The sequence below is a fragment of the Ochotona princeps genome, chromosome 24, assembly GCF_030435755.1.
Source record: "Ochotona princeps isolate mOchPri1 chromosome 24, mOchPri1.hap1, whole genome shotgun sequence".
Classification (NCBI taxonomy): domain Eukaryota; kingdom Metazoa; phylum Chordata; class Mammalia; order Lagomorpha; family Ochotonidae; genus Ochotona; species Ochotona princeps.
In genome coordinates, this window is record NC_080855.1 from 9,837,539 (window position 1) to 10,122,671 (window position 285,133).

Consider the following 285,133-nt stretch of genomic DNA (forward strand, 5'->3'; position numbering starts at 1 on the left):
CGTGCGCTGCCTTAGGCTCTCAGGGTCATGTGCAAATGTGCAGCTACGGTCTTCCGGTGCGAAGTCAGGGGCGCAGGGGTCATGCGTGGGCACAGCCTGTGGGCCTCTTCCAGCTTGTGGAGGGGTCCTAATGGATGCTTTAACATGTGTCTGCGTGTGCTTGCTGACTGTGTGTGTGTCTGTGTGCCTACGTATGTGTCAACTTTCTGATCTGAGCTGGGGTGGAAAAGGACAGAGCGGCTGGGATGGAAGCAGCTATTTACACGGCTCCGCTCGGGGGTGGAGGAGGATATTGCTTTCTGCCTTGTGTCCCTAAGAGGCACCGCCACCCTGAACAGTGTGCCTGGGCCTGCAGGTTGGCATGTGAGCCCACGGCTGAGAAACTCGGCTGTCTCCAACAACTTCTGGATGCCGTGAGGCTCTGTGGCTTTGTGTTGAGGTATGCTCAGAGCAGGGAGCTGCAAGGGGCCCAAGGGGCTGCCTAGCCCCAGGGGAACATATGTCCTGGTTACTGAGGAAGGCTTGAGGTCTTGCTTTTGAAAGACCATGTGATGTACTGGGTGAGGCGCCCTGTGCCAGGGCTCCTCCTTGCTCAGATCAACGGACCACTGGAGGCTGGTTCTTGGAGCGAGGAATCGCGGACGCCTTTGTGGGAGAGAGGGAAAGAACCCCACGGGGAAGAAGTGTGTGCGGAGGTGAACCTGGGAGGGCACACCTTGGGCAAGACCATGGAGACGCTGGCATCCACCAGCCGTTCAAAGCCACACGGCCTGGAGGTGGAAAGTGGAAGAGGATGACACTCAGATACACACCTTAATACTGATGGAAAGAAAACGCTAATGTGCCCACAGTCCCTGCATACAAGGAAAGCATCAGGTAGTGTTCTCTTAAGGAAAAAAAAAAAGTCTGCAGTATTGTATAAGAATACATTCTTCAGAAGCGAGAGGTATTGTCACAGCCATCTTCTTCAGGATTGGAAGACCAAAAAATCGGACAGTAAGACCTGAAGGAAAAATCTCACAACCACTGAGAAGGTTCCATGTCCTATGGGTGGCGGTGTCCTGGTGGCCGACAAGTGCCCGAGGTGGCAGGTTCTGTCCCTCTTTAGGGAGGAGTGACAGAACAGGCTGATGTGACAGTTCCATGGTGAGGTTCATCAGGGAGAGGAAAGTTCAAGGGGCAGAATGTGGAGTCGGCATCACTCGTATGTGAGCCGCATGCCTACATCGCCAGAGAAAACTACCTTGGTCTTGGCCGGGACGAGAAGCTTCAAATTTGATGTGGCTTCAGCAGAGCTGCCGTGCAGCCAAGCGCAGCTGTGACTTTCCTGTGACTTTCTGAAGGCTTCGCGCAGAAAGATCTAGTTGCTTCATTTGCACATGGATGGCTCTGTCCCGAAGCTGGGTGTAAAAACTCCCTCCTCTCCAGGGACTGACTGCCTGCGAGCAGCTCCAGGGATAAAACCCTGCCCCCATCAGGCCCTACATCCTGCCAGCACTTACTGCCCTGCCCAGATCAGCCTCAGGCCCAGCTGGGTCCCCTGCTGAGAGGAGGACCCCCCACAGTTTTCCTCTTTCCCCAGGTTCCCCCCAGCCCCAAAACCCCCACCCATGCTTGGCTCCAGGAGGCTGAAGTGCTGGGGGACACAGCTGGCGGCAACCTCTGTGGACTGCCTTCCCTAGGCTTGTCTCTCTCCACAAAACGACCCGGTACCCTCTCCCCAAGACACAGCATCTCCTGATAAATAAATAAATAAATAAGTGCAACCCTCAGGCGTCAGCTTCTGAGAGAACACCTCCGCTCCCAACTGGAAGACCCTGGGTGGAGGGTTGGGATGAGAGACGGCTTTGAGGTACCTGAGGCCTGGACTCACGAGCTCGGTGCCTGGTGAGTGTTGGAGATCTTGGCCTGCTTATGGGTGCCAGGGCCACCCACAGCCCACGATGCGGCCCCTGGCGTTTGGGAAAGTGCGGGGGAGGAGGGACCGGCTGGGCTTTCTTCAGCCCACACCTCACCCACCCCTGCCTCCAGGGCCCCTCTAGGTGAATTACTGGCACTTTTTGTCAGATCCGTAAATGCAAGTGTGTGTGCGTGTGTGTGCTTACAGAGGAAGGCCAGGTTACTGAGGAACACTGTTGCACATACAAGAAGAAAAGAAACTCAATATACGTCATTGTATGAGCTGGACAACAAAAAGTGTCTCATGAGAAAAAATTAAAACAATGACATCTGAACCATAGCCTTTGTTTCAAACGTCAGATGAGACCTGAAGCCAATTTTCCACCAGCGGCAGCCTCAGTCCCAGGCCCGAGGCCAGAGCCAACCTGAAGGCACTTGTTCTCCGCACGGCTGAATGGACGACCCCAAGGAGGGCAGAGTTCCAGGGAGAGGGTACAAAGAAGAGGAGACATGGATGGAAACGAACCCTGAAGAACTGTGACCCACACAGGAGGGAGGGTGGAAATGACCACATGATACCACATCTGGGGACAGAAACCGTGGCGCTGGGGCAGCACCGCAGCCAGGTATGAATATTATTGTGTTTTGACAAATGGAGCACCGTGGGCGGCTTTGGCGCCACCTCACACACTCTTAGAGACGTTAAGCTTGGTGAGCTCGTCGGCCTCCTCCATTGCCACATCTTCATAGTCCTCTTTCTCCATGGCTTGGCTGAGATGACATCTTTCTTCGGTTTTACTGGGCTCCTTCCAGGGCCTCTTGGAAGACAGGTGCGTGTCCTTGGCCTGCACAGGGTCAGGAACCAGGGATGTCTTGTCCAAATACTGAACAGAAGGCACCAGGTTGGCGATCTCGTCTGTGGGAGACCGTCCAATGCTGCCATCGACCTGGACACGGATGTCCGGGGAGATAGACAGCTGGTGTTGTGGCACAACCCCGTTGTCCGTGCACTTGGGGTAAAGGTAGGTCTTCATCTGGCCCTTCCCCTTGACGTTAACGGTCCCTCTGTAGTCGAAGTCATAGCCCATCTTACTCAGGACACGGTAGCTTTCCTCGCTCACCTGGATGCGGCACTCGACCCCGGTGGTGTCCATCCTGCTGGCAATGTTGACCGTGTCCCCCCAGATGTCATACAGCAGTTTGGTGGTGCCAATGACTCCCGCCGTGAGTGGCCCATGGTTGAAGCCGACTCTGAGCTTGAAGTTGAACCACAGCATGTTGTTGTTGAAGTCATCCACCACACGCATCATCTCCTTGGCAAACTCGAACAGGATCTGCAGGTGCTCCTGGGGATGGCTGCCATCCTGGCACTGTGCGGCGTTTAGCCCTGACGCTGCCATGTATGTGGCCCCGATGGTCTTGATCTTCTCAATGCTGCTGTAGTCCGGCTTGCCCAGGAGCTCGTCAAAGTCCCCAATCAGCTCGTTGAGGACCCGGTAGCACTCCTTGCCGCCCTCGTAGTTCTCTTCGTAGAACTCACTGAAGTTGACGATGCTGGCGAAGATGACCCCCCCGCTGTCATGGTTCTTGGAGTAGGTCTGGGACACCTTCAGCTGCTCTGCCACATGGTAGGGGATGATGTTCCGCAGCAGCCAGTCGGCCTGATCCCGCATGCTCTGGATCTTGGTGCGGTGCAGGTCTGCTTCCACATCCCCATGGTAGTGAAGGCGGTAGCTGACTTCAAACTCTCGATTCAGGAACCAGACCAACAGGAGCAGGAGAAAAAAGACGAGAATCAGCTCCTCACCCACGGGGCCTCCTGGCCGCCTGCTGTCCTGCAGCAACGAGCTATTGCATGGATTCCTCCCGGAACTGGAGAGCAAAAAGATGAGAAAGGACAGAGCTGCTGAGTGCCTCTCCTACTGAGGGAAAGTTGGGGTACGGCCCAGCTAACTGGCATCCCATGCAAAATGTTGCCAAGCTGAAAGCTGCAGCCACCTGGTTCTGTTCGTTCAGCAGGATGAAGACATGCAGAGAGAAAGACTGGTTTGGGTACCTGGTTTCTTTAACAAATGCTGCAACCTGGTTTTTTTCTTTAGCTTTAAAAAAATCTGTTATTTTCCTTCATCTTTCATTTTTCAAAAAAAGCTCAACCTTGTATCAAATCAAAAGACTCATAAAGTAAATATGCAGACATGCTTTTCCCAGATTCAACAATATTTTGCCTCTTTGTCTTTTTTTCTTTAAACACATACACACACACATAATTGTGTTTAGCATTTTGAAGGTAACTGCTGACATATGACATTTCAGTCTTTAATATTTTGGTAAACGTTTCCTAAGAATAAAGATACTTCCCTACATAACCACAATACCATTAACAGTTCCCCCACTCCGCCACAAATTTTAACACTATTTGCTTTTTATACTTCTAATCTGACAGACTTGTAATGTTACAAAGAATTAGGGTTAGTTCCCTGAGCTCCACCTGCCTATATAAGATTTTTGGTGGACTGAGTACATTTCCCTCTTCTCTGGGTTAGTTCAGTTTTGCCAAAGTCATCTATGGCAACTTGAGCAGCTGCAGAGCAATGCACACATGCACTGTGAGATGCTCAGATGGTCCGGATGGCAGGCAGTGAGCGTCCTTCTCTCACAAGCACCAGGGCTGCCACTTTCTTGCGCCTGCACGGAGGCCTTGGCAAAGAGCTGCTGACCACAAGCCACGCTGCAGTGAGGACTGGATCCTTGTGCACGTGGACCACAAGCCGCCCTGAGTGTCTGCTGTTCCCAGACCGCCCTCCTGTAAGGCAGATGCCGCCTCTGGCCCTCTGCTGCACAGCTGCTCCTACACCCCTCTGGAACTCTTCTCCAACTGCACCAGCCACAGCAAGACAGTTGCTCCCTGGGAACTGAAGAGCAGTGCCCAGGAGCACAGTCTCTTTCTGGTTAAAAACACTTCCTACTCAATTTTAGAAAATTTAGGGAAAACTATAAATCTAAACATGATTCACCCATATCCTAAACTTGAGGTACCACTGCATTTTCTTCCAGTCTGTCCCCCTATTTTTACCTTGATTCTTAGACATCATCTGCATACTGCAGACCCCAAATGGTTACAATGGCCAGGGCCAGGTAAGGCTGAGGACAGGAGCGGGAAGCATCCTCTGGGTCTCCCACAGGATAAAGGAGCCCAGTACTTGGTCTTTCTTTGGCTGCTTTCCTAGATGCATTAACAGGGACCTGATCAGAAGTGGAGCAGCTGGGTCTTGAGGCAGCACACATATGGGATGCTTAAGCCATTATGCCACAGCGCTGGTCTCTTCAATTTATTTTCCACAAAATATTTGAAGTACCTCACATAATCTAATTTTTATTTTTGACTCTTTAGCCTATTTGGAATTTATTTACAGTAAAGTAAGGATTCCACATTGATTATTTGAAACTTCTATTCAGTTATTTCAACATGTCATATAGAATAAAATAACTTTATATTTCTGAGATTTCCTTCCTAACATGATATATCTTATATAAAATGAACCCAATGCCAGTATATCTTAATAATCATTTTAGTTTACTAACAAGATATTTTTAACTATCTTCTGACATTTCAACAATTAGACATTTTCCACCTTCTCTTTTAAGAACACAAATATCATTTATTTCTTTCAAGTTGCAACTGTTTCCAGGAAGCCGAAGACAAGCAATAACAGCACAGGGGATCTCATTTACTCAGATATTGGTAGAATATTAAAAGCTTACCTGGAATTCTGTACTGCATCAAGGGGTGAAATGCCTATGGAACTGAAATTAAAGTGCAGAAAAAATATGATTATAAACAGCAAATACAACATTCTGGAAAGCAAGCTGACAGGTGTATAAACAAACTTCCCTTCTCTCTGACACTGTCATCCTCTGTGCACGTCCCCCAAGACTGAAGGCCATCTTCCATCTTGGAAGTCCCACCTTTATACAAGCGACTTAGTTTCTGGGTACTGCCCCATGCACGGCCTGGCAAAGATGATGGCATGGATGGCTCCAGGGGAGCTTCAGCTTTCATCCCTCCATTGGGATCTGCTTCTTGGGTTCACAGAAGGGTGATGGAATGGCCCTCTATTAGTTTATCTCTGGATCCTAGTGGGAAGGTACCACAAATGTGGCTGACAACATTGGATGGCACTGTGACATCTGGGATAGATGTGAAAGGTTAACAAGCTAATTTCTAGGAGCCAGCTCTGTGGCGTAGCAAGCTAATCCTTCACCGATAATCCTGGCATCCCACATGGGTGTTAGTTCAAGTCCTGGCTGCTCTACTTTTTAAGATTTACTTCTTTCTATTGGAAAGCCAGATAGGCACAGAAGGACAGACAGAAAGATTTTCTATCTGCTGGTTCATTCCTCAAGTGACTGCAACAGTGGAGGCAAACTGAAGCCAGGACCTAGGAATTTCTTCTGGGCTTCCCGCGTGGCCCATTCTCTGCTGCTTTCCCAGACCACAGCAGGGGACTGGATAGGAAGTGGAGCATCTGGGACATTAACTAGTGCCCAAATGTGATACTGGTGGATGTAAGGTGAGGATTTAGTCATTGGGATATTGCACTGAGCCCACTGCTCCACTTTCAGCTGAGCTTCCTGCTAATGTGCCTGGGAAAGCAGAAGACGGTACAAGTGCTTGCACTCCTGCACCTATGAGGAAGACCTGGGGGAGGCGTCTTGGCTCCTGGATCAAGCTGGCTGTTGCGGCATTCTGGGGAGTGAACAGTAGAAGGGAGGATTTCTCTTTATTTCTGTCTCTAGATCTGCCTTTCAAATAAACAAATCTTAAAAACAAAACAAAGCAAAACAAAAACCCACATCAATTTCTGGATTTCATGCTCTGGTAAAGAGTTCTATCATGGCTCCACCTTCAGACAAGTAAATAGATGCTGCTTTGTGCTTAAAGTAATTAAACTACTCATTAAAGTTCGTTTTCAAATACAGAATGGCAGTTTTACTTCAAATTTTCTTTTTGATCTTGATTTGCAGACTCTCTTTCACATTGTTATTATTCTACCGAGTAAACTGAGGGTCCATTACTGGCCACTACTTCATCAATATCCAAAGCTTCTACCGAGTAAACTGAGGGTCCATTACTGGCCACTACTTCATCAATATCCAAAGCTTCTACTGAGTAAACTGAGGGTCCATTACTGGCCACTACTTCATCAATATCCAAAGCTTCTACTGAGTAAACTGAGGGTCCAGTACTGGCCACTACTTCATCAATATCCAAAGCTTCACAAGGACCATTGCATTTGATACCGTTGATGACGTGTGAGTTGAAACATTCTGTGCTTCTGAATTTACCAGAGCAGGACTCCTCAGCCACAGCTGTGCCCCACCTAGGGGGCACTTCAGAAATGGTGGGGGAAGGAGGTCCTTGTGCTGTTGGGATAATCTGGAGTCAGCACATTAGAAGTCCTACAATGTACAACGCAGAAATGTCTTGTGTGATTTAAAAAATACCCTGCTAGCCTAACCCTTCTGTGATTACATTAATGCTTCAAATTTTTTAATAAACATCTACATAAAAGACCCAATATTCAGGAATGTGTTACATTAAAAATCTTAATGCAATAAGACACTGTGAACTTTTTGAATATGTAGCTTACTGCATGCTTTTTGCTTTCCAAGGGATTACTGCATTTCTAGTTACATATTCAGTGAAAAGCTTCAACACCATAAAACCCGTTGCAAATGAGACTCGTTTGGAGAACCCCAGAGCTAAGAACCATTCTCAATCAGCAAGACACGTACGCTGGGGAGCTCACTTCTATTCACCAACACAGGAACTTTTCAAGATCACACCTATGACTCACATCCTACGTTACTAAATTATTTTTGTAGCCAAATGATGGGAACTGGTCCTGCACATGCTCCTTGTATTTTGCCATACCAGCCTCTCCATTCCATTGTGTCTGTCACTGGTTTGGTTCTAAAGCCTGTTCTGAGCATCAGAGACCGAATGTGCTCCCTGGGGGTGTGGAGGGATTTCAAGATCCAAGACGTACGTCTCAGGTCATCACGTTGGGGACTACTGACAGTATTTCTAAGGGCCCCTGGTCACTTGCATGATCCTGTCTACTGTCACTTCCTTTGGTGCATGAAACTGACTTCTAGTGAGGTAAGGACCAACTTTTCTTTGTTACATCTTCTTATAATTTTGCTTTTTCATGTTCTTGACTGTCCTGTGTGAAATGGTTTCAGGTCTCACTTTCTCATTCTTTAGCAGTTAAGTCCTAGCATGTTATGTCTTCTGGGCTGTCTGTTTTCATGTAGGTACAGGCTGAGCAGCACTTACCTGAAATGTTCGGGTGGAGAAGTGATTCAGATTTCAGATCAATTCTGGATTTTGGGACATCTGCATGTGCATTAATGAGCTCTCCTGTGGACGGGTCAGCTCCAATCTGACCACAGAATCTCTTCCTGTTTTGTATTTACCTTATACACACAGCCTGATGCTGATTTTATACAGCTTTAGTAATTTAGCACACGACACAAAGCTGGCATACACCAAATCAACAGACTCGCAAAGTTCTGGATTTGGGAGCACCTGGAATTTCCACATTAAGGCTGCTCAAACTGCAGGGTGCTGTTAGAGCTGTGACTTTCACATATTTCTCTGGGGGCATTTGACTTTGGGGATGCTATGTGTGTTGGAAGCTCTCTGGGGTCATGGTGACAATCCTGTCTTCTAGGAGATGACAGTGCAAATGCACAAGTGGCTGATCCCTAAGTGACACAGGGATCAAGGTCAAGGGTGCCAGGCCCACAGTGCCAGTCACATACCTGTCCGGGCACAGAGAGACATAGAGCAGGAGCAGCGGCCCAGCCCCGACGACGGTGGCCAGGGAGGACCTCATCCAGGAGCTGAGCTGGCAGAAGTTACAGTAGTGCACCACAGCGACCAGCACAGCCGAGCCTGTGACCACTGGGAACTGCAAGGAGAGCAGGTGTTATGGTGGGCTCTTCTCTCCATCTCCATGTCCTGCCTGAGATGCCTTGGGCATTGCAGTACTATTTTTACCAAAATATGGCTGATGCCACCAAATCACCTATCTCTGCATAACTTTGACCTGCCAAAAGGCACAGAGTGAGTCTTTAAACTCATGACCCAGGACTTTAGCAGCTAGGTCACCAAGACTTTCCTCCAGGTGTGTGCTGCTGTGCGAAGGCAGGGTGAGGCCACCCCAGGAGCTACTGCCAGTGATCACTTCCTTTCACACAGCTGCTCCACGGGCCCGCTGAAGCTTGCTGTGGTATGAAAGTAGCCCGTCTCCATAGCTTGTACCAGAAACATGACCTACAACAGCACTAGCTTGCCTACTCTCCATGGTGTTTAAGTCAGAAGCCCCTTCCCTGACTGTTTGCAGTAGACCCAGCCTGGGTCCTTCACTGGTGTCAGTCCTGAAGACTGACCCATGGTCTTCTATCATCTGGAAAGGTGGGACAGATTCTCCTTAGAAAAACACAGATGTTCCTTGGCTGATGGTGAAAGTATACCAAGAGCCAGTGCACAGCACCACCTTAGCCTCACCTAGCTCAAATGTGTCCTGAACTCTCACGTCACCTTATACAAGCTTGTTTGTAGCAAGGGGCTGAATATCTCATGCCACCTCCTGCATAATGTACTGAAAGCGGCAAGCAGAATAGCTCTATACACTTCCACAGAGGGGAACCAACACCGGTCAGCTCTGTCCATGACAGAGGTGGGAAGGGGTGAAGCCAGGGAGGAGCTGCACCTGCTGGGGGTTTTACTGGCACAACCAGTTATAGCACTTGGGCACCTGTACAGGCTGCACCAAGTCGTCCTTAAAAAGCAGGGTCAAGGCAGTAACAGGCTATCTGTCTCTTAGAGGGCACAGCCTGCATTTAAATTGCTATCACAAATAATCAGGCTTATTAAGGAGAGGAAACACGCACACACGCACACACATACACACTTCCCGGAGAATAAGGCTACCAAGCCATTACTTACATGTATGTTTGTCTCAAATTCAGAGGTGACATGGGAGTAGACAGCGAGGGCAGGCAGGGATACCAGCACGGCTCCCACGCAGTGGCGAGGCAGCCAGCCTGCAATGCGTTCCAGCAGGCACTTCGTGCAGGCCATAACGTCCTCCAAGAAAAACACCATCCTGGAACGGGGTGGGTGGGGTGGGGGTGTGTCAGCAGCACGTGGGCCTGGCTGGGACTGCTCCCAGGATAGCCAGTGCAGGCTCTAAGTCAGGGATGGCCTCAAGTGCTATAGCCACAGCCATAGGGATGTGGGCAGCAGGTAGAGCAAACTGGCCTTGCTCGGCTTGTCACACCTCAAGTTCTGGTAAAAGCTACTTGTCAAAAACTACTCTGGCTTCACTGGCTCTGACCAATGGAGCACGCCAGAAGACTCACACCAATAGGTCCCAACTGTCACCTGTTCTCACCTGCCTCTGGGGCAAGAAGACTTGACTAAAGTGGTTCTGGAGGCTTTCTGTAGGTTTGGAAGAGGAGAGAGATGGTGGTTTCTCACAACAGAGGGGGTGTTACTGCCATCCAATGGGCAACAGTTTGGGGCTGTTAACATACACTCAACTTGCAGGAATATACCTAAGCCCTGTGCAAAGATCAGCTCTGCCTTGGGACATTGTCTAGAGTCTTTTAGCATCTTGGAAAGTCATGGCACATACTGAACCCAATTCATGGTACTTGTGCCACCAAACTCACACACCCATGCGGTCCATTTCCATCTATCACGTCCACAGTGATGATATGCATGAGGCAAAACGCTTTGTCATAATCTTCCCAGGGCACTATACAAGAGGAAGCACTTGTGTTTTATTTAAATGACTTTTTGTCTTTCCTCCTTCTTGTTGCTGTCTTCTTTTGCAGTTAAGAGTCTGGGTAGGCCACATCTTTGGGGAGAATACTGACAGACTCTATGAAGAGGGGGACCCGAGCAGGAGGGCCCGAAACTCCTGGTAAGGAGGAGGTCTGGACTGAGTGAAGGGCCCTCTGGGCTAGAGCTGGGCCAGAAGTGGGAGGCAAAAAAGGGTGCTGGGGGTGTCCTGGAAGGGAGACCCCCACGTCTGCTAGGGAGATCTGTCTCTCTCTCAAGCCTGATGCTGGAGGGCCAGATCCAGCATCCTGCTGTCACCTCTGCAGACAGGAGCTGCTACTGTGATTCTGCAGACTTAAAGCTCATCCTCCCACACACAGCCAGGCCTCTAAGCCTTGGGCTCACCGTGGCACCTGTAGCTTACCAAACTCCCTGGTTGAGCTTAGCTGTGACCTGGAACTAGTGACTTTCTAGTCACTTCCCATGCACTCTGGCACAGACTGACCCTCTTAAGGTCCTGCACAGCTATGGCATGCTGATATTGAAAAGGTTATAGAGGTCTTTGAATGTTCCAGAGAATAATCATCTCCTCAGAGGGCAAACAGAGGGGACCAAATCCTCAGCCAACAGAAGGGGAGACTGACTCCTAACACTGCAGAGTTCCAAGGACAAGACCAGCCAAATTCACACTTGCCCAGGACAGGAGTAAAGGAGTGAGATTCTGAGCCAGCGTGTATGAAGACCTCTAGAAAAGACAGGTTAGGCCCAAGCAGTGACTGTGGACACTGTACAGCAGCTACCCTAGGACTCTGTCGCTTTCTGCAGCACAGCAGCCCCAACTATGGCCTTTAGAGGGGGCCAGGAAAAAATCCACCAAGGTCCCAACCATTCTTAGGCTCCCTGGATTCTCGGAAAATGGAACTCAATCATTCCAAATGCTCCTTCTGGAGGACCCTGGCCACCTTATTCATAAGACACTGCTGGGGAGGCAGTATCCACACCTTGGCTTCAGAACAGGGTCCAAGGGAACAGAGAGTAGTGTTAGAGGCTACAACAAAAGCCATGGAGCCATGGCAGCCTTGGAGTCAGAGGCTAGAGGCCCCTGTATTAGACAGAAATCCAGCCCGGGGCAGGGGGATTGCCAGGGCAATGACTACAGTTGAGTATGGGGTTTCATTTGGGGTGATGGAAATGTCCTAAAATTACATCTTGGTTATATTTGTGAATCTTCGTGAATTCTCTAAAAACCACTTAATAGTTCAGTTAAACAGGCATGCTCACTGTTCATAAACCTAGACTAACAAACAAGAGTTAGATGGCTGAATGTGTAAATGTTCTCTGTGTATGTGTGGGTCCCCACTGGTCAGGTCAGGGAGTGGGGGCTGAGGTGGGGAGAGGTGGACATCAGGAAGGGCTGAGCTGTGTATGGGTGGTGGGCTTGGTCCCCACATGGAAAACGCATCTCAGGGCTTCTTTATTGAGGGAGGTGAGCGCAGCCTTTGAGGGGCCTCAGCAAAGCTTTATGGGACCATGGGATGGCCATCACAGAGGGGGCAGAGGCAGTCTATCCATTCCGAAGGGCAAGAGAGTAGCATCTAGAGGCCCCAGAGCAGATCTGAAGCCTGGGATGTAGGGTGCGAGCAACTTAAACTCAAGGTGAGGGTCCTTCTCTTCATTTCAGCTCCTGCTGGCTCCTGCAGGCAATTACTGGCAGGCTTTGCTAGTCTGGGAGCATATCCTGCTAGTGTGACAGGCCTGGATGTGGTGGGCACGGTATCAGGCTTCAGGTAAAGCAGGATGGTTAGGAAAGGTGAGAAGCTATGAGCTTCCCCAGGAGGCAGCTTCCCTGACAGCTACTCGGGGTCTAGCTGGAACCTCCATCTTTTTAAAAATGAACTGTTAATATATTTTTAAATTAAGCTATACAAGTTCCTTATTCTAGGTTAGGGGTAAGGAATATCTGGCCTACAGCCTGTATAAGACTAGTGAAATCATTTGGTCTGGCTCTGCCAAGGCAACTGCAGGTGGGGTTTGAAACTGAATATATCAATAGATGCCTAGTTTTTCGGTTGATAATTTTGTGTGGCTCACCAAGGATGTTATAAATATCCAAATGACTCTTGGCAGACAAAAGGTTCCCCATTCCTATTCTCGATCTCGGGTTCTTTTCCTAGATATCACCTGCAAATACTCCTATTTCGTGAGTCTTCTTTCTTTTTTTCTTTCTTTTCTTCCTTCCTTCCTTGTTCAATTTCACTAAACATTATCTTACAAATACTATGTTAACACATGTAACAGTGACTACTTCTGTAAAATCTGTCATGGGTTACAAGTGCTATTTTTATTTTTTCCCAATCTATATATGAAAACACAATCTGAAAAAAAAAATTATTTACTTGACACAGTGCGAGTAAGCACTTCCTTCTACTTCTTTATTTCCCAAATGACATTCCCAGCTGTGACCTAGCAAGTCAATTTAGTCTTTCACGTGGATGCTAACTTAGGTCTCGCCACTGACACCCAGGTTGCACATTAGCAGCAAGCTGGAGTCGAGCATGGTGCTGGAACTTAAGCTCAGACATTCTGCTCAGGGGCATGGGCACCCAAATGTGCATGTTAACAGCCAAGCCAAACACCCAACCTCTTAACTTTTTTGAGCGTATTGCTTGCAGCATAAAGTTTTAAATCTTGATGAAATTCCACCTAGAGTTGCTCTTTTGCTCCTGGTGCTATTGCCTTGAACCATGCTTGTGAAGACTCAGGCTGACATCTCCCTCCACAGGACGCAGCGTGGCACTTGCTGGCCCTCAAGCTTATCCTCTTTCCCCTCCTGACTCCCTTTCCTATTTCCCGTCTTTCCACCTTCCTCTTTCAGATCTTTGATGCAGGAGCTCCAAGAAACACTGGCAATGTCAGGGTTGCAGTGGGCACTGGCCTTCTCTATACATGTGTTTACACTTGTGGCAAGAGCCAGTGGGGATAAACAGCACAGTGAGGCCAAGGAGGAGGGGGGACAGTCAGCTGACTCTGGAAGACCGGCCTGTGCGCTGCAATCAGAATGTACCACCCTTAGCCGTCCGGCCAGAAGGGGGAGCTAGAGGCTAAATCCTGAAGCCGAACCCAGCAGCAGGCACCTTACCTGACAGACACCACGAGGGACAGCACCTCCAGCATCAGGGCTGCCCCAAAGACGGCCAGGGCAGCTGGCGGAGGAGGCATGGCTGCTGCCCCATACTTTAAGAAGCACGTGGCGGAGAGGACCAGGAACACTATTGTAGACAGAAACACATCCAGGAGGGAGCTGAAGGTGGGGCTGGCAAACGTCTTCACAGGGGAATTCTTCATCACCTGTTGAGAGCAGGAGATGCAGCATGAAGACTAATGGATGGCCACAGAGTATGACTCCCTGAGTGCGTGGTCTGTTCCAGACCAGGGCTCAGGTGGCCGTGTTCCATTTCACGGTGAGGAAACTAAAGCACAGAGAAGTTAAGAAATGTGTCCAGAGACACACAGCAGTCAAATGTAAACCATTCTGTGTCTCAGTAGAATGAGGAGTTACTGACGGGCAGGTTAACGACTGCATCTATAAAGGCTGTGGCCGAGAGTGGCGCTGACTGCTGGGCTCCAGGCTGAGGCAGCATGATGGCTGTCTTCACAGCGGACGATGGCTAAGGCTAACACACACATCCCATGCGAGCATACGTGTGTGTTCCCTCACCCTGCTTTGGTCTGGTTCTGTGCTGGGTGCTGGGACAGACAGAAACTGTGTCTTCAGGAAGCTGACAGCCTGCTGTGGGAAGGGACAGGAATACAAATGACAAAGAGGCAAGTATGTAGTGTGAGGTGACCGAAAGACTGTGAGTCCTACAGAGAGAGGCAGAGCCCTCTCTCCCCTCCGAGCTCCTGTGTCCTTTTCAACGGGCAGAAGGCAGGCCAACAGCAGGTGGACAGTCTCAGTTAAAAAGCCACTGCAGATGTGGCTGGGCCTTCGGGGCTGGGGGCCACCAGCTGCAGAAGAAGGGGTCTAGGACTGTACCACGACCTGTTGTTTCCCTGCCATGTGAAGGTAAATCAGCATTCGCTCTCATGCTCTTCTCATTTGCTGGTGACCTGGAACATGAGCGCAACATGTTTTCTTGGTACAGCTATGAGGGAACACGTACCTCCTCCTGATAGCTGCTTCTGTAGGATCGTTCCAGCTCCTGATCCAGGAAGTTCAGGCTGAACTGATTGATGGGCGGTTTAAAAAAATAATCCTTCATCAGGCTAAAAGACACAAAAATGCAGTCCATCAATAGTCAGCCAATCATTGTGCTCCTTTCTACCAGAAGATGACAATTAGCTACCAAAGCACTGCTCATTCAACACATCACATGTACTTCATCTGAGGGTCACTATGTAACAGTTACTATGCAACGGCCCCCTTTTAAAAACAAACCTTAGGGCTTCAACCCTACCCAAGAATGACCATTCATCTTTTTTTTTTTTTTTAAGATTTATTTATTTTTCATTACAAAGTCAGATATACAGAGAGGGGGAGAGACAGAGAGGAAGATCTTCTATCTGATGATTCACTCCCCAAGTGAGATGCAACGGTCGGTGCTGCGCCGATCCGAAGCCAGGAACCTGGAACCTCTTCCGGGTCTCCCACGCGGCCCAAAGCTTTGGGCCATCCTCGACTGCTTTCCCAGGCCACAAGCAGGGAGCTGGATGGGAAGTGGAGCTGCTGGGATTAGAACCGGCGCCCATATGGGATCCCAGCGCATTCAAGGTGAGGACTTTAGCCGCTAGACCATGCTGCCGGGCCCAAGATTTATTTATTTTTATTACAAAGTCAGATATACAGAGAGGAGGAGAGACAGAGAGGAAGATCTTCCGTCTGATGATTCACTCCCTAAGTGAGCGCAACAGCCGGTGCTGTGCCAATCCGAAGCCGGGAACCTGAAACCTCTTCTGGGTCTCCCACACGGGTGCAGGGTCTCAAGGCTTTGGGCCATCCTCGACTGCTTTCCCAGGCCACAAGCAGGGAGCTGGATGGGAAGTGGGGCTGCCGGGATTAGAATTGGTGACCATATGGAATCCCGGCATGTTCAAGATGAGGACTTTAGTCACTAGGCCACCACGCCGGGCCCAAACCATTCATCTTGATTAAACATACATTGCTAAAATCCTGACACCCATAATTAGAAGAGGAGGAAGGCAGTTTTTATTTTATCTTATTTTGTTCTGAGAAATGATCTTTTCTGCAAAAGCTGTGGATCCCTGCACTGAGAGAGCTTATACTGACTTCAGATGAAAACACGAATCAGAACTGCTGTCCTGTCATTCAGAGGAGTGACAGTAATTACTACCGCAAAAGCAAACAGGTTGTTATCACAGAATTGTGTTTACAATTGGGGTAATTTTGGTGCTATTGTCACATATGCAGATTATGTGTGAGACCTGAAAAATGAAGAGGCTCGAGTGCTTTAATAGCACAGCAACCAAGGCAGCTTTATGTGACTCTCTCATTCTTTGATAAGTTGCCAGAAAATAGTAATATCCTTTTTTGTACTGTAGAAAATTACCGTAAATTCAAGGGGAAAGTGTTGATGTGATTTCGGGTGGCAAATACAGCCATGAGGCACTGTCTATCTTACAGCAGCTATCACAGTGCAACCAGGTAAGCTGTGCAAAGTGCCTAGCTTCCACATGGTACACAGCAGGGCTCACCTGCAAGCATGCCTTCCTTTCCCAGCTGCACAGCAGATACTCTCTTCAGGGGCAATGTACTTACATAGAGTAACTTGCTTCATCCCAGACTATCTCCTTATGTCAGCCATCTCACTTCCTGGATAGAGGAAAGAACAACCAAGAGGCTGCGAGGAGGATGTGCAGTGGCTACATGCCAGCATTCAAGCATAGAGCCAATCCTCACAGAACTGTGAGCTGTTCTGCCCCTTCTAACAGTGTTGGGAGGTTGCCTCTGGGACTAGAAGAGAGTTCCTTTTAGACCAACTCTCTGAGAGATAACTGTGAACTCTGGACAAGGTATGCAGATGGATACATAAACCCTGGATAGCAACCCAAGCAGGCAGAACACAAAGAGTCCCACATGGAAGAAGCTGAATTCCCCATTTTCACCTTTGTTTGTGGCATGTGCCTCAGGATTGAGTCAAGAGAATGTGGAGGGTGGCTAAAGCAGATTAACAAGCCACAGTTTTACTTACTTAAAAAGATAGAAAATGGGATTTGAGGTGATAACAGGTAGAAAATGAGATTATATAGCCCAAAGGGTAAAGAATCTTGTTCTTCAGATAAACCCTGTTCAAGTCTCTGGCTGCGCCCATGTGTGTATGCACCGGGTGGCCACCAAGCACCAGTGAGGGTCAGAATGGCCTCTGCCGTCTCCAGGAAGAAAACCTCCAGAGTTGAGATTCAGAGAGTTAACTGCCAAGCCAGACAAGCAAAACTGATACTCCTCAGGGGGAATAAAACAAGATCCAGAGGTTTCAAGCATTGTACACAACGTCTATAACACAATCCAAAAATGACTAGGCACACCAACATGCTGGACACACGACCACACTCAGCAGAGGGGCAGTCCACAGAGACTAACCCAACATCTCTAAAGGGAAGAGTCTGTAGCAGATGAAGATGTAACATGTGACTACTACAGCAAAAGTAATCAGAACGAGGTGATACACCAGTGTGGTTTCAGTATTTCTTCATTTGGAAGGAAGCGATATAACAGTAACTCTCAGAGGACTTCCACAATTCCTGGATGTGTATTCCCAGAACAATCACTACAAGAAAAATGATGCCAAAAAGCCAAACTATCAAAGCACATTAAAACACAGCTAAAAGGTAAATGCTGTTAGAATGGATAAAAAAGCAACAGAAACACATGGACAGGCAGAAAGAAAGAAGAAAACAGGATGCTGTATGCAAACAGTAAGCTAACATGGCTCAGAATCAGAACAGGCAGGTTTTGAGGCAAAGAGAATGACCCAGGATAAAGAGGGACACTGTGAGATGAAAAAAGAATTCATCAACATGTAATACTTATGAATGTGTGTTCATGTTTTAAAAAGTGTGAAAATGCTTGATACAAAAATTGTCGGGACTAAAAAGAGACATATATTTTTCCACAGTCAGACATACCTGGAGATTCTAATACTTACATCTCAACAACTGATAGAAAAATAGACAAAAAAAATAACAAAGAGACAGATAATCTGAACAGTAATACTCCCAACGAGCTGGACTTTATTGATCCTTGTGAATCACAACATTCTACAAATGCAGAATGAATATTCCACTATTTTGCCTGTTCACCAAAACCAACCACACAGAGGCCACAAAACAAGTCCCACTTAATGGAACAGGACTGAAACCCCACAGAATATGTTCTTGGATGACACCAACCTTTTATGCAACATTAGTAGCTAGAGTACCTAAACAATAGGATTTCTGGAGCCAGAGCAGGGAATGTAAAAACAGCCTGGAACTGTCCTGACACAACGGGGCCGTGTGGGAAAATTGCAGGAGCCAGCCTGAAGGAGGCTCCCTTTAGCCAGACTGGAGACCAGGACAGTAACCAAATATGGTATTGACAGCAATGCCTGATAGCCCATGAGACAACATAGGAGTTCAGGTTGGACAAAGACGGGCAGGTAAAGCAGGGATGGGGAGGGCCCTTCCTTAAGGTGGGAGGCCAAGAACCAAGCGATGACTGTGCAAGAGATGCAGCTGGAATATCACAATTCTGAAACATCATAGTAAAGACTTTTGGGCCATAATCATCAAAATGGGAATAAACTCTAGGGAAACCTGATGAAGAATGGGACTCTCACAAGGTTGCTCATTAGTCCCAGGGAGAAAGCAGTTAACTACAGTTCCTCATGGAAGGAACTGGAAAGACCCTGCTGATGTATCAAGGTGAGCATCACCAGCAAAGAATCACCAAGGTGCCTCTGACCCAAGATCCTCTGAAGGCCCAGGACCACTCAGGTGGCATCTGGCCAGGGGTGCAGGACCTCTGTGACTCAGGCGCAAACAGTACACTAATCCAGCATCAGGAATATTCTACCCAAGGACTGGGACATCAGCATCATGGAGACCAAGCACATCTGAGGAAGAACAATCAAACAATGGAACACATGATCCTAAGCTAGGGAAAACACTTTCCAGGACATGTTAGATCAGCTGACAAAACTGGAATAGAAACTGCAAATTAGATAAGCTATCAGATCAGTGTGAAATTTCCTGAATTTGAGAGCCTTAAAAAGTTCATAAAAATTCATATTATGAAAAATCTCATATACTGGATTTCAAATGTTTTTACACGGACATTAATTTGTATTTTAGGTCCATTCTTTCATGAACTTTTTGAAGTACATTTGTATAACTACATCACATGATATTCCTGTCTTAGGAAATACAAGGTTAAATACCATGACTTTGCACCTTTTTGTCACATGGTTCAGAAAAACTCAGAAATAGATGTCATAGAGAGAGAGGAAGAGAGGGAGAAGATGGTAGGGAGAGGGGAGGAGAGTGGTAAAACAGACTTATTCACGTGCGTAAAACTGGTCATCTGGGCACAGGGTGTCAAGAAAATTCTCCCTACAATTTGGGCAACTATTCTAAGGTTCAAATGAATGCAAAATAGAATAAAGTAATATGTTAACGATGGGAGAGTGTTTCACCTGCACACCTCTGCCATCATTACAGATGACCCCGGTCTTACCTGTCTTCTTTGATAACGTCCACAAAGTGGGCATCGGTCTTCTCCCGGATGTTCTTGAATCTTAGTGGAAGCAGAGCTGATTGATCCAAGCTTACCCCTGCCCACTTTCCCTTTTCCTGCAGGATCTCACACAAGGAGGTCTGACTGTTGGTCAGCTTCTCCTGCTGGGGAGGGCTCAGAAGTCCATTCTGAGTTTTGGGGTTAGGTCCTCCAGAAGCCTGCCTCGAGACGAAGAGGAAGCAAACATAGGGAGTAAGATGGAGGCACAGGATGTGAGCTTTGCCCACCTTGACCTCTGGCCCTGCTGGAGCCCCCTGAGCTGCTGCTGGACACTCTGACTTACGTGAGGGGCCCACACCTGCAAGGTCCCTTTCATCTGAATGCTCCATCAGGCAGTCAGGAAGGTGGGGGTATGGGAGGAGCCAGTAAGCGAGACAGAGTGGAGAACTGAAGCTCTGGGAGTTTGCTTATCCCAGAACCAGGGTTCCAGGGGTTGTGCAAGGATGAGTCCAGGGAAAAGAAGTCCAGAGCTGTTGGTGTGTGGCTTAGGCAATGGTGGAAGAAGACAGCAGCTGATATTCTGCATGTTGAGAGGGGCGTGAGAGACATGGGTTGACCTGCTCACACAGGTCCTATGGCAGATGACAGGGCGGAGCATGACAGAAATGTAGGCCTCCCTGGGAAAGGCAGCCTTCGTGAGACAGGCTCCCAGATGTGGGTTTCATCCCATCTTCCCCTCTGCCCAGACTGGTCCCAAAACCTAGTGCCCCTCTGCCCAGACTGGTCCCAGCCTCCTAGCTGCTCACCCTCTGGCTGGCCTCTGCTGTTGTTTCTCATTTGGAAAAGGCCCTTCACCCCCATGGCATGTTCATTTTCAACCACATGCTGAATTCAGCTTCTAACACAAAAATCAATCCTTAACCACTCTCATGCACAGGTTTTATAACTCTCACCACCCACGTAGGGAGTCCCACCCAATCAGCAGGTCCTCTTTCTACTCTGTGCGGGTAGGTTCCAAGGCCCCACCCTGTTCTTTATCAGGCTGTTCTTGGCCCAGAGGACTGGAAGGTATGGCACAGTGTTACCTAACAGGAGTTACTCTCAGAACTAAGAAGTTGACAAGAGAGGAATGTCACCTTAGGTGGATGCGCCAGGAGAGGAAGTGACAGGAACAACAGCCATGAGCCTGTTACCTTGGTGCTGTTCTTATGCTCATCTTGACAGCCATTCTGGACAGCGCCACCTTCTGCGCCAGCTTCCAATTTGGGAGCAAAGGTGATTCCACATGAAGGACAGGTCTACGAAAAAAAACAAAGGTTGTAGGAACACACTCAGAAGCCAGGACCGCCCCTGTGGTCATTGCAGGTTTTCTGTCCCATAGGAGGCCCACCACACTACTAAGGAAGGAGTTTCAAACAAACAAGTTGAAATCCACAAAAGCCTGTACAAGGAGGCACACAGCACTGCTACACACAATGGCTAAAATATGGAATCTTAAGTGTTAGTTGATGAATGGAGAAACTAACTGATCTTGCAACACAACGAACTAGTACTAAGCAATGAGAAAGAACGAAGCATGACCCACGCCACGGTATGGATGAATCCTGACATTGCTGCACTAAGGGGAAAAGGCCATGCCATGTGTGATCCCATCCAGGAGACACATCCAGAAAAGGTGAATCCAAGGAGGTGGCAGCGGGCTAATGGTTGTCAGGTAAGAAGGAGATATGGGCTTTGGTCTGAAAGGTTGTGTCCTTCCATCTTCCCTGCTCCCTCCGAACTCCATGTTGAAACCCTAATCCTTAGGTTGGTGGGTGATGACTTGCAGAGGCAAGGCCTGTGAGAGGTGCTCAGGCTGTGAGGACAGTCCTCACCCAGGGGCCTGATGGCCTCGTGACAGACACCCTGGGGACCTCCCTTGTCCCCTGCTCCTGGGAGAAAGCACCAGACATGAACCAGGAGACAGTTCCTTACTTGATCTTGGGCTTTCCAGTCTCCTAAACCATCAAAAGCAAGTTTCTGTTGTTTACAAGCCCTGATATCTTGACTAAGATAAGGCTTTGTTTGGGGGTGATGAGGATTCTTTAAAAATTGACTGTAGTGAGGGTTGCACAACCTTGCAAATATACCAGGAACCTTAAAGGTCTGATTTTATAGTATGTGAATCAGACCTCAATAGGGCTTACTGAATAAACAAACTAGCCCCTAACCTAAGAACACTGAGTTCTCTACTGTGGGGAGGTGTTCCCATAAGGAGTCCAAATACGCATGTACAGACCCAGGGATTCTTGAAAGTTTATAGGAATTAGCCGTCCTCGAAAAGGGAAGGCGACATTTAGCTGTGACAGGTGGAAAGGGCAGGCCTTTGCTTCTCATCAGCCAGGTTCAACTCTGGGCCCAATTATCTACTGGTGTGGAGATCCCATTCAAATCTGCATCCCTTGATTTCCTCCTCTGTAAATTGAGAGTGAAAATACTTCCTCTTGAAGGAACACTTTTGGGGCTTGTGTTGTAGTATATCAGGCTAAACCTGTAGCTGCGATGCTGGCATCCCATATGAGCTCCAGTTTGAGTCAGGTGTTAACACTTGCACTCTGGCTCCCTGCTAATACGCCTGGAAAATCGGTGGAGGATGGTCTGAACTTCGGAATCCTGGTTTCCTGGCCCAGCCCTGGCTATTGTGGTCATTGTGGGAATGAACCAATGGAGGGAAGATTATCTCTCCTTTCTCTCTCTCTAACTCTGCCTTACAATTTTTTCTTTCTTTTTTTTTCTTAAAAAAGACATACTCAAATTATGTCTTACCGAAATAAATAGTAAATAGCTCATGCAGCTTCTGGAACACACTATATCCTTAATAACTCTGCTGTTATTAATGTGATTTAGTAACCTAGGAATTGCTGTGAAGAAGGGAATAAGAGTTTCCAGTGAAGAAGACCAAATGCAGCAGGAGAGAATTTTTTTTTTAGGACTCAAAAACAATTTTCAGGCTGTAAGAATAATTAAATACCTGGATAGGGCCCAGCGCAGTAGCCTAGTGGCTAAGGTTCTTGCCTTGCATGCGCCGAGATCCTATATGGGTGCTGGTTTGTGTCCTGGTGGCCCCGATTCCCATCCAGCTCCCTGCCTGTGGTCTGGGAAAGCAGTCAAGCATGGCCTGAAGCCTTGGAACCCTGCACACAAGTGAGAGACCTGGAAGACGCTCCTGGCTCCTGACTTCAGATCAGTGCAACTATGGCCGTTGCACCCACTTGGGGAGTGAATCAGTGGATGGAAGATCTTGTTCTCTGTCTCTCCTCCTCTCTGTATATCTGACTTTCCATATAGATATTTAAAAAAAAAACACCTAAAATTTTCAAAATTAAAAAAAAAAAACCACCTGGATAAATTGTAGGAGGATAGGCATTATTTCAGAAATTGACACTAAGGGCAGGCATGTGACCCAGACAATATCCCAAGTTTGACAGTGCGACTAGGTTATATTAAGTCAGATAACAAAGATTCTAAAGGATCATGTAGACTGCAAATCTAATACAAAGCACCTGCCAAGTTTAAACATTCATATCCATTGGAAAAATGAAGCAACTAGATCTAATGTGCTTCGTTCTCTTTAAGAGCTGACATGAGTAACAGGGGCAAGATGTTCTACTTGTCAACAATACACAAAGGAATGATCTATAAACCCCTGTCAGCACTGACTGTGTTAAATGGTAGAAGATTTCACCATCTTCTCACATGAACACACACACAGAAGGACCTGGAAGCCCCCAGTGGAGAAGTGAAGTAAATGCGCCCAGGGACACCTGAGCAAGACCCCACAGGAGCCTGCCTGCAGCTGTGGGCAGTGGCTGGCACTGGCCCCTGCAGGGAGCCAACTGGGAGACAGGGCAGAGAGGTGGGAGGCTTGACATCATGGCTTGTGACTCTAAACCATTAGGACTATTAAAAAAAAGAAGCCAGAGATGTCTGGAACTGGCTTGGCGCTAAGGGCTCTGGAATTAAACTGTCATGGACTGAATAGTGGCTCTATGACACAACAGGTTCTCTCTGAGCCTGTTTCTGGCTTTGTAAAGTGGGGCTGTGTCTCCCCCACAGAATCATTCTAAGGGCAAAATGAGGACATACAGGGCGACCATGTCAGAGGGATTTGAGCCAGCTTCATTCTACGCAGCAACCACTAGGCTCGTGGAGGACTGACTTCCTTCCACACAGGAGGAGAATTGACTGACTAGTTTTATCAGTAATTTAATGTCCTTCATTACAAGCAGGCCCACTTGGTCTATAGGAAACTTTAGGCATCAATTTGTTTCAGGAACTTTTTTCTTCCCAGGTAATTTCAGAGGAGGTCGCCTGCCCTTTAGGTGCTCATAGTGGCTCAAGCGGCTGTGCAGCATTGGTCCATGCATTGAAGAGCCACAGTTATGGGTACCAGAGAACAAACAGAAGACAGTAGGGGACTCTATTCTCCCCACGAGGGCTTCCCTCCCATACACTGTGGCCCCATGAGCTTATGTTGCACACTAAGCAGCCCACCTCAGGGAGCAGCCTTGGCAGGCTCCACAGATAAAATCACTGCCATGATGATGGTAGCTACACCGGTTCTGAACCAACCATGTGCCCAAGACAAATCAGCAACAGCAGTAGGTCCTCAGCCATGTAGTGTTTGTGGCCCAGTCAACCCTCACAGCAACATCTGAGGCAGAAATGGTAACCCTGAGGTGGCACAGACTTGGTGGTGGTGAGGACTGGGCTCAGTACTCCTGGCCCTAATCACCACAGAGCTAAGGCCTCCTTTCTTGGCTCAAGGAAGACTGTGGTACTTCGATCTCCTAGGTCTCTTCCTCCCAAGTGGCCCAACTAGCTGTTCACTTGGTTCTTTTAAGCGGCACCTCTGGCACCACAGGAAGTTGATACATGATACACAGCTATCAAACACTCTCTTCAAGGATGTTTCTTAACCCAAGATAAATCAGCTCTAAGCCAACAGCTGTTCCTTTTCAGGACTGTCAAAAGGGAGAGCAGGGAGGCCTCTTTCCCAAGGAACAAGAAGGCAATAATAACCTTGGTGAGCAGGACACTTCGTTACTGGGAGAACTATCCTTTGTTCCCAGAGTTGCATCAACCATGGGTGACAGACATGATCATGACTTGGTTATAATATCACTGCAAGCTCTTAGTGTGCATCCATTTATTCAGTTCTCATACGCACCCTTGAAGCAGGAAGCTCCTTTTACATACGTGGAAACTGAGGCAGAGTCACGCAGATATAACTCAGCAGAGGGGAACACAGTCACAGCATCTCATGCTTGATGAGTGGACTAACTTTGTGCTGTGGTAACAGGGCCCTGCTGCTTGAGCACACGGATGAGACACAGACACAGGGACTTTAAAAAGACAGTTTCTGCTAATATGGTCTTAGAGGAAAAGAGAAGCAGCAATTTCCATAGAAAGGCATCCCAGAAGCTGTGAGAACAGAAAACCACAGGCTGCAATACCAGAGGCACAACAACACACAAATAAAACCCTGCAAAACTCAGACACAAGATCTCAAAGCCAAAGGACCCGGAACCTATCATTCAACTCCTGAGGCTGGTCATGATCAGCAGAGTCAGAGCAGATGAAACTGCGCTGTTCAGCAGACTGCATAGTAACGAGACTCTTGCTATGTTGTGGAAACATTCCATCCGAAAACTAAAATTAGGAAAAACTTAGTTTTCTGTAGTGTGGAAGGTTTGTCCGTGTGCAACACTTCATTTACCTGGTGACACCAACTAAATGAGGCTGGGTATAGCTTCTCATTCAACTCATGCATAGATGTAGACAGACAGACACTTCACACCTTTAAACTTCTGCATACTTTTAGGATGATGGGAGTGGGAAAGACAGTTGACTTTGCATACCTTCACACACAGCTACAGCTACAGCTCAGTTATCCACACTAAGCCGTGAACACTGGCACAGCACTATTAAGCCAAAGGCAGAGAACATGAAGATGCCTCAAGCTTCCATTTGACGACGCTCCTCTGCTCCCAGTTCCCATCCAGGAACCCACAGTGCACTTGGCTTCCATGCCTGCTTGGTTTCCTCTAGCCTGGGGCCATTCCTCATTCTCATCTTTCACGATCCTCATGCTTCTGAGCTATTTCTACAATGTCCTTGGGTTTCAAACAAACAAATAATTCTAAAAAAGCTACTCTACATTTATGTTGCAGGGACGACAGTCATACTATTTACTTATTTTTTTAATTATTTTTAAAAATTTATTCATTTTTCTTACAAAGTCAGACGTACAGAGAGGAGAGACAGAGAGGAAGATCTTCCATCCGATGATGCAATCCCCAAGTGAGTGCAACGGCCGGTGCTGCGCCGATCCGATGCCGGGAACCAGGAACCTCTTCCGGGTCTCCCACACAGGTGCAGGGTCCCAAAGCTTTGGGCCGTCCTTGACTGCTTTCCCAGTCCACAAGCAGGGAGCTGGATGGGAAGTGGAGCTGCCGGGATTAGAACCAGCGTCCATATGGGATCCCAGGGCATTCAAGGTGAGGACTTTAGCTGCTAGGCTACGCCGCTGGGCCCTATTTACTTATTTTTATTGGAAAGGCAGATTCACAGAGAGAAGGAGAGACAGAGAAACATCTTCTGTCCACTGGTTTACTCCCCAAATGGCCACAATGGCCAGAACTGAGCCAATACGAAGCCAGGAGCCAGGATCTTCTTCCAGGTCTCCCATGTGGGTGCAGGGTCCCAAGGCTTTGGGCCATCCTTGTCTGCTTTCTCACACCACAAGCAGGGAGCTGGATGGGAAGTGTAGCAGCTGGACATGAATGCGTGCCCATATAGGATCTCAGTGCATGCAAGGTGAGGACTTTAGCCATTAGGCTACTCTGCCGGGACCTATACTATTCATTTTTCTAACAGCTTTCTCGAGATGTAATTTTCAAACCACATCATTCACTAACAAGTAAAAAAACCTAGTAGTTTTTATATATTCACAGGGTCCTGCAGCTATCACAGCTATTACTTAAGATGATCCTCTACAATAAATGCTTACAGTTTCTAAAATGCATACAGTATATGTGAATGCATATGCACAAATGTTTATGTGAATTTCTTTTCAGTTTCCACAATGAACTATAAGGCCATCTACTCCCTTGAACTTGGCTGACTGGCCTACTCACAATGATTTTATATACGGATAACAAGGAGGTAAAAGGAGTGATGATTTATTTTCTGTCATTAAAATAAGTCATGATGACTGTCACAAAAGAATGGTTCCTGGGGTACTAGCCTCACAGGGGAGATAAAAACCTGTGAAAAAAGGACAGATCAGTTCTGAATTGTCCCCAGATGGGCAAATGCAGATCGTTAGCTTAATTACTGACTGTAAAAGTGTAAAAACAGCCAGCACACATGCAGTTCCAAGGTTCTCAGTAACAGATTAAAGAGATCTCACAAAGACTAGCCAACAGGTGTACTGGCCATGAAGTTCTTCAGAGACAACTAAGATATTTTCACAGCTTTGATGGTCCAGCAGTGAAAACTATCGGGATTAAAGGCCATTCATTCTCTGGTTCTTATTTACTTCATTCTCCATGAAGCTGTTGAAAAGTTATTTTTATTGGCATATGCAGTATCCATTTATCCACCACGAGTTCTCATAACAAAATAGGAAGCAGGGACGTGGCACGGTAGCTGAGTGGCTAAAATCCTGGCCTTGCATGCAATGGGATCCCATACAGATGTCGGTTTGTTTCTCGGCTGCTCCACTTCCCTTCCAGTTTCCTGGCCGTGGCCTGGGCAAGCAGTTGAAGACGGCCCAAAGCCTTAGGAACCAGAAGATGGAAGATCTTTCTCTCTTTCTCTCTGTAAATCTGAATTTCCAATGAAAATAAATCAATCTTTAAAACAAAGAAAAACAAAATGGGAAGCAGATAGCCTACTGTAGAGCTTTGGACATCACATTAACCAGGCCAAGAAGCCCACTTGTCTGCACCATATTTGTGATGTGGCTATAGCAGACAGCATCCAACTGCAATAACTGTAAGAATTTCCTCTAATCCCAATGAAGGGTGAGAACTTTCCAAGACAGTCCATTACTTCTTGCCAGCAATACAAGATGACAGGTGTCTCCTGCCCTCCCCACTCCTGCCCTGGATGGTGAGAGAAAAAGACAGAGAAGGACAGGGAGAGAAAGGAAAGAGAGTGAGAGAGCTCTTGCATTCTTTGGTTCATTTCCCAAATGCCCACAACAGCCAAGGATAGGCTAATGCAACGCGAGGGCCTGAACTCCATGTGGATGGGCAAGAACCCAAGTACTCACCACTTGCTGCCTCCCAGGCACATTAGCAGGAAGCCGCACTGGGACCACAGAGAAGCCAGAACTTGAACCAACAATCTGATATGGGATGCAAGTATCTCAAGTGGCCGCTCAACATGCTGTGCTAAATGTCTGTCCCAGGAGTTTCAATATTAACATGCAGTTTTTTTCCATTCATGTCACCTCCCTTGATGTTGACATGGGGCAGCCTTGTCCCTAACTGCCTGTGCCAGGTTCCCTTCTAGATCCCTCCTTGTCCATCCCCAATCCCCAATCCAATACAAGGGCCTGCTGACCACACTCACTGTTGGTCTTTGGAAACAAGACTGAAGTGTGGGCAGGTTCCCTTTGACTGAGGACCTCAGGTTGAAATGCAGGGCTATTGACAGCACTGTTACTTCCTGGGAGGCTGCTACAGTTCCCCAGCTAGGCTGTGCGGGATTACATGGGGATTTCCTGGCTCTGAACTGGGTGGCAACTTAAAGGCAGAGAGAACACATGGTTGGGGCAGACAGTCCTTCTTGGACATTGTCTTGGTTCTCAAGAGTCCTTGCCCAGGCTTCTGAGTTCCATTCCTCCTCGTGTGCTTCTGGAGAGTGGCACCTGCCTGTATGTCATCAAAGGATTAAACACTGAAGCCAAAACAAAGTTGTAATGATCTCCCACGTGCCAGGCATGGCACTGGGCACTTGGGAAATAGACGTTATTTAATACACAGCCTCTGCATTCAAAGAACTCACAGGAGGGCACCTGGGAACTGAGACCTCATGTTGTGTAGGTTACAGGCCAGGAGTATAGACTGCAGGAGATGGGAAGACAGTGCCTGTAGTTAGAGCAGGAATGGAAATCAGTAGGGAAGCTGAAGAGCATAATGCAGAGAGGAATTTAGGGGGAAATAGAAGCATTGGGCAGCACAGACAAGAGAATCAACACCAACAGGACAGGAAATGTCTTCATTTCAGAACTTTCCTCTTCGTGCCTGGTCCTTGGCACAAGTTTTTTCATTATCCGAGCACTGCCCCAAAAGGTGTTAACCGCAGCCCTTGCCCTCCCAGGTATACCTTGAAAGCAAGAATCTGCGCTCAAGGAGGCCTGGCCAGGCTCACACTCAGCAGCCCAGAGAGGCCTTGCAGTGTCTACCTGCATACTCCAGGTATTGATCAGTCCCAGAATGTCTAATCCAGAATGTTCCGTCCACTTGACTACAGAGGACTCTCTGCACTTGACAACCATTTCCACCCTGAAAAACTTTGGTTCAGGGGAATGTACTTCAGGGTATACTGCCAGATTCAAGGACTTGTCGGCAAGGCATGGGAGGTGGGAATGACAGAAACCAGTCACCTTCACCCAACAAGGTGGCAGCAGTGACAAGGGAAAGGAGCCCGTAGGCAGAAAGAGCCAACAAGCCCTGGTGAGGGTTTAATGGGAACCAGTTAGAATACTAGAAACAGGAAAAGCTGGCCTAGGGCAGAAAACACCACTGAGCAACAACATACACACCAGGCACTGACAACTGTAGAATAAACCAGCCAAACAAGGAATAAGCAAGTGACTGGCAGAACAAACATGTCACTGTTTGAAAACTCTGACTTGGGAGAAGGACTCATGGGTCAGATGATAAACTATTCGATTTTTAAAGCAGAACTCAGTTTTCTCCTATGAAAATCTGAGATCAGAGTTCCTACGAGTCTCTTCCGATCACCCAGTATTTGTATTTCAGACTCGCCTGTCATCCTCTGGTCTCAGAGAAGTCAGGATAATGAGAAGGGGACCCCAAGGTACAATGCCTGCAGGGGGAACCATGTCTTTCATCTTCATGTTCTTTCTGCCCAATTGTGGAATCCAAATCATTCTAATGTTTGAAGATTGCCTTTATCTCAAATATTCTATTATTCTGCCCAAGCCATGAAAATATATCAGAAATTATACTTTGTGATCCAACTCATCATTTTCTCCTGGGGGAGGGTTTGTATGGGTTGGGATTTTTTTTTTTTACTTAAAGTCCTTTTGGTAAACATAGTCCATTATCACTATTAGATTTTCTGAAAATATTCAATGATTATTTAGAAAATCTATATGCATAGCAACAGAATACAGTAAATGTGAAGGACTCTTCAAAAAGATCATAAAATGAAATTAAAAGGTAATGTTATTTTGATGAAAAAACGCCTGAAATCTGTACTTTTTTCATAATACCCATTTCCATGAACTTTCTGAAGACACCTGGTAGCTTTTGTCCATCAGATCAAAACAAACACATGTGATCGGAACAAGGAATGTTCTTTCAGAGTGAGAGAAAACCTTATTTTTTTTAAAGATTTTTAAATTTTTATTGGAAAGTCAGATATACAGAGAGGAGGAGAGACAGAGAAGATGATTTTCCATCCACTGATTCACTTCCCAAGTGGCTGCAACGGCCAGAGCTGAGCCGATCCAAAGACAGGAGTCAGGAGCCTCTTCTGGGTATCCCAGGCAGGTGCAGGGTCCCAAGGCTTTGGGCCGTCCTCTAATGCTTTTCCAGGCCACAAGCAGGGAGCTGGGAGGGAAGAGGGGATGCTAGGACAAAAACTGGGACCCATGTGCAATCCTGGTGGGTGCAAAGTAAGGACTTTAGCCAGTAGGCTACTGTGCCAGGGCCAAGAGAAAACCTTCTCTTCAGACAACTTGGCACAGAACTGCTGTCGCTGGCAGTGTGATTATGTGACAGGGCAAACCTAATAAATGTATTCCCTAATGACTGGGAATGCAGGGATGCACAATATGTACAACAAACCACTTATTTTGGGCTTTGAGCTCCATTTCTTTACTAAAGTGCAGCTCCATTAGAAGCCTGAAGGAAACAATTTTTCCCCAAGAAATGAACCATATTTGGGAAGTCGTGTTTTTTCCTCACCCACGCCAATCTCTTCCTGCCCATGCTCAGTAACAGCCTGCGAGCTGTGAGCTCCTGTTTTTGATTGCTGCAAACCATCAGCCCTAGTGAGGAGGCCACCTCTGTAGTTTGCAGACATTGGAGAAAGCTCAGATACAGTGACCAGGATGCATGTGCTGGAAAGAGAGGGTCTCATGCAATTGTGCCAGTGACCCTCACCTAGGGTGGTTCTGTCTCCCCTAAGGGGAACACTTGGCTGGCACCACCTGGGCAGGGGTGTTGTGATATTGGGGATGCTCCTCAGTATCTAACAATGCCCAAGATGCCACCCATACCCCAGGCTATCTGGACCAAAATATCAGCAGAGCCAACTCTGAGAAACCCTGTGTTAGAGCAGCCAAGCACACCATGAAGATGTCTGAGCGCTGCCAGTGAGCCTGATCACAAGTACCAGGAGGAACTGGATGATAGACACCCTGTTCTTCAACACGGCCAGAGAAGTTGAATCCTGATGGACTGCCACATCATGAAGACAACGGAGCTTAAGCACCAACAGCCAGCTTTCCAAAAGGTTAATGAGTGTGGATAGGTGAACATACTGAATAGAAGCCACAAAAATGGATTTCATCCCCTAATGTATCATTTGTTTATCTGGGAACAGTATATGTGCTGCCGAAGCGAGCACTGTCTGAGAACGCAGAACAAGCAAGTTATTGTTGTAACTGCCAGTCTCTTTTTAAAAATGGCAACAGTGGGCCCTGCACAACGGCCTAGTGGCTAAATCCCTGCTTTGCATCTGCTGGGATCCCATATAGGCATCCTTTTGGGTCCCAGCTGCTCCATTTCCCAGCCAGCTCCCTGCTTGTGGCTTGGAAGAGCAGTGGAGGATGGCCCAAAGCCTTGGGACCCTGCACTCACATGGGAGACCCAGAGGAGGCTCTTGGCTTCGGATTGGCTCAGCTGTGGCCATTGCGGCCACTTGGGGAGTGGATCTGCAGTCAGAAGATCTTCCTCTCTCTCTCTACCTCTTTGTAAATCTGCCTTTCCAATAAATTTTGTTTTTAATCTTAAAAATAATAATAATAAAAAAAAAAGAACCAGCAAACTATAAAATAAGCACAGGGTATCTTGGGCGGGATGGGGTGGGGGGTGGGGGTAAGTCAAATATGAAAACCAAGGAATAACTTATAAACTAGGATGAATTCTTATGCCCAGAGCCAAGCATATTAATTCCTCAGTAGTTTGTGTTTTGACAAAGAAACAGTATAGAAATGGGTACTTCTAGCTCAAAACCAGAGATCTCAGCACCCATAATGAAAAGCCAGCATGTTCCCAGCAACCTGCAATGGTTCAGTGAGTTACATTGCAAAATTCAGCCACACCAACAAAATTTTGAATTATCATATGATACAGATTTCAAGCACAGGATTAAGCATTCAAAAACATGTAGTTTCTGGGCTCAGCAGTGTGGCCTAGTGGCTAAGGTCCTTGCCTTGATCCCATATGGCTGCTGGTTCTAATCCCGGCAGCTCCACTTCCTCTCTGTCTCTCCTCCTCTCAGTATATCTGACTTTGTAATAAAAAATAAATAAATAAAATTTAAAAAAAATTAAAAAAAAAAACGTAGTTTCTGAAATAAAATATAAGCCATCTCTTGAATAAGGTTCATGGAGAATCCTCTTCACTGTTGTCTAGAAACCCCAAAATACAGAAAAGGACAAAACTAGTAACTTAGGTGACAATGAAGACAGGAAATGGGGACATTAATATGTGAAAAAGCAAGGTTATTGCAATACAAACCGCTAACTTTACACTAAATTTAAAAACTGCAAAAATCAAATTGAAGAACATTTAAGTGGTTTGCTAGAGACCTGAAGGTTATTATTGCACATGTTCTACTGTAGAATTAATAGAAAGTTTGAGAAGTAGAAAAAAAAACTAACCTTAAGGTTATCAAAGGTTTTGACAGTCTGCGCCAAGTCATTGACACTCCCTGCCGATGCTGTCCCCTGTCCCCTAGGGCCTGAGGACACCCGTGAGCCGTCAAGGACCTCAAAGCCAGAAAGCAAAGCCTCTGCACAGCTGCAGTGGGACTCCTCGGCTCTCTGACCCGATATCAGGTATGTCTTCAAACCTACGATGGATAAAAATTACAATCAGCACAGATTGAAACCACCACTGGTTGCAACACAGCTCCAGCCTGTTCTCTATGGAGGACGCGTGCCTGAAAAAATGAAGAGTAAGTGAGAACATGAGTATGCCATAGCTTATGACCAACTTCCAGGATCCCCTCTGAGACAGGTGGCCTCAGGGAGCTTGTTTGCCTTCAAGTCACACCAGTCACTTACGTTACAGTTCTGAGGGCTAAGGCCAGTGTGAAAGATTTTCTCTGTGAAAGGGCCCCATGACCTCCTGGGAAGGCTGTCCCTCAACACTGTGTTTACCACCATCCATAAACATCCATCCCTGACTCTGAAAGCAGTCAGTCCAGGTGTGAGGGCCTGTCCTTGAGGTGGGTCCAGAACTGCAAGAGAAAGGGGGAAGATGGCTTTTCCCCAAGACAACAACCAAGGCAGGCACAGCCCAGTGTGAGGACCTGAGACAGGCGAGCCCAGAGCGTGAGGCGTGCAGCTGACGCTGAGTGCTGGGAGCCCTCAGCCCAAAGCAGGACTGCAGTGGCCACCTCTGCAGCTCCTCTGCAGCCAACGCACGGTGGCCTGGGTATGTGCTGCTTCTCGGTAATTAGGGATAGCAGATCTCTGTTCATTCTTCCTTTATTAAACGCTTTCTGTTTCCACAGACTGTGATGGGGAAGACTAGAGTGAACACAGTATCCGTGGTTCCCAGCTGCATCCAACAGCTGAACAAGGAGTCCTGACGGCCAGCAGGTGTGCCCCAGAAACCACAGGAGAGGGCTACCCCACCAAGCCCTAGGCAGAAAGTGCTGTGTATGTGGCCCTTCCAAAATTCAGGTGTGGCTAATGGGGCAGTGCTCAAATGTGGGGCCTCTGAGAGGGGGGTGAGGCCGTGAGGGCCTCTCTGGAGATGCAGTGCCCTTGCTAGGCTTGAGGAAGAGACCCACTCCTCTCGACTACCTCTGCACCACAGAAGGACACAGCATTTCTCTCCTTTGGCTAAGCCGGCCCTCAGTAGACAACCGAGCATGCCCAGCACCCTTAGTTTGAACTGCACAGCCTCCAGAACTGTGAGAAAATAATGTCTGTGTTAGAATCAGGCAGTCTGTGAATTCTGGTGTGGCAGCACAGAAGGAACTGAATGAATTGCCCTCCAAGTTAGGCTGGAAGCAAATAGGTCCAAATGCTGAGGAGGCACTGCCTAGGGGAGCCAATGTAAGGCCCTGCAAAAAGGCACAGTTGAGAGCTGCGGGGCACAATGGCTCAATGACTAAATCCTTACCTTGCAAGCACCGGGATCCCAGTCCCAGCTGCTCTGCTTCCCATCCAGCTCCCTGCTTGTGGCCTGGGAAAGCAGTCGAGGACAGCCCAAAACCTTGGGACCCTGCACCCGTGTGGGAGACCTGGAAGAAGCTCCTGGATCCTGGCTTGGGAGAGGCTCAGCTCCAGCTGTTGCATTCGCTTGGGGAGTAAATCAGAGGATGAAAGATCTTTCTCCTTATCTCTCCCTTTCTTCATATATGTGATCTGTCTTTCCAATTAAAATAAATGTATTTTAAAAAGGGAGGAGCCTACCACAATAGCCTAGTGGCTAAAGTCCTCGCCTTGCATGTGCTGGGATCCCATATGCATGCTGGTTCTAATTTCAATAGCCCCATTTCCCATCCAGCTCCCTGCTTGTGGCCTTGGAAAGCAGTAGAGGATGGCCCAAGGCCTTGGGACTCTGCACTCATGTGGGAGACCCAGAGGAGGCTCTTGGCTCCTGGCTTCAGATCAGCTCAGATCCGGCCACTGCAGCCACTTGGGAAGTGAATCAGTGAACAGAAGATCTTCTCTCTTCCCTCTTCTCTGTATATCTGACTTTCCAATAAAAATAGACAATTTTTTTTAAAAGGCACAGTTGAAGGTTGTTGCTGAGCTTAGCATGGCTGCAACAGGCTGCGACAGGTTGTTTGAGAAAACAGCCCAAAGCGAACTGCAGTCCTGCCCATGCAGTGCTGTGAGTCACTGCCAGACTTCATTCTGAGCTGGGGACAGGGGTAAAAGGAGTAGGGAGCGGGCCCCCGCTGAGGCCAACCAGAGAGTAGGAGAGGGGGCATGCCAGCCTCATCAGATGGCATAAGGGAATTGTGTGACCCACTCGCCATAAATCTGACGACAGCAGCTGAGTGTGTTGGTTGGGGTTCTGGCTTCAGAGTTGGGCTTGGGCTCCACATCTTCTTCCTAACTCTGTGACCTTGGTGAATGATTTCATCTCTCTCTCCACGTCTTCTATCAGGTGAGGGTAAGAGCAGGGCTGATGTGACTCATGGGATGAACACACATGCCCCCAGGGCACCCGACACATAGCACGCAGCAGCATTAGCTGTTATCACCAGCAAGAGTTTTCAAAAATTTTAAAACTTATGTTAACCACTTAAGAGGCAGAAGACAGAGATGGACAGAGAGTACTCATCTGCTGGTTTAGTCCCCAGATGTGTGTAAACAGCCAGGGCCAAGTCAGGCTAAAGCTGGATGCTGAAAACTCAACCTACGTCTCAACTATAGCTATCACCTGCTGAGCATTAGCAGGAAGCTGGAATCAAAAATGGGGTTTCCCAGGTAACCCAAAACAGGAGTTCTAAGCAGCATCGCAGCTGCTTGGCCAAGCACCCTCCTCGTCTGGGGATCTGACCAGCTTCTCACCAGGAGTATTTTTCATGCTCCCTCTAATGCACAGAAACATTTGCACAACTGTTAAATCACTAATTGCTCCAAATTGGTTTCTAACTTGAATTTTTTAGACAGCTATGAAGGACTGTCATACAGTAGTAACACATCAGGTCAAACATACCTAGGTGTTCCTAGAGGGCAAAATCAGTGAGCAAATTAAATATCATTTTATTTATGCTTCAACATGAAAAGCTGAAGCTATTGTGAAGCCCAATGCCCCAAATGGAGGGCTAGCAGCATGACCAATCAGCATGATAAAGTTAAGGCAGAGATTAAGCTGCCCAATTGGAAATAAGCGAAGAAGTGAATCTGGACTGGGTTATTGAGTTCAAGCTTAGTAAAAGCCTGGATTCAAGAGAGTTAATAGCAGATAAGGATTTAATGAATAACCACACACATGGACCCTAGAGTCCAAGTTCATTAGAATGGTTCTGTTGAGCAGAAGGTCAAAATAAGGTGGCTAAATGATTTATTTTATTAAGTACAATGAAACAGGAAAATAATAAGATTTCTCATATTCTTTCCTGGAAACTGATTTTAAACCTCATGAACAATGATGCATTTTATAATTTAATCTTTTTAATATTTATTTATTTTTATTACAAAGTCAGATATACAGAGAGGAGGAGAGGCAGAGAGAAAGATCTTCCGCCCAGTGATTCACCCCCCAAGCGACCACAATAATTTAATAATAATTTGATTTTATAAAGACTGCAGAATTGGGAGGCATTTCCTAAGTTGTCTCTCTCTGTCTACAGCTGTGTGTTAAGAAGATTAATGTGGCTAACACTTGGTAAGTATTCTTAAGCATATTAACAATTCTTTGAAGACAAAAACTGTCTTATACACACTATGGCCAATTTTGATGCACAGAGTATAATCTGAATGGCGGTCTGTTTTGGGGAAAGACACAATTCTGACCTCTTTTGTTGGGGTATTTTTCCGGGGGTGGTGCATGATTCTTGGTTTGGAGTGAGAGATCTCCAAACATCAAGAATCAAAGACTCATGTGTCATTTCAACAGAAAAAGAATAACACAAAGTGAATGACTGTTGTAAGAGATGACTTTTAGAGTTTATAAAACGCCTAATTTGGACCTGACACAACAGCTTAGTGGCTAAGGTCCCTGCCTTTTATGCACCAGGATCCCATATGGGCACTGGTTCATGTCCCAGGGCCTTGCTTCCCATTCAGCTCCCTGGTTGTGGCCTGGTTGTGGCCCAAAGCCATGGAACACTGCATGGAACACTGCGTAGGAGACCTGGAAGAAGCTCCTAGCTCCTGGCTTTGGATCAGCTTAACTCCAGCTGTTGCAGCTGCTTGGGGAGTGAGTCAGCGGATGGGATTTCTCTCTGTCTCTCCTCCTGTCTATATATTTGCCTTTCTAATAAAAAGAAATAAATCTTAAAAAGGAAAAAAAAAACCAAAATTCCTGATCTACCCTCACTAGTGACTTAAAACAGCAAACTGATTCATAAACATTCTAAAAAATATCCTTTTAGCATGCACCTGGTTTTCCTTATAGCTAGGTCTGAAATGGCCAAATTGGCATTCGCAGCATGGTATAGGTTAAGCCACTGCCTGTGACACCAGCACCTCATATAAGCAATGTGCTGATTCCCAGCTATTCTATTCAAATCCAGCTGCCTTTTAATGCACCTGGAAAATACAACAGAGTCATGGATGAGTTTCCAGGCTCTTGGCTTCTGCCTGGCCAAGGCAGCTATTAGGGGAGTGAGCCAACAGCTGAAAGACACCTCTTTTAGCCTGTCCATCTCAATCTCTGCAACAAAGCTTTTTCAAATAAATAAAAAGTTTGGAGAATTATTTAAATTCAGGTAAAAACCAGTCAATGAGGAAAACAAAAATTGCAAGCATTGTTAACCTACCATATAACCAGAGACACGGAAAGATATGAATATGACATATCACAATTATCTGCTGCTTTTGCATGAAAAGGGGAAAATTTTAGTGGAAAAAATAATTTCCATCTACTAACATCAAAATACTCTGGATGAGTGCAAGTCCTTCTCATTCCTACAAAAAAAAATAATAATCATGAGACTTGATTTATTCTGGTTGTCCCAGTATCTGGTGATAAGTTCCTGTAGCAAATGGTTGTTGGTGAAACTTTTTGAAAAGTGAAGTCCTGGGGCTGGGGTGCGCAATGCCATCATCTCCTACGGGTATCGCTTTATGTCCTGGCTGCTCCACTTCTGATCCAGCTCCCTGCTAATGGCTTGGGAAGGCAGCAGAGGATGCCCCAAGTGCTGATCCCCTGCACCTACATGGAAGACCCAAAAGAAACCATGGCTTCCGGCTTTGGACCAGCTCAGCTCTGGTCATTTGACCATTTGGGTCAAACTGAAGATGGAAGATTCTCTTTCTCTCTCTCTCTCTAGCTCTAGTTCTAGTTCTTTCAAGTAAATTAAATAAATCTTACAAAAAAAAAGTATACTTTCTTCTTTTTTTTTAAAGATTTATTTATTATTATTGGAAAGCCGGATATACAGAGAGAAGGAGAGACAGAGAGGAAGATCTTCCATCCGATGATTCACTCCCCAAGTGAGCCGCAATGGCCGGTGCTGTGCCAATCCGAAGCAGGGAACCTGGAACCTCTTCCGGGTCTCCCACGCCGGTGCAGGGTCCCGATGCATTGGGCCATCCTCAACTGCTTTCCCAGGCCACAAGCAGGGAGCTGGATGGGAAGTGGAGCTGCCGGGATCAGAACCGGCACCCATATGGGATCCCGGGGCTTTCAAGGCGAGGACTTTAGCTGCTAGGCCACGCCGCTGGGCCCAAAAGTATACTTTCAAATGCTACACTGTAAGACAGATTTATCCAAGCAGGTAGAAGAAAAATAAAGGATACACAACATGCATACATAACTTGATCTAACAAAATAAATGTTTAGAAGGATATGCAAGTATCCACCTTACCACCATGGCCACATGCCAGTGCCTGGGTATCCTCTGCTCCCATGTCCCCCTGTACTATCTTTTTTGTAGCCTCTATGCATGGCACTAATTAATGCTGCACAGAGGAACACTCTACTGCTGAAAGCTAAGCCCAAGATTACAGTGGTAATGAACTTCAGAGACCTACACCTCCTACCACTAAAACACTCGTCAATTATGGTTTTGTACCAAAACCCCTTACAGAAGCCACAGAAATGAGTTCTCTGACAGATAATGTGTGACAGACCCAGAAGGAGCCTGCCAGGAATTACCCCATTCATTCATTTGCTCTTTACACACTTACTTACCTAACAAGGTTAAGTATTTATCAAGCACTGATGGAGGGTTAGGACCTGGAGCAGGGATTGAAAGACATGGGTGGTGGAGGAGGGGGCGCTCTTGTTACAGAAACTGGGAACCGGTAAAAACTTCCCGATGTTCAGCCTTAATTTTCTATCAAATGGAAACACAACAGCACAGTAAAAATATCAGTTCTCAGGGTTGCTGGGAGGATTAAGTGAGCTAACACGTAAGCAGGGAAATGCAAACAGGAAAGACAGCGCTTTTTCTAAGGTCTTCAGGACAGAGAGCTGAGCAAGAGAATGAGACAAGGCTAACAACAACACAAAAAGTAACCAGGCAAGTGTGAAGTCGGAAGTGAAGTGAGGTCAGCACGGCAGTGATGACACAACCCCAGAAGAGAGAATTCAAGTCGACGTGCTGACAGGACGTACAGAAGTGACTGCTAGCATTTTTTACAAGGACTTGCAGGCGACAAGAGGGAAATGAAGGCTATGATAACTACTCTGAAATGCCAGAAGATATCAGAGCTGAAGGGATCTAAAGAGGCTTGAAGGACATAGTTGGGCCCTGAGACAGTCTCCAGCTAAGTGTAATTCTTCACTAGCCGATAACTCTGGGTGCCACCAGCGGTAGGAAGCATGCCCGGGGAACTGAGGAGGAACAGCCAATCCAGAGGGTTTTAAGAGGTGTGTACTTCAGTAAAGAACACAGACAATGGGAAATAAGTGCTGGAAAGCAGATAAATGAAACACTAGATTTAAGATCTGAGAATACATGGTGACTAAATGGTAGGAAAGAAGGAATACACTGAAAATGTGCTGTTATGATGCCCCAGTGAAAGAAGTTGGTCACAATGGCCACATGCTAGGACCCATTCACAACAGGAAAGCACAGTACGAGCCACTGAGGGCGGAGGGAGGGATGTGGAGCAACTGCGATGCAGTTACCACATATCACCAACTTAGGGATGATGTTTGCATAGACTCTACAAATATGCTAAGAATCACTGAATTATACACTTCAGTGGTGGTGGGCAGAGGGGTGAACTGCACAGTATGTGAATTATTCCTCAACAGAGCCACAAGAACTTTAGCAAAATGCAGCCATTCTGAGATTTTAAGATGATAGTAAAGCCAGGAAAAAACAAGTTCTCCCTTAGAAATCAAACTAAAGCAGTGGGCACAGGCAGGATAAAGCAAAATATTACAAATAAAGGTTTCAAAACAGAGAATGTAGTAGAACTAGGAAGGAAAAACATAAATAAGAAGTAAGGCTACATAACCTTGAAGAACCAAAAATCTACCATGGCAAGAATTCAGAAGTCTGAGAGAGATTAAGCAAAACAAACCATGACAACATTTGACCTTCATGAGATAACTCCAAGAACCATTGAATTTGCAGCTCTCACTCCTGCAGTCAGGCCCAAAGAGCTGGGCTGACACCCAAGCAGCTTCAGCACAACTCCTCTGTGGCTGTGTGCACTGTGCAGCTTGCAGCCCCGGCCCACGGGGAAGCAGGACGGGCAGGAGGGGCAGCCTGTGCTTACTGCCTCAGCACTGACAGCCCCATCTCATCCTGGAGTGTGTCAACAAAGGGAGTGCCTACCCCTACTCACCGTGAGCTTCTTCCTTCTGGGGAAGGGAAAGGCTACCCAGACCACAGCACCACCTCTCCCACAGACTTCACATTATACAGAGGAGACAGGATTTTGAATGCTGGACCTACTTTTTATGAGTGTTACCACACTGGGTCCTCCCTACCTGTTAGTTACTTCATAGAAACATCCACCCAGGCTTTTGGGTTTCTCCCAACTTAACGATTCCACAGAGGCACAGCCTATTGAGAATTCTCGCTTTCCAGATCACACAGTTTTAAACTTGCACTCCCTTTGGATGAGTGTTTTCCCATTCTGGCTTAAGCAAAGACAAAGACAGATTCCCAGGCTGCAGTGGTTTGGGAGCATGTGGCAGGCTTGCTCGATCCATTTACTGAGAATCCCTAAACTTCTATTTTCTCCTTACATATCTCTCTGTCTCAAGTTTTACTTCAGCACTAGTAGTGACCTCTTTTCCAGTCTTTTGCAGAAGAATTGAAGCTGTGTGTGTGTGTGCTAAGTTTTTAATAACTTTCAGATTGTTGCTGAGAACAGGGCCATTGTGCCTTCCTACGTGGGGTGGCATGGGCCTGGGCTCTTCGATTTCGGAAAATCACAACTGTGCCACAGATACACAGAATCAAAGCTAAAAGTGAACGCAGGGCGGTGGAGGTGCACGGTGAGCCTTTGGGCGTGAGGGGGACAGCACCTCACGCAGGTCCTAGCAAGTCAGCCGGCAGCAGCTGCATCCACACAGAGCACTGCAGGTGTCTTCAGATGCTACAGGCCCTGAAAGAACTGCTGCCGGCAGAGAAGACATGGAAGTGAGGAGAAGGGCCAGGATGGAAGGCCCCAGATCAGAAGAGGTACTGGATCCTGACAAGACAGGTGACAACTGTCCAGGGAAAGAAACAGAGGTTAATATTCTGAACAACACCAGCTATGTTGAAAAGAACATGAAAATGCATCGACATATGATGGGATAATAAGATTATAGAAAACACTGTATGATTAGATATGTTTTCTCACTTGCATTATGTTTAAAATGAGCAGAGTTTTGGAACTATTACAAAATATGTTAGACACAGAACAAGTCAGGTTTTTTCCAAAGACTCAAAGTCCCACTAATGTGAGGAAGAGAAGGCCTCACCGGGGCGAGCTCCCCCTGCAGACCGCCCCTACAAACACGTGTAGCCATTAATACAAACACCATTGTACAAATGCTCTTCTCAAACTTGCTTTTTTTGGTTTAGCATTATACTTGGTATTTACACACACTGACAGGTGTGATTCATCTTCTTCAATTTTCAATATTAAGAAGTTTCTCTGCGCTAAATGAAATAAGCCAGACCCAGAAAGATAAATACCACACTTTTTCTTATTTGTGGAAGCTATATATACAGTTTAAAAATGGTGAAGGGGGGGTGGGGGAAAATGGTGTGGATGTCAGATTATTTGGTATGTAGCTAGAAATATTACTTTACTGAATTATGCCAGGCATATGACAACATATCCTTCTCTCCCAACTATATGATCATTGTCATTAGTCCCACATTTTGTGATATTAATATCCGTGTTTTCAATAAAAGTACCTATAGGCGTATGCACATAATATATACCTATCAAATAAATATGGTAAAATGTTTTTTTAAAAGTCATTAGATCTTAACATTAAAAGTTTAATATTAAATAAATGCATCAAATTTTTTAAAACAAAAGCTAAAGATATTACATTAATCCTAACTATAAACTGTGTTTTGTTAAGAATTAGCAGTGGAATAAATAAATAGGGCAAAGGCACACTTAACACAAAAATACCATGGAATCAAAGAATATATCATAAATACAAATTTAAGAAAGAAATGCAACATAAGATTAGTTGCTTTTTTAAACATCTATTTTATTTTTATTGAAAAGGCAGATTTTACAGAGAGAAAGATCTTCCATTCATTGGTTCACTCCCTAAGTGGTTACAAAAGTCAGAGCTGAACTGATTTGAAGCCAGGAGTCAGGAGCCTCTAGGTCTCTCAATGTGGGTGCAGGGTCTTGAGGCTTTGGACCATCCTCTACTGCTTTTCCAGGGTATAAGCAGGGAGCTGAATGGGAAGTGGAGCAGCAGGACATGAACTGGTGTCCATCTGGGATTCCAGTGCATGCAAGGTGAGGGTTTAGCCACTGAGCCATTGTGCAGGGCCTGGAATATTTATTTTTTAAAAAAGCAGGAAATAAGATTAAAGAAAAGTTATTGGGGAAAAGTTACATCAAACTTGGAGAAGGCAGCAAATCCAAACAAGGTCCCAGAAAATCATGGTATAAAGGCAAAAACAAAAACAAAAACAAAAAAACAAACAAACCCAGAAATAAAAGAAATATAGAGCTTCTCAGAGAGTAGGTGAGCCAGGCTAAGAGGTACCAACCCCACTATGACCATTACAGATCCCCTGGGTCCTCAATTCAGGCTTACATACCTGACACTCACAGGAATTAACAAATGGTGAGGGATGTCCCAGGCAATAAACCAGGACCAGCCTGGCCTGTGGCTACTGGCTAAGAGTAGAGATCTGCCCATTTGGATGAGGAGTCCAGCATGGCTGATAAAGAGCCCCAAGCATCAGCCATACAGAAATGACAAGCGCAATCAGAGGAAGAACTTCCAGAGGGATTCAGAAAGCCAGCCACTGAAGTGATGAAGCGACATGGAGGCAGTGGGACAATGGCCTGGATGAGGAGCCTACGACCTGTACTTTCTGGTGCACTCTTTATTAGCATCTTCTGATGACGGAAATGTCTTACAGCTGTTCAGCTTGGGAGCCTCCAGCCATGTGCAGCTGTTGAGCACTCATAAGGTGGCTGGCACAAATGAGGAACTGAGTCGATTACACTTTCAAGTTTTAATTCAGATTTTAAGTAGATGCATTGTGACTGGCAGCTACCCTGCTGAATATCGGCACCCTTCCTTTATGGCCAAAGGAATGAACTGGGAACAGAGAGCTCCTTTTAACTTTAGAGAGATGATATGCAAAACACCATTAAAGGAACAATAGATGGGATCTAAAAACTAAAGGTGAAATGACAAAGGATTAACTTTTACTTATTATAGATGGCACTATCAATAGCAAATGCCAGGAGACAATTAGCCCTTGTACACCAATAGTAGGGAAAGATTATTAGAAAAAAGAATAAAAATAGGTATTCTATAAAACAGAATGACAGATAATTTCTAAGTATGTAGAAATAAGAGAGAAATAAGTAGAAAGATTGTATACTTGAAGATTTTTCAAAAATCTTAAAATGGAATGAAAAATTGTTGAGGAAAAACACAATTTAGAAAAGTCTATAGCTCAAACTTACTTGACATGCATTATTCATAAAAACGTTTTTATGTGAATATTGATCAATGAATGTCATGTTTCCCCACTTTCTAATAACGTTTAAATTTTACTGGCTCCTAAAGGGTTTGTAAAGCAAACACCTAAACTTTCTGATCTTTTACATCCATTAAAAGCAACACATGTATTAAAACACACCAGCAAACAAACAGCCGTGTCGTGGAGTTATGACCCTCAGGGCTTGAATGTCCAATCTGGCACACAGTCACAATGCTAATAGGATTTGGCAAAAACTGCCTGAGCCATGCTGGGTGCAGGTGATTCAAGACAGTCACTTCTCTGCTGCCCCTGTGCTGAGGCCTGTGCCCCAGGCACATTCATGAACCAGGTGAAATTAACTCAGGTCACCTCGGCCAACCTCTACTTTCCACCTGCCCGTGCCAGGACCCCGCTGTCCCCTGGTGCTTCTGGCTGCCCCAACCTCTTGTCTGAACATGCAGCCACAGCCTGCCAGACTGTGGGAGTACTGGCACCCTTAAGACTGGATTCTGAGAACCACCGGAACCCCCAAAGACCCGACTCCTTCTCCCTTGTGCTCTCCCTGCAGCTCACTGTTGTGTTTGTCGTGCCTTCTGACATGAACATGGGTGGTGGCACCTGGTCCCTCAGTCATAAACCAGAAATCTTCTTATCGTAGACAGCATTTCCACAAGGCAGTGCATGGGAACACCTCCCAGGGTGCAGCCCTGGCTCATCTGGGGTTCATCGTAACACTCCTGTGAGTTCTCCAGAATCCCGTAGATTTCCTCAAGGACCCATAATAACGCCTCTGGATACCAGAGAGCAAGATTCTCTTCCCCAACCACACTGTATTCAACGACTCCTTGGTATCACAATGACTACACCTTTGTACACTCTGTCTGTAACGTCGTCATTCCTGTCCTGAAATAAAATTAAAGTCATAGACAACATGACCCTTGGTCACTGAGACCATCAAAAACACTTTCAACGCATTTTCCAAATGCCCAGCTGAAAAAGCCTTTTGTCAGCTGCCCTGGATATGGTAGCTGGCATGCAGAACAGGCAGGCTGGTACTAGGTGTTTTCTTCTTAAGAATTAATTTGCCTTTTTAACCTGACACATAATACTCACATATGATAATGGGATACAATGTGGTTAGAGGACACAGGGCCGTATCTGTCTGTCCCCATACTTCTGCCTGTCAACAGGGACCAGCCTGAGGACAGAAATTAAATATCTCACAATTCTCTCTGTGCAATAACTATTATACTATATATATGCATTTGTATAAATATCCATGTGTGTATATATATACATATACACACATACACACATATATGACATATATGAGGGAGTCCATATGTGTATACATGTATAACAGCAATTTTAAAAGGATAAAATTTCTTAATAACTTTTTTCTTATTTATTCTTTCAACAAATAACAAGATCCTGGAATGTGTCAAGAATGGGGTTAGGCCTCTTACAAATCCTAATAATACCTTCCATTGACTAGGTCGTGCTAATCTTAGCACCTAGCTTAAGGTCATGCAGATGGACGTGCAGACTGAGTCACACTTCTACGGCAGCAGTTCACTGTTGAACAGCAAGAAAGCCAAGCTAGTGCAGCACACAGCACTGGAAGTACTTGTTTCTCTGGAGGCTGAATTATACAGACTTACTTCCTCTCCCACAGTAAAAACAAGTTATTTCTTTCTTGGTTTGGACTCCTTGTATGTGTCAGGATGGACACTAATAATAAAAGCTGTAAACCCAACAGACATGGTCCTTGACTCTGGAGACCGGTAGTGGAATAAAAAAAACCAAGTCCAGGGCCCAGCATGATGGGCTAGTGGCTAAATCCTCACCTTGCATTCACCAGTTTGTGTCCCGGCTGCTCAACTTTCCATCCAGCTCCCTGCTTGTGGCCTGGGAGAGTAATAAAGGATAGACCAAACAAACCCTTGGGATCCTGCACCCATGTGGGAGACTGCAGAAAAAGATCTTGGCTCCTGGCTCCTGGCTCCTGGCTCCTGGCTTTGGATTATCTCAGCTCCAGCTGTTGAGGCAACTTGGGGAGTGTGCTAGCAGACGGAAGAGCTTTCTGTGGCTCCTTCTCTCTGTAGGTCTGACCTTCCAACAAAGTAAAATGAAATAAATCTCTAAAAAGTAAAAAAAAAAAAAAGTCCAGCAATAATTAGCTCATTTGAGGAGCCATAGGGGAAACGACGTTCCAGCACTAAAGCCAGAGGTGAGCAGGGGATGTCTGGACAGGGGTCAGGGCAGCCTCCTTGAAGTAGCACTATGAGGCGGCAACTCCTGGCAAGCAGCCCTGGGGAGCAAGGTCTGGGGAAGACACTCTGAACAGAGGGGAAGAGGTAGAAGGCCTGTTGCATATTTGCCTGCTAAAATGTCACTGTCGCAGACAGTGGGGAGGAGTGAGGAGGTATCAAAAAGAGACTGGTCCAGGTGGGCAGTGGGCTGGGAGCCGCTAAGGGATCTGAAATAACCAGGCCTGTGGCAGTCCTTTGCAGGATTTTAAGTGAGAGAGCAATTCTTCTTTTGATTTTTAATTTTTTAAAGATTAATTTTTTATTGGAAAGGCAGATATATACAGAGAAAGACAAAGATCTTCTGTCTGTGGGTTCACTCCCCAAGTAGCAACAATGGTCTAAGCTGAGCCAATCCAAAGCCAGGAGCCAGGAGCTTCTTCCGGGTCTCCCACAGGGATGCAGAGTCCCACAGCTTTGGGCTATCATCTACTGGTGGGCTAATGTGCAGGTGTAAGCAGAGAGAAATAGCAACTTCTTCAGCAACAGGGCCATGAAGTATGCCAGATGAATGGGTGTTAACACAGCAGTTTGTAGCTCTGTGCAGAATGAAGCATTAGAGCGTATGGCATAATGTGGGATGTACAGCAGTGAGGACAGAGCAAAGCAAAGGCAATGGACATTCCCAATAGGAGGCAAAATTCCACCTTTGTAAAGCAAAAAGGAAGAAAAAGTAGACATCATACCTATGAGCAGCAGTGGTTGTGGTGGGTGGTGTCTGGCATTTGGTTTGATGGGATGGGGACGGGGAGCAGCCCCCCTGAAAGGTGACTATGGCTTAGAAGGTTGCACCAGGAGACGTGCTTCAGACTGGTAGAAACACTCCAGAGAAAGCATCTAGACTCTCCCAGAGAATTCTAACATCACTGGACAAATGACAGCAAAGAAAAGCTCTTGGCTGAGAGACAGCAAAGGGTCAGTAAGGCACTTAAATATAGGCCAGATAAATACATCGGTTGGAGTAAATACAGGAGTGAATAAATGAGTGGACCAGTTATGCACCAAGAAATCAATTCACACATTAAAGTCCATTATGAAGGTAAGGCAGACAGAAGATTGGAGTGGAGTAATAGGGTGCTGCAGACGTAAGAACTTCTTAGGATGCAGTGGTAAAAAGACAAAGATGACAAGCATTCAGCAAGGCCTGTTTAGACACTGCCCCAAAGAGGAGACACAAATGGCCAATCAGCACAGAAGATGCTCAACAATGCTCCTAGAACCACAGCGATATACCATTCACACCACTGCACTGAAGACAAGTGATAACAAGTGTTGGAGAGAATGAGAGACTGAAGGCTTCACACACTGCTGGTGGGGATATAAAGCAGTACAACCACTGGGAAAACAATCAGGCAGTTGCCAAAATGCTAAGCAGTATTACCCTATATGCCAGCTCTCCCATTTCTTGGGTGTATGCCCAAGACAAATGAAAACATCCATCTATACAAACCCTGTAAACTCATTCAAGGCAGCATCATTAACAAAAGCCAGTAAGGAGGGACAAGCTCAGATGTCTATCACTTGTGTTCTGCTCATCGCATTGGACATTATACAACCAGAAAGGGTAATGACGCCTTGCCATGCACTCTGACATGGGCCAACCTGCAGATCATGAGCCTGTGATCCCATTTCTAAGTGTCCTCAAGAAAGACAACAGGAAGGTTTGTTTTACAGGATTCCAGCACCTCTAACAAAGCAGTCTTGGATAAGACAGTGGAATCCCCACACACAGATGTCAGATGAAGGGAGAAAGAGGCCAAAATAGACTCACGTGTATAGATGCCTGCCTTAGGAGAAAAGCACCACAGAGCCTGGGTAAGAGGTAGCCTTTTTAAATAGAGTTCAGCTCAGGGTGGATTCCAGCTGTTCCTTTTGCTGCTGCCTACAAGGTCCTGAGCTGACAAATGTCCACTATAAAAAATGTTCCACATAGATAGCACTTAGGAAATGCAAATTAAAACCACAATGAGATAACACTATGCCTCATGAGTATATGTAAAAGAAATAAAAAATATGACATGAGAGATTGATAAAGATGAGGAGTAACCAGAACACTTGTCATCCAATGCTGCTTGCAACAAAAAACATTGCTACAATATTGTGGAAAAATCTTTCTTTTTTTAAAAAGATTTATTCATTTTATTACAGCCAGATACACACAGAGGAGGAGAGACAGAGAGGAAGATCTTCCGTCCGATGATTCACTCCCCAAGTGAGCCGCAACGGGCCGATGCACGCCGATCCGATGCCGGGAACCAGGAACCTCTTCCGGGTCTCCCACACGGGTGCAGGGTCCCAATGCATTGGGCCGTCCTCAACTGCTTTCCCAGGCCACAAGCAGGGAGCTGGATGGGAAGTGGAGCTGCTGGGATTAGAACCGGTGCCCATATGGGAATCCCGGGGCTTTCAAGGCGAGGACTTTAGCCGCTAGGCCACGCTGCCGGGCCCAGGAAAAATCTTTAACTACCAATAAAGCTAAGCATGCACTGAGCTTACACACAGCAATAGCATGGAGACTAAAGGAAAAAGGGAAAAAAAATCCTAACACACAAGAGTTCCATCTGAATGGACAGAAACTGGTTAAGGTGAGCCTACGAAGGGTTAACACACTGGGCAGCAATCTGGTCTAGCAGTAAAGACAGTGCCTAGGATGCCCATGTCCTATACTGGGATGCTGGGGTTTGAGTCCTGACTCTGCTGATTCCAGCCTCCTGCTAATGCAGACTTGGGGAGCAGATGACAGCTCAAGTGGTTTGATTCCTGCCAACCCACTGGCTCCTGCTTTGACAGTAGCCTCAGGCCCACTATTGTAGGCAACTGATACTGAATTAGCAGATGGAAGCTCTATGTCCCTTGAGTGAATGAATAAATGAATGAATCTTAAATGATGAACACAAGGAAGCGTGGGGGAGGTGGGACGACGAAGAAAAAGGTAAATTTACAAAATAATCAGCAAAATTATATGAGTTATCATATGACCCTGCAATTTCAACCCAAGTCTCTCCTCACAAGCAATTAAAACAGCTGTGCAGAGCAGGACTTGTACGCTATGTTCAGGGCAGCTTCATGAATTAGTGTCAGGATGTGCAAATAATCAAATGTACAGTAGTAGGGGAAGGAATAAACAAACGGCAGCGTATCCATACCATGGAGATCTGGTTTGATAGATGCAAACTACTTGATCTAGACCAACCTCAAAAATAATACGCTAAATGAGATACATCTAAACGAGATACATCGGACACAAAAGGCCATGTATTGAGCCCAGCGCGATGGCTCAGTGGCTAAATCCTCACCTTGTGTTGAGATCCCATTGGGTGTCTGTTCACTTCCTGTGGACTCTGACACAAAGAATATACTAAAGTAGCAAACAACGAACACACTACAACCATTTGCAATGGGATTGAATCCCACAAATGCAATAGTGAGTGACAGGACTGGCACAGGATGAACACATGCTGCAGATTGCAAATTCAGAAACGAGCTAAAGCAGTTCATGGTGCCAGATGTCAGGGTAACGGTCCTCTTGGGGCAGGAAGTGAGTGGTACTGGGCAGGCCTTAGGGGATGTCTGTTCCACTTGAGTTTCAGTTGGCCAATGTGGATATGTTGATTTTCAAAAATTCTTCAAAGTTTCACTCACATGCACGTCTATGCATACACACCATACTTCATGGCAAACATCTATTTTATTATACAAAATGTCACCATTATTAACCTTTTTTTATAAAGATTTATTTTCATTAGAAAGTCAGATACAGAGAGGAGGAGAGACAAAGAGGAAGATCTTCTATCCAGTGATTCACTCCCCAAGTGGGCACAACGGCCGGAGCTGCGCCAATCCAAAACCAGGAGCCAGGAGCCTCTTCTGGGTCTCCCACATGGATTGGGGTCCCAAGACTTTGGGCTGTCCTTGACTGCTTTCCCAGGCCACAAGTGGAAGCTGGATAAGAAGCAGGGCCACTGAGATTAGAGCCAACACCCATATAGGATCCCAGGGCTTGCAAGGCGAGGACTTAAGCTGCTAGGCTACTGTGCTGGGCCCCATTATTAACATTTTTTAAGAGCAGGGTACTGTTTAAGATCAAAAAAGACTAAGAGATGTGGTAACTAAATGGAATAAATGAACTTTGGATCCTGGATAAAAATAATAAGTGTGCTGAATGATACTACTGGACAGCCAGGGATATTTATATATGAACTATATATTTGGTAAGAGCATTTTTATCAATGTTAAACTTCTTCCAGGCAATCATTTGTTTTGTCTATATAGGAGAATGTCCTTGTTCTTGGAATTTAGGGATACAGAGCCATGATGCCTGCGATTTACTCTATAATGGTTCAGCAGCTTAGCTAAGAAAAAAAGAAGCTAGAACTAGATGAATGCACATACTGGCACAAACATATATAGAGAGGAAACATACAAATGCAGGATAATAAAGGACATAATACACAAGTATATGTTTGTGCAATATATAATACAATATAAATTCATAACCACAATATACAGCATACACTGGGACAGACCGCTAACTTGGCAGGAGGTCAACAACTGGTACATCTCGGGGAAGTGCATGTTAGTACTCATTTCCCTGTAGTACTTCCATTTAGCATTGCTTTTCTATTAGCATTCACATTATCCTTTTAACTCTTCTCTAGGTCTGAAATTTGCCAAAGTACACTGAGGCGGAGAGGGCAAAACTAAAAGCAACAGCAAACAAAAAGCAGCAAAAGCACCCTGCCCCAGGGCACAGGTGTTTAAGGATGCCTGCTGGCGAGAGAGGGCTAGAAAGAACAAGGACCTGGCCGCTGTATCAGACGGATCAGTCTCACTTCTGGCAGGGAGGGGACAACAGGCAGTTCCTCTGTAACAACCAGACTGTACAATTATGCAGCCCATCTCGCAGTTTTTTTTTTTTAAGATTTTAGAAAAAAGCAAGACTGTGAGCAGAGCTGCAGGTTGTGTGTAACTCTGGAGGAGTTGCAGGGATGGCAGCCGAACCCTGCTCCTCACTGTCACAGCTTTCCTCCACAGTTACGCAAGTGTACTGCTGCTGCCCTCACTTAGCTGCCCCATGTCCTCACTATTTGGTTGCTATGAAAACACACCTAACTCATACATCAGGCTGATTTATGAAAAGTGTTGCAAGATGGCCTTTCTTCATGAAATAAAAGTTGTTTTGCAGGAAGCTGTTTTTCCATAAATCACACATAAACACCAAAACACATTTACAACTCCCATAGGTTTTAGTCCCCAATTCTCTACTCCTGCTCAAAGATAACAGACAAAAAACAAACAAACAAACAAACAAAAAACCACACTTATTGTTTATTGCTGCTTGGAATATAATTCCAACTGAGTTGGTCACTAGATTCACTGCTAAGGACTCACTAGGCCAGGTTTCCAGTGGAGCACAAATTCTCCCCATGGTCAGGATGGAGGAACCCTTGACTGCCTATCCTCTACAGTCACCCCGACAAGCCAAAAATGCTGTTGCACTTCAGAATGTGGGTGTTACAGCCAGATCTGTCCTAAACAGTCCACACAGCCTTAAGCAACTGCTGAACCTCATCCTGCCTCTGCTTCTTAGTCTGACAGGACTTGGTAATACCACCGACCTCCTGGCTGCTGGGGACTAAATGAGTAAATATTCACATGGGGACTTAGGTGGTGCTGGGCACATATAAGCACTAATTCTAGCCAATTTGAAGAATTCAGCATTAGGGTGAATGCTGTTGCATGGTAAGCTACACTTTTGCCTATAACACCAGTATCCCATATGGGCACCAATCTGACTCCCAGCTGCTCCACTTCCAATCCAGGTGCTCTTGTGCCTGGGAAAACAGTGGAGGAGGGCCAAAGTACTTGGACCCCTACACCCATATGGGAGACCGAAAAGAAGCCGCTCATTTCTGGCTTTGAACAGGCCCAGCTCCGGCTATTGGGGCCATTTGGGGAGTGAATCAGCCGATGGAAGATCTGTCTCTCTGTAAACAGCTCGCTTGCCAGAGCAGGTATTTAGCCCAGTGGTTAAGACTCTCACGTCCCCTACCAGAGAGCCTGGCTTCAGCTTCCTGCTAATACACACCCTGGGGAACAGCAATGATGGCTCAAGTAATCAGGTTCCTGTCACCCATATAAAAAACCAGGATTGAGTTCTCAGCTCTTTGCTTTAGCCCCAACCCAGTTCAGCACTTGAAAAATTAATCAGTGAAATCCACTTGTCAAAGATGCAGAAGGAACAAGTAACCAGAGATTCTTGGGTGTCAGAGAAGCCACAGACCTGACAGCTGTCCCGTGCCAGTAAAGTGAGCCAGCAGATGAAGGTCAACAGCTCCTGCGCTGACTCTGAGGGTAAAAATAAGGTGGCTGCTGCCTCAGTCGGCCTTCTAGATCCTGCACAAATTCTCTTGTGAAACGAACTACACAGAGTCCTAATGTAGCCACACTGACATAGCTTAACTTCACTACAGTCCATCCCTTGCTGACTTTGCATTCGTATTTTCTCCCTTTTCAACCACAAGATGCACTTCCAAATAAAGTCACCTATACCCAGGCTTCCACCCAACAGAAGAGGCAGCATTACACCTCTTATAACCCAACCATGCCAACTCCTTCTCCAGCAGAGGATCCAAAATTCCTTTCTGTTCATCGTCCTTCTTCCTGAGTCCTCACCCTTTGTCAGCCTGTGGGATGAGAAATGAGTGTGACAGACATGCTGGGTGATGCTCACCCAGATGTTACCTTGCTCCTGAGTCCTCACCCTTTGCCAGCCTGTGGGATGAGAAATGAGTGTGATTCAACATACCGTATGATCCGGCAATAGCACTCCTAGGAATATATCCAGAACACTTGTTTTATGAAAAACCAACATGCACTCCTATGTTCATAGCAGCACAATCAGTAATTGCAAAAACATGGAAGCAGCCAAAATGCCCATCAGCAGAGGATTGGATAAGAAAGCTATAGTTCATCTACTCCATGGAATACTACTCAGCTATTAAAAAAACCAAAATGCAGTTCTTTGTGGCCAAATGGGCCAAACTGGAAACCATAATGCTAAGGGAAATGAGCCAATCCCAAAAGGTTAAATACCACATGTTTGCCTTAATTTAAGATGATATGATGTTATGTATAACATGTTATGTTATGTATGTTATATGTTGTGTATAAACTAAAATTGAAATGTCAATGAGGTGGTCACAGCAGGTGGTTAAGAACTCGCATTTACTTTTAACATATTGGTTACTCATTACCATGTCAATTAATTCCATAATGATATAAATTTTCGCTGATGGAATGTTGGAGCTTTTAATTGATTGGGATGATACTCTACTGGCTCTGTCTTCAGACCAGAGAGGGTATACCTAAGAAGCCGTTGAACTTGACTGGACAATAAGATGCTGGACTCTATGTTTGGTATATTCTTGCAATGGGGGAATCTCAACTGAACTTGAACTGTGGTTATGCAACAAGGTGGAGGAATCCACCATGGTGGGAGGGTTTGGGGAGGGGTGGGAAGAATCCAAGTACCTATGAAACTGTGTCACATAATACAATATAATTAATGAATTAAAAATAATAAAGAAAGAAAGAAAGAAAGAAATGAGTGTGACAGACATGCTGGGTGATGCTCACCCAGATGTTACCGAATCCTCACCCTTTGCCAGCCTGTGGGATGAGAAATGAGTGTGACAGACATGCTGGGTGATGCTCACCCAGATGTTAGATATTCTGGATCATCACACACAGAGGCAAGAGCACAGTGCACGCATGCTCAGCATGCAAAGCCTGCGTCCAGCAAGGCAATCGTACATGAGTGGAAAGGAAGGGGCATGCAGCAATGTCACTCTCAGGGGATTCTCATTTCTTCCTCCCTTCTCCTGGTTCTCCTCTGACTTCATGATTGCAACATTCGATCTCCAGTTTCCCAGATTCAGTTTCTTCTCTTCCAAATTTATCCTCCATGCAGTCACTCCATATATCCTGCTCTAAAGCCTTTGATGGCTGCTCTCTTACACACACATACACACACACACACACACACACACACACACACACAGAGCAACAAAACTACTACAGGCAACACTCAGAGAACATTTATTGTGCATCAAACACTGGGCAAAGCACTTCACTAACACTGTTACTGCATTTAAGACATACTGAACCTATGAACAGGTGGGTATAACAGAAACTGCTAACTTGATAAAGCATAAACTTTCAGGCAACAATGTGCATCGTTTACTACCTGGTCCTGAGCTGCTTTCCCAAGCCCATCTCCACACGTTTGTTATCAGGGTCTCTCCCAGGTTTCTCCTTGTTGGCAGCAGGGCCTCAAGCACTTGGGCCATCTTCTGCTGCTTTCCCATGCACACTGGGAGGGAGATGGATCCGAAGTGGAGCAACACTCCATGGGGTGCCGGAGTTGCAGGTGGAAATTTAATCTATTATGCCACAATGTTGCCCCCTTAGGTTGTACTTTCCACTTTTGGCTCATCACCTGTTTTTTTTTCAGTGAGATAAGGGAGAGCATTCTTCTTCCAGGAGAGATGGGTGAGTCAAGTGGTAGAGGCAGCACTTGCTGTGCAGTGTATATTTGGAGGTAAACGCTCATCCAAAAACCTCAGCATATAAAAGATGACCACAGGTAGAGCAGAAAACAGCTCAGAGAGAAAAGCCATACACAGAACATTAAGGAACAGTGCTGGGGCCAACATAGTGGCATAGCACACTGATCCTCTGCCTGAGGTGCTGGCATCCCACATGGGCACCGGTTCATGTCCTGGCTGCTCTACTTCCAGCCTGGCTCCCTGCTCATGTCTTGGGAAAGTTGCAATCACAGGGGAGATAGAGAAGAACTTCCTGACTCCTAGCTTCCAATCAGCTCATTTCTCGCTATTTTAGTCATTTGGGGAGTGAACCAGCAGATGGAATTTCTCTCTCTCTCCTCTTTGTAAGTCTGCCTTTCAAGTAAAGTTAAAAAAACAAAAAAGAGACCAATGGTATCCTATGATTTCCCAAAGACAGCAAACTCTAGAAAAACAGTTAAGTAGAGTAGGAGCTCATTCCAGGGTCAAAATGTTGCTCCTAGCTTGTAACTCTGATTCAACCGTTATTTTCTCTTCTAAGAAGCAGATTCTTTTCTAGATTCTCTGGCCGCCAAACTGAAGGAACATTGCAAGCACAGCATGTAAATAAGCACTCAAGCAAACATCTCTATAAGCCATTATTTTACTGCCAGTGCCAACACACACACACACAAAGTTCATGATTCAAGTTAAAATTTTCTCTTTTTAATCTGAATTTGATGTTTATCTGAATTTGATTTTTAAAAATGCAATTTGCTTATTCATGATTATTTGATTAAATTATTTGATAAGCAACATTGCTGGAGTACTCTGCCTTTTTATTTCTTCCTGAGAAATCCATTTTCTACCATGACCTTAATCTGGCTGATTCTTTGAAAACAGGATTTAATTTTAGATAAATTACAGATGATTGGCCTCAATGATTGGTTGAACTGGATTTCTTTTTTATTTTTTTAAAGAAATCTTTTTTTTTTAAAGATTTATTCATTTTATTACAGCCAGATATACACAGAGGAGGAGAGACAGAGAGGAAGATCTTCCGCCCGATGATCCACTCCCCAAGTGAGCCGCAACGGGCCAATGCGCGCCGATCTGAAGCCGGGAACCTGGAACCTCTTCCGGGTCTCCCACGCGGGTGCAGTGTCCCAATGCATTGGGCCGTCCTCAACTGCTTCCCCAGGCCACAAGCAGGGAGCTGGATGGGAAGTGGAGCTGCCGGGATTAGAACCGGCGCCCATATGGGATCCCGGGGCTTTCAAGGCGAGGACTTTAGCCGCTAGGCCACGCCGCCGGGCCCTGAACTGGATTTCTTAGTTACCAGGATCTTCAGACATTCATTATTTGAAAGAATGGAAGTGAAGCTATGCTGCTTCTTTTAGAGTATAACACAATGCCCAACAAACTTTGTTACCCTGAAGCCGACCAAGTCTGAAATGGAGGTCTGACAGCCTCATGGGACACCCTGTGCCCCAGTGGCATTTCTGACAATGTGGGATATGGCTTTCCCTATAACACATGCTTTTCCTTGACAACTGAATTTGAACGATTTTAGTTCTGGTCCGCTAACTTCCCAACTGCATGATTTTGGCAAGTTATTTAACTTCTCTGATTAAAACATTAAAACTTTACCCCCCATGGGCTTGCTTTGAGAGTGTCATCATTTGTAATACAGAACACAAAGGCATGATTGTGCCACTAGAACACAACTTTTTTAAAGTTCCCTCATTTTCTAATAGACTCTTTCTAAAGTCTTACTCTTTGACATGAATATTCTGTGCATTGCAATGTCAAACGCTCACAATAATGGTGTTGCTAAATATCTTCATGGACATTAGCAAGTACTGAAGGTCCCTGGGCCTCTGTTTCTTCCTCCTTTATTTCTTTTAAAAGATTTATTTTTATTATAAAGTCAGATATACAGAGAGGAGGAGAGACAGAGAGGAAGACCTTTCGTCTGATGATTCGCTCCCCAAGTGACCACAACGGCCGAGGCTATGCCGATCTGGAGCCAGGAGCCAGGAACTTCCTCCAGGTCTCCCACGTGGTTACAGGGTCCCAAGGCTTTGAGCCATCCTCGACTGCTTTCCCAGGCTACAAGCAGGGAGCTGGATGGGAAGTGGAGCTGCTGGGATTAGAACCGGTGCCCATGTGGGATCCTGGCGCATTCAAGGTGAGGACTTCAGCTGTTAGGCCACTGCACAGGGCCCCCTCCTTAATTTTTTCAGAGATGAATTTATTTGTTTGGAAGGCAGAACGAGGGGGAGAGACTTGGAGAGGTAGATCACAAGATCTTCCATCTGCTGGTTTCACTCTCCCTGTTTCCAAAATCAGGGCTGGGTCAAATTAAAACCAAGACCAGGAAGTCCCTTGGGAACTCCTATGTGAGTGGCAGGAATTCAAATACTTGAACCATTACCTGTTGCCTCCCAGGCCCTTTAACAGAAAGCTGGATTGGAAGCACAGAGTAGATGGGACTCGAACCAGACATTCTGAAACGGAATGCAAGCATCCCAAGCAGCAGCTAAACTTGCTACACCACGATATGCACCCTGCCACCATGCGGTTGTTATTTCTTTCTTTAAAAGACAGAGAGAACCAAAGACTTAATCACCGGTTAACTACTCAAATGCCCGGAAGAGCTGGGGTGGGGTCAGATCAAAGTCAGGAGCCCAGAATTCAATCTAGGGATCCCTGCAGGTGGCAAAGACCAAACTCCTCTAAAGGTGCAGATTAGCTGAAGGTGGAATCAAGAGTGAAGTTTGAACCGGGGTGCCCTAACATGGCATGTGAGCATACCGTGTGGCATCAAATACCCACTCCTTTTTTTTTTCTTTAAAAAATTAAACTCGTTATTTTTATTTTTAGTCCTAAGATGTTAGTAATTATAAAAAATAAAATTCCATAACTTGGAATTCCATTATCATCAAAGATGCTAACCAACACACGGCAAAGGCAATCCCAAATAGGGTTTCCAAACAGCAACACAAAGACTTCTCAGTTATAAATCTATGGAATACAATCATTGACAAGCAAATTACCAAGGAACCACAATTTAATATCAACAAATGTACTGCACTTGATCTTGAAAAGAGCGGTATGCTGCCACTTATATATAAATCAAGTTATTTCTGGACATTTACAAATCGCACTAAAAAGGCTGACCTGTTTAAGGAGGAATGCGCATAAAGACTATTACCTTTTTGAACTATTACGTATTTGAAGAATGTCCATGGGCAGACATAATCCTACAGCTGAATCCTACCCATGTCCTGGGACGCAGCTCTAGAGCCACACCAAGGCTGATGCCAGGCGGAAGGATTCCCCCACCACTTCTGCTGCCCCCATAACAATCAATCTTCTCCCAGACAAACATTCCACTTTGCAGTGTCGAGGTGATTGGGAGCTGGCTCCCTTCACTGACTATAAATTCTCTGAGAGATGAGGCTGTGCTGGCTCTGTGTTGCTCACGAGGTAAGCATGCAATAAATATGTATCAACATCAGCTCATGTACATTAATATCTTCTTGGTTAACTGGTGCTTGTCCAAGTTACCCAAGCTTCCTAACTGACTCTTGGGATGCAGGCCTCATAGAGAAGAGCCTGGAGCCAATCACAGACCCTTGAAACCATCTGAAGGGAAGCAAAGGAAAAAAAACCAGAAAGACCAAAATAAAGTGGCTACCAGGAATACATTAAAGCCTAGGTAAGCACACGCAGCTTGATTTCTGTTTTAATTAAGGAGGACAGTTGGCATGGTGGTGGTGTAGGGGGTTAAGCTGCTGCTTGGGAGCCTGCAGCCCCCATCAGAGTGTCTAGTTTGAGTGTGGGCTGCTCAGGCATCTTGGGCAGGATAGCTCAAGTGCTTGCGTCTCTGCCACCCAAGAGTGGAACTCAGATGTCAACTTTCTGGCTCCTGCTTTGGCCTGGCCAGGTCCTTACTGATGTAGACATTTGGAGAACGAACCGGTGGATGGAAGATAATCTCTGTCTGTAGGTCTGTCTCTCTGCCACACTGCTGTGTAAGTAAATAAACTTAGAAAAAAAAAAAAAAAAGAGGAGCCAAACAGATCTTGCCTCCCGGTTTTCTTCACCCAATCAAAAGGGGAAGATGATCTCAGACAATAACTAGTTTTAAAAATTCTTATGAGTTTGCAGTTGACGTTAATGACCAAGAAGCTGAGACTAGGCTTTCAGCAACTGACCCAGGTCACAGAAGTGATAAGTGATACGCATGAAGGAGGCTTGGCTCTAATCCACAAAACACACGGATTCTCCCAAAGTCTCAAGTTTCTATTAATGGATATATTTTGAGCAGATTCATGAGTGAGCACAGCTACAATTCTCACATTAGCTTTGGAAATAAGGAAACTGCATCAGTCAATAGACTGGGTTGCCAGTGAGCTAATCATGCATCTCTATGTGAAGATACTAACAATCTTTCCCCTTATCCAGGAGGAATGGTGAATTCTAATCCAACAGTCTATCCCAAAGTTATGTCAGTGTGTGCACATCACCAAAAGATAGAGCTTTTTTGATGGTCCTTTAATTTAAATCTATTGACTCCATTAGAGTTCCTAATAAAAGAAGTTGGCTCCTTAAAAATTCTATGCTCCTAGATAATAAAAATCATTCAAAATTGAGATTTTTCTTTTTCATACACATAACTTCTCAAGATAATATTTCTCTCCAGCTAACAACTAAGAGACTTGTACATGTATTACAAAGCTGTTATTTTTTTTTTTATTCATCAGTTCTCCTTTGAGGGGCAGCTTGGATGACCAAGAGGATTCCTCTGTAGCCAGCTGGCTCACATGTGGCCCCATGGACATTCATTGAGCTTGGAAAGCCAATAGCTTGAGTCCCTACGACAACACTTTTGTGGCCTTGGCCTCATGAAACCAAAAGGGCTCCTTGTGGTTGAAGGTTTTGCTGCAATAGCAGCTGGGTGATTACAGTGCTGTCCCTGCCCCCACCTACCACATACTGTGCTTAATATGGGGAACTGTGGACACCATTCCTTCTCTGTCACCCACATCACACACACACAGATCTGAGTCCAGGTGGTGCGCACCGCCTTTCTCAGCAGGAAGGATGAGCATTTCCTGATGACCGGGCTTCAGCCTGGGTCAGACAAGAGGAGATGGGCAGAGGCACACAATCAGAACCGAGGGGAGATGGTGTGGCGGAGGTCAGGGAACTGGGGAACGGCAGGTGCGCCCTGCATAGGCCACGGGCGAGAGGTCCCTTCAAAGGCAATCTGTTGCTTAGAGACCTTCCACACAGTGTATGGAAACAGCAGCGTCAATACCAAAACTGTAATACAAGAAGAACAATCAAAGATCTCTGTTTGTAGATGAACTCTATGCTTCCAAAAGTGTGCTGCTGTTGCTGTTTTGACTGCAGACACGTCCGGGTCCTCACTTCCCTGGCAGTGGTGAGGCCTCTGGCTAACGACGGCTCTCAGGGCCCTGCTCTGACCCACTTGGGATACACCATGCTCCCCCTGAGTCCCACAGGAGGACCCAGATCTTGGCTGTGCTCACGCTGGACAAAACAGGTCAGTGTCTGGGAAGAATGCCAAAGAATGAGCTCTTCCCTGATATCTGTTTCCTATCATTTTGGGGAGATGGGAGGGTTGAAGAGAAATGGAAGCATTTTATAATTCAAAAATTGCCAGACAGACATAAAGGAAATTTAATTAATCATAATACTATCTTAAAGTCCTATGTGTAGTGCCATGGCCAAATTGGGAAACACTGCCAACATCAGGATCAAGTCTGTGAAAAGAAGCTGACCACACATTGTTACAATTTCAATCCATTCTTTGTTTTACAGTGAAAAATCAACCCAAGTTAGTTCCACAGAGTGACAATGAACAACAATTTATTTCTCTGCCACCTTCTGCAGTTTACAAAATTTCTCTTCGTTCAAAAATGTTAGTACAGAGTCAAGATGGTGTTTATTGTGGAAACTGATCCATTCAAATCCAAATAAAAACAACAGAACACTGCAGCCCTGCACTAACTCAGGGGCCATATACAAGGCAAGAAAAAGAGCCAGCATACCTGCAAGGTCCGCTCAGATTGGTGCCTCACACCACCTGCAGAGTGAGGCTGGCGAGGAGAGCGCCTCAGAACAGACAGTCCAGCTGCCTAGTGACACACACACACACACAGAGCCCTGGCCAGCTTCAGCCCTCCCCAGGAAACGACTGCTCACACCTCCCTCTCAGCACTTGGTTTGCTGCCTCACACACAGCAGCTGTCCAGAAGGGGCTGGTCTGGATGGTGTGACAGCTGTCCTCCTGCAGAGGGCATCAAGTGGGGCCACTCTCATTCCCCAACCACTCCTAATCCTGAGGTCTCAAGGAACCACTTGGACAGGCCTCTGGTCACTCACTGGATAAGTTCCAGTAGAAACTCCAGGTTCCACATCTCAACTAAAAACCCAATCAAATGAATCAGAGTTTTGGGGCCATGAGGACTCTGGAATGATCACAGCTCAGTCATGATTTCAATCAGGAGCACTCATCCTCAGTCAGAAAGTTTTAAACACAGGAAGTAAATACATCTTCTTAAAGATGTATTTATTTATCTTGGAAAGGAAGGTTTACACAGAGAAGGAAAAATAGAGACACAAAGATCTTCCACCTATTGGTTCACTCTCCAAATGACCACAAAGGCTCCTACTTCCCAAATAGGAGACAAAATGGGCATCAATGCAAATAATTATTACAATATTATAACTCAATGAATAAAATAGAAGTATATGAAGTCCATTAATAAAAAAACTGCCGTTTACAGTGGGACACCAACAAATAAGTGTAAAAGAAATGTTGCATTCAATAAACCAACCTATGGCTAGTGTCATACTAACGGATTCAGGTAAGCATCATCAAAGGATGCTAAAACTGGCAGGTGAAGGTACAATGAGAGACAGGATATTTACATAGTATCAGGAGGTCTCCTTAACAAAATTCTTATTTTAAAAAAAACACATTTATTATTTGAAAGAGACAGGGAGTCAGTCAGACATTTTCTATCTGCTGGTCTATTCCCCAAATAGCCACAATGGCCTAGGCTGAGCCATGTCAAAGTGAGGATTTGTCCACATGTGGGTGCAGGGACCCAAGCACTTGGGCCATCTCCCACTACTTTTCGCAGGCCATTATCAGGGAGCTAGATCAGAAGTGGAGTACCTAAGGCATGAACCAGTGCCCATATCAGATGCCTGTTATCACAGATGATAGCTTTATCCACCATGGCACGAGGCCAGCCCCACTTACTAGTTTCTGATTGATCATTACAAAATTCCTGTCCCTTTTCTGTCTTTTAAATAAATCAATCTTTAAAAATAAAATAAGGCCCTGGCATGGAAACATAGTGGCTAAAGTCCTCACCTTGCACACGCTGGGATCACATATGGGCACTGGTTATAGTCTTGGTTGCTCCACTTACCATCTGGCCCTGTACTTGTGGAAAGCAGCAGAGGATGGCCCAAAGCCTTGGCACCCTGTACCTGCATGGGAGACCCAAAAGAAGCTTTTGGGGAATGAATCATCAGATGAAGATCTTCTTCTCTGTCTTTCCTCCTTTCTCTTTTTCTGACTTTCCAATAAAAATAAATATATATTTAAAAAATAATAAAAGTTTTAAAATAAAATAAAAACAAAATGCTGAACTAGCTGATTGTACACTGAAGAAGCCTCTTAGATGTCCTCTTAATAAGATGCTAAAAGATAATACCTATAAAAAAGGCAAAAGTCAAACTGTGTACCTTCCTGTCAAGACGTGCCCAGGATGGTGTTCAGATTGAGCCGGTTTAGAATGGGCCTCAGGTAAATGAGAATGACCTTGAAGAAGACAAAAAAGGGTACATGGAGGCACAAAAGAGGCCATAGGAAGATGGGGGCAGATACTAGAGAGGTATGTCCAGGATGTCAAAACTAAAATGCCATAGGGCCCTGGAAGCCAGACTGGGTCTGTGATCCCCGGATGGCAGACTCTGTCCCTGAGAACAAATTGCTGTTGTTTTACAACAGCCAGGTGGAAGGCTGCATTTGTTACAGCAACACTAGGAAACCAACACTCTTCTCCAATTATTGCACACAGCCTCTTTTGCAGAACTGAAATAGCACTGAGCCTGTTAGCCTGGCAAATAAATGACTTTAACTCACTTCTGTTTTAGCTAAGACCCTGACTCTGCACCTTAAGTCCCATGCTGTATATTCTTGGCTTCTTTCTGTGTGGTGTGGGAATAGTGGGGCTCAGGGGAAACTCTGTAGGTTTTTTTTCCCCTTAAGGGACAAAGTAACTTAAATTATTGATAATCCATTATACAAATGGCACGGTTAAGACATCTCAACATGTCACATATAAATACCAATAAAAATGTTTTGGAATAGGAGCTAAAATACGGAATAAATATAATATTTAAAAGGCATGTACTTCCCACCACTGAACAAAAACACATAAGCAGTTATCCATGAGTCTATCAGCTGAAAGTGGTGAGGTGAGCCATCCGGCAGTCATTCCAAAATACACGTGGATTAGGGTATTGGCAATGGTTAAGTTGTCCTGTGCTGTCACAGTTGTGTGCATGTTATTTTAATTCAGTCAGGGAAACAAAATAATATTGATCTTTGAGAAGGGCTCTCGATGGGAACAGCAGCTGGCATTCATCCCCAAAGCACTTGCCCTTCTTGCGGGGTGTTTCACGTGCGAGCCTCTGTCTATTTATAACGGGTGGATACATGTCACTACAATGGCTGATTGTACTGTGCAGCTGTGTGTATCAAGAACAGCAGCAATGGACAGCCCACACTCTAATGTTTCCCTTTTCTGGAGATTTAAAATAACATTTAAAAAACTGCCAACCAGCAAGGTCACACAAAATATTTTTGGATGGCACAGGGAATGATTGCAAAGCTGTGGTTCACATCAGAGGCAGAGGGCTGGGGCACAGCCAAGCAAGCCAAGTTGCACAATATCCTGCCAATGCCAACTTCAAAAGCTCCTTGCTATGGAGAGCTCACAAATGACTCTTTTTTGGGAACAAAATAGTATTTCATAAATTTTCAAGGGTCTTCCCCAAAAGGAGCCAGAATTTCCCTGGCCACATGGTTCCAGCTGTAACCCCACACCCAAGGTCTCTGGTTGCCCACATTCCATCCCATGAGCCCCCTGCCTGTCCCTGCTAAGCCCTCAAAACACTACCACGGCCATGCTATGTGACATTGCAGCATGTATGTTGATATGGAGCTGAATTGGAAAGGGAGCAGCTGGGAATTCAACCAGTTCTCATGCAAGATGCTTAAGTCATAAGTGGCAGCTTAACCCACTGCACTATGACACCAGACCCAAGATATTTAGTTTAAAACATGAAATATGAAAAATGCACAGAAATACAAAGTACTATGAGATACCTTCAGGGAAAAGAGCTATCGATGGAAACTTTGAAGGTGGCCAGATATTGAGCCTGACAAAAATTCTTAAAAAAACTATTATGTATACATTTGGAGAATTAAAGCAAAGTAGTATGATGATAACGCATCATCAAATACAGAATGCCAAGAATGAGAAAAATTATAAAAGTGATTTATGGCTTCACACATGATCTTAGCTAAAAGGCTGAAAGGCAATGATTTGTGGCTTCAAAAACATAAATAACTGCAAAGAAAATTCATTACAGGGGATCAACAAAAGATCTTAAGTGTCAGAAGAATCAATGAATTTAAGATCATCCAATAAGGGGACCTGTGCTGTGGCACAGCTGATAGAGCCACTGCCTAAAGTACCAGCATTCCATGTGGGTGCCCTTTTGAGTCTTGGTTGCTCTATTTCTGATCCAGTTCCCTGTACTTCTCCTGGGAGGACAGCAGAGGATGGCCCAGGTACCTGGGTCCCTGTATCCACATGGGGGACCTGGAGAGAGGCTTCTGACTCCCGGCTTTGAACCGGCCCACTTCAGTCACTGCAGATATTTGGGGAGTTAACCAGCAGATGCGGGATCTCTCTTTTTGTATCTCCCCCTAATTTAAAAGCTGTCTTAATATTCCACACTTTCCATGCCCAGGCTGCATCACTCACCTACAGGCTGATCCTAACTCCCAGTCCACTCCTGACACACACAGTAAATACACACAATGACTCTCTGCAGCATGGTCTGTCAAATGTGAGGCAGCCTGCGGCAACTTCACACCTGCAGGTGTCAACCTCTAACCCCCCAGACTGGAGGCCACAAGAGAACTGTTAGGAAATACCCTCCTATCGCTTTGTCATTTAAACAGTAACTCACTTAGGTCTGAACTAAGTACAAATTAGTGGTGCTCAAAGATCGAAGCACCCAGGTCTTTAAGGTCATCACTTTCACTGCCCTCCCTTTATCCTATCCTGAACACCTGTACATTGCTTTCACTTCCAATTCCCAAGTGAACACTCCACAGCCTGGATCAAAAGGGAAACAAACTTTTGTTTTCATTTCCTCCCAAATGTCTGGTGTTTTCCACTCTTTCTCCTTTCCTTCCTAATGGAACAATATTCCATATTTATAAAATATCATCTCTTTCTCTTTTTAAGATTTTATTGATTTTTATTTAAAAGGCAGATATAGTCAGAGAAGGAGATATGGAGAAAAAGATCTTCCGTCTGCTGGTTCACACCCCAAGTGGCCGCAACCGAGAGCCGAGTGGACCCAAGATCCCCACAGCAATACCATGCTGGAGATGGGATAGATACTAAATCTGTAATAATAGAGGTTCAATGTCACATGCCAGCCTCCAGGCTGACACCTAGGCCCATGACAAGTAGGATGGGCTCCCCACTTCATTTTGCTTCTTAAATCACGGAGAAGCAAGACAGAAGGAGACTATTCTAAGAAGGGTCAATGATAGTCACTTGGGAAGCTCCATCTATGTATGTATCATTATAAACTCTCCTCCAAAAAAGAGTGTAAGTTCTAACAAATGTTTTTTTAAAAGCTCATATATAATTCACAATACATCTTTTGTCAAATCTTCCTTGGCAAGGGGGACACATTTGGCACAGTAGTTAAGTCACCACTTAGGGTGGGCACGTCCCACCTTGGAGTGTTTAGATTCCAGTCTTAGCTCCACTGTCCATTCTAGCTTTCTGCTAATGCCCCGTGGCAGACAACAGAGGATGGGCAAAGTATTCAAATCCCTGCTACTCATACGACAGACCTGAATGAGTTCCCTGCTCTAGCTTCAGCCTGGCCCAATCTTCTCCCTCTTTCTCATTTTGCCTTCCACATAAATAAAATTATTAAGTTTTCTTACAAATCCACTTAGTTTTCTCATTTTGATATACCACTTCAAATCTCATCCCACTCCTTGACTGTATTTTCTTTTCTTAGTCTGGACCTTCAATTTTACTCTTTTTAAAGTCTTTTTGCTTATTTATGAAAGAGAGAGAGAGAGAACGGGTGAGAAAGCTCTTCTGTCTTCTGGTTTACTTCCCAAATGTCCACAACAGTCAGAGCTGGGTCAGACTGAGGCCTGGAGCTAGGAACTCCAGCCAAGTCTCCCATACACATGGCAGGAGCCCTAATACTTGCACCATAATTTGCTCCAGGATGTACCTTAACAGGTGGCAGGATCAAAAGCTGATGTGAGGCTCAATTCCCCACACCTGCACTCTCATATAAGATGTGGCTCTCAAGCACAGCTTAATCCTCCCTACAGCATTGCTCCAGCAACTGTGCTTCTTAATGAGATATCATCCAGTGAGATGATCCAAGATACATTAAAAACATGACTATAGTTTATAAGCAGAATAAATAACTCAGGTCAAAAATTTCCCTTTAAAGGATTCCCACTTGTAGCTGTTAGTAGAATTTCAAAGTGCCAGTTAAACATAACCTTGTCCACCCTACTGTTCTCATTTACATATAATTCAAAGAGAGGATTTACTTTTCTGTAAATTTCAAATGTTCTTTAGATGAAGGAGACCTTAGTACATAAAAGCAGATTCAACTTTGCTATTCAATATCCTTATCTTTTTTTTTTATAAAGATTCATTTTATTTTTATTACAAAGTCAGATATACTGAGAGGAGGAGAGATAGAGAGGAAGTGGAGCTGCCGGGATTAGAACCAGCGGCCATATGGGATCAAGGCAAGGACCTTAGCCACTAGGCCACGCTGCCAAGCCCAATATCCTTATCTTTTATACAACTAGACTTCAAGTCATCATCTGAAATAGATTTAGGGAAAACTGCTGATGCCCAGCTCTTATGAAAAAGAGTTTTAAAAACCAAAAAAAAAAAAAAAAAAAAACCAAAACCTGTGAAAATAAAATTAACACAACACAAGGGCAGGAGGAAGGGAGATAAGAAAAAAAAATCACCCCAAATTAGAAATACAAACTCCAACCTGAAGTGCAGGTGTTTTAAGTATCTGTGAAACAATATCCATAACCAATGTTACTTCAAAAGCATAGCATAATAATAATAATAATTCGTAAAACCCTTGTTCTTGCACTATGACTATTTTAGTGTGGGCCGTGCAAGTCATTTCCTTTCCCCAGGCTTCTAACAATGAACACAGTTTGACAACATTAGACACACCACAGCTCCACCACAGACCAAGAGAGTGCTGGGTAAAACCCAAGACTTCTGCTTCAAATTAGGACAGCTATCCTATGAAGACAGCTCAGGCACAACTGAGTCATCCTACACAGGCGGCGAGTGCCTCGAGGGCCTGGGGTAACCCCACACATTCCAGGTTCCAAACCCAACAAAGTGCCCAGGCACCCTCCAGGGCAGGTTAACTTGGGCCTCAGCTGACCCACACCTGAGCTCCATGCCTCTTCACACACTTCCCCACTTGAAGTTGAAGCATGCAAATATTTTACTCAAAAATCTTAACTAAGTTGGCAGAATCTATCTTTGAGCCATTTCTCTAGTAATTGAACTGATTCCACAGTTGCATTTTTGGTGAAAACCTGATTCCTTCTTTAATTAAACAGAGTAAGAAAAAATTATAACAGAAGCACCTTTTTTTCCCCTCCTTTTTAACTTTTGGGATTTGAAACACTTTAAATAAGATGAGTTCTTCTATGTTTAGTAATATAATTAATGATAGATAATTAATAATACATAACTAATAATAATAACATTATGATTTATAATTTAAATGCCTTCAGAGATAAAGAATTCATGAAACTTTTTAAAAAAGATTTATTTGTTTTTATTGGAAAGTCAGCTCTACAGAGAGAAGGAGAGACACAGAGAAATTTGAGAAATTTCCTCCATCTGCTGTTTCACTCCCCAAAGCCAGGAGCCAGGAGCTTCTTCCAGACCTCCCACATGGGTGCAGGGTCCCAAGGCTTTGGGCCGTCCTTAACAACTTTCCCAGGCCACAAGCAGGGAGCTAGATGGGAGGTGGATCCGCCAGGATATGAACTGGCACCAATATGGGATCTTGGCACACGCAAGGCAAGGACTTTAGCCACTAGGTTATTGCACCAGGCCCTCAAGGGACCTTTCTACACCCCCACTCAATCTGCATCCAGTGCACAACCAGGGTACACAGGGTTTCATGAATTCTTTATCTCTGAAGGCATTTAAATTATAAATCATAATATCATTATTATTAGTTATGTATTATTAGTTATCTATCATTAATTATATTACTAAACACAGGGTACATCAGCTTCCCTCACTTAACTGTCTTAAACATGCATTTCCACCAGTTACGATCACTCATACAATGGCTTGTTAAAATCGCAATTGGTTTTCTAATAAAGGCAATGCACATCTGTTGTAGAATGAAAACTGAATGATAAGGTAAAAACTACACAGTGGGAGACCCATTCTTCAGGCCAATCACCATGTGCAGATTTGCATACATGTTTCAGCACATACGTTTTCCTGTACACAAAGCCTGCGAATGTGTCTTCTTGTGGAAAATAAGGCAATGGTTTACAAAGGCAGTCACCTGTTCTTTTCAACAGAGATCTGCATCATTCTTACAAATGTCCACAAATGTTCCACTACATGAACAGATCATAATTGATGATCAGTAGATATTTAAGCAGTCTTCTATTTTCTGCTGATGAAGATTGTAAACAAAATCCTCATAAAAACATATCTGCATGATTACACTAGTACCCTATATGAGTGCCAGCTGAGTTCCTGGCTGTTCCACTTCCTAATGTAACTGGGAAGGCAGCAGAGAAATGCCTGGGCCCTGCTGCCCATATGGGACCCAGATGGAACTCCTGGCTGCTGGTTTCTTTGGCATAATCTATAGCACTGGCTATTGCAGCCATCTGAGGAGTGAACCAGTAGATGGAAGACCTTCTCTCTCTCTTTCACTCCCTCTGTCTCTATTACTCTTTAACTCTGTCACTTTGGCTTTTTATATAAACAAATGTTAAAAAGAAAGAGAAGAGAGCAGGAAGGAAAAAAGGGAGAGAGGGAGAGAAGGAGGAAAAAAGTAATCTGCTATGGCACTTTAACTCCTTTGTGCTTCTGAGGCTGCTGGTAAAGCTATACAGCTTCCATATCACTCACTATCTGTGTTTAGAAAACAATAAGCTCGGGCCCAGCGGCGTGGCCTAGCGGCTAAAGTCCTCGCCTTGAACACGCCGGGATCCCATATGGGCGCCGGTTCTCATCCCGGTAGCTCCACTTCCCATCCAGCTCCCTGCTTGTGGCCTGGGAAAAGCAGTCGAGGACGGCCCAAAGCTTTGGGACCCTGCACCTGTATGGGAGACCTGTAAGAGGTTCCTGGTTCCTGGCATCGGATCGGCGTGCACCGGCCCGTTGCGGCTCACTTGGGGAGTGAATCATCGGACAGAAGATCCTCCTCTCTGTCTCTCCTCCTCTCTGTATCTCTGACTTTGTAATAAACTGAATAAATCTTAAAAAAAAAACAACAATAAGCTCTATCATCACATCATCATGCTTCTACAAACTATGACTCTCCAAAAATCTGCAGTTGGTAACTGAAAAATGTTTCTATCAGAAAAAAATAGGACACAAATAAAGGTTTAAAACAATATTATCTTATAAATTTCATATTTTTTCTTATTTTTATTTATTTAAAAGACAGGAGACACAAAGAGAGAGAAGGTGGAAGAGCTTCTATCTACTGGTTCATTCACAAAACAGCTGCCACAGCCAGAGCAGAGGCAGGCCAGAGGCAGGAACTAGAAACTCTATGTAGGTCTCTCATGCAGGTCCAGGGGCCCACGTGCTTGGGGCGGCTTTCACTGCTCTCCCAGTCTCATTAGCAGAGAGGGAGACCAGAAGCAGACCAGCCGGGTCTCAGATGTGCTCTCATACAGGATGCCAACATCGCAGACAGCAACCTAACCTACTACATCAAAACACTGGCCCCAAACTCCATACAATTTCTGAATCAATCAATTTTTTTTTTTTTTTGAAAAAGAGTAAAGGAGAAGAAAGTTTTAGAAAGCTAAAGTGTCACATGGCCCTGATAAAAATCAATATAAGTCACAGAATCGCAAATGTTACTGGCCCAACAGAGATAAGGTCACAAGGTACCAAGTAGCCTGGTATTTTCTGTCCCTTCCAGGGAAGGAGAGAAGGAATTCGTGGTGCCAGGCAAGACAAGTCCAAGAGAAAGGCATGACTATAGCACAAACAAGATCTAATGGAATAAGCTGACAACATGCACAGACTGAAAATTACTGTGAAGAGATGAATCAAATGGAAATTATTTTTAAAAAGTTAGTAGTATCAGAAATGAAATGACCAGCAGACTTACTATATAACTGAGATGAAAATAAGTTGAAAATGGATCAACAGAATCCCAGAATAAGAAACAGAACGAAACATTTGAAGAGATAATAACCAAGAATTTTCAAACATAATGAAAGATATCAAACCACAGATGTGTGAAGTGTACAGAACCCAAACAAGAGAACTACCACAACCAGAACACATCCAAATTGTTGGACACTAAAAACACAAAGAAAAACGTAAAAGCTGGCAGGGTGGGAATGGGAATGGGGATAAAACATCCCATTCAGAGGGACACAGGAATTACAGGTTTCTCACCAAAAACTAAGGCAACCCAGAAGACAGAGTGCTGATACATTTAAAAATCCTGAAAGCTTCAACACTAAATTCTATACCATGAAATAAAATAGCTTTGAAAAGCAACTTACACATACTGACTTTGTCAGACAAAAGCCGGGATAATTCATCCTCCAAAGGCCTGCACCATAAGAAATGACAAAAACAGTTCTTCAGTCACAAGATGAAGCAAGGAGTAGGCATTCGGATTAGCAAGTAAGGGAAGTTTGACTGTACCATACTGTGACAACCATGTCACATGGGATTTAACACGAGTAAGCTAGAGCAGGTGACAAAAGCACAAAAAACCCTTAAAGGTTTTTATTTTTTTTAAGTGTTATTTTATGTATTTGAAAGAGAGAGAGAGACCTTTTATCCATTGGTTTCTCCCCCAAACGGCCACAAGGTTGAAGCCAGGAACCACATCTCCACTCAGGTGGCAGAAACTCAAGCGTCTGAGCCATTAGCCACGGGTTTTTCCCAGTGCAATTGCAGGAAGTTGCATCAGAAGAGTATCCAGGACTTGAACCAACACTCTGAGATGGGATGCAGGTGTCCCATAGAGTGGTCTAATCCACTGTACTAAAACACCTGCCCTAACAAGGCTCTTTTCATTTTTGAAAATATTTATTTTGGGGGCCTGGTGTGGTGGTCTAGTGGCTAAAGTTCTCGTCTTGAGCGTGACAGAATCCCATATGTGTGCCAGTTCTAAAATGCATGCAGCTCCACTTCCCATCCAGTTTCCTGCCTGTGGCCTGGGAAAGCAGTCAAACACGGCCCGAAGCCTTGGGACCCTGAACCTGCGTGGGAGACCTGGAGGAAGTTCCTGGCTCCTGGCTTCAGACTGGCACAGCACCAGCCATTGTGATCATCTGGGGAGTGAATCATCGGATGGAAGAAATTTCTCTCTGTCTCTCCTCCTCTCTGTATATCTGACTTTGCAATAAATTTTTTTTAAATCTTAAAAAAAATGTATATATATGTATGTATATATATACATACATATATATATTTTTTTTTTTAAGAGGTTGGGGGATGGGGAGAGACAGAGGAAGAAAGAGATCTTCCATCTGCTGGTTCATTCCTCAAATGGTCACAGCAGCTGGGGCTGGGACTAGGCCAGGCCAAAGCCAGAAGCCTGGAACTCCATCTGATCTGGGTCTCCCATGTGGGTGGCAGGGACTCGAGCACCTGAGCCATCTACCACAGCTTTGGATCATCAGCAGGGAGCTGGATTGGAAGTGGAGCAGCCAGGAACAAAACTGGCACTCAGGATGACAGTGTCATAGCAGCTTAGCCTGCTGTGTTGAAAATGGCAGACAAAAGGTTCTTATATAACAGATAAAGGGTATAATATTTGAAGGCATATTGTGATGAGCTAAAGATGCATATTATAAATGTTTGGTAATGACTAAAATAAATGTTTAGAGATGTATTAGGCTAACAGAAGAAATAAAAATGGAATGATTTTAAAATCCAAAGGGAATGAGGAAAAAAAGAGGGAAAAGGAACAATGAACACAGGGCCAGGAAATATCTGTTCCTAACAACCAGACCTCACATCTCAAAGAGCTGAGTCTGAGTATTCTTAGATAATGTGCCACTAACCCGGCTCTTCATTAATGAAAGGGGAACAGATAATGTATCTTTACTCTAGTAAATAAATTAATTAGAGTACCCAGAGGGATTCTAGTTAATGCTCATTTTACTATACATACATTGCCAAAGTGCCAGGCTGCCTGAGGGACTGCAGAATCCCCACAGTATGCAAACACAGGTGTGTCTTGATGCTGATTACACAGCTTATAAGCAGCAAAGCCAGAACTCAAGTCCAGATTTGTCTAGCCCCAAAGCCTGTCCTTTTAATCACTACACTAAATCCAGCAGGATTCTGAATGTGAAGAGTTTAGGAATAGAGTAGTAAATGCACTTTAAGAGATGGCTCATGGAGCTGGCACCATGGCACAGGGGATTAAGCTGCAGCTTGCAATGTCACGAGTGCCGGTTGGAGTCCCAGCTCTGTCTCCAATTTGGTTTTGACGGAATATCTCTTCCACTATTTCTTCTTCTGTTGCTTTTGCCTTTCGTGAGGACAGGAGGAATAATCAGCTTTATGATAAAACAGAGCAAAGGTCTTATGTGATTTTTTGCCCCTTTTTTGGCAATGGAAATATCAGTGTGATAAGCCCACTGTCAACTGCACTTGCGGTGGATGGGCCCTCTGAACAGCATACCCAGCTTCCGGTGTAACTGACAAGGTGTGCAACCGGGAATATGTCAGTCAGTACATGTCAGGCACATGTGGGTGGTCACAGTCAGACCTCTTCTGGTTGCATCCCAGACACAGAGGAGTGGACGCTGACCCTAGCCTTCACCTGTCTAAGCACAGAATAAAATGTAGATTAGAAGACGAGACAGGAGAAAAAAATAAATTCAACAGCTCTTCATATGGAAAACCGAACTAAGACTGGGTTGTAGCTGTTCCCACTTGTGCAGGCTACCTAGGCAGAATGCTGGCGCAGCAAGGCGATGTTGAGAACTGTGCGGCACACGGACTCATCTGTATCATTACTTATAAGGTTAAAGAAAACCGAAACTAAATTTTTTTGCTACTATCAATGTTTAACTTTAATCTAATATTTTTTCAAGATTTATTTATTTTTATTGGAAAGGCAAATACACAGAGAGAAGGAGAGACAGAGAGGAAGATCAACTGCTGCTTCTCTCCCCAGATGGTCAAAACAGCCAGAACTGAGCCTTCTGAAGCCAGGAGTCGGGAGCCTCTTCCAAGTCTCCCATGCAGGTGCAGGCCTTGGGCCATCCTCCACTGCTTTCCCAGGCTACAAACAAGGAGCTGCTTAGGAAGTGGAGCAGCTAGGACATAAACTACTGCTCATATGGGATCCCAGAGCATGCAAGGCAAGGATTTAGCCACTAGGCTATAGCACTACGCCCTAATCTAGTACTTTTAATCCCAAAATTAATTTTAAATACCAGAGAAATATTCAAATATAGTAAAAATGATAAGGGAAAATCAGATGTTTCCAAGAAATTAGCTCTGATACATGTATGTGGTCCATAATCACATATGAGTTCTATGTGTTTGACACACATACGCAATCCATGATTACATGTGAGCTCTGGATGTCTGTCACATGTGTGTAATCCATATACATGTGTGAGTTCTGGGTATTTGCTATATGTATTGTGAGTTCTGGGTGTCTGTCACAAGTGTGTAATCTATAAATATGTGTGAGTTCTGAGTGTCTGGTACGTGTGTAATCTCTGATCATGTGTTAGTTCTGGGTGTCAGACACATGTGGGTAATCTGTGATCATGCTAGTTCTAGGTGTTTGACACATATGTACAATCTGTGGCAACATGTTAGTTCTGGATGTCTGACATGTGTGTGTAATCTGTGGTGACATGTGAATTCTGAGTGTCTGATACATGTGTGTAATCTCTGATCATGTGTTAATTCATTTCATCTGGTCCAGCTCTGGCTGCTGTGGTCATCTGGGAAGTGAACCGGCAGACAAACGAGCTCCCTCTCTCTCTCCTTTATCCTCCCCCCCTCTGTAACTCCACCTTTCAAATAATAAATAAATAAATAATCTTTTTAAGAAAAATAGAAAATACCAAAAGCTGATAACATTAGAGGTAGAAACCTGGAACTTTTGAATTTAGACAGATGGGAAACCTGTTTTGCTGACTTTTTTTATTTTTTTAAGATTTATATATTGAGACTGGTGCAGTGTCGTAGTGCTACTGGTGTGCCTTCCCCAGTGGCACCAACATCCCATATGGATACCAATTTGTGTCTTGGCTGGTCCACTTCCAATCCAGTTCCCTGCTCTTGGCCTGGGAAGGAAGCAAAGGACGGCCCAAAGCCTTGGACCCAGCAACCATATGGGAAACCAAGAAGAAGCTCCTAGGTTTGGATCAGCCCATTTTCAGCTGTTGCAACTACCTAAGGAGAAAACCAGTAGATGGAAGTTCTTTGTCTCTCTCTATCTCTCTCTAACTCTGACTTCTGAGCAATAACTTAACAAATCTTTTTTAAAAATGTCTAGTCATTGGGCCAACACCATGACATCGTAGGCGAAGCCTCTGCCTGGGGCATCAGCACTCCATATAGGTGCTAGTTTATATCATGGTCACTCAAATACAGCTCCCTGCTTTATGGCCTGGGAAAGCAGTAGAAAATGATTCCAGTTCTCGGGCCGCTGCACACACATGGGAAATCCAAAACTCAAGAGTCATAGGAAAAAAGGGAGAGGGAAAAAAGACAGAAATTTCTATTTTTCCACTGACTTACTCCTCAAATGCCCACAACAGGTAGGGCCATGTCAGTCAAAACCAGGAGTCAGGAATTCCATGTGGATTGCAGGAACCCCAGCACTACGGCCATTTTCCACTGTCTGCCCAGGCACATTAGCAGTAAGCTGGATTGGAAGCACAGAGTAGCTGAACTCAAACCAGACTCTGCCATTGACATGGGATGCAGGCATCCCAAGCTATGGTTTAACCCACCATATGGTTTAATACCACAATGCTGACTCCCCACCTATCCCATCTTTAAAAATCAAACTCAGTTCAAGTAAGCCACCATTTCAGATGTCTGACTTCTTGCAAAGTGTAACACACTCATCACACAACCCATTTCAACGAATTCCACCCAAAGAACTAAACTTACATGTGTGTAAGGAGACTTGTGAATGTTCACAGCAGCTTTGTTCATAAACAACTCAAGCATCCACCAGCCTATCTCTGGCTGTTTTAAATTGTGACATGCCCATTCACCAGGATATTACTGAGTGCAGAGATGGAATAGACTAGTGATAAATACAACAACATGGAAGGATCTCAAAGCACGACTGACTCTAAGTAAATGAGAATAGCTGCCCAAAATTACAAGCCATGTGACTCAACTTCTATGACATTACGGTAAAGACACAACTATAGTGAAAAAAAGCAGAAAAAAAAGGGGTTGCCAAGAGCTGTGCTATGAGAGGAGCTGGCCATAACAGGGTGTCAGGGCACTTGGGGGGCAGGCAAAAGAAGTATGCTTCATCTCAAGCATGTTGGGAGCTACACAACTGCAGACATTGACCAAAACTCATCAGGCTTATGGTTGAATTTTATTGCAAACAAAGGATAAAAACTGGCAAGTCTCAAAAACACCAGAAATAGCTAAAGATAAATCAGGGGGAAAGATCCTATTCATAGTAGCAATAAAAAACAATAAAACAGCAAATTTAAGAAATCTGTGAAAGCTCAAGAAAAATACTATAAACCTCTACTGAGCAGTGTAAGAGAGACTTGTATGAATGGAGAGATATGCCAGCTGGCTGGGTGAAAACACTCAAAATTGTCAAGTACACTAATCCACATTCTGAGAAAACTTGAGTGGAGTAGCCAGGACATGAACTGGCACCCTCATGGGATCCTGGTACATGCAACACGAGGGCTTTAGCCACTAGTCTACTGTGGCGGAGCCTGTATTTTATTTTTTATACTTATATCTTTAATCCATCTAGTATTAATTTTAAAATGGGGTGTGAGGTGGTCCACATGACCATGCAGTTATTTATACCAATTGTTGATACGTACAATTTATGAATATATAGAATTCTAACTTAAATGTCTTTTCTTGCAGGCAGTTTTTCTTTGTTTTTATATATTTGTTATTCCAAATAAAAGTTAGACTTATTATGTCCTCACAAACAACCATAGACATTTTGAAGATCTTCCTCTCTGTCTCTCTTCCTCTCTATGTATTTGACTGTCAAATAAAAAATAAATCTTTTTTAAAAATAAAAATAAAAAATAAATTAATTAAATACAAAGCAATGGAAGAAAACATTGGTTAGCATCATTCATAATGTCAAAGTATAGGCTTTTCTCACCATGTTATCAAAGGCAAAAATCATAAAACAATGATAAACTTAATATAAATACCCTAAATTTGTGCATCAAAATTATTATTGAAAGATAAGTAATAAACTGAGGGGAGATTTTATAAATTATACAGAAGGCAGGGCCCAGTGCCGTGGCCTAGCGGCTAAAGTCCTTGCCTTGAATGTAACAGGATCCCATATGGGCGCTGGTTCTAATCCCAGCAGCTCCACTTCCCATCCAGCTCCCTGCTTGTGGCCTGGGAAAGCAGTCGAGGACGGCCCAAAGCCTTGGGACCCTGTACCCATGTGGGAGACCCAGAAGAGGTTTCAGATTCCCGGCTTCGGACTGGCGCAGCACCGGCCGTTGCGGCTCACTTGGGGAGTGAATCATCGGATGGAAGATCCTCCTCTCTGTCTCTCCTCCTCTCTGTATATCTGACTTTGTAACAAAAATAAATAATGAAAGAAATAAATTATACAGAAGACAAAGATGCAGGATATGTAACTAAACAGCTTTTACAAATCAATTAGGAAAATACAAACACCCCAAATCACAGATGACTCATAAAAAAGGAAATTCAGGGGGCAGGTGACATGGTGCACCAGATTAGGATCACTAGCCCTTAGAACTGTATGAGTGCCTGGGATCCGATGATGCCTCTGCTTCTGATCCAGCTCACATGCCTCGAAGGTAGCAAGTAATGGCCTGATCACTTGGGTTCCTGCCACCCACATGGGCGACCCCAGATGGAGTTTCTGGATCTAAGCTTTGACCTGGCCCAGCCCTGACTCCTGACGGCATTTGGAAAGTGAACTACCAGATGGATGGCTGATTCTCTCTCCCTCTCTCTCTCTCTCTCTGTTAACTCCTCTATCACCCAGTCTTTGAAACAAATCAGTAGGTCAAACTTTAAAAAGAAGAAAAAGAAATTTGAGAGGATGAAACACATGGAAAAAGGGCTTGGCCTCACTAGTCATTAATGTGGACAGACAGCTACTGAAAAGGATGTCCATGACCTCATCACAACTTACAATACTTCACTTCATCAAATCTAAGAGGCCAGTGATTAAGACGCATCACTACTTTTTGTTCTATTGTGAAATACAAGAAAGTACTTCTAATTAATCTGTGACACACCACCGAACTGTAACATACATCCTGAGTTGAGGAATGTCTAGAAAATGCTTGCTTTACTATTGTAATAAACAGTAACACAATACTGGAAACAATCTAAATTCCCAACAAAAGCTATTTCCTAGATGTGTTATAGTACGTCCCTATAATAAAATAGTGCAGTCATGTAAAGTGATAGGACAGATGTATATAAATATTAATAGTAGGAAAATACTCATGGTCTTTTCAATTGAAAAGGTTAGAAGCTGTTTTTAATGTAGTATCACTTTGTCCAAAGGTAATTATTGATGATATATCTGCACTGAAAAATCTAAAAGCCTTACAACACACATCATGACTATCGGCATAACAAGCTGCTTTAAAATTCTTTTTGCTTTCTTCTTCTAAATGCTAGACCATATACCTATTTCACTCTATGATAAAAAGTAAGTCCCAGTGCTCCTCTTCAGTTCCAGCTCCCTGCTAATGGCCTGAAAAAGCAGTAGAGTATGGCCCAGATCCTTGGGCCCCTGCACTCACATTCAAGACCCAGAGGAGGTTTCTGGCTGCTGGCTTCACAGCGGCTCAGCTCTGGCCACTGCAGCCATTTGGAAAGTGAAACAGAAGACAGAGGATATCTCTCTCTCTCTCTCTCTCTTTCTCTCTCTCTTTCTCCGTAACCTTGCCTTTGAAATAAAAAAACAAAAAAATTAAATAAAATTTTAAAAATAGTAACACTAATAATATAACGTTCATTCTTTATCATCTGCCTATCCCTGGAGCTTCAAATAGCATATCTTCTTTAAAACTACAATATTATAAGAGCACAAAAATTTGAAACAATCCAAAACGTCAAAAAGAAAACAAACCACAGCCCATTAATGAAAATGAACATTACATTCTCCTTACAAATAAAAGTATGTACACTATGCAGATGCATTGAAAAATCTAAGCAAAATAACAATGAAAAGCTAAGACACAAATCAACTGATGTCGCTTTTCATCAAGAAAAAATTGCTCTCTGACCTAAGAATACAAAGAAGAGGTTACTAAATTTTGTAGACAGAGGTCACTGATTGCCACAAGTTTCGTAGAATTACGTGTCTTGGCTTCTTATGTATAAAATTAATTTAATAGAGGTAATAAAAATATAATGTCAGAACTACTTCTGTGTTCCTTAGGCCTCTAACATAAACTTTTTGGCAGTATCCATGGCAATTTTACACTCTAAAAGCATTCTGTAGGCAACAAGCCGACCACCTGGAGTGCTTTTTCAGACCCTGGGTCTCCTCCTTTCACCTCATGTCTCAATTTACCATCTTGATTGTTAGTGGCAAAACACAAAATCTCATGTGGACACACCTACCAGACAGGGAAATGCAGCAAGAAGTTCCCTTGGTTTCTTTGTGCTTTTTTCTGTTTTCTGGTTTAAGCAAAACATTTCTAAGTTCATAAAAACAAGGAACTAAAATTAGATAGACAAGAACTGAACCTTGACTCACGGTAGGGAAAACTTTATTTTTAAACTCGAAGTATTTATAGGTCTGTGCTTTATGGAGAAGCAAGAGAGATGTGTAACTAATGTATGTGCATGGCATGGCCCAAGAGTGAGGGGTCAGGACAAAACACCTTCTCTCACCTCATGTTCGTCTTCTGTTAGGGAACACTAATTAGAACACATAATTACTGAGCACTTAAGAAACCTCTTCACTTGATGCTAAAGATTGTACACCGCTCATACCAGACCATGAAACCAGCCCACCAACACCTCCTCCTACCATCCCTAGAGCAGGGAGTGGCTCCTAGCTCCAGAAGAGCCAGCCATGCATGGAGCACTCTATCATTCCTGCAAACAACTAAGGCTTTGCAAACATGTTCTTTATCAGGTTTTATTAAACACACACACACACACAGGTGAAATCTAAGACACTCAGCAGGTGACTGCAAAAGGAATAAATCTTTTCTGCACATGAAAACCACACTCATCTTGATATTCATAGCCCTGCTCAAACAGCTGCCAGAGAACTTAACCTCCCACCACATCAAGTCTAAACGCTTTCCTTTTCCTCATTCACACCCACGTGTTCAACATCACAGCATGTGCAGTGAGTCCAGGGTCAAGTCGGGGAGGAAGATGGCTGGGCAGGGCTAGAGGAGAGGTCAGGAAGCAGGGAGGGAGGTCAGTCTTCCATTCTGGAGGATCCAGAGGGAGAGGGGAAGCAGGAAGACAGTGACACAACAGAAAGGGGCTGGTGCGGTGGTAGGCTGATCCTCTACCTGTCACACTAGGATACCATACAGGTACCAGTTTGTGTTGTGGCTGCTCTACTTGTGATCCAACTCCCTACTTCAAAAAACATCCAAGGATGGCCCAAGTGCTTGGGTCCCTGCACCTACATGGCAGAAACAGAAGACGCTCCTGGCTCCTGGCTTTGGATTCACTCAGCTCTGCCCATTGAGACCATTTGAAAAATGAACCAGCAGATGAAAGACTCTCTCTCTCTCTCTCTCTCTCTCTCTCTCTCTCTCTCTCTCTCTCTCTCTTCTCTCTCTGTAAAATAAACCTTTCAAGTAAAAATAAATCTTCAAAAACAATAATAAGAGGAGGGATTGCTTCTCTAGTGCTTTGCAGGCAGTGTCCGCTGAAACCTGATGCTGGACCCTGTGTGCTAGAGGCCAAAGTGAGAACCCTACCTCTGAGATCAGAAAGCTGGTAACAAGACATATACAAAGCCAGATGAAGACCCCAAGGTCAGCAGTCCACACAGATTGCCAAGGAGACAGACTTCCCATCTGCTGATTCACTACCCAAATGTCCAAAGGCCAGGCTAGCGCTGGGCCAAAGCTGGGAGCTGGAAATGCAGGAAGCGGATGATTTGAGCTGTTACCGCTCCCTCCAGAATCTGAACTGGTGGGACGCGGGAGTTGGGAATGAGAGCCAGGAACTGAACCCAGGCAAATGGAGGTGGGACGAGGGTGTCTTAGCTGCTGGATTGAATGCCCACTCCTGCCTGAGATTTTAATGAAGGGAAACAGCACATTTATCATAGATGACATATGCAAATGACACACACCCAGAAGGGATCATGAACTGAACACATGCATCCATTAGCTAGGAGGGGGAGTTTGAAAGAATAATGGAACTTAATTTTCCTAAGGAAAGGTTTCATTTTTAGCACCTGTATAAAATACAGATTTTTATCTACTGATTTTTCATTACTACATCTACGAAAAAATAAAATTTTTAAACACACCAGCCCTCTAACCATTATACTGGAAGTAAGTAATAATTCTGCAATATCATCAGTCTTAAAAAAAAAAAGATTTTTTATTGGAAAGTTAAATTTACAAAGAGAAAGAAAGAGAGAAGATCTTCTGTCCACTGGTTCGCTCCCCAAGTGACCGCAATGGCCACAGCTGAGCTGATCAAAGCCAGGAGCCTTGAGCTTCTTCAGGATCCCCCAGGCGGGTGCAGGGTCCCAAGGCTTTGTGCTGTCCTTCACTGCTCTCTCAGGCCACAAGCAGGGAGCTGGATGGGAAGTGGAGGAGCTGGAATATGAACCAGTGACCACATGGGATCCTGGTGCACGCAAGGCGAGGGCTTGAGCCATTAGGCTGCCGCACTGGGCACTCAACAGTCTTTATCTGCTAGATTCTAGTCATCAGCCACATTCAGAAATATGACAGACAGCAGTCTGAGAGCTGAAATCTAGCATAGTAGGATGAAAGTGCTCCAAGTCACAGCACTGAAGATACCAGTTCATAAACCAATGGAGTATCAGAACAAACATGCCTTGGTCTCCATTGCCCTGCTTCCCACACAACACACCCTAGTCTACAACACCCTTTCCTTGAAAGACAGAGTTATAGAGACAGGGGGGAGAGACACAGAGAGATCTTGCATCTACTAGTTCATACCCCAAATGGCTGCAACAGCCCATGATGAGCTGTTGGATGACCCTGGACCAAAGTCAGGGTCCAGAAACTCCATCTTAGTCTCCCACGTGGGTGGCAGAGGTCCAGGAGCTTGGGCCATCTACTGGAGTTTGCCCAGGAACATTGGCATCAAGCTGGGTCAGAAGTGGAGCAGCTGAGGCTCTAGCCAGCACTCACATCGGATGCTGGCATGACAAATGGTAGCTTAACCCTCTGCAACACAACACTGGACCCCGTCTTCTCTTCTTTAAGGGAAGAGTTTGGTGGTGTTGGCTCTGCACAGTTCAGGGGGCACACGCAATCCAGAGGGTTCAGTCACTGGGGAGATGTGCTGACCCTCTGCTTGGAGACTGCACTCCTTAAGCAATCTTGTTACTATTAATTGGCCTTCACAGACACCTTGATATCACTAGACACCAGATACTTTATTGATATCTGGGCAGTAGATATGAATATTTGAGCCACTGGAAAAGTACACCCTATTCCCCAAAGAAACCTAATATGCTGGCACCCGATTTAAAGATCAGTCTCACGGTTAGCATAAAACAGCTCATCTCAACTTGCATGAATCTGAACATTGATGCAAATGAACGATGCCGCATCTCCAAAATAGTAAACCTGACCCCCCAGAGCTCTGTAATTCCCCCGAGGAACAATGTCCCTCCCAAAAGTGCAAGAACACTCCGTCCCAATTCTAGTCTACAAAAACCTCTGCTTCCCATCTACAGCTGCCGTATCCTACGATATAGTCTAATTAATTGTAAATATCAGTTGGGCTTTTATTTTTATAAAAGCTTTATTTTTATTATTCATAAGGGCTTTTTATTTTATTTTTATTTTTCATAAAAGCTTTATTGAGGGCTCAGCCTGATAGCTTAGTAGCTAAAGTCTTCTCCTTGCATGCGCCAGGATATATATAGGCTCCGGTTTGTATCCCTGCTGCTGTATTTCCCATCCAGCTCCCTGCTTGTGGCCTGGGAGAGCAGTGAAGGACAGCCCAAAGCTTTGGGCTCCGCACCAGTGTAGGAAACCATGAAAAAGCTCCTGGTTCCTGGCTTCGGATTGGCTCAGCTCCAGTTATTGCAGTTAGTTGGGAGTAAACCACAGATGGAAAATCTTTGTCTCTCCACTCTACAAATCTGACTTTCCAACAAAAATGAGTAAATAGGGTCTGGTGTGATGGCATAGTGGTTAAAGTCCTCGTCTTGCATGCACCAGGATCCCACATGGGTGCTGGTTCTGATCCCAGCAGCTCCACTTCCCATCCACCTTCCGCTTGTGGCCTGGGAAAGCAGTGGACGGCCCAAAGCCTTGGGACCCTCCATCTGTGTGGGAGACCCGGAAGAGCTCCTGGCTCCTGGCTTCGGATCAGCGCAGCACTGGCCATTGTGGCCACTTGTGAAGTGAACCATCAGATGGAAGATCTTCCTCTCTGTCTCTCCTCTTCTCTGTATATCCGTCTTTCCAATAAAAAAAAAATCTTTTTTTTAAAATGAGTAAATAAATAACCTTTTTTGAGATATAATTCATATGCCATGAGCTTCAAAGTATCCCATTCAAAGATATTTAGGTATATTCACAGAATTAGGCAATCATCATTCTAACCAATTTCAGAACATTTGATACCTGCCAAAAGAAAACATGTTCCCATCAGCATTCAACTCCCATTACCCCTCAATTCCCCCAAATCCTAGAAAGCACTCATCTACTTTGTGTCTCTATAAACTTACCTATTCTGGACATGTAGAAGTGGAATCATACAGTAAACGGCCTTTTATGCTTGACTTCTTTCATGTAACATAATGTCTTCAAAGTTAGCTCCTGCTGTGGCATGTACCAGTACTTGACTCTTTATGCCCAGACAGTATTCCTTCACACTGTTTATCAGTACTGAATGGTACCCTGCAGTACTGTCTGCCAGGTCCTCAGTGGAGCAGACATCAGGACTGTCTGCCTGTTATGGGGTAGGGCCGCTATACACACTTATGGATAGGTCTCCATTTGTGAGTATCCAGGATTGCCCATTTTATGGTACCCACTTTGGAGACCAACTGCTGGATCACTTGATAGCCCCTTTAACCTTTGCAGGAGCCGTCAAACCACTTCCTATAGAAGCCACATCACTGCATGTCTCCACCCAAATGATTGAGTTACTAGGAAGGTTTGGAGACAAGGAGGGAGGTTTCTTCCTGTTCCTTATGAACTCAGTCTCCAGAGGAGCTCAGGACCTCCGCTCAACCCATGCATAAGTGCAAAGGAGATTTTACAACAGAAAGCACAACGAAGCCTGACCCCAAGGTGGTTTTCCAGAACAGCATTTCCCCTGATTGGATCCTTGTGTGCCTTTGCCTCCTGAAGACACCATCATCCCCTAACCCAGGCATTTGTACACGCCCCCCCCCACATACATCCACATCAACAAACAAACTCATTTGCTGGGGTTCTAAGGCCTCACGGCTGTCTCATAACCATGGCTGCCATCCACCAGTGAGAACAGAAACCAGCAGCCCATGAGGGTCCCTTTCTAAGTGATCCAGTACACACAGACAGACAGCACTGTTTGAGTTGGCCAAGGGTAGCCCAAAGGCACATAGCTTCCTCCCAGGGATGTCCCCGCCCGCCCTGACTTCTCAGCAAACCCAGGCTACAGGCCTTGTCCACCTCCACCTGCACCCGTCTGCCCAGATGACAGCCCCTGCCTCTTCCCTCAAGGAGGAACAGATTATTTTTCTTCCAATTAGAAACTCCATTTTCTCCTCTTCTATCCTAAACAATACTGACACTGGGGAACACGAACAAGTTTACACATGACTTCTTGTTTTAACTACATGAAAACAAAATAAAAATGAACTATGAACTGATGACCATGTTTGGGAGTAGAGCTCTCTCGGCAGCCAATGTTTCTTTTAAAAACGTTCTATATTAAGGAAGCATTGTGGGAACGCTGCTGGCTGTGGCAAGTATCCCACGTCCCTGTGCTCTGAGGACAGCCAGCAAGCCCAGGGCGTCCCTGTAGGCGCAAGCAGCTCAGGGACTCCTTGACCCCACAGAAGCCAGCAGGAAAGACTAATTTTACCACACTGTATTTAGACAGTTTGGACTCATTCAGAGTTTCTAGAGTTGTTTGGGAATTTTTTTTTTGGTCAATATTTAAATAGTATCTTAAAAAAAAAAAAGTTTGCCCTAGATACCAACTGTTTATCTAATACACAATTCCAAAGTAGTAAAATCCAGTGCCAGCCAGAGAGGGACAAACAAAACTCATGATTTTTTTTAAGTTGCTAAATTGTTCTCTCTGTATTATAAGCTCACCCTAGTCAAAGCACTATTCAAATTTATGGTGAGCAGAGTGTTTCAGTCAAAATCACAGTTCATAGCTGTACCAGTTTTACTCTAAACTTTAGAATGCTTTCCTGCATATCTGATTCCTCACAGTTCCTCATTCTACTTTGTTTCAAAGTTTGTTTACTTATTTATTTTTATGTATTGGAAAGGCAGAGTGGGATACTAAGACTGAGATAGTAAGAGAGCGAGAGAGAGCTTTCACCTGATTCAGTCCTCAAATGTCCACAACAGGCAGGGCCATGCCAGGCCAAAGATATGAGGAGAAATCCATCTGGGTCTCTCATATGGGTGGCAGGGACTGTTCCCCTTAGAACATCACCTGTCGCCTCCCAGAACTGCATTGGCACGTTAGATAGGAAGCAGAGTAATCAGACTTCAAACCAGTTATTCCAACATGCCATAAGCCCCAGCTCCTCATCTTCAAAGTGGCAGCAACACATTAGTCATTCAGTAGCACGTTATTTAACTTCATGGCGTTGAAAGTTTCTATTTTTTCTTCCTGTTGTTGGTTTTGTTTTATGGTTTTTGTGTGTGTGTGTGTGTGTGTGTAAATATATTTATTTCAACACATCCAAGCACAAAAACTGGGGCTTCCACTGAGCACAGTGCATTGTTCCCAGCGCTCCCTCCCACCAATTCAGAAGCTGGGTGATCCCCTGCAGGATTCCCCTTTACCGCTTAGGATTCGGTACCTCTTGCACGCCCGCATCCCGTCCGAAGCACTGAGCTCAAGTTCCCATCCAGCCGAACGCGGCCACTCCCCGGATGTGAAAAAGAGTTTTGTGGATTTTCATTTAAGGGGATGTACAGTAGCTGTGTAATAGAGACTGTCACATTTGTAACATGTTATTTAACTTCATGGCATTATAAACTTCTATTTTTCTTCCTATTGTTGATTTTATATTGCGGCTTTTCATTCAAGGGGATGTACAGTAACTGTGAAGTAGAGACTAAAATATCCAGATGTGAGGATACAATACAGTATGCTTCTCTACTTCCAGAACAAAGATAGGCTCCCAATGAAACTGTTTACTATATGACAATAGGATTATGGACTCTGCTTTTGTCCATGCTTACAATGATGGACACATTACTGTGTATGATAAACTATACTATAGTAATGATATAGGGGAACTCCATGAGGGAGGAGGGAATTAGGAAGGGGATAAGGGAAATCCCAGGGCCTATGGAACTGTATCATTAAATGATAATAATAAATAATAATAATAAAAAAAAAACTGGGCCCGGCGGCATGGCCTAGCAGCTAAAGTCCTCGCCTTGAACGCCCCGGGATCCCATATGGGCGCTGGTTCTAATTCCAGCAGCTCCACTTCCTATCCAGCTCCCTGCTTGGGGCCTGGGAAAGCAGTCAAGGACGGCCCAAGGCTTTGGGACCCTGTACCCGCGTGGGAGACCCGGAAGAGGTTCCTGGTTCCCAGCTTCGGATTGGAGCACCAGCCCGTTGCGGCTCACTTGGGGAGTGAATCATCAGATGGAAGATCTTCCTCTCTGTATATCTGACTTTGTAATAAAATAAATAAAATCTTTGAAAAAAAAAAAAACTTCCTAGGGTCAACATTCCATATGGGCACCAATATTCCATAAGGACACTAGTTCAAGTCCTGGCTACTCCACTTCCAATCTAGCTTCCTGCTAATAAGCCTGGAAAGCAGCCGAGGGCACCCTGCCACTGCCACCTACTTACCAGACCTGAAGAAGCTCCCAGCTCCTGGCTTCAACCTGACCCAGCTCTGGCCACTGTGAGTGGAATCCTTCTCTCTCTGTAACTCTGTAACTCTGCCTTTCAGATAAATAAAATTAATTTTTTTAAAGCAAGATTTCCCTAATTTAATTCATATTTTAGCTTTGTAATACAACCAGGTATAGAATTATTATTCTAATTCATTAGCAATTATATAATCTAATCTATAATTCCATTTTCTACCTCTACACACACACACAAAAAAATCTACTTTTGGTCCTGCAGAAAGCATTATTTACTAAGACACAGCTTTGATTCAAATTTTTCTTTCTCTTCCTCCTCTTTAAAAATACACTAAAAATAACTGTAATGACATCTGATTCATCATAAACTCAGGCACCCAGCAACCACACTTAACTCAAAATATAGCTGGCAACCAAAGAAACTGGACAAAAACCAAATTCTTTGTCCTTTTAATCAAACCATACCTACAGAGTTAGTATGTTTTACTATGTGTTTTGGTTCTTGGTGGAAACCAGAAGCAACTTTATTACAGAAAGGTGTAATAACAGCTACATATGTGGACAACAAAAGGGCAAGCAGAAAAAAATTATTTTTAAAAACATAAGAAATAGAAAAACAGAACAGTCTGGCATATTTAAAGGGAAGTAAAAAGCCCTGTTTTTATAGGGAAATCGCTGTATTAGTAAAAACCAAATAACAAATAGCAAAAATAACTGAGTCATCAAGAAAATTACATTTTATTTGGCATATTTCATTTTCACGAAGGATAAAGTATCTTATGCAATTTAGACATGTGAAACCGAATGCTGAAGCTGGATGAAACAGGAAAATGACTGACTAAAGGGGAAAATTCTCAGCTCTTCAGAGACTCAACCATGCAGAAAGACTTCCTATTATTGATACTTGTATCTAACAACATATCAAATGAGACTGGTTTCATATTCAACCATACACCACCCCTAAAGAAACTAGCTGAGAAAAAGGGAAAGGACCAGAGAACTTAATATTTAATCAACTTGGAAACAAGGCTTACTGTTTAAAAAAGGAAGAAAAAATTCTAAATCAATCATATGAAATATTTACATCACATTGTAATTCAGCTCATTTAATCATGGCTTTCAGGAAAATTTCTAAACACTAGTGAAAATGAAATGGCTAGATTTTAAACAGGGTGCATTACTAAATAATAAAAGATGTACTTCATCATTTCAACTGACTGTTGATTTCAAAAAGGGGTACTTCTCCCATAAACTGATGAAAGGAAATATATATTCTAGCCCTACCATCTATCACCCCGCCAAGCAAAGGAATGCAGTACTGACAAACACTACAACATGGATGAACCGTGGGCTCAGTGCAAAAACCAGGCACTGAAGAACACTTGGGGGTTTCATTTACATGACACATCGACAACAGGCAAAGGTGGGTGGGAAAACCAGCAGCGAATGCTGGTAAGGACAGAATTTCTTTTTAGGGTGACGATAATAATGTTCTGAAACTGACTGGGGTCTGGAAGGGCTGAGGGGTTTGGCCCCCATTAGAGCACCTGGGCTCAATCCCCAGCTCTGACTTCTGATTCCAACTGCTTGCTAAGGCAGACCCTGCGAGGCCGTGGTGATGGCTCAAGTAACGGGAGAGCTGGACAGAGATCCGTGCTGCTGACCTTAACCTCCAGGCCACTGAAAGCACTCACGGTGTGAACCAGCAGAAGCAGCACTAGTTTGCACTCCCTTTGTTCTTCTCTCTCCCCCACCCTTCCCTCTCTCTCACTGCCTCTTAAATAAATGAACAAATAAAACTATGACAATGACTGCCCTGCTCTGTTAATACATTAAAATCCATTCAATTGTATACTTTGAGTCAACAACATGGAATGTGAATTCTATGTGTGTGTGTGTGTGTGTGTGTGTGTTTAAAGAATGGCTTAAAATTACCACCCACTCTAGGAACTTAGTTAACATTCCTTGTTCAGGAAAGTTCCACACACCATAAGCAAGGGTAATGAAAGAAACAGAAACCTTAGTACCAGCTGGCCCACCTCCAGGAGAGTCTATGGAATGGGAAATTTAATAGCTACTAAATAAAGTAACATCATGACTAGTGCTGTGAAAGCAAACATTTCCACATGAACTCCAAATGGCACAGGGACAAGGCTGACATCTTAGAGCCATCAGCTCTCCAAGTGCTCATGATCACAATATCTTTCAAGAGCCAGAAAGAACACAGAGTCTATTAAACTCTGAGAAAAATCACTCTGAAGGGTGCGTTAGCAGCAAGAAGACTCCTTTGAAATTTCTTGTTGGCATGGCAGTCTCGAGAGTTTTTAACCTTCTGCAATTACTTGTACACGACTAGTCACTTTGGTTCTCAGAAAACATGACTCCAGCAGGCTCCAAATAACAGTTCCTCTCAAATAAGCTACAGCTTCACAACTCGAGTTTTTATTAAGGTGAAATTCCCTCCCCCTAAGCTGTAGGCAAATGTCTAGGTTGCCTGAGACCTAGACAAGTGTTACACTATTGGGGAAAAAAACAGCTAATAGCTGGTGGCATTCTGGGTCTGGTTAATGGCAACTCTGTGTTAACTATACCAGTGTAACAGCTTAGTTGCTTATACTACTTTTTTAAAGATATATGAGGGGGAAGATATATGGGGAAAGTGGGGAATGCCAGGCTGGGACCACCCATACCAACCACCAGGCTACAGGGTGCTGCAGATCACCCAGGGAAGGGAGTCTGGGAACATGTTAGCATGGGAGTAGCTGATGGTATGTTTGACAGGGAAGGAATGACTTCTGGAGGTGTCCAGAGACAGGACCACTGCACTTACAGATAGGCAAGGGAGATGAGATAGAGTGGTTTACAGGGGGGGGAACTGGAGGGTATGTCCGGGTCAGGCCAAGGCACTCACCCACATGGGAGACCTGGACTGGACCAAGTAGCATCACCCACCGCCTGCAGGTGCTTGCAAAAGCTGGGACTGGCAGGCATGCCTGGCTGGGCTAGGCCACAGTATCCAACTGCAAGTGTTAGAACAGAGGGTAGGCCAAGTCAGGTTGGGTCACAGCAGCCACTAAAAGGTGACAAAACAGAATCTGGAGGGCAGATTCTGCAGGGGACCTGCAGGTTTGCCTCAGCGGGACTGTAACACCTGCCAGTTTGTGCAGAGAACTGGAAGTGGTGATGGGCCGAGCCAGCCTGCACCGCAGAACTCACCTGATACTCATGGGAGCCAGGGCTGGGAGGAGGATGGGCTGGGCAAGGCTGTAGTACCTGCTGGCACTTGCAAAGGCCAGAACTAAAGGCAGATCATGCCCAGCAGGGCTGCAACATCCATTGGCACATATGAGATCTGGCCTGGGAGCATTTTGGTGGGTACTCCTCTGCTAGGCTGCAGCTCCTACAGATAAGCATGAGATCCAGGGCCAGAACCAGGCCATGATGATAAATGTGGTAGCACCGGTTGGCACACACATGGGTTGCATCTGGGGATGGGGTGGACTAAGCTAAGCTGTAACATCCATGGGTGTGCATGAGAGCCAGATGGGATGCAGAACAGATCAGGCTAAACCACGGCATATGTCAGCACATGCAAAAACCAACAGTGGCGATGTGGCTGGTGGGAGTTTTGGGGGGTTGCCTTGATGAGGCCTCAGCACTCTGTGCTATGTGTGATGACCTGGCCTGTGGCAGGCTGGGCTGGGATAGGCCACAACACCCATCAGTTCGTGTGAGAGATGGGGCTTGGGCAGAACTTTACCAGGCAGCTGTATCCACTGGTATGTGAGTTGGCGGGTACAGCTAATAAACTGAATCTGACCCTGCACTAACTGGTACACACAAGAGTCAAGTCTGAGGTCACCACAGGTGAGGTGGACGCCCCAACTAGATGGATGGACTCAAATCCCAGCCAAATTACAATTTGCACAGTCCAACCTTGGAGTGCATGTTTCAGGACTGGGCCTCCTCAGTTTCTGATGCCTGTGCAGTGAATAGCAGGCCCAATGCACACAGCCCGTTCATAGGCCCACAGAAGATATCAAGTACCTCATCAAAGGATGGAGAGCAGAACAGATTGGATAACTCTCCTGGCCAAGCTTTGCAGCAAGTGTCTGGGTCTGTGGCTGCACACTGAGATGCACTTGGCTAGCCAACAGACCATGGAAAGATTTTTGCAACCCTGATGCGACAAAGCTGATAACATCTCAGAACTACCAAAACCACTTAAGCAACACCCTTGGAACACTGTCACCCCACATTGGGATCTCTAAGACATCATCAAACGACTGTCCTTCATCCCCAGATGCTGATGCAGCTTGTCAGCAAGAAGTGGCCCCCTCTTTCCCTCCCCACCAACCCTGTCCCCAGCAAGAACAAGAAAACAAAAAGAACTGGAAAAAAAAAAACAAAAAGGAAACTTTCTCCCAGGTCATATGACATAGGTACCAGTGACAACACCTTTTTTTAGTTCATTTCACAAGCCATGCAAATCACAGCAAATGTTGCATTACTTTCCATGAATGCCTGTGCTATTAGTCAAGAAGCACACTGGGTGAAAAAAGCACCACATTCAAACTGCTTGTAAAGAAAGGGTGAAATGTGGAGAAACCCACAGATACAATGCAGAAGACATTTAAAATAAAGCAAATGCATGGACAGAAATCCAAGCCTGTGATAGAGAATAAAACTCCCCAAGTCAGCGATCTTGATAGAGGCAATTCACATCTACGGGAGCAAAGGAAAAGCATGAAGAGCCTTTTGTAAATCCTGTATGATATCCAAGAGTTCCCTTTGGACATTGGCAACCTCTCATTTCTAATCACGGAGTCTAAGTTTGATGCGTTCCTTTCCAGGTGAAAGCATTTTGGGACCATGAAGGACTGCCATGCCCCTGGCACACCAAATATAAGCTTAGCGGACCCAGGGATGCATCACCAGGAGCAAGCAGGTCCTCCATTAACAGAATAATCTGTAAGAACATTATTAGTTCAGTGTTTGCTCAGTTCTACCAGTGAAAAACTTGCCAATACAATGAAATTCACTTTATGAGCAAATAACCTTCCAATCTCTTTCCAAAATAATGCTTGCATGGCAATTGAAGCACATTTTAAAAAGGGACATGCTTAAGGTTTATTCATTTATTTGAAGGGCAGAGTGACATAGAAAGGGACAGAGACCTTCCATCTGGCAAAAGCCAGGGCTGGGTGGGACAGACCAAAACCCGGAGCCAGAAATTCCACCCAGGTCTCCTATGTGAGTAGCAGTAAATCAAGTACTTCAGCTACCTTGCACTGCTTCCCAAACGCATTAGCAGGAAGCTGGGTGGAGGCAGAGGTGCTAGTACTCCAACACAGGATGCAGATGTCCCAAGCAGTGACTTCATCCGCTGCACACAACTTGCCTGTTCTCACTTCACATCTCATCCAAGCTATCTGAAAAGTATTCCTCAAGCTTTCAAAATCAAATAGGATTCTTATAATTGCACCCTGCTATATCCAACAAACATTATCAGGAAAATCCATGTGGTGCCGGCTCCCTGGAGTACCAGGCTAAGCCTCCTGCAGTGCCAGCATCCCACATGGGGCGCCAACTGCAGTCCCAGCAGCTTCACTTCTGATCGAGCTCCCTCCTTATGACTTGAGAGAGCAGCAGAGAATGAATGGCCCAAGTCCTTGGGGCCCTATACCAATGCTGGAATCCCAGAAGAAGCTGCCAGCTCCTGACTTCAGAACAGCCCAGCTCCAATTACTGCAAACATCTGGAGAATGAAACAGCAGATGAAAGCTCTCTCTCTGTATGTGTCTCTCCTATCTCTATAACTCTGTCTTTCCAATCAAAATAAAATAAATCTATTTAAAATATTTTAAAAATATTTTATATTTATAACTTATTTAAATAAGCTATACCACTGGATTCAATTTTATTTATTTACATTTAAAGGAAGTTGAAAATTCTCCCTGAAGAATCTCACAAAAACCCTGCAATTTAGTGGCTCTGTAAATCTGAGTTTCCCTATGCTAAATTTGTCTGAGTGAGGGTTCAGAGTTAAAACAAAATGGACAAAGGAAAAACCACTTGTTTGCATTAAGAACAAGCAACGTTTCCAAGCAATTCTCCTAATCACAGCTATTCTGAGAAAACCGTGGGGAGCTTAAAGCATTTCTTCCATGCTTTGTGTTCCCTGGATGTAAGAAAACTAAGAATCAGAGAATCCTGCCCCAAAAGTGCTTAACTTAATGGAAACCTTTATGTGGAAAGTTAATCCACTAAGACAAATTCATTTTTACAAATGAGATAATTCTATAAGAGCATTTTCTTTTCAGAAACTCTCTTCCCCACTCCTTCCCCCCCTCAATTTTAAAAGCTCATTCATAAAACAAAAAATAACATTAATCACCATGGAAGTATCATTTTCTCATGGGGAAAAGAATTCATTTATGAAGTTACAAAAAGCAATGTAATCCACATTTTAAACAGTAACAAAAAACTTTAAAGAAGAAAACTGAATCAATACCAAAAAAAAAAAAAAAAACCAAAAACCTTTGAGTTAAAAAGGCAAGCCTTAGTGCTCTACTGTATTTTAATATCCACAGATAAGAAACTAAATCACATGCCTGTGGATTTTCTTCCTCTCTCCACATTATTTTTAAATGAAGTTAATATTTCCCAAACAACTCAAACATAAAAATAAATGATGCAAAAGCTGCTTCCAGTAGTACATTTTTATTTGGAAGCAAAAAAAAAAAAAAACCACAGAATTAAGTAGCATTATAAAAAAAATCTTGAAGATTATGCACCGAATACCCCGGAGCTTTGCACCCCCCAAAAAAGAGCCATGCTGGTTTTTCATGTGCATAAATGATCATCAAGTCAGAATTATCTGGAGCTATAGTGTTATTAAATATACTTCTTGAAATATATTTCAAAAAGCTTAAAAATGAATGCCTCAACTACAGCCATGCATTCCCATTTTCGACGCCCTAAATAAGCACTCAGGTGTCCAATACACAGAGTTCCTGCCCTCTCTCCCCACGCTCACTGCAGCACCTGGAAGGTCCCCACCCTGAAGCTGTTCCGTTTCTGGTGTCCACGGGGACCCTGTTTTACTCCCATAGGCTCTCTCCACCACTGACTCTCTGTGTCCTTCTGGGATCCTATCTACAGTCCCTGGTCCAACACCCCTTTGCTCTCCGTGCCAGTCTGTCCTGTGGCAGGTATCTGGAGTGTGGGCTTGCCCATGACAATGCACCCACATGTGTGAGTAGTTATAGTATTCACGCATTCATTCATTCCAAATACAGTCATTCCTTGCTATCCCAGGATGACTGGGTCCAGGGTCCCCAAGAACACCAAAACCCACAGCAGCCCAAAGTATCTCTATATGACATATGCACATCCTCCCACGTCTTATAATGTCTAGATTATGTGTGAAATCGAATGATAATGTAAATGCTATGTAAATAGCTACTGCACTGTATTTAGAGAATAACAGCAAGCAAGAGTGTTCAGACAGATGTAATTTTTTTTTCTGAGCATTTTCAGAAGCCACAGGGGCAGCCATAGACACAGAACTCACAGACCCCAGAGGGCCGATTGTGTTATGTAAGGTGCCAGGCTAGATTCTTGGTGCTGGGAAAACAGCCAGCAAACAAAACCTGAAGATTCACGCTCTCCAGACCAACTGCAATGAGGTAGAGAAAGACCATAAAATCATTCCAATACACATCACGCCAGATGGAAAAGAGGAGTGGCTGGATGGCTGCTGCAAAAAGCTGCTGCTGGGAGCAGTGTCCCTCAGAGGGGAAATCTCTGGACTTGAGTCTTCTAGAATCTTCCACAGCCATCCTGACGATGGGGGTTGGCTGTACCACTCAGTCTATAAACTGATAATCAACACTGGCATTTAGAATTTCTTCTTTCTGTTGGCTTTTTTTTTTTAACCACTATTTACCTACACTCATGGGTACCTGTTCCTTAGCAGGTATTAGTGGGAAGATACCGCAGAAAGAGACACTGCACTGCTCCGTAACTGTCAATTCTAAGAATGCAAATTAGAGCTTCCAAGGAGTGAGGATGTGCACGGCATTCCTTCTATGACATTGTGTCTTCTTATAAACACACATATGCTATTAATTTTCTTTTCAAGACAGAAGAGGGTAAACTTTAGCTCAATCTCTCTGAAGAAACACCCCAAACAAACAGAATTAATGAGATTTTAATACCCATAATTTTTCCATTCCTTGAAAGTGTTACTAAATGGGTATAAAAGTTATCAGAGACTGTTGGGGCTGGGGAACAGCACTGGGGCCAATGTAAAGGGGCTCCTGAGGGCCCAAGATGGGACAAGTTCTGCATCAACGGTATCAGTCTGTGACAAGTAAGACCCAAGAGTTTATACTGATTCCTGAGTAAAGCCACTGCTCAGCTTTGGGGGCTGTGAAGAAATCAACTCGGTCTGAGAAGTGATATGTGCAGGGAAAGAAGCCAATAACACATCCATCTCTGAAGTCAAAGCTCCTGTGACCCCGAGATACATGGTGACCTAGAGCACTTGGTGCACTGGAAACAGCCCAAGAACAGTGTGCCACTGAGGGGAGAGTCCCCAGGGTCAGTAACAGCAGCTAAGGAATCTGATCCCAGCATTTACTCACTCAAGCCTTACAATGAGTCTGTAAGACAGGCTGCTAGTGTTTTCCAACATAATCCTTTGGGTTTCAACCCTGTTCCATCACTTAGGAGCTCTCTCTGGCTGTGTGATGACTGGTATTTTCTTAACCTCTCTGTGCCTCATTCCCCTCACCCATAAAACAGATGGTAAGAAGAGCCCCTAGCTCCCAGCCCCGTTTCTACACATTTGGTACATCTACTGCCTATTCGTTTAGAAGTTTGTTTGATTTGTGTCTCCTTCCCCTTCTCTAGGCTGCATACTCCACAGGCCAAAGCCAAAGCCTTGACTCTTATCTCCAGAACCCAGTCCAAACCTCACAAATCATTATGAACTCACTCAATACTGAATAAATGAATTTACAGTACAATACAGTAGAGCTGAGTAACCGCTCTAGTTCAACCCTCTACCAATACCTCCAGAGACACAAAGTGAAAGATATGTCCATAATTCCTCAATGATCAAAGGCTACATCATCTTAAGTACCTTAAAGCCTGAATGGCCCGAGAACAATGCTGCCTGGGCTCCCCAGGGTTTTCTGTACAGAAACTGCCAAACTTGCCAGCTACAGTTTAACCAGGGCAAGATGTCAGTGTTTTGTGTTTCAGACACTTGCCCTTTTTAACTGGATAAACTGACACAATCACAGTCCCCAGCGTATTCTGTATTTCAGCAAGAAATTATACAAGGTGTGTACCAAACAAGAGTGTAGAAAAAAAAATCTTTTACTGCAGTACATGACTCACTCACATGGAAGAGCTGGTTCTTACTTGGGGCCATTGAATCACTAGTGTTTCTTTGGATTTTCTTATTAGATTCTCCCAACATCACTATGCCAGAGGTTCTGCCATTCCTATGAACTGCAGAGTCTTCAGGTAGCTTGCCCAAGGCCCCACAGCTCAGAAACTACAGAACCACAGAACTGAATCCTAACGTATCAGAAATCAGAATCCACGGGGCCTACATTATGCTGCGGTAGGTTAAAACATCCATTCAAGTCCCAGTTCCACTTCCAATCCAGCTTCCTGCTAACGTGCCTGGGAAAGCAGCATATGATGGCCCAAGAACTTGGGCCCCTGGCACCCACCCACATAGAAGACCTAGATGCAGTTCCAGGCTTCTGGTTTCAGCCTGGCCCAGTGCTCCTCCCCCACTTCCCTGTCCCTCCCTCTCTCTGTAACTCTGTTTTTTAAATAAATACACAAGTCCTAAAAAAAAAAATCTATGTACCTAACCACTAAATCATATTGCTAAAGAGTAAAACCCTTCAAGAAAAATATACAAAGTTGATAGTCTTCATTGTGACCTCTGTATACCAGCAACAGATATTCGGCAGCATCACAAAGGATTTTCAAGAATTGGATTTAAAAAAGAAGAAGCAACTGTACCAATTAAAGTCACTTTCTGCTTCTACAGTAAGTATGAAATGCCTGTCATTAGTTTAGTCTGAGCTGTTTCATGTGAACACACTAGTGTTCACTGGGTGATACACACAAGTCTTCCCATTTCACGGCCCAGGGGAGCAGTTCTCAAAGCGAGTAATGTCCAGGCCCGTGCAGGGTGTCTGTGAGGGTAGTCTTCCCTGCTACGATGGTTAAGCAGTTGCTGGGAACATGCACACGGGCTGCAGTTGCGACTCTGCAACTTGGCATGTACTCGGTTGCTCTGCATGTCTCTCTGCCTTTTAAATAAATAAATAATGCTTGAGCGCTACTTTCATACTAAGACTAGAACGTTATTTGCCTTTTTTCCATGTTGACACATGTGGTGATGATGCAGAAGTAACAGTGGGTAACACTGCCAGTGCCGTAAGCCAGGGTGCACCAGCGGACAACGTGCTCCCAGCCACCGCACGTTCGCCAAAGGAAAAATCAGGCAGTGCCTCCTGAGAACATCTTCGGTGTAGTTTCACTTGCGTGACTTTCATAGTGGGGAGAAAGGGAAAGCATATTTTTGGGACTTCAGATTGGCCTCATGGTGGCCTCTATCTCCTTGAGATGTGCAGCAGGCCCTGGGTGTCGATGCCATCGTGGACAACGGGCCATTTCAGGTGGTCTCTTCACAGCCATCTGTCGCCATCGGGAACTTCATAATGGTCATGTCAGCCTGGCTGCTGAGTGCTCCAAGGACATAGCTACTGGTATCCAAGAGGGTCACTAAACTGACCAAGCTCTCCATTGCATCCATGAGCAAAGGGTACTGAGGGGAAAGATAGGCAAGCTCCACACTGTGCCTTGCAAGGGGACAGGTTGCTGTGACTCTGCCCCTGACCCTCATCCCAACCCCCACAAGCACGGGCATCCTCTCAACCCCTGTGCCCAAGAATCTGCTGTCGATGGATGGCACTGGCAGCTGCACTGCCGCCCTAGCGACTTTCCCCATGCCTATTCAGAGGCTCTCTTGGAGGCTTTTCAGATCTCTGATCCCCCAACCTGAGGACAGTCTCCCTATCCGGAATTCCCTGACCACCAGGTAAAGACGCCCACACCACAGCACCTGGGCAGAGGACCCAAGCTCCAGGTATACCTGCAACACCGGCTGTTTGCGCAAGAAAAATAGGGTGAATCAACCATGTTTCTAAAGAAAGAATGAGCTTGAGGAAGCTATAGAATTAATAACAGTATTAAGTCTCAACCCTGGGTATGTGTCCTGTATTACAAAAGTCTGTAAAAGAAAGGGGAACACATTCCCAGCACGCTAAAGTATAATAATGGTTTTCAGGAGAGTCAGCTGTGTAACTGTTTGGACTGCAAGTTGAACCAGCCGTTTTATTCATGGAGGTAGACCATGGCCATTTAGACTTGAGCACTGGCGGACTGTCCTGGAAAAATTACATCAAGGAAAACAACTGACAGTATTTGTTGTTGATGATAAATTAAAATTTTAACAAAAAAGTTTGGAAACTTCATATCAACCACTGTGAAATGTGAAATCACCATCCATCCAAAATTTAAAGATTTTCCTGATGTCAGCCTGTGGAACATCTGCATAACTTACGAAATCAATATTTTCCACATGACCAAGGCACAATGCTATAAAATCATACCTGGGTAAGACAGTCACTTAAAAATGCATTGGAGCTTAACATCACGGAGTACAAAACACTGATAATAGGATTTTTAGTTTCCATGTTGTAACTGACCATTAAGAAACTATCCCTTTTTTAGTGATGGGGCAGTACCAGAAAAATATATCCACAATTATCTAAGAAGGCTGTTAGAATGCTCCTCTATTTTCCAATTATGTATCTCTAGAGAGCCATATTTTCCTACACATTTTTCAAGGTACTGTAACAGACTGAACACCAGTTAATCTGATATACTCAAAATCATTAAAATGATAAATTTTGATAACTTTGAACTCAGAACTTATTAATTCAAATATTAAAGGAATTTGCAAAAATGTAAAATGATGCATCTCTACTCAACAAATTTCTTTCATATCCTCAAAAAGGTATTTTTATAAAAAGTTATGTATGTTAATATTTTGAAATGAATTAAGGAATTTTTTTATTTACATTTTTGAAAAGCAGAAAGAGAAAAACTGAGACAGACTGTCTGAGAGGTTGTCCACCCACTGATTCACTCCCCAAACGTCTGCCATGGTAAGAACCAGGCCAGACTGAAGCAATGAGCTTGGAGCTCAATCTGGGTTCTCCACATGGGTGGTAGGGATCCCAATACTTGGGCCATCACTACGGCAAGAAACTAGAATCAGAAGTGGAGTTCAGACTAGAACTACACACTCCATATGGGATGTAGGGATCCCAAGCAGCATCTTCACCATAGCCAAATACTATGCTCAATTAAGGAAACTTTTTAACCTCTCAGTTTGTTGCAATTACTAATATTATATGTTATAAATTAGTAGGTTTCTCAAGCAAAAACTATTTAGCTGCTCCATTAATGTTTAGGAGCATAAATGGCTCTAAAACCAAAAGATCTAAGAACCACAGCTTACAAAAAGTCTCTTGTGCTAGCTATAGCCTTCCCCAACTACTCCAGTCCCAAGACTTCATGCCATTCTCGAACCCCTTTGTGCTCACCAGCCCTCTGCCCTGTGGGCCAAGGCCACTGCCAATGGCACAGTGCCTCTGCTGCCACCATCAACTTTTAGGGACTTCAGGCTCCTATCTAAAGGACTGAGCATCTTCCCTTAATTCCCTGGAGTGGGTGCCAGACATCTGTCACAAGAATGAGGCTAAAAATGGTTGGAGATAAACCACAAGTCGATGCTCAAAAGCTGTGAGTTTCTGCAGTGTAGTCTCTTTTGCCAAAGCTGACTCGGGCTTGGCTACAGATTGGCATGGCAGGCAGAGCTCTTACCCAGTGCATTAATGAAACTGGCAAGAATGTTCCTCCGGCTGTTCTAGGGAAAGCTAGCCCTCCCCGGACCCTTCCTCGGCCAACAGTGGCCCTGGCCATCCACCAAGGCCAACCCTCTCTCTGACATGGTTCAAGTCCTCCACTTCTGCTCTACAGCAGCTCCTGGACCTGGCCAGTTGAGTTCACACATCAGCTGCCTTCCTGCTTCAAATACTGCCACCTCTTCATAAAAATTCCTTTCAATGACACTAGTTCCTGTTGGAAAAGATCTTTAGGTGTCTCATATGCAAAGTACAAAGGCATGTCTAGAGACAAATGGACAACATGTCATTCATGCCAGCTCTTCCAGCGCTCCCTCTTGCCCCAGGGAGACTGGGCCTCACAAGTCTAGGGATGATCATACCTTACAATTCCGAAATCCTGAGAGAAATACCATCCACCAATGGAAAGAATTTAAGCATAAATATGCTCACATGTGCACACAAACTCATGTGTGCACACATGGAAAATTCAGTATTTTCTCTTCTGGATATTACTGCAAAGCGAAGTACAAAGGTGACACTGGCCAGAAGAGATAGAAACACAAATGCAAGCTAACCAGGCTATCTAGTAGGTTAGAAACCTGAGACTTCTTCCCTTAGTCTATTTTTCTCTTTTAGTATTTCCATTTCTTAGCAATGCCTGAAATGATTACCCTCTTTCCTTCCTATTCGACCAGTAATTCAACAAACTTTCTCCCTGTCTTTGCCAAAGGTTAATTCCTCACCACAGCTTGTCTTCAGAATTAGCAGCGATGAGTGCATTACTGAAAGCCATGTAATTTGGTCCCCAAACTGTCACAGTGGCTGTTTCAGCACCTACTCTGTCAATTCCACAGCTGTCTGCTGCCTCCTATCCCAACTGTTGGGCCATGGTCTCTACTTCACCCCATCTCTGCCACTCACTCGCTACCCAAGAGGCTGAGTTTCAGTGCGTACAAGAGACCAGGCTCAGGAACTCAGGTCAGCACAGAACTCCCAAGAAGGCACACTGAGCTGTCAGCTAACAGCCCCACAGTGGCAACAGTGACATGCTGAAGTGGGGACTACTATCCAAGCCAGAATGGCAAGTAGGGGAAGCACCTGAGTGTGCAGCTGCACCAAAACCGCCACCTGACCAGGGTCCTTGGGCCCACACCGAAGGACACAGGGAGCCCAGACTTCCAGCTTGGGACAGGTGTCATCAAAGGCTAAAGTACAAAGTGCCTCCACCCTCTGCCAGACTGAGGAGTAGTCCCAAAACTCAGCAGGAATGCTTCTAAGTGCCACCTATTAGGAAAGGCCAAGTGTCAGCCTCAGAGGTGGCCACAGGGTCCAAACACACTATCAGTGAGCCCCCGCCCCCAGTACTAGAAAATCTTTGTTTTAAAACCCTGCTGGCACTGCGGTCAGCAGGTGGAGCTGTCACTTGGGAAGCTGGCTTCCCATGTTGGAGTGCCGGCTTGAGTCCCAGTTGCGGAGATCTGGGAAGTGAACCAGCAGATGGAAGACCTGTGTCTCTCTCTGCCTGTCAAACAAAAGGGAGGAAGGAAGTCAGCTGTAACTGAATCCAAGTACTCTGATATGGAATGTAGTTGGTTTCATCCTCACCAAACGCCCCCTAAAGCTGATTTTACTGCTACATACACCTGTCCCATACTCTCCACCACCATTGCTGTTACCATAATTCAGATCACCCTACCTGGGATTTATTCAAACAGCTCATCAATTTCCAATCTCACATCCGTGCAACCACATTCCATAGGACTAAAAGAGCAAGCTTCTAAAACCGCACATCAGGTCACCTAAGGCTCATGTATTTTTAATCCCATGCACGGCTCCCTAATTCCCACATGCCCACAGCCTTTCCTGTCCTGATGAACTATGAACAACTGCCAACCCCAGTGAGAAACCAGCCTCTGCCACACTAGGCATGCCCCATCCCATGTCCTTCCTTTGTCTGACTAGACAGCCACAGCTTGATCTCAGGATCTAAGCTCAAATACCCACAGCTCGGGAAAGCATCCCAACTCTCCCACATATTCTGTGACATTTGCAATTGAGAGCTTGCTGAGGTCAGGATGGTCACCGATACATCTGTACATCCACAGTGCCAGGCAGGAATAGTAGGCGGACCATAATGATCTTGGGAAGCGTGTGTAAATTTGCAGAAGTAATTAAACCTCACCCGCCCTTCCTCTAGACCAGTTCAGATAAATCAGACAGGAACTGCCAGGCTAATTCTAGAATCCCTGCTCAGACAACTGATGCAGAGTCCTCCTCTACTAGGCAGTTTTTCACTCTATTTTCAGAAAAGGGGAAACAAGGTAAAGACAGAGGCGAGAACAAACCTTTCACATGTAAGCTGGACCATGTGCATGAAAGGACCCCCGCAGCTGTGCCCGCAGCTCATCCAGCAGCCTGCACAAAATCCCAACAGCATCAAAGAAGGTCCCGAAGTTGCAGATATTTTCTATCTCTGGGATCCTGCCCACAAGGTCCTCAGAATTAGCTGAGGAAAACAAAAGCCCCCCTGTCAGGGAGACAGGAAACACCACATTCAAAAAATCAATGGCTCAAGTAAGCTTCCCACCTTTAGAGATACACAGTGTTACAGATTTAAGGAAAAGTTTAATTTAAACCAAACTGACACTAAATAAGCAAGAAAAAACAAGTTCACTTGGGCGTTTTTTTCAATCAACATCTTTGAGACCCTCAATCTGTGTTTTGTTTTGTTTTGATTTGTTTTTTAATGACCAATCATTCAACAACAGTAACTACACTTGCTGTTATTTTTGGAATTCAAACAATACACATGACCAAGTGTCAACTTAAAAAAACACTCTATCAGTGCCCTTCTGCCCAACAGGTTTAATTTAATGTAGCACATGCATCCCAGTTCTGCTCTCTGCCATTGCTCTGCAATCCCTGAGAACAGGGCTCAAACCACTGGGACCTGAAGATGCCAAAAGGACAAACAGGAGTTGCATCCGCTTATACTCCACCTTCAGGCTCAAGAGCAGGTGGCCACCCTCTTAAATAGAAAGACACCTGTTACAACAGAATTTTCCAGTGAACTGCAAGATGTGGCTTCCAACGTCGTTGACACAGCATTTAAAGCTCCTGAGGTCAAAGGAACTTCTACTGTACCAAGAAAATTAATACCATAAAGAAAAACAGGAAAAGAACAAAACATCCTTGTCAGACAATAATAAAAACAAAGAAATACAAAATGATGGGGAGAACTCAGATCACAAATCAGAGAAACAAGATGCCCATTAAGCATGTGGGATTACTTCAAAGCCAAAAAACCTACGCAAGCTCCGGCTGTCACTTGCTGTCTCTGGTTTAAACCATTAGCTCTCCTCAGAATTCCTGCTGGAGGAGCGGTTGAACTGCAGTGTGTGAGCACTGCAGAAAGACAACACAGCTTTACAAAACAGGCTTCATAAAGTAAACGCTATTTACCTCTATGTACTTTCAAAGCAGATACTCCCCCTCAATGTGTAAGATGCTAGTAAGACAAAAGGACTGTTTAATAGAGGGTAGGAGAAGACAAGAAATGTAGTAAGATTACTCTGAATCCTCCTTTTTGGCCCCATTTATTCTTACATCGCTTCCCAGACCCGAAAGATTTTTGCTACCTATAAATTTTTTAAAAAAAAGAAAAAGAAAAGTAGCTAAGTAAAAACATCAAGAATATCAGTAACACCCTCGTTTGGGTACATTTCTCACTTTCGAATCGCTTGGTGGCTTGAAAAGTTGAATGTTCTGAAACACTGGAGTCTGTGTGGCAAGACAAACACTATCATAACAAGGCATCATTACATAGATGAAAGTTGAAAGCTGCAGCCACAAATATTTTGTAAGAGGGACAGGGGGCAGCAAGAAGCAGCAAAACGCAGCGTGCACTTCCGTCCCTTCCTGAGAGCCCAGCAGGGCAGAGTCCTTGTCCTATCCCTGACAGAGGATACGCAAAGCACGGCCTAGAGAAAGGAAAGGTTCACTTGTCACTTTTTTTCCTTCTAACGAAGACACAAAGAAATACTTGGATGGGACTGAGAGGTGACCAAGCGAACTGCCAAGGTGATTTCTTTCAAGTGCTAAAAACTTCTAATTGCTGCTGAAGAGCCTGATGCCCCCCAACTCCCCCAGATTTCAGGGATCAGCAGCGGCAGCAGCAGCAGGCACTGGAGCCCTCCTTCCAAGGGCCTCGTCTGGGTCAGCACTAACTCGGCGTCCCTGTCTGCAGTGTGCAGTGTGAACAGACCTGGGATATCTGACTCACTGGGGAACAGTCACGCTGTTTCCAAGACCTGCCCCCTGGGAAGGGTATCCTGAGACAACCGAGCCACCTCTGGACACCAAGGCTGAAAAGACAGAATTTTTTTTTTAACGTGTTACAAACAGGATCGGGGAATAACATGACAAAGCAAAGAAACGCACATACCTTTCAGCTGGTCAGCCACCACACTCTGGCCTAGGCGTTCAGTGACTTTGCCATCTTCCATTTCGTACCGGTCATCTAAGTACTTTGCGGTTGCTTCAGAAATGTGGACTTTGCCTGCCACTCCCAGTTGCTCCATGAGGTTGGCCAGATTTACATCATTGGACCACACATCAAATTTGAACCTCCTCATGCCAAGTATGCCACACAGGACAGTCCCCGTGTGGACCCCGACGCGCATGTTCACCATTTCCTTCTTCTCCTGGCAGAACTGCTCAATGGCTTTGATCATGCCCAGCCCCATCTCTATACAGCAGTAGGCGTGGTCGGCCCGGGGCTCGGGGCACCCCGCCACGCAATAGTAACAGTCTCCCAGAGTGCTGATTTTCTCGCACTTGGTCTCCTCGCACAGCCGGTCGAAGCGGCCAAAGAGATCGTTCAGGAGGCCCACCAGGGCGTGAGCAGATTTGTTGGCACTCATCTTGGTGAATCCCACGATGTCCGCAAACAAAATGCTGACCTCTTCGATCTGCTGCATCTTGAAAGGGCGGAATGCTATGGGAGCCTTCTGGATGGAAGACTTCTTCTTCCTGTTCTTGGGGCTCGAGGTGGCATGCCTCTTGACTGAGTTCTCGCTCTCTTCGTCACCCTGCTTCATCAGGTCGTCGGCTATGATCCTCGGCATCACGGAGTGAATCATCCGCTCTTTGAGGGCTTTTTCCACCTCCAGGTCTTTCCCATGCATGATGGACTGCCCCACCTTCAGGAAGGTGCTCCTGGACCTCACCTGGGACATGATGAACAGGTGGATCCCGATGGCATGGATGCACAGGTGCAGCAGGGCCCTGCTCAGCAGCTCCCAGTGCAGGGCTGGCACGGCAGGCCAGGGGAAGCAGCTTTCGTCCCGGAAGTGGTACCCCAAGGTCTCAAAAAGCACGGAATAGGCCACCCCCAGAAACAAGCTCAAGTACAAAGGTAAGTGCATGACGGTGTAGAGCAGGAAGAGCACTTCAATGCACATGGAGAAGCTGCCCACTTGGGATAAGCACGCGTCTGCGGGCCTGGCAGCGGGAGTGTGGTTGGAGCCCTCAGTGTGTCCTGAGAGGGGCGTCCAAACCTGAAACTGGGCGGCCAGGGTCAGGGCGAACACCAGCAGGGTAAGAACCAGCGAGGTCCACGCATAGTGCCGGGCGTACAGCTTGGTGAAGGTAAACAGAAAGAAGCCCACGCACGCCACAAGAAAGCACAGGGCGGGCGCCACCAGCACAACCAGCCTGGATCTCATGTGCACGGCGAAGTAGATGCTCCAGAGCAGGCAGGCGAAGCCTATGTAGAAGAGCGCGTACCGGAAACGGCGCTGGGTCTGCGGGAAGCAGCGCTCCAGGCAGGCCTCCTCCAGATTCACAGAATCAAACTTGGGGTCCCACCAGCGGCTCGAGGCCCTCTCGAACAGCTGCGGCAGCTTCTTGTGCCGTCTCAGGCGGCCCCCGCCACTGCCGCCGCCGCCCACTCTCCGGGGAGCGCCACCGGAGTCCCCGGAACTGCTGCAGCTGGAGGAGATGCTGTACTTGCAGTGCTTGGGGTGGCTGTTGGAGGACAGCTGTCTGGGGTTAATCTTGACCCTCACGCTGTTGCTGTCGCCGCTGGAGTCGCAGCTCACCTCGGTGCTGTGGTGATGCAGCAGCTGCTGGTGGGGCGGGGAAGCCATGTTGCGGCTCTCGGAGCCTCCTCGGCCGGTCTCTCGTACCTGTCGGTGGAGCGACCGAGAGTTAGGGTCGGCGTCGGGACACACACACATACACACACGCGTCCCCGGGGGCACATCCGCAGCGGTGGCGGCAGCGCCGGCGAGCGCCCCGGAGAGGCACCGTATGATGACAACAACTGCCCGGCGAAGCGAACCAAAAAAGCCCCGCCAGCTGCCCTCCCCGGACGAGCGAGACCCGTTTCAGGACCGACCTGGAAACCGGGATCCCGCGGCCGCCCCTCAGTCCGGCTCCCTGAGGTGCTCTGGCCACTCGGGGCGACCGGGTGAGGGGGCCTCAGCGTGGCTCCAGCGGCTGCTCCGCAGGGAAGTTCAGCCCTGAAGCGCTCTCGGGGTTCGCGAAAACAAGTCGGCGGGCGGCGGGCGGCCCCTCATCCCGCACCCCAGGCGCCGCTGCGTCAAAGGGGCGCGCGGGCCGGTCCTACGGCTTTGGCCGCGTTCCTCTCCCTCCCCACCACCCCAACCCTCCCGGCGGCCGAGCTACCCCGGCCCGCCCTGCCCGCGGCTGAGGGGTGCGCCCCGGCCCGCGAGTCTGACGAACCCGCCGGGCGGGCCAAGCGGCGTCGGCGTGGCCCGTCTAGCGGGGCCTGCTGCCCACCGCCCCGCCGAGCACGCTGCCGCCTCGCGGGGGCCGCCGGAGCGGCGCGGGTCCCTTCGGCCGGGCGGCGGTGCGGGGCTGCCGCTGAGCCGGGCTCCCGCGACGCCGGCCGGGACGCCCGCCGCCGCGCCCACGCCCGGGGGCCGCCTTCCCGAGCTACGGATGCAGCCGCGGCCGCGCCCGCCGCCGTCCCTCCCGCGGCCGCTGCCTCATGTCGGAAGAGCGGCCGCCGCGGCCGCCACCATCTCCGGCCCCCTCCCCCTCCCGCTGTCACTGACAGACGCGCGCCCGCGCCGCCCCTCGCCCCGCCGCAGCGCGCACGCGCGGCCCGCGCACGCCGCCGACCCCGGGCGCGCGCAGGCGGCGGCGGCGGCGGCGGCGGCGAGGGAAGGGGGGCGCGCAGGGCTCGGGGCTGCGGGGCGGGCGTGCGCTCGGTTCCGCCCTCCGCCCCGGGTCGCGCCGCGCCCAGGCTGCCAGAGGCATCCGGGTAGGCGGAGACCACCTGCCCGGCCACAGGCCCCAGACGCCGGGGTGAAGAAAGAGCAGCAGCAGCAGGGGCGCAGCGCCTGGGAGATCAGGAATGTTCACGCATTCCCTCACCACACCTTTTGGATAAGTAGAAGTTTTCAACAGTTGGATTCGCCTCTCAGCAGTCAGCGCGCATCCTCCGTGGCATCAGGCGCCCCACCCTGAACCCCCTCAGGCCACGGCAGATGCTGCTGAGGGCCACCCCCTCCAGCCGTGGGCCCTTCTCCCCTGACTCAGGAACAACTGTTCTTTCCCTTTCCACAAATAAAAACTTTTCACAAGAGTCTGCTTTCCTTGCCCCATAAACACTGCCACGTGACAAACACAAACCCTATAAACCCAACGGTGGTGCATCCAGTGGAGCATTACCAGGAAGGAAAGCACTGACCCCTGCAAGGTGGATGAACCTTCAAAACTTCATGCTAAGTAAAAGCAGCCAGTCAACAACACACTAACTCCACTTAATGCTATTCACATGACATGTCCAGAACAGCTAACCCCACCAAGACAGAACACAGGCTAGTGGTTGCCAGAACCTGAAGGAGGAAGAACTGGGAAGGGACTGCATTATAATGGGTTTACAGTTTCCTTTTGTCATCATGAAAAAGTCTGAAAGTAGATAGAGTTGGTCTTGGCGGCGTGGCCTGGTGGCTAAGGTCCTTGCCTTGATCCCATATGGCCGCTGGTTCTAATCCCGGCAGCTCCACTTCCTCTCTATCTCTCCTCCTCTCAGTATATCTGACTTTGTAATAAAAATAAAGTAAATCTTTTTAAAAAAAAAGTAGATGGAGTTGATACAGCATTATGAATTACATAGTGATTGCACAACACTCTGATATGCTTGATGCCACTGAATCAACACTGAAAATGTACAAAATAATAATAAAAGTGGGTCTGGCCTTGTGACATGGCAGATAACCCCACAACCTTGGGCCATCAGCATCCCATAGAAAGCTTCTTTCTTTCTTTTTCTGTCTCTCCCTCTCTCTCTGCCATTCCAGTGAGTAAATACTGTTTTAAAATGGTAAATGTGTTGTTTTCTGTATTTTACCACAGCCCAATGGAGGCCGCTAAAAGTAATACACTGTTGCTATGCCTGCCAAAAGTATATGGCTAAACCAATCATGAGGAAATATCAGATGAACCCAGATGGAGAAATATGCTACAGAGTCACCAATCAGTGCCCCTGAAGAGTATCAAGATCAGGAAAGACAGAAACTCCAGGGAACTGTCACTACGGGGGCATATAGCAACCAGATAGAACCCAGAATTCTGACTTGGGATGTGGAACAGAAAAGGACGGTTGGGGGAAAGCTGGTGACACTCACACAGTCTGAAGTTCAGTAAACAGTGCTGTGGCATTGTTAATTTCCTGGTTTTGATCTTTGTACTATGGTTATGTAAGACATTCACATTAGGGAAAGAGGGAGAGACTACAGGGTAACCCCCTGGCACATTTACAACATCTCTAAAATATTTCAAAATAAAAAGTTTTGTGTGTATGTGTGTATGCTTAAAATGACAGTAGAGCTCTGTTAAGCATCAGCTGTGTGCTGGGCACTCCGAGTATGTCTGAAACTGGGGTATTAACAGTGCACCAACATTGACTAAACGCATCCACCATGCCAGCAACTATTGGGCGCTTTCACTTGTGACCTATTTGGGCCTCACCGCAACCCTCAGAGGTAGATATTATTGTCCCTCATTTAGAGATGTGAAACCGGCAACTTAAGAGTAATGTGCCCAGAGTCCCACAAAGGCTAAGTCACGAGTTCAGAAGGAAACCAGATTACAGATTTCTGAAGCCACATCATGGCTCGGTATCACTGCCGTGAGCCTCACGGAAGGCAGTGCCACACCTACCTGCTCCTCCATCAGCCCCATGGTTTTCCACAGCTGCCACCATCCCCCTCCCCGCGACATCCTGCAGTGGAACACTGTGTACCTTACTTCCTGGGTCCCTTAAACAAGTTCTCCCGTCTGCTCGTGCCTTCCCCTCCTCACATCATTCTCAGTCCAACCACCATTTGTGGCGACTTCACCCTTGTGAGTGAGTCATGTTGGGTTTTAGGTAGGGTGATGATCGTGCTCACTGCTCAGATCCCTCCTGTGGGCACTGCAGCTGCATCCTCCTTTCTGATGAGGATCTCTAAGCTGCCAGGGTGCCCTGGACTCTGGGTGAGGGAGTCCCTCAGGGACTGGGCACATAGTGCTGGGTGCTACACACGAGGCCCTTGCAGAATGTGATGTGCCATCCCTATGCTTATGGGAACAGGGAAAGATGCCCTGAACAAGAGCCAGATTATGAGAATGGGATCAGTTGGGTTTGATGACAGCCTGACATGAGGAAAGAGTGTTACAAAAGGAGGTACCACATCCTCAGAATGCCAGGACCTGAAGTGGAATCACCAGAGGGTTCTAGCCTTTCTCCTTGACCCCAGAAAACATACAAGTGCCTGATCCCCAGAAGACACTGGGATAGTGCAATAACTTCCTCCAACCATACCATCTGGGTGCTGCCACATCGAAGGTTTTTCTCTGTGATGTCCACAAAACTCCCAAACAGAGGTTGTATGATCAGAATGTCTCCATACAAACTCAAAAAAAAAAAAAAAACCCACTGGAAAGCCTTGCCTGCCACAGTCCCTAACCCTCACCCTCCTTCACATGCAAGTTCACCTGATTGGGAAAGACCTGGCTCCAAGCTGTCAGAAGTCACACAGGGTGACAACATGACTGGCTCTGAGGTACTTAGCAAAACTGATGGAACTCTGGCCAGCTCGTTACACCAGTCCCTGAGGTCTTGGCTGTGCCTGAGTCAATTTTGCTTGTCAAGTGGACAACAAATTTGGGGAACCACCCATCAGAAAAATGGGATTCCTTGCTCTTATCAGACCATGCATCCTAAGTTTGGAGTCTGCTTTTCTTTAAGCGTATGAAAGGATAAGTTTGCAGTTATCTACTCACATTTTTTCCCCATCATTAATATCCTTGATCCTTATAGCCAGCCGTGAGTCTCCCTTCACATCAACATAGATCAGGCATCTTTACAAAGCAAAATAAGACTCATTAGAGAAGACCATTGAAATCCTCCATGATCCTGGCATAATCCATATAGCCACCTACACAGATTTTAAATCCTTCTGTGCCGTGGCAGAACCCAGGATCTATTCAATGAGTGACCATGTGTGGGAATTGGAAGACAGAAGAAGTGAAGTAGTTCAACGCTCCATCACCTTTAACAAGCAGAAGAATATGAGTTGGCAGCTCTTCTAAACCTATACTTACTAGTCTCCAGTTTGAACCTAGATATAGATTATGTGACCACGTACACTGATGCATGATTCTACATGAGCAGGGAAGGTAAGTCCCTGGGGAAAAACACATTTTTTAAAGTTAGGACACACTGGATGGTGGCCGCAGAAAGATGAGCTTGAATGAAGACTCTGAGTAAAGCATGGTGTCTGCCACTTCAACTTTTTAAAAAAGATTTATTCTATTTTTATTCAAAAGGCAGAGAGAAGTAGATTCAGAGAGTTTTTCCATACACTGGTGCAGTACCACCACCACGGTGAGAACTGATCCGAAGCCAGGTGCCAGAAGCCTCCTCCAGGTCTCCCATGTGGTTACAGGGTCCCGAGGACTTGGGCCACCCTCTGCTGTTTTCCTAGGCCATAAGCAGGGAGCTGGATTGGAAGTGGAACAGCTGAGACATGAACTGGCATCCATATGGGATGTCAGCACCACATGTGGAAGCTTAGCCTAATACATACACCATGGCCCCGGCCCCAAGCCACTCTGATTTGTCATCTGGTCCAGCTCCTGCCAGGCTGTTCGCTGGTCCTGGCTCACCCTGGTGAATGAGCATCAGAGCAGCTGTGCAGGAGCTGCACAGTGTGTTGAATAGTGTCCCCTTGAAACTCATGTCCACCAAGAACATCACAGAATGTGCCTTTGTTTACACATGCAAGAAGTGAAGATAAGGTCATATTAAATGCCAAGGGCTTTAAATCCAATGACTGGAGTCCTTGTAAGAGGAGAGAACATTAAGACACACGGGGGAGAACACAGCCATGGCAAGCCCCAGGAGAGATGTGAGTGATGCAGTCACCAGTCAAGAAAGCACAGAGCATTGCTGGAAGACGCCAGAAGCAAAGACCCTCGTCTAGAGCTTCCAACAGGAGTGAGCCCTGCTGACACCTTGACTTCATACTTCGGTCTCAGAACCATGAGAGAATATCTTTCTGTGGTTTTAGTCATTCGTTACACCGCTTCAAGGAAATGAAGATGAGTCTTCATTACAGCTCTGCGAGATGGTAGCCCACAACCAACACAGTGGGATGGCTCCTCTCACAATAGGGACACAGGAGGCGAAGGGCGCCAGCTCTCCCCAGCTTCACAGCACACTCAAACAATCCTCCAGTGAGCTAAATGCTGTAGAAGGCTCCCAAGGACACCACAGGGGATGATGATCAGCCCTGCTGGGGGGTGGGACAATCGGGTCATTTTTGTTTCAAGGGGCTACTAGGATCTGAGGAAACAAACACAAATTATACAACATTGTGCCCATCCTACAAACTTGAGTCAAGAGAAATGAAACAGCTCACCCCTGGCCGGAGGGCTTTTCAAGTGTCTTAGGGTGTCCCGGGTCAGTGCTGGAAGCTGCCCTTCTCCTTGTTGGTCCTCAGTCTAAATTCCAGTTTTCTTTCGAGAAGCTCCCTCTGTAGATATCGTAGGTCTGAGGTGTTTCTACACTGAATTTTGGCGTGTGTCTACTTTCATCTACTCTGCTGGACACTTACTAACCCTTTTCAGTTCTATTCATTCCTGGAAAATCTTCTGGAATTGTTTATTTCTAAATGTCCCCCTCTCTGCTCTGTTCTCTTCCTTATCTCTGTATGCTGGACTTCCTATATTTTTCAATCACTTTCTTTTTTTTTTTTTTAGATTTATTTATTTTTATTGGAAAGTCAAATATACAGAGAGGAGGAGAGACAGAGAGGAAGATCTTCCGTCCAATGATTCACTCCCCAGGCGGCTGCAATGGCTGGAGCTGAGCCAATTTGAAGCCAGGAACCAGGAGCCCCTTCCAGGTTTCCCACACGGGTGCAGGGTCCCAAAGCCTCGGGCCATCCTCGACTGCTTTCCCAGGCCACAGGCAGGGAGCTGGATGGGAAGCAGGGCCGCCAGGATTAGAACTGGCACTAATATGGGACCCTGGTGCGTTCAAGGCGAGGACTTTAACCACTAGGCCATGGTGCCGGGCCCTCAATCACTTTCTTGTCTCTACTTTCCATCTCTCTGATTTCCTTCTCTCTTTGACTTTTTGTTCAGCATTCTGAGAGACTTCCTCAACTTTGGCTTTGAGCTTTTTTTTTGTTCCATCTTTTTAATTTCCCTTCAAAAGTTTTACACGATGATTCTATTATCATGTTTTCACATCCAAGAGATTGATCCAAGTGTTTCACAGCATGTTTTTCTCATACCACTAATATCATTACTTCTTATCTCCTGGAAGATACTAAAGATACATTTTTTTTTTTTTTAGCTCTTCACATAGTCTCCATTTTTTTTTTCTGGTTATTTTGATTCATTTCAAGTTAGAAACTTTCCTCACTCCCTGGTGAGTCTTGGCTGCTCATTCATAGCTGAGAGAAGATCATTAAAAAGTTGGTCAGACACTCTGAGCATATGGTGAGACTTCCAAGCTACAAGGTTCCCTGGTCAACAGTAGTTCACAGCCCTGGCCCCATGGCCAGAACTTGGGTTGCTTTTTAACACAGATGACCTGACCTCATCCTCAGAAATTCTGATGTAATCATTTGAGGAGAAGGCAGAGGAGGGGCACCAACAGGCATTTAAACCTTATCTGGTAATTCTAATGATCATATACTGCTTTAGAATGTTCCAGACAGGTCACATTATAGGGGATTTCCTCTACCTCACCCATGTCTGCCTGTATTCTTCCTAGGATAAGTCAGTTCTTCCAGAAAAGACTCTTGCAGTCTGTTGCTGCTCTGTTGAGAGGCGTGGAAGATTGAAAACCTCAACCTTGAGTGTCTAGACCTTTATGAAGCCTCGTTTCATCTTATCCTTCTGACTTTCATCCTGAACCAACTGTGACCATCACTGCAGACATTGCTGGGTCCACTGCAGTGTGTCTGCATACCTTCAGAAGTATTCGTCTATATTCACCATAGTACAATCCTATTAGGAGGATATAATCCCATGTTCGGCACATGGAAGTTACCAAATTATCACTAACACTACTCAAAAGTAAGTTTGTGGGCCTGGCGCAATAGCATAATGGTTAAGCTCCTCGCCTTGAACGCACCAGAATCCCACATGAGCGCCAGTTCTAATCCCAGCAGCTCCACTTCCCATCCAGCTCCCTGCTTGTGGCCTGGGAAAGCAGTCGAGGATGGCCCAAAGCCTTGGGACCCTGCACCTGTGTGGGAGACCCAGAAAGAAGTTCCTGGCTCCTAGCTTTGGATTGGCGCAGCACTGGCCATTGCGGCCAGTTGGGGAGTGAATCATCAGATGGAAGATCTTCCTCTCTGTCTCTCTTCCTCTCTGTACACATGCCTTTTCAATAAAATAAATAAATCTTTTTTAAAAAAAAGTAAGTTTGTGAGCCGGAAAACAATGACCACAATACCAATAAATAATATTTTTTTTTCAAACATAGAAATCTCCAGGAGAAAGTTTCTAGCATCATGAACAATAAGCAATACTTCAGGAGATCTAAAGTGTGACTCCAAGCAGTACACAATCAGCCCAGCTCTTTCTGGAGTGAGCTCTCTGCCATTAAAATTTATCCATCAGGTTCTGATGTTTCTACAAGATCCTTACACAAGCCATGATTTTTAAAAATGTCCCCATTGTAGTGGGCATTTGGTGTTGTGGTTAAGTGGCAATTAGAGCATCCATATTCCATATCAGAGTACCAGTTTTGAATCACAGCCCTGCTCCCGATTCCAGCTTCCTGCCAATATGCACTTGGGGAGAAAGCAAGTGGTGGCTTAAGCCCTTGGGTCCTTGCTACCCATATGGAAGACTGAGCTTGAGTTCCAGGTTCCTGGATTCAGCCTGGCCTAACCCTAGCTGTCGTGGAAACCCTAGCAAATGGAAAATCTCTTTCTGCCTCTGTCTCTCTTTCAAATAAATAGACAAAACTGTTCAATCACCATTACAATAATGTAGAGGGGTACTATTCGACAAGTGTCTCTCACATGCAGTGAGCAGCAAAAGTCCCTGCGAGATTCTAACATGTTTCCAAAGATTGCTCTTGACTGTCAACTCTTGTCCACACTTGAGGAATCCTCCAGCTCTAAGATACTTTTTGCTCTTGGGGATTGTAAGCCCACAGTGTTCTAGAAATAGTGTTCTCAGCTTGGATAGCATCCACATGCTCTTAGTCACAGCCATGAGACAGCTAGACTGGAAAGAGGAGCTAGTGTGTCTGTGTACCTCATTTTCTCCCTGGGTCCCTTGCTGTCTTGGTCATGGTTAGGCACAGGTCTTCTTTAACAATCTGTTGAGGGAGACACACATCTTTGAAATGAATTATGGGCATCACATAAAATGAGTCTTACTTCAATACTCTGAACCAGCCTGAGATGTGAGTTTTATCTTACAGCATGGAGCGGCTTCCAGAAAGGAGCTGAGCGAGGGCAGCAGGTGGAAACAGGACAGCTTCCCATTCCTCCCCTGCTGGAGCTTCATGAGTGTGGCACCACTGTCTTGTGAAAAGTATATTCCCAGAACACCTGATGCAGCCACACCCCAAGCATAAGTACAGAGTCGAATCAATAAATTAAATGTAGATTGGGGGTGGGGGACACCTGCCAACTCTTAGTGAGGGCACTATTGATCCTTTGCCCTTCCTGACCCAGGGCACTTATCTTCCTGCTAGGAGGGAACTCAAAGGTGATTACAACTGAGAATGGGATCAGGAGTTTCTCATAGTGACGTGAAGATCAAGTTTTCTTCTGCTTTTCCAGTGGTCCAAGGGGCGTCAGCCGTGACTGGAAACTGAATCCCTTCTACGTAAAACTACTGATCCTCAGAGTCTGCAAGTATCCCTGTAGTTCCTCCCGGATCAGCCCCCATGGGATCCTTAGAGATGCAGCTCTCTGCTATCCCACTGGGGAGAGAGAACTCCTCTCTGCCTCAAGGGACCAGTGAAAAGTTTCAACTCAGACGCAGAAGGACTGGCCAGGGCTTAACAGGTCTGTAAGTATCTTTAAGCCAACCTAACCTCTTTGGGCCTTTGTTCCTTGACAAAAAATAGATCTCTGACTTTAGGCTAACTCTGAAATGCTGTCAAGATGATCAAACTAGTTTTGTCTAGGTTCTAGGAACAGCACCTATGGACCAGAAGAATTTGTCCCCAACCCGACCCCAGCCATTCAAATAGATTAAGCCAATTCTGTAAGACAGTGATTGCACTTAAATAAAAAGCAACATCATAAATTGCTCAATACTAAAGATACATTTGAAATTAGAGGCTGGCATCATGTCACGGTGAGTTAAGCCGCTGCCAACGACATGGTCATCCCACCTGAGCTCCTGCTTAAGTCCCAGCTGTTCCACTTCCAATCCAACTCCCTGCTAGTATGACTGGTAATATATCTGGTAAAGCAGTGGAAGATGGGTAGGCACTTGGGCCCCTGTCGCCCATATAGGGGACCTGAATAGTGTACCAGGCTTCTGACTTCTGCCTGGCCCAGCTAGATGGAAGATCTCTCTCTGTCTCTTCCTCACTCCCTTTTTAATGCTGCCTTTTAAACAAATAAATCTTTAAAAAAAAAAAAGTGCTTTACATGAGCTTTCCTACATACAGTATTATTCAGCCTTACAAAGGAAAGAAATTCTGTCACATGCTACAACATGGGTGAACCTAGAGGACATAACGTTAAGCAAAGACACTAGTCAGGGCCAGCATGAGGTCACCAACATCTGACATGAACAGTAGGCCAATTTTTGACTGTTCAACTTCCAAACTAACTCCGTAATAACGGCCTGCAAAAAGCAGCAGTGGAAGATAGCCCAAGTGCTTCAGCCCATGTATCAATATGGGATGAAGCTCCAAGGTCCTGGCTCCTTGCTGTAGTCCTGCCCAGCCCTGGCTATTGTGGCCCTCTTAGGAGCAAACCAGCAGATACAGGAAGATGCCTCTTTCTCTATCTTTCTCCTCTCCATAACTCTTTAAAATAAATTAATTTAGACCCAGGTTTCTTCAGTAAGCACAGTTCAAATCCAGGGAGCTATGGAATCTTGGAAAATACTTCCTCACTCACTCAGGTGAAGTCAAGGCACGCCTACGACACTCAGGCACAGAGGCATCAGGTGTGGTTGCTGTGGAGCCGTGGGGCTTACAGTCCAGCAAGAGGCTTGCAGCCCTCCTCCTGCCTCTGAGTCTCATGGCATGCCTGTGGGCAGGAAGACAGGACAAACTGGCTGCTACAGATGGACAGACATGCTCACGGAAACCCTGGGCTACTGGGAATACCTCCTTGGAGGTTAAACCAGCCAGTACAGGGGCAGGTCTGGAATTCCAAGTTTCCTAGCCAGTGTTCTTTGCCCTGTCCTAAGAGGGATAGCTACCTACTGTTTAGGGTCACTCACTGTGTCTGGCATTATCTATTTGCTGTTCCCTTCAATCCTCAACCATCCTTTTAGGAAACCAAGGTTCAACCTTGCTTAATTTAAACTCAGGTGCATTGCTTGATGCACTTATGCATCATTCAATTTTGTTGCATCCAGTTGAACTGTACTTGTCCTTATTGGGTACTCAGTTTGTATACAAACAGACAAGAGGCTGGCTGGACTCTGAATTCCCAGGGCTGGGCTGGGCTGGGCTGGGCTGGGCAGGACAGTGCCAGGCAGGCCCAGCTTCCCAGCCTGCAGACTCTAGATTCGGGAATGTGCTAATTCCCTAGGGCTTCCATGACACATTACCACAAAACGGTGGCTTCTGACAGCAGAGGTGTACCCTCTGACACAAATCCGAAGGCCAAAAACCAAAGATCAAGGTGTCACCAGATCTTGGATCAGTGAAAACGGCAGCATTTCAGAGCTATCCAAACTACTTGGACAGAACCCTCAGAATATGTACACATTGAGATTCTGGGTTGATACAAGGTGGCGGTTCCTCATCCCTGGGTACTAGAACTTGTCCAAAGTCATGAGTGGTTCTCCCCTTCACCCAGGAACAATAAGAAGAAATAGCAAATTTGGAAGCAATGAGTTCACTAAATTTTCCCTAAATTTCAATCCTTCCCACCCTGATCAATCATGTAATCATTATTAAAAAACAAAATTTTTTAAAAAAATTTAAAAAGATGTCACCAGGGCCCTGCAGAGAGAATCCTTCTTCCTCTGAAGGCTGTGCAGGAAGACTCTTCCCCAGCCTCTTCCAGTTTCTGGGGATTCCTGCCTTTGCATGACTCAAGGCTGCAGGACTTCAATCTATGTCTCCAAATCCCTAATCTCTCTCTACCTCATTCTTTTTTTCTTTTTTAAGATTTATTTATTTTTATTGCAAAGTCAGATATATAGAGAGAGGAGGAGAGACAGAGAAATGTCTTCCGTCCGATGATTCACTCCCAAATGAGCGCAACAGCCCCAATCCAAACCACCAGCCAGGAGCTCCTCCAGGTCTCCCATGCAGGTGCAGGGTCCCAAGGCTTTAGGCCGTCCTCCACTGCCTTCCCAGGCCACAAGCAGGTAGGGGAGCTGGATGGGAAGCAGGGCTGCCAGGGTTAGAACTGGCACCCATATGGGATCCCGGCGTGTTCAAGGCAAGGACTTTAGCTGCTAGGCCAAAGCACCGGGCCCTCTACCTCACTTCACCTGAATATATATATATATATATATATATATATATATATATATATATATATATATATATATATATATCTGAAAGGCAGAGGGACAGAGAGAGAAAGAGAGCATGAATGTCCACAACAGCCAAGTCTGGTCCAGGCTGAAGTCAGAAATTCAGAACTCCATCTGAGGCTCCCAGATGGGTGCAGGGGTCCAAGCACTTGGGCCATCTTCTACTGCCTTTCCAGGCACATCAGCAAGAAGCCTTCAGAAGTAGGACAAGTAGTATTCGAGCTGACACTGGCATCCCATATAGGATGCTGGCCACAAAACTTAACTTGTTACACCACAATGCTGACCCTCCCTCTGCCTCGTTCTTAAATGGACACATACCACCAAGTTAATCCCATCTTGAGATTCCTGGACTAATTATATTTCAAATACTCTTTTTCCAAATAAAGCAACACAGACACCAAAGGCCAGGAACTGCACATATCTTTGGGAAGGGAGGACTAGTGAACCTAGAGGCAGCTTAGGCCTGCATCGTCACTGTGGCTCAGCACAGTTATTCCTGCCTCAACCCGCAGGCAAGCAGCGGGAGAGCAGCCTCAGCTCCCAAGGCCCAAGGCTGGGAGCAGGGTAGCATGCCATTTCCCAGGAAGCAAAGGCCAGCTCAGGGAGGTTGGGTGAGAAAGCCAAGCTGAGGGAGCACAGGGCAGTGTTGTTAGGACAAAACTAAAAATCACATTCCTCAGCTACTTAAGAAAGCGGAAATTGTGCTAATCACCTCCTCTGTTGCAGCCAGGCCACCGTGCCTGCCAGGGGCTAACTTTGTCTGACCCCTCAGACCAGAGCTGGACTTCCTCCTGATTTGTTATCAGCGGCAGCTGGAAAGGACCTGTGAGCCTACAGTCACAGAGACATTTGCGAGCCTTGCTTCTACACCAGAGACCAGCCTAGGACAGTGACTGTGTAAGAGTGATTCACTCACAGCATGGAGAGATGGCAGAGGATGTCAGACACCAACAACAGGTGATGCTGGCTACCACCTATACACACCCACTACCTGCTGCTGATGGGTAGGGCAGTGGCCAAGAGCAGAGATGGGAACACACCTCAAGGACCTGCAAGTTACAACAGTGCTGTGAGTCAGGGCCAGGGAGGTGCGCAGAGTCTTGCAGATTCTGATAGAGGCAGCAGAGCTGTGTAAGTGGCTGAAGCAGCAGGCATGCTGTAGTGGGACTGCCTGGCCTCAGACTGCAGCTCTGCAGCTCTCTGTGCCACCTCTGGGAAGTCACTCAAATTTAGCTCTCTGTAAACTAAAGACCAACAGATGGGGCTGTCAGGATGGCTCCATCAAAGCAGTCAGAGAAAGTCCACATTCATATTAACACAGTACCTATTGTGTAATGAATACTCAACCAACCCTCCCCCCTTACTAGAGCATCAAAGAAGGTCTGATAGCTAATTTTATGTGTCAGTTTGGCTGGCCATGGTACATCAGTCTAGATGCTTCTGTGAGGACATTTATAGATGCGTTTAACACCTGATCAGTCAACTGTGAGTTAAGGAGACCAACTTCTGTCATGTGAATGGGCCTTCTCCAATCAGTGCAAGACCTTAATAGATAAGGCGGTAAGAGTAGATATTAAATATTAAGACCCCCAACTGGGGGTCCAGTGTGTTGGCTCATTGGCTAAATCCTCACCTTGTAAGCATCAGGATCCCATATGGGCACCGGCTGCTCCACCTCCCATTTAGCTCCCTACTTGTGGCCTGGGAAAGCCTTGGGACCCTGTACCCATGTAAGAGAAGGGAAGAAGCTTCTGGATCCTGGCTTCAGATCGGGTCAGCTCCAATCGTTGAAGCCACTTGGGGAGTGAACTAGCGGATGGAAGATCTTCCACTCTGTATCTCCTTCTCTCTGTAAATCTGCCTTTCCAATAAAAATAAATAAAATTGTAGACAAAAAAAGACCCCCAACTGGGATGCTTGCATCCCATATGAGAGGGCCCAGGTCCGAGTTTCCGGTCTCTTCCTGATTCTAACTTCCTGTTAATTGCACTCTCTGGGAAGCAGCTGTTGATAGCTCAAATAATCATGTCTACACCACCCCAGTTGGGCCTGGCCTGACCCAGCACCCCCTGCCGTTAACAAGCTTTGGGAAACTATGACTCTTCTCTGCTTCCCTGTCTCTGTCTCTGTCTTTCTCCCTTTCAAATAAGTTAAATATTTAATACATTAAAAAAAAAAAAAAAGCTGAAGGTGCCTAAGGAAGAAGAGATTCTGCCTCTATACTGTCTTAAAAAAAAAAAAAAAAAGCTTTTTTCACCCACTTGAAGGCAGATTAAAGGAGAGAAAGAGAATCTTCCATCCACTAATTCACTCTCCAAGTAATCACAATGGCAAAGACTGTGCAAGCTCAAAGCCAGGAGCCAGGATCTCCATCCAGGTCTCCCACATAAGTGGCAACAGCTCAAGCTGTTGAGCCTGCATCCACTGCCTTCCAGGTATATTAGTTGGAAGCTGGGTCGGAAGTCAAGCAGTCAGGACACAAGCTGGCACTCCAACATGGCACCCTAAGCCTCAGCTTAAGTGGCTCAGTCACAAGGCCTGCCCCTCCAGGATACAGCATTTCAGTTCCCTGGTTCTCAAACCTGCCAGGCTGCCCATGGATTCTAGACTTTCCAGGCCTCACAATGACATGTGCCAATTCTTTTTTTTTTTTAATTTATTTATTATTTTTAATTCATTAATTACATTGAATTATGTAACACAGTTTCATAGGTACTTGGATGACATGTGCAAATTCTTTAAAACTGACACAGATATATAGATATACACACATAGATGGACCAGGGATAGATGGATGATTTGCCTATCTATTAACACATCCTGTTGGTTCTCTTTCTCTAGAGAACTCTAGAAACAGTAGGATTGATGTCCAGAAGTCACAAGGACAAATGTCCCAGCCAGAGTCCAAGGGCAGAGGCTGTGCCACAGAGGATATACAGACTGATACAGCACACAGCACAAGAGGAGATATCAGGAAATTGAGCAAGTGGCTTGGGCCACTCTGAAGACTCAGAAGCCATTTGGAAATCATTAAGATTTGTGAGGCAGAAAGCAGGTGCCCTTGTGAAAGAGCAAATCATGCAGAGTCCCTAAACTGCACCTGTTTCTGAAGTGGAGCCAGTTGGTTGCCTTGGCCAAAGGAGAAATCTCCTATCTCTTGACCAGGACAAAGCACCATATGCTCAGAGAAGCAGACTCAACCCTGCCTGATGTCAACACGACTCAAAGTCATGAGACACAAGAACCTGAAGTGAGGGGTGGGGGAGCACGGGATGGTCCTAGGGAGGAGCAGGTCTGTCTCGGGAGGAGGTTCTGTTGGAATCTGGATGTGGCTATCCTACACAGGGATCTGGAACATGCTGTGCCACAAAATAAACTCCTGCTCTGTTTCTGAGGCTGTTGATTCCATGGGCACTGTTGTCAAGAGGGCAGTAGCCTGCACACAGAAAGTTTTGAGAAGGCCTGCCAGGAGTCCTGCTCGAAGTCCTGGGCCAAACAGATATCACCACACAGAAGTTCCCAGAACCGACCTTGGTTGGTAAACCTGGCTCACGCAGGGCAGCTGAACAGACATCACTGGCCAATTCCCATGAAGAAACAAATAACCAGGACTTCCTTGCTGGTGACAAGGGGTTTCTTTCTTCTTCAACACAAAGAGCAAAGGTTATGCCTGCCCTTTCTAAATGGCTGGCTGCGATTATATCATATATTTGCACTTGTTCTTGCTTCTAATTATATGTCAAGATAGGACCAAGACAGAAGTCATCAACCTGGAATGTCAGGGCCAGCATTCCACTTCTGGCAGATTGGAGGCTTAACTATACTGAAAATTCCTTCTGCTCTAAAACATCTAAGAAAGAAAAAGAAAAGAAAAAAAACCCCACTTTTTCATTATAGTAAAATCTACATGATATTTATCATTGCAACTAATTTTAAGTTGTACAATCCAGTGGCAGTAAGAACTCTCACACTGCTATGGAATCATCAACGCCTTCCCTCTCCAGAACTCTTTCAGCTTCCCGTTCATTGTTGACTCTCTGACTCCTCCCTGTCTCCAACTCCTGGGCACTACGATGCCACTTCCTGTCTCTACAAGTCTGGCTACTCCAGGGACCTTGTGTAAGCGATCACACAGTACTCCTCCTTTTTGTATGTCTGGCTTACTTTAGTTAGCACAATGTCTCCAATGTTTCCACACTGTAGCATTTGTCAGAATTATATCCCCTTGAAGGCTGAATATTATTTCAACTGTATCTATAAAGGGGAGTCTTCAAAAAATTCTTGGAAAATGTGTTTTGTGGAAAAAAATATTCACAGACAATTTTTTTTTGCACAGATATAAGTTCATCTTTTAATTCCATTTCCCACAAACTCTCTGTAGTATCCTTATATATACCTGCTATGCTTCATTCATCATGGATGACCTTGGGTTATTTGAATAATGCTGTTATGAACACAGGTATACGATAACTGTTTCAAGTCTCTGCTTTTTGAGCCCAGTGCAATGGCCTAATAACTGAAGTCCTCACCCTGCACACACTGGGATCCCATATGAGAACTGGTTCTAATCCTGGCAGCCCTGCTTCCCATCAAGTCTCTGCTTTTCCTTGATTTGGTTTTGGTAACTGATATATTTTTTTGTTGTTGTTAAGTGATTTCTTTCTACAAATACATTATTTTTTTCTGACTCTGAAAGTTTGTTATCCAAAGGTTTCATAGTCTCTTTTATTCAATATAATCTCTTCTGCATTTATGGTTATGGCCCCCCTTTACTTTGGATCTTTGTGTTACTTATTTCTGTGTTGTTTGTTTGTTTGTTCTAGATCACCTTGGCAGAAGTTTAACAGCTGCGTGATTCTTCCAGACTGCTTACCGTGCCAGGTCTGTTTTGGTGATCATGTCAGGAAAGCAGGTACCTCAGACCTTGTTACTCCTTCAATATCTCAGAGGAAGGAAAAGCCACTCTGCAAGGTCCAAAGGTTACCCTTTGGCATAAGATAACTTCAAGAGCTCCAGCCAGAGCTTGCTCACATCCAAAATTGGAATATCAGTTAGAGTCATAGCTGCTCCACTTCCAGCCCAGCCTTTTGCTAGTACATCCTGTGAAGGCAGAAGACGGTGCCTCCATTGTTTGGGTCCCTCCCTCCCACAGGCAGTATCTAGACAGAGTTCCAAGCTCTTTAGCCTGGCCTCACCCTGGCTGTTGTAGACATCTGGGGAGTAAACAGCTGAAAAATCTCTTTCTGTTACTCTGCTTTTTAAGTAGATGAAAATAAATAAACATTTTTAAATTAAGCTCTGTTTGGAGCTCTGGAAATAGCCTAATTGTTAAGGTTGACCTTCTAGGGTGAATTTAATAAATATGTCTCTAGTCCTATATAAGCTCTGGGCTTTGGTTTGCCAGATAGGCAAAATTTGTTTCACATTAGTAAACCTATTAGTGTTATTAATCACGTTAAAATTTTTAAAAGTTATTTATTTGAAAGACAGATATTACAGAGAGAAGGAAAGTTACAGAGAGTCTTCCATCTGCTAGTTTATTCCTCGAACAGCCACAATGGTTAGAGCTGAACTAATCTGAAGCCAGGAGCCTCTCTAGGCCTCCCACGTGGGTGCAGGGTCCCAAGGATTTGGTCCATCCTCTGCTGTTTTGCCAGGCCATAAACAGAGAACTGAACTGTAAAGGAGCAGCCAGGATATGAACTGGCACCCATAAGGGATGCCAGCACCAAAGGGCAGAGGATTAATGTGCTATACCACTGCTCAGGCCCCACCATATTAACATATTAAAGGAAAAAACATTTGATGATCTCAATTGACAGATGCAGAAAATTCAGCAGCCATCAACTTTTTTTTTAGATGTTCAGCAAACTAGAAATAGTTTAATATAAAGAAACTATAAAGCCTTAAGTGAAGCATGCCTAACACATGACAGTAAAGTGTGAAAAGCAGTCCCTTAAGCATCAGGAACAAGGATAACAGTTTTCATCATTTCTGTTCAATATTCTTCAGGAGGTTGCAGTCCGTGTAGTAACATAATAGGGGGCTGAGTTTGAGATGGAAGAGGAAGAGACAAAGTTGTTCATTCAGAAATCTGTATTAACCACCAACCATGTGCCAAGACTTTGTTCTAGACATGGGTGATGTAGCAGTTATTTTAACCCATTTTCTGTTGCTACTAACATAATATCACAGACCTGGGTAAAGTGTAAAGTAAAAAGACTGCAAAGTATTTGAGCTCAATGTTCCGGTTCAAGGTTAAGGGGCCATGTCTAGTGGCTTCCTCACTGGCAGAGTCCCAGGACGCCCCACATAGTAAGAGACAGTGAAGGAAGGAGAAGCCCAGTAAAAACAACTGTTACAGCAGAACACTCTAGAGATAACTCATTAACCTATTAACACATGAATCCATGCACAGATTAATCATTCATTTGGGCAGAGCCCCAAACACCTCTGACAGGTCCTATCTGATGCCACCTCTTACTATCTCCTAGCAGGAAAAAGATTATATCCAATCCACACTGGTACTGGGTTGGCGAGGGGGACTTAAAGTTACAGAGTGTTTGTCCTAACGGAGACTGTCTTAACATTCAAGTCTCAGGCAGATGTTGTGCAAAATAATAATAATAATAATAATAATAATAAAAACTATGTTTTGTCCCAGGCTATCAGTAGTCTAGAGACCACGACAGGGGTGGGACATCTAGACAATGAGTTGTACTGAGCTCAGGGAATGCTATCTACTTCCTCACTCCTTCACTCGCTCCCTTGCTTGCTCATGGGAATGGCAACCATGAAACAGTAAACAAGGAGTGGTGGCCACGGGATGAGAGCATCATTTTCATTTTAGGCAGTGTGATTGGGACAAGGGCTAACTGTAAGGAATTCTGGTGAAGACTAGAGGCCGTCAGAGGGTTAACCACATGGGTGTCCGCAGAAACAGCATCCTCAGCACACAGAATGGATTTTTTTTCTTTCCCTTTGTTGCTCAGCTCTAAAAGTTATTTGTGTATTTTGGATAACAGTCCATGCCTTTTTTTTTTTTTTTTTTAGTTTTTTATTTATTTGAGAGGCAGAGACAAGACAGAGCTCCCATCCACTGGTTGGCAATCAAAGCACTGACAGAAGCTGGGAGCCAGGAATTCAACTCGGGTGTTCCATGTAAGTTGTGGAAACAAACACTTGAGTCCTCACCTGCTGCTTCCCAGGATGTGGAATATGGAATAAAGAGAAAAGCTGGGACTCCACCCCAGGCAAATCCAACATGGGATTTCGGCATCCCAGCCAGTGGCTTAAGCCAAACACCTGCCCCACAGGAACAGCTTTGAGATGGAGCCTGTCTGGTGTGTCCCCCTGAATGGTAACGGGCTCCTCAAGGCTAGAGCAGTAAAAGGCAGTGACCAGAAGCAAGAGATAAGTTCCCAGAGGCTGTGGGGGTCATAAGCTACTGTCAGAACTCAGGGGTTTTACTCCCAGAAATTTAGGGATTTAGAAAATTCTGAGCAGAGAAGTTACAAGATTTGTTTTAAATTTAAAGGGGTGGGGAGTGTTGCTGGGAACAGTTCTCCTTCCTACGCTAAGCATAGATCCCAAGAAGACAAATGTAGAAGAGTGTGGAAACAAGCCTAGAGATTGTTTACAATGCCCAGGTGTGAAATGTGGCACATTTCAAGGATAATGCCAGTGAGAATTACACATATACATTTTAAAGGTAGACCCAACAGGATTTGAGGAATCCAACATGGAATGTGAAAGAGCTAAGGCAGGAAGGATGGGGAGGCACTCCTCAAAAAAGAACTGGAGCAGCCCTGCCTCATATCAGGACTCACTAGGAAGCTCGGGTCACAAGGATATGTGGTATTAGGACAGTGATAAGACCGAGGAAAAGAGATGAGAAGCCATGAAGAGGATCACACATGCATGGAGTTCTGACAAATAAGACAGACCACAGCCTGAAAATACCAAAAGTTGGCAAGAAAGCAAGACTAACATTAAATCTTTTCCTTGTTGTTAAAGATTGATTGATTTTTTTAAAGATTTATTCATTTTATTACAGCCAGATATACACAGAAGAGGAGAGACAGAGAGGAAGATCTTCCGTCCGAAGATTCACTCCCCAAGTGAGCCACAATGGGTCGATGCGCGCCAATCTGAAGCCGGGAACCAGGAACCTCTTCCAGGTCTCCTACGCGAGTGCAGTGTCCCAGTGCTCTGGGCCGTCCTCAACTGCTTTCCCAGGCCACAAGCAGGGAGCTGGATGGGAAGTGGAGCTGCCGAGATTAGAACCGGCGCCCATATGGGATCCCGGGGCTTTCAAGGCGAGGACTTTAGCCGCTAGGCCACGTCGCCGGGCCCAATTGATTGATTTTTTAAAATATTTATTTATTTTTATTGGAAAGGCGAATATACAGAGAGGAGGAGAGACAGAGAGGAAGATCCTCCGTTCAATGGTTCACTCCCCAAGCGGCCGCCAGCCGGAGCTGTGCCAGTTCAAAGCCAGGAGACCAGAACCCCTTCCAGGTCCCCCACGTGGGTGCATGGTTCCAAGGCTTTGGGCTGTCCTTTCCCAAGCCTGCTTTCCCAGGCCACAGGCAGGGAGCTGGGTGGAAAGTGGGGGACACCAGGATCAGAACCGGTGCTCATATGGGACCTCGGTACAAAGCAAGGACTTTAGCCACTAGGCTACCATGCCAGGTCCCCTAACATGAAATCTTAATACACTGCTGGTGACAGAATAAATTGTGCAAACTTGCTGGAAGGTGCTCCTGCATCACTTAAGAAAGTGGAAGATGCACATGTCCTACTGCTGAGCAGTGGCCATGCCAAGAATGTATCCCAGAGACACCCCCCTAACTACGGTGTACCAGGAAACAAGCACAAGAATAATCCTACAAGAATCAGTTACAACACACACACACAAAGTGGTCATCAGGAAAAAGAAACCACACGCAACACAACACTACACAACTGAACACGAAACACAGGGACAACCCTTGTCAGAAATGTTCCCATGAGCAGACTCTTCAGAAAAAAACAGAACACATATGAGTTTTGGGCCATTGACCTGGAATTCAAGACCAGGCAAAAAACTAAATATCATGTGATTAGGATGCTATGTACATGGCAAAGTTATCAAGGCAACAAGGACTAAAGAATACAAAATCCGAGATGAGGGACCCCTGAGAGGGAGGAAGTCACAAAGTGGAATACCCAGCAGGACATAAAGATGTTGGAAACGAGACTGGCACTGTGGCTTGCGATGCTGCGATGCCACAGGAGTGCCAGTTCGTGGTCCTGGCTGCTGCACTTCTGACCCAGCTCCCTGCTGATGGTCTGGGAAAAACAGCAGGAGATGGCTCAAGTGTTTGGGCCACACAGGGAGACCTAGAGGGGGCTCCAGGCTCCTGACTGGCCCAGCTCCAGGAGAGAGAAGCTCTCTCTTTCTTTCTGTGATTCTGACTTTAAAATAAATAAACACACATTTTTTTTTAACAACAGCAACAACAAAATTATGTTGGAAATAGTTTACTCATTGAGTGCTATGCATAGGTGTTCTTCTGTGTTAAATGTCCGTTCAGAAACAGAGGAGTTTAAAAAAGCTGACACACTATAAAAATATGTACATTTACTTTCATATGAATTGTGTATTTCAAATATTTTAAAACTGGAAAAAGAAAACAGTGACTACCAGGGCTTGTAAGTTGATCCCCTTAATTTCACAAAGGAAGAAACAGGCCCGAGGTCATCCACCCAGAGGATGGCCAAGCTAGAACCAGGAACACCTAACTCCTAGGTCTCAATTCATTGGATCCCATCATCTTTCTCTGACTTCGAAAAATTAAATAAAATTAAGAGTGACAAGCAGGCTATCGTGCATGCCGAAGAAGTGAGGGTGGGTACATGACAATGCCTGACATCCTGAATGTTTGAACCCACGACTGTCACAGTGCTGAACCAAGTCCTCTTCCCCAAGTCCAGCTTTTGCTTTCACACAGGCTTTACCTCCTGCCACTGCCCAGAGGGATGCAGGGGACAACACTTACAACGCGGGCAGCTTGTCACCCTGCAGTGCCTCACCCAACTTGCCTAGCAAACAGCATAGGGTTTGCCAAGTCTTCACATTGTTGGTTGAAAGATGGAAAGCTGATTGCAACCTGCACACATCCACCCGTGACAGTGGGTGGCTACGAATATCTAAATACTCCCCCCTCAAGGCATATCCCGCTGTGACCTGACAGCCACACCGCATCACGCATCTGTGTGACTTCTCCCCTGGGCCAGCCCCTTGATTTGCGTTGATCAAAAGCTGCTGGGGACTCAGCAGGCAGCTTGCCTGCTCTTGTCAGCAGCCAGGGTTGTCCACGTTTCAGTTCCTATATGAGGCTTCCTTGCTGAAAGCAGGTTTAAATTCAGCCCCTGGGCCCGGCAGCGTGGCCTAGCAGCTAAAGTCCTCACCTTGAACGCCCCGGGATCCCATGTGGTTGCCAGTTCTAATCCCAGCAGCTCCACTTCCCATCTAGCTCCCTGCTTGTGGCTTGGGAGAGCAGTTGAGGACGGCCCAGAGCACTGGGACCCTGCACCCGCATGGGAGACCCAGAAGAGGTTCCTGGTTCCCGGCTCCGGATCGGCATAGCACCGGCCGCTGTGCTTACTTGGGGAGTGAATCTTCGGACGAAAGATCTTCCTCTCTGTCTCTCCTCCTCTCTGTACATCTGACTTTGTAATCAAAATGAATAAATTTTTTAAAAATTAATTAATTAATTAATCAATTAATTAATTCAGCCCCTAATTTCCAATACTGCTTTAATAAAGGCCTATTTTAAAACATCATTTGGAATCATGGAATAACCACAGAAGACAAGATTTTATTTTTAATTGTTTATCTGAATGTGGTATCAGAATTTGATATTCAATTCATTATGCTATGATGTGCAGATGATTCAATATTTAATATTGCTATGATCTTAATGTTTGCTAAGCTCCATATCTGGAGACCCTAACCACCATGTCATCAGCAGGTAGAGGCCTTAGGAGGGGACAGGAAAGCAGAGCCTCGCAGTTGGGATTAGTGTCTTGATGAAAGAGGACCCTGAAAGCTGCCTCACCTCCTCTACTACATGACGATGTAGCGAGCAGATACTGTCTACCCTCCAGGAAGCAGGCCCTCACTGGACATGGCATCAGCCTCTCCAGCTGTGAGAAGTAAACTGTGCTGCTGATCCCTTGTGTGGTGTTTGCCCGGCAGCCCCAGCGGAGGAAGGTGAGGAAGGCTGGTGGTCACTACTTTGATCATATCATTCTGCTCAGCTACGATTATTAACATTTTCTAACTGAACACGGAGCACAAAAGTCATACTTTTATTTTTAAATTCACATGTTTATATCCACTGAGCATACCTAGTGACTGCATTTGGGGCCTTCCTCGTCTCTGCTATAAATAATTACAGATTCCTCCAAAAGATTCCCACGATCCAGGCTCAGATCCACATTCGTCCTATGCACACAAGCTCAGAGAAAACAAACAGGCAAGCCAGTTTTTCTCTGCTCTCTAACTGTATTTCATTCTATCAAGGCCAAAAGAAAACTCACACAGAGATGGGTTTTATTTTCTTCCTTTTCCTTTCCTTTTGCCATTTGGTCAGGGCTATCAGGAAACGTCCAGTGCTCTGAGTTACCTGCTTCCAAGGACAGAAAGATAACAGCTGAGATAAAAGCCAATTTTTCTGTCTGGAAAATTCCCCTTTAAGCAGCAGATACCTGACTGAACACAAGACAAGAAAACACACGCACAAAAATGGAAGGCTACCCAGAAGTAGCACCTCTCCCGGTAAGCCTCAGTCCAAATTGGGGTGAACTAATCACCCCCATAATCCCAGATACACCATCCCACCCCACCAGGAAGCAGAGGCAACCCACAGAAGCTGAGCGAGCCTCTGGAAAAGCAACGCACAGCAAAACTGCTGCACCTTTTCTTTCTGTTGCGTCTGACGCCTCCTTGACTGCACGCAGCCGTGGGGCCTGAGAGCATAGTAGATCCACACTGGAACTGTGCTCTCACAGATGCACTCGGGGGCTGGGGCAAACCATTAACTGCCTTTCTGGGACATGAAGCTGTTCTAACACCTGCCCTATCCACACGGGTACAGGATCCCAAAGCATTTGGGCCGTCCTCGACTGCTTTCCCAGGCCACAAGCAGAGAGCTGGATGGGAAGCGGGGCTGCCGGGATTAGAACCGGATTAGGGCCCAAGCACTTGGGCTATCTTCCCCTAGCTTTCCAGGCACATTATCAGGGAGCTGGATCTTAAGTGGAGTAGCTGGGACTCCAACCAGCACACATGTGGGATAGCATCATTGCAGATGGTGGCTTAACCCACTTATCACTCTGGCAAATACTTTTCTTAAAAGTAAGCAAACAGGGCCTGACGCAATGGCTCAGCGGCTAAATCTTCGCCTTGCCTGCGCCGGGATCCCATCTGGGTGCTGGTTTATGTCCCAACTACTCCACTTCCATTGCAGCTCCCTGCCTGTGGCCTGGGAAAGCAGTAGAGGATGGCCCAAAGCCTTGGGACCCTGCACCCACGTGGGAGACCTGGAGGAAGCTCCTGGCTCCTGGATTTGGATGGGCCCAGCTCCAGCTGTTTCGATCATTTGGGGAGTGAACCAGCGGACAGAACATCTTTCTGTCTTCTCTGTAAAAATCTGCCTTTCTAATAAAAATAAATAAATCTTTTTTTAAAAAGTAAGTAAAAATATGGGCAGGCATTGTAGTGCAGCGGGTTCAGAGCTCTGTATTGAGCCCCAGCTATTTTACTTCCAATCTAGCTTTCCACCTGTGTCCTGAACGGCAGCGGATGATGGCTCACACTTGTGCCCCTGCCACCCACATGGGAAATCCAGATGCAGTTTATGGCTTCTGTTTTTGTTCTGGCCCAGCCCCGGCTGTTGTGGGCATTTGGGAAGTGATTTAGCAGATAAAAGATGTCGCTTCTCTACCACATTGCTTTCACATTAGATGAAGGAAACATTTAAAAAAAAAAAATAAACAAAAAGTAAAAGATTGGTATGCTAAAAACTACAGAACATCATAAACCAAAAAGATTCATGGTTAGGGAATAGGATAGGATGCTAAGGGGTAAAGAACTTCTCTTGGGAGTAATGAGAATGTTTTGGAAATGGATAGCAGCAAATGTTGTACAGTTTTGTTTGTGTGTTAAGACCTAGCAAATCGCACACTTTAAAAGCATGAACTATAATCTCAGTAAGAGAGTAAAGAAGGAACAAGACAAACAGAAACATGAATGACACTGATCAGCTCTTCAGGCTTCCACACGAGTTCAATACATTGAACTCTGATCACTTCTATCGAAACGTCTGCCAGTTACAGCCTGTCAGTTTCACCGGAGCTGCCTGACAGTTTTACCCGTCCAGCCTCTTCCCTCAGCAGCTTTGCTGAACTAGCTCACAAAGCAAGGAAAAGAAAAGGGGCCTTTTTTTGTGCCCTTATCTGGTCATAACCAAAACAGATAAAACCCTCCAGTTGCTTCAGGGGAGGGAGAGACCCTCTCTACACTTGCCACCCCCAATTGTGACGTGGGCTCTTTGGCTGGATCCGAAAATCAAATTAATACAGCAACAGATTGACAACAACAAAAGACACCCAGGCTTTATGAGATGTACATTCAAGTAAGCATCTCATAGGAGTAAAGGCCAAAGAAATGACCAAAGCAACATGTCTTTATGTTTCTTAAACAAGAAAACAATAAATTTGTGTAGCAATGACAGGACAAACGGGTCATCTGACTAGTGTAGTAAATTTTAGGAATGTCACTAACAGACACACAGGGGTAGGGTGTAGAAGCTGTGGAAGATAAGGGTGACTTCAAAGAGCTTTTTTATCCTGGTTCTTTGCAGCACCAATGACCCGGTTCTGGGGATCAAGCCTGTTTTCCGCCCTTGGTGTGGGAAGGATTCCCTCCCGAAACCACCTTTATGGTTTGCTGCATGCAGGAGAACAAGTCCCAGGCCCTTTCTAAAGGCACAGTTCCTCCAGGGAGTTTAGCTTTGCAATAATCAACATAACAGCTTGCTACCTGACTTCCTTCACTTCTGCCATTTGGTTTTTGGTGTCACACCTCTGATTTGTATCTTTGATGTCCAGAATGACAGAGTCCTAGCCCTACATATTGTATTTCGGCCCTAACATACTAAATATTCATTACAAGTTGATAACAATAGAGATCTGAATCTTTCCCACCCCCCAAAACAGAAGAATGAATAGAGCTGAGATGCCTTGTATTGTTCCTGGCATATAGTAAGTGCTCAATAAAGGACAGCTTTCACAATTATTACTCTCTTATTCTCTTTCCCCACCCTTCCAAGGTCTTGATATTCTACTTATTCTAAACAGCCTTCCCCAGTCCTGACAGTAACTATAAAATCTAATAAATTGACTCTAGGTTAGGCATCAATAGCAAACAGGCTCATATGTCATTGCCGCCTCCCCAACTATCTGCTCTGAACCAAATCATTTATTTGGGCTCTATTACGTCTAAGTCATCCATGTTTGACACTCACATAAGTGTGAGAATACACCACCATTCACTACAAAAATGGTCCTCCTGCCTCTCAAACTAGGTCTCCAGGAAATGGGCCCAGGGAGGACTGTACTGAGACACTGTGGAGTTCACAGTAACAAAGCTAACTGGGCCACCTGGAAGACCGAACTTTTGACCCCAAACATAGTAACCAATAAAAGAACCAGTCTGGGCCCAGCGCAATAGCGTAATGGTTAAGGTCCTCACCTTGAATGTGCCGGGATCCCATATGGGCACCAGTTCTAATCCTGGCAGCACCACTTCCCATCCAGCTCCCTGCTTGTGGCCTGGAAAAGCAGTTGAGGACAGCCCAAAGCCTTGGGATCCTGCACCCAGAAAGAAGTTCCTGGCTCCTGGCTTCAGATCGGCGCAGCACCAGCCATTGTGGCCACTTAGGGAGTGAATAATTAGACAGAAGATCTTCCTCTCTCTCCTCCTCTCTGTACATCTGCCTTTCCAATAAAATAAATAAATCTTTAAAAAAAGAACCAGTCTTAGGCTTCCAGCCGTGGTGTCCACCCTTGCCGACACCCCAGACCCCACCCAGATCCTCTGCCATAGGCCCTCAGCTCCCTGCAATGCTCTGACAAAGAAGTCGGGCTGGGGAGACCTGGGGTGCTAGACACACCCAGGGTGTTTTTGCTGTTTCCTGGAGCCAAAATGCTCTGGTTGAAAAACAGAGAAGCAAAATCTATAAATAACTAAGGCTTTTTTCCAAACCTTCCCAGCTCTAGCCCTCCTGCCTTGGGTGTGTGTGAGTGTGTGCGCGTGCGCAGAGAGAGAGGCTGTGTAGATACTAAGGTGATACAGATCTACAGAAGCAGCTACAAATGCGCCCCAGGTAAACACTGCGCAGGAGTGTTCTAATCCCATCCATCTCCATGATATTAATGAGAAAACCGAGATCCTTTACCTTCGTTTAGCCAGCGTCTCACCAGCCAGGGGACCGAGACGAGCCTAGGAGCTCTGAAGCCATACCATGTGTCCTCCTTCCACCTCACTGTCCCCAGGAACTTCGAGCCTCACTCTGACATGCACCAGGTTTCCTGTCGCTTCTCGGACTGTCCAGACACGTCAGGATGTTTCGTCTGTGTCCAGGGCCGGCCCGCATTCCTCACATAGTGCCCATTCTCTTCTGCTTTTAAGAATCCTCCTCGTACAATAGGCTCCAGCTAAGCACCGCCTCCCCGAATACCAGGTGCAATTCAGGGGTTCCTCCTCTTTTCTGTCTCTCTGCCACCAGAGGACAAGCTTCCCCTGGTTAGTTGGGGGTTCACCGGCCAGGTCTTCATCCTCGCCTCAGACCTGAGTGCTGGAACAGCAGCCATGTGACTGGGTCCTGAAATCCTTGAACTTGGCTCAGGAGCCCGGACAAAGCAGGCAGCCATGGAGTCTTGGGTGAATAAACGAACAAGCCCAGCTGCTATATTTCTTACGTCTCACAATGTTGATTGACAGTATCAGCTTTGAAAAATAATTGATAACACAATTTTTTAAAAACTTAGCACACTGATTAGACCATATACACACATAGTTCTATTGTAGTAAAATGTATATGACCGGAAGTACATGTTAACCATTATTTGCACACTCACACGTTGTTGCGTAAACATCACCATCACCTATTTCCAGAACGTTTCATCTTCCCAAGCTGAAAGTCTGTCCCCTTTAGACATTAGCCCCCCATCCCAGCAGTTCCTGGCAGCCATTATTCTACTTTCTGCCTCCATGAATTTGACTTCTAGAGGAGTTCACTTAGATGGAATAAAGCATTTTTTGTCCTTTTTGTGCCTGGCCCATTTTATTCAACATGGTGTCCTCAAGGTTCCTCGCTGATGCAATACTTGTCAGATTTTTAATATACACTCACTGGATCACCACAAACATTGGTAATTCCTGTGTAGGCATGACCCACACTCACTGTTTCAACTGAAAGCAGGTAAGTAACAGTCCATTCCAAGGTGGAAGTCAGTTGATTTCTCTTTTAAAGGGTCCCATGCACTTCTGGACAAGACACAGTCAAGGTACCTGGCCTGTTTGGCCATCCTCCCCACACCTGAAACAGCCTTCTTTCCTTAAGCTTATACACTTAGACTATTTCTCCAGATAAGCCTCATAGTTCCTGAAGAAAATTTTGAAATAACTAACATGAGAGATTTTATGCCACATCAAAGTACTGAGTAAACAAGTAACAAGACGCATCTGGTATCCACTCCTCAAGTCATCCTCTGGATCAGCAGAACATGGACCACTCTTCTCTGTCCAGAAGTTCTAAAAGGCACCATAAGTTGCATCCAATAAAACTGCTCCCTTGACACCCATCTCTGCTGGATACTTGCCAAGAAGGCTTTGCTTGATGGAATGAAGAGTAAAGTTCACTGGAAGGGGTAGAAAGCAGTGAGGAGCATAGTTTTCATTGAACTTCCTCTTAATGACAAATACCACAGTAGGCTCTCACACCTATGGTACCTCACTGGAAAATCTCACAATCAAGTATAAGAGATAACAGAACCTTGTGTTTATGGATGCCAAGACAGAGAGGCTCAGCTGGATGAGTAAGCTACCACAACAACAGCTTGTTGGTTGTGGGAATTGGCAAACAAACCTTAGCTCCTGCAACTTCAAGGTTCTTCTCTTTGTTTCATGATGCTTCTTCTTCCATAAAGCATACTGATGTACTCCTCCTATGTAGTCCCATGCACTGCTCTTGGGACTGCTTGGGACTCCAGACATGCATCTTGGGAAGCTACATCAACAATGGGACCTCAGGGGGGTGAACCAGCGGATGGAAGTCCTCTCTCTATTTCTCCCTCTCTAACTAACTCTGCCTTTCAAATAAACAAATAAATCTTTTTAAAAAAAATCAGTGGGAAAGGGTGAATTTCTCCAACCTACAAAAGAGCATGAAGTGGGGTGAAGCTCCCTCCAGAGAAGGTCCTCTGGAAAAGGTAAGTCTTCTCTGAGATCTGAAATGAGAATGCAGCAAATGCCTGCCTCATCAACAGCTTGAGCTTGGGCAGAGCTTCAGACTGAAAAGAAGGATGCTCACGCAGTTTTTCTAATTAATGATGGCTGAGTCACAAGAAAGAAAAGTTGGCTCCAAGCGAATGCCAAGAGAAGGATGCTCTCCTGGAAGTGCCTGAGTAGGCGTCTCTCCCAGCCTGCACACTCCACTTTCTCCAACTCTGATTACCCCCATTCCTGGCACTTTCTTACAGATAGAGGTGGTGAAGATGAGGGAAGAAGCTTAGCCAACTGGTTTGGGAGAACTTGGCTTTGACCCAATAAAATGTTAGCGAGCATGTTGTTGGGGAAGGCCTTTCCGCATAGTAGGATGGATTATGACTGCTCTCGTACACCAGCTAAAGTTCACCTTGAGGGGCAAAGGCAAGTCTTTGGCTTAAAATATCTTTCCATGTTGGCATCACTGCTCCTGATACCTCCCCTTTAAAAGTTTCTTTCTCTGGCTTCCCTTCCCCAGGAGAACTCCTCTGGGGAAGACAGCACAATTTTTTTTTAAGATTTATTTATTTTTATCTAAAAGGCAGAATTACAGAGATAAAAAGAGATCAGAGAGATGGGGAGAGAGATGAGAGAGGAAATCTTTCATCTATTCCCCAAATGGCCACAAAGGCTGGAGCTGGGCCAGTCCCAAGTTAGGAACCTGGAGCTTCTTCTAGGTGTCCCACGGACTTAGGCCATCCTCCATTGCTTTCCCAGGTCATTAGTAGGGAGCTGGATTGGAAATAGAGCAGCAGGGTCACGAATCAGTGCCCAAATGGGATGCCAGTGCTATAAGCAGGAGGATTAACCTGATAAGCCATGGCACCAGCACCAAGCATTAATTGACTCATAGTAGACTTTTAGAAACACAATCAAATGGAGGTCTCAGGCAGCTTAATTCAATAATCTCTAATAGCATTTGCCTACATGTCCTAGGGGCATAGAAATGAACCTGCAGAGGGGTTTGCTTGTTCATTGAGAGAGCCTTGTTTTTCACTCAGTGGCTTGATTGTACACCAGGCAGCAGAAGCACCATGGCTGCTGGAGCAGTTGGAGCAGTGACCCAAGACTTTGCCATTGGGTAAAACACAATACACAAACCAGGGCGACTGTGCACAAGTCCCCACCACCAATACACACCACACCCGCATCTTTCACTCAGGATGAGTGTGGAAAATAGATGTTCTCAGATCTCAGTGATTGGAGCACTGTGACTCAGGAGTGACGTGTAGCAGGCAGAAGGGATGAGTGACATTTCCTGCTTCTCGTGATGCTTGCTTCTATGGGTGAGTGACTTGTTGGCTAGCTATCAAGGTACTAGAATGGATAAACAAATGTGTACACGGTGCTTTTGTGATAAAGCTGGTTGTGACTTGATCCATGTAACAAGGTGTGCTGTTAAGCCTAACCATACAACACTGAAGTGAAATATGGGCGTTTTCAAGGGTGGAGATGCAAATCTGAACCACAGCTTAACTAGAGTTTCCTTAAACAAATAAACAAAACCTGGCAGCTATAGAATACACTACATGTACTTACAGTAGGCAAAATAGGTACTATACATATATGTGTGTGTATAAATATATGTGCATGTGTGTCAATATTTTTAAATTACATGTTTCACTTTAAAAACAGAAATCACAACCAGGCGAGAGCCATCCCATGGTTTCCCAGCTTCTATAAAGTTAACCCTAACCCAAAGTGTTTTTCCTACAGTTCTCTCCCCTCCCTGTATGGCCCTAGAAACGTACATGCTACTTGTAGGCAGTCATCTGGGAGTCCCAGATCCCTCGAGTCTCCTTGTGGCTGCTTTCAAGGTTGCTCTCTGTTCAGGAAGCCTCAGATAGGCCTGCTCCAGATGATCAAGAAACCTCTGTGTGTGTGTATGTGTGATAAGGCAGAGTCCCCCTTCACACACACACACACACACACACACACACACACACACACACACAGAAACAAAAGTCTCCAATCTGAGGGGACACAACAGACTCAAGAGGAGACAGAAGTGTTAGCTGGTACTCCTGGTCTGAGAGGCAGCAAGTCCCTCAGGTTAATTCATGAGAATAAGGGGACAGCCCTGTTAGGAGGCTGATGGAAACAAAGAATAGAGGAATTTTAGTCATAAGACCAGCCCTCAAAGGGGCCTTGGGAAAGTCTAACACCTGAGCCATGTGGGAGAAGCAGAAATATGCCAGCTGAGGGAGGTCTCCAAGGCACTGGAATCGGAAGGCCACTGGAATCCAAGGCAAGTCTGACAGCAGACCAACCTGGATAGGAGGCATTCATGACCCCTGCCCCAGTGCTCTGCCATCAACACCATGAGGCTCTATTTTCATGCTATGCTTCTACTAATCCATCTCTCTGTTCCTCCTCCCCCAACCAGTATGTGACTGATGACACTTAGAACCCCCTTGGGTCAGGACTGCCACACACACACCCCTACAGAGATCTCTGGCTAGTGTTGCTCAGGGACCAACCTGAGGAGGGGTGTCCAGAAATGAAAGTAGCACAGTTTCTCTTGGGAAATCATCAGTACAACTTGGGACTGACCTGTGTGGGGCTGAGAAGGTGTACGACTCAATGGTTCAACAAAACAAGAGAACACAGGTGCCTTGGCTATCACTTCCCGAGGGAATCAAATGGCTTCTACTACTAAGAGTTGGGCTTGGGAGGCGTGATCCTGTTGGTGATCACTGGGGTTCCAGAATAAGGCTCTGACCCCAAAGGGGCTTTCTGGCTCCTAGCTTCAGCCTGGTCTATTGTGGCCATCTGGGGAGCAAACGAAGAGACGGAAGATCTTTCTATCCTTTTGTATCATTCTGTCTTTGAAAATAATAAATCATCTTAAAAAATAATAGAGTATGGGCCTGGCGGCATGGCCTAGCGGCTAAAGTCCTTGCCTTGAACGCCCCAGGATCCCATATGGGTGCCGGTTCTAATCCCGGCAGCTCCACTTCCCATCCAGCTCCCTGCTTGTGGCCTGGGAAAGCAGTCGAGGATGGCCCAATGCTTTGGGACCCTGCACCCATGTGCGAGACCCGGAAGAGGTTCCTGGTTCCCGGCTTCGGATTGGAGCAGCACCAGCTGTTGTGGCTCACTTGGGGAATGAATCATCGCATGGAAGATCTTCCTCTCTGTCTCTCCTCCTCTCTGTATATCTGACTTTCCAATAAAAATAAATAAATCTTTAAAAAAAATAAAATAATAGAGTGAAGGAGGGAATTAGAATGGCAAGGAGGGAGGGAGGGAGGAAGAAAATAAAAATATGTTCCAAGAGGCAAGTGCTCCTTGTTTTAGCCACAGCCATTGTTCCTCATCTGAAGGATGCAAAGCCACCCAAGTCAAAGCTACTAGTAACCAAGATGGGCCACGGCAGACTGCTCTTAGAGACCAAGCCATGCTTAGGACTACCCCACAGCCCTCCAATACCTGAGCATGCTCCCTGTCAAGTCTTGTCATCTGTAGCAGGGCCAGTCCGCAAGTTTTGTGGTCCTCCTTGCTGAAGACGGGCTCCACCAGGCTGTGGTCTGTCAACTCTGGATTCCCTCATCCCTGCACAGCCCCTCTGAGATGATCAGAGCTTTCACTTATCAAGCAACTTGCCAACATCAAGTTTTCTTCCAGAGTAGACTCTTCTGCTGCAAAAAAGAAGTAATAGCTGGTTAGCCTGGAAGTTCTGCCTTTCAAAGTAAATCAGCAAACTGACATCAAATTCAGACTTAAAAAATAAATTGTGGGGCTGCTCCATTTCCAATCCAGCTCCCTGCTAATGTCCTGGAAAAGCAGTGGAGAATGGTACAAGTTTTGGGGCAGTTGATCCATAGGAGGCTCCTGGTTATTGGTTTCAGCTCAAGCCATTGAAGCCATCTGGGAAAAGAACAAGTGGATGGTCTCTCTCTCTCTCTCTCTCTCTCTCTCTCTCTCGCCCCCCCCCCCTTCTCTGACTCTGCCTTTCAAATAAGAAACAAAAAGAAAAATTATTTTGGAACTGGTGGTACAATGAAATGGGATAACCCATTGCCCACAGTGACAGCATCCCATATGTGCACCGGTTTAAGTCCTAGCTGTTCCATTTCCAATCCAGCTCCCTGCTAGTGTGTCTGGGAAAGTCCAGGAAGGTGATGTAAGTGCTTGGGTTACTGTGCCTATGCGGAAAATCTCGCTCCAGCCCAGGTTGTTGCGACCATTTGGGGAGTGAAGAAGTGGATGAAAGTCCTCTTTGTGTCTCCTTCTCTAACTATGCCTTTCAAGTAAATATAAAATAAATCTTTTTAAGAATCGTTTAAGCTGGAAGGGAGGCCAGATCAGAGAGTGGCAAGGAATGGGAAGAAATAGTAATACATTCCCAGCCCTGGGAGGGAGAGAAACTGGGTGGTGGGTCGCGGGGGAGAAGGCCTTAGGACATGGACACCAACTAGACCAAGAAAGTCTGAGTAATGTATATTTAGCCTCCTGTCAGGATGCACATAATGTTACATAGGTTAAGACAGTCAAATGATGACATATTTTCTGCTTCTAGTAGACCAGCTAGTGGCCATAAGGTGAGGTGCAGCACTGGGGAACTTGATACAGTGTGTCTAACATGGGTGGGGTTGGGCAGCACATGTGGAAATCAAATGATGACATGAGTTAACTGTCCAGTGCTGTGCCAGTGAACATTCCAGATCAGGAACGCCCTAGAGGTGCTGACAGCAAAGAGACTTTCCACCATTCTGTGGGCACCTGTTGGGGGGGTCGAGGTCTGTGCCAATGCTCAGCACACAGTGATTCATCAGAGGTGCCCCCCTGCTCCCCGAGGCCCATTGGTCATCTAGGACCATAGACTAAATGGCAAAGAACTGGATTGCACTGTGGTAGTCATTAGAAGGGAGCCAAGTCCCATATCTGCTCCTCTAGAACCTACAGTTGGAGTAGGGTGGGGTAAGGAAGAGTTTTGTAGAACTGTGGAGGTAGGTGTTCCAGAGAGAAATAAAAAGACTCTTGGAGTAAAGCAGAGGCAGACATGCACAAACCAAGGAAGGGTTTGGTTTGACCAGAAAAGTGCTCGTGGTCAAGAGTAGGAGCAGGAGCCAAGGCTAAGGAACGACCAATTGGAGGAAAAGGAAATTCAAGATTTTCTGGATAAGGGATCTTAGCTGTTGGGAAATGGGAAAAACTTTGACATACACAGATAAGAATGCAGAGAAGAAGCCTTCCTCACAGGGTGAGCTGGACTAGAGCATCCTCAAAGATGTTCCAGTCCCATTTCCCACAAGCCTGGAATATGTCACCCTACATAGTAGAAGGGACTTCATGGGTATTATTGAAGGAACTGAGATGAGAGATTATCCTGCATTATTCAGCTGCACCTGAGGGAATCCCAAGAATACCTAAGAAGGAGACAGGAGATTAGAGTACTACAATCAGGACACCAAGAACTGGAAGGAAGGGGGCACGAGTTAAGGAATGTAGGCAGACTCCAAGCTAAAACTGCAAGGAGATTCTCTTCAGAAGTTCCCATGAGAAACACAAACTTCACACACCTTGATGTAGTCCCATAGGCTTCAGGTCAGGCGGTCTGCAAGATAACTAGTTTGTATCCTCTTGAGGATTAGATCACAGCCACAATAGAGCCTCAGTGCACCATAGCATCAGTAGGAATGCATCTCGGAAGTCATTCCCCACAAACTCTCCCTTTCCACACCCGCAGCAGGTAGAGCTACAGCCTACAATACCAGCATCTCATATTAGCACTGGTTCAAGTGCCAGCTGCTCTGCTTGTGGTCAGGCTCCTTGTTCATGTCCTGGGAAAAAAGTGAAAGATGGCCCAAGTATTTGGATCCCTATACCCATGCGGCCGACCTAAGTGGAGTTCCAGGATCCTGGCTTCAGCCTGGCCTAATCCTGGTTGTGGTAGCCATTTGAAAAGTGAATCAGAAGATGAAAGATACTGTTTTTTTCTCTCCCTTCTTTATCACTTTTTCTAAAGGGGGGGGAAAAAGATTGAGTCCCATGTTGTAGCATCCCATATGGGCACCACTTCAAGACCTGGGTGCTCCACTTGTGATACAGCAGCAGAAGATGCTTGAGTGCTTGCGCCCCTACACCTACACGGGTGATCTCATCCTCTGGTACTGGAGTCTCATTTTTTTAAGACTTTTTTTTTTTTTTACTCAAAAGACAGATTTATAGAGAAGATACAGAGAGAAAGATCTTTCTTCAGCTGGTTCAACCCCAAATGGTGCTGCGCCAATCAGAAGCCAGGAGGAGTTTCTTCCAGGTCTCCCACGCAGATGCAGGGAAGACTGTGGGCCGTCATCCACTGCTTTCACAGGTCACAAGCAGGGAGTTGGATGGGAAGTGGAGCATCCGGGACACAAAGCAGCACTCATATGGGATCCTGGTGCTTGCAATGCAAGGACTCAGCTACTAGGCCACCATGCCAGGATCCTAATTTAGTCTTTTTTTTTTTTTAATCTGAAAAGCAGAACAGAGAGAGAAAGAGAGCAAGAGAGATCTTCTATCTGCAGGGTTACTCCTTAATTTTAGCAGGAAGTTGGATTAGAAGGTGGAGGTGAAAATTGAGCCCTTGCTCTCTGATTCCGAAGGTGGGCATCCGAAATGGTGGCTTAAGCTGCCACATCACAACACTGCCCCTAGAACAACGCTACTGATGCACCTGGTTCTAGAGCTCAGAATCTCTGAGAGAAAGAACAAGATCCTATCAACAGGCAATGGCAATACAAAGATTTGTGTGAAAGCTGGCAGAGGAACATGCAGGAACGACAAGGAGAGCTGACTAGCCCAGTTTCCCAGAGGTCAGAATGCGCCTGCTCTGAGCTGGGCACAAGAGTGGGAGGAACCCTAGCCAACGGGACTGCAGTTAGCAGAATGGAGCCAAGAGATTTATGGGGAACCACAGAGTAACTGGAACAAAAAACAGAGGCTGGGAGGTAGTGTATGGACAACTGGTGCTTCCTGCTTCCTGGGTTGCTTGTTCAGATCAAAGGGCTACTGACTGCAGGGAAGTTCTGGCACAGATAGGGAGGGGTCTCCCATGCTCTGGTTGGTAGTGACAGAACAGCACAACAGGGAGAATCTCCAAGGGAAGCACAGAGCTGTGCACCTCAAAGCCTGAACTTTCTGAGGAACATCTTGTCTGGGATTTACCTCTCTGGTTGCTAGCACCGCTACCCTCAGGAGCTCAGTGTGTGAGCTGCTCACTTACTATACCTTGAGTCGAGGGGCAATCAGACCTTTCCATTGTTACATTCATGAATAAAATACAGAAAAAGAGATTTTCACCCTGGGAATGGCTGGTTTCTATCCTAAATGGTTGCTATCCCAAATGGCGGTGAATGATCTCACTGCATGCAGCAGGGAGCCCATCTTCACCAATACAGCATTGCATGGGGCTGGAAGCGAGATATGTTAGATCACAACAATGAAAAAATCTGAAGATTAAAAAGGAAAGGAAGGGAAAAAGAGTGAGATGAAGGAAGAAAGAAAGGAAATGAAGATGGAGTTGGAGAGAAAGAAGGCATCTATTTTGATACAGAGTGAGTAGAGGCCTGACCCTCCAAAACTATGGAGAATCTGCCAGACCCCTGACTTTAGAGAATAAGATGAGGGCCATGGCAGAGCAACATCTCATAAGATCAAGGAACAGGGTAGCCCTCTGTGCCTCAGATATGCAATCCCTTTAAACCTCTGACCTTGTCCTTGGTGAAAATCTGGGCCAGGAACTCTGTGTCAGCAGAGAAGAAGCACACAAAGAACCATGATACTATGGGGAGATCTGGAAAATGACTCTTTTTTGCTTTGTGTTTTTGTTTTAAAGGTGTAGTTATTTCTATTGGAAAGTCAGGTTTACAGAAGGAGAGACAGAAAGATCCTTTGTCCGATGATTCACTCCCCAAGTGGCCGCAATGGCCAGTACTGCGCCGATCCAAAGCCAGGAGCCTCTTCTGGGTCTCCCACGTGGGTGCAGGGTCCCAGGGCTTTGGGCCATCCTCTACTGCTTTCCCAGGCCACAAGTAGGGAACTGGAAGGGAAATGGAGCAGCTGGAATACGAACTGGTACCCATATGGGATCCTGGTACATGCAAGGCAAAGATTAGCCACTAGGCTACTGCACCAGGCCCATGACTAGTTTCTAAATTGTTATTACTGAAACACTAAGACTCCAAAGCCTGAGAAGCAGTATTTTTTTCCTCCCAAAGCCATCAGGAATAAATAAAAGAACTCACTGTACTTAGTAAATCTGCGTTGGTGTGGGCCCACACTCAGCAGAACATGGCGGAGGGGGTGGGCACAGTGATCAAGAGCCTTAGCTGAGTTCCAGATGGTACAAACATGGAGACAGGGGGTGCTGAAAAAGGAGAAGGCAAAATGCCAACAGGAGAGAAGGCTGTTCCAAAGAAAGCCAAGGGAGCAACATGTGGAGAAATTAGGAGCTTGTGGCTCAGAGGGACAGAGACCCTTCTTTTTTAAGATTTATTTTATTTTTTATTACAAAGTCAGATATACAGAGAGGAGGCAAGACAGAGAGGAAGATCTTCCATCTGATGATTCACTCCCCAAGTGAGCGCTGATCCAAAGTCGGGAACCAGAAACCTCTTCCGGGTCTCGCACATGGGTGCAGGGTCCCAAAGCTTTGGGCCGTCCTCGACTGCTTTCCCAGGCCACATGAGCAGGGAGCTGGATAGGAAGTGGAGCTGCCGGGATTAGAACTGGCGCCCATATGGGATCCTGGTGCGTTCAAGGCGAGGATTTTACCTGCTAGGCCACGGCGCTGGGCCCGACAGAGACCATTGGTGTTTGCCTCCTCCTCAGCAGAGAACATCTGGAAACAGGCTTGGCTGGGCTCGACTAGGGGAGCTTGAAAGAAAGGAACGTGCACAGGCAAGAAAGCTGGAAGCTCTGGCTCTACCCCTGACTGGCCAGGCATCCTCCCGCCTCTCGATCTATCTCCACATGTCAAAAAAGATAGCAATATAGACCCACATTCTCTTTATAACATCTAGGACCTACAGAGGTTAACCCCCAAACTCTGCCAAAATGATCTGTCTTTCTTTACTCATCCTTTTTACAGCACCAAGAAGTGAACTTGCAAGAGGAAAACCCTCAAGACTGTCCAAGCAGAGACCTGCTATTCACATGCAATGATTTCCCAAATGAAAACTCCTCAGATGCAAGTCCATCACCATCCTAAAGGTTTTTTAAAACCCAGGGATATGGTGGCTTTTTTCTGACTGTCTGGGGAAGTACTTGCAACTGTCATACTTATTAAGGATCATTTTCCCCACACCACCAAAACTTTACTTGATTCATACCTTGAAAACCCTGCTTTTGTTAAAATAGTACCACAAACTTACTAAGGGTTATGATGCCAGCAGCTGATGTGTTGTTAAGTAAGAAGAACTACTAATGAAACTTAAGACACAAAAGAAGACTACAGGCGAATAACTTAGAAGTGGAAATTGGGAAGGCCTTTCTCAGGTCCTAAATAATGTGTCTTGGGCAGTGGCTTGTCCTGTTTCTAATTAGACCCATCTTTTGCAATACTTCCCCTATGATCAGGCCCTACCAATTTAGGATTGGGGTTGGGGTTGAGGCCCAAAGATACCACAAGCCAGCTTAGTCTTCTCTGTCTCTTGACTACTAATTGCCAAGTGAGATTTTCTTGGCTCCTCAGATGAAGGGTTAGAAGAAACTCACATAAGACAGAATCACAGTAGAAGAAAAAGGACTGATTTGGAGAACTGGAGGGAGAAAAAGAATAACTAACATCCTTGGCGTAATATTAACTGAACCAATGGATGGGAGGGCTCTCTGTGTCTCCTCTCTCTCTAACTCTTTCCAATAAAATAAATAAATCTTTTTTGGAAAATAGATTTTAAAATAATTTTTGTGAGTTTTTTTTAAAGATTTATTTATTTTTATTTGAAAAGCAGATCAGATGTACAGAGTGAAAGAGAGACAGAGAGAAAGATCCTCCATCCACTGGCTCACTATTCAAATGGACACAATGGCCAGAGCTGAGCTAATCCAAAGCCAGGAACCAGGAGCTTCTTTTGGTTCTCCCACATGAACGCAGGATCCCAAGGATTTGGGCCGTCTTTGATGCTTTCCCGGGCCACGAGCAGGGAGCTGGCCAGGAAGCTGGGCGACCAGGACACAAACAAGCATCCAAATGAGATCTTGGTGCTTGCAAAGTGAGGATTCAGCCATTAAGCCATCATGCCAGGCCCGATAATTTTTTTTTAAGCTTAAAAAAAAATCATAGACGGGCCCAGCGGCGTGGCCTAGGGGCTAAAGTCCTCGCCTTGAACACCCCATACGGGCGCCGGTTCTAATCCTGGCAGCTCCACTTCCCATCCAGCTCCCTGCTTGTGGCCTGGGAAAGCAGTTGAGGACGGCCCAATGCATTGGGACCCTGCACCCGTGTGGGAGACCCGGAAGAGGTTCCAGGTTCCCGGCTTCGGATCGGGACGCATCGGCCCGTTGCAGCTCACTTGGGGAATGAATCATCGGACGGAAGATCTTCCTCTCTGTCTCTCCTCCTCTCTGTAATCTGACTTTGTAATAAAAAATAAAATCTTTAAAAAAAAAATCATAGACAAGCACGTAATACACATTAATTCCTGTATTCTCTGTGATTCCCTGAAATAGATATTAATATTTACCTCAATTCACAGAAGTAGTGCTGAAGCTCAGTGATACTAAGTATGTTCCCTAACACCACAAAACAGGCTGAAACCTCATTCAGTGTTCTTTCTATCAACACACAATGATTCTAAAAACATCCATCCTTTATCAGTTAGGTACCTTATGAAATAAATACACTCAAACCACTTTTTCTTAGTATTCTTTACAATGGTCTGACAAATTATATTTTAAGAATAATTTTCTTGGGCTGGTGCTGTGGCATAGTATGTTAGCCTCTGCCTGAGGCACTGACCAGCACAGAAGGGCACCAGTTCGAATTTCAGTTGCTCCACTTCCAATCCAACTCCCTGCTAATGTGCCAGGGAAAGCAGCAGAAAATGGCCCAAGTCCTTAGTCCCTGTACCACTTGGCAGACTCAGAAGAAGCTCCTGGTGCCTGACTTTAGCTCAGCCCAGCTCTGGCCCTTGTGGCTATTTTGGGAGTGAACGAGCAGATGGAAGAAGTCTTTGTCTCTCCTTCTATTGCTCACTAAAGTTGCTTTTTAAACAAAAATAAATAAATCTTTAAAAAAAATTTTAAAGGAATAATTGTCTTTAAAGTCTGTATCCCTTACCACAAAAGAAAAACTTCCCAAGAAATTCAGTTAAGAATCTTTTAACAATGCCCATCAACAGAGGATTGGATAAGAAAGCTATGGTTCATCTACTCCATGGAATACTACTCAGCTATTAAAAAAAACAAAATGCAGTTCTTTGTGGCCAAATGGGCCAAACTGGAAACCATAATGCTAAGGGAAATGAGCCAATCCCAAAAGGTTAAATACCACATGTTTGCCTTAATTTAAGATGATATGATGTTATGTATAACATGTTATGTTTTGAATGTTATATGTTGTGTATAAACTAAATTGAAGTGTAGGTGAGGTGGTCACAGAAGGTGGCTGGGAACTCGCATTTACTTTTAACATATTGGTTACTCATTACTATGTCAATTAATTCCATAATGATGTAAATTTTTGCTGATGGTATGTTGGAGCTTTTAATTGACTGGGATGATACTCTGCTGGCTCTGTCTTCAGACCAGAGAGGGTATACCTAAGAAGCCGTTGAACTTGACTGGACAATAAGATGCTGGACTCTATGTTTGGTATATGCTTGCAATGGGGGAATCTCAACTGAACTTGAGCTGTGGTTATGCAACAAGGTGGAGGAATCCACCATGGTGGGAGGGTTTGGGGAGGGGTGGGGAGAACCCAAGTATCTATGTAACTGTGTCACATAATACAATGTAATTAATGAAGTAAAATAATAAATAATTAAAAAAAAAAAGAATCTTTTAACAAATAGAATGCAATTTGAGATCAGAGGCAGATGGGTTCTTAGCCAAGTCTTTCATGTTTCGAGGCCCTTACTGTGAAACTTAGCAAGTATGAAGTGTTATGTACCAGAACTAAGCTATTTCCAGGCCTTTTACATGGCTTCTCCAGTCACACACCTCATCATCACCACTGACTCTACAAAATGTCTCATTATAAGATATATGAAAATCATCCTCATGTGTCACTGGCAATCTGCCTGGACTGGCAGAGAGGCATATTGATGGCAGGAGGCGCAGCTAGTCTGCACAGAGCACTCACTAAAGCAAACACTCCCAAGAAGCCGGTGCGCTTCTTAATGACCTTCCAGTTCTGACCTCCAGTTCTTGCCTGAGACCTAGTGGAACCCATCTGTACCTTTACAGAAGAGGACAAAAACAAACAGATCCCAAGCCTTAATTACGAAGTAAGAGAATAGAAAGTCATTTTCTCAGATTGATGGAGCACTACCTCCTATGGTTCATCTCCTAGTGACCTTACAGGTTATGAATCCAGTAGGCTCATTCGAACCTGCATTTCTCTGCTTAGCTCATGTCCCTGCCTAGAAGGTAGTCCCTTCTCCCATCTATTCATCCCGATTGTAGTCATCTACCAACACCCAGCATAAGGGACCCTTCTGGCCATCTGTCTTATCAGTATGTAGCATGATGTTCCTCTCAACTAAACTTCCAGAGTACAGAGAACTCCAATTAGAATGGTCCTCAGATAAAATACGTGTCATGTCTCCTGTCCAAGCTCTTCTTTGCAACATGTCTCATGCTGAGCATTGTTAAGGTGGTAATTCTACAAAATCACAGTTTGGACAGAAACTGCAAAGAAAAGTTCCACCTTCCTGTGATCAAGTCCCAGCAAACTGGAGAAAGCAAGGTGAAGAAGCAACTCAGCATCTCGCCAACACAGAGATGACCTATCCACCAAGCCACACTCACAGAAAGATGCCTTGCTTTTACAGAGAGCTCAGATCACCAAACATGCTTTGGTGGAATGAGCCAGGCGGAGAGAGAGAGAAGGGAAATATGAATAACCAATGCTCTTATTTATTAGCAGGTAGATCCAGAGATGATCATTCTGTGGGAACAGCAGGGGAGATGCCATGACTTCCTACAAGCCGTGTGCCGACATCACAGTATGACCATCTGTGTGCTTGCTGACAGAGTCCAAAAAAGTCAAACTGCCTGAACACTCAGTGCTGCCCAGAACACTTGGCAAAGTACGGTTTCTGTATTCAGCTCAGGATGCTACCACTAGCTGACAGTGGACCCAAACCCCTTTCCCCTGCACCATGCCTCATTCTGATACCTGCTGGGTCCTCAGCTATCCTGAGGCCTTGAAATCATTACCAGGAGTCAGGACAAAAAGCTGAACAGCTCTGACCTCTCCTTACTGGGAGAACCAGCTTCTCAAGGTAAAAAAAAAAAAAAAAAAAATAGCATGGATTAACAGAGCCTCTGGATACAGAGTATTTTAAATACACTCAGCAGTCTGACCCATTTCCTTGTATACATTAAATTAGCCTCTGGGCCTGCTTCTATTACCTGTCCCACCATCTTCTAGATTCAGTGCATTAGATCATCTTGAATTCTCCCTTTTCCCCAAAGCCAAACAGCTACTGAGATTCGTGTGCTCTTATCTCCCTAGTATCTACTCTACCTGTTTCTGTTCCTCTTTTCTAAGATATCTCCTGCAACATGAAAGCTCTGGAATTAGGCATTGCTGCTATTCAGTAGCTGTGTCCTTCTTTTTTTTTTTTTTCTTTGAGCTTCAGTGTTCTTACAAGTAGAATGAAAATGGCACTACTTTTCTCCTTTTGCTTTAAGGATAGAGATGAGATTTGTGAAAACACCTGGTCCAGGACTTGCCAAATTTTCTTTCCTCTCTTCCTGCTGCCAGTGTCATAACTTAGCCCTTGTTACTAAGGTACTTGTGATAAACAAAAAAGTCACATTGCCCCCCTTCCAAGATGCCCCACTCTAATCCCCAAGACTGTGAGAATGCTAGGTTACTTGGCAAGGGTTCCTAGCCAATGAGCTCATCCAGGTAAGCCTGATCAAACCACACATGCTCCTTAAAAGCAGAGTTTTCTCCAGCTGGTACCAGAAGAGGAAGCTAGGGGTTCACACTGGAGATGGAAGTGCGGGGACAGACGTATCATAGCTAGACTGAAGATGGAGAAGTCCCTTGGAAAGGGAGTGAGCGTGGTCCCTAAGAGCAGAGCGCACCCCGAGTGGAGAGTCAGCAGAACAGAACACCACTTCTATGAGCCTGAAAGTGGGTTCCTTCCCAGACTGTTAAACACACAGTCTGTTTGTGTACACCTCAGCTTCAGTCCTGAGAAGAGCAAGAAACCAAGCTGAGTTGCCTGGGCTTCAGATCTAGAAAATAGAGATGATGAATGGATGCTGTTTCAGTTGCTAAATTTGTTGCATGTTGTTACGCAGCCATAGAAAACTAACACAATATCCTAATTGGGGCCTGGAAGAGAAAGATGACATTTGGAGCGGAGAGGCATGTCTCTACAATTAACTATGTCTTCTTAACATATTTCTGCCTCTTCTGGAAAGTTTTCCCAACTGTTAAAGCCTTTTCCAGCCCTTGGGATTGTCCAGACTCTGCCTCCCTATTCAATTATCTACCACCCCCTGGGACCTGGGCAAGCAACGCCTGCACGTGGGAATTCTCTGCTCCTGTAGAGTTGTCTTCTCAGCTGCAGCATAAGAACTTCCAACACAGAAATCACGATTTCACTTTCTTCATATTCCCCAACGCACCCAGCACAGGGTCAAGCATATAACAGCACCAAGCATTTGTTGATTAAGCCATTTTTTTAAAAGATTTTATTGTTATTGGAAAGCCGGATATACAGAGAGGAGGAGAGACAGAGAGGAAGATCTTCCATCCGATGTTTCACTCCCCAAGTGAGCCGCAACGGGCCGGTGCGCGCCAATCCGATGCCGGGAACCAGGAACCTCTTCCGGGTCTCCCACACGGGTGCAGAGTCCCAAAGCTTTGGGCCGTCCTCAACTGCTTTCCCAGGCCACAAGCAGGGAGCTGGATGGGAAGTGGAGCTGCCGGGATTAGAACCGGTGCCCATATGGGATCCCGAGGCTTTCAAGGCGAGGATTTTAGCCGCTAGGCCATGTCGCTGGGCCCGATTAAGCCATTTTTTAAAGTTTTATTGGAAAGACAGATATATATACAGAGAAGGAGATACGGAGAGAAAGATCTTCCAACTGCTGATTCACTCCCCAAGTGACTGCAACGGTCAGAGCTGAGCCAATCTGAAGCCAGGAGCTTCATCTGGGTCTCCCATGCAGGTGCAGGGTCCCAAGGCTTTGGGTCATCCTCTACTGCTTTTCCAGGAAAACAGCAGGGAGCTGGATGGGATGTGCAGCAGCTGGAATACTAACTGGTGCCCATATGGGATCCTGGTGCATGCAAGATGAGAATTTAGCCACTAGGCTATTGCACTGGGCCCTACGCAACTTTCTTTAAACCCCCATGACCAGCTGGAACAATGATGGGGACCAAAGCTAACCAGGCCAGAGAGTGAACCTCTCCTCACAGTTTCCTAGCATCTTGGGATTAACAAGACACCTATATGGTAATATCCTATATCTGAAGCTTGGCCTTTCATCGATCCTGGCTAGGCACATTTTCAAACACAAGTTGGGCCTCCACTTCTCTGAATCATGTCTGATTTTGTTTTTAATATTTATTTACAACTGGAATTTGTAAACCTGAAGAAAGTGGAAATCTGGATAATTAGGAAGCCTCACAAAATGTACTACCTGAATTTTGCTGGACAACAAATTTTATCCTAAGTGCCTATCATGTCCAGGTACCAACAGGGGAACCAGGCAGAGGATCTCCTAAGCACAGAGATTATGGCAGTCTCACAACTCAGAAAGCTGGAGACTGAACCTCTTCAAATCAGAAAAAACAAGTGACAACAGAACCAGGTTTTCAACAGGCAGGCAGTGGGTGGGGTTCACTTCTGAATTCTACCCTGCCCCCATGACTCAGGGCCTGTCTTCTGTGCCCCACCCTGGATTCCAATAACATGCATATAATGTCACCATCTGGATGTGCAACAGCCTTTGCACATTTCATCCAGAGCCCTCACGCAGATTTAAAACTAAGTCCATAATATTTGCACTTTTACAAGTGACAAGCAACTGCCATATTCAATAACTCACTTGATCCTCCTGATATCCCTAGGAGCAAGGTGCGTAGAGACTATTATCTCTATTTGTAACTGAGGAAACTGAGGTTCTGGAAGAGGAAGTCATTTTCCTATGACCAAACACCAAAAACTGTTCTTCTCTATCGTTCTGGACTTAGTCTTGAGTCTATGTAGGAACTCAAACGGACACTGGGTACTCTTTCAAGCTGATCACATAAACTTTCTCTACAGACAGAATGACCCCCACCAGTTCACTCCCAGGCACTATGGGATTGGTAAAGCGGCCACGTGTGGTGTCGGCATCTCATACAGGAACTACTTTGAGTCCCAGCAGCACCCTCCTAATGCATCTGGGAAAGCAGCAGAGGACGGCCCAACTGCTTGGGCCATACCTGCTCCTATGTGGGAGACCCAGAGGAAGCTCCTGGCTTTGGACCAGCCCAACTCCAGCCATTGTGGCCATTTGGGAAGTGAATCAGCAGATGAAAGATCTCTCATTCTCTCTTTATTCCTCTGTTTATCCTGTCTGTAATTCTTAAGTAGGTAAATCTAAAAAATAAAATAAAGATTTAAAAAAGAAATAATGGGGGAGACGGAGATAAGGAGGCAATCACAAAAGAATAAAGATGCCTAATATTCAAGTAAGAGTTTTTTTATGACACTGTTTAATAGGCACTGGGGTCTCCCTTCCCCCTCCCCAGGTTCACTGCCCTCCCCAGTCTTCTCTCCTTCAGCTTCACAATGGATGTCTTTCGTGAATTTTCCCAAGTCCATCATGCTGCCACTGAGTGTCTCCCAACAATGTAGGAGATTATTAGCCATATCGCTGAGTCCATACTTGTACTGCATTAATGAGGACATACTTCTCTGTTTCCACCTATGAACACATTAACTTCCACTACACTCCCATTATGCATCCCCTTGAGTACAGTCCACCATAGGGAAAAAAAAAAAGAACAAAAAAGGAGCCCAGTGGCGTGGCCTAGCAGCTAAAGTCCTCGCCTTGAACGCCCCGGGATCCCATATGGGCACCAGTTCTAATCCCGGCAGCTCCACTTCCCATCCAGCTCCCTGCTTGTGGCCTGGGAAAGCAGTTGAGGACAGCCCAAAGCCTTGGGACCCTGCACCCGTGTGGGAGACCTGGAAGAGGTTCCAGGTTCCCGGCTTCGGATCGGCGCAGCTCTGGCTGTTGCGCTCACTTGGGGAGTGAATCATCGGACGGAAGATCTTCCTCTCTGTTTCTCCTCCTCTCTGTACATCTGACTTTGTAATAAAAATAAATAAATCTTTAAAACAAAAGAACAAAAAAAATATACTGAACTTTCATCCACATGAGATTGATGAACATATAACAAAGATATCAGTGTGACGCTAGGGTTGTGAAAAACTGTGTTCAGCATCTTCACATGGAAACAAATGCCAGCAAATGTCCTGTGTGGCACTTGTGAACAATAAGAACTAGATCATCGTTACTTATGGGCAGTAGCAATAACAGTGATAAAAGGGACATTGACAATCCCAGGTGATTACAAGCAATCAGTCTTTTATGGATGATTGATTAATAGATTACATCACAAGGTCATATTACAAAAGGTACAAGTAATTAGGAAGTGCAATAAAATAGAATTCACAGGAAAAATCCTTAGGTTTGGCATCATATTATATGAGGGCAAACATATGATGTTGGATTGGCTCATTTCCTTTAGCATAATGGTCTCCAGTTTGGCCCATCTGGCTACAACTGTATTCCATTTTTTTAAATAACTAAGTAGTATTCCATAGAGTAGATGCACCATAGTTTCTTTATCCAGTCCTCTGTTGATGGGAATTTAGGTTGTTTCCATGTTTTTTGCAATATTTTTTTCCCTTTATTTTTGGCAATATTTACATAGATGATTAGGGCACAAAGGGTCAAGGGCTACAGGAAAGTGGGTAAGACTATTGCTTCCACATCATTGCTTTTATTCCCTGTATCTGGGGTAAAGGGGAAGAAAAAGGGAGAAGCCCCCCAGCCTCCCACTCATCCCAGTCCCCGAAGTGTAGCATGCTCCGAGGGTCCTGCTCAAGTGGTTTTGATAATTCAGCAGTTCTGAATTGCTGCCAATCTCGCCATTCCAAGCACGATTAAACCGCTGCAGAATCCACTGGTTGACATAGTCCACCTTAGAGTCTCCGTTTGCCCAGATTTTCACTGCCAACACATGGCTGGGGCAGTTGATTGATTTGTTCTGTCCTCTGTACTCTGTTGTGGTACCAGGTATCCTCTGCAGTTTCTGATGGACTGCCATATCCTACATGTGCACTTGACTATGCTGTCCACTGCTCCGTCTGAGCCTCTGAGGAGGCTCGGCTCTGACATTTGCACTCCATGGCAGACCATGGAACCTGTACTTCTCTTCATGGTTAGGGTTCTGAGTCCAGCAGTTCGATTGGGGAGATCCCCAAAGAGACTTCCTCTGAGGTGATCCCAGACCAGATTCTTGTGTGTATTTGCCAGTACAGAGCCAGGCATACTCCATCACCCCCAATCAGCTGGTGGTTGCAATTGCCGGATCAGTTCTGTTTCTAGCTCTGTCCTCCACTCAAACCAGTAAGTGCTGCAGTCCAGCCTGATTCTGCCCAGCACACACTCGGCCCTCACATAAACCAGTGCGAGCTGCAGCCTAGCTGGAGCGACCCACAATAACCCCCGCCAGGCCGGCCCCCTGCCCTGGTTCCCATGCTTGTCAGTATGTATAGCAGACTAGTCCAGTCTGTCCCACATCCCACTTGGCCTCTTCTACATGCCAATGGGCATTGAAGTCTGGTTCAACCCAACCGGGCCCACTATCCAGTCCACATACATGCTGGTGGGTGCCTTTCTGTACAGCCAGGTCTGCCCAGTCCTGGTTTTCATGTTCTGCAGTGGGAGTGGTAACCCAAGAGGGAGGTGCCCATCATTTCCCTACTGGGCCACTCCCACATGCACTATTCAGGTGGTTCTGAAGTTTAACTTGACAGATTAGCCACCAGTGCTAGCATCTGCTGCGGCAAAGCCCAACCAATCCTCTTCTTTATGTTTGCACTAATAGGGACAGTCAACCAAGCCTGGCTCTTCCTTGATCTGGCTCACATGAGGCCCACAGGTATTGTAGCCCTGTTCAGTCTGGTCTGCCCCCAATCTAACTCATGCTCTCCAGAGGGCAAGGTGTTCTAGCAGGGGGGCCCTCCACATTCCCCCTACCAGCTTCACCCCTCCTTCCCTGGTTCCTACATGTGCTGGCTGGGCTCTGTGGTCCAGTCTGGCCTGGCCTGCCTCACTTGGCATTTGCTGGTGGGTGCTGTAGCCTGGTCTGGCCCAGCCCACCCCAAATTCCAGCTGGTGACGGTTACAGTCTAGTCCAACCCAGCATGCACCCTATCCCAGCTGTAAAGTGTACTGGTATGTGTTACGACCATGCCTGCCCTGACCGACACTGTTCTAGTGCTCAGATTCGTCAGTGAGTGATGTGAACTGGTTCAGCCTGGTCTGCCCCTGACCTGTGCCAAATGTATGCCGGTGGGTACCTTTCTCTGGCCTGGTCTGGGCTGCTCCATATTGTTCTTCTTGCACTCACCTGCAGGGTCTGTGTCCTGCGAGAGGAGTTGCCCAGGCTCCTCCATCAGAACCTCTCCCAATGCCAGATCTCACACATACCGGTGGGTCCATGAACCAGCCAACCTGTCCTAGCTACTCAGTCAACCTCCTGTCCTAGCAGGAACAGTGGCCTTTCCTGACTGGCCTTCAACCCATTCTGTTTCTTATAGTTGGATGTTTCAGCCCAGCCAAGTCTCGTCCATACCCAGACACAGCTCACACATGGCTCAGTAGGGATAGGGACCTATCCTAGTCCATCCTATATCCACCCTGGTCCTCCAGAGCACCAGATGGTGCTGGAGTCTAACCTGGCTTGGTGCATCCAGTCCCAGTCCACACTTGTGCCAAGGGAGACTACAGCCATATTCAGACTAGAACACAGCCCCCACTCCAGCCCCCACACTCACCAGCGGGAACCCCAACCCAGCTAAGGTGTCCTCTTAGCTCCCCAGTCGGGCCTGTTCCCAGCCATAGCTCACGTGAATGCCAGAGGTTGCTTTGACTAAGTTTGGCATAGCCCCTCACCTGTCTTGGTCTTTGCCTTAGATGCTGTGGCCTAGTATCCCTGGTTCATGCAGACCAGTGGGTGTAAGAGCCTACCTCAATATGACCTGTGCTCCATCCTGATTTCCATTTTTGCTTGTGACCTAAGGTTTGCTCGGCCTTGCCGGGTCTACCCCCTTCTATAACCAACCCACAGCCACTGGAGCTATTTTGCCCAGCTTGTCCAACCCCCAGGCCTGGACCACATGTGTTCACAAGTGGGAGCTATGACCCACTAGGGGAGTTTCCCAAGTTCCTCCACTTGACCCACTCCAAGACCCAGTTCTCATACATGCCAGTGGGTGTTAGGCCAGTGTCTGGCAGAGTCTGGCCTTCCATTTGGCCTTGTATGAGCTGGTTAACGTTGCAGCCCGGTCCACCCCACACCCTATTTAGCATGCACATTCGGGTGCTACTGCCTTGACCAGCCCAGATTGCAATGTTCATTGTACTGCAATGAGCATAGGGATGCACATTGCTTTCTCATGTAACAAGTCTTTTGGATATACTCCTAGAAATAGTACTGCTGGGCCATATAGGAGGTAGATTTTTCATTGTCTAAGTATTCTCCATACTAACTTCCACAGTGGTTGCAACAGCCTGCAATCCCACCAGCAGTGGAGTAGCGTTCCTTTTTCCCCACAACCTCATCAGCAGGTGTTGTTGGTAGTTTTCTGTATGTGGGCCATTCTTATTGGAGTTAAGTGGAACCTCAGTATTGCCTTTATTTGAATTTCCCTTATTGCCATGGAGCTTAAGCATTTTTTCATATGCCTGTTAGCCATTTGGATTTGTTTCTTTGAAAAGTGTCTACCCATTTCCCTTGCCCATTTCTTGAATGGTTTACTTGTTTTGTTGTCATGGTTGTCCTGGAGTTCTTTGTATATTCTGGAAATCAGCCTCTTGTCTCATGTGTAATGTACAAAGATTTTCTCCCATTCTGTTGGTTGCTTTTTTACTTTTCTTTAAAGATTTATTTATTTTATTACAAAGTCAGATATACACAGAGGAGAGACAGAGAGGAAGATCTTCCATCCATTGATTCACTCCCCAAGTGACAGCAATGGCTGGAACTGAGCCAATCCGAAGCTAGGAACCAGGGACCTCTTCCTGGTCTCCCATGCGGGTGCAGGGTTCCAGAGCTTTGGGCTGTCCTTGACTGCCTTCCCAGGCCACAAGCAGGGAGCTGGATGGGAAGTGGAGCTGCCGGGATTAGAACTGGTGCCCATATGGGATCCTGGTGCGTTCAAGGCTAGGACTTTTAGCCGCTAGGCCACCATGCAGGGCCCTTTGCTTTTTATTTCTGCAGGCTATTAACCAGTTGTCTCAACAACAATTATTGAAGAGATCTTTTTCGCTGAATTGTTTTTTGTTTTCATGTCAAAGATTAGATGGCTGTGCATGTGTGGATTCCCTTCTGGTGTTTCTATTCTACTCTTTTGGTCTTCTTCTCTGTTTCTGTGCCATACCAGGCTGTTTTGATAACTACTGGCCTATAATATGTCCAAAGGTCTGGGATTGTGATCCCTCCTGCTCTAAATAAAGTTGGCTTTGAAGGAAAAATCCACAACATAATCAAAGCAAAATATGAAAAGTCCAATGCCAACATTATATTAAATGGGGAAAGATTGGAAGCCTTCCCACTAAGATCTGGAACAAGACAAGGATGTCCACTATCACCACTGCTATTTAACATAGTACTCATGTTTGGAAGTACTGGAAGTACTCATGATTGCTTTTAGACAAGAAATAGAAATCAAAGGAATTCAAACTGGAAACAAGGAAGTCAAGCTATCTCTGTTTGGAGAGGTAAAGACATAAACTGTTGCCATACAGGATGCTGGTGTTGCAAGAAGTGACTTTACCTACTACACCACAACATTGACCTTCGTTTCTATTTTTGTCCTTTTGTTTTTCTGAAGAGTCAATGTCAACATAAGACTATAGGTCTATAGGACCTATAGGTCCTATAGGACTATAGGTCCTTCTGCTGCACAAGTCCTCTTTCAAATGGCTTTTAGAAGCAGGCATTAAGGAGTAGCAGAATAAGCTGCCACTTGGGACTCCACTTCCCACATAGGAGCTCCTGGATACTCCTCTTCTAATTCAGCTTCCTGCTAACTCACCTGAGAAGGCAGCCCAAGACAGCCCAAGTGGCTAAGCTCCACAACCCATATGAGATCAAGATGGGGCTCCTGCCTGCTGGACTCAGCTTGGTTCAGGCCCAGCTGCTATGGCCATCTGAGCAGCAAGCCAGCAAATGGAAGAGCTCTTCTCTCTGTCTCTCCCTTTCTGTCATTCCATCTTTCACAAAAATAAACAGAATTTTTAAAACAAACAAAAAAGGGCCCAGCGGCGTGGCCTAGCGGCTAAAGTCCTTGCCTTGAAAGCCCCGGGATCCCATATGGGCGCCGGTTCTAATCCCGGCAGCTCCACTTCCCATCCAGCTCCCTGCTTGTGGCCTGGGAAAGCAGTCGAGGACGGCCCAATGCATTGGGACACTGCACCCGCGTGGGAGACCCGGAAGAGGTTCCAGGTTCCCGGCTTCAGATTGGCGCGCACCGGCCGTTGCTGCTCACTTGGGGGAGTGAATCATTGCATGGAAGATCTTCCTTTCTGTCTCTCCTCCTCTCTCTGTATATCTGACTTTGTAATAAAAACAAATAAATCTTAAAAAAAAAAAAAAGTAAGGCCTGGCGTAGTAGCCTAGTGACTAAAGAGCTCACCTAGCACGTGCTGGGATCCTATATGGGTACCGGTTTTAATCCCGGTGGCCCTGCTTCCCATCCAGCTCCCTGTTTGTGGCCTGGGAAAGCAGTCAAGGACAGCTCAAAGCCTTGGAACCCTGCACCCGCGTGGGAGACCCAGAAGAAGCTCTGATCCTGGCTTCAGATCAATTCAGCTCCAGCCATTGCGGTCGCTTGGGGAGTGAATCAATGGATGGTAAATCTTCCTCTCTGTATATCTGACATTCCAATAAAAAAATAAATAAATAAATAAATCTTTTTTTTAAAGTCCCCCCCCCCTTTGTTTTAGTTCATTGTGAGATGACAACTTTATAAACAAGTCCAAGAAAGACCAGGGCCCGTAACCCTAGCCTGAGATAGGAACAGTGAAAGAATCAGGAAAAGGCATGTGCTTCTGGGTTTTATATTACCTTTGTCAGAACTGGTCTAAATTTAAACCAAGGTGCTCAGACCTGCTTGGTTACCATATGAACTATCCTGTATTTCCCCCTTCTGCTTGCTCTTTTTTTTTTTTAAAGATTTATTCATTTTATTACAGCCAGATATACACAGAGAGAGGAGAGACAGAGAGGAAGATCTTCCGTCTGATGATTCACTCCCCCAAGTGAGCCGCAACGGGGCCGATGCGCGCCGATCTGAAGCCGGGAACCAGGAACCTCTTCCGGGGGTCTCCCACGCGGGTGCAGGGTCCCAATGTATTGGGCCGTCCTCAACTGCTTTCCCAGGCCACAAGCAGGGAGCTGGATGGGAAGTGGAGCTGCCGGGATTAGAACCGGCGCCCATATGGGATCCCGGGGCTTTCAAGGCAAGGACTTTAGCCGCTAGGCCACGCCGCTGGGCCCTCTGCTCGCTCTTAAACCCAGGTCTCAAACTTGGCTTCTACTCCACTTTTCTAGTTCCTGCTTTTCAACATTAGGTAGTGATACAAGGTATCTCATCTTTCCTCCTACAAAGGACAGGAAGGATAGCACCGACACCACCTACCTGGAGGCCTAGTGCCCAGTGCCAGAGTCAAGGCAGAGTCAAGGCAGGAGGTAAGCACAGGGACTCCAAGGCAGAGACCATGAGCTACTAGCTGGTCTCCTAGGAGTCAAGTCTCATCTGAAGTGTTAGGTAAACACAGACAAACTGGAAAACCAGATAAGGCAAAATCCAGGAAGCCACACAACTCCCAGGATGAACCATTAGCAAGCAGTCAAGGTCATCAACATGAACCAAGCAAGGGGCAGGTACAAAAAAGCACCAAAATGCCTATACATCTCAGAAACATAAAAGTTTGAGTTTGTGGGCTGATGTGGTAACTCAGTAAGCTAATCCTCCACCTGCACAGACAAAATTCTATATTAGTGCTGGTTCTAGACCTGTCTGCTTCACTTCCCAATCCAGCTCCGAGAAACCGGCAAAAGATTGCCCAAGTGTCCTTGAACTCCTGTACTTACATAGGTGACCCAGACGAAGCCCCTGGCTACTCCTTGGCCATTGTAGTCATTTGGGGAATGAACCAGTGGATGGAAAATCTCTTTTTTCCTCTCTCTTTCTCTCACAAATAAAATATAAATACATCTTTTTAAAAATTGGGTTTTGTGGTGAACCCTCTTCTTTAATCCCCTAGTTGAGGGCCCCAAACTTTCTTTCCTTTGATATTCTAACCCTCTTCTATATAGCATGTCTCTCTTCATCTTTGCCTCTTACAATTCTTCCTCCACATGGCTATTATACAGATCTTTCTCCAACACAGATCTGAATACACCTTGCCCTTAACTGTGAAGATAGTTCAGTGTCTCCCCTCTGTCCTCTGGACAAGATCCAAAGTGCACATGATCTTTGTGAGCAGGCCTCTCACTGCTAAACGCAGACAGACCTTCAAATCTAATTTTGCTTTAGCCTCCACATTCCATTGACAATAAGCTGCACACTATTCCCCAAAGATACAATAACTTGCCCTCACCTGCAAGAATTTCAAGTTCTAGCTCACTGTCACTTCTTCAGTTAAATCTAACCCAATCCTCTTCTCCCCTACCATGAGTTGGTTTCTCTTCCCTATTCCAAAAATATTCCGGCACAGCATTTATTGCCTTGACTTGTGTATATCTGCAGAGGATGAGAGACCCTCATGGATAGGGACAGGTTCTGACTTCTCATAACCCTTCATGCCCTTATGCAGTGCAGCAGTAAACAATCCAAAAACAAAAACAAGAGTAATGCCCTTGCTTTACAGAGACATAGAACGCCCACTGAAAAATCTAGATGGCCTGATACTCAGACTTCATAGGGTTATTGATTCTGTTTTCCATGACAATCTGGTTGCATGGCTCCTCAACTGCCTGGACTTTGAAACACTGTGACAGTGACAGACTTTTGGACTGTCTTTAGGACAGTTGAAGACTTTTAGGAACCCAACCTTCTTTTACAACTGCCTTCCATGCCTCTCCTAGGCTAATGTTTTGATTCCCAACGGCTTGAAGCTGAGCTGTGAGTCATCCCAGCCCACACCCGTTCTCTGCTGCAGGGCCCCAGCAACTGTCTTCTGTGATATGGAAATGAATGCTCTGAGCAGACTCAGAACCCAAGGCCAAGGTCTTTCCCTGCCCCTCATGGTGAAAACAAGATGCTTCTGCCTATCTGAATCAACATGAAGGGACTCAGAGACCACAGAGAATGGCTTGAGAAAAGCTGCAGTACCTGATAAAGGTCAAGGGTCACTACTTAGTTGCCCACCTCCACCTCAGATGTGTGGGGCCTCCCTAGGGACCTTCTACCTAAGCAGCATTTCTACCTGTTTGCCATCATTGACAGCTCTTCATTTTCCCAAATTCAGTGCTCTCAAAAACACAAAACAATCACACAGTCACACACACACACACAGAAACAACAAATTTCTGAGGGTCCCACCAGTACTGTAGACTCAATCCAGACACTGACCTTACAGTTCAATCTTATCCTCAGTAAAACCAACAAAGCTTAGGGAAAAATCTATCACTTATCACTGTTAAGGGCTTCCCTGACATTTTCATCCACTAGTAGCTTACTATACACAGGTCTTTTGTTAGGAATTAGATCCAAATACTAACACATTGCAACCCCACCCCCCAACAAAAAAAACAGCTTACATACTCAAATTACTGCAATGTAAAGAATATTGTATTAGGGTCTGGTGCAATAGCCTAATGGCTAAAGTCCTTGCCTTACATCCATCCACCAGGATTCCACGGGGTCCATTCCAGGACCCCAGTTGCTCCATTTCCCATCCAACTATCTGCTTGTGGCCTGGGAAAGCAGTCAAGCATGGCCCAAAGCCTGGGGACCCTGCACCCACATGGACACCCAGAAGAAACTCTTGGCTCCTGGCTTCAGATTAGCTTAGCACCAGCAATTGCGGCCACTTGAGGAGTGAACCAGCAGACAGAAGATCTTTCCTCTCTGTGTCTCCTTCTGTCTATGAATCTGACTTTCCAATAAAAATAAATAAATAAATAAATATATTTTTAAAAGAATATTGTATTAAGGGTGTACATTGTGGCACAAGTTAAGCCACTACTTGCCATGCTAGAATCCCACATCAGAGTGTTAGTTCAAGTTCTGCCTGGCTGCTCTGAGGCAGCTCCCTGTCAATGAGCCTGGCAAAACAGAAGAAGATGGTCCAAGTGCGTGGGCCCCACTGCCCATGTGGAAGACCCAGATGGAGTTCTGGGCTCCTGGCTTCAGTCTGGATCAGCTGCAGCCATTGCAGCTTTGGGGGAGTGAACTAGTAGAAAGAAGATCTCCTTACCCCTATCAGTCTGCCTTTCTTTTTTGTTTTTTAAGATTTATTTTGTTTTTATTGGAAAGTCAGATATATACAGAAAGGAGGAGAGACGGAGAGAAAGATCTGTCCATTAATTCACTCCCCAAGCGAACACAACAGCTGGAGCAGAGCTGATCTGAAGCCAGGAGCCAGGAGCTTCTTTAGAGTCTTCCACGTGGGTGCAGGGTCCCAAGGCTTTGGGCCATCCTCGACTGCTTTCCCATGCCACAAGCAGGGAGCTGGATGGGAAGTGGAGCAGCCAGGATTAGAACCGGTACCCATATTGCGTCTCGGTTTGTGCAAGGTGAGGACTTTGACAGCTAGGCCACCGCGCTGGGCCCTCTGCCTTTCAAATAGATGTTTGTTTGTTTTTTTAAATAATAACACCTTCTAGAAAAAGCTCACTGAAGTGAACTTGGGAATCTGCAGGTCAGTGAGACTGGAGGAACACTGTAAGGAGGTGGCATCTAAGCTGGGCTTTAGAAAATGAGTTAGGTGTTGCCATTCATGAACAGGTGAAATGTTCAGTAAATGGAGGAGACATCAGTAGCCCAGGAATAGAGGAGGATACATATCTACAGATGGAACCAAAAGCAGGCAAATCCACATTAAATCCATGAGTGTGAGCTGAAACAATACATCACACATGTGGCTGGCATGTGATGCAGCAGGTAAGGCCCTCACAACACCAGCATCCCACATGAGCTCTGCCTAAAGTGCCAGCAGCTCCATTTTTGATTCAGTTCCCTGCTTATATATAAATGGGAAAAGCAACAAAGGATGGCCCAAGTGCCTGGGCTGACACCAATGTGGAAGGCCAAGACGGTGTTCTAGGCTCCTGGCTTCTTCCTGGCCCAGTTCAATGCACCCATTTGGGTAATAAATCAGCAGATGAAAGGTCTCTCTCACTCTCCCCGTTCTCTGTAACCCTGCCTTTCAAATAAATAAACCTTAAAAACAAAAAAACACAATACATTGCACATCCCAAGACTCAAGGACACAGGCAACAGCACAAGGAAAAAGCTCTAAATAAACAGCACAAAACAAATCCAAATATTGTAGCAACACAATTCAGGCTAAGAAGCACATTGCAATCAGAATTGGACCAGAGTTCAAATGCCACCTTCACCATTAATACTTTTGCAATATTTGGGCCCAGCGCCTTGGCCGTGGCCTAGCTGTCAAAGTCCTTGCCTTGAACGCACCGGGATCCCATATGGGCACCAGTTCTAATCCCGGCAGCTCCACTTCCCATCCAGCTCCCTGCTTGTGGCCTGGGAAAGCAGTCAAGGATGGCCCAAAGCCTTGGGACCCTGCACCCACATGGGAGACCCGGAAGAGGATCTGGGCTCCTGGCTTCGGATTGGCGCAGCACCGGCCGTTGCAGTCACTTGGGGAGTGAATCAACGGATGGAAGATCTTCCTCTCTGTCTCTCCTCCTCTCTGTATATCTGACTTTGCAACAAAAATAATAAATCTTTAAAAAAACATTTGTGCAATATTTGATAAATTACTTAGCCAACATCTTAGTTCTCTCATCTGCAAGAATCCTATCTAATATTCTCTATGTAACAAACTGCCACAGCATCAGTAGGCTAATGACCATGAAGTACCTGGCACGGGGTCAGGTGCGCAGTGTGTGTACTCATATCACATTCCTTGTACACACCTGAGATACTTGGATTATGAACAATCCAAAGACATTATGGGACCCTACAGGAGAGAAGAGGCCAATGATAAAGTATTCTGAAGGGAAAAGAAGGTGGAAGAAGAAGAGGCAGAGATGGTCCGATGCTTTTAAGCTTGGGCTTCTGCTCCACAGCAGGTCATTTTAGGGATGCTGGCAAATCTCTCCCTATCAAACCGGTCATTGGTTGCTTCTGAAGAACGCTGTGTTCCTAGGAGAATGAGAAATGCAATTAACAGAACTAAACTGGTGGGTAGAGTGATGAGTAGGAGTTGAACAGCGAAGAGAGAATCCTGGGCTCCTGCCCAGCTTGTGGGGGTATCAGGAATCAGGAGTGAGTAAAGATGGCTAAGGTGGGTAATATGGTGAAGACAAAATGTTTTAATTCCAAAAGGTATCCTCTGCTAGGAAAGGCAAGCAGAAGCCCAAGATTTTCTTTTCAGTCTTCTATACCTGCTATTGTAACCTAAAAAAGCTGACCTATTCCAAACCAGGAGATAACCACAGGAATCCTCTCAGCTCTACTGAGAACCTCCAGTCGCGAGAGTTGACCCTCCAGTCCTAGGCACAGGTAGGGCTCTTCAGTGAGATTTACCTTATAACTATTTTTGCTACTAATTAATTCATTTCAAAAACATTCAAATAACTACTCATACAACACAGGCTTCTGTTAACATGCAACACCAACATCCCCTATTGGCACCAGTTCAAGCTCCAACTGCTTCATTTCTCAACCAGCTCCTTACTAGTGCTGCTGGGAAAGCAGCAGAAGATGTCCCAAGTGCTTGGGCCCCTGTATCGACGTGGAAGACCAGAGGAAGCCATGCTCCTGGCTTCAGCCTGACACAACCCTAGCTGCTGTGGCAACTAGCAAAGTGAACCAGTGGATGGAAAATCTCTCTTTCTCTCTCCTCTCCCCTTAGCCCCATAATTCTGCCTTTCAAATAAAAAAATAAACCTTAAAAGAAAAAAAGGATCTTTAAAAGAACAAGAACAAAAACAAATAAAAAGATGGGTTTCTAGAGAGGCAGCTGTCAACTGAGTTGCTTATTCCTCCATTTCTCAATTTGTTTCACTAGTCACTTTATCTGCCAAAAGGAGAAAACCGAGTTCATGGGAAGACATAAGGGGATGATACACATGCCTAGCATAAAATGCTCAAGGAATGTAAATTACGGGGCAGCCATATAGCCTAGTGGTTAACACACCCACATCCCACATCAGAACCCTGGGATGTTCCTATTCTGGCTCCAGCTCCCAGCTCCAGTTGTCTGCTAACAAGCAACCTAGGAAGCAGGAAGCATGGCTCAAATGGATTCCCCACCATCCACAGGGGAAATCTGCTTTAAGTTCCTCTCTCTTGGGTTCACCACTCCTCAACCTCATCAACGCAGGCATCTAGGGAGTGAAGCAGGACATGAAGCTTTCCCTGGTTCTCATTTTAAAATATAAATTATTATAAGATTATACCTTATGCTGGATACCTTTCACTTGTTCCTTCAGATATATCCTTCATCCTGTTCCATCCTGTGATATACTTTCAAACTGACTCATCAAGTCTCTTTTTAACTAAGTAAAAAATTAAAAACCACAAGACATCCAATATCTTGGGTCCCTGCCACCTATAGAGGACAGCAGGATTGAATTTCCAGGTTCCTGACTTCAACCTGGTCCACTGGTTATTGCAGAAATTTGGGGAGTGAATTAGCAGATGGCAGATCTCTGCGTCTCTTTCAAGTAAATTCCAATAAAAAAAAATTAAATGCTCCCATGCCCCTTTCCCTTAGGTTTGAGCCATGGGAAGCCATGGCAGAGAGAAGGCGGCGACAACAGGAACATGGCTTTTATTCCTCCTTCCTGAGCCCTGTGGCCCAAAGTCCCAGGTGTACACCGTCCTAACACTACTAGTAGTCCTAATACTACTAAGGTCCTAATACTGGGGCTCGGCGGCGTGGCCTAGTGGCTAAGGTCCTCGCCTTGATCCCATATGGCTGCTGGTTCTAATCCCGGCAGCTCCACTTCCTCTCTATCTCTCCTCCTCTCAGTACATCTGACTTTGTAATAAAAATAAAATAAATCTTAAAAATAAATAAATAAATAAATAATGTCCTAATACTGATACCTGTAGAATATTCTACTACCCATAGTTATTCTCCTGTAGCCTGCTTGGAATTGCCCAATTTAAATAGGCTGTTTTCTGCTACACTCTAATATTCATGATGTAGGCAGTGGAAACCAGGTCTGGGAAGCAGGGGGCCTGCATGCAGGTCTCATCTCTGCTACCAACTCACTGGGTAACTGCAAACTAGCCTCTTTCTTTTTCTAAGCATTAGGTTCTGCACCTGTGGTAGGTTCAACTCTATGGTTCTTTCATGCTATAATTTCCTGCCATTTCTTGGGGTTCTGCCAAATGAAACCCAGGAACGTGAAGAACAAAAGGGAATAAAGCTCCCCAGTAACAAGGGCAAGGATGGGCAGCTTAGCCAGCTAAGCAGCATCTGCTCATTCTTACCTAGAACCTTTCTTTTCCTTTCAGGATTCCAGATGCCTAAATGATCTCCACTCCAAAGAAATGGCCAAGAAAACCTTGGAAATCATCCCTTTCCATTCCAGTAATCAACTGACCACTCAAGCTTGAGGCCCCTCCTTGGCATCTAGCTTACACAGGGGTCAAGCAAAACTTCAGTTATACTGACATTGATAATTCTAGCAGGGAAGGGATGTTGCCTTGGGCAGAGCCACCTAAACCAACATCCTGTCAGAGATCTCTGGACTGAGATGCCTGTCACTAGATAGAAGTTAATGACCTGATGAATGTGAGGATTATATCTGCTTTCCCAGCTCCTGAAATGAGTGAATCAGGGCACCTCAGGAAGCCCAGAGCCACTGGGATCAAATGTCACCTGCATCCACACACTTAGAGGTGTTTCCCCTCCCCTTCCCCCCCCCCCCCCACCTCCCAAGGCAAGCAGAGGGCTGGGGCTGCTGCTCAAACGGGATGGCCTGGATGCCAATCTCCAGTTTCCAATGGGTAAAAATTCTCATATCCTGTTTTACCTGGGGACTGGCCTCGGGTGAAAGCCTCACTTTAACAATAGCAAGCACCAATTTGGTGTCCTCTCCACAACACATTTCTCTGAACAAGTCCAAAACCTTTGCCAGTGCCAACTCAATGACTTCCAGATTTCCTGTTCGAAGTCCACACGGCCGAGTCTCAGCGTGTGGTGGCCGCACAGTGTCGGCCTTCAGGGCGCACCCTCGTCCCTGGGACAACGCCTAGCCCCGGGTGAAGAACTGAGGAGGCCGTAGTTTACCGATTGAAGGTGGCAGCTAGTGTGAAGAGCCAGCCGGCGTGAGGAGACAGCCGGTGTGAAGAGCCGGTGTGACGAGGCTGCACCCCATCAAGAGCGGCGCCTCGGTTTGAGAGAACAGAGCCGGAGCCCGCGCAGACAGAGCTCGCGCCCGGTCCGGCCGGGGACCCAAGGCTAAGGCAGGGAACGAGGAGGGAGCGGCGCTCGACCCTGACCCCGTTCAGCAGGCAACGCGCAGTCACCGCCGTCTCCAAGTATGCTTAGACAAACGTTCCCAGCTCAGCTTTCAGGAAGCGCCGTGGCCCCGCTTCTCCGTCTGCGCCTGCGCGGACCCTAGCGCGGGAATGCGCCCGAACTTGTGGCCCGGGAAAGGGCGGGACCGAGGGCGCGGCGACCCGCGTGCGTGGGAGGAGCTGCCGCGAGGGCGGGAGCGCCGCCATGGGGGAGCACCGCGTCTCTCTATTGCCCTCTCTGCCAGCCTTGTCATCCCGTTAAAACTGGCTGCATGTGGGTCCAGAGAGGAGACGCAGATTAAGTCGCTGGGGTCTAGGTTGGGGGTCCAGGGCCCACCAGCGGATCCCAAGCAGGGCCAGACTGATGACATGGGCTTCTCTCCCCAATGTCCCCCCTCTCAGCAGGCCCTGAAAGCAATGGCCCCCTGGGTACCAAGCCCTGTGCAGCCACTGGCTGCATCTTCTGCGTCTTTATTGCCCTCACTGCTCAGAAACTTGTAGGGCCTCCAGCCCACACTCCCCAGGTCTTCAATTGAAGTCCCAGTTTCCCCTAACCTACCTCATCTCCCTTGACCACTCTTACCCACCCACCCCAAACCCCATCACTGTGTCTGGCTGAGGCTTTCCTCTCTGAGTTGGGGTTCTTGTTCTTCCCCTAAATTCATCCTGCTCACCTGATTTGGCAAACCTGTCTCCAAGTGCCGCTGGAATTCCACTACCTCCCGAAGCTCGGGACACCTTGTATGGCTCAATTCTCAGAAGAGTCCTGATGGTATGGGAACCAATTTGCCTCAAGGGTAGCTGTGGGTTAAAATAGATTTAATAGTTTCTATGCATTCATCAGACTGTTCAGATACATTCTCAATTTGCAATTGAGAAACGAAATTTTCAGACCAAGTACCCTGAATTTTGATTTGGAAAGTGGAGTTACTTCATCCAGGTGGACTTGCCTTTTCATTCCACTTCTGTGGCTTGTATCCCTCCTCAATTGGCTACTTCTACAGGGTAAAGGTCATACTTTAATATGCAAGATTTCCAAATCTTTCAAAATTTTAGTGGAGAAAACTAGAAAATTTTGAGGAAAATGGAAATACAACCAACAAATACTTTTGTAATCTTACAAATACATAACCACTTCTTTTAGTGTGTCAGAAAAACATATTAACTATCACTTAGTTGTGCACAGATGAACACAATGTGATAGAAATAGAAATAATATTGAGATTTTTAAAATGTTGCTTTGTCACTTTTTAGAGTCACTTTAGGCAGAACTCCGCAGATGTTTCTGGAGATGTGGTATCTGATTTGTATCTAGGGATATTAACTAGCTGTCCCATCTGTTTGACAAGATCATGGTAAGGAACAAACGTGAAATGGAGTATTTTTTCATTTAAGTATTTTTGCTAGAAAACAATCCTCAATGTTCCAGTAAAAATTACTCTCAAATGCTTACAATTTTGTTAATAACAAGCTTTGAGGTGTTGACTGATCACTTTTAAAAACCAAGCAATTCTGAATCTGTTCCACTTTGTGAAAGGAGGGAATATCTGAAAATTAGTGTCACCTCACATGACCTTGTCAAGTAGCACAGCATGGCCTGTAGGGGGAGCCATGCATCGCACAGAATTCAGACCCTCCCATTGACACCTATTATCTCAACTCTTCTGTCAGTGTCCCTCCGTAAGATATGAATCATGTGGTTCAATGTGCTGAGCCACTTGTGATGTCAGCATCCCACATCAGAATGCCTCTCTAAGTCACGCTCTTCTACTTCTGATGCCACTTCTAATGCACCGGGGAGGCAGCAGATGATGGCCCAAGTACTTGGGCCCCTGCCACCCATGTGGGACACCAGGATGGAGTTCCTGGATTGCTGACCTTGGCCTGGACCAGCCTCAGTGGTTGCAGCCATGTGGTTGCAGCCATGTGGGAAAGACTTCTGTCTCCCCCTCTATGTAACTTCACCTTTAAAAAAAAAAAAGTTTTAATAACAAAACCTAAGGTGTCTCTGGATTGGGAGAAGCTTGAGTTAACATCACAAACGTGGAATGAGCATGAAACGTTGCCAGTACGATGAGCTGTCCATGGCTTTCCTGAGGTGGGAGACCCCTGCAGTGCCCAGGGCTAGGGAAATGTCCTCCGGAGTCTACCATCTCCTGGGTCTCCCTCTGTTTTGGCTGACCAGGTGCATGCGACACATACATCTCTCTGTGCACAAAATCCCATCCTGTATAATCCACATTCTCACACTGATACAATGATTCCATCACAGCCCCAACACACCCATGCCCCCAGATCCCTCCACAATACAATAAAACAGACACCTTCACTCCCACCAAAACCCACTTAACCAGATAGCATAGAGTTGACAGTTCCTGAGTGTTAGCAGCCACTGCACTAACAGGCTTGGGTATCATTTGGCCACAAAAATGCCTGCAGGTTTCCTCACGCACAGACTTCATATACATGTTTTCGCACCCCTTTTATCTATGTGACTGATGGCACACTCACATGAGTGAATACACTTCATGCAGTGGGTCACTGTGTTTAGAACGGCTGCTGACTTTGCTTCTCTGTTTCTCCATCATCTCAATTAGTATAAAGCTTGTGAGATAGTACAACTTATATTTCTTATACTTAGATTCAAAACAGACCTAATCTGCTTTCCCTCTTTCAGAGGAATTTTCTGTATTTTTTCCAGAAATACTGGGAGGGCAGCAGAGGTAGGGGAGTGAGCAGCAGCGGCCTTAGGTCAGGTTCTTAGCAGTTGAAGACCATGGACTGTAGACTACCAACCAGGATGTGGGCCAGGGGAGCTCTCCTTTCCTTGCCAGCCCCTAGAGCTCAGAGAAGAGAGGCCCTTTATGGTTCAGATCATAAGACAGCAGGCCTTGGCTTTAGGGCCTTGACTGTCCCCTGATGGGCAGCAAGCAGGAGGAAACCACCCAGAGGGTGGGCAGTTCCTAAATTCCTAGCCTGTCCCCAAGAAACCTGCAAAGCTGTCCTTCCACCAGCATGAAGAGCAACAAAGAGTCACCCTGCTGGAGGGTGCCAAAGAGCACAGGCGTTGGAGAGAAACTGGAACTTTTTATTCTAGAGACTTCCTCCCAGAGGAGCACAGGAGCAGAACTGCACTGGGAAGCTTTAGCTGTTGTCCAGGTGTAACCCTTCCTTGAAATCCTCCTTCCTGGGGCTATTTCTGGGTCAAAATCCTCCCCATGCCACCCCAGTTTCCAGCCCTAGACTTAAAGCCCACCTCCACAGAAGAGAGCAAAATCAGACTCCTACTACCTGTGCCAACTGACTGACAAGCCTCGGGCCAGCAAGTCAGAGTGCGAAAAGAGGAAGAGAACTGAGACAGCACAAGAAAACAAAGAAAGAATCATTAGGGCAGGCTGGAGTTGGAGGAGGCCACTGACAATACAGTTCCCCACCCCCTGCAATATCTGTACTTACCAGTTTGTCAGCTTTGTCCCACCTGCTTTCCCCAAAGCAGTGATGACACCGACAGCTACAATGAAGCTCCCTGCAGTTCCACATTTTTATTTCCCTGGCTGCACAGAGAAAAACAAAACTTGCCTGGTGTGGAGAAGGTGGGAGGGGCAGACTCCTAAGGGGGCAAATGAGGGAGAAAGAGACAAAAGCTTTTTTTGTTTGTTTTTTAATGAGAAGAAAAGTCCAAGACAGATTCCAGCTCCCCCGGTTGTCAGGCTCCTTGGTTGCTCCGTTTGGAACTCGCTCTTTTTTTCTTTTTCTCTTCCCTGGTTGACTTGCTCCTAGGAAACAGCATCCTGGAGACTAGGAGCCTCTGGTTTCCCAGGGGGTTCCAGGGTGCCCACAAAGCCAGAAGTGGCAGCCTCTCTTGCAGCATGCACCAGACCATCCATGATTCTGAGGACAGGAATACCTAAGTCGCGGCTCTGGGTGGCCCTCATCCGACTGCCTTAACTCATGCTGCCCAATCCAATTTGCTCTTTTTGCCTCTCGCAGTGCCTTCCCTCTAACTTTCCCTCTGGTCCAGAATGACCTCCTGGTGCTGGTGGGTCCTGCCAAGTTCCTCATGGTGAAGGGCCCAGGACAGCTTGCTCCCAAGGGGAGCAGCTGGCCATTGCCAAAAGCAGCCCCTCCAGGCAGCTGTGGATCATCTCCTAGACTCCACCCCCATGCACCTTCCACCAAGAGGCTGCTGCTTCTCCCAGTCCCATCCCCTGCCCACTCAGAAGATTCACCTGGGGTCCTCAGGCTCAGATGATGCATACACAGGCATGCGCAGTGCGTGTCTGAAGGGCCTGGCTTGCTGTGGTGTTTGTGGGCATGTGCACCAAGCAGACAGGGATCCCTGGCTGTCCCCAGCTCCATGTGGCTGGTGCTGGTTCTGCCTCTCCTAGGAAATTCCTCTGAGTTTTAAGTTTTGGTGCATCAGGGAATGGAGAAGGAAGGGAAAAGCCATGTTACCATGGAAACTGGGAAGGAACAACGCCTCTGCCTCTGTCGGACATTCCCACAGAGGAGTTGTAGAGATGGCCTCTTCTGGTCAGGAGATGCGGGCTGCCCAGACACATCCCCTGGGCCCAGCAGCAGGGTCTCCGCTGTCTGCTCTGAAACCCAGTGCCTTGAGATCTGAGATTTCCAGGACATGCATTAGACAAAGACACACTGCAAACCACTTAACCCTCTGAGCCCTTCTGCTACCCTCGATCCAGTAACCTCTGAGAAAAAGGTTACCTGAATCCACTGACCATTTGCCCTCTAGCTGGGGCCAAAAGGAAGTGGACTCCTCCAATGGGCTTAGACAATGAAGTCAGAGAAAGCCCTGGGGGAGGCAGATCCTTACCCTAACCTGGAACCTTTGTCCTCATTTGGCACTTTGGTGCCACAAGTAACTCTCCTTGGGGAACTAGGAACAGGACCTGGGGGACAGACTCAAAACCCAGCTGGATTCAGACCCTCAAGACTGACCACTGTTGAAAGTCAGTGCTCAGGAGGGAGCTGAGGGCTGGGAACAAACAGAAGGCTGGGTGTGTGGAAGGAAGCCAACAAAGACCTGAGAATCGGCTATCAATCAGGTCTTTACTATCTGCCCAGTTACAGGGAAAGGAATTTCAGCTGCATTTAGCTTATTTGACCCTCAGTGACTTAGAAATGTCCACTAGAATTTAGCTGCTCTCTGTCCCTCCAAGATAGGACCCAGGACAAGCAAGGGGAGCAACAAGACAAGCACACTATTATTCACAGTTTCCACTCTCCTCCCCAAACCTCCCCCCAGACTCCCCCAAAACCCCATCACTGGCCTCAAGGAACTCCCACACCTCCAATGCACAATGACTCTCACAGTGTGGCTCAAAGGGTTAAAAAAAAAAAGGACTTCTCAGACAGGACACAAGCTCATTCACCAACAGGAACTGAGAACAGCTACACCACAGCCTAGTGCTTCTTGTAGCGGTTCTTGGGGGTTTCGCCACACCCTGTTTTGTCACAGTTGAGAGCACCTGGATTCTTCCCAAGCCCCAGGCTCCCCAGGAGGCTGGGCAGCTCCTGGGTGATGGCCCGCTCAATCTTCTCCAGAAAGCAACCTCCCATGTAGGAGCACTGCTGGGAGAGGAGTTTGAAGCTAGAAATGGGATTGATACCAAAGAAGTCCTTATAGGCCTCGCGATTGGGAAGGTCAAATTTGCTGACATTGGTCTTTGCCAGGATAGTCTTGAAGATGTAGAATTTATCAGGATCTTCCACAATGTCCTTAAAGACTAGTTCTCCATCGCTGAAGAAGGTCATTTTGTCCTTGTAAGTCTGCAGGTAGCGGTCGACCAGGAGGGCATGAATACGCACCCGGATGGCATGCTGGCGGATGAAGGCAATCTTGTTCTCCAACCTGTTCTCGATCACCTGGTTCAGGTCTTCCAGGAGGGAGATCTCTTCTTTGAGAAACAATTCACGATGAGTATCAGGCTTATAGTCCTGTGGCCAGAAGGAGCTGACATAAACCCTCGGGGGCTCCGTGACGTTGATGAGGGGGGCCAAGCTCCAGAAGAGGGCTCCATAAACCCGCATAAGCATCTGCGTGGCGAGGTTGTCAGCCTTGTTCAGGATGATCCTTATCTGGGATTCACGCCCCTTCAGCTGGCGGAAGAGGGTCTCCAGCTCCAGGCCCACATCCAGTTTGGTGGGGTCAAAGACAACAAAGATAAGGTCGGCTCTGTCGATGAACCACTGGCACACGTCGTTGAAGGGATAACCTTTGGGGGACAAAAGGGAGAAGTCAAGCTGAGCAGGTTTCACTCAGAGGCCCTTACACCTCCTGTCAGAGTCAAACCACTCCCTGAGTGGGAAAAAGTAATCGCATCATTAAAGAATCAATTGTTGATCTCCTGCCCCTTGCCAACCTTTAATCAAAAACACCTAATCCTTGCTTTAATCTGCAAGTCTCCAGAGATGCAAAATACTTGTTCAAAATGGAGATTTTCCTCCTGTGTAAAATATAAATAAATTAATAAATAAATACTCAGAGATCTGGGACAACAGCAACAAAACTGAAGGTCAAAAATTAGGGAGTTGGAAGAACACAAAAGAGGAAAGAAAGGGGGGTGGGAAACTGGGAGTCTAGAGGCAGCATTGTGGAACAGCCAGCTCAGGACCCAACTCCTGTACTTCCAATCCAGCTTGCTGCTGATGCTCCTGGGAAGGTGGCAGAGGATGGCCCAAGTGCTTGGGCCCCTGTATGAGACCAGGATGGGGCTTTTGCCTAACCCAGCTCTGGCCATTGCAGCCAGCTGGGGAATGAACCAATGAATGAAAGATCTCTATCTCTCCCTCTCTGCAACTCTTTCATGTTAAATAAATTAATCTTAAAATAAAACTTCAAGGTAAAAAAGGAAATGGGTTCCCATGTTGTGAAAAATGGAATAAGAACCAGTTTTCTGAGTAGTAAATGTTTCTAAACTCTAGCTTTTTAGATAACAAATGACAAAATCAAGGGCCTAAATTGAAATAAATATTGCTATGATGCCAACCATTTAGGAAAGTACCCAACTAAAACTGCCAGTCACAAAGCAGAAGCTCATTGTATCTAAATTCTTTTAATTTCTTTTCCTCTTCTTATTTACAAGGTGAGAAAGAATACTTGTCATGAAAACACTGAATTTATTTTTTCACAACATCCCGCCACTGATGCCTAAAATTATCCAATTCATAATGGAGATACTATGAATTTCACTTACTATTATAATGCAGTAATGATTAATAATGATTAATGATTAACAATAATGGCTAATAATGATTAATAACAGTAATTGTCATTAATAAAAATAGAGTCCAATTACAACCAAAATGGGATTATCACGAGGACCAGGCCACCTGGTCAAATATGGCAATACGTGCCACGCGCAGGACACAGACAACCTTGATCTTGGCAGCTCTCCATGGCCCATGTCAGAACTTCCTGCCTTGCAGACCCAAAGTGGCCTCCCCTGCCACCTGCAGGCAAAAAGCAGGCCTGGTCAACTGCCAAGTCAAACCCAGCTGTAGGAAGTGGGAGAATGAGACACTTTAAACCTGGGGGCACCACAGTGCAGGTAAACGCTGCATATCCTGGTCTTGGACATCAGTCATACTTCCTCTCCCTTGCCTGCCTGTTACTCAACATCAAAAATAGTTTCCTAATGCAGAGTTCAGGCTGTCCAGAGATGAGGGCTAAATTACCTCTTTCTTGCTGCTTGCGGTTCTCAATGATGCCTGGTGTGTCCACAAAAGTGACCCGCTCCAGAAGTTTGTGGGGAACCTCAATGCCGATGAGCTTCTCCAGGAAATTCTGGCCAAACTTCTCCAGGGGTGAGAAGGAGCGGGCACTATCTGCAGCCATGACGATGCCCTCTATGGTCTTCAGCTTGGGCCCGTGCATGAGGACCGTGAACTCTGAGGTGGTGGGCTCGGCACCTGCTCATAGGCGAAAAGCATGGGAACATGGTGACCTCTAGGGACAGACCCACTGCAGCCAGTGTGGGTGAGCAGGGGTCTCAGGGAAGATTTTGCCAAAGGGGATATGTTTGTTTAAGCAGTTTATTACTAATTGTGGTCAAATGCATGTACACACAAAATTTGAGATTTCAGCCATTTTTTAGTGTGCAATGGTTCTGGGGGATTAAATGTGCTCACTTTGTTGCACAGCCATCACCACTGTCCAGTCTCAGAACTTTTTCATCTTCCTGAAATGAGATTCTGTCCTCAATAAATACAGCTCCCTAACCATCACCCCATCCCATCACCCTTCCCTCGCCACCACCCCAGCACTCAAAGTTCCACTTTCTGTCTCCATAAATTTTCCATCTAGATATCTCGCATGAGCAGAATACAGCCCTTGTTTTCTGCATCCGACTTGTTTCACCCAGCTCAGTGACTTCAAGGCAGCGTGGGCCTGACATACCCTGATAGCCGTGGCCCTTCATTTCTAGGGCTAACACTTCATTATGCAGGTAGCCCACATCTGAGCATCTGCCTCCACTGCTGGGCATTCAGGCTGTTTCTACTTTTTTTGACTGTTGTAAATAATGCCAGTTTGAACACTGGCATAACTGCCAGTTTCTTTTTACTACCACACTGAAGACATTTATAAATATTTTCATTTTTCATAGCACTTTTACAAAATTCAAATACCAACAATCTCTCTCTTTCTCTCCCTCCCCCTCTCTCTCTCACACACACACACATTACCTGTATAGAGCTGGTAGCGTGTGTCTTCCAACCCAAGGAGGTAGTTTATCATGGTGGATTTACCAACACTCCACGGTCCCAGGAATAGCACCATAGGCTTGGAAGTAATTTCCCCATCTGTAAGTAACAGGAATTAGAAATACAAGTGAACTAACAAAGGGCTGTTCCTGTAGAAGGGCCACTGCTCTCTGAAGCATCCTGCATGTCCGGCCCTCATCCAGTTAGGTGGATCAGACAGGTGTAGAGCACTCGGTCACACTTTTGCTACATGTTAAATGCAACTAATTGCTCCATTAAGAGAATGTTTGTGAGGCCAAGAGTTAAGGGGCCACATGGGATCTGTATCCTGTATCTGTTTCCAGCTCCACCTATGACCCCAACTTCCTTCCGGTTGCACCCTGAGAAGCAGGAGGTAACAGCTCCAGTGGGTGGGTCCCTGCCACCAACAGGGGAACAGGGGACTCCAATTCATTCGCTGTCTCCTGGATGTTACAGGCATTTGGAAAATGAACAGTAGATGGATGATTCATTCTCTCTCTCTCTCTTTCTGTGTGTCCCTACCTCCTTCTCTGCCTTTCAAATAAACAATGAAAGTAAATAAACAAAAATTAACACAAAAAATGACAGAAGCAGTTACTTTGTCCTTTCTCACATCTGTGGCACAGCTGCTGGCACCAGGAGGATCTAGGTGAATTCATTGAGCAATGTTCCTGGCTCCTGGCTTCTACCTGGCCCAGCCCCAACTATTCTGGCCTTTTGGGGAATGAACCAAAGATGCAAGATCTCTTTATGTCTCTCCTCTCTTCCTGTGTCACTCTGCCTTTAAAAAATAAATAAATATTTTCTTGGGCCTAGCGCCAGGGCCTAGTGGTTGAAGTCCTCGCCTTGAATGCCCCGGGATCCCATATGGGCGCCGGTTCTAATCCCGGCAGCCCCACTTCCCATCCAGCTATCTGCTTGTGGCCTGGGAAAGCAGTCGAGGACAGCTCAAAGACTTGGGACCCTGCACCTGTGTGGGAGACCTGGAGGAGCTCCTGGTTCCTGGCTTTGGATCGGTGCAGCACCAGCCATTGCATTCACTTGGGGAGTGAATCATTGGACAGTATGTCTCCTGCTCTCTGTATATATCTGACTTTGCAATAAAAATAAATAAACCTTTTACAAAACAAAAAAAAATTCTTTTTTTTTTTAAATTCTTTTTTTTTTTTTAAAGATTTACTTTATTTTTATTACAAAGTCAGATATACTGAGAGGAGGAGAGACAGAGAGGAAGTAGAGCTGCCGGGATTAGAACCAGCAGCCATATGGGATCAAGGCGAGGACCTTAGCCACTAGGCCACACTGCCAAGCCCCCCCAAAAAAAAATTCTTAAAAATTAGCTTCTAGGGCCCAGCACAGTATCCTAGTAGCTGAAAGTCCTCATCTTGCATGCACCAGCATCTCATATGGCTGCCGGTTCATATCCTGGCTGCTCCACTTCTCTTGCAGCTGCCTGCTTGTGGCCTGGGAAAGCAGTAGAGGAAGGTCCAGGGCCTTGAGACCCTGCACTTGTGTGGGACACCCAGAAGAAACTCCTGGCTCCTGTCTTCTGATTGGTTCAGTTTCAGTCATTGCAGCCACTTGGGGAGTGAACCAGTGGATGCAAGATCTTTCTTTCTGTCTCTCCTCCTCTCTGTAAATCTACCTTTCCAATAAAAATAAATATTTTTTTTAAATTAGCTTCCAAAATCTGAGACAACTTTGCCATTGTCCAAAGCCACTCAACTAAGAATCTTTGAGTTCCAGGGGCCAGTGTCCAGATTCTGCCAGAGGCCATATAGAGAGAATACCCTGCAAGAGTAATTCCAAAAGAAAAGCAGAACTGTCTGGTGCTTTCAAAGCCAGGGCCGCAGCGGGAGGGTAGGAGGCCTTCCACCTGGGTTGTGGTCAGTCTCACTGCTGGTTTACAGCCTCAGGTCCTCCCTGGACTGAAGCCCTGAGGACCAGCTTGCGCAATAGAGCAATGGAGTCCCAGACCTCTTTATCACCCTGACCTAACAGTAGGCCCAAGGGCTGGCATTTGGTGCAGCAGCAAATTAAGGTCCTGCTTAGGACACGGACACTCCATTTTTGAGTGCCTGATTCAAGCCCAGTCACTCTGCCTCTGATCCAACTTCCTGGCTGGATCAGGACTCCTGGCTTCAGCCTAGCCTGGTCCTGGCTGTTATGGACATATGGGGAAGATATGTGGCAGTGGGTGGAAGGATTCCTATTGCTCTTTCTTGCTCTGCATTTCACATAAAATGAAAATATATAAATCGGATTTTAGAAGGAAAGTGTAGGCCCTATTCTTTTCATGAAATTTTTTTTACCATCTTTTTAAACATATTTTTATTGCATTTCATTTTTTTTAAATTAATTACATTGCATTACGTGATACATTTTTTATGCACTGGGATTCCCCCCGCCCCTCCACGGCAGATTGCTCCACCTTGTTGCATTTCCATAATTCAAATTCAGTTGACATTCTTTCATTGGAGGTATTTACCAAGCATAAAGTCCAGCATCTAATTGTTCTGGTAAGTTCAATGGTTTGTTGGTGAGACCATCTCTGGTCTGAAGGTAGAGCCGGCAGAGTATCATCCCAATCAATTAAAAGCCCCAACATAATATTTCCAACCATTTAAGGTCATTGGAACAACAACCAGGATCCCTGAGTGGTCCGCAGAAACAGAAGAACAGTAAACTTCCTTTGGGACTGGGGAGAGGAACTTTCTCTGGTCCTTGTCTGCTTCCAATTTTGGGTCCCCACCCCCTCTTTTAATAAACATCAGGAGCGCTCCAGAAACCCCTCAAAACAAACAAACAAACAAAACTAGAATAGATAGAGAACAACAAGGAAAGCTTAGAAACAGACAGGAAACGGTCAGCGGAGATGCACTTATAACTCACTGGGTGGGACACAAAGATTTTTTACCATTTTACTGTATTTAATGTCTTAATTAAAAAATCAGTAATATAAAAAAGTATAGAGTGAAAGTCTCCCATCTGTCCCCAACCTGCCTTGAACCTAGCCAGTAATAGATAATGCTGCTAATTTCTGACATGCCACTTCAGACACTCACACACGTGCAAGCAGTACCCATACATGTCCACAATCCCTAGTCTTTGACATGGCAAGGACGCAGTGTACCTCCTATTGTGCACCTTCACTTTCATGCAATAGTTCTCTTAACTGGGGCTTTCTTTATATCCTAGAAGACTAAACTGGTGACCCTTAATTGGTGAGCATATCTGTTTCACCTCAAAGGGCTGAAATGGTCCCAGCAGCCTCTCCCATCTGTATGGCTGTCATCCAGAAAGGGAGAGGATGGCCGAGATGGTAGCAGGAGTTCCCCAGGAGATTTCTTAAACGGTTTTACATAGGCCAGGTGGCATGAAGGACGATGTGGGACCTGCAAGCACCTAGACAAACCACCACCATCATGGCCTTCCCAGGTGGCTGCCACCCCGGCTTTCTACAGCAGGGGGCAGCGTGGGCATGTGCAGGCGAGGATGTGGAACTGGACGCTGGCAGGAGGCTGAGCACAGGCTCCAAGTGCACAAAGTCCAGCCCAGGAGCCAGGAAGCCCTGGGGTGGTCGATGGCCTGCCGGTGCTGTCAGGACAGTGGTTTCCCATTTGAGCCATGCCCACTTGGTCTCAGCTGGGAGAGAAGGCAGGTGCTGGGGAAGGAACAGAGCCCTGGGGTAGAGGGGGTAGAGGAGGGCACCTCCACCACTGAGCCGGGATAGGACTGGCTGCGAGGAACAGTAGAGTACAGGCAGCCCCAGGACTGGGTTTCCCTTGGAGGAGAACCAGGAAGCCACGACCCTGATTCCAGCTGTGGAATCCCGTGGAAATCTGCACTTCTCTGGGCACCATGTTCTTCTCAGTTATAAAAGTGAGACAAGTAGAAGGAGGTTCCTAGATATTCATGAAAAACAGACATCAGGGAGGAACTGAACATAGATGCTAACTTATCTGGCACCAAAATAAGCTTGTCTTCTGCTTTCATTTTCTTTTTAATTTTAAAAAATTATTTTTATTATTTTCCATGATAGCACTTTGTATAGGGATTCTCCCCCCGCCTTTCGTCCCTCCCATTTTCCACTTGCACCATTTCCCAACCATGTATATTTTTAAATATTTTATTATTTATTTTTATTGGGAAGTTAGATTTTACAGAAAGAAGAAGAAACAGAGAAAAAGATCTTCCGTCCGATAATTCACTCCCCAAGTGGCCACCATAGCTGGAGCTGAGCTGATCCGAAGCCAGGAACCCGAAGCCTCTTTTTTTTTTTTTTTAAAGATTTATTATTATTATTGGAAAGCAGGATATACAGAAAGGAGGAGAGACAGAGAGGAAAATCTTCCATCCGATGATTCACTCCCCAAGTGAGCCGCAACGGCCGGTGCTGTGCCGATCTGAAGCCGGGAACCAGGAACCTCTTCCGGGTCTCCCACACGGGTGCAGGGTCCCAAAGCTTTGGGCCGTCCTCAACTGCTTTCCCAGGCCACAAGCAGGGAGCTGGATGGGAAGTGGAGCTGCCGGGATTAGAACCGGCGCCCATGTGGGATCCCGGGGCTTTCAAGGCGAGGACTTTAGCCGCTAGGCCACATCGCCGGGCCCCCCGAAGCCTCTTCTTGGTCTCCTGTGTGTGTGTGTGTGTGTGCAGGGTCCCAATGCTTTGGGCCGTCCTCGACTGCCTTCCCAGGCCACAAGCAGGGAGCTGGGTGGGAAGCAGGGCTGCTGGGATACAAACCAGTGCCCACATGGGATCCCAGGCACATACAAGGAGAGGATTTTAGCCTCTAGGCTACCGCACTGGGTCCATCCCCCCATATTTTACAATAGTATAGTCGTTAAGTAAGTCACAAGATTAACACACTACTATTTAAGTGCATCAAGGGCATTGTAGGTATAGACAAAGGCAGAAAACACCTCTGCTACTGACTAAAAGGACTCCAGTTAAATATACCTTGACAATATGACGCTAGTTTTTCGGGTTTTGTTGTTGTTTTCAGGTGGTTGGTTAGTCCTGACTGGCTTAACCTGTGGAAACTGTAGCTGTGGGCACCGACTGCACCTGCCGTACAAGAAAGATCTTGAAGCATGTAGAAATTTCCCAACAAAGACACCATGAAATGAGAGAACATCACGCAGCAGCCTGGGTGACTTAATTCATGACAGGTGACATATGTATGGCTGTGATTTGCATTCCAAGCATTTAGACTGAGGTACTCTTGATCAGGTTGAAGGTACTGTGAGTAGAGTCTTTGGAGAACGGCTTTGCTGCGTTGGTAAGTTAGCTTTCTCTGGACTTTGATGATTTCCCCAGTTCTTCCATAATTCCTCAGTGCCATGGCCATTTTTTGGTAAGTCATGGTCTTCCGTTACCTTTTCTTTGTCCCCAGAGTTCAGCAAATTTCTCTTTGCTTTTTGATACAAACTGGAAGATATCTTTGTTTTTATTCACCCACTGGATACAGGATGCCATCTCAGGATTACACAGGGACTCGTGAAGGTATTCAAACAGTCGGAGCTTCTTCCTGCCTTTTGCTCCTTTTTGTGGGAGGAGAGCAGGTTGTTCCAGCTGGTTTTCTGTTGTGTGCTGCTGAGATTGGTGAAGATTCCCTTCCAGGTAGAAGTCTGCAGCTCTGTTCATTATGGTTCTCCAAGCATGAAGAGGCTTCTCTGCAGGCACCATATCACAGCAGCTGGCATTTCCTGACATAAGGACAGTGGTTGACTAAAGTCAGGTAATTTTTGTAATCTGGGGAGAACTGGAAATCTCCAGGGGAATGTTGCCTAAGTACCTCAAAAGCATCTTCAAATGCTTGGCCCAGCTTGTCTTGTTCAGTGCAAGTCATGCTTCACTAATGAACTGACAATCCTGTGTATCAGAGCTTAATCTAGCAGGCACCTGTAAAGGGTGGAGATAGCTTGTCCTTCTTCTGAAACTCACGTACGTGTGCATCGCTCCTGCTTTCATTTTCCTTGATCTGTTTGGAGTCTCTCTGTGCACATGCAGATACACCTACCCACTTGTCAGCATGGGGAGAATAAATGAGATCATGCAGAAGTAGCCAGTTACCACTCACAGTCAGAGCCACGGTAATACCACTGAGTAAGCTCTCAAAGAAGAGCAAGTAGCAGGGATGTGGGGAGCAGAAACACTTGTCTACCATTACCGTAACACATGCCGGCACAATCTAAGGCAATTTGGCAACAACTACCAGAGCGTATAACTCCAAATATTCCCCTTTTAAAAAATTTCTCTGTAAATAGACTTGTATGAGATATAAAATTACAGTAGTGGGTCATTTTTAAAAAATGGAAAATGCCGGGGCCTGGCGCCAGGGCCTAGTGGCTAAAGTCCTCACCTTGAATGCGCCGGGATCCCATATGGGCGCCAGTTCTAATCCCGGCAGCCCCACTTCCCATCCAGCTCCCTGTTTGTGGCCTGGGAAAGCAGTTGAGGACAGCCCAAAGCCTTTGGACCTTGCACCCATGTGGGAGACCTGGAAGAGCTCCTGGCTCCTAGCTTCGGATTGGCGCAGCTCTGGCTGTTATAGCTGCTTGGGGAGTGATTCAACGGACAGAAGATATTTCTCTCTGTCTCTCCTCCTCTATATATAACTAACTTTGCAATAAAAATAAATAAATCTTTTTTAAAATGCCCCTTTTTCTCTCAGTCAAGTCCTGGTTCACAGAGTGTGGTGCATTTATTCAAAACAGGAGCAGGCTCTACCCACACGTGGGTGCACAGATGCACACACACACGCTCAGCACACACTCACGTGCACACACACGCGTTTGCCTAATCTGATATCATCTTTCCTAGAAGAAGACACATTTTTGTATGTTCACACATGCAGAGGAAAATCTGCAAGAAACTGCAACTGTGGGTGACTCTGGGAACAGAAATAGAGAACTTGGAGAGCAAGAAAGGAATTTTTATTTTTCAACATATGAGATCTTCAAAAATTCCACACTACCTCCCTCCCTCTTTCTCCCTTTGCCTTTGAAATAAGTTAGCCTTTTCAAAAAATTCAGTGGAGGAGCCAGCATTGTGGCACCGCAAATTAAGCTGCCTCCTGCAGCATCAGCAGCCTATACAGGTGCTGGTTCAAATTCCAACTGTTCCACTTCTGATCCAAGCTCCCACTGATGTGGCTGGGAAAGCAGCAGAAGATGAACCAAGTCTCTGGACCCCTGCCACCCATGCAAGAGAAACCTGAAGCTCCTGGCTTTGGCCTGGTCCAGCCGGGGTTGTTGTGGCCATCTGAGGATTGAAGCAGATGATGGAAGATCTCTGACTCTCTGTCTCTCCTTCTCTCTCTGTAACTCTGCCTTTTAAATAAGATAAATAAATCTTTTTTTTTTAATTCCAAGAAAAATGTACATTGTAGGATAATTATGCAGGAATTTCAAAAACAAAATAGCATCAAAATAAATGTCTTTTAATATCATCCTCCATGAACTTTTTGAAATATCCTCATATACTATTCTGCAATATTAGAAAATTTTGTGTGTGTGACAAGTGTATTGTGCCTGTATTGTTTTAAAAACCAATTTTTAAAAGAATGTAGGCACAAGCAAGGCTATGCATGGAAGTGTAACAGGAAGGCAGGAGAAATCCAAGCCAATCAGGTGACACGGACCTCAGCCATTGGGGAGTAGGCCTGGCGGGCCCTTCAGCACAGGTGGATGGAAGCTGGGGTCATTGCCTTAAAGTCAGAACCTCTCTCTCTCTTTCTCTCACTCTCTCTCTCTCTCTCTCTCTCACACACACACACACACACACACACACACACACACACACACACACACACACCAGGCCCTTGAGGCAAGAGCACTCTGTGTGACAAGAGCAGCGCACAGGCCTGAAGCTGCTTGGGAGGGTGCAGCCCTGCACACCTGTGTGGGCACCAGCAGGTCAGAGGGGTGGGGGGCAGTGACTCTGAGAATGAAACCCCAACCCTGCCCAGGGCTGTACCTGTGATCTCATGCTGACGCAGCTCATTGTATTTGTAAGACTGCTCCAGGGGCTTGATAGATGAATGGTAGATTTTTCGGAGCCGCTGCAGTACCGCTGAGGACAGATAGGGACAGGGGTGAGTGTCATGCAGGGTGTGCTCCAGGCAGTCCCTCTGCTGTAACAGAGCCCCACCCCCTGTGCAGTTCCTCTGTTTCCCGGTGGACAGCTGGTGTGCTCAGATGCCCAGTAACTCTGCCACACGCCTGGAAGAAGCCAGTGCACAGAAGGACCCTCAAAACTACTTAAGCCAGGGTGAGTGTTTGGCCTGACAACTAAGAGGCCCATGTCCCATACTGGAGCACCAGAAGCCCCAGTCCCAGCTGTGGCTCCTGACTCTAGCTTCCTGCATGCAGCCCGGGGAGACGGCAGGTGACACCTTAAGCACTTGCGTTCCCACCCAGGAGCCAGAGTCTCTGACTGTGTTCCTGAACACTGGGTTTGATCCCACCATTTGAGGGCTTTTGGAGAATGAACCAGCATGTGAGGGCTATCAGTCTCTCTTCCTTCCTTCCTTCTCCCTAACTTTCAAATGAACAAATAAATGGAAACATTTTTTTTTAATCCCAAAACCAAAAGACTCTCCCACCTCTGGCTCCTTCCAACCTGCAAAGCTTCTTCACTTTTCTTTTTCTTTTTCTGTTTTGACCGAACTCCTCCCTTCCTCCTGCCTCAGCAGTTTTTCTGAAAACTGGTTGATACCTGAAGATCCTTTCTTTGGAAGACAGGAATCCCACCTCTCTCTCTCTGCTGTCCACCCTGTGTGTTCTGCCTTCAGTCCAGGAGCCAGGGAGCCAGAGGCCCAGCAAGCCAGCAGGGTAGCAACCCCTGGCCTTGCCGCTCCTGGATCCAGATGCTCCTGGGAAGAGCACAGTCTCAGGACAAGGCTGGGAGCTGGACAGGCATGAGGGGCAGCCTGCTGCTGCCTAGCTCAGTGACCCGAGCAGTCACGGCCTTGCTCTGCACTCGCATTACCTCATCAGCTTCAACAAGTAAGGGCTTCAACATTTTAAAATAAAGCGCATAGCGCAGTAGCCTAACAGCTAAAGTCCTTGTCTTGGACGCACCAGGATCCCATATGGGTGCCAGTTCTAGTCTCAGTGGCACCACCTTCTATCTAGCTCCCTGCTTGTGGCCTGGGAAAGCATCTGAAGACAGCCCAAGGCCTTGAGACCCTGCACCTGTGTGGGAGAACTGGAGGAGCTCCTGGAGGAGTTCCTGGCTCCTGGCTTTAGATCAGCGCAGCTCTGGCCATTGTGGTCGTTTGGGGAGTGAATCATCGTACGGAGGATCTTCCTCTCTGTCTCTCCTCCTCTCTATATATCTGACTTTCTAACAAAAATACATAAATCTTTAAAAAAATAATACATGGGTCTGGCATTGTGCAGTAGGTTAAAGTTACCACCTGCAACACTGGCATCCCCTTTCACACCAGTTGCAGTCCAAACTATTTGTAATCCAGCTTCCTCCTAAAAGCACCTTGGAAAGAAGCAAAGATGGCCTAAGTACTTGGGCATCTATTTACCACCCATGTGGGAGATCCAGACAAAGCTTCTGCCTTTGGCCTGCCCCAACCCTGGTCACTGAGGCCATTTGAGCAGTGAACCAGCAGACAAAAGACCTGAGGCTCTCATGCTCTCTCTCTCACACACACACACACACACACACTCTTCCATTCAAATAAAATAAATAAAGCTTGGGGCCAGCACCATGACATAGTAGGTTAAGCATCCACCTGCAGTGTCAGCATCCCATATGGGTACTAGTTTGGGACCCAGTTGCTCCACTTCCAATCCTACTCCCTACTAATATGCCTGGGAAAACAGGTACAGATGGCTCAAGTCCTTGGAACCCAACACCCTTGTGTGAGAACCAGAAGAAACTTGAGGCTCCTCATTTCAGACCAGACCAACTCCAGATATTAAAGCCATTTGGGGACTGATACAACAGATAAAAGATTCTGTTGTTCTCTCTTTCTCCCTCTCCGTAAATCTGCCTTTCAAATAAAAATAAATAAATCTTTAAAAATAAATGCACAGTAAATCTTTTTTAAAAAGAGATAAAGGGTGGTTTTCCACTTGCTGGTTCAGGCCCTATAGAAGCAACAGGAAGCTCTTAGAGAAAATCCCGCAGTAAGGAGATCAATGCTGACGGAAAAGCCCCTGGCCAAGGGCATTTGCCTCAGAAAGATGCAGATCTCGATCCACATCACAGCAACTGTCGGCTTCCTGTCTGCCCGCCACACTGAAGTAGTATATTTTACTGAATCTAACTCTGCTCGCTCCTCTCTGTATTCCACTCCGGTAAATTTTTCCCATCTCTCATGACCAGACCTCAATTGGTCGCCTCCTGTGATACTCCCCAAATGGCTACAACAGTCAGGTGGAAGCCAGGAACCAGGAATGCCATTTTGGTCACCCATGTGGGCGGCAGGGGGCCAAGTACCTAGGCCATCTTCTAGTGCCTTCCCAGCTACATCACCAGGAAGCAGGATGGAAAGCAGAGCAACCGGGACTCCACATGGAAAACACCGGCCCTAAAGGGGGTGCATTCTCACTAATCCCCCACTCCTGCCAGAGTGCACAGGTTAGTACACCCTACACTGTACACCAGCATTAGCCTCCATGCCCTCACTACCTGGGATCACATCCCCCTCTCTGCACATATGGAACCCCCAACCTTGGTCTCTGCTCACAGAACCAACTCCACACAGTCCCCCAGGCACAGGAGTCCTCTTCCCTTGGGGTCCTTACCACCTCACAGCCCTCCCACCCCCCCGCCGCATCCTAGCTCTCAGTCCCCTCTGGAGCTCTGCCTGGCCACCAGCCTAGCGCTGTCCTGCTCCTCTGGTTACCTGAGTAGTCATCAGCCGGCTTGTCCTCATTCAGCATCAGGGTCTTCTCGATGTGCGATCGATCCCTCATTGGGGCTTCCTCACTCACATCTTCTGTCTCTTCTGTGGAGAGAAGCAGACAACTGAGCACCAGGCCCCTCAGAAGACAGACTAGAACTGGGCCTCCAGCAGCAAGTGCTAAACTGAGTTCTGTCTTTAGGATGGAACATGAAAACCTGTGATCCAGATGATTAAGCTAACAGGTACTTACTGGGAATCTACTAGGTACTGATCATCACACCAGGAAGGCAGTGGTATCCAAAACAGGCACAGAACAGCACTGGCCCTCAGGAAATTTTCCTAGAGCCCAGTGACCAGAAAGCCAAGAAAGTCTCTATAACAGTGTAACACACTCACGTGTCACTTGGCTCCTCCACGCATCCTGAGAAATGTGGCATCAGACCATGTCATCATGTGATGTCAGCGTTTCTACAGAAACCTCGACAGCCTGGCTGGCTACACACCTGAACTCCAAGTTCAGTCCACACTTCCAGCTGCTGTAGTGAACACCACAGGCAACTTGACACAGTGCTCATTATTTACGTCTCTACACAGCAGAGACTCAGTAAAAACATTAAGTAAAAACCGCTCCAGCTCCACAACCATCTTACAGGACCACACCACACTCCGGGGCATGTGGCCCATCAGGGAGCAAAACATCATTGTCCTCCATGATCGTAACCATGCACAGCGAAGTCGCCATGGAAGGAGGCATTCCTAAAGAAATGTGCCTAGACAGACTACCAGGGGACTGCAGAATTAGCCAGGTGGAGGGGAAATTGGGGTGCTGGGAAAGCCCCTGACAGGAAGCAGGGAGGAAGGGACCTGAGGGAGTCATGGGGTTGGCATTGGCAATTCATTCCAAGGCAAGGGTGGCCATCAGTGGGTATTTCTCAAGATCACATTGGCTGGATGGAGACAGGAGGAAGCATAGTGGGGCCACCTGTTCTCCCAATCATGAAAACAAAGATATCCAAGCCTGCTGCCCTCCAGCAAAGGGGATGCTCACATCTAAGACCATGGCTGTTTCTTCCCAGGCTTCCTGCACAGAATCCTAAGAGATCAGAAAGATGGACCTAGGCACAGCACAAAGCAGGCAGGCTCCGAGGGGGTGAAGATTCAGTGTGCCTTGGGCAGGCCACACCCAAGCAGTCCCTGACCCAGAATACAGAAGGCAGGAAATGAGGAGGAACAGTCCTCCCTTTCTGGAAGGTGCAAGAACCTGACCAATGACATGTAAATCAAACTCTGCAGGGAAAATGTGGTTGGAAAGCAAACTGGGAAAGAGAAGCCTGGGCCTTAACCCACGTTGACAGCCCACATTCTGGTTGGCTTCAGCAACTGGGCTTCAGGGGCCTGCAGGGTCCTAATCACCCCAACATTAGATGGATTTCAGATATTGCCCCATGGTTCTGGCCCCACCTTCCCCCATTCTTTTATATCCCCAGCCTTTTAAGGGGATAGCCTTTTAAGGGTGGCTGCCACTGCTTCAGGTGGGCATTTGAAGGACTTAATCCATCTGAGCTCTTCCATCACAACCTGGCTCCTAGTGCCAGTTCTCCATGCTGATCTATGGCTGCATTTTCAAGCGGAGGCCCAGGCATCAGCCCAGAAAGTGGTCACCTGCATAGTTTGCTCCACTGACTCCCTGCATGTCAATGCACCAGCTGGCCTCAGGACCTCAAACCTGGCACTAGTGCCCTTGCTCTTCTGTCCTCTGTCCTCTGTCCTTAAGGCCTGGTCCATATTAAGGCTCATCTAGGGACCTTAACAGGGACCCTCTAGGGATCTTGACTCAGAAGTACCTGGATCCCTCTGTGACCCCTATACTCAGTACCTCCAAAATGGAAGGCGCCTGCAAGGACTGGTACCCTGGATAGGGCTCCTATCTAGCCAAACCAGAACTAACCCCGGGCTCTCCTTCCCCACTCTGCCCCTTCCTGTCCCATTCCACACACAGCTGCCTGAGGTTCCTGGGTGGCTTTAAACAAATTCATCCCTACCCTGGGGGATAGTCAGGGAACTCCCCGAGCCCTCATGTCCCTCTCCAGGTTCCTTTGCCTCAGTGTCCTTGCTGCCTGCAGGCCTGGAATTCAAGTCCTCTGTGCCAGGCTGAGCCTCTCCCCCCGCAAGGCTTGCAGTTCCTCCTGCTTCCAAGGGCTCCCCAGCCTCCTCAGAGGCAGCCCCTGCTTCTTCTGAGCTGGCTCCATCACCGCTGTCTTCTCCAGAATCTTCCTCACTTTCATCTTCCTCATCACCCTCTTCTTCAGAGGAGGCCTCCTCCTCCTCCTTGGGCATCATTGGTGCCTGGCCCTCAGCAGGATGGTCCCCCTCCATGCTCCTTGCCTCGGAGCTCCGGGTGCCCACAGACTTAGTGCTGGCCTCTGCAGCTGAGCCAGTCTCCTGGCTGGGATGGCGGTTTTCATGGTCCTCAGCCCCCTGCCTGGCTTCTGCATCCACGTCAGCCTCTGAAATTTCTTCCACAGACACAACACTGGCAGCTCCATCTGTTTCTGTGGGCCCCTGGCCATGCCCAGGGATGCCATCACCTTCTGTATCCAAGGTGTGGACCTGCTGCCAGTCCTCAGCCTCCTGCCTGGCTTCTGTGTCCACATCAGCCTCCAGACCTTCTTCCACAGCATGGGGGGCTCCGTCTAACCTGGCATGGTCTTTGTCTTCTATCTCCAGTGTGTGGCTCTCCTGGTCCTCTGAGGCAGGGGAGGCCGTGGTAGCTTCAGACTCTGCCGTCTCTGCAGCTGCTCCTTGCTCGGGGTTGTCCCCTAGGATCCCTTCAGCTTCCTCAGGGACCTTGCCACTCCCAGCCTGGCTTTTTATTTCCCCACTGGCAGCTCCCTCCAAGCAGGGCTCCTGCCCAGTCACTGCCTCTCCTGGTCCCTCTCCCGAACTGAGCTCTGGCCTCTCCTCTTGCAAGGACCCCTTATCCCTTCCTGCAGGAAGGGCACTCGCTGCTGCCGGGCCCTGCTCTTCCCCAGGCCCCGCGGCATCCCCAGATGGAGCTGACTCAGTGGTTGAGGCATTGGGGAGGCTGGCTTCGGACTCGGAGCCCGGGCCGGTGGCAGCTGGAGGGGCCCCGGCGGCGGTGGTCCACTCCGCACTCTTGGCCGCCCTGCTGTCTGGGTAGTGAAGGAACAGGGTCTCATCTCCTGGGGCCGCGTCTGCATACAGAGCCCTTTCTTTCTCCTCTAGACTTGCGTCTCCAGCAGAGAAATGATTCTCCAACAAATTGCCAACATCTTCTGTACCACCCGAAGCAGGGACTTGCAGTTCTAAATGATTAGAATATGATTGGTCAGTTTCACAGGGCTGGCACTGGCTCTGTGTCTCAAAAAAGTCTCACATCAACCTAGGCCCCCTCCTGTGGAAGAGCTGTGTGGGCTTGGCATGGAGCATTACGCCCACCTCCCCTGGGGTTTCCATGACAACTCTGTGTTTAGTGAGCACAGCAGGTGTTATCCTGCCTCCCTTCCAAGTGGTGGAAACTGTGGATCAGGGAGTGAAAGGACAGACTTGCTGTCCATCATGAAGGAAGCTGGTAGTCACACTGACCTGAGAATCTGAAAACTCTGATCTGACCTCAGACTTCCTGCCTAGGTCCTGACCACTGTATGTAGGTGGAAACTTGGACGAAACCTTCCAGTCCTTTCTCAACCTTGCTGATGGGCACGTGCAGCCCAGCTCACCAGGAGATCCACCCAAGAGAGGACTTCATGACTCTCATTAAGCAAGGTGCTTTTTATACAGCTCTCAGCAAAGGAGTGAAAACAGGTGTCTACAGGCCAGATAATCTCGTGTTACAAGGCAAAGTACTTAGGGGATTACATGTGGCTCTCATCCTTATTAAGTCACACATCCAACTCTGTCCCCTTAAGGGCAGGCATTTGCTGGCCTGGCTGTGTTAGAGGGACCGGCCTGTGCAGGGGATAGCCAAAACTGGCAGGGCCTGGGCTTCCCGATGGCCTCAGCCAACCCCTTCTAGGGGATCCCCTTCTAGGGCTATAGCGTCACCTGGAGAGCACAGGCAGGGCACAGGAAGAGCAAAGCAGGAGAGCAGAGCAGGGCCTGGTCTGCGCCAGAGACCTCTGCCAAGGGTCAAGTTTAGAACTGTGGGAGCAAGAAAAGGAGAGGGTGGCAGGGATTGCAAGCTGGGCTCTGTTTGAGGAGGAGGCAGCTGGGAATGAGTGGACCAAGGCTGCCCTGCTGCGGGGAAAGGAGAAGACTAAGACAATCACAGTCTCCTCGTTTGACTGCTTCTCAAGCCACACCTGGGATCCCATCTCTGCCTCCTAGAACAAAGCCTCAGATTACCCCCAGGTGTTCCCAGGGAGCTGAGTCAGCCAAGAGGAATTAGGAAAGACCCCAAAGACAGCCAACCTCCTGTCAAAATCTGAAGGGAGGGAAACTGTGAGGCCTTTTACCACCAGAGAGCCTGTCTCCTCCCGGCACTATCATACACGAGTGCATCTCACCACCATGTTTTCAAGGCTGGGTTACTGAAAGTCTTTCATCTGCCCCGAGACACATGGTCACAGGTGCACCCAGAGCCATCTACTCCAGCGGCCAGGCTTTCTACACCATATGTTTGGGGAACCTGATTTTTTTTTTTTTTTTAAGATTTATTTTTATTACAAAGTCAGATATACAGAGAGGAGGAGAGACAGAGAGGAAGATCTTCCGTCCGATGATTCACTCCTCAAGTGAGCCGCAACAGGCCGGTGCGCGCCGATCCGAAGCCGGGAACCTGGAATCTCTTCCAGGTCTCCCACGCGGGTACAGGGTCCCAATGCTTTGGGCCATCCTCAACTGCCTTCCCAGGCCACAAACAGGGAGCTGGATGGGAAGTGGAGCTGCCGGGATTAGAACCGGCACCCATATGGGATCCTGGTGTGTTCAAGGCGAGGACTTTAGCTGCTAGGCCACGCTGCCGGGCCCGGGCAACCTGATTGTTACCTTCCCTGCCTACATGTGCCTTCCCCCTAGAATCATGCTCTGAGCTGCCCCTGACCCCTTACAGATTTTTCAGGAATCGGTTCCTAAATTTGTGTTCCCACTACCTGGGACACACAGAAAGAAAGAGAGATACATGGTTAAATTTGGGTACCAATAAAAATTCCTGATCCCTCAGTTGGAGACAGCATGGGGAGCTAAACACGACCATTTAAATTTTCTTTCACTACCACCTAAATAGCAGTAACTGGCTAAGGCCATCAGACTTCAAAGCTGCGAAGGAAATGGCCTGACCTCTGAACTGGGCTCCACACCCAGTGAGGACTCAAAGCATGGGTGAGAGAGCAACATGCCCTGAGAGCCCAAAGGACTGCTAACGCCCAGCCCCAGGCCACACATACGGATCAAAACATGCATGTAACAAAAGGCCCAGTCGGGGAGATGCTGGTCTCTGCCACCAGTGAACTGCCTCTCCCCTGCACCTCCCCTCTCAGTGGTTTTGATTTAAATACTCTTGCAGGGGTGAGGGACCTACAGCCCACACACAGGCCATGGAAGAACCCCAAAATCATTTGGCCTTGCTCTACCAAGGCAAATGTAGGACTTGAAATTCAACAAATCCCTAGCAGATCAATTTTTAAGTTGATAATGTTATATGGCCCAGGAATGGTGTTATTAATATTAAAATGATCCATGGCAGGGAAAAATGTCCTAAAGCCTGGACATTCCCAGCATGTGGATTCAAATGGCCCTAACAGACAATTCTAAAGCTCAAAGATAATCCTAACGTGAAAGGCTGTAACAGTGTGACTACTAAATGGAATAACCCTGACCTCAAGCCCCTCCTTACCGGAAGGTGCCCACTAGCGTCTCCCAGAGCCTGGCATCTCCCCTGGGAACAGCAGTGGCTGAGGTTCCTCCAGGGAATCCAGCACTTTCCAGACTCCCACTGCCCTCTGATCATGTGATGATGGTGATAATGGTAATGTTGATGACCGTGGTAATGGTGGTGGTGGTGATACGGAGCTCAACAAACTCCAGATATGACCCTCTGTGGGATTTTCAATATTCTCCACAGACCACCATACCCTAGCAGGGACATGAGGGCCACAAAGCCCCAGTGGGGGATGAGAACTCCAATCAGTGGGGATGTGCCATGGCTCTCACACCACTGGTCGGGAAGCCCAGCCCTGCATGTGGTTTATCACGCTTACATCCACATTGTTCACTCCCAGGTTATCACAGCTGAGTGCCAAGCTGTCCCTGACCCGTTAAATAATCTGGAATGAAAAAGACTGAGGGTGGTAGCTTCATGCCCTGTGATCTTCCTTCCCATGTTAAAAATAGCTTCCCTGACAGTCCATCAGTGAAACAAGCTGTCCCTCAGAGACCCCAGAACTGAATCCCAAGGAAGCAGCTGTCCCCATTGGGCCTCACACTCCGCTGGGTGGCACAGTCAGAGGCTCAAAAGTCTGCAACGACATTCAGCAAAGCTTGTTCAGTGCCTCTTCCCCTCCCCCCACCACACACAACCTCCTGTGGCTTCTTGCAGAAGTCCCTACTGGTGCCTGGAACAGGGGGTACAGGGAGGGCTCAGAGGACCCCAAGCACACTGGATGGGTTGAAGGAGCTTCAGTCTACCCAAGAACATGCAGTACCACACACATGTGCTGTGGCCAAGGCTGCCACCCTGGCCCAGACAGGTCTGGGCGCTGATGTCAGGACACACAAATAGCAGACCCGCAGCTCCACTCCGACACAGAAGGCTAAGTGTCTCACCACCCCAAATGGGGAGAGGACAAGCCTGTCCTGCTTCTCTCTCAGCACCCCCTTCAGCCATCAGCCTTTCCTGGGCAACCGTCCTGTCAGTTGTCCCAACAGCCCCACAGCCTCAACCATGGCCCCAGGCTTAGTTCCTCACCCTATTCCACCTCCAACCCAACATTTCTGCCCCTCCTTTGGCTCCTAACTGGTCTAAAACACTTTCACATGAACTAACAATATAGGGGCTGCCAAGGGCCCTGGTGAGCCAACTGTAAAGGAGCAAGCTCTGGCCAAGAGTCCTAGAAATGTCCCTCCAGCCAGGGTCAGGCAGGGACAGAACCCATGCCTGTGGTCCTCAGCCTAGAATCCCTTCTGCTCCCAAGCACATCACATAAAGTGTTAGGGTTCCTCTGAAGTGACTGCAGTTGGCCCAGCCCCCCAATGTGAGCACTAGGCCCTCCACCCACCCTGTGTTGCTGCCCTCCTCAGATCTGTCTGCTCTCCCTTTCTGCCCCATGCGAGGGGAACAGAGATGGAAGCAGATTAACCACCAGCACCCCTTTCCTCTCTCTCCCTGCAACCTCCCTAAAAATACCTTCTTTTCAGTCATTTCTCCAACATCCAAGCCTCTCATCCAAGCCCCCTCCCACCAGCATCTTTCCACCATGCTGAGTTGCAGGTGTGAGGCTCAGTGAGACTGTGTCTCACCCTGGCACAGGACTCCATGTTCATGGCAGTTCCATGGACATGTTCTTCCTGATTCCCCCACCCCCAGCAGCTCTCTAAAGCACAGAAAGCAAGGACTGTTAACCTCTCATGATACGAGGAAGAGGCATAGCAGAGTGAGTCAGTCATTCCAGGAATGGGCTAGAATCTGGCCAAGAAGCAGAGTGGGCCCCCAGAGCCCATAGTTCTACAAGCACAGCTACCCAGTCGTGGGGTCAGGTAGAGTGTGTCGTGAGGGCAGCTTGGGGGACACAACTTCCGAGAACCTCCACTCTGGGTGGGCCCCAACAGCAGGGCCCAGGGGGTCTGCCTGATGCTGAGACTAGACATGTGGATAAGACAGGTCAGAACCCAAGACCTCTCGTGTTGCTAACTGGAACCCATCTCCAGGGCACCCTCACTCCATTTCATACTGCCCAAACCTCCTTAGCGGTGTCTCTTACAAGGATCTGTCACAGTGGTTCTTCCAGGGGACTTGCAACCCAGCTGAAGTAAAACCGTTGTGACCCAAGTCACATGTAAGTCAAATGGTTGACCATTTTCTACACATAGCTTGTGCAAATCAGTCATCAGTGACCAAATCCCAGAAGAAAAAAACCCTTTCTGCTTCTACACCTGGCCCCTTGTGGTGCAGGGAGTTGGGAACCCCAGGCCTGGCATGCAGCAGATCCCGTTCTTCCTGTCCCCCTCCCTCAACCTGCTGGGGCTTCCCAGAGGCTATCGAGGATGGCTGGGAGCTCTTCAGGGCTGACCCTTCCTTCTCTGCTTCTGGCTGTGAGTCAGCTGCTTCTCCTGGTGTCTGTTTTCTCTGATCCTTACTCTAGGAGCGAAGGTTCACCCCTCAGAGTCCTTCGTACTGACACTTCCTGGGTGAAGCCCTCGGAGGACTCAGCAGAGGGACAATGCCCTTGCAGACTCAGAAGGGAAGTGCTTGCCAAGGAAGGGTTGTCTGTATCCTCTCACCACCTAAGACATTCCCTTGCAACTCCATGACTTCCACCCCCAGGCCTAGGTGACCAGCTGGCTTCCCAGCCAAACTCCTGAAGTCAAAGCTAATCTCAGTAGGTCGACCTGCACTTGGCCAGCATCCACTCCAAAAACGATCTCCCCAGGAGCCAGAATACACTGGATGATAGAGGGAGCAATCAGAGGGAACCTTTAAGACAATCAGTTTGATTTCATTCATGCATGGGGCCCTTGATCGCAGGTAACAGCCAGAAGCAGACCTATAGCCACAGGTTCACTGACACTGAGTGTTTCCACAGCCCAGCCCTCCAGCACTCTGACACCACATGGCATCTGCAACCCCAACCCCAGGCTCACTGGGTCAATGAGTAGGGTTATATCTGCCTTAGAACAGCCACTTCTCAGTCAACCCTCCTCCACCTCCTTCCACAGAGAAATCTAGTGTCTTCATGTCAAAATGGTATCCCATACATTTTCCTACAGATGGCAGGACTGTATTCCTTTGTATAGCTCTATAATATTCCATTGTGTACCCCTTCTGTGTGTATACCTATTCTTTATCTGTTCATCACTTGATACACATTTTGATAGATTCCAAAGTTAAAAAAAAAAAAAACTTTTCAAGTGTTTAAGGATATGGGTATGCTAATTAACTTGACTTGGTCTCTGCATATTGGATACATGCTGTTGAGTTACCACAATGTACTTCACAAATATGTACAACGAAAATAAAAAGGTTAAATCTTCAACACAGCTTTTGTATCCTGAAAAGTTCAGAGAATTGGCAGAATATCTTCCTTCCCCTCCATTCCCAACTGCTGGGAACTCCTGGTTTGGGAGACTCAGAGATACACTGCTACATGCCCCAGTACCACGGTGTCCGCACGTGTGCATCACTGAGGACCACAATGTCCACATGTACGTGTCACTGAGGTGTGCACACATGCGTATCACTGAGGACCACAGTGTCCACATATACATGTCACTGAGGTGTCCACACATACATGTTACTGAGACCATGGTGCCCACACATGCGAGTCACTGAGGACCACAGTGTCCACACATGTGTGTCACTGAGGACCACAGTGTCACACATGCGTATCACTGAGGACCACAGTGTCCACACGTGCGTGTCACTGAGGACCACAGTGTCCACACGTGCGTATCGCTGAGGCACAGGGGCTCCATGACTGTGCAGGTAAGCATTCACATTAGAAAAGGAAGCAAAATGTTCAGGGCTGATTCCTTGGTGCACAGGGTTGACTACTGAGTCCCCACTCTCTCAGAGACAAGCCACACCTCAGCTGAGTTCCCAAGGAAATGCTTTCTACCTTCCCAGGGACTGAGCTCCACAGCAGAGAGCAAGAAAAGAGAAGAGACTCAGGGAAGTCCCTAGACAGATGGAGGCAGGTGCCTGGCTTGCCCTCTTCCTGCCTTCCTAGCATCTGTGGGAAGGAGCTACTGGGGGAGCTGAGGGTTTAACTCTGGTGCACAGAGCAGGCAGGGATCCACTGGAAGTCAAAGCACTGTGGCTCCCTCTAGGATGCCCTGGGTTATGTGGCAGGTGAAGCGAGAACTCTGTCTGATCCCCAGTCTGAGCGAGGATCACAGCTCAGGGCCTTCCTTTGCAACCCTCCTGGTGCTCAAAATTATCCAACATAGGTCTAGAAAAATAACCATTAACTCCTAGAGGAACAAAGGCATTCGGCCCAATCCCAAATTTACTGAATGGCCAACCCAAAAGAGCTCCTTCTGCCTGGGCTGCTGCCAGCCAGAAGCAGCTGGGGTAGGGTTGCAGGCACCCTGGGGTCGTCCTGCTCTGCTCATGTGGTTCCAGCTGATCTGGTAACAGGAATAGGTCTGAGCTGACAAGATTCTCAAGTTAAGAGCTTGCCCTGGGCCCAGCACCGTGGCCTAGCAGCTAAAGTCCTCACCTTGAACACACCAGGATCCCATATGGGTGCCAGTTCTAATCCCAGCAGCTCCACTTCCCATCCAGCTCCCTGCTTGTGGCCTGGGAAAGCAGTTGAGGACAACCCAAAGCCTTGGGACCCTGTACCCACATGGGAGACCTGGAAGAAGTTCCTGGCTCCTGGCTTCGGATTGGCTGGGCATTGGCCATTGCAGTCACTTGGGGAGTGAATCATCACACAGAAGATTTTCCTGTCTTTCCTCTCTGTAAATCTGATTTTCCAATAAAAAATAAATAAATCTTAAAAACAAAAAAAAAGACTTTGCCCTGCTGAGCCCAGAATAAACCCTTGCAGTCACTGATTCCATAAGGGAAGCCCTAACTCCGCTGGAAGCAGTGGGGCTACCACAAGTCCCCCTCTCCCCATGCACCCCATGCACCCCCTGCACTCCACCCCACACAAATGTGTGTGCACAGGGCAAGAAAACAGATCCTTCATGAAGGCTACTACTGAGAACGGGTGAAAGGCCTTTCCATACGTGAGAACAAGTAAGAGCCCTTCAGGACACTCTGAGACAGCCACACAATTGGAGCGAGGCCACCAGCAGTGCCATTGGCGTCCTCAGCCTCACAGTAAGCCAGCAGGGGACGAGGAGACAACGGGCCCTTGAGAAACGAGTGGGGCCTGAGCCAGACAGGAGTCCTGGCCCCCTTGAGTGGCACTTTGCTGGAGTGAAATCAGAGCTAATGTTTCTGTGGTGTGGAAAAGCCTCCAACAGGGGCCTGTGCAGCCACCTGCAGCCCCTCCTCCACCGATGCCTGGAGCTCTGCCTCCTTGGCTGCTCCCATCCCAGAGAAGCCACCCAGTTCCACAGTGGCTTCGAGTCCAGCAAGGAGGAAGGTCAAGCCAAGGGCAGAGCATTTGGGCCCCTGGCCCAGGGCCCTTCAGGCAAAGCTGCTGTCCAGGCAGCAGGAGGCCAGATTTTCCACCTCCTTTCCCAGCAGGCAGTACCACGCCCATGACAGATGGGCTCCATTTTCAGGTCTTTACATACGTGACCCCATGTGTCCTGTGACTTCATCCTTAAGTTTCTTTTCACTTCTGAAATTGGAGAGGAACCTAGAAATGAACTAGTCCAACTTCTTCACTTCCCTGGATAAGAAAATCAAGGCTGAGAGAGGCCAAAGAACCTGCTGGAAGTCACAAATCTGGGGTGAGATCAGGAGCAACCACAAGCCTGCTTCTGTGGTCTTCCCATGGGGCTCCCCAACAAACACAACTTCTCTCCCTCCCTGGTACTTGCAGTCCTTCTATGCCTATACCCTGTCCATTCCATCTAGAATACCTGGTATCCTGGAATTGTTCAGCCCTGCAAAGGGTGGCCCCTGTGATTGCTCCCCACAGGATACACAGCTTGAACGTGCCATCAGGCTAGACCTCAAGCAAGCTCTGTGTGGAGATTTCAGGAAGGCCTGAGATTTAAGCTCCCTGCCTTGGTCATTAAGTGTGATATTTCCCATGTCACCAAAAGAACACAGTTAAGAATATTGCTATCGGGCCCGGCATGGTGGCCTAGTGGCTAAAGTCCTCGCCTTGAACGCCCTGGGATCCCGAGTGGGCGCCGGTTCTAATCCCGGCAGCTCCACTTCCCATCCAGCTCCCTGCCTGTGGCCTGGGAAAGCAGTCGAGGACGGCCCAAAGCTTTGGGACCCTGCACCCGCATGGGAGACCCGGAAGAGGTTCCTGGTTCCCGGCTTTGGATCGGCGCAGCACTGACCGTTGCGGCTCACTTGGGGAGTGAATCATCAGATGGAAGATCTTCCTCTCTGTCTCTCCTCCTCTCTGTATATCTGACTTTGTAATAAAAAATAAATAAATCTTTAAAAAAAAAGAGTCTTGTTATCATCATCACAGGGGACAAAGGGGAGCCAGTTTAATGAGAACTGCATGAGATCAGCTCTCAGCTCAGCTTAAGACAGCAGAAGCCACAGAAGACAAGACCAGAGTCCTGAATCTTCCAGAGCCTGGGGCATTGGGCATCACAGAAAGCAAAGGATTCTGCCCCACCCCCGCCCACTGCTGCACAAAGAGGACAAACGTGCAAAGCCTCCAGAACAAAGCTACCCATTTCCCTGAATTCTTACCTCAAAGCAGGGCACACGACAGGCAGACATCAGCGATACACAGGCAACTCTAGAAGCTTGGGTCTGTCCTTACAACAGCCTCTACTTTGTATCCCCAAGCAGTATGGACCCACGGAGACATACATTCCTGGGTGCATCACAGGCTCTGAACTACACCTTCACAGCAGGCCACTAAGGCCTGTGACAGGCCTCTGACATCCCAGCCTGAGGAAGAGGTCATTAAAGGAACCTGAAACCAAGAGAATCTTCATTCTGCAATAGGGTTAGCCTGGGCTCCTGCCTCCCACTGCATCTGTTCAAACACCAAAACCAGCTGAGGCTGTGATCTCCAGGGGTCACTGGGCTATCGTACTCTCCTCCTTTCCCTTGGAAGTCCCTTCAAGCCAGCTACTCCTTAGTTCCCACGGGCTCATCCACAATATGAAAGCCAAAGCCAGGGCAACCTCAGCTAGCACTGAAAGCTAGGCACGGCCACATGCAGGCAGCATCTCAGGAGCTCAATGCCGGCCTGCCTCAAGGACTCCCCTCAGCATCCAACCACACACTAACCAAGGCCAGAATCCCTGAACTGGAGCCCAGTCACGATCTCCTATCAAGTGCCCCTAACACAGGAGCTTCAGGAGAGGCCTTCAGCCTAGCAGAGTGGTAATTGGTAAAGGAACTGGGCTGTCACCACCCTCAGGGAAGAGCCTGGCTCCTGGCATCTGGACGGTAGGCCAGCAAGTGGGAGCCTGCTCTGTCATGCCTTCTTTCTTCCAACTGCTCAACTACATAAAATCAGAAAAAAATGGAAGAAAACTTCTGTCTGTGGCTGAAAATCGTATGAGGCATATATCCCCTCACAGCTCTGAGGGCCAGGAAGTCTGAGATGGAGGCATAAGCAGAGCCTCTGCCAGCAACCCCTGGCTCCTAACTGCATCGTACTAATCTTTCCCCTGTGTGGCTGCTTCCCACCTTCTAAGAGACTTACAGCAGTAAAAGGTGGAACACACCTACATGGAGACCACATCCACTCTCTTCCTGGACTCTTCGTAATCAAGCTACATCTCTTAAGAGCACAATATGCCTTATGCCCATGGGCTTGAGGCCTATCCACAGGTCTGGGACACAGCTGGCTTTGCTATCCTGCCAGGCTGCAAAGAAGCAGGGGTTACTGGGGATGGGGCTGGGAGTGGGGATGTGCAGGGTCTGCCTGCCTGAGCCTGCCCATGGACAGAAGCCTGTAGTCAGGTAGTTGTCCAGAGGGGCTCAGTGCAAGCAGCGACCTGGGGACCTAGGGACACTGAAGGAGGAGAAGAGAACGGAGGGAATCATTGGAAAGCACAGGGTCAGGAGCTCAAGTTCTTTCCCTATGCAGCAGGGGGCCCTGAGCCAGCAAGTGAATTTTGGGACAGTTTCATGAGTAATAAAAAAGAATGCCAGGGCCCGGCACGGTGGCCTAGTGGCTAAAGTCCTTGCCCTGAACGCAACAGGATCCCACATGGGCACCGGTTCTAATCCCGGCAGCTCCACTTCCCAACCAGCTCCCTGCCTGTGGCCTGGGAAAACAGTCGAGGACAGCCCAAAGCCTTGGGACCCTGCACCTGCGTGAGAGACCCAGAAGAAGTTCCTGGTTCCCGGCTTCAGAATGGCACAGCTCCGGCTGTTGTGGCTCACTTGGGGAGTGAATTATCGGATGGAAGATCTTCCTCTCTGTCTCTCCTCTGCATATTGTACTTTCCAATAAAAATAAATAAATATTTTTTAAAAAAAGAATGCCAGCCTGCCAGCTCGCTCCACCACTGTTGATCAAGAAGCTGACACACACTGGCTTAGGAAGCCTCCAGGGATATCCGATGGGATGGCAATCCTGGACAGTACTAAATATGTATAGTGTGTTTCTTGTATTTCATACACATATTTCATACATAAACCTGACATTTATAGCTATAAAACTCAAGCATCCAACAGCTAATGAATGGTTGGATGGGGTGTGGTCTAGCACACCCTCAGCCACAGAAGAGTGAAGCTCCGACCTATGCCTCAACACAGACCAACCCAGAAAACATTACACTCAGTGACGGAAGCCAGACACGAGAGGTCACAAGCTGTACCATTCTGTTTCTGGGAACCATCCAGAATAGGCAACACAGCAGATGAGTGGTAGCCAGGGTTCAGGCGTGGTGCAGGCAACAAGGAGGGAGTCCCAAGGGGTTGGTTGAAAAAAATTAGTTTGGGCCCAGTGCAGTAGCCTAGCAGCTAAAGTCTTTGCCTTGTACGCGCCGGGATCCCATATGGGTGCGGGTTCATATCCTGGTGGCCCCACTTCCCATCCAGCTCCCTGCTTGTGGCCTGGGAAAGCAGTGGAGGACAGCCCAAAGCCTTGGGACCCTGCACCTGCGTGGGAGACCTAGAAGAGGCTCTGGGCTCCTGGCTTCAGATCAGTGCAACTCCGGCCATTGCAGCCGCTTGAGGAGTAAACCAACAAACAGAAGATATTCCTCTCTGTATATATGACTTTCCAATAAAAAGAAAATAAATCTTAAAAAAAATAAGTGCCACTTGTTGTCCCACTCACTGTGCTGGCTCCCGGCCCAGGCTGCCATCAGCACCCTCACTGGTTGTTGAGAAGTGCTGCTTCTTTCCCAGCCACCCTCTATGCTGCTTATGTGTTCCTCACGAGAGGTGTGACCGAGTGATGATCATCAATTGCACAGCCGCCTGGCAGTGCCCACCCCAGGTCTGAGGGAGACCCAGCCCTCCTGCTCTGCCTCTCCCACAGCCCCTCAGCAAGTCTGTCCAGCAGCCCCTCTGGCCTCACTGTGCTTGCTGTGCCTCCCGCCACCTGCTCTTCTCCCTCTTCTTCTTCTCAGTCCCAATGTTACCTTCCTGGAAAATCTTCCTGAGCGACCCCACTGAAAACTGTCTCCCAATCAGCCTTGCTCACCACCTTCCCTAGCTTATTCTTCTTCACAGCACACACAAGCTGATATCTATATACCTTATCTGGCTTTCTGTCTGTGAAGAATTTTATATTCCCAGCTCCTAGATTAGCCATTGAGCATAGACAGATGGATCAGGGATGGAAGTAGAGGAAAACAAACAGATGGGGTCTAGAGAGATGAATGGATGGGCAATGAACAGAGGAATGGGGATAAAAGGACAAGAGCCAGATGAATGGGAGATGGGTAGGTGGGTGGGTGGATGGTGGCCAACAAAGAACCTTCTCTCAACTCAATGGAAAGAAACAACCAGGAAAGTGCCAATTAGCTGTGTGTCCTGGGGCCAAGGCACTTAACTTCTCCAGGCTTACTTCTCACTTGATTAAAGTGCCTAAAGAAGGGTTGCCTTCCTGGCTTATCACCAAGTGAGAACCAAATGAAATGAGCTGTAGGACTAAAGATCTTCCCATTAAAGACATTAGGATCTGGCAGGAAAGGCAAGTAGGAAGGGAAAACTACCGTGTGATGGTTGAGTCTCAGCACATGGGTGGGGAAGGACACACGGACTTTGCGTAAGAGCCATGCCAGTTACATGCAGCAAACAGCAGCTGTGGTTGGGACCCAGAGACAGAGCCCATAAACCCCGGGGTAAGGAGAGAGGCTCATTCCTTGGACCAGGTCCACTGATGAATGGTGAACATTTCTGAGAACGTTTGAAGACCTTGAGCTGAAGAGAGGTGGGGACCCTGTTGCCCTTAGTGAGAAGACTCCACTGCCCCTGCCCTGACAATGGGAACACTTGCTGCTGGCAGGGAAGAAGACATAAGAGCTCACACAAGGGACACTGAGAAGTTGGTTCCTGAGCAGCATCTGGCAGGATTTGGAGGTGCCCACGTACATTGTACTCTCCTGCATGCTTCTCACCAAGTCCACGGACCACCACTATGAGGGGCTGGGTATGGGATGTTCATGTGGAGAGGAGGATGGTGGGGAGAGGGGCGGGGTCCTTCCAACCTCTTGCTAGTTGCTCTGTGCAGCACACTTCACTCATGAACAGACTCTGCCCTCAGCATCTGCCTCCTCCTAACAGGCTCTGTGTCGGCAACATGCCCAGAAGAAGCTGGTTAAATTCTCCCTATTCCCATCTTCCTTCTAAACACCACGAGAAGTCTAAGCAGTTGCCTCCTGGAATTCTCAGTCTCCAGCCAGCTGTCCATCCTCCAGTCAACACGTTACTCTGGCTTTGTCACCAACTGCAGTGGCCATGGAACCAAGCGGTACTGAGAAAACAGGTGCCACCTCTGCCCGTAAGACTGAGTTGGGGAAAGAAAGACAAGTCCAAATGTCCCAAAGTAGCAACTGCTACACAGTTCAGGGCCCAGGGCCATGGCACAGTATTATGTTGAACGGTGTCTTTCCAAAGGCCTGCTAACCCAGAACCTCAAACTATCACCTTTGGAAAACAGGGTCTTTGCTGATGTTGAGTTATGAAGAGATCACAGTGGATTACAATGGGTCCTCAATCCACATCATCTACATGTTCACATGGGGAGAGGACTTTGAGAGATGCATAGACAGGGAGAAGGCCGTGCGATGACACATGCTGAGACTGCAGCCACAGGCTGGTCACGTCTTCACTGGGCCATGGCCCTACGGTCCTGGATCCCAATGATCTAGAACAAGCTCAAGTCCTGCCTAGACACCCTGACAAAGTGCCCCTGCTTGCTCGGTACTCTCCAGCTGCTGCTGCTTATTTTTAGCCCTGATCCCACCTGCCTTATATGGTTCTCGGCGCCTGTAGAGCGCAGCCATGTCTCCTCCTGGCTGTCAGCTCTGAGGACAGAGAACCCCAAGGATCGCACAGCCTTGAACAGGAGTAGAAATGCTGTAAGACCTCTGCACCTCCACCACCGGGCCATGCACATTTCATGGCTTTTGAGGACATTGGTGGTGAATGGCACGTTGTGGCACTGAAACCCTGTCACTGTTGTCACCATCCTCTTAACCCCCAAAAGTATCTGATATCAAAAAACATTTTAAGCATCCAATGGCCATTTTCTTATTTTAGTCAGGCAACAGCCCTGTGCTGTAAATAGGACAAGTATTATTACCCACATTTTATGGATGTAGAGACAGGTGCAGAGATGGTGAAGGGGTTGGTGGCTCACTTGTGACAAGTTAGTGCTTGCTCTCTCCCCCAAGTCCTGAGGCTCCCACCCTGACCGCCACTGGCTCCTTTGTCTTCAGGTGGGTAGCCTCCAAAACGGACTCAGCCACAGGCCTAACTACCAATCGAGGCAGGAGAAGCCAGGAGAGAGGGGTGGGTTTACCACCAGACTTTGGTGACCATGAGACCTGCACCCATCCACTGAGAACCTGAGGCCCGACTGATCCTCCACTGGCCCTTGCCCAGATCACACCACTCATCTCCTGACACTCCCACCCCAGTCAAGTGCCAAAAAGATACATCATCTTCTACCTGACCCTTGAAACACAGGAAGAAAGAAAGAAAGGGAAACTATGTGAACAACCAGTGGGTTAGAGTCCCTTGGGGGGATCCAGGTGAGGAGTAGAGTAGTGGTGCCAAGGGCTCAACACTGAGTAGATTAGACACACAAAAAATGTTTGTTGAGGCAGCGGCTCTGCCGAGCCTTCACATGTTGCCATCTAGGGAGATAAGCAGGCTAGCTCAGGTCCTAACTAAACGGCCATTTGGAAGAAGACCAGGGCCCACAGTTTTGGCAGTCATTTCTTGATGGAGGGAGGAAGAGGGCTCCCAAACCCCAGGGCTCTCCCCTGGCTTGTTTCTGGGCTAAGTTCCCAACACATCCCACTTTATGGAGTCCAAAACTCCAGCCCAGGCTTTGTCTGCACCTGCTTGAGTTCAGGGTGCAACCCGTGCTCTAGAAGGATCCAAAAATAACGGGAAGGGAGGGATTGGGGGAGGAACTAGGCTGAAGAGAAAAAGGCTGGAGTCGGCTGACGGCCTAGGCAAGCAGCCACTTGGCTTTGGCATTCAAGGCCATTCCCAACTGGCCCCAACCCATCAGAGTGGCCTCATCTCCCCTGAACATGAGCTCCACATCTCAGCCAGGCCAATGCTATGTGCTTCCTCACCTCCTGGCTTTGGGTACCATCTTCAGATGTCCCTGTCTACACAAACCATCTGCCCATTCATTAGACATCATTAAATGCTTTCAACAAGCCAGGTCACTGTGCTGTGTTAGTGATGCAGTGCAGTGGTCCCACCTGTGAGGACACCCCCATGGGATGCCTCTATGGCAGACAGTATTAAGCCCCTGTACACAGCAGCCATTCCATTATACACATATCTATATCTATATTAAAGTTTAATTCCTAATTTAAGCACAGTAAGAAATGAACAACATAACTAGCAATAAAACAGAACAATTATATTACAGTAAAAACTATTTAAAACCTTTGGTTTCCTTCTAGAGTTTTCCATCTAAAGCTTTCAACTGTGGTTGACTGCACAAACTACATTCGTGAAAAGCAAAACTGCATGTAATGAGGGCAAGCACTATAAGACAGCAGGTAAACCTGCCACCTGAAACACCAACAGCCCATATGAGTGCCAGTTCATGTCCCAGCTGCTCAATTTGCAATTCATCTCCCTGCTAATGACCTGAGAAAAGCGGTGGAAGATGACCCAAGCGTTTGGGCCCCTGCCACCTATGTGGGAGACAAAGATGAAACTCCTGTCTTCTGACTTTGGAATGGCCCCTCCTCCTGCCTCACTGGAGCTGGGAGCTGGCGGCTGGGTGGATAGGCTCCTACCTACATGTGGGGCTGCAGCTCTGCCCCTGCAAGGCTGACCTTCCCAGGCATCCTCTCCACTCCGCCCAGAGTGCAGGCTGCAGACGGGTGTTAGTTACATTTTTTTTTCAGTGCGAGTCATCTTCCTAAATAGAAGGTCAGCTCTAGGGGCAAAGACACAGCCCTTTGCTGCCTGCCTGCACTGTGCAACCAAGCCAGGGCCTTACTGGGCTGACTAGGACTGACAGAAGGGCCTCACCCCTCGTACTACTAGTTAAATGCCCCACACTCTCTTAAGTTCTGAAGCACCCATGTCTGGATCTTTGTTATGCACTACCTTTCTTTCTCCTCATATCCTGCCCCTCACCCCAATACAGGTACCTCTGGCTCTCCCCAACCCAAGGGTGTGCTCCCTAAGAGAGGCTGTACCCCCGTTTCTTTTGAGCTCTATATTGAGTACTTTCTCTGCCCAGGGCAGGCCACACAGCCCACATTCACTCTGTGTATAGAACATTTTGCTCTGAAAGAAGTCGAGGACTCTAGAGGTTGTGAAGAAGGGGCACTGGGGAGAAAGGAGCAGGGAAAAAAGCCCTACAATTCAGGGAGCCTAGCTTCAACATCCCCCGAGTGCTCCTGAGGCCTAGCACCTGTAGCTGGACGCAGAACCAGCAACCACATTCCCATGCTTCCCATAGCACAGCTCAGAAAGACAGGCTTTTGTGACAACCTCACAACAGCCTCTAAACGAAGCTGCGGGCACAGTCAGCCCTGAGGGTGGCCTGAGTGGCTGCCCCTCCACACCATCACCAGCCAAGTCCGGCACGAGACATCGGCAACTGATCTAATAATCTGGGCACTTCAAATCTGGTAACATTTAATTCTGACTTGACTTCCATCTTTAAATTTCATTCTTCCACCCACACTCCCACTCCTCTAAAGGGAGGAGGAGCTATCAGGGGTGTCCCTGGGGTGGAGGGAAACCTGTGACACCTTGACTTGGAGGGCTGAGACTGAAACCAGAGGGAACAAGACTTCATGAATCCTAGAGAAACGGGACAACACAATGCTTCTGATCCCAGAAACAGTTCAATGCCACCCGTCCCATAGGCCCAACTGTGCCATCTGCCACCTTTGTCTCCTGCTGCCACACAAGGCTGGGGACAAGTGCAGGGGACTGGGACCTCCTCCATACCAGGCAGTTCAGTCTGCCATGCCTGTGTTTACCATGCCCATAATTCATTCCTTCTCCCCCTTTTGAGGGACCAGTTCAAGAATGCCCCACTCTACCGCTTAGCCTCCATGTTGTGATTCAGAGACTCTGGATGAGACCTTGCTCAAGAAGTCAACGAGCAATTCTACCTCAGAGATACATTCCTTGAGCTAAAATCTTCTGACTTCTTTAAAACAAGTGATTTCCAAAAGTGATGGTCTGGGCGCCTGAGCATCGGCTCTCCTCCTGAGTGAGTTTCAGAGGAGCACCTGGCAGCAGGGAATAGAAGATACAGCAGGGCACCTGAATGGGGGTAGTGATGGGAGATTCAAGAGGGAATACAGGGACCAAACAAGGTAGATGCAAAGTCCAACATTTGCCTGAGAAGGCCAGAGAGGGCAGGGGCAGAGTTCTGGGAGCAACTCCTGGAGCAGATGGGTGTGAGAACACAAGGTGCTTCTTCTCCATCCTCCTTCTCATCTTTTTTTTTTAATTCATTTTATTTTTATTGCAAAGTCAGATATATAGAGAGAGGAAGAGAGACAGAGAGGAAGATCTTTTGTCTGATGGTTCACTTCCCAAGTGAACACAACAGCCAGAGCTGCGCCAATCCGAAGCTGGGAACCAGGAACTTCTTCCACGTCTCCCACATGGGTGCAGGGTCTCAAAGCTTTGGGCCATGATCGACTGCTTTCCCAGGTCACGGGCAGGGAGTTGGATGGGAAGTGGAGCTGCTGGGATTAGAACCGGCGCCCACACGGGATCCCGGAGCATTCAAGGCAAATACTTTAGCTGCTAGGCCACCATGCCGGGCCCCCTCCTTCTCATCTTAAGTGAGTCTCCCATCCCTGCCACTAGGCTGCAAAAAAGCCTCTCAGGAGACCTGAAGCAGGACTCCTATCTCCAGCCACAGAAAGAATGAGAACAAGGCCAGCCCGGGTGCTATCCAGGCCATGTGCCTCCTGTGCCATCTACACTTATCAAAACCAATCCTGATGGAGCATAAATGGTTGATTTACCCACTGAAGAACCTGTAGACTTTTAGTGAACAAACATGGATGGCAGAGGGGAGTGCCCTCTGCAATCTCCCATATCTGGCCTGGCACAGCAGGTCCCAGCATGGAGAGCGAAGAAAACAAGGACTTACACTGGTTTCACCACCCACTCACTTTTCACCCATGGCCTGGTGTTGCTCCAGCAACAAAGACCAGAAAATAGGCTTGGCACTGCCCATCACCAGCACAGGACTCAGAGCAACAGGCTGCCCTTCCACCTTACGGGTCCCTGCCAGGGGTACCCTGCCCTCCGTGACACTTCACAGCTCAGAATGGGATCCCCTTGCCTCATTCCTGCCTGATGGTATCCCAAAGCCCTACCTGCTGCCCACAGAATAGCCTCCCTCCTCTTCAACACAACTCTCAAAGTCTTCACACCACAGCTCTGGCCTCGCCTTCCAAAGTGAATTCTCCCAACTGCCCACTCCTATCCAAGGGAGAAAAGCGGCCTTCTTCCAGGTCTCACTAGAGCCCATTCCCCTAACCTCGACTCCTCCAGCTCCCTATAGTGGAATCTCCCTCCTGCATCTCTCCATGTCTGAACCCTACTTTCCTCAAGGCCCAGCTCAAAGGTCCCCTGCTCTTTTCTCCCTCTACTATCCCACAATGGCCTCAAGGCCTCTCCCAAGCACTCACTCAGATCAGGCAGACTCCTCACCTCCTCACCTCCTCACCTCCTCCTGCGGTATCTGTGTCTCTCTTACCAACTCAGACACAACCACCTGGAAGACGAGGCCCGATCCCCAACTGAAATGCAAGCACACCAGGGACAGAAGGTCTGAGTCCCCCCGAAGTCCCATCTGAATAGTAACAAGGGCACAAGGAATACAGGATGAGTTCATGATGACCAACAGAATGTAGCATGGCATCTGAAGGAGCTCTGCAGCATTTGTACAGGACAGGCCATGCTCAGAGGGCTACACCGGGGCTCTCCATCCAGGCAGCCACAGCAGTGCATCTCACCCCTTCCCATGTTCATTCCATCCAAAACAGACAGCAACTCCCCAGTCTGACCCTTGTGCCAGGATAGAGAACAGAAAGTCCTGCCTGGCTCCCCACTTGGATGACACTGGCTTCATCTGGCCCTTCATTGGGTATAACTAGACAAAAGTACCAGCCAGAAAGTGAAAACACCTGGATTCCACTTCTGGCCTGCCAAGAACTAGCTGTTAGACCCTACTCTCATGAGACAAATCCAGCATTTCCCAAACTGCAGTCCCACCAGCCACCCAGCAAGGCCATCAAGAAAGGCACTGCTTGGGGGAAGGGAGGCAAGGGGAGAGTCCGCATCCATTTTATATCCAGGCTAGTGCGCCACAGGGCCCCCGTGGGCTTGTCCAGCTGCCCCCAGCTAGGAGTCAGGGAACTAGCTGGAGACACAACTCCAGGGAGTTGGCAAGGCTTCTAGGGTCTGCTCTCTCAAGACTCCTAAACCTACAACCACCTGAGTGGTCCTCCCAACAGAGGGTGGTAGCAGTGTGCCTGACCTGCTAAGGAAACAGGACACTGGCATCCGGGAATAGTGAGTTCAGGGTGGTTTCTGATGGTCAACAGGCACCCTCACCTCTCATGTAAAGGAGGTCTGAGCACCTACCTGGGTGCTCAGATGGGTATCCCCACCCTTGCATGGGAAAGCAGGGTAGACAGCCAGAGCTGGCTGGGTGCACAGCAGGATAAAAAGTGAACAGAGGGGCCCAGCGGCGTGGCCTAGTGGCTAAAGTCCTTGCCTTGAATGCCCCAGGATCACATATGGGCGCCAGTTCTAATCCCGGCAGCTCCACTTCTCATCCAGCTCCCTGCTTGTGGCCTGGGAAAGCAGTTGAGGACGGCCCAATGCATTGGGACACTGCACCCGCATGGGAGACCTGGAAGAGGTTCCTGGTTCCCGGCTTCGGATTGGTACGCATCAGTCCGTTGCGGCTCACTTGGGGAGTGAATCATCAGACGGAAGATCTTCCTCTCTGTCTCTCCTCCTCTGTGTATATCTGGCTGTAATAAAATGAATAAATCTTTAAAAAAAAAAAAGTGAACAGAATCTCTACTCTCCGCATCAGGCACCAGGAAGGACAACAGGAAGCAACAGTGTCCTGAATGCAGTCTTTAGCAACAAATGCCAGCAGCTTAAGCCCAAAGCAATGCTTCCCTGGCATTCACACCCTACAGGCGGACAGAGGACAAAGAGCACTGCTCTACGCCTGCCCCACGCAGCAACCCAAGCAGCTTCCCCTAGGTGAGTCATCTAGAGCCCCAGTCACACCCACCACCAACAGGGCCTGTCAGAGAGAGGGAGCGGAGGGGAGGGGACGAAACCCAGGAAGAAGAGGGCTGAGCTGGGCATGGCTGTGGCTGGCTTCCTCAGACCTCCCACTCCCTGGAGAATGAAGTTCCTGATCCAGCCATCTCCAGGGCCCCTCCCCTCGTCCTTCACTGGCCGATCCCCAGACAAAGGAGAGAACCCTAGCAAGGAAAAAGGACTTGGGGGCACAGGTTGGGGGTGGAGACCAGAGAGGTGAGAGGCCCAGAAACTCTATGCAGGTCCTGGCATGGACATTTGTGACTGATGGCCAGGAAGTAGAGGGTGGGGAGGCAATGGCAGGGAGTAGGAAGAGGAGCTCAAGACAGAGCTACGACTTCAGGTAGGGGGGACTACACAGGACAGCACAGCCATGGGCAGGTGTCTTTATAGGGAGGGGCCATTGTGGGGCTAGGGGATGGGACGGACATTGACTGAAACCTCCCAGTGGGTCAGGAAGAAGCCATCTTTGGGGTCAGCATGCTATAACTGAACAGAATCATGATTAGGCCCACCAGGGCAGATGAAACCCACAGCCAGATGGAGATGAAAGAGGGGGGCTCCGCACTAAAGGACAGAAAGGTTAGGGCAGACCACAGCCAAGATCAGGGCTGTCCCCTCTCCCCATAGTGGAAGCCCTGGTCCAGGCCCAAGGTCAGGCCAGATGTCTGATTGCCTTGGTGGCAGGAAACATAAAGGATGTCCCTAAAAGGCTAAAGATTCCTGAGGCCTACTGTGTGGAAGCCCAACAAGGTGGCAGCTGGGACTGGGCGTGCGGGGGAGGGGGTGCAAGGGTAGAGAGTGGCTGCAGCTCAGGATCCAATTACGCTGCAGTTTCCATACTTAGCCACCTGACAGCCGCTTGGAATACTCACCACTCCAGCCTGCAGCCCCACAGGGCCTAAATTAATTCAAGGGCAGACAAGGGCAAGGCCAGGCAGCACACGCAATGGCAAGGGCCCCCACCTCACATCTCTAAGCACCAGAGGAATAGCTTCTGCTCCTGCCCACCACCCCTCTCTCCCGGCCAGGACCATGGCCTAGCAGCCCCCATCCTCAAAGACAAAACCTCCAAGTCTCAAGAGATTCAGACTCTAGGCCCCATGGCTCCATATGCAAACACAAAGGGCTGAGCTCCGAGACCAACCAGGGAGCCCTAGATTCCTGAGGGGATCCCCAGAGCACCTCCCGAGGAGAAATCAGCCCCAGGAGTCTTGTAAGAGAGGTGGCAAAGTCATTTGGTGTCCCTCCACAGCCTATAAATAACCCCTATGTTGCAACCCAAGCCGTTGCTGCACAGAATGCTGAGGTGTCAAAGGGGAACCTGAGCACACAGAGCCGAACCCCCTTTCTGATGAAAGCCCCACTCTTTACACAAGCACTGTTCCAAAATGGGTCCACTCCTCTTCTGAAGTCTTTGTCCAACTCTGTTCCCAGCCTAATCCCCCACTCTATGCCCAACCTTACCCGAAAATTCCAACTCTATCCCACTATCTCCCAAATGACCCCCAACTTTGCCCAACACATTCCTATGTCCTCAGTTGTACAAACCCAAGCCTCTATTTGGGGTCAGCAGGCCTCCATCTATCTCTGGCAGGGTCAAATGTCACTCAATGACCTGCAGCTCCAAGCCCATATTGAAGGCTCCTCTAGCCTTTATTTTTGGGGTCCTCTTTTCCAGCACCTGACAGCCAGAATCTCCTCCCTGACCCCTCACCCAAGCCTCAGGTTCACACACTTGTCTCCACTGCTTTTGGTCTCCCCAGCGTCCCCTAACTACCCTTCAGTTTTGCATCCAGCTCTTTCTCCACAGCCCGGGGACAAGAGAAGGGTAAAAGCAAGTGGGATCAGCAAGAAGCAAAGCTGTGGCATGAGGCGCACACTCCCCCCACCCCACAGCAGACAGCACACCTGGGGCCTGCCCATGCAGGGTCGGGCATACCTGCTTGTCCTGAGAGCAGGAGAGAGGCCACAAAGCAGCAGAACAGGAGCAGCGCCCTCATGGTGACTGCCAAGAGAGCCCAGCTGCTCCTCGCCTCTATTTATATGGTGGGTGTGGGTGGCAGCGGCAGGCTGCAGGGTGGGAGGAGAAGGGTCACGCAGTCACTAGGACAACCGGACGGACGTGATGGGGAAGAAGCCCAGACCCCGACAGGCTGCACGGATGAGGCTCGGCTGCTGCTGTTATGGGCCCAGCTGCCAGGTCCCAGAACGTAGGGCTCAGTGCTGGATTGGCTCTCCCCACCTGCTAGCAGCTCTCAGATCACATGACCTGAGAAACAACGTGGGGCGTCCCTGAGGCTGAGGTCTAGGAGCTGGGAACTCAAGTCTTCCCAGAACTTGCCCTGTCTTGACCTAAAGTCAAGAATATCTGAAGAAGAGGTCCCATTTGATAGTAAGTGACAGGCAGAACTGCAAATGGCCAGTTAAGGAAAACCAGCAACTGCTGCCCTTTGAGGTGCAAGGCTGGGAGCTTAGGCTTTCAGGGGCTCCGTGCCCAGAGTGCTGAGCAGGGGAAAAGCAGGAGGCACTTGGGAAGGGAGGCGGAGGTGGAATGGCACAGATCCTTCAAAGAGCTCCTCAATGTAATCTTCGGAAGGTTTATGGGGTGGTCGATGGGGTAGGGAGCTAGCAGTGGGCCACAGAGAAAAGCAAGGCAGGATTTCAAGCCTCCCAGAGGGTGAGGTGTGTAAACGGCTTTACTAACATATAATCAAATCTGCCTTTTTTTTTTAAAGATTTATTTATTTTTTATTACAAAGTCAGATACACAGAGAGGAGGAGAGACAGAGAGGAAGATCTTCCTTCCGATGATTCACTCCCCAAGTGAGCCGCAACAGCCGGTGCTACACCGATCCGAAGCCAGGAACCTGGAATCTCTTCCAGGTCTCCCATGCAGGTGCAGGGTCACAAGGCCTTGGGCTGTCCTCAACTGCTTTCCCAGGCCACAAGCAGGGAGCTGGATGAGAAGTGGAGCTGCCAGGATTAGAACCGGCGCCCATATGGGATCCCAGCACGTTCAAGGCGAGGACTTTAGCCACTAGGCCACGCCGCCAGGCCCCAAATCTGCCTTTTTAATAAAAAGAAATAAATCTACTATTATTATTATTACTATTACTATTATTATTATTATTGGAAAAGCAGATACACAGAGAGGAGAGACAGAGAGAAAGATTTTCCCTCTGTTGGTTCACTCCCTAAGCGGCTGCAGTGGCCAGAGCTGAGCCGATCCGAAACCAGGAGCTTCAAGTGAAGATCACCCCATTAGTGGAAGCCTTCAGAAGCCCGAGGTCCTCCAGGGAGGAAGGGCTGCCTCCAGACTGCCTCCAGATTCCAGATTGCAGCACCAGATCCTGCTGGAATTCCACCTGCTAACACGCCTGCAAACATCAGACCTGCCAGCCCCGACAATCTCTCGCTTCAAATACACCTCCTCCTGGTTCTGTTCCTCTAGAGAACCCTAAAAGCCCAATATCAAGTCTTCTGACTGATGTATGGCTAGGGGGAGAAGAGGAACCAGCAGTCAAGGAAGGAGATCCTGTGGGCCAGTGCTGCCAGGTGACAAGAGAAGGGCACACTGTCACCACTTCACAACGAGATGCAGGGCAACACGGATGAAAGCACTCGCTTGGTATCACACAGTGAGGAGTGAAGTCATCTGGACTGGAACCCACAATCACCTAATACATAAACCCACGACTTTTCCCATCGATTCAAGCTAACATGGATCACCAAGGCAAAGAAAAGGGTTGGGAGCTACAGAGAAGTGTGGGGACAAAGCAGGGCACATGCTGAAATCTCAAAGCAAGCCACAAGGACTCAAACCCACACAGGAAGAGAAAGGGTGAATCTAGCATGGTTCAGATTGAAAAACACCTGCTTGGGATCCCAAACACACCCTCATCCACCATGTTCATAACAGCACCATGCACAACTGCCCAAGTATCCAACCAAAGGTATGTCCATATATGAGGTTCTAATACAAGTGACAGTGATCAACGCTGAGAATGTCATGCTAAGTGAAATAAGCCAGGTGCAACAGGATAGCATATGCATCCTCTAAGGATGCCCCGCAGAGTACCAAAAAGTGAGTGGTTTCAACACAGAAAACCTAAGATCCAGGTGCCAGCAGGTGTATTTCTTCCAAGGCCTCTCTCATTGGCTCACAGGTGGCCACCTTCTCACCATGTCTTCACACGGTCACACCTCCATCTGTCTCTGTCCTCATCTTACCTTCCAAGGACACTGATCATACCCCCCAATGATTACGTTTACATAGTTGAGAAGGATGCATGCCCATGTAGACCACCAATTAGAGTGGGAAGGGTTGAGAGATAGGGGGAAGTGAATGACATCATTGTTTCCAATTTTCTTTTTCCTCTTCTGTATCTGAAGAAAGGAGAGAAGCCGAGAAGCAGCACCCAGCATCCTAATCATGTCAGTAGCCAGAGATGGGGAATGGCCACTCAATGTCATCCCAGGGTCCCCAATGTGGAGCATGCTCTGAGAGTTCTGCTCAAGTGGTTTCAATAGTTCTGAAATGCTATTGATTGCGTTGCTCCTACATTGAGGAAATTTTGCCAAGATCCTTTGGCTGACATAGTCCACTTTAAAGTCTCCATTCACCCAGATACTTGCTGTCAACGCCTGGCTGGGAGACTCATCCAATTTGTTCAGCCCTTCATCCTGTGCAGGCCCCAGTGGACTGCCATATCCCCCATGTACTTCTGGCCTGCCATCCAATACACCATCTTCAGTAACTGAGGAGGTCCAGTTCTGACACATGCACTCCATGGTCAGACCACAAATCCTGCAATTCTCCCTGTGGTTGGTGTTCTGAGTGCAACAGTTCAGTTGGGGATGTTCCTCAAAGAAACCTCACCAGAGGTGACCCCAGATCTGACTCCTGTGTGTGCTAGCCAGTACAGGGTCTAGATCAGTCTACACACACAATAGTGGTTGCAGTTGCTGGGTCAGTTCTGTCTCCAGCCCTATCTCTTACACAAACTAGTGCATGCTGTGGCCCAGCCCAACTCTACCCACAACACACTGGTCCTTATGTATACCAGTGAGAACTGCAGCCAGGCCAGAGTGACCCCCAATAACCCCCACCAGGCCCACCCCCAGCATTAGTTCCTGCGCATGACAGTATATGCAGCAGACTGGTCCAGTCTGTCCCGCAGCCCATTCAGCTTTTATACACATCAATGGGCACCGTAGCCTAGTTCAGCACAGCCAATCCCACTGTCAATCCCACACTTACAATGGCAGATGCTTCTGCCTATCCAGCCAGGTCCACCCCCAGCCCTAGTTCTCATGCTCACCTGACAGAGGAGTTTCCCAAGTTCATCTATTAGGTCTCCTCCCAGCGGTAGATCTCGCACACACCAGTGGGTTTTTGGCCCACCTCCTGTCCTGGCAGGAACAGCAGCCTTGCCCATCCGGCCAATACCCATTCTAGCTCTTACTGGAGTACTACAGCCCAGCCCTGACTGGCCCACACTAGCCCCAGTTCTTCCATAGTTCAGTGGGTGCAGAGACCTAGCCAGTCCATCCTACACCCACCCTGGCTCTCACGAGCACCAGGAGGTGCTGGAGTCTATCCCAGTCTGGCACACCCCAGATCCAGTCCACACTCATGCCAAGATATACTGCAGTCACGTCCAGCACAGTTCACAGCCACCATTCTGGCTCTTGCACTCAACAATGGGAACCACAACCCAGCCAGGGTGTCCCCTTACCTCCTTGATCAGGCCTGCTCCCAGCCACAGATTTTGCACATGCCAGAAGTTGCTCTGACCAAGCCCAGCATAGCCCATCCCATCTTGGCTTTTGCTATTGGATGCTGCAGCCTCGCCGTGACCAGCCTATCCCCATCCCTGGCTTTCATGAAAACCAATAGATGTGATAGCCTAGCCTAGCATGGCCCACACTCCACCCTGGCTCCTGCACCCTAACCCTGCCCGGTCCCCCCGAACCTGAGCCAACCCACATACTTGGCTGACAAGTGAAGCAGCCTTGCCCAGCCTGACCAACACCCAGGCCTGAGTCATATGCTCACCAGCAGGAGTTATGGCTCTCCAGGGGAGTTCCCCAAGTTCCCCCACCAGGTCCACTCCCAGACTCAAATCTCACATGTGCCAGCAAGTGCTAGACCCTTACCCGGCATAGTCTGGCCCCTCTGTCTCACCTTTGTGTGAGTTGATAGATGCTGTGACCCAGGCTGCCCCACATCCTATTCTTTGGTGCACCTATGGGTACTGCAGCTTGCACCAGCCCAACTTGTTCCCTACCCCGATATCCATAAGCAGCTGAGTACCTCCACATGGCTGTTCTTCCTGAAGGGCCCCTGCCAAGGGACAGCCACTCCTTTGCCCAAAGAACTTTCTGGGGCATGGCTCAGAGCCTCACATAGGCAGCTGAGTGGGTCCCCAAGACCTAAATAATGTCTAGAGTCAGAGGGGCCAACCTCACAGAACTCCCATGAGACACTGGTGGGGGAGATGTTCCAACTGATCATTGAGTTTCAGTGCCCACACTGCTGAGTACATGCATCTCAAGTGTGCAACAAACACATCAACAGCAGGTGTGAAGAGCATCAGTGGTGGGGGTGGTGGAGAGACCATGTGAAAGGCCACAGGCCTCTAGAACCAGGCCCTCGGATGTCACAGTTCTGGGCATACGGTTCCTAAGTACAATCTCTGGGCAGCAGCTGAGCTGCTAGATCCTAGCTCACCTCAAATAGTTGAAACTTGTTCTACCTCTCATCAATTGAGTGGGAAATCAACATGGAAACTTAGCTGGCTTACAGCTGGAAACACCCCGTCACGTGTCCAAGTGAGTCGCTGTAAAAGCCTGGGTCTGTTAAAAGGTTTGTCACTTTTGCACAGGGGGAGGAGAGGTACTTGCACCAAGTCAGACTGAAACAATACAGACTTTCATGTGGTTATCAATCACACTGAAAATCAAAGACTACCCCTTGAATGGTTAACAGCCGTGACCACTGATGAAGGAGATATACTCCACACTCACTGCCATCCTGCATCTTCTCCACATGTACACAGGCCAACAGGAGGCTCCTGAACCATGGCTCCTACTGCAGCCCAGGGCAAAGCTCACCCCCTGCTCACGGTCATGTGACCTGGGAGTGAGCTGCAGGAAGTCTTTGTGGCATGGCCAGCATGCTGGATGACTTCGGTCTCTGCAGTCATCATTCCATTCACACCCCTTCACACACACACATATCTATGGTACTGTCCCACTCATCTTAGAAATGACAGGTTTTCTAGCTTGGGAGGACCCAGGAATCACAGGTATTCATCCAGCATTTGCTTGAATACCCTCAGACAAGGATGTTCACTACCAGAGACAGCAGTTCTGTTCTGCATACAGAGTTGGCATATACAGTGCTGCAGATCTCCCTGTCTGCTGTCTCCACTTCCCACTGCAAGCCAGGGATAGGCAGCACATGGAGTCATAATGGGCCACAGCCCCTTCACAAATAGCAGGCAACTCGCCCCACCCACTCAGGACCTGTCCAGCCTCACTGGCATCTCTTCCCACAAGAATATTGCAGATTCCTACCAGTTCCCTTTGCATCCAGACTTCTCAGAGCAGTGCCTTACCCAGACAGTGAACCTGCATCTCTGATGTCCTACTGACTTAATCCTGGGCACGCCCATCCCTACAGGCTCCACGCAGGGGGAACCTGTGAGTCGGCACCCTAATTCAGGAAACATCACAACTGTCACACTGAACTTCTTTCTCAACAGGTGGTAGGGGAGGGAGGGCAGTTTAGGGAGCTCATTCCTTTCTTCAGCTGCCAGATTTAGGGCTGGTCCTACCCTCCTCTTCTCGGTCAGCACACGTTCTTGTCAATCAACAGAGGAAACCTGCAACTCAGCTGGGCAAAAGAAGAAAGCAGACCAAGGCAGAGGGTAAGACTAACTCCACTCTCACTTGGCACTCCAGGGCAAGAAAAAGACAGAAGCTACAGGCCAATTGAACCGAGGGGAGCAGAGAGAGCAAGCAGGGCACAGAGGAAGAGGGATGGGTGTGGACAGAAACCAGAGCCAGCACTTCCTGAGGCTGGGGACAGAATGGTCAGCCAGTTCAGACAGGCAGCCTGAGGATTTTCATGTGTTTTACATACTGGTCTGGGGCCAGTCAGCCACTAAGGAGGCCAAGGCCAAAACAAGGGTCCCCTTTTTGTACCATAGGTTAAGCCAGAGATGTTACTAGATATTACTAGAGATGTCCACATCCCATAATTCTATATTTTTTAAAGATTTATTGATGTTTAATAGAAAGTTGTATCAGATGTACAGAGAGAAGGAGAAACAAAGAGAAAGATCTATCACTGGTACATTCCCCAAGTGGCCACAATGGCCAGAGCTGAGCTAACATCCAGGGCACAAACCAGCACCCATATGGGATCCCAGTGATTTCAAGGAGAGGATTTAGCCACTAGGCTACCACGCCAGGCCCACCATAATCCCTTATTACAGTCTTTGGTTCAATTCCCACCTATTTCACTTTTTTTTTTTAAGATTTATTTATTTTTATTACAAAGTCAGATATACAGAGAGGAGAGACAGAGAGGAAGATCTTCCATCCAATGATTCACTCCCCAAGTGAGCCGCAACGGCCGGTGCTGTGCCGATCCGAAGCTGGGAACCTCTTCCAGGTCTCCCATGCGGGTGCAGGGTCCCAAAGCTTTGGGCCGTCCTCTACTGCTTTCCCAGGCCACAAGCAGGGAGCTGGATGGAAAGTGGAGCTGCCGGGATTAGAACCGGCGCCCATATGGGATCCCGGTGCATTCAAGGCGAGGACTTTAGCTGCTAGGCCACGCCGCCGGGCCCCCCACCTATTTCACTTTGAAATCCAGCTCCCGGACCCGGCGGCGTGGCCTAGCGGCTTAAGTCCTCACCCTAAACACACCAGGATCCCATATGGGTGTCGGTTCTAATCCCGGCAGCTCCACTTCCCATCCAGCTCCCTGCTTGTGGCCTGGGAAAGCAGTTAAGGATGGCTCAAACCCTTGGGACCCTGCACCTGCGTGGGACCTGGAAGAAGTTCCTGGCTCCTGGCTTCAGATCAGCACAACACCGGCCTTGTGCTCACTTGGGGAGTGAATCATCGGACGGAAGATCTTCCTCTCTGTCTCTCCTCCTCTCTGTATATCTGACTTTGTAATAATAAATAAATAAATCTTAAAAAAAAAAAAAAAAAGAAAGAAATCCAGCTCCCCACTGGTACATGTAGAAAAGCAAATGACAGCCCAGGTACCTGGGGTTCCAGCCACTCACATGAGTGACACCAGGACTGAGTCTTAGGATAGGGGCAATGGCCCAGTACAGCTGCAGCTGTGGTGGGCATTTAGAGAGTGAACCAGCACACAGAAGATCTTTCTTCGCTTTCCAAATCTTTTTCTTTTAAAGATCTACTTATTTTTATTGGGAAGTCAGATATACAGAGAGGAGGAGAGGCATGAAGATCTTCCATCGCTGATTCACTCCCCAAGTGGTCACAATGGTCAGAGTTGAGCTGATCTGAATCCAGAAGCCAGAAGCCAGGAGCTTCTTCCAGGTCTCCCACATGGGTGCAAGGTCCCAAGGCTTTGGGTTGTCCTTGACTGCTTTCCCAGGCCACAAGCAGGGAGCTGGATGGGAAGCAGAGCAGCCGAGATTAGAACCGAAGCCCATAAAGGATCCTGGTAGGTGCAAGGCCAACACCATAGCCACACACAATGCCTACCACAGCACAATGCCTAAAACTCACTTATCACATGACAGTACTAAGCACGACCCAAGGATGCAAAGCAATGGTGCCCTCACAACTGGCGTACGCACATGAGCTACAGCGAGGGAGCACACAGCAAAAGAGCAGGAGGCAAGGCATCCCCAGGGTTGGCGGCACCAGCGTCTAAAGAAGCCGGCTTCTGTCCTACACTGGACAAGACTGGAAGGGCGCAGGAGCTCTGTACGTTTTCATAATGACTTCAAAATGGAAGAAGATTCAAGATAGTAATAAATCTGGGGGAGAGCAGCGCAGGAGTCCCGCATCTCATCTGGGAATGCCTACTTTGAATCTGAGCTACTGTGGTTCCGCTAAAGGGTACTGCAGTCCCTGCCATCCTCCCGGGAGACCCAGGCTGCGCTCCAGGTCCAGCTGTGGTGGGCACATGGAGAGTGAAGCCAGCGGGTGGACAATGTCCACCTTCCCGCCTTTCAAGTAAAACTGAAGAGGAAAAAAGCCGCTGCCTGACAAGAAAAAGCACGAGGGGCACATGGTGGAAGGTCAGCCACCCGCTGTCCACTTGGCGACAATTCGAGGAGCCGACTCCTCAACCACGCGGCCTCCTGAGTACGTGACTCGCGCTGCGACAGAAAAGTCCTCAGACACCACCACGGTGACACGGATGCAGAGCAAGCCCCACAAGCAGCGGAGGCCCGCACCGTCCCGCGCTCTCGGGCCGCGGCGGGCCCCAGCGGTCTAGAAACGATGCGACGGGGCAGGACGCGGGGCCGGGGCTTGAAACCACCCTCCTCGCCTCTGCTGAGGGTACGTATTACGAAAATTCGTGTCACCTGTCTCCTCACTTTTTTACGGTGGCTTTTCCAGAACATCATCAGCCACACGTGGAGCCAGCGCCGGCTCCGCCCGAACAGCGCGGGAACGCGTCTCGCGCCCTCCATGGCGTCTGCCTGCGCGGCGTGCGTGGAAGCCCTAGGGGGCGGGGCCACGCGGCAAGGCGCAGTCGGAGGCGCCAAGGAGCATGCGCGCCGAGGGGCGGGGGGGCGGAGCCGCGGCCGCGCGCCCTTCTTCCGCCGCCTGGGGAGGACTCTTGCCCTAACAGAAGACGGTGCGGGGCAGGGACGGGAAGATTTCCCTAACCCCGCCCCCCAAGGCCCGCCTCCAGCCTATGGGAACCGAACAGTCCGCAGGGAACGGAAGGAGGCGGAGTCTTTGCCTTTGCTGCCTCGGGCGTCTGGACCCGCAGCGCCTTCTGTCGACTTTGTTAAGAACAGCAGGAGAGCCCCGTCGGGCTTGCTGCTTGGCACACCTGGCCGAAAGGGGGCGCTCTGCTAGCCCTGGGAGAAAGTTGAGTCCCATTCTTCCCCCTCAGAAAAGGGCTTACCTCACAAGCATTTAGCAGGAGGCTCAAAACGCCCAGAAACTACCGAATGATGCTTAGGACTCAGAAGCCTGACTGAAAAGGCTACCTGTTGTGGATGAATCTGCCAAAACTCGCAGACCCAAGAACCAGAGAAGTATGAGATTCATGTACTGGATGTAGTGACGTTTTCATTTTTAAAAGCTAGCTTGGTTCCCTGGAGCTTGCAAGGAGAAGGGGACAACCAATTGCCCAATGCACAAGAAGTTTAGCCTGGGGCATTGGGAATGGGGGCAAGGAGAGGGTGGGCGGCCCTTAGAATCCACTAGTGTCCCGGAATGCTTCAGAAAAAAACGACAGACTGTTCCGAGGTTCACCTTTAAAAAAGAACTGGAGGGCCCGGCAGCGTGGCCTAGCGGCTAAAGTCCTCGCTTTGAATGCACCAGGATCCCACATGGGCGCCGGTTCTAATCCCGGCAGCTCCACTTCCCATCCAGCTCCCTGCTTGTGGCCTGGGAAAGCAGTCGAGGACAGCCCAAAGCCTTAGGACCCTGCACCCGCGTGAGAGACCTGCAAGAAGTTCCTGGTTCCTGGCTTCGGATCGGCGCACACCAGCCCGTTGCAACTCACTTGGGGAGTGAATCATCGGAAGGAAGATCTTCCTCTCTGTCTCTCCTCCTCTCTGTATATCCGACTTTGTAATGGAAATAAATAAATCTTTAAAAAAAATAATAATAACTGGAAATTCCAGAGCAAGTAACAGAACCTGCAGGATGCTTGCTGCCTTTCTATTCCTGGGTCCTTCTGTGCTGACTTCAGTCCCCAGAAACCTGCCTCAGTGAGTGCCCCACGTTCTTGGCCATCTGTGGCCAAGGAGGAATCGGTACCTTAAAGGCTCAGCCCAACCCCTCCATGAGATGCCATTGTGACTGCTTTCCCAAAGAGTGAGCCAGTGGAGTGCACACTGGCAGAGCCACTCCTGGACCTCAGCACTTACACACTCTGCTGCCTATCAGAGGACGAGGCCCAGAGCAGGTAACAAAGCTGAGGGGATGGCCCAGAACGCCTGAAGACCCGTGACGTCCTTCCCCCGGGCCTGGGGAAGCGGCCTCGGTGGCTCCTTTCTTCCTGGCCACTCCCATCTTGGCAGGACTTTACTCCCAGGCGCCTGAGGCCTTCACTCTTTGCAGCTCCATCCAGCTGCCTTGGACACTGCTACTCTTTGCCCAAGCCCCTGTCCCTTGCCCAGATCCTCAGCACAGCACACGCCCAGCAGCCACAGCATCTAAAAAACAAAGTACAAACTTTATTTTGTTTCTTTACAAAGGCACAGTGGCCTCTTGGTTTTTTTTTTTCCACTCCCCACTTTCTTAACAAAATATAATAGCTTCTCCTGGAACACAAAGACCTCAAAAACCGTAAAAAAAAAAAAAAAAAATCAAAACTGAAACAAAAAAATAATAAACCAACAACAAACAAAAACAGAGACAAGACATCTCGGGGGATGGAAAGATGGGAAACCTGGAGGGAGGGGAGGGGCTGGAGGAGAGTGGCAGATCCTGTGCTGAGATGGGAGGGGGAGGGGAGCGGGCAGCAGCAAACCCCAGGCGAGAAGCGATGTGGACCCCAGGTCCCCAGAAAGCCCCAGCCCAGCCTGACCCCCAACCCATGTAAGTGCTTAAAGGAGAAGAAAGAAAACCAGAAAGAAAGAGGAGGAGAGGGAAGGGGAGAGGAGAGGGAACCGAAGGCGGCCTGGCGTGGGGCTGCCTCTGGGAAGGAAAGGCAGAAACACCTTAGGGTTTAGTTGATTTTCCCTGTTCTCAAAAATATGATTCGATGAACAAAAAAAAAGCTTTGGCAGACAGAGAGGCCGGGTACCTCGGTGTCAGCCTCCTCCAGCCCAGGGGTCCCAAGGGTGCTCCCACACGCTCTATACCACCCCAGCCCTGGGACCACGGGTTGGGGGGAATCTGTTTAAGAGCTGATTTACAGTATTGAAAAAGAGGTCACAAAAGAGACCCAAACAATATCGTAATTTTGTAAAAATTTCGCACTCATTCACCCATTTCTCTCCCTGGTGCTGCCCCGGCCCCCTCCAACCCCCTAGGAGGGAGAGGAGGGCTGGGGGGTGGTCAGGGAAGCTCGCTGTCCCCCAAGGGCTCCTCCCGGCTCTGGTCCATGGCGTCGCTGTCCGAGGCCTCAGAATCAGAGGCGGTGTCAGAGGTGTGCGCCTCCGGGCAGCTGCGTAGCGGCTTCACGATGACTGCTCGCCGCTGCTCCTCCTCCAGCTCCTGCTTGTCCTGCGTGCCCTCAATGTGCTGGATCGCCTGGGGTGGGGGGACAGGCCACTGAGGGCGCCGGGCTGAGGACATCCGCCAGTCTCAAGACCCATTCTCCCCGCAAACACGTAACCCTGAGATAAGCCTGGCAAAGCAACTGGGAGGCCACCAGAGTCGAGGAACAACAAACAGGGAAAAACCCTTCTGGGGTTCCAGAGACCCACCAGTGCAGCCTCCACATTAGCACCATCTCTCTCAACTGCACCTCCCAGAGTCTGCCTAGGAGCTCAGGGAGGCCTTTGTTATTAACTGTATTATCCCCTGTTCTGAGTTCACATGCAACTCAAGTTCTGGGAGTGAACTTTTTTCCATTCAGGCTCTTTTGGTATTTAACTATTTATAACATAGTTGGTTACTCTCACTTCCAAATGCTGTCTGATCCCATAAGGGGTACTGCCCAAGGCTGGGTACAGCTTTGCCTCAGGCTGGACCCACAGCACTGATAATATGGCGCCCACCATCTCTGGAGGGATGCCCTCCCCCACCTCCTAGCATATGCAGGATGGAGCTCAGAAAGTTCTGGAGCTGGCTGCACAAACCTTATCACTCAGCAGTGGGTTCAGGAAGCAAATCACATACCAACAGTGGGTGCATGATCTTCCAGGGACCCCACAAAACAAGCCAGGAAAATCACCCAAGGTTCCAGGCCTTTGACCCCCAGCCCACCCCTCCTCCATCCCTCATATCCCAGTTCCCCTTAAAGAGCTTGCTTCTGTAGGACCACCCTGGTGAACCACCCCACTCCCAAACCCAAGCCCAGATACCTGCACTATAGTGTCCAGGTTCTGCCGCGATGTGGACACAGAGTTGATGACCGAGGAGGGGCCCATGGTGACGACGTTGATGTGGTGGGAGGGCGGAGGGGGTGGGGCCGGCACAATCACTGTAGGGTGGTGCGTGGGGGCCGGAGGGGGCAGGAGCTGAAAGAAAGAAGCCCCTTTGGTCTCTGTCCAAGGGGTAACCCCCAGCCAGCCCTCCACCTCCCTTCCCTGTGACGGCTGGCCAGCTTGCACCCCATAGTCCCTCTGATATTAAGCAATGGTGGCCCTGCAGGGACCTCTGCAATCCCAAAGACCCTTCCATCTCCAGCAACAAGACAGCAATTCCACATCTGCTACGGTGGTTCTGGACCCCAAGCTCTTTGAGATCCTAGACCTTCATTATGTAACTTTATGAGGTATCTCAACGGGTTTGTTAGGAAAGCTTCTATGTACTACTGCCTGAACGGACACTGTTTACGCCCAGAGCCTGCCCACTGGACAGCCAGAGGTCCCTAAGTCATGAAGTCCAGGGGCCCTCCCAGCACCTCCTGCTCACCTGGGTCCGCAGGTGCTGCTGTTCCCGCTCCAGCTTTTCCTGGTGCAGCAGCCGTACCTGTTCCTGCTGCTGCTGCAGCTGTACCTGCTGCGCAATCACCTTGAGCTTTTCCGGGTACATGTGGGCCTCCAGCGAGCGCACCTGCAGGCAGGATAGCAGGACTTAGGGCAGGACCCAGGCCACACCCTGTTCTACTGTGGGCACTCACTAACACCCTGCACACTCCAGCCCTGTCCCAGTCCTCCCTGTGCCCCAAGCCAACGGGGGAGCCCCGGGGCAAGGTTCCTTCGCCCGCCCACAGGAAGCACATTCTCACCTGTTCCTCCAACATCATGCGCACCGAGCGCTCCTTGTCCAGTTGCTGCCGCAGCTCAATCATCTCCCGCCGCAGGTCTTCTGCCTTCTCGTCCTCCCAAATGTCTGGCGAGCCAATGCCCTCATCCTTGTCCTCTGCCCGCCTCCGCTTGGGGGATGAGCCGCTCAGCTCCTAAGGAGCCCCAAGGCAGGGTCAGCATGTGAGCCTGACTGCCCCACGGATGCAGGTGGGGGTGCCAATTGCCCCACAGCCCCCCAGCTGTCCTCCCGGGAGCTGTGCATCTGGATTTGCAAATCCAAACACCTCAAGCAGGGAAGCAGAACTGGACCCCTCTTCCCAAGCATTTGTCTGGTTCCCTCCTGTGCCCACTGCCCTGCAGGGATCTCAAGTTGCCAAGAGGGAGGGGAAAGCCTCAGTGGGCGAGGTAGGCCTAGCTGCCGTGTTCCCAGCCCCAAGATACCTGGATGAAGCGCTTGAGCTGTGTGTTCTGCTGCAGCAGCCGGGTCTTCTCCTGCTCCAGGGAGAAGATGTACTCTGCTGTCTGCTGGAGGATGGCTGCCTGGGGGTGGCAGAGGAGGCTGGTCAGTGTACTTGGGCTGGCTCTCCTCCTCCCCTGCTTCCCTCAAGGCTACCACCTCATCCAGGAAGCCCTGCAGGTGTGCTGGCCCACCTTGCTGAGTTTCTCTCCATCAGTGTGAGGGATGAGGGTCTTGAGGGACTGGAAGCCAGCATTGATGCTCTGCATGCGCCGCCGCTCGTTGCTGTTGGCGATCTCACGCCGGATGCGCCGCTCCTGGTCCCGCTGCGTCTCAGGAGTCAGTGGAATGTTGGCCAGGCTGCCAACAGGACAGGGGTGGGCTCAGGCTGGGTGCCCTCTGTACCCCGCACCCAGGAAGCCCCTGGCTCTTCCAGAAAAGGGACTTCCCTGCCTGAACACTGCAGAAGCAGCCAGGTCTACCTGACACTAGAAGGAGACAGGGGGCGGGGGTGGGGGAGGTTGCTGCATGGGACTCCCAGGCACGGACGTATGGCATGAGCAGCCTACTCCAAACCAACCATTCCTGGTCTCCCTTCTGGGGGGTGGGGGAGAGGGCTCTCCTCCAGGACAGAGTCCCAGCTGTGTATTTGACTATCAGAGACCCCTAGTGCCCATCTAGCAGGTCTAAGCTGGCAAATACACTGCACCCCATAACGCCCCCAGGTGGGCCCCAGAAAGGTCCTGGCTGTCACAGCACACATGGCTTCCCTCCCTCAGTCACATGTTTGCCAACCCAGGAGTCTTAAGACACTCCCTCCTCATCTCCACAGCACCCTGCAGCCTCCTGCTTGCTTGAGCTGAGATGCCACAGCAGACAAGGCAGGTGGTACTAGCCACTCCACCACAGGGACCTCCTCCCAGGGACGGTTTTCCCCCAGGCTTGCCCCACTCCACCCTATTCCAGGGTGAGAGAGAAGGCAGACAGAGAGGGCCCAAAGCTGTGATGCTAGTGGGAGACAGGCGGCAGCAGACCCAAGGCCATGGCTCCTGAGGGGTGGGCCTGTGTGTGGCCCGGGAAAGGCATGCACCCCTTCACAGGCCCTCCCCTGCAACTCCCCCACCCTGCCCTGATGGCTTCCAGATGCCGGGATCCCAGCAGAGGCTGCCAGCCCCACCCAAAGCCACAGCCTGAGGGGCCCTCCAGGGGTGACCTCTGCCAGGCCAAGGCCAAAGTTGCTCACAGCCTGGGCCTAGGGAGACAGGGACTGGGCTCTGACTGCACTGCCTGCATGAACAACAGGAACCTGGGGGACCAGAGGCACCTGACCCAACATGCCCCTCAGAGACCCAGCCCCTGTGCCCTTCCCTAGGGCAGGGAGCTCAGGAAGGGCCAGTTCTGTTGCAGCAGGACAGAGCTCACTGTATACAATCTACCGTGTGGGAGCCCAGAGCCATCCCTGCCCCATACGGGCCCTTGGCCTCTGGTCCCAGCAGAAGGTACCCCCACTCCTTACCAAGCCCTCCCCCAGAGCACATGCCCCCAACCCTGCAGAGGGAGTTGGGATAGGCATGATTTGAGTCAGACAGTAGGGTATCCAGCACTTGCCACACAGTGGGAGTGGGGGTGTCTGGAGGGAGGAGGAGGTTGCTGCAGGGACTGCTGGCCAACCCTTGAAGGAGGGTCTGTTCCCAGGCCTGGCACGGTCCTTAGCACAGGAGTACAGAACCACTCGACAGTGGGCAGGTGAAAGCTGGGAGCAAGAAGAGACAGGGAGAGCTAGCCAAGGGATGCCAAGTAACCCATCCCGGTACATCCCATGCCCCAAGAGAGGTGTGGGGAGAGACCTCCCACCCTCCCAGGCTCTGCAGCATCCTGCTGATACTCAAAGGGCCAGGACTGACCAGGGACTTGAGCCCCATTTCCACCATTGGGCCACCTGGAAAGTGGCCACCCAGACAGCCTGAGTAATAAATTAAAAAAAAAAAAAAAAGTCTTGCATTCTACACAAAATATGCTAAAGACTCACTCTGCTAGACTTCTCTTGCTCGGTTGGCACCATCTTCCTATGAGCTAAGGGGCCCGGTAACTACCAAGCAAGAGGGATGGGGACTGGCACTGTGGCCTGGTGGGGGAAGCATCCCATATGCTTCTGATCCAGCCCCTGCTAAAGGCCTGGGACCGTGCAGCCATGTGGGAGACCCAGAAGAAACTCTGGCTTTGACCTGGCCTAGCCCTGGCCATTGTGGACATCTGGGGAGAGAACCAGAGGATGGACTTTAGCCGCTAGGCCAGGCCGCCGGGCCCAAGAACCAGAGGATGGAAAGGAAAATCTCTGGGTATAACTCTGATTCTCAAACAAATAAATCTTTAACAACAGCAACAACTGAAAAAGCAGGGGCAGTCAGGGGTCAGGTCCCGCAGGCCCTGGGTGCCCAGCTCAGCAGGTGACAGATGCCCCACAGCAAAGGAAGCACCAGCTCCAGACCTCACTCACACCCCAACCAGAGCAACACAGAAGCCCAGCACCCCCAGGTAATGGTGAGCCACGTGGGATCCTGGGAGGGGCAGGCACGTGCCATGCCGACCACGGTGCAACAGGCCCTGGCAGACCCCAGAGCTCTGACAGCCAGCATCACCCTCTATAAACAGCTCCCTCAGACCACTGTCTTCTGGAGGGAGTGTAGTACAGCAGCTGGAGGAGCAACAACCCTGCCCTCTCTGATCCCCAGGAAGCGACCAGGCACACAAGTGGGATGACTTGGCCTAAGGTCACACTCCTCCACTTCCCAGCCCAGTCCTCCCAACCAACCTGCTCATAAACCCAAAGGAGGCTCACACCCAGCGTCTCCCTCCCCCAGGATGATGTCTGCTACTGGGGAGACTGAAGGCTGAACATCCCAGAACAGAGAGGCCCTGAGGCCCAGCCAGCGAACAGGGCACTGGGGGAAAGGCTCAGGGGAGTATGCAGGGTCCCGCTTTTCAGTGGAAGCCACCGGCCTGGCTTCTCCCCACCACACCCAGCATCCCAGCCTCCAGGTTCAAGAACCAGGTGCTAGTTAACCTAGTGCTTAGCTGACTTAAATTCAAGAAAACAGACTTATCAGGGGTGGGGGGGCTTGGGTTTGCCAACCAATCAAAACTCATCTAAACTGCACAGGAAGTCCCAGCTGACAGTCAACAGAAGGAGCATTCATCAACAGCTGATTGGTGAAGTGTGAGCTAAACAGAGGTTCTAATTGGTAGACTGTGGGCCAACCAGGGCTTCTCACTGGTGAAGGAGAGCTAACCAGGAAATCTTATCCATGGGATGCTGACCAAGGAAGGGTTCCTACTGATAAGTTTCCAGGTGACAATGCACTAGATCACCTGAAAAGCTCCCTGGATTTTGTAGATGTCAGCCAGATTATAGGAACCACCAGGCCCAAGTGCCCTGTCCCCAGGTGAGCAGTCATCCCACCTGGCTGCCTTCTTGGCTGCCCTGGAAAAAGAACGGTCTGGAGGAGCCAGGGGCGGGGGGCGGGCAGTGGCAGGAGGGGTGATGCCCTGGCTTCAGGGCTAGGGAAGGGCACCCAGAAACAACAACAATCAACAGCCAAGGAACAAAACCTGGGCACCAAGCCTGGGAGCCCAGACCAACACTGCTCCTTCTATGCACAGGACCCCTGCCCAACACCTTCAGGAGAGGCAAGGGGTGAGCTCTTCAAGTCGGATCTACAAAAAAGGGGTCCCCATGCCCTGTACCCCAAAGTGGCCCTGGAGAACTGCCATTCCATGCTGCCCCTGAAGTCATTCATACACTATACAGCCCAGGCTCATGGACACAAAGCAATACCCACACAGGGTATGAAGGTCCTGGACACAAGGGCAGAAGACAACTCCCCCCAGCAGGAGTACCCATGGCTCCACCACCTAAGCAGCCTGTGTGGGCCTGTTTCCAAGCTTTTTGTTCACACATCTCACTCTCCCCAGTCCCAGCACACACCATGCTCCCCTGTCTTGCAAACACCCCCACTGTTTTCCCCTCCCTCTATGCTGCCCACACTGGCCCCAGCCTATCACAGGTTCTAACGCAGACCCACGTCTTGCCACTCACCAGCAACGGGATCCCCAACCTAGCCCATATCCCCCCACCTGTCAGATGAGGAAGCACTGCCTCACTTCAAAGAGACATGACAGCACTTGGAACAGATCAGATGGAGGAATAGGGGACAAGGGAGGACAACAGCGATGCCCTGTTTTCCCAGGGCCAGCACCCAGAGGTTCAGCAACAACCCATGGGCCTCTTAGGAAGCTGACAAGACCGCAAGCTAGCTCCTCACAGCTGCATCCTCAGCTCCAGCATAAAACGGGTGCTTTGTAAATGCAGAATCTGGGGCCCAATAGACCCTCCAAATCCCTTAAACTTCCCCTAATGTCTTCTAAGAGGAACATTTTTAAACAAGGTTATAGAGACCACCATGCACCTTCTTTGAAGGGTCTGAGTGTCACCACCACAGCTACCAGACACTTGTACACCTGTGGCTGACCTTGCCAGGTGCTCTGGCTTACAGAGGCCAAGGACCCTTGCATTGTGCCTGACAGCCCCCAGGGAATGCAGCCACCTCCACCAGCCTGGAACTGGGACCGCGAGGGTTGTGAGGAGCAGGTCTGTCTGGCCAACCTGGACAGACCTCCCACCTCACTCTGCTGCCCTTGCTGGGAATGAACACAGGGGCCCCGTGCACAGCTCACAACTGCCTTGCAGGGTAGTACCTAAGTGTGTCACCAGGTCCAACTCTGGGGACAGAGTGAAGCCCGCATCCTAGGAGGCCCTGCCAGGATTCAAACTATGCCCAGGTGTGACAGCAGAGTCCCGGTGCCTCAAGCCTGCCCAGTGGCCACAGGACCCCAAACACCCTCTTCCAGCCTGGAGAGAATTCAACTCCACCTCCTCATTGCCCAGCCCAGCTCTGAGCTCTGGCATCAGGTTCAACTCCCAGCACCGCCATCTGCTCCAGCTGGATCGTAAGGTAACTTGACTTACAGGAAGGTGATGACAATTCAGGGAGAAAAAGGCAGACAAGGTTGAGTCCCCAGGACAAAGAGCCCAGGAGTTTTTTTGTTTTTTGAGCCTGTTACAGGCTGAGCAGTCAATCCTCAGCGAACTGCTGGCTGCCACAGGAGTCAGCTGGCCCGATGCCTCCTGAAGTACAGATCCTGAGCCTGGCTGTAGAGGGGTCTGCAGAGGGCTGGTGACTCCAGGGGACGCGGGTAAACACATGCCCACAATTTTCCCCTGGCTCAGTTTCTGCAGCCGCTGGTGTCCACCAACCTGGGCCACCACTCACCTGGGCTCCTCCTCCCTCCCGTCTGCCCGCCCTGTCTGCCTGGGCACAGGAGCACGTGGTCCCAGCCCCGAGGAGCCATTTCGCTGCAGCAGCAGCAGCATTGCAGGGAAGGGGGCTGCTCTGATCGCAAAGTTATGCACACCCGGGAGCACCTTCCTCCCCCTCCCCACCCCGTTACAACCTTCAGTGAGGGTCACTGGAGGATGCAGAGGCCGGGTCCCAGGCACGTGCAAGCGCGATCCGCCCGCGTGTGGGCTGCAAAACCATCGCCCTTTGCTGAAAGGGTTTATCTGGAACAACTTAGGGTCTCGTTTGCAAAGCTGCTTCTGGAGCAGGCTGCGCACCTCGGGCCACCCACCCGGCAGCGAGACCCGCCGCTTTCAGTTTATGGCCGGGAGAGGGAGGGGCACGGGGTGGGAAACTTCACAGGAGAGATCCACGTGCAGCGGAGAAACCGCCTTGCTGGGCAGGCGGCGGTCTCCTGCGTTCTGTCCCGACCCCTCCCGGTCCACGCTTCCCTCAGGGGGCGAGCTTTGTGCAGGGGGGAAAGCGTGGCCCGGGAGCGCCTACAAGACCCACAATGCCGTGCCGGCGGGCCGCAGAGAACTACAGCTCCCGCGAGGCCGTGCGCCGAGGTCCGCCTACTCCAAGAGGGCTGCAGAGTCACGTCCAGGCCTCGCTAGTAAACAGCGCCCGGGCGCGGGCGGGCGGGAGAGCGATCGGGCAGCCGCCAATGTGCCCTGGCCGCGCGGCTCGCCGGCCCCGCCACCCGGGCCCGCCCACCCCTCACCGCTGCAGCCCCACGCGAGCACGCCCCCCCTCCCCGCCCCAGTTGCAATCCCACACTCTGCAACCGCGCACACCACTCGGCTCCTGCCCCCCCCACACCCCTCGCGCCCGGGAACCGCGGCATGGCTGCATTGGAGCCGCTGCCCCCCACGCGTGTCCCGGGCCCCCCAGCTCCGCCTGGAGGGGGAGAGGGGCGCGCAGTGAGCGCGAGGAAGGAGGGAGAGGAAGGAAACCACCGCGGGAGGGGGGAGGAGGAAGCAAGGGGGAAAGCCAGCAGCACCAAGCATGGCCGGGACTGCTGCAGAACCACGTGGGTCTGTTTGCAATTTACAAACGTCGCGACTCGCCCGCCTGCAGTGGACAAAAGTGGCCAAGACCGCTCGGGGCTCCCATGTTGCGAGGGACGAGGGTGCCCGGGAGGCTCGAGAGACCCGAGCACCGGACTTCGGCGGGCCCCGGGCCGAGGGGATAGAGCTAAGAAAGGCGAGCCGGGTCCGCGGCGCGGGCCATGCGTGCGCACACGCGCCCGCTGAGGCCGGCTGGCCGGGGGGACTGCCATGGTGGGCCAGGGGGTGGGTGGATAGGGGGAGGAGGAGGAGGAGGAGGAGTACACACCTACAGAGCCCTCCTATCACTTCTTTCTCTGTTTTCCTGAAATGTTGCAAAGAGGGCACCTTCTGAGCGGGCACCATGAAATACTCCATAGCGATCGGCCCCCCTCCTCCGCGCGAGCCGAGTCCCGCAGGCAGCCGGAGGATGCAAGATGGAAATCCGAATCGTAGGGCAGCGCCGGACGGAGGTGCGGAATCGGCCGGTCCCAGATGCTGGTGGCGGCGGCGGCGGCGAGGGGAGGGAGGCGGGCGGGAGGGGCGGGAGGGAGGTCTCTCCGGCCTGCCTCCCCGAGCGCGTGTATGTGTGTGTGTGTGGTGTGTGTGTGTTTGCAGCTGATCAGATGTCTGTTTCAAGGCGGGAAACAGCTGGTGAAAACTCAGCACTCCCCCAGCCTCCTTCCGCGGAGTAAGGAATTGCATGTAAACAAAGGACTATTTGCAGTGCGCCCCCCCAACCCGGGCAGCGCGAGGCCGGTGCCGGAGGGACTCGGGCCCCCGGGGGCCCGGCTGCCGCATGAGGGGTTCTGCGGGGCTCCCCCGAATGCGGGGGCTCCCGGAAGCCCCCAGGTCCGTGGGGGTGGGCGGGAAGGCGCGCGTGAATGAAGCGAGCTGCGGCCGAGCTACATGCGCCACTATGGGTGATGAGGTCCATCAGCTGACAGGTTGGCAAGCGTTGCAAAAAAAAAAAAAAGGGCCAGGGCGAGAGGGATCCCAGCCCGCCCGGCCGGGGGTCCGCGGGGTCAGTGCTCGCGGCCGAGTGCGTGCGTGCTCCGAGCCTCTGCCGCTCCCCGCCTGCGGCTGCTCCGAGCCCAGCCGCCCGGGCGCGCTCCCTGCGAGCCGAGCCTGGGCCCCCTTTGGAAACTTGCGTCACGGCCACCGCTTCCCACACAGAACTTGGGGCTGACTCCGGGGCTCCAGCCGGCTTCCTCCCTGCCTGGGCCCGCACCCCCGCCCGGGCCGGTCCCAGCTCCCCTAGCATGGGAATCCCGGGGTCCCAGGCGGTTGCACTGGGCGGCGGGGTCTGCCCCCGGATGCGGCCCGCCGCGGAGGTGAGGGTGGAGGCCAGAGGTCTGCCGGTGGCCGCCAGGTCCCCGGCCCGACCCCGCGGGCTGCAGCTCGGCTCCGCGCTCGGGGCGAGCCCGACGGGGCCTGCTCCTCCACCAGAGGGCGCGCTCTGCGCGGGGGGCGCCGGCCGCGGGCTTCCGCCCCCGTCCCCTGCACCGAAGCCTTCCGGCCCCCGCCCTCCCCCGGGTGCAGGAAGCCCACGCCTGCCTCGGAATGTCCTCGGTGCTACCGCTGGCCACCCCGGCCTTTCCCAATCCCATCCACCCTTCAGGTGCCGCCCAGCTCGCGCCTCCTCTTTGCAATATTCCCACTGGTAACAATTGGCGCCGCGGTGGTTAGGAAATACCATTGTTCCCCAGGCGTTGCTGCCCAGCAAACTGCTGGGCGGTTTCTCAAGTACGCGTCCCTCATCACCTGCCAGACACACGCAGTTCTGTTCGACATGTTTTGTTGTTTTGTTTGCATTAATTTTTGCTTTTTAGAAGTGTATTGCATTATTTTTAAAATGGGGTCGGGTCCGGAGCAGTGGAATTTTAGGCTGCCATACCAGCATCTGTATCCTGGCTGCTCCGATTCTGACCTAGCTCCCTGCTAATGACCTGGGAAGGAGCGGAACGTGGTCCAAATCTTTGGGCCGCTGCACCCACGCAGCATACCTAGAAGAAGTCCCTGCCTTCCAGCTCCAGATCAGCCCAGCTCTAGCTCTTGCTGCCATTTGGGGAGTGAACCAGCTGTCTTTCAAATAAATAAATACATCTTTTTAAACAATGTTTTCGTCTCTGTCTCTCTCTACATATATATATATATATATATATGCATATATAATATGACTTTGCAATAAAAATAAATCTTTTTAAATATGTTTATCTTCGGGGCCGGCGCAATAGCGTAGTGGTTAAAGTCCTCGCTTTGCACCAGGATCCCCCATATGGGTGCCAGTTCTTTTTTTTTTTTTTTTAAGATTTATTTATTTTATTACAAAGTCAGGTATACAGAGAGGAGAGACAGAGAGGAAGATCTTCCATCCAATGATTCACTCCCCAAGTGACCACAACGGGGCCGATGCGCGCCGATCTGAAGCCAGGAACCTGGAACCTCTTCCGGGTCTCCCACGCGGGTGCAGGGTCCCAAAGCTTTGGGCCGTCCTCGACTGCCTTCCCAGGCCACAAGCAGGGAGCTGGATGGGAAGTGGGGCTGCCGGGATTAGAACCGGCGCCCATATGGGATCCCGGTGCATTCAAGGCGAGGACTTTAGCCGCTAGGCCACGCCGCTGGGCCCAGGCACCAGTTCTAATCCCAGCCGCCCCACTTCCCATCCAGCTCCCTGCTTGTGGCCTGGGAAAGCAGCAAAGGATGGCCCAAAGCCTTGGGTTCTTTTTTTTTTTTTAAAGATTTATTCATTTTTTTTATTACAGCCAGATATACACAGAGGAGAGACAGAGAGGAAGATCTTCCGTCCGATGATTCACTCCCCAAGTGAGCCGCAACGGGCCGATGCGCACCAATCTGAAGCCGGGAACCTGGAACCTCTTCCGGGTCTCCCACGCGGGTGCAGTGTCCCAATGCATTGGGCCATCCTCAACTGCTTTCCCAGGCCACAAGCAGGGAGCTGGATGGGAAGTGGAGCTGCCGGGATTAGAACCGGCGGAGCATATATGGGATCCCGGGGCTTTCAAGGCAAGGACTTTAGCCGCTAGGCCACACCGCCGGGCCCAAGCCTTGGGTTCTTGCACCCTTGTGGGAGAACTGTAAAAGCTCCTGGCTCCTGGCTTCGGATTGGCTTAGTTCCAGCAGTTGCGGCTCACTTGGGGAGTGAACCATCGGACAGAAGATCTTCTCTGTCTCTCCTTCTCTCTGTGTATCTGCCTTTCCAATAAAAATAAATCTTTTTTAAAAAGTTTACCTTCATGCCTGGGGCTTCTGGGGCCCCTTTAGCTTCTCCACCAGGTAACTGCCGCATCTGCCTCAGTCCAGCCTCCTCCCCACCTCATCCCCCATCTGTGACTCAGGGCAGGGGCAGGGGTGCAGGGTGCAGGGCTGGCCACTAGCTCCAGGGTGGAAGCCAGGATTCCCTAGTGCAGTCAGCCCTGTCTGTTGTTGTCTTTGTAGACAGTTTGGGTGACCCAGAAGCCAAGGCAGACAGACACTGTCACCATAGCCCCAGGGAGTTTCCTCAACACATCTTAACATATGGGACCACAGACCTGCACGCCAGGACAGTGGGAGACGCACATCCCAGCCAGCTGCTCCTGCAACATTGCCTTGCCCACACCTGATTCCCCAAGAGCACACAATCTGACAGGCTTCATTCACCCTGGCTGCCTTGGCTGTGCCCACCAGCCCAGAGCCCTGGAAGTCTCAGCCTCACAAGCTCCAACAGTTCTCCGCTGGCTCAACCACGCCTGCCTGCAGCCTACAGGAGGAGGGTCACCTGTAGCACACCTACCCCAGGACTTCCCCAGCAGCCACCCATGAAGTCCCTGAAGTAAGGTCCTGCAACCTCTTCCATGCCTGGTTTGACCCTGCCCAACTCTGGCAGTGCCTCCAGAGTTCACAGAGGATGCTGGACAGCCTTCCTTCCGTGAGGCCTCCAACCCTCCCTGGGTCTACACAAGGGAGTGGCCAGTGTTTTCTATACAAGGCCAAGTAATGGATATTGGGGCACTGTGACCCCTGTAGTCTGCCTAGCAGGTGCTCAGTGCTGCCCCTGGAGTGCCAGAGTAGCAGGAAGAGATGCCCCAGGTAGAGGCACCTCTGTGTATCAGCAACATGTATTATTCGTGGACACAAAGCAATCTCCTACAGTATTCATGTATCACAAAGTATCACTCATTTGATTTTTCTTGGCCATCTATAACACAAACATCCTATTGCAACTGTAACAAGTTACCATACACTTAGTAGTTTCAAACAACACAAATACTCTCCACAGGTCAGAAGTCCCAAGTGGGGTCATATCTGGCTGAACACCAAGTGAAAGCCCTTCTGGCTTTTTCCAGCTGCTCAGTACTCAGGTGCATTCCCTGGCTTTTGGCCCTTCCCCCCAGCCTCCACTCCTACTGTCACATCTCTGACTGGCACCTGCTTGCCCTAAAGCTTTACCTTAGTCACATCTTCACAGCATCTTTCGCCATGAAAGGTAATTTACTCATAGGCTCCAGCACTTTGCACATGGACTTCTTGGGACGCCATTACTTTCTGTGCCACATCACTAGTTTTGGGGCTGTGCAAAATTTGTTGTGGCTATCATCTGCTCCAGCAATGCCACTCCTAGGAAATCCATAGAAATAAAAACAGGGTCATAAAGACATCATTCTGTACAAAAGTTACAGCAACATTACTCTGAGAAGAGGCGTGTAAGAGGGATATGGAGTCCATGCATAAATGGGTAAGCACAATGCAGTTCATGTATGCAATGGAATATTAGTCAGCCACTAAAAAGAAATGAGAACCCAGCATGATGGCTCAGTGACTAAATCCTCATCTTGCTCACACCGGCGCTAGTTTGTGTCCCAGCTGCTCTACTTCCCATACATCTCTCTTCCCATACAGCAATGGCTTAAGTACTTGGGCCACTGCAACCCACATGGGAGACCCAGATGGAGTTCCTGGCTTCTGACAAAAGCCCCAGCTTTTGCGACTATTTGGAGAATGAACTAGTAGACAGAAGACTCTGTGTGTGTATGTGTATGTGTGTAAGACCCTGTCTTTCAAATAAATAAATAAATCTTTTTTTAAAAAGGAAAGAAAGAATTGAAGCCCTGCCACATTTAAGAATGAGCAAATCCACAGACAGCACCTTGGTGATTAGCATCAGGGGCTAGGGGACTGGGGAAAAAAATAGGGGGTGACTGCGAAAAGCTATCAGGCTTTCTTTGGGATGATGGATGTACTTTGAAATTGGTTGTACCATGGTGTGAATGGACAAAAAGCCACCATTTTAAATGGGTGAATTACATTATTAAATTGAACAAAGCTGTTATTATGATGTCTTTATTGGCCCTCAGGGCAGCCAGAATCCTGGGGGGCCCCAATAAGCAGAGTCCCTAAGGTGGTGGATCCACAGCAACTTTCCTCTGTCAGGTGGAGCCCTGCCCGCCCCCACAAGAGCTCCTGGCTGCTGGGATGGGGGCCTCAACACAGGGCTTCCCAACATGGACATGGCCTTTGTGCCAGCTGCTGAGGCCTGCTACCCAAGAGCAGCTCCAAGGAGTGGATGCTGGGCACAGCAGCCAGGAAATGCCACCGGGAGCTGTATCCCATAGCAGAATGCTGGGGTTCGGCTCCTGGCTCTGCTGCTGACTCCAGCTTTCCTGTGGATGCACACCTGGGAGGCAGTGGGTGACAGCCCAGGTCGTTGGGTCACTGCCACCCACGTAGAAGGCGGGATGGAGTTTCTGGCTCCTGGATTTAGTCTGGCCCAGCACCAGCTACTGCAAGCACTGGGAGGATAAACCAGGAAATGGGAGATATCTTCTCTTTCTCTCTCTCTCTCTCTCTCTCTCTCTCTCTCTCTCTCTCTCTGCCTTTCAAATAAAATTAAAACTGAATACTCAAAAATCTATTCTTTCGAGGAGCTGCAGCCAGCAGGGAGAGCAGCAGCTGGGGACACTGAAGCCCCAAGTCCACACACAGCAGCACCCAAGTGGAATTGATGAGATTTTTCTCTCTTTTTTTTTTTTTAAAGATTTATTTATTCCCATTACAAAGTCAGATATACAGAGAAGAGGAGAGAAAGAGAGGAAGATCTTCCCTCCAATGATTCACTCCCTAAGTGAGCTGCAACGGCTGGTGCTGCACCGATCCGAAGCCGGGAACCAGGAATCTCTTCTGAGTCTCCCACGCGGGTGCAGGGTCCCAAAGCTTTGGGCCGTCCTCGACTGCTTTCCCAGGCCACAAGCAGGGAGCTGGATGGGAAGTGGAGCTGCTGGGATTAGAACGCGCGCCCATATGGGATCCCGGGGCGTTGAAGGCGAGGACTTTAGCCGCTAGGCCACGCCGCTGGGCCCAGATGAGATTTTTCTCATTGCTCCTTCTCTCTGGATGGATGATGTGTTAGCCTTCAACTGCTGAGTCACAAAGTTCCACAGAGCTAGTGGCTTGAAACAACTCACACTGACCGCCTGACAGCTCAGAGGGTCAAGGCCAGGGTCTCACCAGCGAAGCCGAGCTGAGGGCCAAGGTGTCATCCAAGGCTTGGAGTCTCTTCCCAGCTTCCCAGCTGGCGGCAGGGAGCAGCTCCTTGTGACTGTAGGACTTAGGTCCCCATGGTCTCATTGCCTGTGATCTGGGTCACTGCTCAGGCTCTAGAGGCTTCTTCTCAATCCTTGCTGCGTGATCCCTTCACCTGAACCAGCAAGAAACTCCCTCACTTGCACTTTGCTTCAATTCCTTCTGGATTCCTCTCCACAAGCAGCTGGAGAAAACGCTGTGGGTCGAGGGACCCTGTGAGCAGGGCAGAGGGGACCCTGTGAGCAGTGCACGCCTGCTGAGGTGTCTGCTCACCTGCGGATCCCCTGGGTCAGGGGCGAGGCCACTGCAGGTTCTGCCCACTCTCCATGGAGGAGTGTAAAAAAAATCTGCCACCACAGGTGCAGGAGACATGTTAAAGAACTTTCCTAGCAATATTCCAGGGGCAGGGGTACAATGCACAATGTGGCCTTTTGGGTCCAGGTGTGCTGCAAAGCATGTTAGTTGTATAAATGCCAGCAGTCATGGTCAGGGGGCTACCTGCAGAAGCAGAAAGTCCCCGCTCAGGAGACTGGACCCTGAATGTGCCCAGGAAGGCAGAGAGTGGGTCAGACAGCCACTGGTCTCATCTCCTACCCCGAGCTCCTGACCAGCAAGGCTGGACCAGCAAAGCTCCCCCAGCCACAAGAGGGCGACAGGCACACACGCTGCTCTATGGGCAAGCAAGACCTGAACAGTCAAGGAAACCCTAACAGGTGCTGGGTGTACAGGCTGACCACTTGCCCCCTCTCCTGTGTTCTCAAGACCTCGAGAATCTAGCAGGTGGCAACCCGAGTTTTGGGTGCACACTGCCGTCATCCATCAGATTCTAATTCACTCAGTTCAAAATAAGCGAACGGCCATGTTCGAGATGGTCGGAGTCCCTCCCAGCTCTCTCTGGCACTCCTTCCACCGCAGTGGGCTCCTGCCCTCGCCTCTCCTGCTCCCCTGGCTGAGTCCCCCCCCCACCCCCCGCCGCCCAGGATGGTCCTTCTCTGCATTTGGCTCCTCCCGACCATGGGGGGGTCGCAGTTCCCTAACTTGAGGTTTTCTCCCCTAGGGAGGTATCTCTCCACTCAAAATGTGAATAAGAACCAGGTACCTAGCTTTCTTCCACAGGAGGCATTCTGTACAGGCACTTGGAGTAATTATTAAGTCCCCATTTAGGTCCCCCCATCCCATATCTGAGTCCTTCCCACGAGCTTCCGATCCAACTTTCTACGGATGTGTACACTGGGAAGCTGCAGGTGTTAGCTCACCCCCATGGGAGACCCAGACTGAGTCCCTATCCTAGACCTGGCTATTTCTGGCATTTGGAGAGTGTATCAGAGAATGAGAAACCTCTCTGCAATATCTCTCCCACTCTGTCTTGAAGCCTTTCGAATGAAATGATGTAACTTTAAAAAAAAAAAATTTATTTTCATTGCAAAGTCAGACATACAGAGAGGAGGACAGATAGAGAGGAAGATCTTCTGTCTGCTGAGTCATTCCCCAAGTGACTGCAATGGCCGGTGCTGCGCCGATCCAAAGCCAGGAGCCAGGAGCTCTTCCGGATCTATCATGCGAGTACAGGGTCTCAAGGCTTTGGACCATCCTCTACTGCTTTTCCAGACCACAAGAAGGATGGGAAGTAGAGCTGCCAGGATTAGAACCGGAGCCCATATGGGATCCTGGCGCATTCAAGGCAAGGACTTTAGCCACTAGGCCATCGTGCCGGGCCCGAAGTAACTTTTACGGTAACTTTATAAAGCACATGTTTTAAATACAGCAAAGCCAGGGGCCCAGTGCTGTACCTTAGTGACTAAAGTCCTTGCCTTGCCCAAGATCACATATGGGCACCGTATCATAGCAGTCCAGCTGCTCCACTTCCCATCCAGCTCCCTGCTTGTGGCATGAAAAAGCAGTAGAGGATGGCCCAATGCCTTGGAACCTTGCACCCCCACGGGAGCCCCAGAAGGTCCCGGCTCCTGGCTTTGGATTGGCTCAGCTCCAACCATTGCGGCTACTTGGTGAGTGAACCAGTGAATGGAAGATCTTTTTCTCTGTCTCTCCTAAACTCTGTATATCATTCCAATTAAAAAAAAATACAGCGGGCCTGGCACGGTGGCCTAATGGCTAAAGTCCTCACCTTGCATGTGCCAGGATCCTATATGGTTGCTGATTCATGTTCTGGAAGCCCTACTTCCCATCCATCCAGCTCCCAGCTTGTGGCCTGGGAAAGCAGCAAAGGACGGCCCAAAGCCTTGGGTTCCTGCACCTGCATGGGAAACCCAAAAGAAACACTTGGTTCCTGGCTTTAGATCAGCTCAGCTCTGGCCACTGCAGCCACTTCGGGAGTGAACTAGAAGATGTAAGATCTTTCTGAAATTATTATATTTACATTATCTCTGTAAATATGGCTTTACAATAAAAAAGAAAGAGAGAGGAAGGAAGGAAGGAAGCAAGGAAGCAAGGAACCCACTGATTCACTCCCCAAATGGCCACTATGACTGGAGCTGAAGCCGTGAGCCAGGAACCTGGGTGCATGAGGCCCAACACCCAGGCCATGTTCTGCTGCTCCCCCAGGAGCGCCAGCAGGGAGCTGTGCTGGAACTGTGCAGCCAAGACTGATTCGCACATGCTCACCTGGGACGGCTGGTATCAGTATCACTGGCTACAGTTTAATCTGCAGAAGCAGAGCGCCAGCCGGAGCCTCTTTGGTTGCAATGACAGAAGGACGAGTTAGCTAGCAGACAGGGGCTGATGGCGGAGAGGGCAGCATCAGGGAGGCTCACAGAAACCTAAAGGGAGCTAGCAGAGCAGTATGGACGAGGACAGCTGAGAGGTGTCCCCAGAGCAGGTCTGCACTCCCCCAGATAGATGAGAAGGTCCAAGGCCAAGGCCAGGGCAGGGACTGCCTGTTCCTGCCGTGATAGACAGCCAAATCTGGGTGGGCTACATGGTAGAAAAGGGAGCCAGGAAACCCAGACTGGCTCTCTCTGCAGAGGGGCAGGCTCAGAGTCCCAGTGTGATCCCAGGGGGCATGTGTGCTGGGGGAGTCGTGGCCAGGTGCCTGCTGAGTGCCCGATGTTGCCCTGGTAGCTTGCTTCCATTCCTGCTCTAGTTTCATTCTGGAACATAAGTCCTATCGATAGACCCAAGAGACTTGACCAACATCCTCACAGCTGGTCAGTGCCAGGGCCTGCAATCCTCTTGGGCTGCTTCCAGACACCCAAGTGGCTGCTCACATGGTCCTGGTGGCCCAGCCCTGGCCAAGTAAGTCCTGTGCAAGAGGAGAGTCAGGCTAGTGAGGGGAAGGGGAGTATGGAGGGAGAGTCATGGTCATGTATGAATGACAGGCTCAAGACCACGGTCCACAGCCCCAGCTTGGTGGTCTCACAGTCTGCCCAGAGAAAGCAAGGGGCAAGTCTGAGGGGTCAAGGAAGTTCTTGGCTTTAAACTCTGGCAGACAGTGAGGAAGACCACGCCTTTGCATTGACTGCCCTCTCTCCTGCCAAGCCCCTCCGTCTGTGTGGTACAGCTGCAGCACCCGCCCACCCCAGCAGAGCCAGTAACTCAGAAGCTGAAATGTGAGAAGCAAGAGAGCAGCAGCAGGACTGGGAGGAGAGAGGATTTCCCCAGCAGGAGCCCAGGGAGGCTGCCTGGTCCTCCCTGGCTTGGCCCAAGTCCCTGGCCAGCAGCACAGCTGCAGGGGTGAGGTGGAGTGGGGTGTAGGGGAGTGGTAGCCATCCAGGGTGGTACACAGTCAAGACCAGTGTCCAAGCCCCTTGGCCACAAAGCAGCAGATCCATGCTGCAGATCTGGGGAAGGCAGACGCACAGATGACTCGGCTAGCTGGCCAGCAGAGAATGTACTAGGCTCTGCCCAGTCTTAAGGAACGTGTGATGGGGAACAGGGCAGAAATAGGGGGAAGGACTGGGGAGAACAGGGAGGGCCCTGGATAGGATGCCTCCTACTGGCCAGGGGCAGGGAAAAGAGACAAGGACCCCTGTCCTGCTCCTGGGCCAGTGTGAACAGCTGGCTCCACAGCTCCCTGTGGCAGTTGCTGTATTCCTCCCTGTGTACACTTGGGGACTTGCCAAAAGGTCACACGCTGATTGGAACCTGGGCCTGCCTGGCAGCTGAACTTGCACACACCATGCCACAGGTTCATGGGCCAGGTGTGTCAAGTGGCCTATGTGTCAAAACCTAGAGGCTAACAGAAAACTAGGTAGAGCCTGGGTCCTACGTGGGGGTAGGTGGTGATCCCACTGGAGCAGGAGAACCCTTAGGGAATCCACAGAATCCCCACTGGGGTGACAGACAGCGTTCACCTGGGGGTGCCTGAGATTTCAGGTCTCTGCAGTTCAGTGCAAGGAGTCAGCAATGCTTACTGTTGAGGGAGAGGGAGCAAGGCATCTCTGAAAATGGCTGGGAACACCTTTCTTAGGAGGCAGCAGGTGGTGAAGCAGACAATCCCAGCTCCAACAACCCTGGCTCACCCCTCAGCCTGGGCTTCCTCACGCTCATAGCGGAGACCATGCCGGTGCCTCCACCGCAGGTTTGCTGCAAGGGTTAAATAAGGCATCAGTCAAAAGGCTCTAAAAGGCTGAAAACCTAAATCCACAAGGAAACTCATACACACATATGATAGCTATAATTTCTGCACGTGTGTTTATTTTCGTTTTATTTGAAAGGTAGAACGAGAAAGACAAATGAGATTTTCCATCTACTAGTTCACGCCCCAGCAGCTAGGGTCAAAGTCAGGAGCCCAGAATGTGTTGGGTCTCCCACATAGGCGGTAGGGGCCATGTCCCAGGGTGCATGGCAGCAGAGAACAGGGTGAGACACACAGCAGCCAGAAGTCAAACCAGGCTCTCCAACATGGGACACAGGTGTCCTATGGGGTAGTTTGACCACTGAATCACACACCTGTTCCAAGTGCTGTGTTATCTGCAACAACCAAAATGTGAGAATAACCCAAGTGCCTGTCAAGAGGTAACAACCGGGCCTTGCGGCGTGGCCTAGCGGCTAAAGTCCTCGCCTTGAAAGTCCCGGGATCCCATATGGGTGCCAGTTCTAATCCCGGCAGCCCCACTTCCCATCCAGCTCCCTGATTGTGGCCTGGGAAAGCAGTTGAGGATGGCCCAATGCATTGGGACACTGCACCCGCGTGGGAGACCCGGAAGAGGTTCCAGGTTCCCAGCTTCGGATCGGCGCGCATCGGCCCGTTGTGGTTCACTTGGGGAGTGAATTATCAGACGGAAGATCTTCCTCTCTGTCTCTCCTCCTCTGTGTATATCTGGTTGTAATAAAAATGAATAAATCTTTAAAAAAAAAAAGAGGTAACAACCGAGACATATCTGTACAATTAGCCTTGAAAAGATCAAAATGTCGAGGAATCTTAAAAACTTTAAGCTAAGTGAAAGCAACCAGCCATGAAAGACCACATGTTTATTTGAAATGTCCAAAATAGGCAAACCTATTGAGACAGGGCTGGGAGGGCAGAGGAATGGGGAGTGACTGTTAACGGGTATAGGGTTTCCGTTTGGGGAGGAATGTTCTGGAATTAGACAGTTGTGATGGTTGCACAATTCCGTGAGTGTCCTAAAAACCATTGGCCATACACTTTTAGGTTTTATTTTATTTTATAACCTTTTATTTATTATATTGGAAAGTCAGAGGTACAGACAAAACGAGAGACAGAAAGCTCTTCTGTCTGCTGGTTCATTCCTCAAGTGGCCACAACAGCTGGAGCTGAGCCAATCCAAAGCCAGGAGCCAGGAGCTTCTTCTGAGTCTCCCATGTGGGTGCAGGGTCCCAAGGCTTTGAGCCATCCACTGCTTTCCCAGGTCACAGGCAGGGAGCTGGATGGGAAGTAGAGCTGCCAGGATTAGAACCGGCGCCCATATGGGAACCTGGCATGTGCACAACAGGACCTTAGTCACTATGGTATTGTGCCAGGCCCTGTTTGCTTATTTTTTTCTTCTTTTTTTTAAGATTTATTTTATTTTTATTGGGAAGTCAGATATACAGAGAGGAGGAGAGACACAGGAACTTCTTCCAGGTCTCCCATGCGGGTGCAGGGTCCCAAGGCTTTGGGCCGTCCTTGACTGCTTTCCTAGGCCACAAGCAGGTAGCTGGATGGGAAGCGGAGCTGCCAGGATATAAACTTGCTCCCATATGGGATCCCAGCACATTCAAGGCGAGGACTTTACCTGCTAGGCCATGCCGCCAGGCCCTGTTTGTTTATTTTTACTTAACATATAGAGACAGGGAGAAACAGAGTTCTTCCATCCACTGGTTTATTCCACAAATGCCCACAAAAGCCAGGGCTCTGCCAGGAACCCACAACTCTCTCAAGGCAGGGACCCAAGCACTTGACCCACCGTCTGCTGCCTCCTAGGATGTGCCTTAGCAGGAAGCTGGATCTGAGGGAAAGCCAGAACTTGAACCCAGGCACTCTCCTACGGGACTGGAGAGTCCCGGGGAGCAGTTTACCTGCTGCACCATAACATCCATCTCATATCTCATTTATTTATTTGAAAGGCAGAATGAAAGGAGAGAGCGAGAGATCAATCTTCCATCTGCTGGTTCACTCCCCAAATGGCTGCAACACCTGGGCATGCCAGGTCAAAGCCAGGGCTCAGGAACTCCACCCCAGTCTCCCATATGGGTGGCATGGGTCCAAACACGTGGGCTGGCTGTCCTCCACTGCTTCCCTAGGCACATCAGCAGGGAGCTGGATTTGGAGCAGAGCAGCTGAGATTGGGAACCAGGACAGCAGCAAAAAGCTAAGAGGTGGTCTGCCCATACTGTTGAGGAAATTTCCAATTTTTCAGAGAACCAAAAAGGGTCTAAAGGCACCCTCCCCTTCCCACCTCCAGGCTCTGGGTCTCTGGAAAGGAGGCCATAGGTGACTGCCACAATGACTGGAGAATCCTCCAAAATTAGGTGAACAGACTACATGCACAGCGGAGGCAGGGAGGCCGGGCACCTCCCCCAGCCCTGGTGGGGTGCTGAAGCTGCTGGGAACGGCCTCCCAGAGGCAGCCTGAACCTGCAGACCCTGCACTTGAGGCCCACATGCTGGACCTGAGAGGCACAATCTGCCTCTCTCAACTCCCCTGACAGTCTGGGAGATTAGGAAGCGGTTACATGGCATTTGTGTGTATACATATGAGCACACGGGCACTCATGCCCACAGGGCAGGCTGTACAGAAGCACCAAACATGGGTCAGAGAACAGGACCCAAGTTAGCCTCTTCTGGGCCAGACATGTACCAAGGGTGAAGAAAAGGAGCCCCTGGGAGCTTGTGGAAGTGACTTAGCCAGAGAGGTACCCTGGTAGGCAGAACCTCATCAAGCTGAGCTCAGAGCCTAGCACTGCTCCTGGAACCTGCCTGGAGGTGCAGCTGCCTTGGGGACCACTTTTCTCAGGTGGCTCCAGGGACATAAGCCTATGCTGGAATGGGCTGCTGGCCCACACCTGTCTGGTCAGCAGCAGGGAGGAGTCGGGCCAGCTCCAGCCAAGCCCAGGCAAGCCCAGGACCGCACTGGAACCTAGGGGAGCAGCAAGCTGGGAATTCAGGGCCTCTCTGCAGGAAGCACAAGCCTCAGACTAAAGCCAGATGGAACTTGGCCACAAGATGTAGGCCAGCGTCCCAGAGATGTTGCTGAGGGGCTGGGTCCAGCTGGGCCCTCAGCCTGTGCAGTCACAGGAGCATTTGCATCTGACTGTCCAGCTTTGGCTCTGTCTGTCTCCTGCCTTGTCCAGAGAGGGCACTGGCTACAGTCAGGGTCTCACTTCTCACCCAGACTTTATGGGGGTATGGGACTCTCTCAGGAACCCCCTAGAGTAGTCCCCTGGCTGTCTGGCCTTCAGTGTTGCCACTGACTCGCAGGAATCCATCTCTCTCCGCCTGGAATTCAACCTCCAGATGTCAGATCCAAGTCCCAGTGCAGCACAGGGCTCCCCCCAGAGTGAATCAGCCACATTCCAAAGGTGCAAAGGCAGACGCCACGCCTGCGGCAGGGCAGCCGGGAGCTGCAGACTTCCTCCCGGGCCCAGCCCACAGCCCCCGCGCCCTCCCCTTCTGCCTCGGCCCAGCCAGACCAGGCTCTGCTTCCTTCCACAGACATTTTTCTGGAACACAGAAGACAGCCACTGGGCCCAGAGTCACCCTAGGCCACAGGGCTGCTCCCTCCAGGGACCCCACGACTGTTAACAACACATGCAAGTTCAAGTGCTCATTCAGCAGGTCTTTGCACAGCACCAGATAGTGGCACACAAGATGCCACCAAGTCCCTGGCCTGACAGGACTTGGTCAAACAAAAGGTGGACAAGACAAGGGCCCAGACAGAAAGGAAGTGATGGGGCTGAGACAGACGGCAAAGTGACAGCGGAAAGTAATAAGCTGGTGTGGGAAGAGTGGAGAGGCGCATGCTCTATCCTGACACGTCACAGTGACCCTCATCTCCAGGAGAACAGGCACAGGACGTCCCCAGGCACCAGCAAGTCCTGAGTCTTCTCCACCTTCTGCCAGCCGGTCCACAGGGAGTTCTGGCTAACGCTCTTTGTAGCTTTAGGGAGCTTCAGTTCCCACACATGCACCCCAGCCTGGGTGATTCCTGGTCTCCCGTCTCTGTGCACTTGCCCATTCTGGACATTTGAGACAATCAGAACCCCACAGTTAGTCTTTACATCTACCTTCTATTAGTGTTCAACCTCCAAAGCTCATCTACACTGTAGCATCTGTCTCTGCTTTCATTCCTTCTTTTTTTAAGATTTATTTATTTTTATTGGAAAGACATAAACAGAGAGGAGGAGAGATAGTGAGGAAGATCTTCCATCCACTGATTCATTCCCCAACTGACCACAATGGACGAAGCTCTGCCGATCCGAAGCCTGAAGCCCGGAACTTCTCCTGGAGCTCCCATGTGGGTGCAGAGTCCCAAGGCTTTGGGCTGTCCTCCACTGCCTTCCCAGGCCACAAGCAGGGAGCTGGATGGGAAGCAGAGCCTCCGGGATTAGAACTGGCGCCCATATGGGATCCCAGCGTGTTCAAGATGAGGACTTTAGCTGCTAGACCACGGCGCTGGGCCCCTTCATTCCTTTATATGGCTGGATAATATTCCAGTGCATCAAGGGGTCCTGGTTTGTTTATCCACTCATCCATCAGCAAACGGACATTGGGTTGTTTCTACATTTTGGCTATTAGAACTCATGCTGCTGTAAGCATTCCTAATTTCAATTCTTGCTCACTTTATTTATTTATTTATTTCTAAATATTTACTTGTTTTTATTGGAAAGGCAGATATACAGAGAGGAGGAGAGACAAACAGGAAGATCTTCCATCCAATGGTTTACTCTCCAAGCGGCCGCAACAGGTAGAGCTGAGCCAATCCGAAGTCAGGAGCCAGGAGCTTCTCCTGGGGCTCCCATGCAGGTGCAAGATCCCAAGGCTTTTGACCATCCTGACTGCTTTCCCAGGCCACAAGTAGGGAAATGGATGGAAAGTAGAGCAGCCGGAATATGAACTGCCACCCATATGGGATCATGGCACTTGCAAGGGGCGGGGTAATTAATTGAGCCATTGCACCTGGCCCTATCTCTTTACTTTTAAATAAAATGAGTGGTCCTGGTGCGATAGTGTAGCAGCTAAAGTCCTTGCCTTGAACGCGCCAGAATCCCATATGGGTGCAGGTTCTAATACCGATGGCCCCACATCCCATCCAACTCCCTGCTTGTAGCCTGGGAAAGCAGTAGAGGATGGCCCAAAGCCTTGGGACCCAGAGAAAGCTCCTGGGTCCTAACTCCTGGCTTTGGATCGGCTCAGCTACATCCACTGTTGCCATTTGGAGAGTGGACCAGTGGGTGAAAGATTTTTATCTCTCAGTCCTCCTTTCTGTAAATCTGCCCTTTCAATAAAAATAAATAATTCTTAAAAAGAGAGAGAGAAAAGTGAGATCATGCTTCTACTGCTTAATGTCCCAAAAGTCCCCAACAGTCAACCTGTGCCAGGCTGGAGCCAGGAGCCCAAAACTCAATCTGGGGCTCCCATGGGATGCCTGAGACCCAACTGGCAGAGCCAAGCCAACGTGCACCACTTCCCAGGATACACGCTAGCAGGAAACTAGCGTGGAAGCAGAACAGCCAGGGTTTGAGCTGGCACTTAGAAATGAGATGCAGTAAGCAGCAGCTTAATGTGTTGCACCACAACAGCACCCTGAGGCTGCTGCATTTTAATTACGCTTGCTCATTAAACTCTCTTCTCAGTCAACCTGCCTGGAGAACTCAGTGCTGACACCACGTATCAATGGAAAAACCCCAAATCTGTTGCTTCAACCACGGCTATTTAGGGCTCAGCACTGTGGCCTAGTGGCTAAAGTCCTTGCCTTGAATGTGCCAGGATCCCATATGGGTGCCAGTTCTAATCCTGGCAGACCCACTTCCCATCCAGCTCGCTGCTTGTGGCCTGGGAAAGCAGTGGAGGACAGCCCAAAACCTTGGGGCCCTGCACTCACGTGGAAAACCCAAAAGAAGCTCCTGGCTCCTGGCTTTGGATCGGCTCAGCTCTGGCTGTTGTGGTCACTTGCGAAGTAACTTAGTGGACATAAGATCTTTCTATCTCTCCTCCTCTCTGTATATCTGTCTTTCCAATAAAAATAAATTAATTTTTAAAATGGGTACTTAGAGGCCTTTTGTATTGTAAAATATTTTTTTTTAATTTGAAAGGCAGATTTACAGAGCAAAGGAGAGACAAAGATCTTCCAGTTGCTGGTTCATTCCCCAGATGACTGCGATCCAAAAGCCAGGAGCCAGGAGCCAGGAGCTCTTCCAGCTCTCCCCTGTGCATGCAGGCTTCCAAGGCTTTAGGCCTTCCTCTGTTGCTTTTCCAGGCCACAAGCAGGAAACTGGACAGGAAGTAGAGCAGGCCTAGAACCAGCACCCACATGGGATTCCAGCACTTGCGTGGGGCGATTAGCCATTTGAGCCTTTGTGCTGGCCCCCTTTCCAGGTGCTCCTGAGTGTGGAGAGTTGTGGAGGACCGCGATAGAGCATGGGTGCCACTAAGGCGCATGACCTCAGGCTGGCATTGTGGCAAAGTGGGTTAAGGTGCTTCTGGCCATGCTGGAACCCTTACTGGCTTGAGTCCTGAATGCTCTGTTTTCCACCCAGCTATTTGCCTGTTTGCCTGGAGAAGCAGGGAAGATGACTAAAATACTTAGGCTCCTGCCACCTACCTGGGATACCAGGCTGGAGTTCCAGAGTCCTAGATTCAGTCCTGCTGAGCCCTTGCTGTAACAGCCAATGACCTCAGAGGACGACCTCACACAGAGGACAATAACAAAACAGCTCTCCAAGGTGGCCCCCTGCTCCAGCCTGACCCACATACCCTGAAGTCCATGTGACATGCAGTCTCACTTCCTCCCTGCCTGCTCTGCTGTCCCATCCCACAGACCCCAAGGCTTCCTATCAGGTCCTGCTGCAATCTGACTCCTCCTTTATGAGGGTCAAATTCAAATCTAGCCAATTCAGCCCAAAGCGCACTGCCTAAAGGCCTTCTACAGGAACACCAACAGGGGGCGTCCTGCTCTATGCCCCAGAAGCCGACAGAAAAGACAAACCTACCCCTCTTCCCATCTCAGGCCAACTCAGCTGTACAAGGGCAGAGCTTCAACTTCCCTCCCCACTACACCTAGGGTGCAGGCAGGCCACCAGCGTTTGCTGAATGAATGCATGCACAGATGAGGAAATCAGAGAATCAGAAGGATGGCAGAGGAGGGCAGCAAGGCGGGGAAGACAGGTGTGGCTCTGAACCAGAACAGTCTGGGCCTGAATCTCACGTCTACTTAACAGCTGCGTGCTCCTGGGCCAAACACTTGGCACCTCTCAGCCTCCCTCTTGTCAGCTCCCAAAAGGTCCTCCCGATGAGAAACATCGAGTCAGAGACCTTTAGAAATGGGACCACTTACAAGCAATCCTCACCACTAGCCCCCACTTTACAGAACAGAGAACTGAGACACACAGGGAGACAGCAGTACCCCAAGGCTCGAAGGGGCAAAACCAAGATCTGTCCCAAACACCTGCCCCCAGACAAGAGCTTTCGGCCAATGCTGTGTGGATGCATCACAGCGGAGGAGAGCCGGAAACTGTCTCAGTCGGTAACAGCCATGGCCCACACGGGGTCCTGCCTGCTGGCCCTGTGCCTGATGGCCTGGGTACAATGCCTGACTCTGCTCATTGTAGAGGCATGCAACAAGATGGGCAGGCAAGTGCGGTAGAGCTTCCAAGGCCCCTAATGAGGGGCTGCACCTGCCTAGGTGAGGGGAGGCCAGGCATGGTGTGGAACCCCTCAGGCATTAAATCCCTAAGTCCCTTGTTCCATCACTACTGGTTTTAGAAGAAAAAGCAAAAATACGGGTTCACAGGAGGGCATTTGGGCCAGTGGTTGAGACATCAGCACTCCACATCAGAGCGCCTGGGTTCCACATTTGGCTCTCGCTCCTGACTCTGGCTTCCTGCTAACACAGACCCTGGGTGGCAAAGGTCAAGTCTTTAATAAGTAGGCTCTTGCCACCCATGCAGGAGACCCAGTTCTGTTCCTGGCTTTAGCAGGGCCCACCCTGATCACTGTGGGCAGCTGGGGAGTGAAACAGTGGATAGCAACATGTCTCTGACTTAAATAAATACATAAGTAAGTCATGTTTCTGGCAACAAAGGAGGATTTGGAGTTGGGTGCCCCAAAGAAGCCAGATCCCCAGAGCTTTGGCGGGGGGACATGGCCAGTGTACCCCAGGCCAAGCATCGATGTCACAGACTCTTGAATAGACACCAGGATCCCAGCCGCGTTCCTTTTAAGCTTTTATTTCTTTGAAAGGCAGAGTGACAGAGGGATAGCCAGAGAAAACAATCTCCTATCTGCTAGTTCACTCTGCAAATCCCTGAAGCAGCCAAGGCTGGGCCAGGTGGAAGCCGGCAGCCTGCGACTCCACTACAGTATCTCATCGCTCTTGCGCCATTTCTAGTTGCTTTCCCAGGCACTTGTAGCAGGGAGCAGAGGAGCCAGGACTCAAACTGGTGCTCAGATATGGGATGCTGGCATTTATAGTAAACGGTAGCTTCACCTGCAGCCTTCAATACTGCTCCCCACCCTCTGTGTCAGGATGGCCGGGCCGTCTAAGGTACCAGACTGGAAAAGCATCAGGCAAAAGCAGGGCCAGGATCAGAATCTCAGTGAATACCTGGGTGAGGGAGCCACAGAGGGGAGGTAACTTTGACTTCAGAGGGATTTTGGAAGTACATAAGTAAGCAGCATGAAGGACAAACCAGTGGCTGGGGGGATGGGAGGAGGTGCAGGGCATGAAGTGCTGCCCAAGGACAGTATAGGACAGAGCAGAAGGAGAAAGCCCAAGTACAGCACAGTGGGGGACAGGGCCCTGGGGTGGCCCATCCTGACAGACTTGGCAGCGGAGGGCAGGCATCAGAGCTGTGGCCTGGGACTCCGTTTATTTTAAACAGAGGAGCAGCTCAGCTGATGACAGTGCTCCACTGGAGACTGGAATGCATTTAAATTTGGTCATGGCAAACAGCTACACACAGACTCCTCTCCAGAAGGGGATTCTCCATGCTGCCTGGCCGGCACGTCCAGGACAAAGGTCTTCTAGGTTTAGCCAGAGGACTGTGTGCATGGCAGTCACTTGGACAGCTGGCTGCCACGGTATCCCCCAGGTCCTACGGGATGTCCATCCAGCAGGTCGAGGCTGATTCCCCTGGGGTGTGTCACAGTGACACATGCAGAGGGGCTATTTCCCATCAGCTCAGCCATCCCATCCTCACTGCAAAGAAACCTTACAGTTCCACAGCCACCTGTGCAGCCCCCACCCCAACAGCACTCTACATGCCAGAGCCCCCATATTTACAGACCATCCTCCGCCCTGCCATCGGTGTCTATAGCTCCAACTGTCCCTGCAGTTCAAGGCCATAGCATGCAGGACTCCCAGGTACATCCAGGTAGGTCACACACTCAGTGCAGCCAGCTGCTGGGCCAAGGCCACAGCCACCACAGAGGACACAGCTGAGACTGGGCTTAAGTGCGTATGGAGGGGTGGGGCTGTGGAGTGGCAGGTTAAGGCACTGCCTGTGAGGCTGGTATCTCCCAGGGGAGTGCCATGGAGCCCCAACTGCTCTGCTTCGGCCATGCTTCCTGCTGTTGTGCTGAATCTGAGCCAAGTACTTTTACTTCTGACACCTACGTGAAACCCAGATGGAATGCCTGGTTCCAGGTTTTGGCTTTGGCAGAATTTCTGTTGTTGGGGTATCTGGGACATGAACCAAGGGAAGAATGATCTCTATCATTCTGCCTTTCAATTTTTTGTTTGTTTGTTAAGAAACAGGCTGATACTCTAGACTCAAAGGCTAACGGTTCTGCCGCCTTTGGTCATTACCCCCTCTGCTGCCCTCACATCACTCCTCCTGGAATACATAGTGTGTGTGTAGCGGGGGGTCTCCTAATAAGGCTAGCATGTGGCCAAACGCAAGTGTTATTCTCTGTGGACCTAAATTGGCGAGGGAGGGTTGTGTAAGGACTTGAGTAGTGGAGTTCACTCCAACGTCAGCCTGAAGATTGATAAGATCCCTGCCACTTTAGACCTGGCGCCATTTTAAATATCTGCTTCCCTTAGGTCTCGATTTCCTTAAGGTTTTCTTCTGCAAGTTTCCCGCCCTTTAGCTTCAAATTTCGTTCTCTGCCGATCCGCTGTAACCTCGTAATCCTTTTCTCCACCAAGCAGCCCTATCCATCAATCCCTTGTGGCCCAGTATTCCCAATACCTGCCTCCTGCCATGAAAGCATGCTCCCACATGCACGTCCTATCTGTGTTCTCTCCCTTCCCACGGCCATCTTTCTCTGCACCGGATAAAGGCCTCCTGTGTGACTCGCTGTGTCTGACTTCTTGGGCTTTTGTTGAAATTCTTAATACCCCACCAGGATGGCAGGAACCCCAGGACTTGGGCCATCCTTTGCTACCCTCATAGGTTTATCGGCAGGGTGCTGGATTGGAAGTTTAGCAGCCAGGACTTGAACTAGCACCCACATGGGATACCTGTGTCACAGGCAATAGCCGTACCCTCCACACCACAATGGCAGCTCTGTGTGTGTGTGACAGCATGTTCCATGTTGACTTTGCCTAATCAGCATCTCAAAGTCACTGGTGACCTGAGGTAGGGGCTCATGGAATAGCCCAGCCCCTGTCCTGAAGGCTAAGATCTTATCTTTTTTTTTTTTTTTAAATATTTTATTATTATTGGAAAGCCGGATATACAGAGAGGAGGAGAGACAGAGAGGAAGATCTTCCATCCGATGTTTCACTCCCCAAGTGAGCCGCAACGGGCCGATGCGCGCCAAACCGATGCTTGGGACCAGGAACCTCCTCCAGGTCTCCCACGCAGGTGCAGGGTCCCAAAGCTTTGGGCCGTCCTCTCCTGCTTTCCCAGGCCACAAGCAGGGAGCTGGATGGGAAGTGGGGCTGCCGGGATTAGAACCGGCGCCCATATGGGATCCCGGGGCTTTCAAGGCGAGGACTTTAGCCGCTAGGCCACGCCGCCGGGACCAAGATCTTATCTTAACTCTGCTAGCTTTACATCGGTGCCCAAAGGCCACACTCAGAAGCTGGAATCAGGCTGCAGAGGGGTGAGCTCTAGAAGACCAGCCAGCAATCTGTGTTCCATTAGAGGGCTGAGCCATGCGTGAAGCACACACCCCCTTCACGCTGCCTGCCAAGAGACCACCACCACTGTGCTGAACCCCAGCCCAGGGGCATTGTCCTGCCCACCTGCAGCAGGTACACAGAGGTGGGTTTTTTGCCTGTGCTCTCACCTCTACACGTTCTGAGCTGTGCCTGGCTGACATCCCCATCTGTCACAGCTCCCCTGCCCACACCGGCTCCCTTGTACCACCTCCCACCCTTACAGTCTCACTCCCCAAAGCCACTGGCACCTTCCACTCCACGGCCTGGAGAGGTGACAAGAGTGTCTCAGAGAAGCATCTCCAGGAACAACAGACATCCACAAGGGCTCTGGCACACCCTTGCTCTGCACAGTGACCAGGCCACAGTCCCGAGGTGTGCGTTACAGCAAGCTGGCCATCTTCCATCACTGGGGTCCTACAGAGGGAAACAGGAGCTCGCACCAGACACCCATCCTGGTCAAGGTCTCCCCAGGGTGTTTCCTGGCAATGACATGTCTCCTTGGGTTCCAGTGCTGGCGTGGTCACTTCGAAGCTGTGTGACTTTGGACACACTACTTCACTTCCCATAGCCTGACTTCCTCCCAGACGCCCCCTTAGCAGTGCTGTCCCCTCATAGTTGCCTGGCCCCTTGCTCAAAACAACCGTCCAGCTATGACCATTCTCCCTTCTCCATTTTCATTCTCCCCTCCACCTCTCCACTCAAGGCCCTGCTGTGCCTGTTCCATCTACCTGAAATGTTCCTTCCTCCTGGAATATTCTTTCCTTGGTTTCCTGTGTGGCTTGTCTCCTCACTTCCTTCCAGTCGTGACTCAAGGCACCCTCTCAGAATGTCCTTCCCTGCTCATGTCCTCGCCTTGGCCCCTCATCCATCTCACAGGTGACCACTCGCTCCTGGAATGTAAGCCACACAAGGACAGGCCAGGACGCTAGCGGGGCAGGAGACTGAGGGCCGCCGAGGCCCGGGGGGACGCGGCTCTGCCTCACCACAACAGAAGCCGCCCGCGCCTCCGGCGGGCAGCTGAGGCGCTGGCCCTCGAGGTCACGTCCGGGTCGCGCCGGCCGGAAAGAGGCCCCCCTAGCGGGGCAGGTCCGCGCTGGGGGCGGAGCCGGCTGGGCTGGGGCCGCTTCGCACTTCCGCTCTCCAGCCGGCTTATTCATATTCATGAGGTGGGGACAGGCGGGGAGAGGCGGGGTTCGGGGCCTGGGATCCCTCCCCGGCCCAGGCTCGAGCGCCCCAGCGGGGCGCCCCCGGCTTCCGCCTCGGGGAGGGAGTTTCCAGTTGGTCACGGCTCAAAAATGTGTCGCTCCCGCTCCTCCGCCCCCTCGTCCCTGCCCTGTGCGGTGGGGGTTGGGGGGTTCCTCGGAAGGCTGGAGGAGTGGGGGCCGGGGCAGGGGCGGCTCCTCCTCCTCCAGGGCGGACCCCTCCCCGGTCTCCAGGTCAGCCCCCAAGGTGATCTTCATTTTGAAAAAACCTAGCAGGCGTTTTGGTGTTCTCAGCGTTTGTTCTGTCAGGCACAACAGCTGAGGTATACGGCACGTTTACTGAGAAGCTCGGAGCAGCTGCGGGACCTGCCCGGAGCACGCAGCTGGCTTCGGGCTTTTTCTAGAAAGGTCGGTCCGGGTGGGTTAGAGGGCAGCTGTATGGTTCTCCCCATCCCCCAGTCTTTTTTTTTTTTTTTTTTTTTTTAGGATTTTATTGTTATTAGAAAGCTGGATATACAGAGAGGACGAGAGACAGAGAGGAAGATCTTCCGTCCGATGATTCACTCCCCAAGTGAGCCGCAACGGGCCGATGCGCGCCGATCTGAAGCCGGGAACCAGGAACCTCTTCCGGGTCTCCCACGCGGGTGCAGGGTCCCAAAGCTTTGGGCCGTCCTCAACTGCTTTCCCAGGCCACAAGCAGGGAGCTGGATGGGAAGTGGAGCTGCCAGGATTAGAACCGGTGCCCATATGGGATCCCGGGACTTTCAAGGCAAGGACTTTAGCCATTAGGCCACGCCGCTGGGCCCCCCATCCCCCAGTCTTTAGGGAATGAGGCTGACCCCTGACCCCCTTGGCTTGCTGGGCTGGGGTGGGGGTGGAAGGTTGCTCAGAATGGGAATTCAGGAGACCCTGTTTACAGCCCAGAGTTTGGGATGCCGGTTAAGGCTCAGACTCAAGCCCAGCTCCCTGGTGAGCCAGACAGGGGAGCGGTGGTGATGGCTCGGTCGGGAGACTTGAAGTGCATTCCCGGTTCCCAGGTTCAGCCTCTGCCCTTGACCTTGGCCCAGCCTCTGTCCTTGCAGGCGTCAGGCAGAGGGGAGTAAACCAGCAGATAGAGGCTTTCTTTATGTTTTCCTCTCTGCCTCTGAAGTAAGAATTTGAATAAATAAGAATTTAAATAAATAAATAAAAGAGAATTTTAAGCTGGCAACAGCAGACTATTCGGTCAAGCAGAGGCCTCTGGCAGGACAGGTCAGCCAGCACATGCCAATGTCCCTAGTGTGCACCCTTGCCCTGGCATGTAGGACCAGCCTCAAAACCTTTGGTCACTACAGGGCAGGCTGACCTGGGCATCAGGTGTTCTCCTCCTCATGGAGGATCCAAAACCTGCCCAACCTAGCTGGGGCCCTGGGCACTAAGGGCGGGTAGTGCTAAGCTGTGCAGTTGTGCACAGCACTGGGAGCCCTCCTGAGTGGACAAGGCTGCTTCCCAGAGTAAACATGAATGCCCGGTCCTGCAGGCTCAACCCGCGTCCATGCGGGGACCTGTTCCCCAGGCTGGCTGCTCATCTCCAGGTGAACAGTCACCTAGCTCCATCGCACCTGCCTTGTGCTTGGGTCCTGCATATAAGTGGCTTGTAGGCTTCATTCATAACCGGAAGAGCTACCATTTGCTGTACTCCTCAGGCTCCCTACTGACCCTGACACAACATTGAGCGTTAACCCAGACACCAGGAGGGAGGGTTGTGATTTCACAGAGGGCTCTTAGCACCCCAAGAGCCTGTCTCGTTTACCCACCTTGGTTCCTACCACTTGCAGTGCAGCCTGGAGGCTCATTTCTTGGTATGTGCTGGTGTTACTCTCAGCTGTTGCTCTGATGGCAATCCTGCAGCTACGCCCCTGACTTCCTGCTGGACTTCAGGGCCTTCAGCTCCTACCAGACACAGGATGCCTTTCCTGCATGCATACAGCACCTGTGTGAATGAGTGAGCAGAGGAGAGATGAGATCACCTTCAAGGCATAAGTGGGGTGCCTTAGCCCAGTACGCACAGTGGGTATTTTATAAATGTTGAGTGAATGAGCAGTAAAACATTAATTGCCATCTGCTGCATCAGTGGGGACTGAGATGATGTTCCACAAATGCTTATTGGTAAAGGATTTAGGGACCACGTTTAGGAAACATTTACTGTCAGGCCAGCAAGTAGGTAGGGGCCTACAGGAGAAGTGAGAAAGCAGGCAACATCCTGGGATCTCATATCCTCGGGAATTTGTGGTCCAGTAGCAGAAATACACACAGGACCTCAGAGGATGGCTGTGGCCAGAGAGGGAGGACAATCTGCATCTGGACTTCAGTAAGAAGGGGTGGGTCCAGCGCCATGGCCTAGCGGCTAAAGTCCTCACCTTGAATGTGCTGGGCTCCCATATGGGTGCCAGTTCTAATCCTGGCAGCCCCACTTCCCATCCAACTCCCTGCTTGTGGCCTGGGAAAGCAGTTGAGGACGGCCCAAAGCCTTGGGACCCTGCACCCATATGGGAGACCTGGAAGAGGTTCCTGGTTCCTGGCTTCGGATTGGCTCAGCTTTGTCCACTGCGGTCACTTGTGAAGTGAACCATCAGATGTAAGATCTTCCTGTCTGTCTCTCCTCCTCTCTGTATATCTGCCTTTCCAATAAAAATGAATAAGTCTTTAAAATAAATAAAGAAATCTTAAAAGAAGAAGAAGGGGCATTTGGCTCTGTGCAGAAGCTGCTGCTGGGGCACCTGCATCCCAGAGTGCCTGGGTTCAAGTCCCACCTCCGCCCCTGTTCTGATGTGCCACCAGAGAGGCAGTGATTGTTAGATTCGCCGCTCACCAAATGTTAGATTCGCCAATCACCAGGGAAAGAATAACTTAGCCAAATATATGGAAAGAATTTAGATGGCCTTTATTTTAGGGACCCACGGTCACAGCTTCCCTTCCCCATGCAGCAGAAAGGACGGACGTGGAGTGAGCTGCAGAGGAATAAGAGCCCAGCAGAGACGGGGAAGAGGCTTTTTTAAACTCTCCTTGACACAGAAGCCAAAACGGGGGGGGGGTCGCCTTGGACCTTATTGGTGGGGGGATATGGGTCTGTGCCCTCATTGGTGCAGTGGTGGTCTCACTGCCTGAGGGGCCCGCCAGAATTCTGCCATCCCTCTGAGTTTGGTTGAAGGCAAACTCCACCCTTCTCCGGTTACTTTGGTAGCCATCAGTGGTAATGGCTTAGGTCTCTGTCACCTTGTTAGGAGAGCCAGATTGAAGTCCTGGCTTCGCAGTTTGCCCTGATTATTACAGTACATTTTGGGGAGTGAACCGGTGGATCTGTCTCTGTGTGGCTCTCTTTTAAATAAAATTAAAAGAAGAAATGTTGGTTTGACTTGGCTATAGTGGCAGATTCTGCTTCCTGGAAGAGGCAATCACTGAGAAAGCAGCTGGGTGCCTGACCTCTTGGGTGTCGGCTCCCCTGGCTTGCAGGGAGGTCCAGGGCTTAGGGAACAGGCTTTGCAGGCAGACCTGAGCAGGGCTGAGACTGCAGCGCAGACTATGCACCCCCCCACACACACCGGCTTATCTGTCCAGTCAATTAATTTGTCTTTGCCTCAGTTTCCTCTTCTGTGAAACAGGAAGACTCTTGGGATCCACCCTGCAGGTTGTTGGGACTCCAACAAAAATACCTGCTGCGGAGAACTGGCTTGGCCAAGCATGGCGGTGGTTCCATCTCTCTGGCTTGCTGTTAGAAGCCAGACGGCCCAATGTTGGTGTTGATTGAGGGCTATAAGAACACAAGCAACGGGGGTCCTGGAATTGGCAAGCTGTGAGTCAGGCTAGACAGTGACTAGGATGTATTTAGAGGGTTCCCCCACCAAGATCCTACAGTCTCGGCAAGTAGCCGGTGGCCCCATTCCTTGAGGGAGTGGGCACCAGGTGGGCACTGCAGCGGGGAGCTTCGCACAGGTGCCTGTGACTCATCCCCTCTATACACACCCCAGCCGGTGACACAGGGCTTGGAGCCCGGAGCACACTCGATGACCATTTCTGCGAAGGGACCTCAGCCGGCCTCTCGCGGGGCCAGGCTTGGCTGCGCTCCGGACACTCCCGGCGCCGGGAGGGGGCGCCGTGCAGCCCTAGGCCTCGGCCTCTGGCGGAGCTGCGCCGGTCCGCGGACCCGGACCGTCGGCCCTTAACAGCCCCCCTCCTGTGAGCCGTAGGTCCCGAAGCCGGCCTTCCCCCCAGGGCCCATCTGCCGGCTAATGTTTAACCCGGCCACACTCCACATTATCCACACTAGGGGAAACCCGGCTGAGATGGGGTGGGGGTGGGGAGGCGGTCACCTCCAAACCGCCGTCTCCGGCCTCCGCTCGGGATTAACTGACCTTCCCCGGCACCGTCACGAGCACCTACTACGTGTCCATTAGGCCGAAACAGGAGTCTTTTCCTGTCCACGTCATGGTTGGCGAGCTCCTAGTCCTTGGCACACACGTACGCTCGCCACGTCGTGGGCACCTACTACATATCCCTCTCAGCTTCGAGTCACGAGCATCCACTAGGTACCCAATGCTGCGCCTGGCACAGGGATCACGCGTGATCGCGTCATACGTACTCCAAACTCGGGGACTACAAGTGGAGACGGAGTCACAACCCGAGTTAGAAGCCTCTTCTAGAGGGGATGCTAGTTGTCAAACGTCCCTCAAGCAAGTTCCCGGGGTCGCGGGCAGGGGTGGAGGCAGAGAGCCGCAAGGCTGTAGCTGGGCGGGGGCTCATGATCGGCGCAAACAAAACACGGTCGGGAACTGGGTCTGCGGTTCCAGGCGAGGCGGTGGCAAAATGCCCGGGAAACATCCATGCACCCGCTGCGTCGAACCTAGTCAAACATCGCCCAGGCGCCAAGGGCTAGGCGGGGTCAAAGCCCCGCAGCGCTTGGGTCCGGGGTGCAGGTGGTCCCTCCCAACAGCTGTGACTGAGATGGGCAGCCGGCGGAGGCCCAGAGTGCCGCAGCCGGGCTTCGCCTTTATTCCACCGCTAGGGAGACGGAAGCCAAGGGCAGCGCAAGGACCAACCGCGGTGTCGGACCTGCTAAAGGCGCCGAGCCGGGTCTCGAACCCTAGTCTGCGACGCGACAATCAGTAGAGCCCTCTGCCCGCCGGTCACTGCCCGCGCGTTCCTGGAACCGGGCTGGGCAGAGAACAGGCAGCAAGGCTTTCCCGCCACCCTCCCAGTGAGGCGAGGCCGCGGGGGGCCTGGGCAAGGTGACCCCGCAGGGCGGGCGGAGATCCCCGCCCCCTCAGCCGCCGCCACCTCCTCTCCTGTTCCCTGCTGTGGGGCTTTTTCCTGGGGCCCCCGGGCGCCTGTGCGCGCTCACCCGCGCGCCCCCCTCGCGGTCTTCCCCGAAGGCGGGATATCTCGGGTTCCCCCCGCCCCAACAGGCCACCTTCAGGCCGTGTCCTAGCGCTGCCCTCGAGAAGGGGCGGGAGAGGCCGGCGGGCGAGGATGGGGCCGAGGAGGACGCGCGTCTTCGCCCGCGGCCCCGCGGTCCCCTTCTTCCCCGGCCCCTCCCGGCCTCCCGGTGCCCGCGCCACGCTCCCCGCAGCCGCGCCGCCCTCCTGCGCGCCCCTCCCCCGGCCCAGCGCCCGGTCGCCCCCTCCCCCGACGCGCACGCCCCGCCTGGCAGCTGGCGCCCCGGGCCTGGGGCCGCAGCGGCAAGAGGGGTTTGCTGGAAGGGCGGGAGCTGGCGAGCGAGGGAGGGAGGCTGCCCCCCGCGCCCCTCCTCCTTGCCTCCTCCGCTGCCGCGGCCCCTCCTCCCGCCGCCTGCCTCCTCCCTCCTCCCTCCCTCCCTAAGACATCCCCGCACGGCCCGGCCGCCGCGGCCACCTTCCCTGCCCGAGCTGCAGATGTGGCGGAGCGGCCGGGCGCCGGGCGGCCGTGCCAGGGGAGTCCGCGCCCCGTGAGCCTCGCGCCCCGGCCCCCGCCCGCTCCGGCCCCTCCCCCCGCTCATCCCCCTGCCGACCCCCGACCGCCGGAGCCCGCAACCGGGAGCCCCGTCGCCCCCGTCGCCGAGGTAGGAAGACCCCGGCGTCGCGCCCTGGGGACGGGGACCCGGCGAGGGGGGGCGCCTGTCGCGCGACGGTGAGGGGCGCTTGCGGAACCTGGGGGTCGCCTCCCCCATCGCGGTCCGCGCCTCGCCCTGGGCCATTGTGAGCCCTCGCGGAGGCCCCTGCGCGCTCGCTCGCTCGCTCGCTCGCTGGCTCGCGCGCTCCCTCCCTCACCGGCTGCCCGGCCGCCTTCGGTCTCCCGGTCTTTCTCCTCCCTCCTACCCACCCTCAGTTCGGTGGCCGGGCCGAGTCGAGCCATGGCCGGGCCCGGGGCAGACGCAAACTTAAGCGGGGAGTTGGGCAACTGCCGAGGGGGCGCGCCGCAAGGGGAAGCGGGGGCACTCGCAGCCAGGGCACCAAGTTGTAAAGGGGCGGCGGGGCAACCGCGCCTTGCCTCTGCTGCGCCCTGGCTGCTTCCAGCAAAGGGTTTGAAAGGTGTCTCCTCCTGCTGCCCTCCTCCGGGAAAGTCTCCCTTCTGTGGTGCCTGCCGGCCCTGGCCCTTCCTTGGGCCCGGGAAGGGGCATCCCAGGCTGGGACTGGCGGTTAGAGTCCTCTCCAGCACTTGTTCCTCCCCTACCGGGGAGGAGGGTCCTGGCTAGATGAGTAGGGCCGGGGTATCCAAATGCCTTGAGGGAGAGTCTGGAACCAGCGAGGAGGGGGTGAGGCAGGTGCATCCCCCGGGGAGGGGAGGGGAGGGAGAGGCCTTGTGCCTGCTTCCCACCGGCCCCCTGGAATGGAGCTGGAATCCAGTCTGGCACCTGGAGGCCTTGGCACACTGCCCTGCCCAGCAGGGTACTCAGGCCACAGCAGGGCAGTATGCCGCCTTTCTGCCTGTCCAGGAGGGCCCGCCCAGCCTGGTCAGAGGGTGGCCGGGAAGCTAGGGTTGCAGGGAGCTGCTGGGCCCTGCCCTGGGGCCTGGGAAGCTGGAAGGGATCCTGGGAGGAGCCCTGGGCCCCTAGCCATGCAGCCCTGGAGCTTGGCTCTGGAGAGAAAGCTGGACACTGAGAGGGCAGCCAGGCCAGCTGGGGACCTCGCCAGGGAGGGCCTGGGCTCCTGTGGGTCTAGGCCTGGGATGGGGTTTGAGCGGCGGCACCCTGGGCAGTAGGTGGTCATCCTGTGGGTCCTGGCCTGTGTCTGGTAGGCAGGTCTGAAGGCCTTGTGCAGCCTCCAGGCTCAGGAGAGGGGAAACGCCCCTGCAGTCTGCCCACCGCCCACTCTTTCCCTGCTGGCTCTGTTGTGGTGCCACAGTGCCACAGCTGTCCCAGCCCAGCCCACTCCCCCATGACCTTGGAGCCCTCCTCCTCTGCTCCTCCTCCTCTCCTGTGGGCCCAGGGAGAGCCTCCCAGCTGGCTCTGGTCCTGCATGGGGGAGGGCCTGCACCTGGGGTCCCTCACCCCCAGAACACCCAGCCAGAGTTCCAGCCCAGCCCCTTTCACACCCACTCACAGTTCAACTTGGCCCTGTCTGCAGTGTAGCCAAGCTAGAGGCTGTGCCATGGGGATGGGACATTGTTGGTCTGGGGGTGGGGCTGGGTAGGGACCCCTTGGAAGCTGCCCTGTTTTCCTTAGCCTCCTCCCCTCCCCCTCCTTTCCGGAGCTGCCATTAGCTGTGACCCTCTGAACCCCCTGTGCCTGCTGGCCCTTCCCTGTCTGTGACCTTTCACCTTTGGCGTTAAATCCCTCCAGCTGAGGCTGTTCGACCCCTGAGTGACCCTGGCTCAAGCCCCCTGGAGGGATGCCTCTCTGCTGCTGTCTCTCTACCCAGGGACACCTGCCAGTCCCTCCCCCATGGGTGGGAAGGGGGTGCCCTGGGAAGCCAGACAGTGAGTCAACCACTTCCAGGCACCACTGCTTTCAGGGTGAGCCAGGCCAGAGCCTGGAGGGCACATGGTCTGAGTTCTGCTGTGTCTTTCAGGGGTCCTCGGGCTGGGGCCCCTCTCCTTTCTGGGCCTCAGTTTCCCTGTTTGTAAACCCAGAGGGCAACAGCGGCGAGCATCCTGCGGTCCAGATTTAACAGGAAATGGGGTATGGGGGCTCAAGCCGGGTGAGGGTTGGGGAGGGTAGTCCAACAAAAGCCAACTCTCAATTATCCGTGGGTGGAGCCACCATGAATAACTGGATGCCACAGACATCCCAAACCTCATGTTAAACAATCGTGTGAACCACATTCCCCCAAAGCTTTTGTTTCTACAAAGCCCAGCTGCGGAGGGGTAGCCACAGCCGTTTCTACTGCTTTCCTGGGATGGAATCAGGAGCCAGAGTGTGATCCTTGGGACCTGGAGGGAGGCCCACCCTCTACCCCTGGCTTGGCCTTGGCCCTGGGCTAGGGGAGCATCCTCTCCCCACCTAGCCTGCCGTGGGTCAGCCTGTGGTGTAGAGGGAGAAAGTTTTCCTGACGACATTTTCCCATGAGCATTTCCATCGACCCCACTAGTTGTGCCTGCAACCGCAATTTCCCTCCTGGGTGAGGGGAGCCAGGACAGGCCCTGGGCTGCAGTTGGGGCAATCCCAGGATGTGGGGAGGGCATGGTGAGGGTGGCAACAGCTGGGGCTAGAGCACCAGATGTTGGGGCCTGGTCCTACAACAGGCCTCTTTGGGACATTGCTTCTCCCTAGATGCCCCCATATTTTCCTTTCAGGAGAAGCTGAAGAGACTCCTTTTCCCCAAAACTGGGAAATTGGGTTTGCAGAGGAGAGGCCCTGGGCTGGGGCAGTGGTCTGGGCTATGGAGTAAAGCTACTCAGAGTCCACCCTCACTGGGGTCATGATGGTTATTTCAGACTTCTCAGCACGGGTCTGAGACTGGCAGGAGGCTCTGAGTAGTCTTCTCCTCGCCCGGAGCAGCACCCCTGGAAAAGGGACTGGCGGTAGGGTGGGTCTGGAGAGGTGATCTCTAGGACCAGCTAGAAAGATGCAGTTCCTGCTGTGTGCGTGGCTCCTTCCCGCCGAGGACCGTGTGAAGGAGTCCCCAGGGATGAGCCAAAACTCCAAAATGGGCCTGGAGGTTCCCCTCCCTGAGCACACCAGGGCAGAGTGTCTCCTAGGCCTGGGGGTGGGGCTGCGGCTAGTTGTCGCCCTACCCGGCTGCACCCTGGTGGAGCCTGATTCAGGCGTGGCCAGGCAGCGACCCAGCATTTCCAACAAGCACCTTTGTGCTTTGCAGATGGCCGGGGCAGGAAAGGACGCGCTACTGGTGTTGGCTGGTGGACCCAGACTGGTGGCTGGGGTAGGGCAGTAGGCATGGAGGGTGGACAGGACACTTCCTAAAGACCCCTTGACACCAAGTCATGCAGTTGCTGTTACTGGCCTGATGACTTTACGGTCCACAGCTTTGCTTTACAGGTGCAGGACAGGGTGGGGTCTGACCATGGCTGATGAGCCTGGTGGTCAGCCTGGGATTCACAGGGTGCCTTCTTGGAGGGGGGCCCAGCTAGCTGTCAGGGCATTGCTGTGCCCTCTGCTGCGAGCCACCTATCTCCCCGTAGCTCAGCTCTGTATCTTTTCAGGGGAGATGGCAGGTGAAACCTGGGCCAAGTCTTTGAGGAACCCTACCACCTGCTTCCTCCAGCACTGGGACCCATGGAAAGAGCGCTCAGAGCTTCCTGTCACGCCCGTCCCTGGGTAGTTTCAAGGCCTGGAGGTGACCCTTCTCTGTCATCTTGGCTGGGCCCCTCCCTTCGAGAGTCCTTGAGCTGGTGGTACAGAGGCCATAGCTGCCTGACAGCCGGGATGGAGGCTTCTGGTTGGCTGGGGGGGAATGCCTGGTGGTGTGGAGATGGAAAGTAAATCCAGTTCAGGGTGGTGGCTGCGGTGGAGGGATTCCCTTGACCACCAGATGCTCTCAGTGGGGAGTCAGCAGGGGAAGTGCGGGGGGGGGGGGGGGGGCTTGGCTGGGCAGTCCTTTGTCTCTGTGAGGCCAGGTCGTGCCCACTGCGGGGAGGGGCCCTGCCTCAGGGTGGGACGTGTGTGAGCATATACATTGCAGCCTTGGCAGATGGCTGTGGGGAGGGACTCAGAGACAGCCCCGGCCCCCTCCCCTAGGCACAGCCAAGGGCGGGTGGGAACTGCCGGAGGAGGTCCCCGAAGACCTGAGCCATCAGAGTCCACCCAAGGCTGGGATCCCCCAAGAAAGCAGCCCCACCCACACAGAGGTTCTCAGGGGCTGGTGCAGGAAGCTGACTCTGTATCTTGGGATCACTTGGGGTCTCCAAGCAACAGAAGGGAACGGAAGTCTGGGTCTGTCTAGCCCTGGTCCCTAACATGCCAGGTTAATCCAAGAGCCCTGTGCTGTCCCACCTCCAGGCAGATGTGTGTGTAGGAAGCTCTTCTCTGACCCCCACCCCACCCCCTGCCGGTCTGGCCAGGAAGTCCTGGCCTGCCTGAGACCCTCTTTTCCTAGGCCCTCCTTCTACCCAGAGATCCTTCTCCCACCCCACACTTCTAGATGGACTAACCCCCAGCTATGCTGTCCCCTGCTGCCTTGCTGTGCTAAAGTCCTCCCCACCTCAGCTCCTGGTCTCTGCCTTTCAGGCCATGGCTCTTGGCCACTGAGTGACCACCTACTTGGGCCCCTGGAGCTTGCAGTGGGCCAGTCTGGACAGGGCCCTGCCCCCAGGGTGTTCCCTTTTGGGAGGGTATGTGTTATGGGGGGTGGGTTTGGAAGCTGTCCCCCCCTACAGCTTCTGGGCTTGCTCTGCTACCCGGAGTGTGTGGACCAGCAGCGGGGCGGGGGGGGGGGAGGGGTGGAGAGAGGGAGGAGAGCTGGGGATGGCAGCGTGGAAGAGAACAGAAGGGTGGGAGGGTAGGCAGTGCCCTGAGCTGGTTGGCAGAGGATGAAACCAAGAAAGCTGGGTCTTTTTGGTTATCTCAGCTGAATGGGTGGTCCTGACCTCCACCCCGCAGCCTCCATGTCTCTCTGCCCCCTCACCCCCTGCAGCTACCCTCCACCCCACCGCTGTCCAGGAGGAAGTGACATTTGAATCAGGGGATCAGGCCTTGCTTCTTCCCTTGATTTTGGCAAGTCACCTGGGTTGGGTGGAGCGGGCATAAGGAGTGCATGAACTCAGTCACTCTCCTCTGAGCACCAGGTATGTGGGAAACTGAAGGGCAGGTGTCTTGGAAGGGGAATGGTGGGAGCTGGGCTAGAGCTGGCATTCTACTGCATGTTAGCCCTGCTCTCCCGAGGGGTAAACTGAGGCCCACACCAAGCTGGGTCCCAAGGACTTCCCACTGCCACCCCAGGTCACTCTGGTGGGAACAGCGGGTTCCCAGCCAGGAGGGCAGTGAGTTTTTGGTGAGGTTTGTGTGCTTGGAGATGCCCTGCCTGGATATGTGGTGTAGGGGAGATACATGGGGTACTGCCACAAGGGAGGGACATGGTGGCATTAACAATGTGTTGGGGCTTGGACCCGGGGTGGCTGCAGTGAGGGGACAGAGGCAGGTCCTTGGCTAGGAGCACAGGGGTATGCATACTGTTGCCAGAGGGGGTTAATCAGGGAAGACAGACTTGCTGGGGTGGGAGAGATATGGGATCTGGGAGGTTGTGAAGCAGTAGCTGGCACCTGAGCAATCTCAAGAAAGAGAGGTGCTAAGGGGACAGCCGGGGATGGGAATTGGCACTGGGCCTCTGCCTCCACTGAGGGATGGGTAGACTGGCTGCTATCAGGACTGCATGACCTCGGCACGGCCACTGCCTGGAAAGTAGGGAGTCTGGCACCTCAGCAGTGTGCAGGTTTAGGGAGAGGCTTGAGACCCCATGTGCTCCCCTTCCCCCTGGCCACATGGTGCCTGAGCCCTCTGCAGCAGTAGCAGCCCACTCATTACATCTCTTCCCTGCCTGCAGTTCCCTCCCCAGGCTCAGGTTGCCCTCTGTGAGCCCCCCAGAGTCCCATGGAGGGCCTGGTATTGGAACATAGGAGTGCGTGATCTGATCAGATAGATCCATGGGGCTGTGAGTCCAGAGCCTACCTTACCCCCCAACCCTGCTGCAGCCCTAGGCAGGTGCTTCCTTCCCCCAGAGCAGGGAGAGGGGTGGCCCCAAGCATGGACCCCTGTGGGTCCACCTGCTGCAGGCAGGCTTTGTTTCGGAGGCTCAGTGCTGCTTTCTCTTTGGGGCCAGGCTTTACATCCATTATGAACCCCTGACATGCCTCCCCACCCTGTATGGGCTGTGTCTGGACACTGCTGTGAGACACCTGTGTATGCACGCGAAAGTTTGGAGGGGATAGGACTGGCTCCCAGGAGCTCTGCCGAGCGCCCAACCCTGCTAGTGTCTCGGCCTTGCTGGGTGTGTGTCCCTGTCTGGCTCCTCAAGTGCTGGCCCCTCCCAGGGCTTTGGGCGGCTGGCCCGCCTCTCCCTCCCCTCCCGCCACGGACAGCCCAGGCGGGCGGGTACGCGGGGGCTGCTTGGCGGGCTTGCTTCTGGCTGCAGCCCAGGTGCGGGCAGTACTCACAGCCTCATGCGCCCCCTCCCCCCCAGCTGGGCAGACGGGAAAATACCAGACATAGTTGTACAAAGGTGGCTGCTGGCAGGAGGCAGCTGATGGGGGGCCCTGAGCTACCAGGACCAGGGGAGGCCTCTGTGCAGCTGGACTGCCCTTGGGGCAGGGGCGGGAGTGTGCAAGTGTGTGCTGGGACCCCTGAGCAAAGCAGCCTGCTTCTGCTGCATCATTTGGAAACTGGGACTGCTGAGGGCTTGGGCGGTGGTGGCGGTGGGGACCCAGCATGCAGCTTCCCAGCTTCAGTTCTGCCCACATTCCCTGGGTGACCTGAGTAGGCCCAGCTCGCTGTGTGGGGCACCCCTATTGCTGGGCCTGAAGTGAGCATGCCAGTGCTGCCACCTCCCGCATGGTGGGCCTGCATTACCCACAAGGAAACAAGGCTCTGGTGCTTCTGCCATGAACTGCCCTCAGATGCATCTAGACAATGGGAGATGGGGAGCTTTCCCCAAGACCGCTGAGGCAGAGCACAGAATCCAGCCTGGGGTGCTGGCTGGGCATCCATTCGGGATGAGCAGGGGTGCCTGCTGAGCCTGAGGGTCCCAGGGAAGAAGGCACACCCCACACTGTTCAGGAAACTCTGTCTGCTCTGGCCCCTCTCCTGGGACCCAGGCCTCAGTGATAAGCCCCTCCCCGGCCCAGGAGGCAGCCTCTGGCACCAGCTCCTTCCAGGGCCTCTCTGGCTGCAGTGGGCTCTGGAAGGTGACCAGGGCCCGCTGTGGTCACTGCAGAACAGCAGAGGCCTGCGGTTGTGAGGGGGCCCAGGCCTGCTTGCCTGAGGCCCCGCTGTTTGGGAGGTGAAACTACAGTGTCTGTAGGCACCTGAGCAGACCCTCCCTTAGCCTTTTGCATGGCTGTAGACTGGCCAACATCTACATTTTATTAAGCACCTACTGGGTGCCCAGATCTATATGCACACACACAAAAGGGAAGTGCTGACTCCCTCCAGGAGTCCCCAGAGTTGGGGTGAGGTTGCTTAGGCTCACAGGCTGGGAGCCAACTTGCCTGGGCAGGAAGCAGCAGAGTGGGGCTGTGGCCCCAGGAGATCTGGCCTATACTTGGAGCTGTGCTGCCTGGTAGGGAGGACACACCTGTGACAAGCCTGTCTGGGCCCCCAGCAAGCCCTGCCATTGCTCTCCGGCCAGCCCCTGCTCCTGGGCGGCCCGGGAGGGAGGAGCTCTTGGCCAGAGCAGGGGAGCTGCCTGGTTCCCAGGAATGCTGAGTTGTGGGGCCGTTTGCCTTGGCAGCGTCTCTGCCCTCAGTGCTCCAAGCCTCCTGGTGGGCTCCCATCCCACCGGCCCCTCTGGCGCCCACCTACCAATGACCTTCCGTTCTTCCCAAGCTCTGCCCCTTTTCCCGGCACACCCGGGGCCAAACCCAAGCCCCTGACCACCCCAGACACTGGAGGGGCTTTTGAATCTAGCTCAGCCAGATGGGCAGTAACCCTGGACAGGTCCCCAGGTTCCGTGAAGCTTGGTCTTTATATCTGTGAGATGGGGAGAAGCAGCATCTGCTTCAACAGGTGTGGTATGCTGTGGGGACACATGCACCTGAGTCTGGCCATGGGCAGTGTCGTCCCCATGCTCACTCGTGGCCTCAGGCCTCTCCCCTGCAGTCTTGTAAGAGCACAGAACCCAAGTGATGCGCCAATCTCTGTGGTTGGGGCCATTGAAGGGCTTGGGGACCTTGCTCTCCTGGACTTCTGGGCAGCACACCTTGGACCCTGAAGGCACAGCTGGCCAAAAATTAGTTTTAGATCCTCTATAACACGGGGTCACTGGCCTGGGGCAACGCTGCTCTAAGGTGTGTTAAGGACTGGGGGGAGCACACCCTGTGCACCCTTGCTCACAAACACTCTTTAGGCCGGGCAACCTCCAGCCTCAGTTTCCCAAGCAGAGTAATTCAGTAGTGTGTGGGGAGGATGGGGGTGCTCAGTAGTGTGTGTGGAGGGGTTGGGGGAACCATGCAAAAGGTTCAGTGAGCCCATGGGCACCTCTGGCTTTCTGCAGGGTGGGTGTTTAACCTCACTGTCCAGGTGTGCACTTTGCCATAGCCCTGCAGATGCCAGGGACGGATGCGGGCTGGCTTCACCTGTGTCATTCTACTGAGGGTGCAGCCACAGCTGAGCATTGCTTGCAGCCAGCACACAGAGGTGGCCATTGTCTGGCCTGCTGCTTGGTGGGGGGGTGATGCCAGGCCACCCTCTGGTGACCCCTCCCCCCGCTCTGGGGTGGGGGAGGGTCCGCCGCCCCAGCCCAGCCACCCCTGGTGGTCCAGTGCCTGCTACTTCCTCCCCCCACACTCTGCTCTAATTAGTTCCTTTCGCAGCCGTGGGCCACACGGCCTCCCCGGTGGCCCATGGGATTGCTGGTGGCCCTGCTGCCTCCAAACAGGAAAACTAAGGAACGGGGGAAACTGAGGCATGGGGTGCTGTGCACGGTGCAGTGCATGAGTGCCTGCCCTCAGGGGCAACCCTCTCTGAGCCAAGCAGGTGACCACCTCACCCCAGTCATGGGCACTGAACCAGGTGAGGGTGTGGTCAGCCCTGGGAGGTGCTGGCAGTGCCAGTCCCACCCTGTGCCAGTGCTGCTCTTCCCCAAGCCAGGAACAAAGAGTGGACGGAGCTGAGGACTGGCTGCTGCCGGCTGCGGGGTGGGGGGTGGGGGCAGCTTGAGGTTGGCCAAGGTCAGAGCAGGAGGGGGTCCCAGGCCCCTGCTGGGGGCCCTGCCTGGGGAGGGAGAGGTCCCAGTGGGGCCAGCCTGGGGTGGAGGTGCTGAGAGGCGTGGACTCTGGGGCGGTTCCTTCCTCCTTTCCCAAGAGGGGGAGGCATTGCCTGGGCTGGACTTGGACTGTGCAGGACAGGGCCCAGGGGCAGGAAGTAAGGGTGGGGTGGGGTGAGTGGAGTCCCTAGAGGCTGGAGCCCCCTCCTGCGCCTTGCTCCCAGGACAGCTCCTCCCATAGGCTGTGTCCCCTCAGTTCCTCAGAACAAGGTGACCGAGTGCCCTGGCTCTTTGGTCAGCCCCTTGGGCCTGGGAGAACACGTGGGGGTCAGTGCCAGGGAGAGTTCCCAGGCCATCCTGCCCTGGGGTCCCCTGTCGGAAGGTGGGGAGGGGTGGACAGAGGCTGTGGGGAGGCCTGTGGCCTGGGGCCAGCTGAGGGACCAGGCCACCAGCCCTTCCTGGCTCCTGAATTCTTAATCAGCATAAATATTTACTTCCTTCCTCCCCTTCCAGGCTCCCGCCACAGAGGAGCTTCAGGGAGGTTGGACTGGGCCTGTGTCTAAAAATAAACAGGTGGAAAGACAGGCAGACAGACAGCAGCCAAAACTGGGGGTATGGGGGTCAGGCGAAGGGCAGCTCTCTGGCCCATCCATCACTGCCACTCACCCACCTACCAGCCATGGCCTGGGGCTGCTGGGAAGGAGGCAGCTGGGCTTGGGTGAGGGATGCATATGACCAGACCTGACTACTACAGCTGGGACACAGACACAGGGGAGGTGGTGGGAACCCCTGCCGTGGCTGGCGATGCCCGTGTCCGCCCTGGCCAGGGAGCTGGAGGGGATGAGGGAAGAGTCCCTGGAGTTGGCAGGGGGGTGGTCTCAAGTGAGGGAAGGGACCCTACAGGTAGGCCACACTGACCTCCAGGCAGAAGTGCCATGTGCATGCAGCATCCACGTGGTTGTGTGCACGCTTCTGGGTTGACGGTCAGAAGCCGGCTGTGGTGACTGGCGGAGACCCAAGGTTCAGGAGTCACCTCAGGAACAGGTGCAGCAGGGCCGCTGTAGGAGTGAGAGCTGATGAGGTCAGAAAGTGAGCCTCATTAATGGGTCCTGGTGGTTCCTTGATTTACAAGAGAACGACCCCAGTGAACCTTAAGCAAATGATGAGGATGATAGTAGGGAATTTACAATAAAAGACTGTCTTCACCAGTAAGAAGTCATATCCAAGTTTGTCACTGCCTGCCTGCCGAACAGGGCTGGTCAGCTCTTCCCTCCCTGCTCCAGCTGGCCTGGTGGGACCACAGTCCCCAGCTGCCCCCTGGTGGCAGCCTGGGGACTTCGGAGCTTGTGGATCTCTCTCCTGACAGTCCCTCTGGCTGGGATGAGCTCTGAACTCCAGCTGCCTGGTTCTGTGCAGAGAACACAGAAGTCTGCAGGAACCCTACTTGCTTGCAAGGGGTGTTCAGCCTTGTCCTGACTGAGGGCTGACTTCAAGGTTGCTGCTGGGAGAGCTTGTCCCCAGGCCTTGAACTCTAGCTCTGGCAGTGTCTGTTTAAACCTTACCCTCGAGGCCAGATGAAGATCATCAGCTTTGCTTCCCCCAAAAAGGAACCTCTGGATAGATGGCTGGCACTCTCCCCATGTTCGCTGCTGGCCAGACCACTTGGAGGGCCTCCCGCATGCTGCCGCATGCCACCGACCCCCTGCTTCCAGCCTGCAGAGGGGCCTGGCTCCCAGGGTTACAGCACAGCTGTTGTCCTTCCCCAGGTTCCTGCCTAAAGCCCAGCAGGGAGCCCCTGCCCACTGCCTGCACGACGCGAGCACCCCACCCATCGCCATTGCCATGCATTCCCTGGACGAGCCGCTTGACCTGAAGCTGAGCATCACCAAGCTCCGGGCGGCGAGAGAGAAGCGGGAGAGGACACTGGGTGTGGCCCGGCACCGCGCTGTGCACCGGGAGCTCGGTCTGGTGGATGACAGTCCTACACCTGGCTCCCCGGGCTCCCCACCCTCAGGTACTGGGCCAGGCGGGGCAGTAGTGCAGAAGAGTGGCCAGGAGGAGTTTGTGTGGCAGGATGAGGTACCTAGGTTTCTGGAGAACTGCCCATGGCCATGCCCATCTCTGCCCAGTTTTATTTTTGGAGGGGCAGAGTGAGCTGGGCAGCAGAGGGTCTGGGGCTTTGAAAAGGTGCAGCTGCTCAACTCAGGTAGGAGAGACTGGGAAGTCTGGGTCCTAAGCCACAGGCACTTCCAGGAGATGCCTGGTACCTGGGCATGGAGTCCACCTACCTCCGGCTGGCCCACTGAGCAGGAGGGAGCCCTGGGAGAGCAGACAGGTTCCTACTTAGCTGGTGTGCTGTATAGCCTGGGCTCTGTCCTGTTATGTAGGCCAGGCCTTTCCCACCTACCGAATGGCTGCTTTCCACTTCCTGTGTGTGATGGTTGAGCTGCCTCACATAGAGGGGGAATGTCATTACGTTTTGTCAGCTGCTCCGTGGGCACCCTGGGTACCTGGAAGGATTCAGAGGTGGGAGGATACAGCTCCCTGGGATGCCTGGCTCCAGCACTCCCTGAACTGTACCTTCTCCCTGCCAGGCTTCCTACTGAACCCCAAGTTCCCTGAGAAGGTGGAGGGGCGCTTTTCCACAGCCCCTCTGGTGGACCTCAGCCTGTCCCCACCATCTGGGCTGGACTCCCCGACAGGCAGCACCTCGCTGTCCCCCGAGAGGCAGAGCAGTGGAGACCTGTCTGCAGCGCCTGCAGCCCCGGTAAGCAGGGCTGCTTCCTGGGGCAGCTCCTGGCGGCGGAAATAGTGTAACAGTTTTGGAAGCTTTCTTCTGCAGGTACTGAGGACTCCTCCCATTCTGGCACCTTCTGTTTCCCATCTAGTGGGACTTTATTGTAGCTCAATTATGTGTGCGGAGACCTAACTAAGGATAAGACTTCCTGTGCAGGTGGGGGTGGGACTGTGACCAGCTCTTGTCCTTCTAGGACTTCCAACGCTGCCTGGATGGTGTCCCTAGCTCCTTCCACTTCTTCCTGCCCCTGGGCTCTGGGGGTGCCTTGCACCTGCCCGCATCCTCCTTCCTCACCTCCCCTAAGGACAAGTGCCTCTCACCAGAGCTGCCCCTGCCTAAGCAGCTGGTGTGTCGCTGGGCCAAGGTGAGTTGGGGCTGGGAGGAGTAGTGAGGGCTGGGGTGGGCACCTCTGCCCTGGCTGAGACCCTTCCCTGGACCCGTAGTGCAACCAGCTCTTTGAGTTCCTGCAAGACCTGGTGGACCACGTCAACGACCACCATGTCAAACCTGAGAAGGATGCTGGGTACTGCTGCCACTGGGAGGGCTGTGCCCGCCATGGCCGCGGCTTCAACGCCAGGTGAGGGGAGGTTGCAAGGGTGGCCAGGGAGCAGCGGGAGGCAGGGATGGCTGAGCTTGTTTCCTGTCCCCTCGAGCAGGTACAAGATGCTGATTCACATCCGCACACACACCAACGAGAAGCCGCACCGCTGCCCCACCTGCAACAAAAGCTTCTCCCGCCTGGAGAACCTGAAGATCCACAACCGGTCCCATACCGGTAAGAGGCAGGTGGGACCCCTAAGCAAGGCCTGGCCGGGCCTTCCAGAGGAGAGATGTGGCCCTTGTATGAAAGCCACTTGCTAGGGGAAGGCCTTCCCTGGGGCCCAGACCCACACAAGTTGATGGCACAACCTCCTGCATCTGGTCCTCAGGGTTACCTGCCTTCAGCCACTTCTGGTAGCTTGAAGCCCGGTTTTTCAACACTCCCCACACCAAGCAGGGTCAGCTCTGGTCAAGGGATCTGTGGATTTGATTTTAAATTGCCTAATCATCGTGTTAAAAAGAGCCACAGAAAAGTGAAGTGAGTTCCAATGATGTATATCACTGAGATGTGGGATATGTATCTTACCACTTCCAAGGCTCAGTGACCGCTGGCCCAGTGGGGGGCTGGCAGGGGACAGTGCTCGCCGTGGGCCACGCCCCTGCCAAACGCTTTATGGAATTAAACGAGGACATACCACAAAGTTTTCAGAACATGGAATTAAGAGATGCTTATTTTGATGCGAAACAGTTTTGACATCTGTGAATAGTTTTGTTGAGATGTAGGTTTTTCATGAACGTTTTGGGGAAACCTCATATGCAGGGGTTTCAAAGTGTTTTGTTTTAGTTCTTTTTTGTACTAAAACAAACCTTTTCAGTTCCAATGCTGTGAACCTTGTGTCTGGCCTTTGAGTGCTCTACACATTGGGGTTCACAAAACGCCCAAGGCCATAGCAGAATTGGGGCTGACCAGCTCCATTTTCAGCCACCACAGCACCCTCTGCACCCCCGACCACGAGTGCGGGGCGGGGCTGCCTCCCCTCCCTGCCACCACTATGCATTGGCAAGTCTGGGCTCTTGGGGCACTCTGAGCATGTGCAGGGGTGGGTATGGGGGAGACCTGGGAGGAAGAGCCCCTCACACCATCTGCCTGCCTGCCCGCCCCACGTGCAGGTGAGAAGCCCTACGTGTGCCCCTACGAGGGCTGCAACAAGCGCTACTCCAACTCCAGCGACCGCTTCAAGCACACACGCACACACTACGTGGACAAGCCCTACTACTGCAAGATGCCTGGCTGCCACAAGCGCTACACAGACCCCAGCTCACTGCGCAAGCACATCAAGGCCCATGGCCACTTTGTGTCACATGAGCAGCAAGAGCTCCTACAGCTGCGCCCACCCCCAAAACCTCCGCTGCCTGCCCCTGACGGCGGCCCCTACGTTAGTGGGGCCCAGATTATCATCCCCAACCCTGCGGCCCTCTTTGGAGGCCCTAGCTTGCCCGGCCTGCCCCTGCCCCTGCCCCCTGGCCCCCTTGACCTCAGTGCCCTGGGCTGTGGGAATGGTGGGGGTGGTGGGACTGGTGGGGGCATGGGCCCTGGGCTGCCGAGTCCCGTCCTGCCCCTCAACCTGGCCAAGAACCCATTGTTGCCCTCACCCTTTGCAGCTGGTGGACTGGGCCTGCCTATGGTCTCCCTCCTCGCCAGCTCCGCTGGCGGCAAGGCTGAGGGGGAGAGAGGACGTGGGTCAGCGTCCACCCGGGCCCTGGAGGGCCGAAAGACACCCCTTGAAAGGACGGAGAACAGTCGCTCCCGGCCAGGCCCTGACGGACTCCCTCTGCTGCCAGGCACCGTGCTAGACCTATCTACGGGCGTCAGCTCGGCAGCCAGCAGCCCGGAGGCCCTCAACCCTGGCTGGGTGGTCATCCCTCCAGGCTCTGTGCTACTGAAGCCGGCTGTGGTGAACTGAGCCACCCCAGGCAGCTGTGGCATCCCTGACGAACAGAAACCCTCTGTGAAATAGCAATAATGTCCTTGACCGGGCAGCAAGGATGGTGCTAGAAAGTCGTTGCTGGCTTCCTGGCTACCAAGTGAGGACTTGGACCCGCCGTCCAACAAGAGCTGTGCTCTTGGCTCTTGGGTGCTGAGGCCTCGCTCACCCCTAGCCCTCCTGCCCCACAGCTTTGGTGAGGCTCCCTCCCCCACCAGCCTCCCACCCTGGTGCCTCCCCTCATGCAGTGGCCAACACAGACGGATGGGTTGCCCTTGTCCCTGCCTTGCTCACCTGACAGACTGCTGCCATGGAGGTATCTCCCCTCCCTGTTGGTGCCATGGTGCCAGGCCCCTTCCCACCAGAGGCCCACCCTCCTGCCTGGACTCACACAGCCCATGCCCTGGAGGCTCTCTGACCCTTTCCCCATGGAGGGAGGGTGACAGATACAGTCACTGTTCTCCCCGCCTGCCCCATGACAAGGTGCCTCTCGGCCTGCTCTGCCCACTGGCCTAGTCCCTTCACGCAGCCCACCCAAGGGTTGGCCCTCTCTGGGCTGCACAGCACTCTGAAGTGACAGGACAGCACAGCTGATCACTCCTTGGCCCTGCCCCTGGAGCCTATCCCTCTACCTCTCTCAGGCACTGGGCACCAGGCACTGTAGTGGTGTGAGAAGCGAGCAGGAGGAGCCCTGGGCTGGAAAGGGGGCAGGAGCAAATGCCTGGCAGCAGTTTTGGGACCAAGAACTCAGAAACTGGGAACTGCTGCCCAGCCCAGACTCACAGAGGCCTGCAGAGTCTTCTGCCCAGCCCCAGGAGGGAGCTTCTGGTCTGAGGCACAGCACCCAGGGACAGGGGACTTTCTGAACTGAGGCTGGGCTGCTGGGTACAACCCTAGGCCATGAATGAGGAACCTGGACAGCTCCCCCAGGATCTAGGCTGGGATGAAAGTGAGCTGAGGACACTAGAGACAGGTGTGGACCACAGCCCACTGCCTGGTTCCAACAAGCTGGGTCCTGTCTCTCCCCACAAGATAGTGGCAAATTCTGGCTTCTGGACCTTGCCCTGTCACTAGGCCACAGGATAGCCAACCCTCTTGTATCTCTGCTGGTAGAACAAAGGAGCTGCTCATGGTAGTAGGGTCCTCTGCCCTGCAGGCCTCTAAGCAGCTCTGCTGAACCCAACCCCCCTGGACTGCTCTTCTGTCCCAGAGGGGTCACCCTGACCCGGCCCACCAACTGTTGGGCTCAGACCCCAGCCCAGACAAGCCCAGCTGTGCTGGCTCTGCCCCTCAAGGGGGCTGTGAGCAAGTTGGGAAGGAGCTGGTCTCCTTTCTTTGGGCTCCACACAGGACCCAAGGCTCCCCCACCCCTTTTGGGGCCCTGGGCTGGTGGGGCAGGGCCAGGGACAGAGGAGGGGGCACTGGACAGTGGCGTTAGCTCAGCATGCGATTCAGCATAGACCAGGCTTGGAAGGGCCAGTGTACTGTTTGTTGTTGTCGTCAGTTTGTTGTTGCACATTCCAGGATATCAGTATTTTAACAGGTTCTAAGTGCCTTTCTATTGTAGCTTATGTTTCTCCTCCTCTTGGCTCCACTGCTGTTAGCATAGAGTTAAAAAAAAAAAAAAGAGATAAGCTAATGACTATAACAAATATTCCTCCATGTGAGAGGAAGTTTATAAAGAAACAATAAAAGTGAGTTGCAACGATGCTTTCAGTGTCCCCACTGCCCTGCCATAGGTGCTGGGTGCTGGGAGAGAAGGTCGGGGAGGGCTGAGGAGCACAGGTACCAAGAGCTGAGGTGAGAGTCCAGTGTTTGTCCTGCCGTTGCCTGCTGTGCTCATGCCTGGCACCTTGTAGCCCACCAGCATGACGCCAGACTCACACCCAACCCAGATTTGTGACAGCTCTGGGTTCAGGGGCAGACCGGAGGACGGGGCTATGGAATAGGGATCTGGCGGAACACCACTGGGGGAGCTGCTGTGGAGGCAGGAGTGGCTGGCTACTGTTCCACAGGCTCGTTCCCCCAGATACCTCTGGGTTGTTGGCAGCCACAGCTTGCCCCATCCCCAGCCTGCATGACCCCCTGAATGGCAGGAGAAGCAAGCTGCCTCTGAAAGCCATATGCACACACACAGGAGACAAATAGCAGACATTTATTACCGAACTATAAATTAGAGGTAGGAGGGGGTGGGGATGGGCAGAGCTGAGCCATCACGTTTTGGGCGCCTGCCCTCTCTCTCTGTCCTCCTGGGCCTTGATTCTGAGCTCCTCATCCAGGCGCTCCTTCGCACGGACCACCTGAGCAGGAGGATGCAGACAATTGTGTTGGTTGATAAATCTCTGCCCTGGGCTCCTACCTCCATAAATGGGCTTATTCCTGGCCCAGGCCCAGTCTGACTCCCTGAGGAGCTGCAGGTGGGATATAACTGCCTCCCTAGGCAGCACCCAGGCTGGGAGCAGTGGACTAAGCTGGCCCCTCTGCAGAGGGGCAGCACCTCAGCTTGGACATCTACAAGTATTCAGTCAGAGGACAAAGACCGGCTTCTCACCAGCCTACATATCTGCCCCTTCCAAGTCCACTGCTGGGAGGGCCATGTGGGGGACATGTGTGGCCCCACAGAGCTGAGGTAGGCAGAGGGTAGCAGTATAGAGGGTCCCCTTCTGAGGTTGGGGCACATCAAGCTTTCAACTGCTGGCTCCTGTGATGGAAAACAAGGGACCCCAGGTAGGAAGAGAAGGTTCAAATCCCCGCCCCACCTCTCCAGAGACAAGCACACTGACCTTGGACTGCAGGTAGAAGGAGCCGCCCACAGACTTATCATTCACCTTGAACAGGTGCTCATAGTTCTGCAGAGAGGAAAGGGGGTTCACAGCCCATGCCAGGGACACAAGGGAAACTGAAACAGTGCTGAGGACAAGCTCAAGGGCTGGATGCCTCCATGCACGGGCAGCCCCACCACACACCTAATAGCAAGCCACAGTGGCTGTGCAGGGTTGGCCAGGACCCCTACACCACTCCCACCATCACCACCCTCCAGGAGGTGGCGTGGGTCTCACCTTCTGGATCTCCTCAGGGCTCAGCTTGGACACGTTGAGAATCTGCTGGGCCTCCTGCAGGCTGAGGCCTGAGAGGCTGGAAGCAGCTGCAGACTGGTGGCCGGCACGGCCTCGGGCGTCAGCTGCAGCCCGGCTGGCTGTGTGGACATGTGGGCGATAGCTCAGCTTTTGGCTGCAGCCTAGGGCTTCTCTAGGAACTACCAAGTGGGTGGCTCATCCCTGCCAGGTGGCACGGGACAACAGACACAGAACACTGGTGGCCAGGAGGATCTCTTTTCCAAGAGTGGGCTTTTTGGGGGCAGAAGCTCATTGGCTCCTGGTCTCTAGTCTCAACCACAGGATGGCCCGCCCTCTTCTCTCCCGTCCCCCATCCCAAGGGCAAAGCAAAGTGGGGCTACCATAGGGATGAGCTACAGAGAAGCTGTGCCTAAGGGAGGGGTACAGCTTCACAGCAGGATTCCCTGGTGACCTTTCAACAGACCCATCAGGAGTTGCATGCTTTTCCCTCAAGGGTCAGACGGCACCTGTCCTAGGCTTCACAGCCAGAGACTGTGCTGGAATTACTCAGCCGCCTGGAAAGCAGAGTGCATGCGGTGTGGCTGTGCCCCAGCACAACTTTGTTCCCCAAAAGACGGCCAGGCAGCCGTCTGCTGTTTCTAGATGCTCACAATAGTCAGGTCTCAATTAAGACAAAATTCTCCCTACCATGGCAGGAAAACCTAGAGTCACATGTTGTTCCAGGCTACTCAAGCTGCAGAACCCCAGCTGGTTGTGGGGGCCTTACCTTCCACACAGAAATCCAAGCACCCCGAAATGCTTACCTGCAAACTCCTGCCGCAAGGCCCGGGCAAAGGCCTTGCCCACCACCTGCACACCCATTACAATGATCTGGGCCAGGTACTTAGCCTGTGGATAGAATAGGCACTTGTCAGCAGGGGCAGGACCTGGCAGAAAGCTTCTGCAGGGGAAGCTTCAAATTCTCATCAGACCCCTTCCTTCTCCCCACCTCCTAGCCAAGGAAAAGTGACTGCAGGGTGGAGGGGAGCAGCACGCAGAGCCTGCCACAAATCCACTCTTCCCCAGAGCTGACAATGGCTCTTCCACATGTCTGAGACCGTTCAGCTCTACCTTAGTTAAACCAGTCGGGCTCAGTTCCACCCGAATTCTCCCAGAGACCACTGAAATCCTATGACAATCGCCCAGGTGCGGCCCATGCTGGTGTGTTAACGTACTACCTACGACACCTCCAGCCCCTATGAGCACCAGTTCCTGTCTGCTTTGCTTCTGATCCAGCTCCCTGCTAACGTGTCTGGGAAAGCAGCAGAGGACTGCCCAGGTGCCTGGGATCCTCCTACCCAAGTGGGAGATACAGAGGGAATTCTGGGCTTCCGGTCTCATGGGTCCCGCCCTGGCTGCTGCAGCCATTCAGGATAGTAAGCCAGTGCATGGAAGATCTCTTTCTCTAATTCTCTTCCTTTCAAAGAAATGAATAAATATTAAAAAACACACACAGGATCCACTTGGGGCAAAAACAGTTTCCAGTTTCAAGGAGCTGAAAGCCCACCAGGAGGATATTCAAACACCCTAAGGACAAAACAGTCTAGAGGATGATCACGGCTCATTCACTGCGTGTCCATCCCGTGCTCCACTCAGCATTGGCCACAGACCCACACACAGTGTCCCCACCTGGCAGGGCAAGGTCACCCTCAGGCTGCAGGTTGGAGGAGCTAGGGTAGCACCTGCATGCCACTGCAAGTGCAGTCAGTGAATGGAGGGAAAGCTTGGGAGTTGGCTAGCACCAGTCCGGCCACACCTGGGCTGCTGACTCCCAGGATCCAGGGGTGAGGGAGTAGAACTGAGCAGGCCCAACAGAGGACTCCATAGCCACCACTGCAACCCTGACTCCAGAATCAAGGACCCGCCCTTCCCTGGGGGGCAAGGGATCACCGGCCTGTAATGGGATTGGACAGAGAGAAGGGATTTGGGATTTTACAAGGAGGTGGGGATTCCACAAGTCCAGGATTTCACAGCTGGAGGCAGTGCCTGGGTGGCAGGCAGGAGGATGACAGGAGGCTCTGAGGAGCGCTGATGAGCCAGCATGGACTCATCCAGGTCTCAGAACGTGCCCTCCAGCACTGCTGTGGCCCTGGGACAGCCTGGTTATTGTTGTCTGGTCTTTTCATCAGGACCAGCAACACAGATTACGGGTGGAGACTGGGGTAGCTTAGGGAGCTTTGCGGGGCAGCCTCCCTTCCCCCTGGCTGCACACCCCAGCCCAGCCAGAATCGTGCTACTTGGGAGGGAGAGCGAGGGACGCCTTTTATCCACAGGCTCACCCTACAAATGCATGCAACTACTGGAGCTGGCCCAGGCCAGGACTAGAATCAGAACTAGGGACCCCATCCAGGCCTCCCACATGGGTGGCAGGGACCTGGTGCCTGAGCCATCACCTGCTTCCCTCCCAGCAGCATTACTGGGAAGTGTGGATTAGAAGCAGGGCAGCTGGGACTCAAGCCAGCACTCCCACAGGGAAGGCAGGCGTCCCAGACTGTGCCACAACATTGACACATATCACTGTTTTCTTGTCACAAACTTGAGGCGAAGGTCAGACAAGGAGGGGGCATCACAGCTTCACCAACCCAACAGTTCATGGGATGGAGGCCCCTGAATCCTCGGGGAGCTGAGCAGCAAGAACCGGGCCAACCTCACTTGCAGGTCAGCATGGCAGCCCTGGGCAAGTGATACAGCCTCTGAACCCCAGGTTCCTCTCCTGCAAGTGACCACCGGAAGGCTCAAGGCCCGTGGAGGTGGGTGGGCGCACAGATCAAAGGGCAGTGAGCGGCAGCTCCTGAGACTCAGAAGGCAATCAGGCCTCTCTTGTTCAGTTCCCAAACCTTCCCTGAGGACCTAGCTCAGAGCTGCCCTGACCTCGCAGGTTGAAACACAAACTACTGGCCCCAAAACATCCCACAGGCCAGTGAGTGACATTGAGGCCTGAAGGTCGCAGGCTGACAGCAGCCCTTGGGGCTACCACCTCCCGGGCAATGCACACAGGCCACAGCCGCAGAACTCCAGCCCTGCGTCCACCACGGGCAGCTGTTCACTAGCTCCTCTGGGAAGACAGGACCAGGCCCAGTGACAGCCACAAGCAGCACCGGGGGCGGGGGGCAGCACTCAGGAACATGGCTCCCTGCGTGTCCCAGCTTCCAGACCCTGCGTGCAATGCTCTCCTAAAGACATGGCCCCAGGCACTCAAGTGGGGGGCACACGCCAGCGCCGGGACCCTGACTCTGGCCCTTGTCAGAGTACAACCAGGTGCTGGCCAGCAGCTACCTTCGCATTTGAAATAAGGTGGCTTAAGGATCCGTGCATAACCAAGCCACCCGCAGCTCTGCCTGAACCAGCGTCAGCACTGCGTGTAAGCCCCATGCCTCCTGACCCCGTGCTGAGGAGCGCTCCGGCCAGCCACCACTGCCAGGCAAGCTCGGGCTCAGTCCACTCCCCAGCCGTAGGCGTGGTCTCCATCGGTTCCTCCTCTCCCGCAGCGCTCACACATTCACACCTCCACCTTCCTTCCACAGCCTCCCGGCTGCCCCAGCGGGCAACACCCAGGACTGCGCACACGGCCACCACAGCAGCCACCAGCCAGGCGGCTGTCCCGGTCCCGCCGGGCACCCAGGAGCCGCGGCGCCCGCACGGCCTGGGGCTCGCCGCCTCCGTTCCCCACCCGCTCCGCGGGGAGCCTCACCATGGCAGCCCGGGGTCTCCAGGGCTCTGGCTTCCTGGCTCCGCGTCCCGGCTCCGAGGGCAAAGGCCAAGAACGCGTGCGTGAGGCTGCTCTGAACATGCGCAGTGCTCTCCCGGGGCGGGACGCCGGCGATGACGCACCGGGAAGGGCGGTGTCGAGCGCAAGCCCCGCCCCTGAGGGGCCGGGAAGCTCCGTGCATTCTGTCCCTTCCCAGGTTTGTCATGGCGCGAAAGGTGCACCCCTCTCAACTGTGAGCCGTTCTCCCCTTACTTTTGCCAGAGTATTTGGAATTAAGACATTAATCATCTGAAACAAGCCAACATATGGAGAAGGCCAAATCCCTCAGTACGTTTAAGAAAAGACAACTCTTGGGCCCAGCGCTGTGGCCCAGCAGCTCAAGTCCTCACCTTGAACGCGCCAAGATGCCATATGGTTGCCGCTTTTAATCCCGGCAGCTCCACTTCCCATCCAGCTCCCTGCTTGTGTGTGGCCTGGGAAAGCAGTCGAGGACGGCCCAAAGTCTTGGATCCGTGTGGGAGACCCAGAAGAGGTTCTTGGTTCCCGGCTTCGGATCGGCGTAGCACCGGCCATTGCGCTCACTTGGGGAGTGAATCATCGGACGGAAGATCTTCCTCTCTGTCTCTCTTCCTCTCTGTATATATCTGACTTTGCAATAAAAATAAATAAATCTTTAAAAAGAAAGAAAAGAGGACTCTTGTTTCTTTTTTAAATTTTGATGATCTTGGGCTCGGCAGCGTGGCCTAGTGGCTAAGGTCCTTGCCTTGATCCCATATGGCCGCTGGTTCTAATCCCGGCAGCTCTACTTCCTCTCTATCTCTCCTCCTCTCAGTATATCTGACTTTGTAATAAAAATAAATCTTTAAAAAAAATTTTTTTTGATGATCTTTACATAGTTGATTAGGGCTCAAAGGGTCAAAGGCTACAGGAAAATGGGTAAGATCATTGTTTCCACATTCTCTTTTTTCCTTCCTGGATCTGGGGAAAGGGGAGAGGCAAAGGGAGGAGTCACACTCACCCTCCCTATCATCCCAGGGTCCCCGAT

The 285,133-nt window shown here is 49.3% G+C and overlaps 5 protein-coding genes, 1 long non-coding RNA gene, 1 other non-coding gene and 1 pseudogene across 14 annotated transcripts; 2 read left to right on the top strand and 6 right to left on the bottom strand.

The window, feature by feature from the left end:
* Window positions 1-1,607: 1,607 nt before the first annotated feature.
* On the bottom strand, window positions 1,608-167,472 carry ADCY9 (adenylate cyclase 9). Of its 3 annotated transcripts, none has more exons than XM_004586704.2 (12): window positions 167,220-167,472; window positions 139,007-139,215; window positions 104,183-105,926; window positions 32,620-32,810; window positions 20,681-20,785; window positions 19,488-19,705; window positions 14,920-15,022; window positions 13,896-14,104; window positions 9,917-10,076; window positions 8,728-8,876; window positions 5,662-5,703; window positions 1,608-3,771 (listed from the first exon to the last, which is right to left on the bottom strand). In XM_004586704.2, the coding sequence occupies exons 2-12, from the start codon at window positions 139,034-139,036 to the stop codon at window positions 2,583-2,585; spliced, it is 4,140 nt and encodes a 1,379-aa protein (XP_004586761.2). In that variant the 5' UTR covers window positions 139,037-139,215; window positions 167,220-167,472; the 3' UTR covers window positions 1,608-2,582. The 3 variants fall into 3 exon arrangements, with proteins under 3 accessions (XP_004586761.2, XP_058536970.1, XP_058536971.1); XM_058680987.1 differs by having other exon boundaries at window positions 20,624-20,785; XM_058680988.1 differs by lacking the exons at window positions 139,007-139,215; window positions 167,220-167,472 and adding an exon at window positions 107,148-107,263 and having other exon boundaries at window positions 20,624-20,785.
* LOC118757827 (small nucleolar RNA SNORA64/SNORA10 family) lies at window positions 97,282-97,400 on the top strand. The gene has a single exon (XR_004995388.2). It is a non-coding gene; the product is annotated as a small nucleolar RNA SNORA64/SNORA10 family (small nucleolar RNA).
* A 3,758-nt stretch (window positions 167,473-171,230) lies between the features above and the next one.
* SRL (sarcalumenin) lies at window positions 171,231-221,840 on the bottom strand. Of its 3 annotated transcripts, XM_058680989.1 has the most exons (7): window positions 213,041-213,319; window positions 189,368-190,651; window positions 187,326-187,427; window positions 184,433-184,528; window positions 176,413-176,529; window positions 175,405-175,638; window positions 171,231-173,942 (listed from the first exon to the last, which is right to left on the bottom strand). In XM_058680989.1, the coding sequence occupies exons 1-7, from the start codon at window positions 213,099-213,101 to the stop codon at window positions 173,131-173,133; spliced, it is 2,706 nt and encodes a 901-aa protein (XP_058536972.1). In that variant the 5' UTR covers window positions 213,102-213,319; the 3' UTR covers window positions 171,231-173,130. The 3 variants fall into 3 exon arrangements, with proteins under 3 accessions (XP_058536972.1, XP_058536974.1, XP_058536973.1); XM_058680991.1 differs by lacking the exons at window positions 189,368-190,651; window positions 213,041-213,319 and adding an exon at window positions 221,688-221,840 and having other exon boundaries at window positions 171,240-173,942; XM_058680990.1 differs by lacking the exon at window positions 189,368-190,651 and having other exon boundaries at window positions 171,240-173,942; window positions 213,041-213,305.
* On the bottom strand, window positions 181,481-182,321 carry LOC101517734 (transcription factor Spi-C-like; annotated as a pseudogene).
* A 1,660-nt stretch (window positions 221,841-223,500) lies between the features above and the next one.
* Window positions 223,501-237,731, bottom strand: TFAP4 (transcription factor AP-4). 3 transcript variants are annotated; one of them, XM_058680993.1, is made up of 7 exons: window positions 237,560-237,731; window positions 226,857-227,022; window positions 226,647-226,745; window positions 226,187-226,357; window positions 225,871-226,011; window positions 225,318-225,473; window positions 223,501-224,541 (listed from the first exon to the last, which is right to left on the bottom strand). In XM_058680993.1, the coding sequence occupies exons 2-7, from the start codon at window positions 226,929-226,931 to the stop codon at window positions 224,347-224,349; spliced, it is 837 nt and encodes a 278-aa protein (XP_058536976.1). In that variant the 5' UTR covers window positions 226,932-227,022; window positions 237,560-237,731; the 3' UTR covers window positions 223,501-224,346. The 3 variants fall into 3 exon arrangements, with proteins under 3 accessions (XP_058536976.1, XP_058536975.1, XP_058536977.1); XM_058680992.1 differs by lacking the exon at window positions 237,560-237,731 and adding an exon at window positions 233,397-234,034; XM_058680994.1 differs by lacking the exon at window positions 237,560-237,731 and adding an exon at window positions 233,456-234,033.
* Window positions 237,732-244,086: 6,355 nt separating this feature from the next.
* Window positions 244,087-256,334, bottom strand: LOC131483230 (uncharacterized). The gene is made up of 3 exons (XR_009247577.1): window positions 256,145-256,334; window positions 250,911-250,995; window positions 244,087-244,231 (listed from the first exon to the last, which is right to left on the bottom strand). It is a non-coding gene; the product is annotated as an uncharacterized LOC131483230 (long non-coding RNA).
* A 5,896-nt stretch (window positions 256,335-262,230) lies between these two features.
* On the top strand, window positions 262,231-277,508 carry GLIS2 (GLIS family zinc finger 2). Its single transcript, XM_058680878.1, has 7 exons — window positions 262,231-262,691; window positions 273,708-273,955; window positions 274,536-274,708; window positions 274,932-275,102; window positions 275,182-275,315; window positions 275,395-275,513; window positions 276,449-277,508. The coding sequence occupies exons 2-7, from the start codon at window positions 273,784-273,786 to the stop codon at window positions 277,240-277,242; spliced, it is 1,563 nt and encodes a 520-aa protein (XP_058536861.1). The 5' UTR covers window positions 262,231-262,691; window positions 273,708-273,783; the 3' UTR covers window positions 277,243-277,508.
* A 1,889-nt stretch (window positions 277,509-279,397) lies between these two features.
* On the bottom strand, window positions 279,398-284,184 carry PAM16 (presequence translocase associated motor 16). Of its 2 annotated transcripts, none has more exons than XM_058681114.1 (5): window positions 284,071-284,184; window positions 281,144-281,228; window positions 280,323-280,459; window positions 280,047-280,112; window positions 279,398-279,563 (listed from the first exon to the last, which is right to left on the bottom strand). In XM_058681114.1, exons 1-5 carry the CDS (start codon window positions 284,167-284,169, stop codon window positions 279,477-279,479), a joined length of 474 nt encoding a protein of 157 aa, XP_058537097.1. In that variant the 5' UTR covers window positions 284,170-284,184; the 3' UTR covers window positions 279,398-279,476. The 2 variants fall into 2 exon arrangements, with proteins under 2 accessions (XP_058537097.1, XP_058537098.1); XM_058681115.1 differs by lacking the exon at window positions 284,071-284,184 and adding an exon at window positions 283,043-283,047.
* Between the last annotated feature and the right edge of the window lie 949 nt (window positions 284,185-285,133).

Excerpts from the sequence above, each read along its gene's own strand:
- ADCY9 (XM_058680987.1), bottom strand. The coding sequence starts at position 139,036 with ATGACAAGACTTGACAGGGAGCATGCTCAG. Across the intron at positions 19,706-20,623 it reads TCCTGGCGCATCCACCTAAG|GCTTCTGGAGGACCTAACCC; the intron begins GTGACATTCCTC and ends GTCTCGAGGCAG. Across the intron at positions 14,105-14,919 it reads GAAGCAGCTATCAGGAGGAG|GTGATGAAGAATTCCCCTGT; the intron begins GTACGTGTTCCC and ends TGCTCTCAACAG.
- SRL (XM_058680989.1), bottom strand. The coding sequence starts at position 213,101 with ATGAGGGCGCTGCTCCTGTTCTGCTGCTTTGTGGCCTCTCTCCTGCTC. Across the intron at positions 184,529-187,325 it reads GCCGGCTGATGACTACTCAG|CGGTACTGCAGCGGCTCCGA; the intron begins GTAACCAGAGGA and ends ATCTGTCCTCAG. Across the intron at positions 173,943-175,404 it reads CCGCAAGCAGCAAGAAAGAG|GTTATCCCTTCAACGACGTG; the intron begins GTAATTTAGCCC and ends TGTCCCCCAAAG.
- TFAP4 (XM_058680992.1), bottom strand. The coding sequence starts at position 233,812 with ATGCAATTCCTTACTCCGCGGAAGGAGGCTGGGGGAGTGCTGAGTTTT. Across the intron at positions 226,358-226,646 it reads AGCTCAAGCGCTTCATCCAG|GAGCTGAGCGGCTCATCCCC; the intron begins GTATCTTGGGGC and ends GGGGCTCCTTAG. Across the intron at positions 225,474-225,870 it reads AGCAGCACCTGCGGACCCAG|CTCCTGCCCCCTCCGGCCCC; the intron begins GTGAGCAGGAGG and ends TCTTTCTTTCAG.
- GLIS2 (XM_058680878.1), top strand. The coding sequence starts at position 273,784 with ATGCATTCCCTGGACGAGCCGCTTGACCTGAAGCTGAGCATCACCAAG. Across the intron at positions 274,709-274,931 it reads CTGCAGCGCCTGCAGCCCCG|GACTTCCAACGCTGCCTGGA; the intron begins GTAAGCAGGGCT and ends TTGTCCTTCTAG. Across the intron at positions 275,514-276,448 it reads CCACAACCGGTCCCATACCG|GTGAGAAGCCCTACGTGTGC; the intron begins GTAAGAGGCAGG and ends CCCCACGTGCAG.
- PAM16 (XM_058681114.1), bottom strand. The coding sequence starts at position 284,169 with ATGTTCAGAGCAGCCTCACGCACGCGTTCTTGGCCTTTGCCCTCGGAG. Across the intron at positions 280,460-281,143 it reads CTTGCGGCAGGAGTTTGCAG|CCAGCCGGGCTGCAGCTGAC; the intron begins GTAAGCATTTCG and ends ATGTCCACACAG. Across the intron at positions 280,113-280,322 it reads GCCCTGAGGAGATCCAGAAG|AACTATGAGCACCTGTTCAA; the intron begins GTGAGACCCACG and ends TCCTCTCTGCAG.